Raw genomic sequence first — 280679 nt, forward strand, 5'->3', positions numbered from 1 at the left:
GGTTTTGTGTTTGGAAAACTCAGTCCCTTGGGACAAGCCACAGTCATTGTTCAGTAACTCCCTGAGGTTACCTGCAAATCCAGATGGTTTTCTTGCCCGCTATCAGCAAAGCCATAACCTTTCTTTCTTTCTTTTTTTTTTTTTAATAAGTGAAGAGGAAATCCTTATGGGCCTGTTTTTGGAGAGGGGTAGATACTGCTGCTGAGATATGTCAGTTATGAAATAGGGGCTGGGGCTGAATTTGGGAGTCTTGGCCCTGGACGGTCTACACAGAGCACTTCCTAAAGTGGTACAGGATACTGGGTTATCAGTGCTCACTGCCACTGATTAAAATCCAAAATCTTGTCTGGGTGCAGTTTCTAAGTGCCTGGTGAGTGCAAGTCTAGCTCCAGGCAGTGAGGATGGTGGAGAAAAGGCTCTGCTTCACACCTTTCTCCGGTGCTCTGGTCGAGTCTGGCTGTCAGGGCCTTTGTGTTACATGGAATGTTTACCAGATAACATTTCTGTCCTGGCCTGTTTGGCTCAGCAGTTAGAGAGAGCATCAGCTTGAGGACTGAAGGATCTCGGGTTTGATTCCCGGTCAAGGGCACATGCCTGGGTCGTGCGGGAGGCAACCAATCAATGTGTCTCACATCTAAGTTTCTCCCTCCCTCCCTTCCTCCCTCCCTTCCACTCTACCTAAAAAAAAAATCAATGGAAAAAATATTCTCGGTAAGGATTAACAACAACAAAAAGACAACACATCTCCCACCCCCAGCTGACCCTGTCATGCTGTGTTCCCAACAGCTTGGCTTAGTTCAGACTAACACAAAAGTACAGTAGACTGGGAGGCTTAAACAATAGACATTCCTCAGTTCTGCAGGCTGGTCAAGGTCAAGGTACTAGCAGATTTAGTGTCTCATGAGGAAACTGCTTCTTGTTTCTGAGATGATGGCGGAGAGAGAAAGCTCTCTCCCCTGCAGAGGTACCGGTCCCATCATGGGGGTTCTATCCCCCACGACCTCATCCAAACCTAAGGTCCCACCCCCTAATACCTTCACACTAAGGATTAGACTTCAACAGGTGAATCTGGGCGAGAGACATTCAGTCCATACAGTGAACCTAACTACCCACATTTCCCCTGTGCCTGGTCATGGCCCTGTGCTTGTCACAGTGAGGATGAAGTCAGTATCATGTATTCTCAAGTTCCTGTTATTCAGGCCTCTGCCATGTACGAGCCAGCCCTGCCCCGCCCCGCCCCCTCCACGGAGCCACCCTGGTGAAGCCCTCTCTGGCTTCCGCCTCCCCAGGGAAGAAACCAGGGGACTGTGACTAAAACCAGGCTGTGGCCAAACCCTGCCTTGTGGACCAGTCTTCGGTAGGATTTTTCCTTAGTGTGGCCACCTGTCCATGGCTCTCCAAAGAGGGCGCAGCAGTGACCGGTGCCTGAAGGTGCAGATGAACCCGTGGGTAACAGACCTGGGAGGGTGTCAGCTCCTAGCAAACATCCGGGTCTTCAGCCTCCCACGTCCTCTAACCTACTGCCGAGAAGGTGCCCATCTCACTGTGGTCATTGTTAGCGAGTGTCCACCGGCGTGTCGCCAGTGCTCAGACGTTGGCCGCGGAGCCCCGGGGGCACTACACCCGCAACGTTCAAGCTGCAGTTGGAAACGCAGACCAGCCCCCTTCAAGGAAGTAGTTCCATGAAAATGATTAACCTTTTCCAAAAGACTTAAATTCCTTCCCATTCCAGTGATTGAATGTTTTAAAAAGGAAACATGGAGTTCAAAAATTAAGGTAACAAAAGGCTGTTCAGCCAGACATGCCCTGTTTCTCCAAACCGCTGAGCCCCCTCCCCCATTCCTGGTAGGAGCAAGTGTTTTCCATTTCGAGGATTAAGAAGTTCCTGGGTTTTTATTACTAACACGGAGTGCATCTGCCACTGTCGGGAGCAGGGGCCTCCCAGACCACCCACGTGAAATGGCACCACCACCTTAGCACTGCCTGTCCGTGCTTTGCCCCCCTTTTCCATGCACCTTTGGGCCGGAGTTCTTGTCCGTCCCTTGCGAGCGCGTACGCCCCTCGAGCAGAGGTTGCCTCGTTCTGCGCTGTGTCGCAGCTGCTGGGAGCAGGGCCTAGTGCGCAGCATCCAGTAAATAGCTTGAATGAATGAATGAATGGCCGAGGCCAGCAGCGATCACTCGTGGGGAAGCTCACAGCTGTGCTCTCCAGGGCCCTGTGCTGAGCACTGTGGGCAGATGTCCACCAGCCGGCTGGGAACCTGGGAGTGGGCAGGGGAGGAAATGCGTGTCGGTCCCAGAGAGATGGTTGGAGCCATGGGGGCGAGCCACGTGGCCAGGGGGCGAGAGGCGAGGGTGGACCCAGTCCGTGGGCAGGGGAAGAGAGAAGCTAGACTGGAGGGACCTCAAGTCAAGGGAGGACTTTCAGTGGGAGGGCACTCCTGCTGAGGCCAAGGGCCAGGGACTAAGAAGAGAAGCCCTCTCCTGGGCTTGCAGTGGCCCCTCACAGGCCCCCCCCAAGTGACGCAGCAAAAGGAGGGGATTTGGAAAGGTTGGTTCTGGCTGACCCACAGTGGTGGTTGTGTAACATGTGGGTCCCGGTCCAGCTCTGGGACACACAGCCTTCGGAACGCCTGCTCTCTGGGGGTTGTTGTGAGAACTGACTCAGAGGATGGCTGTGACCACGGAGGTGTCATCACTGGGGTGTTTGCGGAGGGTAGGGGAGTCGATGTCGATGCAGTGAGCTGGGAGAAGGGTGGTGCATGGTCCTCAAGCCCTGGCAGAAGGGAAGGGGGAACCAGGTGAGCCTCAAAGGTGTGGGTCTGCAGAGGGATGATCGGGACTGGCTGCTGGCCGGGCCCACCTTTGGGGTTCCAGGTCCATTTTACAGGCCATCACCGGATGAAGCTATAGGGGAAGTTGTAGTCTCTCAGGAAGCTCCTTTCACAATGAGGAGTTTAGTTTGAAGACAGAAGCGTAAACTCAGGACTGATAGGACCAGAAGTGTGGGTAACAGACTGGAACTCCCTTCCCTTGGAGCCAGCAGGGTCACAGGGGCCCCCCAAGCGCAGGGTAAGGGCCTCTGGCCAAGCAGACTTGGCTGAGGGTTGGGGTCCAGTAGGGACCTCCACACTTCCCATAAAAAATGGGATCTTTGGGCCTCCTCAAGAGCAAAACCGACATTTCTTAAACTCGGACATCAGCCTGGCCTCCTGAGAGCACGTGGGAGAGGGGCTCCCTGCCTCCCAGGTGTGCCCTCCACACCTTTGAGAGGGCAGTAAAGGTGGTCTTCCACACGAATGAGAACGAGGTCCTAACCTGTGTTCGTTTTCCTTGGCACAGGTGGACAGCCTGACATGGGCCCTCCCTGAGGTGGTACCCAAAATATTAACCAACCAGCATGGCTCAGGCACTGACCAGTCAGAGTGGAGGTACCCGATGGGGGGTGAGGGGGTGGCTGGCGGTTCTGGTTCTGCCACCAGAACCCCACCTCTCCTGAGGCAGCAGGGAGAGGACTCAGGAAGCTGCCACATCTCGGTTGGCTGTGGTTCAGTTCTTCGCTGGCCTGGGTGAGGCCCAGATAAGGCCCCGTTGGTTGAATGTGTGGCTCGCTGAGTTAGCATGTCTTCTCCAACCCGGCACTGGAGTGGGAGGGACAAGGGGACTTCTCGTGCCTCGTGTCTGGACCCTCACAAGCTGGCGGTGAAATGAGGCCAAGAGATAGCCACCAGCCCAGGGCACTGCCTTTGCCTGGGCAGCCTGGGAGTGAAGGTTTCCTCTGGCCTCTCAGTTCTGAGCACTGGGCACTGGACGCCACCCCTTTGACCCCTCTCCAAGCCTCCGAGCAGCTCCCCAGCTGGCCCTAGGCCACTTGACTCCTGCTCTGTGTGGAGTGAAGACAGCAGCATGTGTGACCTGGGACGGGGTCCTTGCTTGCTGGGGAAGTGCCGGTGGAACTGAGGCAGGCTGGGATTTGAACTGCCAGCTGCTAAGCCAGCTTTCCTGGAACTTCGTCTGGGTGGCTAGGAGGTACGCTCCCTCCGCACCCATCCACCCAGGAAGTGGCTCCTTCTCAGATGCTGGACGGGTGCTTCGTGCATTTTCTGAACAACCCCCCCACCCCGCCCCCCGCGAGGCTCCCAGCCGCTGCCTGCTGCTTCTTCACCAGCTGGGTTCTGGGACCTGCCAGCCACTCATCAGCTGTTTAAAGTTCACAACGCTATTACAGGATTGGAAGGAAATCCCTGGGTCCAAACTCTGAAACAGGCCAGCGTCACCACGGTACCACCTGCCGTTGAGCTGCGCCTGGAAATGGGGCTTTTCCTGGCCAGCTGCTCCCTGAGCCACAGAGTCAGGGTTACACCCTATCAGAAGACCCCATTCCCAGCCCCAGCCCAGCCCTGCTGAGTTGCTCTGGGCCCCCTTGGCCTCTGCCTGATACCCAGCCTCTCACGCCCCAGGTGGCCCCCTGCTCTGAGCCTGCATTTCCCAGCTTTGCCTGGTTGGGGCCCGAGGTGTCCCATGTGGCAGCACTGGGACAGTGGCCTGGCCGTGGTGTGAGCTGAGCGAGTGTTGGGGTGTCATTCCCATTGTCCTGTCACCGGTTGGTCTCCCACCCACCCCGGCCCCTCCACAGCCCTCCCAGGCCGAAAGGACCAAGTGCCTCAGCCCTTAGCTGCACATGGCGCACAGAGCTGGTGCCCCGAGTCTGAGGGCTCCGAGCGGGTCTGTGGAGAAGGCAGAAGACCTCCGGGTTAGCACATCTCAGTTCACCCATCATAGCCAGTTCATCACTTAATCTTCGCAACAGCCCTGTGACGCACAGAGAAGGTACTTGCCCAGAGTCATTTAGCTCATGTTTGCACAGTCAGGATATAAATCCTGACCATGAATGGCCGCTGTCCACACCCTGCCTCCCCAAAGTACCAGTGCTAGACAGAGTCTGGCCTAACCTTTTCCTGAGACCTCTGTCCAGGGGTAGACCCCAGGCCCCTCCCCAGAAGCCTGGAGCAGGCTACAGTGACCATCAGGCTCATGGCCCCACCTCTGTGGACACGTCGTGTGTAAATCAGGGAAAGGATCACCTGACTCCGAGGGCGGGCAGGCCTCTTCCCAAAACAGCCTGGAGCCACTGGGGGTGGGGCTGGAGCACTAGGGTCCCAGCCCAGCAGGTAGAGGCCCCAAGCCTCCTGAGGGCTCCAAAGAAACCAGGGATGCCATGACCTGGGGGATCTGCGGGTCATTGAGGTGTGGGAGTGGAGACACCCCTGGACTGAGAAGGGGTCAGACTGCCCAGCATCTGGAGTTTCAAAAGGAATTCTACACAAGGTCTCAGGCTGCCAGAGCAAGAAGAGGAAGCCCAGACAGGTGAAAGCCGTCTCCCAGGGGCGGGGGGGGGGGCACCTCCTGATTTCCTCTGTGATGCTGGAGGCCGCACGGGGAGTGTGGGCGGAGGCTGCCCCGGGAGAGGCTGGGAGGGCACACCTGCTTGGTGTCGTGGGTTGATATGTCCAGGCCCTAATACCCAGAGCCTGTGAATGTGACTATTTTACAAAGAGGTGTTTGATGTAATTAAGTTAAGGATCCAGCGATGAGATCATCTTGGATTATTCAAGCGAGCCCCAAATCCAGTGACAAGTGTCCTTATGAGTGACACAGAGGTGGCCCTGCGGCCACAGAGGCAGAGCTCAGAGTGATGCAGCCACAAGCCAGGGACCGCCCGGAGCCACCAGAGGCTGGAAGGGCCCCTGAAGGGGCCTCCCCTAGAGCCTTCAGAGGGGGCAAGGCCCTGCTGCCACCTTGCTCTCAGGCTCTGGCCTCAAATGGCAAGAAGATAATTTTTCTGTTGTTTTAAGCCACCCAGTTTTGGCGCTTCGTTAGGGAGTGGGGCTGCTGGGGGGCCTCAGGGTGGGCAGGCTGGGTGGGCAGAAGGAAGCTACAGAGGGTGACAGGCGGAAAGGACCGTGGAAAGGAGGGGTACAGAGGCCTGGAGCTGCGTGGGTGAGTGGGGTCCGGGAGGGGGACCCAGGGCAGGGCACTTTTGAGAGCTGGCAGGAGCCTGGGAAAGGGCGCAGGAGGGATGGCCAAGGGGACCCGCCATGAGGAAACCCCCCGAGCTGAGGGTTCCCAGGGAAAGAGGCTGGTGCCCCAAGGGGCAGCCCGAGGGAACAGGAGCATTCCAGCTGGTCAGAGATGCTGACAGACAACAGGTGTTGTCACTGCTGGTGTCACGCGGAGGCCATCCCACAGGCAGTCGTTGGTCAGCTCTGCCCACACCTCTCCTGTAGTCTCACGACAGCTCCGAAAGGACCTGCCCCCACTTTCAGATAAGGACAGCGAAGACGGCCGGTGTTCCGCTCGCTCGTGTCAGACCCTGACAGAAAGCCACCTGTCTGACTGCAAAGCTGGCCTCCTGAGCACCCTGCCTGCCTGCAGGAGGCTCCCCGAGTGAGAGGTCAGTGCCCTGGGGGTCGGGGCCTGAGGGGGCCCTGGGTGGGAGCCCGCCCTGGGGTGCAGGGCTCATTCTGCGTGCCGGTGCTGCCTGGCCTGTTCCTTCCTCACCCCCCTACGGGACTCTGTCCCTCCCACTGGGCTCCAGGTCCTTTCTGTCCCTTCCACAGCCCTGGCCCCCTGGGCCCAGCTTCCATCAGCGGGCTTTTCCCACTCCCGGCCTTGCCAAGATGGCTTGTTCTGAAAGCTGCTCTGTGTCCTTTCTGTTTATTTCCCCCAAAAAAGGTGTTTTTAATCAATTTCATAATAAAACCCAAACTGAAGTCTTGAAAGCAACAGCAATAGGAAATTATAATGATTTTTTAAAAAAAGTCTTGGCTCCTGGAAATGTTGACTCTGGCACCATCCTCTTCAGCCCAAGCAGCAGCTCGGGCTCCCCTCCCTCCCTCCCACCCCACCACCCCCACAGTGCCTGGTCACCAAGCCTCCTGAGTGTCCACTAACTGCTCCTCCTGGAAGCCCCTTCACCTCTGCAGAGCCCCCCGCTGGTCCTCAAACAGTCCCCAGAAGCTCACTGTGAAAAGACGCCCATCAGTGTCCTTTCGTCAACATTCAAAGAACCTAAACTCCTTGGCAGGACGTCCAAGGCTCCAGTGTCCAGGCCCCGCCCACCCCAGGCTCACGTCCCGCTATGCACCTGACCCCCTTGCCTTTGCAAATGTGGGTCCCTCTGCTCCGGATACCCATTCTCCACCTGTCCTGCAGGCTGATTCCACTCAATCCAGACTCAACCCAAATAGTTCCCTGTGTTCGCTGACCCTCTGCTGCCCTTCCCCAGGCACAGAGTGGCGCCGCTCCCCACTGTCATGACAGAAGTGTGGAACTTAGTCCATTTGTTCACCTGACATGTGGCAAGTCCTGTGCGGGGCACGGGCACAGGCATAGGGAAAACAGTGCAGACCTACTCCTCTGTTGCCCAGGGAGACCGTGAGGACAGGTATCACCTATATCACCTACACTCACAGAGCAGAGCTCAGGACGCCAGGCAGGGGGTCCTCCTCCAGTGTGTGTTGACTGACTGACCAAATGAGTGGGTGAGTAACCATAACCCTTCCCACTCCTGGGTAGGGGCTGTGCTGGACTCACAGTTGAATCACCCGTTCATGGTAGGTGCTCAGTTCTCAGATACACGCTCCCCAGGGAGAGGGGAGAGTATAGGGAAGGGGCAGTGAGGGAAACTGAGTACTCATGATCCTCAAGGTTGGGGGTGCCTGGAAGTCCACACCCCACTCCTACCCGTACCCCACTGTGATCTCATGGGGAGGGAGAGGGAGGAAACAGGTACTCCTGTCCTGCTTGGGGAGAACTCCAGTTTGGGGAGTGGACTTCAGGGAAGGTCACCAATGAGCTGCCCAGAGTGGGTCCCTGCCTCACTTTGAAATCCACCATCACCTGCCCGGGCTCTGTCCAGCAACCTGAAGCATGGAGAAGGACATGGTCCACAGGCTGACTCTCTAACCGCTGAGCAAAACTGGCCAGGGCTGGTGTTTTTTTTTTAAGCTGCTTTGTAGGACCTTTTTGAATGTTATTGGTATTGGTCCTTTGTTTTATGTGTTGCAAATACTAGTCCAGTGTGATAGTTGTCTTTTTTTAATCCTCACCCAGGGACACTTTTGCATTTATCTTCAGATAGAGCTGGAGGGAGAGAGGGAGGAAGAGAGAGAAAGAGAAACATCGATGTGAGAGAGACACATCGAGTGGCTGCCACCCACACAACCCCAACCGGGGCTGAGGACAAACTGCAACCAAGGTATGTGCCCTTAGCAGGAACTGAACCCAGGACTCTTTGGTCCGCAGGCTGATGGTGAAAGCTATCTTTTGCCATGGAGAAGCTTGTATATTCTTAAATTGTTTTTAACCATTTGTTACAGAAATTTGAAAGCATACTCAAAAGTAATAAGAGCAGTATAATGAAGTCACCCTGTACCCACCTCTGAGCTCTAGTGGTGATCATGATAAGACATGTGTTCCCCTAGTATGCCCTGTTCCTTTTGATGTTGCTTCTGGAGGGTTTTGCTTTTGTATAGTCAAATTTCCCAGTCTTTCTTTTTGTGGGTTCTGAGCTTTGTAAAATACTTAGAAAGGTCTTCCAACCCCATGATTATTAACAAAACAAAGATTCTTCTAGTACTTGTAAAACATGTTCTAAAGGGTATCATGGTATTTTTTTCACGTGAGGGACCATAATTTATTTAATCAGTCCCCAATTACTGATCCATAAGGTTGTTTCTGATTTTCCCCTATTTTATTTCATTTTTTATTTTTTAATTGATTTTTGAGAGAGAGAGAGAGAGAAACATCGACTGTCGTTCCACTTTATGTACACATTCACTGGTTGGGATCAAACCAACCTCTGGGATCAAACCTGTAACCTTGGCCTTCTGGGATGACGCTCTGACCAACTGAACCACCTGGCCAGGGCCCGATTTCCTCAATTTTAAGTCATGCTGGATTGTGCAACCAGCCCTGACTTCCCTACCTCATCTGGATTATTTCAAACCAAACCTCAGGCATCAAATCATTTCACCCATCCATAAAAGGTTTTCAATTTTTATATCATAAAATCCATCAATCCTCTCCTCTCTCTGTCTTCCACTTATATGTTTTATATATATTTTTAAAATATTTTTTGTAAAATATATAAACATATATATATATGTTTTTACTGATTTCTTTAGAGAGAGAGGAAGGGAAAGAGATGGAAACATTAATGTGAGAGAGAAACATTGATCGCCTGCCTCCTGCTGGGGATCGAGCCCACAACCCGGGCCTGTGCCCTGACCGGGAATCAAACTGGGACCTCTCGGTCCATGGGACGACACTCAATCCGTTGAGCCAGACCGGCCAGGGCCTGTCTTCCCCTGTTAATTGCATTTCTATTTTGAACCGACAGGGTCTTCACATTCCAAAGAGTAGAAGGATACACTGACGAATCTGCTTCCCACCCTGTTCTCCAGCTGCACAGGTACCCTCTGGGGAAAGGAGCGGTGTGTCCGTGTCTTGTGTCTTTAGAGTCATTACGTGGAGGTGTGGGCAGAGGTAGGTCTACAGTGGTTCGTATGGAAAAGTAGTAATAACTAATTACTACTTTATTATTATTTTTTTATCCTCACCCGAGGACATTTTTCCATTTTTTGTTCAGATAGAGCGGGAGGGAGAGAGAGAAAGAGAGAGAGAGAAACATCAATGTGAAGGGACACATCGAGTGGCTGCCACCCACACGACCAACTAGGGCCGGGGACAAACTGCAACCGAGGTACGTGCCCCTAGCGGGAACTGAACCCGGGTCTCTCTGTACCGCAGGCCGACGCTCTAACCGCTGAGCCAAACCGGCCAGGGCACTAATTACTACTTTATAACAACAACACAACAATAAACTCTGTGTTCCCCGTGTACTATGCTTTGTGTGGCAAAGGGGAATTAAAGTTGTGGGTGGAATTAAAATTGCTATCTGCTGACCTTAAAATTGAGACATTATCTTGGATTATCCAAGTGGAAGCAATGTAATTAGTAGAAGCAGGAGGCAGGAGAAAAGTTGGTGTCAGAGGGATATGATGTCAGACTGGACTGGCCCGTTTGCTGGCTTTGAACGTGGTAGTGGCTACAAGCCAAGGAATGTGGGCAGCCTCCAGAAGCTGGAAGGGGGGGGGGGGGGCGGATGCTCCACAGGTGGTCACAAGAAAGTCCTGCAGACACCCTTGGGTGTAGCCTGGGAGACCCATTTTGGACTTGACTTATAGAACCTTGAGATGAGAAGCGTGCAGTTGTTTTGAGTTTGTGTTAATTTGTTACAGCAACCACAGGAAACAAGCTGATACCATCTGGTACTGCCCAGTAAAAAGATGCTCAGGGAAGAGGAGGTGCCTGCCCCTGAACGCACAGCCTCTGGAAGCGGAACCTGGGTGAGAAGTGCATCCCCTGCCTCCAATCACTGTATTTGCTGGGTCCAGCTTCTGCTCTGCCTTCTTTCGAACGAGCCCCCAGAGTCACGATAGTTAAATGAATGCCCTGGCAAGATTCAGTGATCTGGAACACCCATCTTTGGGGCTGGTGGGGTGCTTGGTTTCTTTTCCTGGATTAGTGGGGGTCCCCCCGCCCCAGCTGGAAGGGCTGGGCTCTGTGCCCCTTCTTCAGTGGCAGATGCCATCCAGATGTGGAGGGGTAGGGCCCTGGGCTTCAGGAGGACTCAGTAGTGTGAAGGTTGGGGGAACAGGAGACCAGGAACCGAAGAGCCTTTGGGGGCCCCAGGGGGCAGCAGTCGGGGAGCTTTGGGGCAGGCAGGCGGGCTTCTGTAGGCAGGCGGCCTGAAAGAGTTAACCTGGGAGGAGTAGCAGTAGGGTCAGGTTACTTCCCTTTAAAAAGCCTGGGAAAGGAGGAGTCAGGCCCTAGTGGGGCGTGTGGGTGGCTGGTCCGGGTGGCTGGTCTGCTCATCCTCCCGGAGGAGGCTCCGGTGGCCTAGGCAAGTGAAGCGCGGTGGAGGGGGCATGGGGGCTGTTGGGGAGCCACAGCGGGAGTGAGTGGGGGACCCAATGCTAGCGCGTGTAGGGAACCCCACGGCTGCTGCCCACGCCCCCTCCTCGGGCGGGCACACTGAGGCCCGGGGAGAGCCAAGATTCTGCCGCCACCTCTTGTTGGCCAAGTTGGGGCAGGGGACCTCCCCCTGGAGAGGTGCCCCCTAGGGCAGGAAGGGGGCTGCTGGAGCCTCTGGGGGAAGAAAGGTGAGGAGCCTGGGCTGGTGGGGTGGCCTGCACCCCGCTGGGGTCTGCGGCTGGGTGGTGGGGCCAAAGGTGACCGGCACTGCCTGGGGGTCTAGGCAGCCCCCCACCCCAACCCCACTCCCACCCCCCACAGAGAAAATGTCCCCAGGGCCTTTCAAGGACCTTTGGAAGTTTGCCTCTGTCTACAGCCCTTCCCGGCCCCTGGGGGAAGAGGAAAGTGCACTCGTTTTCTAAGCACCCATTTTGCAATCGGGTCTCCTTCTGCCCTTACAACTACGCGTCAGAATGGGGGTTTCTCAATGCAAACGGAGGCGCCGGATCCCTGGGGAGACAGATCAAGATTCCCACTGTACCCACCCTTGTTCTGGGGAGGAGTCCTCCAAATGTCTTCTACATGTGGGGCCGATGAGGTCCTTACTCTGCACCTCCAAACCCCAGCAGTGCAGCCGGCAGGGGGCCCAGATGAACCCTTCCTTGGGTTTTGTGACTTGAATCCCCCCCTCCCACCATCCCAGCCCAGGCACCACACCAGCCAGGCAGTGTCCTCCCCAGCTCAGTCAGACCTGAGGTCTGATTGTGGCTTACGGTCTAAAGGACCTGGACCTCTCTGGGCCTCAGTTTATTCACCTGTAAAAGGGGAGCTAGATCGGATGGACCCTTAGGCCATCTACTTTTGAAGTGGGACAGTGGACATATGGGGTGATGTGGGATGAAATGAAGGTGTGGCCAAGGAAAGGGGGGATGTGCCTCCAGTGTTACTGCACTAAAAGGTGTGTGTCCCCCTCCTGTGGTCTCTAACGGGACTGAACAGCAGAAAATGGTGGGTGGGGGAGTGTATGGGAAGATGCTTCAGGAAGCATGTGAAGTCAAGCCTATAGAACCTGACATGAACTAGCTGTGGACCTCGGACAAGCCACCTAACCTCTTGGTGCCTTGGTTTCTTCAGCTGCCAAATGGTGGTGATTATCCTGTGAGGGCACACAGTAGGTGCTCAGTTAAACAGATGGGTGTTGCCAGGCAGGATGAGTAGTCCAGAACGGCTCCTCCAAGGCTGGGGCACTTACCCTTCTTCCACGAAGCTCCTCTGTTCCTTCCCTCCTGAGTGTCCTGCATTAGGCTTCAGAGGCTGAGACTGGAGCTGACTACTCATCAGGGGGCCTTCTGAGGTTCTCACAGGATGACAATGTCCAGAGCTCCCAGAGGAAGCACCCTGGGGGCTGGCCCAGGCCCAGTCTCATGCAGCTGTGGATGGAGGCGTCAGAAGCCTGGAGAAGGTCAGAGGCCAGAGAGGCCAGAGTGTACCCTGTGTTGGTGACTCAGCCCCGTCTTTGCACCCCTTCCCCACTGAGGACAGGTGGGCTTCAAGTTGTCCCCTTGTCCCCAGCTCACCTTGTCCTGCAGCTTACAGGATGGGGTGGCAGTAAGGGGCTGGTCCTCCCTGCCACAGCCCCTCCCAGACTCCTGGCGTTTTCATGTTTCAGGAGAAGGCAACCTGTCTCCCCACCTCTGAGACAAAGCTGCCTTTTCCCATTCAGTTGATGTCTTCTACACGTGTGGCTCTGCCTTAACTAGTCTCTCGCGTGATCGTTGTCAACCTTAATATATACTTTTTTAATTTAGAGGAACTTTGGTTCTCTGGACCAAAACATAGACAGGGCAGAAGTATATAAGCCTATGGAAAGGCTGCTTTGTTTGAGATACTTGGTTCGGAGGTACTTGGTTTATCCCGTGTCAAGAGACGAACTGTCAAAGGAACACACGTTTTGTTCACCTGCAGAAAGGTTCACGAAGATGATGCCACGCCCAGAATCATGTGGGATGGAACAGTGATTCCCCAAGTGGGTGTAGCCATATACGATGATTTTAGGAGCTACCCAGATGAATAGTTTTTAAGTCACTAGCCATGAATTGGAATGTGTATCGGAAAAAATGTAACATCACACAAGCAACCATCATCTCATGGTCATTATTGCTCAGAAGGAGAGTTAAGTCATGAGTTGATTTAAGGAAAAATATTAGGTTACGGACGGGAGGCTCACAGATATGGCAAGTCTCAGAAAGGTAGTTTGTGTGCACAGTCTGGGACCCCAAGGAGGAGATTGGGGGACGGAGAGGAAACCTGTCCCCAGGGTCAGTGGGTTGAATTACACCGAATTCCATGTTTATTTTATTTTATTTTATTTTATTTTTATCCTAACCTGAGGACATTTTTTCCATTTTTTGTTTAGATAGAGTGAGAAGGAGAGAGAGGAAGAGAGAGAGAGAGAAACGTCAATGTGAAAGGGACACATCGAGTGGCTGCCACCCCACAACCCAACCAGGGCTGGGGACAAACTGCAACCGAGGTCCCCTTAGCGGGAACTGAACCCGGGTCTCTCTGGACCGCAGGCCGATGCTCTAACCGTTGAGCCAAACCAGCCAGGGCTGAATTCCATCTTTAACCACTGCCTCCCATTTTCTTATTGATGCATTGTCCTATAAGCATGTGTTACCTACCAGTTTGTACTAGATGCTTGCCCCGGGGTAGAGGATACCCTCCTCATGGCGCTCAGAGTCTCGGGGTGTTCGGGGAGCTGTCCTGGGACAGCATCACTGAAGTAAGCTTCCGGGATGAGACGGTAGTAGGTGAAGGAAAGACAGAAGTTTCCAGGTCCAAAGAGCAGCTTATGTGGGGCCGCTGGAGGCGTATGGGGCAGTGGGGAGAGCCTGGTGGGCTTGATAAGGCAAAAGAGGCCAGTGGGGCAGAGGAGAGAGGGTGACAGGGGTCGAAGGATGAGACCAGAGGATCACCGGGGACTGGGTCATACTGCACCTCTAAGCCATGGCAGGGGTTGTAGCTGTTACCATCCATGTAACCGATGCTTATTAGTCTCCTGACCTGTGCTAGGCCTGGAGCGGGTCCAGAGTCACCGAGCCTTCCCTCGAGGTGCCTCGGTCTAGTGGCAGGCTTTGAACACGCAGATGGCCTTTCTGCCAGTGCTGCGATAAAGGTCTAAGTCAGGCCGGGGAAGCACAGAAGGGCTGTCGGACACGAGAAGGCAGTGAGATGAACTGAGTTTTGAAGGGCGAGGAGGATTTTGGCAGGAAGAAGAGAAAGGACATTCCTGGCAGTGGAAACAGGATGAGCAGAGGCGCAGAGATATGAAAAGGCCCCGAGGGTGGGGGGAAATGCCGGCCGCTGGAGTCACAGTGGGCACGGAGACAGAGGCCAGAGAGTCAAGTTCACAGAAGGTTCTGAGACTCAAGGAAGAGTCGAGGTTTCCTGCTGCAGGCAGGCAGTGAGGAGCCGGGACTGGGCTTGAGCAAGAGAGGAAGGCATCTGTGTCAGGTGCGGGGCGGGGTTGGGTAACAGGGAAGGACAGCATGCCACCACTTTCTGTGGGGGTGTGGAGATAGCCTGGCCCGGCCACAGCAGGGGCCGAAGGAGGGGCCCTTTTCAGTCTTGCAGAGGTAGGGCTGTGGAACATGTCCCTCTCTGCGCCCCCCAGTGGGGGCTGGCCTGGTGCCCAGAGCAGGGACGCCAACTTTGAAGACCAGAGGCCCTTTCCCAGAGAGTAAAGATTCCAGCCAGCTGGGCCCATGGTCCGCGTCCAAAGCAAACAGGAAAAGACTACGGTGGGCCAGGCTGGGCCTCTTTCTTTGTTTGGAGAAGGGATTAGGCCAAACGGATTTGTGGGTCTTTCTCCTGCAAGGGTAGGAGGGGGCTGCAGGCCCAGTCAGGGACACGGTGAGATGAAATTCAGGGGGCTGCATGGGTCCTGGGTGCTAGCCTTCAGGGGTACGACACAGAGGGCCTTCCTCGGTAAATTCTAGCCCTGATGCAGGGAACTGGGAGCACATGCTACGTCACCCTTCAGTGTCACCATCCCCTCTGTCACGGGGCCCAAGTGGCAGTCCTGCCCTGGGCACTTGGCTTCCCACTAGTGTCCCTTGGCCATCAGCCCAGGACTGATGAGGGTGGCTGCCAGTCATAGTGGTGGGAAATCCACACCGCCCAGACCAGGCCCCGGGGGCAGGTCTCTAGAGAGAAAGAGGGAACTCCTGAGGGCTAGGAGCGCTCTCCCTCTGAAAGATGGGCACCCAGGCTTCCCTTTTTTTTTTTTTTTTTTTTTTTTTTAATCCTCACCCGAGGATATTTTTCCATTTTTTGTACAGATAGAGTGGGAGGGAGAGAGAGAGAGAGAAACATCGACGTGAAGGGACACATCGAGTGGCTGCCACCCGCACGACCAACCAGGGCCGGGGACAAACTGCAACCGGAGTACGTGCCCTTAGCGGGAACCGAACCCGTGTCTCTCCAGACCGCAGTCCGATGCTCTAACCGCTGAGCCAAACCGGCCAGGGCTGGCTTCCCTTGAAGACCCAGCACGCAGACCCCGGCCTTCGCTGGCCAAGTGACAGGTGTGGCAGCCATTCACTCCTGCAGTTATGCCTGAACGAATTCATCTCTGTGTCAGTTCACACACGTATCCACGGATCAAGCCTTCATGCAGGGGGAGGGAGCGGCAATGAACGAGGTTCTCAGGAGCTGACACGCTGACGGAGCAGGCAGACGTGAGTCCTGAGATGCGTTTGGCCCCAACCAGAGTCCTGCCTGTTGGCTATGAATGGAAGTGTGGGATCACAGAAGGGTCAGAGAGTTCTCCCGGGGCCAGAGTGGGGCGAGGGACAGGAGTAGAGGTGGGCTGGAAAGACTTCACTAAGGTGAGACTCCTGAACTGACTCCTACATTTATTCATGCGCCCATGTGTGCGTTCACTGAACAAGTATGTGTTGAGTGCCTAGGGCTGGGCATGTGCCAAGTGCTGGTAAGCGAAAGCAGCCAAGGCCTACTGTCACAGGGCCTCCAGTCTGTGGGGGAAATAGTCAGGACTCAAGTCATCAACCACACAGATCCAATGGAAAACTCAGAGTTATAGGACTTTGAAAAAGAGGTTTATGATGTTAATGGAGCTAATAAGGGCTTGACCTGGTCAGGGAGATCAGGCATCTTCTCTAAGAAAAATGTGAAGAATGAACAGGAATCAACCAGGGTAAGAAGGGAGAGAAGATGACCCAGGCAGAGGAAACAGCATGTGCAAAGGTCCTGTGGTGAGGGGGCTGGGTGAAGGCCAGAGAGGCTGGAGAACCCAGACAGAGGAGTGTGGTGAGAATGAGGCTGTGCAGTGGGTAGGGGGCTAGCCCTCGAACTTGTGGGTCCCTTTAGAAGATTTGGTCTGGATTTCAAGACTAAAAGGAAGGTTTTAAACAGGATTATCAACGAGTTTGGGTTCTTAGAATTTAGACCAGGGACACTGATAAAAACAAAAGCAGATTTATTGAGGCTCTGCAGAGGTGACAACACTGATAGGGTCCCAGGTTCTGCATGCCTAAGGTGGGGCTTAGGGGTTTTTATGGCTTGGGGACACAGACATTGCTGGGATTAACCAATCAGGGAGTGGGTTAGGAGGCTTTTCCTTTTTTGGAACACTGATGTCCAGGTACATGTCAGCGAAGCAAAGCATTCTGGGATTGTACAACACTTATTATGGGATGCAGGAAGGGACTTTCCCAACCAGATATTGACTTAGTCCCTGTCACTGATGGCTTAGCTTTAGATCTGAAAAACAAATTTAAAAGAAGTCAGAGTCATTTCTGAATCAGGGTTTTATAACTACCTGTTGTCCCAATGGTTTGGCAGGGCTTGACTGGAGAGAGCAGTTCCTGGGAACATTTCAGTAGAAAACAATTGCCCAATTTGTGTGGCGAAGAGGTTCGAGGGGACCTAAGTGGAAGTGGGATGTGGGGAGCCCATGAGGGTGCAGCAGTATCCACATAAACAATGAGAGTGGCTTTGAGCAAGGATGCGGTCAGATCAGGGAATGGGGGGGATTCAATGTGGGGGTGAGGGTCAGGTGGTGTCGAGGTCTGAGAAACTGGACTGGTGGATAAGAAGGATAATAATGAACATCGCGCCCTGGCCGGTTTGGCTCAGCAGTTAGAGTATCAGCCTGCGGACCAGGGGAGTCCCAGGTTCGGTTCCCGCTAAGGGCACGTACCTTGGTTGCAGTTTGTCCCCGGCCCTGGTTGGGGTTTTGCGGATGGCAACCAGTCGATGTGTCTTTCTCATGTCAGTGTTTCTCTTTCTCTCTCCCTCCCTCTCTTCCTTCCACTCTATCTGAACAAAAAATGGAAAAATGTCCTTGGGTGAGGATAAAAAAAATTAATAATAATAATAATAATGAACATTGCTTTCCTCTAAGAGCCTACTTTATTAAGTATGATAGGTCATATCCTCATTTCTACCAAGGATAGGAAAAGAGGCAGTGGGTGAGCTCTGGGTAAGAAAGGAGGGGATGTAGCCCTGGCTGGTTTGACTCAGCGGTTGGAGCATCAGCCTGCAGACCGGGGAGTCCCCGGTTTGATTCTGGCCAAGGGCACGTACCCTGGTTGTGTTTCCCCGGCCCCAGTTGGGGTCATGTGGGTGGCAACCAATCGATGTATTTCTCTCACATCGATGTTTCTCTCTCTCTCTCTCTCTCTCTCTCTTTCTTCCCCTCCCTCTCTCCCTCCCTCCCACTCTATCTGAAGATAAATGGAAAAATATCCTCGGGTGAGGAAAAAGAAAGAAGAAAGAAAGAAAGAAAGAAAGAAAGAAAGAAAGGAAGGAAGGAAGGAAGGAAGGAAGGAAGGAAGGAAGGAAGGAAGGAAGGAAGGAAGGAAGGAAGGAAGGAAGGAGATGCTATTTTGGATCGGCTATGTGGTGTTTAATATCTTTTCTCCTTAAATCTGTTCGATGAACGAGAGACGTAAATGCCATCATCGTGAGGAAAGGGATCTCAGAAAGATAAAGCTACCCCCCTAGCCAACGTCGTGGCTGGTCAAGAGGCTGAGCCTGCACCCGCCCTTCTCTCACAAAAAGGCAAAACAACTCATTTCATTCTACACAGTGAGCTGATCATTGAAGGAAAAGGAAAAGAGGGGGGCACCTGGGGGCCCTCCCTGCTCTAGAGAAATGCAGGGGAGGCTGAGAACAAGTCACCGACTGAGGAGCCCGGGCATCCTTCCAGCTCCAGACCACAGGGGAGCCCCAGTGTGTTCTTGACCCCGAAACCGACTCTCCCCTTCTCTGCACCCCCCACCTCTTGCTCTTGGGAAGTCCTTCCCTCGCTCTAACCTCAATCCCCCTTCTGTGCCTACCATCTCAGCTTGCACACAGATAATGCTGCTCCCCTACCCGCTGGGCCTGCAGCCTGCCCGCTACCCTTCAGCCCTCGGTTGAGCAGTCTCTGGGGCAGTAGCAGCCTGTAACCAGATACTGTTTGCTTTCAGCAGGTGCCCTGTTCCTGGACTTCTTCTCCGGAGCCCAGGCAGAGCGCGCCCCTGCCCAGTCCAGTGACCTTCGCCTGTCTGAGCCCTGGTTAATTTTTGCCCAGTCTGCAGGCTGTGGGGCTCCTCCCCTCTGGGATATAAGCCTGGCCCCCGGCTGACCTGCTCTCTGCCTGCCCTGAGCCTCCCGAGCTCCCTCCCATCCTCACCATGGCCAAGGGCTTCTACATTTCCAAGGGCCTCGGCATCCTGGGCATCGTCCTGGGTATAGCGGCCGTGTGCACGATCATCGCCCTGTCCGTGGTGTATGCCCAAGAGAAGAACAAGAATGTTGAGAGTGCCACCCAGGCCCCCACCAGCACAGCCACCACCCCCACGGCTGCCACCACCTTGGACCAGAGCAAGCCATGGAACCGATACCGCCTCCCCAAGACACTGGAGCCCGACTCCTACCAGGTGACGCTGAGGCCCTACCTCACCGCCAGAGAAAACAATCTGTACATCTTCGAGGGCTCAAGCAGTGTTCACTTCCGGTGCAAGGAGCCCACCAATGTCATCATCATCCACAGCAAGAAGCTCAATTACAGCACCACCGCCCAGGGGCACATGGTGACCCTGCGGACCCTGGAGGGCGATAAGGCCCCTGATATTGACAAGACCGAGCTGGTAGAGGTCACTGAGTACCTGGTGGTGCACCTGAAGGGTGAGCTGAAGGCGGGCAGCCTGTATGAGATGAATGCTACGTTTAAGGGCGAGCTGGCTGATGACCTGGCGGGCTTCTACCGCAGCGAGTACATGGACGGCAGCGAAAAAAAGTGAGTTGGAGCTGGGTCTGCCTGGGGGGCGGGGCAGATCTTCAGTGCTGGGCAGAGCTGGAGCCTGGGGAGCCAAGGAGGGGCTTGGGTTCCAGGCCTCTGAACCTTCTGGAGCCCTCACTGGGCCATTCCTTCATCTGCAGCTCTCGGGGATCAGCCACCAAGAGACAGACCCTTTCCCAGAGGCCTCCCTACCCCAATTAGGGAGTCGGGGATGAGTGATGAAAGCGCCCCTTGTTTAGACAGGAAAACTGAGGCTTAGAGGAGAGAAATGTGGTCTTCCAGGGAATGCAGGATGTGGCCTGCCAGGACTTTGACCCTGAGTCCAGAAGGAGGTCTGCTCTCTCGAGTCAGATGGCCTGTCAGGGCCCGGAGGCTGCCTGGGCATGGTGGGGAGGGCAGGAATGAGGCCAGACCAGCCTTCCATGCACCCCTCCCTTGAATGCCCAGCAACACCCTAAAGCCCCCCTACGAGTGCAGGCATTCCACCGGCAAACCCCTGAACACCCTGGTTTGGGCAGGGTGCTGGCCACGACACAGATGCAGTCTGCAGATGCCCGGAAATCCTTCCCATGCTTCGACGAGCCAGCCATGAAGGCCAGGTTTAACATCACCCTCATCCACCTCAGTAACTACACGGCCCTGTCCAACATGCAGCCCAAAGGTGAGCGGTTCCGTCCTGGGGCCACACAGCCTTGAGAAGCGGGCACCCCAGGGCTGGGGTGCAGGGCGGCGGATGGGGTGCATGCCCATGTGCCTGAATGCTCCCTGCCCAGGTCCCAGTGTCCCGTTTGAGGGAGACCCCGCCTGGAATATCACCGAGTTCCACACCACCCCTGTCATGTCCACATACCTGCTGGCCTACATCGTGTGCGAGTTCACACATGTGGAGGAGTCGAATCCGACGAACAAGGACGTCCTGGTACAAAACTGGGCCCACCTGTCCTGACCAGAATTGGCCTCACCTGAGGGATATTCCTGTTCCTCTTCACCCCTGTCCCAGACCTCGAGTTGTCAGGCCAGTGTGTGAATCCCAGCTCTGAGTCAACTTAGGGGAGTTCTCTGACCCTTGGTTTCTGCATCTGCAAAGTGGGTCCCTCCTCAGGGAGATCCTGACCCATGGGTGCTAGACACACAGATGGTGGTTATGACTGTTGCTGTTCTCCAAAGGCTTGTCCCTAGGACTCAAAGCCCTTCAGAGACCTCCCCACCCGCCCCAGGCCTCTCTTCTGCTAACCAGGCTTCCTGGTTTAACTTAGTCAAAGCCCTGGGACTCGGCCCACCTGCACCAGGACCCGAGAGGGGCCCCGACCTCCCTCCACCCTCTTTGCAGATCCGGATCTGGTCTCGGCCGAGTGCAACCAGTGAGGGCCATGGCATGTACGCCTTGAACGTGACAGGCCCCATCCTACGCTTCTTTGAACAACACTACAACACACCCTACCCCCTCCCAAAATCCGGTGAGTGACGGACCTCGCAGTGGGATGGGGGCAGCACAGGGGGCTCCACATCCAGGGGCCACCCTACCAACCTCCTGGCCTCCCCAGACCAGATCGCTTTGCCCGACTTCAATGCCGGTGCCATGGAGAACTGGGGGCTGGTGACCTACCGGGAGAGCGCTCTGCTGTTTGACCCTGCGTCCTCCTCCAGCAGCAACAAGGAGCGGGTGGTCACCGTGATTGCACATGAGCTGGCTCACCAGGTAGCCGCTCGGCATGGGGAGCGCAGAGAACGAAAGAGGGGGACCCTGGGAGGCGATGGCATGGGTCTTGGCTCTGCCCTCCGCAGCTGAGCAGGGAGGTGTCAGAAGAGTCGCCAGCCCGGGCCTGGCACGTAGGGGCACTCCTGAAGGGTTTCTCTCAGTACCGTTGTGACCACAAGGCCACAGTAGCTTCCGGACTGACCCCCGTCCCCCACAGTGGTTTGGGAACTTGGTGACCGTGGCCTGGTGGAATGACCTGTGGCTGAACGAGGGCTTTGCCTCCTACGTGGAGTACCTGGGCGCCAACAATGCAGAGCCCAGCTGGAACCTGGTGAGCCAGCCGCGCAGGGGCCCTGGGGCCTGGGGTGGGGGTGGGGGAAACCTGGGCCACGCCACCCAGGACAGTCTACTGATGGCCATTGGGGATTTGCAGAAAGACCTCATAGTGCAGAACGAACTGTACCGTGTGATGGCCGTGGATGCCCTGGCTTCCTCCCACCCACTGTCCACCCCTGCCGAGGAGGTCAACACGCCAGCCCAGATCAGTGAGATGTTCGACTCCATCTCCTATAGCAAGGTGCTGCCCTAGCCTTGTCTTAGCCCTGAGACAGTGGGGGCGTGGGGAGGGAGGGAGAGAGGGGCTCATCCCGCAGGGGCCCCACTGCAGCTGGGGCTCCAGGAACATTTATCCCAGCCCGATGGGATCACAGGGTCCTGCTGGCTCAGCACAGCTGTCTGAGTCCTCCCTCTCCCCCAGGGAGCCTCTGTCCTCAGGATGCTCTCCAGCTTCCTGTCTGAGGATGTGTTCAAGGAGGGCCTGGCGGTGAGTGTGCTCGGCCAGCCGTTGGTGGTGGTGGTGGGGGTTCTCCTCCAGCCCCTGCCCCCGCCCCCAGGCCCAGCCTGCCGCAGAGGTGGAGTGGTAGAGCCTGGAGGAAACCAGCTGTGCCTTCACCGGGGCCTGTCTTTCCACAGTCCTATCTCAAAGCCTTTGCCTACAAGAGCACCACCTACCTGGACCTGTGGGACCACCTGCAGAAGGTAGGTGACAGCCAGCCCCCCGAGCCATTCTACTGAGATCCTGGGAGGCTAGAAGTCCCTGGAGGTGCACATGTGTAACGGAATGTGCCTGGCTCCACTGCGTACCAGCCGAGGCAGGCCATTTGGAGCCTTGGTTGGTCATTGGTAACATGAGCACTGTTATGGCTCCTTGAAGGAGGTGGTGTGAAGAAACTGTGGGTCAAGACCCCAGTAGGCGACCGAGCTCCCTGGGGGGAGCTGAGGAATCCGCTCTTAGTGCTCAGGAACTGGGCCCTCACCGTTCCCATGCCCAAGCCTCCTCCGCGGGCAACTCTGGAGCCAGTCATTCAACCTACTCAGCAGTCCCTGGCTGCCCTTTGCCCTCCTGGCCCCTCCCAGGCACGACTTTGTACCCCAGCACCCTCAGCACAAACTGGAACCCTCCCATCCGTCCCAGCCTTGCATCCCTGTCAACTCAGACCTAGAGCAGCCTGTCTGTCTGTGGGGCGAACTCCCTGGTTGCCCCCCTTCCTCTCCTTGGCTGGAGTCTGCCCACTCTCCTTCATCCCCGATCTCTTCCTCACCCTCACAGCTGCCCCACCCCTTCCATGAGGCCCTTCTCAACCCAGCTGCCCCCTCCAGAACCCCATGGCCCAGGCTTCCCCATCCGCTGCTCCCCCACTGTTGCCGTCATCCCTCTAATCCCCTGGTGCCCCAGCCCAAGGCTGGTCTGACTGGGGAAGGGAGACCCGGGGCTTGGTCACAGAGTCACAGCTGGGCTCCAGTGTCTTCATGGCCACCTCCAGCCCAAGTTCCATCTGCCATGAGCCTGGTCCCCCTCCCCCCTCATCGACTCAGTCCCTCCCCTCCACTTCCACTGTCTTCCTTGCCCTGCCTCAGTTTCCCACTGTCCTGCAAAGGTGAGCCGTCCATGCCAGGTGCTCCACCAACTCCATCTCTCCCTCCTGCTCCCTCTTTCCCTAGCTCCCCCCTTCTCAGCCTGCACCCCCTGACATGCTCCTCGGCCCACTTTCTTGCCCTGTTGGTTTTATGTTCTCAGCTATTAACAGACATTGCTGGAGCTTTGTCGCCACTACGAAAGCACCGCCTATGCATGGAAAAAGAAACAGACCTGCGAGTACAGTGATCGCCATCCTAAGCCTGTCCCCAGGCCCCACCTGGGCTTTCCCTCACCTGTGTGTCCCCTTCCAGGCTGTGAACAATCATTCGTCTGTCAAGCTGCCTCAGTCTGTGAGGTCCATCATGGACCGCTGGATCCTGCAGATGGGCTTCCCTGTCATCACTTTGGACACCAAGACAGGGAACATCTCCCAGAAGCACTTCCTCCTTGACCCTGAGTCCATCGTCACCCGCCCCTCAGAATTCAAGTGAGCGCACTGGGGTCACGGGGCGAGTGTCCTAGCGAGGGTTCTGGGGGGCCTGTCCTGCTGTGGTCCCAGCCCCAGTGGCTGTTGGCAGGCTCTCCCTCTTGGGCCAGGAGGTTGAGGGCGCTTGGTGCCCGAGTCAGGCAGAACGTGGGAGACCAGGCAGGGCGGCTCCGCTCTGGTAGTGGCCAGGACCTGCCGTCTCTCACCGCCTGACCTCGGGCCTCTTGTTGCAGCTACCTGTGGATTGTTCACATCTCGTCTCTGAAAAACGGCAACACGCAGAATGACTTCTGGCTGGAGGAAGCCAGCAAAAGTAATCCAGCCCTGCCCTCCTGGACGGCAGCCCCGCCCCGCACTCCAGGCCCCCGGCCCCTGCGCCGGGGATTACAGCAGCCTGGGCTTCCTTAATTATTTCACTCCCCAGATGGAGCCCCTTTCTTTGGTTCTAATCTCTACTCTGCTGTTGCTGCCCAGCTGTGTGACCCTGGGCAAGGTGCCATCCCTGTCTGGTCTCCGTTTCTTTATCTATGAAATGGGGCTAAAACCAATACCTACCCCATTGGATTGTGTGAGGATGAAAGGAGACAATCCACAGGAAATGTTTTAAACAGTGCCTGGCACAGAGTGTTAATCACTCTACTCTGCCAGACACTGAGAAAGCCAAGGTCCAGGCAAGTTGTTCTCTGCCCAGGCCAGGCTGCCGATGAAGGGAAGGAAGACAAGCAGTTAAAATTACCCAGAGCTGTGCTGAGTGTTTTAACAGAGGCATGTATGGCCTCTGGGCTACTTGGGTATAGAGGCCAGGAGCTGGGATTAAGGGAGATTCAACTTCATGGAGAGGTCAGGGAAGACTTCCTGGAGGAGGTGACCTGGGTCTTAGAGAAAAAGTAGCAGTTAGCTAGGCTAATGGTGGCATAGAAAAGTATTTCAGGTAGAAGAAAGAGCAAGTGCAAGGCATAGAGGCAGGAGAGGACGTGGGGCTGAGTAGCAGTCCCTGCAGGATGCAGGAGACACTGACCATGTCCTTGGGCCAGGAGGAGCTGGGCCAGGTGGAAAGTGGGCAAATGATTGTGTGTGACCTGCAGGTATGAAAGGATCCCTTCTGGATGCCAGGAGAAAGGATAGAAGGGTGAAAGGGAGGGCAGGGAGGAGGGGTGCCAACTGGATGGGAGTCTGAGTGGACTGGAGGTGTGAGGGTAGAAATGTCCAGGTAGCTGGCACTGGCCTGGCACATGGAGCCTGTGGGAGGCAGGGTAGGCACTGAGGTTCAGGCATGGCATGTGGTCTGTCTGAGGTCACTAGCCAGCCAGAGGTAGATTGGCTGGGCAGCCTGCTCAACACCCCTTCTCCCCTCCTCCTTGGCATCGCCCGAGAGGCTTATGGGCCAGCTGTTGCTAGGCTGCAGGAGGCTGCTCTTGCTGAGGCCTAGAGAGAAGGGGGTCAAGGGTCAGCCTATGGTCTTCTGAGCAGCCCCATCCCAGCTCTGGTTTCTCCCCACAGTCCAGGATCAGTTCAAAACCACAGGCACTGATTGGGTCCTGCTGAATGTCAATGTGACGGGCTATTACCAGGTGAACTATGACGCAGAGAACTGGAGAAAGATTCAGGATCAGCTGCAGAAAAACCTGTTGGTGGGTGTCTGCCACCCCCACCTCGTCCCCTGCCAGGCCCAGCTCAAGGTCACACCCTGAGGTCACACCCTCTGTTACCCCTTCTAGGTCATCCCCGTCATCAATCGGGCGCAGGTCATCCATGATGCCTTTGACCTGGCCAGGTGAGTGTTCCCTTCCTCCTCAGGCCTCGACTGGCCCTGCCAGGAAGGCCTTGTGACTTGAGCAAGTGTGTTTCCATAGTGAGAACCAGGCACAGTGCTGCAGGCTCCCTGAGCTCCGTGCACCCCTCCCTCGGTTCCCACCCCTCTGGAGAGTGTTAGTGTTGCAGCCCCATTTCCCAGAGAAGGAATCAGACTCAGTTTGAGTGCCTTGCCTGAGGACCCTTGGACAGCCAGACTCAGGCCTGTCCAACTCCACAATCACAGTGAGAGCCAGGATGCTGGGCTAGGCGCTGAAAACATCTGGGAAGGACAGGCCAGATGACATACAGCATGGATAAACAAATATTGGCCACCTGCTGTGCTAAGCTCTTTGATATAAGTGATATCACCCATAGACATGGACATTTACGAACCAAGCGTGCACAGACAGCCTGAGGAGGAGGAGGGAGAAAGGCCCAGATGGCCAAGCAAATCAGAGAAAAGAAAGAACGCAGGCTTTTTGTCTTTTTGAATCTGAATTCTGTCTCTATGGGCTGTGTGGCCATAGACAAGTCACTACACCTCTCTGAGCCTCAGTTTCCTCATCTTGAAATTGGGGATAATAAGCAAGGGGTTGTGATTGGCAATGGGTGAGGGCAGGGCCGGGGCTGGCCTTATTTGTGGAACCACCCAGCACCCCTGTTCCCCACCCCAGTGAACACTGGAGCTGGCTCAGTTGGGGCTTTGGGACCTCAGACTCTAGGAGGGGGCTGGGGTTCCTAGAGAGTATTTGCTGGGGGTGCTAACTCGGTCCTCTGTTTATCCCCCAGTGCCGGCATGGTCCCTGTCACCCTGGCGCTGAACAATACCCTCTTCTTGAATAAAGAGACAGAATACCTGCCCTGGCAGGCCGCCCTGAGCAGCCTGAGCTACTTCAAGCTCATGTTCGACCGCTCTGAGGTCTACAGCTCCATGCAGGTACAGAGGGGCACGGCTGGCTGGGCATGAGGGTCCGTGTGCCTGGGGCCTGAAATTGCACCATGAAGAAGCTCATGGGAAGACTGCCCGGAGTGGACCTGACATAGCACCAGGTCCTTCACGCACGCAGGCTTGGCAGCGTGGTGAGCGCGGGAGGGATGGGGCGAAGGCAGCAGGGACTGGGGGGGTGAGCAGGTTGGGAAGGACAAGGAAAGGGCTCAGACTTCCAGCAGTTTGCCGATTTGGAAGTGGGCACTTGTAGGAAAGGCCGCTGTGGACTTGGGTAACCCTCCTCAGCCCCGTGAACCTCTCTGTGAACCGAGCAGGCACATGTCTGTCTAGCCTCCACACCGGCCGGAGAGGGAGATGCGGGTGTTAACAGCTTTAAAGCAGGGGGTGCTCAGGCTCCCCCTAGGGAGACCAGAAGGAAACGCTGGATCTATAAGATTGTTCGTTGCCTTGTGGTTTATAAGAGACCAAAAAAACCCCAAAACAAAGCCTAAAACACTTAAATGTCCAACAGTTGGCGATTAGTTGACTAGGATATCCATTTGGCGGAATATTATATAGCCATTAGATCATACTTAAAGAGAGCATGTTTTTATTAAACATTTTTCACATTAACTTCCTATTATGCTAAGTGAGGTATTATGGTAAATGAGGTTTTAACTCATTGTAGCTCATTAACCTACCCACCGGGATTCATCTCATCTTCCTAATGTGGTTCCGTCACACTATTGGGTCAACTCAGTGTGTAGCCTTTACTTTGTTGCGATTATTTATTTTTATCCTCACCCGAGGACATTCTTCTATTTTTTTGTTCAGATAGAGTGGGAGGGAGAGAGAGGAAGAGAGAGAGAGAGAGAAACATCGACGTGAAAGGGACACATCGAGTGGCTGCCACCCGCACGACCAACCAGGGCCGGGGACAAACTGCAACCGAGGCACATGCCCTTAGCGGGAACCGAACCCAGGTCTCTCTGGACCACGGGCCAACGCTCTAACCACTGAGCCAAACCGGCCAGGGCTGTTGCGATTATTTAAATAACATTCTCTGCTGAGCCACACAGAGGACTATGCTTATATTCCCTTTTTCCTTCCATCTTTTAAAAATGTGTAAGGTAACACCACAGTTCTGCTTTTTCCCAGAGGCACCCCTGCTTTCTTATAGAACCCCACTTAGCTCTTATGCTAGGAGGCTCTCCTGGCCCGAGCCCTGGGGTTCTTTCTTGAATTTTCTGTCTCAAGGGGGAGCTCCTCTTCCAGGAGTTTTGAGAAAGGGTTCATAAGAGGTGGGTGTTCTGGGCTAGATTGTCGGACATGCTTTCTTTCCCACCTTCACACCGGGGTGAGAGCTTCCCTGGGTTTACACGTTCCTATATTCGAAATTATTCCTGGAAAATGTCCCGTCTTGCTGCACTGATGTCCAGTCGCTGTTGGGAAACCCAGAGCCTGTCTCCTTCCCGGTTCTCTGAATGTGGCCAGTTTCCTCTTCTGGAAGCTGTGGGCTCTTCTCAGTCCTGGTGGACACTTCTCATCCTTTAGCTCTTTCGCTCTGAACAGTTCTGCATTGTTCCTTTGAACGTTCTTCCCCCTTCTGTTTTCCAGCGTGTTGGCTCCTTGTTTTGCCCTCTGGGATTTGCCCACCCTCTCTCCCCCTCAGGTTGTCTTCATTTCTTCTGTCGTATTTGCAAACTTCCAAGGGCTGTTCCTGGCCCCAGTGTCCTGTGCAGTGTCTGCTCTGAAGTCTCAGAGCACAGTCATCACAGGCTTTTCCAGAGTTTTCTTTTCTTCCACTGACTTGTTTCCTCTGCGTCTTCTGTGAGTTTTGGTCTCCTCTTCATTCATTCATTCATTCATTCATTCATTCATTCCTCACCCGAGTATACTTTTCTATTTATCATCAGATAGAGTGGGAGGGAGGGAGAGAGAGAGAAACATCAATGGGATAGAGCCACATCGACTGGCTGCCTCCCGCACAACCCGACCAGGGCCGGGACGAACTGCAACCAAGGTACGTGCCTTTGAGCAGAATTGAACCTGCGACTCATCGGTCCGTGGGCCGACGCTCTAACTGCTGAGCCAAACTGTCCAGGGCTGGTCTCCTCTTTAGAGTTGGGTGCTGAGCTGCCTCTTGGATTTGAGAATGAGGCAATAAAAAGTGATTGGAAGCCCTGTGGGGAGGTGGGGTTTGTGGCCTGCAGGTCTCATTATGGGTTGACTAGAGGGCCAAGTGACTTCTCCCGGGGACCCTCAAAAGTTAGTATCCATGAGCGTGTTCCCTTGAGACCATTCCGTCTTCGGAGCGGGATCCTCTGTTTTGCGAGGCTGGTGGTGCTCTCTTTCTGGGTAAGAGTGCAGAAGTTTGCAAGAGTACATACACTTTTACCTCTGGTCGCTTCTGTAGTCTAGCCACCTTCCCACAGTGACCCTCAGGTTCTGAGCCCCTCTGATTAGCCTGCGGCAAGGAGGGAAGTGGGGGCTGGGGATTAATTCCTCCTCCTGCTGACTTGGACTCCATCCATCACCCTGTTTACAGCCCGAGCCTCCTCTCGGTCCTGCACAGACTTCCCACTCTCATGCCAAGCCTGTCCCTACAGGTCTCCTTGTCTCCACCTGCCTCTCTCCTCCACGGGCAGCTCACTCTGCCAAGCCCGTCCGCCTCCCTGTCTCTGCCTCCTGCTGCTGCCTGGTGTGGGTGCCTCTCCCACTGTTCTTTCCTTCCCCCCTCTCTTTGTTCTTGGGGGGCTTACGCCTTTACATTTAGCTGGGGGTTCCAGTTGGCATACACGACAGTTGATCGACCCTGTCGAACCAGAGTCTGCAAAGGACTTTAATGACAGGGGTTGGGTTTACGTTACAAGGCCAGGTACAAAGTGCAGCGTGCAGAACTGTAGGTACGCTAGGTGGAAAAGAAACGAGACGGAGGGCACGCACCAATTCGGAAATAGTAGTTTTGGTAAGCTCCTGGGTGGTTTGTGTTTGCTGCGTGTTTTTCTATTTGCACAATAAACACAATATTTACAATCCGGTGGTTTGCAGAGGGTGGTGGGACCCAACCCTATATTAAGAAATGGTGATACTTAAGAGTGTTAGAACTGCTGAGGTTTGGGGGGAGGAAGAACCTCAGATCGGTCATCTGAAACCAGGGGACCTCTGTGAACGCCGTCTGGCCTTCAGGGAGGCCCGAGTCTCTGGCCGCTTTGCCTCTGTAGCCATCAACCCTTGTGACACCTGACCACCCACGTCACAGGCTCCCCTGGGGCTCTAGGCAGCCCAGGCTTGAGTCTACCCTTTGAAACTATGCATGTTTTCTTTTCCTCAGAAATACCTGAAGAAACAGGTCACACCCCTCTTCAATCATTTTGAAGATGCCACCAAGAACTGGACTCAGCGCCCAGAAAACCTGATGGACCAGTGAGTGTGACCTCGTCTGGGTCTGAAGGTCACAGGGGCCCAGCCACCCTGACCGGGGGAGTCCAGAGAAACACCCAGGCAATGTCCTCCTCTGGACCTCCCAACTCCTGGTCGGACTAGGACCACCAGGCAGGGAGTGACCCCCACCTAGGAGCGGGAGGCCCTGCCGGAGGCTCTTTGCACAAAGGACCAAACTGAAACTCTGAGGTCCCCTCACCGACTTGGTCATTGAGATTCTAGGTTTGGAAGCTGTGGGTCCCCAGGCTGCCCAGGGCACAGAGCAAAGGGAAACCCAGGGGACATGGTAGTCTGCAGCCTTAGCGCCTGGTCTGGCTGCTCTGCCTGGAGGCATGTGTCAGCTGGGGCGTCTTGGCCAGAGTCTGGGCCAGGCAGCTGACCGAGTGTCGCCCTGGACAGGTACAACGAGATTAACGCCATCAGCACCGCCTGCTCCAGTGGGCTTCCTGCGTGTGAGGCACTGGTGTCAAGACTTTTCTCCCAGTGGATGGCTAACCCCAATAATAACCCGTGAGTGTCCCCTTCTCCCCAATCTCCATTGGTCCCTCAAGCCCAGAGTCCTGTCTGCATCAGATCCTGGTCCCACCCTCCCTGCTGCTGCCCCACTGCTCCCCTCCACACCCCGCCAGGATCCACCCCAACCTTCGGTCCACCGTCTACTGCAACGCCATTGCCCAGGGTGGCGAAGAGGAGTGGAACTTTGCCTGGGACCAGTTCAAGAAAGCCACGGTGGTGAACGAAGCTGACAAGCTCCGAGCGGCCCTGGCCTGCAGCAAGCAGGTCTGGATCTTGAACAGGTGAGGACCTGCCGCCAGGGCTGGATTAGCTCCCTTCCCCACTGGGATCCCGAGGTGGAAGAGAAAGAACCAGTCACAGGTTCTTGTTCACGGGGTTCTCACAAAGCAGCACAGTGGGGCAGGATGTTCCCATTTTACAGACGAGGACACTGAGGCTCAGAGAAGCAAAGAAACTTGCTGAAGGTCTGGAAGCTTTAATCAGTGACAGAGCTAAGATTCAAACCCAGGTCTCCGGGCTCATGTCCTGTGCTTTTAACTGCTGCGGCCCCTCAGCCTCTCTTGACAGGGACTCAGTTTCCCTCTCTGTGAAGGGCTGTGGCACGGCTGGAGCTCAGTTCTTCTGGATGTCCAGCTGTGCACCCCCAAACCCTTGATGAGGGCTTTGGCTCCCACTGAGTGCCTCGTATGCCATCTCCTAGACCCTAGTAAAGAAGGGCCACCCTCAGTGTCAAAGACAGGAGTGGCCACCCTACCTGGTACAGGGTTCACAGCTCTGGTACTTCTTCCATCCTTCATTCACTGTCAGATATTTGTCAAATACCAGGTCCATGTCAGTCATGACACCTGGCAAAGCCAGTGACCCTGCATAGAGGCCTCAGTGTCCATTCTGCAAGAGGGAGGCAGGACCACGGGGTCTTCAGCCCTTGGCGTGCCGAGGGGATATCAAAGAATGCAGGAGAGGTGCGGGGGAGGGTGGGGTCCTTTGCAGGTCTGGGTTCTCTGTCAGATCATCTGACTGCAGCCCTTAGAAGTGGTCGCTAATGCAACATCCTGCCCTCACAGGTACCTGACCTACACCCTGAACCCTGAGCTCATCCGGAAGCAGGACGCCACCTCCACCATCAGCAGCGTCGCCAGCAATGTTATTGGGCAAAACCTGGCCTGGGACTTTGTCCAGAGCAACTGGAAGAAGCTCTTCAATGAGTGAGTTGGCTGAGAACATGTCAGGAGTGCCCTGAGGGTGGTCTTAGTGCGAGGAACACCGCAGGGTGGGCAGAGGAGGGGTGGGCACTGCATAGGAGTGGGGGCAGGAATTGAAAGACCAGGAGGGGTATGGGCCATCCCTTTTCCCACTTGGAGGAAAGAAAAAGTCTGGCTAGTAGGAGTGATCTCTGCAGAGATGGGAGCAAGGACACCATAGTGAAACTTGTGTTCACGTGTTCTTGGGTGTGCCATCCACCTCATCCACAAGATGGACCAATCACAGGGCAGTTGTGAGGATACCGTGTTGCCTGTCAGTCACTGAGTGTTAGTTCCCGCCCTCCTCACGGTTCATCTCTCTCCTCAACCTGCAGTTATGGCGGTGGCTCCTTCTCGTTCTCCAACCTCATCCAGGCAGTGACTCGACGGTTCTCCACCGAGCATGAGCTGCAGCAGGTAAGAAGCCCTGGACCTGGGGGCCCATCCCCAGTCTGAGGGGGCAGCTGCCATTCAGCTCCCACCAAGTGTGGGCATAGGGAATGTGGGCTCCTTGTTGTCAGGCCTCCCCCATTTATAGGGGAAGCTGGGTGTCCAGACTTTTAAAATGGTGACGGTTCAATTAAAAAAGTTTATTTTGGAATTTTTGTACAGGCAGAAAAGAAAGAGAAAATCACGAACTTCCATGTACCCATTATCTAGATTGCACACTTATCAACATTTTCCCGACACTTTTTTGGAGGTGGATAATTTTCAGGCAAATCACTTACATTATATCATTTTACCTCTAAATACTTTAGTCGTATCTAAAACAAAGGAATTTTAAAAACATTATCTTACTGTTATTAACAAACTCAAGAAAATTAATAATCATCCTATACTCAGGCTGTTTTCAAATTTTCTACATTTTTTAAAAAATTTATTTTTGCCACTGATATGTTTGACTTAGAAGCCAAAGTTAACTCGTTGCATTAGGTTGATGTCTTTTTTAAAGAACTGAGATATAATTCATGTGTCGTAAAATTCACCATTTTAAGTGGTTTTTAGTATATTTACAAGGTTGTGCAACCATCACCACCATCTAATTCTAGAACGTTTGTATTACTCCCCCCAAAACCCCAGAACATTAGCAGTCACTCCCATCCCCTGTCCCCAGCCAGCCACTAACCTATTCTCTGTCTCTATGGATTGCCCATTCTGGACATTTCATATAATGGATGCATACAATATGTGGGCTTTTGTGTCTGGCTTCTTTCACTTAGCATAATGTTCCCAGTGTTCGTCCATGTTGTAGCCTGTGCCATTCCTTTTCATGGCTGAGTCATATTCCATTGAATGGATGTACCCCTTTTGATTTTTCATTGACCAGCTAGCTGATAAGCATTCGGGTTGTTTCCACCTTTTGGTTATTATGAATAACACTGCTATGAACATTCATATACACATTTTTAAGCAAATACAATATGTTTTCATTTCTCTTGGGTATGCACCTAGGAGCGGAATTGGCGGGTCTTTGGTAACTCTATGTTTAACTTTTTGATAAACTGCCAAAATGTTTTCCAAAGCAACTGCACCAATTTACATCTCCACCAGCAATGTGCAAGGGTGCCAATTTCTTTATGTCTATGTGGGCACTTGTTATTTTCCTTGTTTTAAAATTTTTTATTATAGACATCCTGGTGAGTGTGAGTGGTACCTCACTGTGGTTTCCACTTGGATTTCCCTGATAATTAATGATGTTGATTACCTCTTCATGTGCTTATTGGCCATTTGCATATCATCTTTGGAAAATGTCTATTCAAAACCTTCACCCACCATTTTTAAATTGGGATATTTGTCTTTTTATTGTTGAGTTGTAAGAGTTCTTTATGTATTTTGGATGCTAGACCCTAATTAGATACATGGTTTACATATACAGTCTCCCATTCTGTGGATTGCTTTTTCACTTCCTTGGTAATTAGTATCTTTTGATACATACGTGTTTTTTTTTTTATTTTGATGAAGTCCAACTTTCTAAATTTGTTGTTGTTGTTGTTACTTAATGCTTTTGGTGTCATATCTAAGAAACAATCGCCTAATCCAAAGTCACAAAGATTTACACCTATGTTTTTTACTAAGAGTCTTATCATTTTAGATCTTACATTTAGGAATTTGATCAGTTTTTTATTGTTTTTTTTTTAATCCTCACCTGAGGAAATTCTTGCGTTTATCTTCAGATAGAGCAGGAGGGAGAGAGGGAGGAAGAGAGAGAGAGAAACACCAGTGTGAGAGAGACACATCGAGTGGTTGCCACCCACACAACCCCAACCAGGGCTGGGGACAAACTGCAACTGAGGTACGTGCCCTTAGTGGGAACTGAACCCGGGACTCTGGTCCGCGGGCCGACACTCTAACCGCTGAGCCAAACTGGCCAGGGCGGTCTTTGATCAGTTTTTACTTAATTTTGTATATGGTGTAAGGTAGGGGTCCAAGTTCATGCCTTTCCATGTGCTATTCAATTGTTCCAGGACCATTTGTTTAAAAGACTTTCCTTTCCCCCATCAAATGGTCTTGGCACCCGTGTAGAAAATCAACTGACTGTAACCCGGCCAGTGTGGCTCAGTGGTTGAGCATTGACCCACGACCAAGAGGATGCTGGTTCAATTCCCACTCAGGGCACATGCCCAGGTTGTGGGCCCGATCCCCCGTTGGGGGCATGCAGGAGGCAGCCAATCGATGTTCTTTCACATCGATGTTTCTATCTCTCTCTCCCTCTCTCTTCCTGTCTCTCTAAAATCAATAAAAAAAAAATAAAGTAAATCTTAAAAAAAAAAAAAGGCTAAGGACTTGGCCCCAGGGGAGGGGACAGACTGGCCCTTCCCGTCCTGAAGAGCAGGAGTGGGAGGACCGAGGCCTGGGCCCCCTCCTCCCGGCTGTGTTAGAGACCCGGCTGGGCTGAGACCTCCTTTTCCTGGCAGCTGGAGCAGTTCAAGAAGAACAACATGGACACCGGCTTCGGCTCAGCCACCCGGGCCCTGGAGCAAGCCCTGGAGAAGACCAAAGCCAACATCAAGTGGGTGAAGGAAAACAAGGATGTGGTGAACAGCTGGTTCACAGCCAACAGCAACTAGTCCCCGGTGCCATTGCCTGGCCCCACGTGAGATGCCCACAGGTGTCTGCCGCAGTGGCCCACCAGGGGCCCCGTTCCTGGAGCCTGAGGCTCCAGCATTCTCCCCTCAGGGACTAAGTCCTAGCCCCCCAGTTCTCTCTCCTCGGCCTGTGGGGCCAGTCCAGCTCCTGATGACAAGCCCTTCCAAGCACCTCCCAGCCCTGCCCCTCGTGCCAACTGCACCCCAGGCCTGGCGTGGCTCTTGCCGCCCAGGCCCTGGGGCTGATCTCAGGGAAGCCCAGCTCCAGGGCCAGAGGAGCAAAACCCTAGGTAGACTGTGGATGACCTTGGAGCTGCCTCGCGCCCTCTCACCTTCCCATGAAGACCCTGAACCTGGGGGCTCAACAGGACACCAGATCTGTATATTTTTTTTCTAAGAGAAAATATAGATAAAGGATTTCTAGATGAGCTTCCAGAGTCATTACTAAACAGAACAGGAGCGGGGGTCTGCACAGCAGTTGGGGACACTGGCTGGAGGGAAGCCGGGTGTATGGGCAGCACTGTGGGGTCTGGGATGCCCAGGGAACACGGGAGGGAAGTGCCTCCCTGCTGGTCCTTTCTGCAAAATACCCACATGCACTGTCAGCCCGCACGTGGCAGGCCGGAGAGGCTGGGCACTGGGGAGCCATGGGAGGCGGACGGCAAGCACAGGTGCAGTGTTCCCATGGTGGGGTGGGGAGAGCGGGGCTTGGTGCCAGGCCAGAGCAGGTCCTGCCGGTGCCCCTCCTGCAACGCAGTCAGCACACCTGGGACAGTGAGGGCACGGGGCTTGTACCGACAGCAGCAAACCCTGGGTCCCAGGCCTGGTGCGACCACTTGCTAGCCAAGGGCACGTCCCGACACCACTCCAGGATCCACGCTGGATGGGTGCGATGTTGGTTCATAACCTGGTTGTTTTCAAGAGTAGATTACTGAAAAAGGCAGGTGCCCCTGATCACCTTGGGGAGCCCAGGGCCAGGGCCAACTCTGAGGAGAAGGCCTGGGACCCCTGGGCTCCATGGCCTACAACACTGGACTTGCTGGGAATTTCTTGGCAAACAGACCTAGGTGGTCGGAAGCCTCCCTGGACCTCAGTCCCACAAGGTCCAACTGAGCCTCAGAGGCTGGGAAGAAGAAAGGGAGGTCACAGACAGAAGGCCTACAGGGCTCCAGCTGCGGGGCCTTGGAGCCCAGAGGCCTGGTTTCAGGTCATGTCAGCCACTGTTTCTTGGACAAGTGACCGAAACTCCTGGGCTTTGGTTTTGTCATCTGCACAATAAAGAAGATTGATCCTAGGCTTGGTGTGTGGATAGGAGGAGTCCTATACTTGGCCGGATAGGTAAGAGCTGGCTGTTTGGATCCTCAGCCCTGTCTCTGGGCTCAAGGCCCCACCCACCCACTGGTGTCTGCACATCAAAGGGTGGGGCGGGGCCAGCAGGGGGCAGGTGTCCCTTCACCAACCAGGTCCCCTCTGGGCCAGCCCTTCCTGTCGCCAGCGCCCAGCAGCAGTGGCTGGCACTTGACCTTCTCAGCCCCACCACCTAGTGTCCCTGGGGGACAGCTGCCCTCCAGGGAAAAGTCTGCAAGGATCCCAGTCTCTGGGCACTGAGCTCAGCATTTATGCGCATTATTTCATTTGGTTCTCAACAGTCCCTGGAGATAAGGACAGTCTTTATCTAGGTTTTATTGATAAGGAGACTGAGGCTCGAGGAGGTTAAGTCACAACTCGTAGAACTGGAAGGAGACTGGAAGACGGGCTCTCAGGCTCCTGCAGGAGCAGAGCCTGTCTCCATTTAGAGCTGAGGCAGGGGCCCTGACAGCCCCACGTTACCCGTTTAGGCCGCTTGACAGCTCACAGCTCTGGCATTCCTAAGGCCCTGTGTGGCTGGAGGAAACCGGTTCCTGGGCTGAGCAGGAACACACGCAGAGGGAGACCTGCCTGCAGAACCTTGCTCAAGGTCACACACAGAGCAGCTAGAACCCAGGTTGCTCCCTCCCTGTCCAGCGCCCAAGGCCACGGGGAAGGCAGGATCTGAGGATCAGTAAGCAGCCCGGGTACAGTGCCCACTTCCCCCTCGCCCCCCTCCAGGACGCTCCTCAGGAGGCATGTTCTCTACACTGTGGAGACATTGAAAGGCCTAAATGAGGCACTCAACAAATGTCCGGTCGCACAGAATGTGACTGGGGTCCCCAGGAAGGTGTGGGTGGACCAGCCACCCCAGGCAGGGCACTGGCATCGGCACTTCTCCCCGCCAGTCACTTAGCAGAGAGGGGCCACCAAGAGCAGCGTGCCTGGGATGGAGCCATGGACAGATGCGGGGGGTGGGGGCAAGGGGCAGGGCTTAGCCTTCTCTCCAAGGGTGAGGACGGGTGGGGTAGCTCAGTTCTCTTGGGCCCTGCTCCCTGGACTCCAGCAGCACCTGGGCTGTCTCCCAGGCAACTCCAGCTGGGGTGGTGGCAGCCTCTTGCCTCTGTCTTGACACCTCCTAGAGTCACACCTCTTGAGGGGACCTGGAAGAGCAAAGCTGCCAAGTTCTAGAAAACACAGCTCTGGCTGCTGCTGGTAAAGGCCAGGACTCTCTTGGGCTCTGCTCCAGCCCTTGAGGGCTTCGGAGCTGGGGGAGTGTGACCATGGGTGACTGGAGCAGGGATACCCCTCTCTGTCCCTATAAAATTAACCCCAGGTGGGTGGGAGCCAAAGGAAAGAGATGGGCAGGTGTTCATTCTGCCTTTGGTACAGATGCCATGAGACCGGAGCCAAGACCTTGGGTTTCCTTGGGAAGAGGGCACTGGATGGCGAGTCAGGGCCCTGACATCCACACCCAGTTGTGGGGTTGATAGAGTCTGTAGAGAGGTACTTAAAGTAAAATGAAGTCATATGGCTGGGCCCTAATCCGATATGACTGGTGTCCTTATAGGAAAAGGAGACTGACACAGACACACAGGCCAAGGGGTGACCATGTGAGTACACAGTGAGAAGGTGGCCACCTGTAAGCCAAGGAGGCCTCAAACGAAACCAAACCTGCTCACACCCTGATCTGGGACTTCTGGCCTCTAGAACCGTGAGCAAACAGATGTCTATTGTTAAGCCACCCAATTTGTGGTATTCTGTTGCCTGGGGGCCACTCACAGGCATCTTTTGAAAACAATTTCATATCATTGTGGAAGAGTCCTCTGGGTCAGCAGGAATGCACCCAGAATAGAAAAGGGCACCAGTGGTGGTGAACAGATCTAAGTGTCAACCTACCTGTGCCACCTTGCCCAGCACACCAGGTGCAGACCCTGCCACAATAAACATGGTCAAATTGGCAAGTGAGGGCCCACATCAACCTTGGTAGGGGATGACTTGTTCCCCACAAGATGGGAACATTTTTGTCTTTCCCAGAGGCTATAAAAACTCAAGTTGATAGAAGAAAAACAGACCAAAGCACATTTAAAAAAAATTTTTTTTTTTTAATCCTCACCCGAGGATATTTTTCCATTGATTTTTACATAGAGTGGGAGGGAGGGAGGAAGAAAGAAATATCGACGTGAGAGACACATCGATTGGTTACCTCCCACACGACGCCAACCAGGGCTGGGGATCAAACCGCAACCGAAGTATATGCCCCTGACTAGAATCAAACCTGTGACTCTTTGGTCCGTGGGGTGGCGCTCTAACTGCTGAGCTGAACCGGCCAGGGCTATTGTTGTTGTTTTTTTCAAAGAATCAAAATCAAAGCATACAGGGGTACACTATCACCCTACTCCACTCCCCTAATCCATCCCATCAGTCCCAGCCCTGCCAACTTCCTGGTCAAGCAGCCACTGTCTTGCTGCAGCTTAGGCTGCGCTCTTCAGGGCGTGGTCATTTTGGGGGGTGTCTAGGAGCAGAGGGCACTGCCCCAGCCCCAACTCCAGCCAGGGAGGCCACCAACTATCTGTTTCAAACACTGCTTCCATGAAAGACATCACTTGGAAAAGGGATCCTTGGCTAAAGGAAAGCTTGAAAACCAGACGTCGGAAATGAGGGGGGCGCCCACACTACAGGCCTGATTCCTAGCTGAAAAGGGGACAGGAAAGGCCATTAGAAGAAGATGTTCAGGTGGCCCCCTTCCAAATCTTCTTGCCAAAGTTCAGGACAGCCACTGAGCTGCAGGCCTGAGCTCTGGAGAGGGCTTTCATCACTGAAATGGAAGGTGGAGCCTGGTCCCTGGTCCTCTGAGTTGGGGAGCACCTCTGCACTGTGGCTCCAGTATCCCCACTGGGTCTGAGGCTGGAGTCTCTGGCATTCTGGGCCGGGCAGGAGGTGTGAGGTTTCTGCCAACAGACAGGACTCCGGAGACACAGAGATACCCTGCAAGAGAGACAAGAGCAGCTGGTTAGCAGGCTGTAGCCTGATGCCCTGAGAGTTGGAACCTGGATGCTCCCCAGAGTGTGGTTGACAATTTCTGAACAGCCCTGGCATTCTGAATGCAGTGAAGCAAAGTGGTTAAGAGTGTCGACTCTGAACTGCCAGGATTCAAAGCCCAGTTTCACTATTCACAAGCTCCAAGAACGCAGTTGACCACTTTTAGTCTCCGTTTTCTCGTCTGCAAAATTGGGATGATGATAATACCTACTTCATAGTCTGCTGGAGGGCAGAATGAGTCAATCCATCTACAGTACCAAGAATGGTGTTGGGAACACAGCATTAAATACATTTTGGTTACTGATATGCTACTTTGTGGACCATGATTCATGGGATTCATGAATGAATGAAGTTTGAAGGAAACATAAAGGTCACCAGTTCAAAGCCCATGGATCAGGAAGCCCCTAATCCTGAGGCCTCTGGGCCTCCCTCCCTCCTCCCAACCCTTATTGGAGCCCTTGGATTGTGGCCCCTGCCACCTCCAAAGGCCAGGGTGCAAGGAGCGTCCTCCCTCTTCGGCAGGGTGTGATGACTTCTGGGTGTTGGTGGTAGAGGCCTTAACTCCCCAGGGCCCCACGTCTTTCCCCAAGCAGGTTAGCGCCCTCTCCATCCTCCCTAACCAAGGTGGGTTAGGTAATCGGCATCTTAAAAAGTATGGGGACCTCTGCAGACTACAGCCTACCCACCCCGTCCATTTCCAACGGAAGCCTGGGCACGGTACCTGGTACACTGCAGCCGGCTCCCGGGCGGCGGGGGGTGGTGCCCAGGGCGTGGCCTGGGTCCCGGGCTGGGGGGGTGTCTGGGTTCCGGAACCGGCTTGGGGCGGCGTCCAAAGGGCCGCATCGGGGGCCCTCCCTTGGGGCACTTGCGGAAGCGACTGCATCCCGGGACAATAACGGGGTGAGACCCAGGGACCCACGTCGGAGACCCTGCTTCCCAAGCGTTCGGGAGCCTCTGGGGCGCCGGGACAGGCGGGTGGGGGTCCCCAGAACTCCCCGACGGGAGTGGCTGAGCCCAGCACGCGGCCGCGCGCCTGCGCCTGCGCCTGCGCCTGCGCGGGGCCGCCGTCGGGGCAGAGCGGGCAGCCCCGGGGCAGCGCCGCGTCGCTGCGGCGCCGGCGCCGGCGCTGCAGGCTGTCCTCGCTGAGGCCCAGCACGGCCGACAGGTGGCCGATGTAGCGGATGGCCAGGCGCAGCGTCTCGATCTTGGTCAGGTTCTGGCCGGCGGGCGCCACGGACGGCGGGAGGAAGCGGCGCAGCTCGTGCAGGGCGCGGGCGAGCGTGCGCATGCGCAGCTTCTCGCGCTCGCTGGCGCTCTGCCGCTGCCCGCCGGCCGGGGCGGCGCGCGCTCGTCCGGGCGCCGTCGGGGCGGCCGCGGGGGCGCGGGCGCCGCGGGCGCCGTCGCAGGGGCACGAGCCCGACGAATCCGAGGAGGAGGCCGGGGACGTGGAGTCCGAGTGCCCGGCCCAGCCCCAACCCTGGGGTAAGATCCAGTGGTCGAGGGTCTGCAGAGGAGGGGACTGGGCCATGGCCGGCCGCGGGCTCCGGGAGGCTGGGTCGGCCACCTCCGGGCCTGAGCTTTTATCCGGACCGAAGGTGCAAGGTGGCCCCCCGCCAGGTTACAGAGAGGTGTCAAAACCCACAGAGCCCAGGGAAGGCCTGGGCAGGGGGGCTCTGGGAAAGCGGGCCCATTTGCGGAGGTGTGGATTCTGACTCCTCCGGGGCTCTAATGGAGGCCCCTGCAGCCCGGGAAGTGTGGGAGCGACAGTTCGCATCTGGATGGAGCTGCTAAGCTTCTCACCGGGTCCCCACCCACCCCGACCCGTCCGCTGCAGGGTGAGTGCCCAGGCGTCCGACCACGGCGGGCAGTGCCATCGTCCCCGGGCACCCAAGCCGGCCCTCGAGTGACTCATGGACCCCTGCGAAGAGGGGCCGCCTCGCTCATCACCGGTCCCCGGGGGGCTGTGCCCAGTAACTTACACCCAGGGCCGACAAGTGTGCCTGTAAGACAAGCCCCGGGGGACCTGCCCACAGTGATGGGGTGGGGGTGGGGGTCCATGCAGGTGGACCCCTCCCGGGTTCTTTGGAACCTGCACCTGCTGATTTGCCGAGTGACACCAAGAAAGTCATCTCACTGCCCACAGTTAATTCCTGTTCCAGAGAAATAGAACAGAGCAGCCTGGAGAAGGAGAATGCATGAGGTGCAGCGGGTGAGGAAATGGGGGAAGGTGGGCCTCCCAGGCCTCCCAGAGTCAGACCCTCTTGATTTGCTGGGTGACGTTGGGCAAATGACCGAACTCCTCTGAGGCTCAAGTGTCCTCATCCTCAGCAATAATACCAAATACTAGCCGGGATAGTTGGGAGTAGTAGGTGGAACCATCCACCGAACCTCTTAGTGTGGGCCTGGCACGTGGGCTAAATGTTTGGTGCTATCATTTTATAAAGAAGGTTCTGTGCTCGCTTCGGCAGCTCATATACTAAAGTTGGAACGATACAGAGAAGATTAGCATGGCCCCTGCGCAAGGGTGACACGCAAACTCGTGAAGCGTTCCATATTTTTTGGACAACAATCTGGGGAAGGGGCAGGGAGGGAGGGGGGAATCAGTGGGGGGAAAAGGAGAAACATCTGTAACAAAAATTAATCAATAAAAAAATAAAAATAAAAAAAAAAGAAGGTTCTTACGTGTCAAGATGCTCATAGGCATTGTTCACATAGTCGGTGTTTATTTAGCAACTGGTAGATGTCAGGCACACCAGGGCGAACAAGCCAAGTGTGTTCTCTGCTCTCCTGAGATTTCCGTTTTGTGGGAGAGATGACTCAACGGGCCATTATATAATTAGCAGGCCCACCACTAACTAGCTGTAGGTCCTTGGGCAGAGCCCTTCTGCTCTACAAAACAGGAATAATAATTGTGTATCTACTCACAGGACTGTTACAGTCTCATAGTGTACACCTGGACATGGTAAAGTTTATCAAGGAACACCTCTCACCCCTCAGCAATAATTACAGTTTAAAGGAGGCGTCAGCCCTGGAACAGTTCCGTGGGTTCGGTTTCTGATACCCAAGTTGCAGGTTCAATCCCATGTCGGGGGGGGGGGCACATGTGTGAGGCGACTGATCAATGTTTCTCTCACAACAATGTGTCTCTTCCTCTCCCTTCCCCTCTAGAATCAATGAAAACCATATCCTTGGGTGAGGATTAAAAAAATAATAAAAATAAAAAATAAAGGACGCGCCCAGCTGGTGTGGCTCAGTGGTTGAGCATCGACCCAGGCACCAAGAGGTCGCCAGTTTGATTCCTGGTCAGGGCACATGCCCAGGTTGTGGGCCTGATCCCTAATGAGGACATGTTCCCTCTCATCGATGTTTCTATCCCTCTCCCTTCCTCTCACTAAAAACCAATAAATAACGGGGGGGGGGGGGGGGGAGGAAGGGCAGGAGGTGCAGATAGACCTTCAATGATGAAATTACAATACTTTCTCCTCAGAACTTATTTTAAAATATGTATATTGGAGAAAAGATGCACATGTTACCACTGTAACATTATGATGAAGTAATCGACCTGGTGTAACGTACGTCAGGACAACTGTTGTTTGGTCTATTGAAGCTGCTATGAATGAGGAGAAGAAACTTTAATTTATCCATAACACAAAAAGAAGATGGAATCAGTTAACCATGCCTGATTTCAAAGAGGCTTTCTTTGGAAAGAAGCAGTCAGTTATGCAGCATTTCATGACTTAAAAGGGTTTAAACCAAGGTTAAAGACAAAACAAATCTACTTTTTCCTGAGGGCAGTGTGGATTTAGAAACAGTCCTGCACTTTTATTTTTTAATCGTCACCTGAGGATATATTTTTATTGCTTTTTAGAGAGAGAAGGGGGAGAGAAACATTGATTGGTTACCTCCCGCCTGCGCCACAACCAGGGTTGGACCTGCAACCCAGGTATGTGCCCTGATGGGAATCAGGCCTGAAACCTTTTGGTGTGTGGGATGATGCTCCAACCAACTGAGCCACCCAGCCAGGGCTTCCTACGCTTTTGAGGTTGAAATAATAGCAAATGCAAATAATTATTTATTCATCCGAAGATGTACAGTACTATAAAGCTCAGACAGATTGTACTGTCAAGGAGTTTGTAGACATGGAATTGACAGTCGTAAACAAAATTCATCAGATTTCATATAGATATATTTCTGGCTCTGGGTTCTGAAGTTTCAATGTGTCCTTGATCTTGAGCTTTCCAACTTGCCCTTTTTAACTGCTGTATATTATTCCACAGCAAGCTCACATCATAGTCAGTCCTTTATTGATGCACCTTTGGCATGTTATTAGTTTTGGCCAAACAGCGCTGCCTTGTGCACAGGGGGCTTGATTTGGAGTGGTGAAGTAGTCTTGTGACCTCCAGGAAGGTTCTAAATACCCAGAATTATTCCTCCCTTCTCCCATCCCACTGTGACCCATCAGAGCCAGTCAGGAGGGATTTCCGGTGAAAGGATTTTGTGGATAATAGGAGTCCACCTAGCACTGAGCCCTGCATTCCCCTCCCCCCCCTTTATTGATTTGAGAGAAAGGAAGGAAGAGGGAGAGAGAGAGAGAAACATCGATGAGCAAGAACATCGATTGGCCGCCTCCTGCATGTCCCCCTACTGGGGATCAGGCCTACAACCGGGGCATGTGTTCTGACCAGAAATTGAACCGGCAACCTCTTGGTGCATGGGTCGACCCTCAACCACTGAGCCACACTGGCTGGACGAGCCCTGCATTCTTTTTCCTCTCTAGGATAGCTTAGTCTTCTGTTTTGGTTTGGGCTAGCCCCAGAGCCCGGGCCGTAGACTGACTCTGGGATGTCAGAGCATACGTTCTGGAAGGTGGGGCCCTGGGCCTGGTTTGCTGTGGCCCCTGGCTCTTCACGGACCTCAAAGCCAGGCTCTGCGGCCCAGAGGCACACTGTTGCCAGCCTTACTCGCTGGGGAGAGACCAAAGTGCATCCTTTCACTGGGCCTCCCTTTTGAGGAGGGAAGGAGTATAGCTTAATGGTTAGGGGGCCAGGCTGTGGAATCAAACAGACCTGGTTTTTAGAGTCTCAGCGATACCCTTGAACTGCTGAGGAGGTAGATAGTGCCTAGAAAACATGGTCAGTAGAATGTTTACAAGTATGGCAGGGACTTGTAGTCCACACAGCATGTGTTACAGCCTTTATTCTTTCTTCCTTAATAATAGGACCCTGTATTATTGGGGATGGTTATATGCCCAGCTAAAAACCTAACAGTTCCCAGCCTCTCTTGCAAATGGAATGGCCAGTGAAATGTTGGTGGACGTATTGGATGGGGCTTCTAGGAAAGCTCTTTAAAGCAGGGAGGTATATTCCTGTGGCTCTAACCACTTATATTTTCTTTCTCTCTGGAAAATAGATGTGATGGCTATAGCTTCAGCAACCATTTTGTGACCCTGAGGCAATCTCAAGAACAGAAGTCACACACTAAGGATGGTGAAGCAGAAAGAAGCCCGAGGGATCAGTGACAACATGGATGTGCCACACTAACCTAGGACTGTCTACCCATGAGCTTCTTTAATGTGAGAGGAAATGAATCACCATCTTGTTTAAGTCATTGTCATTTTGGGTATGTGCTGTGAGCAGGCAGACACAATTCCTGTCCACATAATGAAGTTCCTAGGGTATCCCTGTGAACAAGTGGGGTCATGTGAGCTGGCTGACAGTCCAGTTAAGTGAATTCATAATAGATTCATTGTTCCCACAGATGAATGGATGAATGTTCCCCTGGAGGAAGGTCCCTAGTGATGTGCCACCAGCTCTGTTCTCAGTCTTGTCATAGGTAGATCATGATCTTGAGTGAAGATATGAACAGATCTAATGTAGGATAAGATCCAAACCCAAGAAGTGAATTGGGTAACAGCTAGGATCTAAGAGATCCTGACAGGCTAGAAGGGCCCAGCAGGTTTAATAAAGTGGAATCAGTGGAGCCCTATGTGTCCTCCCTCCCTCTAAGTTCAGGGTCAGGGGGCATCATGTAACCAGCATCACATTTGAAAGGGCGTGGCAGCCAGTGCCTTCCAAGCATCAAGGGCCCAGGAAGCAAATCCCCTTCCCATTCACAGCACACAACGTCTTCGACAGCGAGGCTGGTCCCTTATTCCCTTGGGCAAGTGGTCAGACCTGGGGCCACAAGGTATGAGGGATGGAGACAGACTCGGGAGGGAGACTGCTGATGGGATTGAAGCCAGGTCACTAGAGAAATAGCTAGTGGACTCAGGAGTGTTTTATCAAAAAAAAAAAAAAGGAGATGCGATGTTGTCTCCAGATGCCTGGAGGGGAATACTCCAGGGAGAGGCTGTCCTGAGAGTGAGTAGCCTGTTCCTGGAGGTGGTCAAAAAGAGGGCAGACAACTGCATGGTAGGCACATACAGTGCAGGGGAAGGTTGCTACTGCCTCTGCCAACCCTGACGAACCTCATCAAACAGAGAGTTGGACCTGACGATCCCGAGGTCCTTTTAGAGCTGAAGGCAAGAGTCAGGAGAGGATAGGAGGTGCTGCCTCGGGACTCTGGGCTCTCCGTGAGGGAGCCCCAGGGGACGCTTCAGGGTGTCCTGGGCTGGGAGGTGCATAACACAGCCCCAGAGGGGCTCCAGCAATTGGAACAGTCCCAGCCCAGCTCTCCTCAGACCCTGAGACTGGCTCAGCTGGGCCTGCTCTGGGGCTGGAACCACAAGGCCACCTCGACCTTTGGCTGAGCTTGCCCGTGTAGCTCCAGTCAGCTTGGTGCAGTGCCCGTCCATGTCACTATACCTGTGACATAGGTGAGGACACCGAGGCCTCTGTCCCATCATCCCTCGTCGACTTCCCAGGCCTTTGCCCCCGACCACCAGTCAGAGGAGAAGGGCATTCAGCTCTGGCGCTGTTAGGGGCGGTGGGAGGGCAGTGGCTCTGGGCAGGCCTGCTTTTGCTGGCTTAGCACAGGCCTCCCCATTTGTTCTGCACCTGCTCTTTCCCCCGGCAGGCAGCACAGGGCCCCTGGGAGCAGGTCCAAGGCTGGAGCCAGGTTACGGCCTGGCCTCTGTCCATAGGTCTTCTTTCCCTTCCAGGCCCTGGTGGTGCACAGGCTGTGGGAATGTGGGAGGGGAGGAGGGAGGCAGGCCGTGCGGGGGCTGCAGGGGCCATGTGGTATTCTCGTTACCAGTGAGGGCCATCCCAGCCGCCCCCTTGGCCACTGTGGCTGCCTTCACACCTCCACTCCGCCTGTTGACACAAGGCTGCCTCACTCAGGGCACAAGGTGTCGACTTGGGAACAAGGGTGTGCAGGGGCCTCCAAAACAGCCAGGCAGCAGGCCTCCTCAGGAGCCCTGGAATGCTCTTCTGGGGTGGGGATGGGAGGCTGCAGGTCCCTGCCCTGGGGGACCCAGGGGAAAGGAAGATTCTGTATCCCTGGGATGATGAGGGAGGTTGGGGCCTGATGGGTCCCTGGCTCCAGAAGCCCGAGTCCACCCACCCTGATGCTGTCTCTCCCTGGCCCAGGTGCTGGTGTGTGACTGGGCACAGCCAGGGAAGCCCGGTGACAAGGCCATGCCAGGCAGAGCACCCTCAGTGTCACCGGGAGGCCTGAGACCGACAGCCACAAGGACAAGGTCACAGAGCTGCTGCTGGAACCGGAGCTCCCCTGACCCAGTCCTCCCAGCATTTCTACAGTGTACGTGCCCAGCGCTGCCTGCAGAGCCATTCGGGGCTCAAACCCAAGACTTTGGCCTGCTGTTCTCCCCCTGCTGAGGTGGGAAACCAGGCCCAGAGAGGTCCCATCATCTGCCTGAGATCCCTCAGAGCCAGAATTCGAACCCACAGAGGCCATGCACCACGCCGCCAAGCCTCCGGAGGGGATGCGTTTGCTATCCTCTGGGAGCTCGAGCTGGAGGAGAAAGAGGAGGTTGGCTCTGAATCTGTGGTGGCCTGGTGTGCTCGGAACCCATGGGTGACAGACGTGCTCCCTGGCGAGTCATCAGGGCGGGTTGCAGAAGGAAAGGAGAGACCTGAAATGGTGGATTTCCCTCCAAGTGGCCTCTGTCCCATAGGAGGGACATTCCAGGCCGCAGGGAAAGGTATGAGTCCAAGTCTGGAAGTGGGGAGGCCCAGGGCAATGCCAAGCGGGCTGGAGCCCCAGGGAGGGGATGAGGAAGGGTGAAGAGTATGGACGAGCAGATGGGAGCTGGAAATCCTATTGGGTGAGGAGTTTGCATTCAGAGGCAATGAGTCCACAGAAATTTTGAGAAAGGAGTGAATGTAGAGGAAGGTGGGAAGGATATGGCTACTGTTGGCTAGGGAAGTACAGGGCGGGGGCGTGGCTGGGGGTCACAGGTACCCAGGGAGCCGCCCAGCAGGCTGGGGCATGGAAGGAGACCCCCTGCTTTCTCTCCTACAAGAAAGCTGAGCTGAGGAGGCTGGTGTACCTGGTCCAGCTCCCAGGGCCCAGAGGGGCCAACTCAAGCCTAGAGCCAGCCGTGCTTGGCTCAGTTCCCCTGAGCCTCAGTCTTGTAATCTATGAAATGGGTTTCCTTGCTGAGATGATTAGGTTTCAGTGTGTTCAGCACTTGCCTGCTGCCCTCCTGGAGTGGAGTGACCATCTGCAGTCCTGCGGCTCCTGGGGAGGACAAAGGGGAGAATGGGCGGTGCCCACTCCTGCTGGAAAGCAAATAAGCTTGGCTGGGGGGTTGCAGAGTCTCCCTCCCACCCTCCTTTCTATGTAGGGTTTTTTTTTTTATTATCCTTACCCGAGGATATTTTTGCATTTATCTTCAGATAGAGTGGCAGGGAGGGAGGGAGGAAGCAAGAGAGAGAGAAACGTCAACGTGAGAGAGACACATCGATTGGTTGCCACCTGCACAACCCCAGTTGGGGCCAGGGACAAACTGCAACCGAGGTGTGTGCCCTTAGCGGGAATCGAACCCGGGACTCCCCGATCTGGGGGCTGACGCTCTAACCGCCAAGCCGAACTGGCCAGGGCTATGTAGCGTTTTTATATATTTTGTTTGTTTGTTTGTTTGTTTATTTTGTTAATCTTCACCTGAGGATATTTTTCCATTGATTTTTAGATAGAGTGGAAGGCAGGGAGGGAGGAGAGACAGAGAGACAGAGAGAGAGAGACATCAATGTGAGAGAGACATATCAATTGGTTGTCTACCACATGACCCCGACCAGGGCCTGGGATTAAACCTGCAACTCAGGTATACACCCTTGACCTGGAATTGAACTCTTGATTCTTCGGTCTGAAGGCCAGTGCTCTGCTGAGCCAAACCAGCCAGGGCATGTGTAGGGTTTTTTCATATTCTTGTTTTCTTATGTTTTTGCTTATATCAGTGATGTCATATGGAATGTTTTTTTTTTCTGCAACTTGGTCTGTCACTCATCAGTATGTCTTCACTTGTACCTTTAATCTTTTCTAATCAGGATGAATTCCCATCAAGGGAACCACTGGACAAAGGGCACGCTGAGGCTGTTCTGAAGCCCCAGGCCAGCCCCAGGGGGCCCCAGAGGCTGGTTCTGGGCAGCCAGCAGCTCATGCTGGCACACCTGGGGTGCCTCACTAGTGTGAACTCCTGTACCAGGCTCTGACCCTGCATGCCCAGGGCCTGAGCTGAGGCATGACCTCCAACGGCGAGGAAGACTTTTTTGGCTCAGGCCAAGGGCTGCATCTGGCGTGTCTCTTGATGGGGGGCCCTCCAGAGCCGAGGACTGAGTTCATCCTATCCTCAGTTTGGGGCCCATAATCAGTACTAGTCACGTAAGACCCTTTTCCTGCTCCATTCACGATCTGATCAAGTTAAGCTCTATGTACTTCTTCTAGATGTTCCCCACTCCGTCCAGGGGCATCCCTGCCCCCTAGCCTTTGGCAAAGGGGGCCACCCAGAGGCTCCCCACTCCCCCCGGCCTAGGCATTTCAGCTCAGTCTAGAAGCCCCCACTCTGCTTTTTGTTGGGTCTAAAGTCAGGTACCTCTGGGGAGGGGCAGTGAGGTGCCCATCTTCCTCTGCCCTTGGGAAGGCAGAACTTGAGCTGGCGGAGGGCCCAGGCCACCCAGCAATTTGGTGTGAGAGCCCAGGCTAGGGCTTCTAGCCGTGCCCCTGGGTTGGCCCTGTGTATATACCTCCCCCTCCTGCCAGGTAGTGGGTGTCCTGGCACCTCACTGGGCTGTTGTGAGCAGTCAGCCAGCCAGGGCAGGGATGGTGTTAGGAGGGGCCTGAAACCTATACATCCTGCCTGGAGAGAGCTACATCCTATGCTTTCTGGAGGCGCTGGGGTTGGATGTGCCCCAAGTTGGCAGTTGAGCTGGGCCTGCAGATGCTCACCAGAGAGCTTGCAGAGGCACAGGGCCCAAGGTGTCCCTGCCTGGAGTTTCAGTCAGCTTGTGCTTTGACTTTTCAACCTTCGTTCTAGGGCGGTGTGTAGGGAAGGGGGAGGGGCCAGAGCCCTGCTTGTCCCCAGCCCTCCTTAGCCAGGCCTTCTCCCCTTCTCCTCCAGGGTCCATCTTGCTCTGTCTCTGCAGACAGATGCATGTTTTCCCCACTTGGACAGAGGAGCAAACGGGCCCAGGAAAGGCATGTGGCCTATCAGGGTCACAGAGCCCATCACGCCAGCACTGAGCCAGCTTCACCCACTTCTTAAGCCAAACCCAGCACCTCTGACACATCTACTTAGCTCCCAGTGCCCACCAATCCCACCCTGCACTGGCCCGTGCTCCAGGAAAAAGGCCTCTGTTTGCTCTTTACGGATCCCAAGATTCTAGGCGGCTGGGCAGTGACCTCTGTTGTCTGTGGCTGGGAATGCAAGGACACTTAGTGTATCCTGTACACCTGTCCATACACTGTGTCCTGTGTGCGCGACTTGGGTCAACACTGGCTGAGACAGATGCTTTCTCACCAAGGAGTGCAGAGCTCCATTTTACAGTGGAGAAACAGAGGTTCGCTTTATGCCTCAGTTTCCCACTCTTCACTATAAAGCTTACACCCCCCTCCGTGTACCCAGGTGTAGAAAAGGAGCAAAACAGAGGACCTCAAGGAGAGAGGCGCAGTCTATTCACCCTGCTTTCTCAGCCGGGCTCCCCGGACCGGAGATTCTGGCACTTCTCTTGATCCTTTCCTGGAATCCGCCAAATCTGTCTCCTTCCTTCCCACCCCCTCCCTCCTCATCACCCCTCTGCCTCCTGTGACTTCCACTGGCTGCATATCCAGCTGATCCATGGCCAAGATAATCAGATTATCGTGGTTCCAGAATAATCTATTCCATATGGCTTGCCAGCTCGGTGGCTCCAGGAGCCAGAGGTGTGAGGAGAGGGGGTGATCCCAGTTGGAAGGGCCTCCCTGGGAGCCTCAGGCTGGAGGGAGGCTGCTGGGAAGGAGGGAGGCAGAGGAGGTGGGAACCTCCAGCGCTGGGTCCCTGTCTGCTCTGGGTTCCAGGCAGCCTCAGTCCCTCTCCAGCCCAAGCCCATGCTCCTCCATCTGCAACCTAGGGGATGCTCAGGATGGGGGGTCCACTCTGCATTGGGAGGGGGTTCACTAGAGCCACTGCTTCCCAAAAGTGGTCAGATTTCCTAATTCTGGAGAGATTTTACTTTTCAGATCCAGATTCTGGCTCCAGCCACAGGTGAGCCTGGAAACCTTTTCTTTCCTCTCCGTAGGTCCCTTTGACATGGAGGGAGGGCTTGAGGCCTCTAAGACCTCACCACCAGGCCAGCACCCTCACCCTCCGGGCAGCCCTCCTGGAGGAAAGGAACCCCTCGAGCCCCCCAGACTCAGAGGTGGCAGGGGCAACACTGCCTGTGGCCTCAGACAGAGCCAGACGGACTCCAGCTCTGCCCCTCTCGCCACGTGACATGGGACAACCTCTCGCCATTCTACACAGTGAGTCAGTAACACCCACATCACTGCGCGGCTGTGAGTTGTGAGCCAGCCAAGCCAGGCCCCTCGTGCAGACGCTAACAAGCACGTGGGTGCTGCATGACGCACATCTGGGGGGGTGGTTTGATCCTCGACATGGCAGCACAGCCGATGTCACTCATCCCGAGGCCCAGAAGCAGAAGCTGGGGCCTAGAGATGCACAGTGAGTGGCACAGGTAGGACATGGCAGGACACTGGCCACACTCCAGATGGGTGTCCTAAGCTGTCTGAAGGTGGGGGCTTCATAAATAACAATCACTCCCCTGAAAGGACTTGCCTTTCAGGCTGACATGAGGTATGGTGTAGGGGACCCCCAAATTAGGAGCTTCCCAGGGGATGTGCCTGCCAATGAGGCTAAGCAGGCTAGCGGTACAAGAGCTGCTTCCTTCCCCTGGGGACTCCGGCTCCAGCAGGGACAGGGATTAAGGGCTGCAAGGGGCATATTGACATAGCACCTTTGATTAGCACTCCTGTGTCAGAGGGGCTGGCCGGGAAATGAGGGCACTGGGCTGGTAGGTGGGGGGGGGGCAGTGCCCAGGACCCGAGCTTGGCCTGAGGAGACCGACTGGTTCCTAGCAGGAAGGCTGAGGCCCATTCTCCAACCTGTGGGTTTTCTGCCCTGTCCTGCCGGCCTCCCACCCCAGCCTAGGACCCCACTGAACTCTCACCTCTGCTCAGTGGGGCTGCCCCCAGCCTCATTTCCCAGCCTTACACTTTGGCAGGCCTCGGCAGGCTCGGGCAGGGGAGCAGGAGCCACTGGCTCAGGCACTTGTCAAAACACAGGCCCCCGAGGTGTGAAGTCCTCACCCCAGCAGGAGGGCGTGTGGGCCTTGCTGCCCGGAGAACTCATTAACTCTGGCAGCTTCCAAATGAACCCACCAGAGAGGCTGGTGATAAGGAGATCAAAGGTGACAGAGGCCCGGGGAAAGGGAAGAGGGAAGGCTGGCAGGAGGTGGCAGAGCCCAGGCTCCAGGTTGGGGTCCCTCCTCTGCTCCCACTTGGCTCCGTCGGGCCCACTGAGCATAGCCTTTGCACAGTCTGGGCCCAGAGACCCCAGGGGCAACAGGAAAGGGAGGGACTCCCACGTGGTACCTTCAATTTGTTAGCCTTTAGGGCTGAAGACCCTGTCTCTTTTGTGCCATTTTTCGTGAGCTCTTTGTCTCCACCTGGGTCTTTCTAACCCTCCCTCAGCCCTGACACCACAGACCCTCTTGTCACACACACTTACGGTGTCCTCTCCTGCTCCAGGTCTCGCTGGCTTCTGTGTAAGCACTCAACGGATGTTAACTGTTAGGTCCCAGATCTGAGGACCCTCGGGAGCCAGAGCTGTGTTTTCAGGATAGTCTTGTCCAAGTATGTCTTCATCAAATACAAATTCACTTTGGAGCATTGTTGCCAACAAACCAGTGGAGATCACAACCATGTGGGAATTGGAGGGATTTTTTGATATTCAGAAGGCTGGCAACAGGGTGCCCGACCCTCTGAGATCCTCCCACCTGCCTTTCCAGACTTTACCCTGCACCCCTCCCATGCTGTGTACAGCACACTCTGCCAAGTTCAACCACTGTTTCCTCCAGTCCAGCGGGATCCAAGGGGCCCAGTCACTGGGCTCCAATACCAGGTTCTTGGCTTGAATCTGGGGCCCCAAGAAGGCATCCATCAGCCAGAGTCCAGAAAGGGCAGACCTGCTGACAGCTGTAGGCTGAGGGGGCCAGGCTCTCCTTGGGAGCATATGGGTCCTATACTGTGCACCCAGGGTAGGTTGGCACTGCCCCTCCTGGGTGTGACTGTGGGCATAAGCATTCTGAGGCTTCTGGGACAGACTGCCGAGGAGGGGGTATAGAAGGTGTTAGAGGAGGTCAAGTGCATAGAAGATAAAAGAGACAAGGGAGGGGGCAGTGGTGGGCAGAGATGCCAGGGGAGAAGGTACCAGGCCGCTCTGCATTCTTTCCTACCAGCTCACCATCAGTCTCACGAGGCTGGAAGGCATGGAGGATGTGAAACATTAGGCTCTGGCACTCTTCTCACAGACATGAAGCCAGTCACCAGGTACTGCACAGTCCGCCCGGGGAGCACTGTGCATGAAGGAGCTGTTAGGACAGGGTGCAACCTCCAGCCCGAGGGGTCAGGTAGGCGATTTAAATTCTCTGCGAGATTTCCTATGTGACAATCATGTGGTCTGTAAATAGAACTATTTCATTTCTTCCTTTCCGATCTCTGTGCCTTTTGTTTTTCCTTATTGCACAAGTTAGGCCCTCCAGCACAATGCTGAATAGGTGTGGGTAGGAGCAGACATCCTCACTCTTCTCAGTATTAGGGGGAAAGCTTTCAGTTTCATATGATATCGACTGTGTGTTCTTTGTAGATGCCTTTTATCAGGCTGACAGAGTTCCCCTGTATTCCTAGTTTGTTGAGACTTTTTATCACGAAAGGGTGTGGAACTTTGTCAAATACTTTTTTCTGTGTCATTTCCACTGATTTCATTGGGAAAGCCTGTTATACCTGCCTCAAAGTGACGACGCCAGCTAGAGGCCAGTGGTGGCACCAGGCCAAGCCTGATGCTGCCAGGCTGAGGGTGTCCTGGAGGGCAGCAGGTTCACCTGTCCCTCCGCTCAGGTGGTCCAGCAACCTGACCTGATGTGGCCAGCTTGTTGGAAGTGCCTGGGATAGCTTCTTCATAGTGCTTCCCCCAAATCATCACCAGTAGGGAAGGGTGCATCCAGGCCCGGCCTACGTCACCTCCAGCGGGAATCAGGGCCTCACTCCTGGTCACTAGCAGATTCTACAGACCTGGATGCAGCATGCCCCTAGGATCCCAGTTAAAAAATTGGAAATGAAGGTGTGAAAGAATTAATTTATTTGCATAAGGTCCCCAAAAGGCGAAGGCAACCCCAGACCTAGTACTGGACATCGAGGTCTGTGATCCTGCTTCCTTTAACTTGCTGAGCCGGCCCAACACCCAGGGCTGTGCGCAGGCAGGAGGCCCGAAAGGCTGGGTCGGGTGCCTGGCGATGGCTCAGGTGGGGCCAACCTGGTGCAGCCAAGCGCCCCGCACCTTCGCGACCCCCCCCCCTGTTGGTTCAAAGGTTTAGGCCCCGCCCCTCCAGGCCCCAAGCCCCCTTTGAAGTGCTGATGTGGCCTGGAAGGAGCCACTTCACACCTCGGGCTCCGGATAAAGCGGTCGCCCGGGATAAAGCGGTCTCCCGCCGCTGGTCCGAGCACCGCCGCTGCTGCCATGGCCCAGTCCCTGTGCCTGCCGCTCTCCGAGGCCTGGATCTTCCCCACGGGCTGGGGCGCAGCTCAGCCGCCGCCACCCTCCGACAGGGGTTGCCGCTGGTCCCCCGCCTCGTCCCCGAACTCCTGGGGCAGCGCCCCGGCCAGCAGCCCCGTGCCGAGCCCTGGGCCAGCCGGCGCCCGCTCGGCCCCCCGCGCCCCTCGTGCCGGGAGGCGCGGCGCCCGGAGCGGCCGCCTGGGCAGCGGGCAGCGGCAGAGCGCCAGCGAGCGCGAGAAGCTGCGCATGCGCACGCTCGCCCGCGCCCTGCACGAGCTGCGCCGCTTCCTCCCGCCGTCCGTGGCGCCCGCCGGCCAGAGCCTGACCAAGATCGAGACGCTGCGCCTGGCCATCCGCTACATCGGCCACCTGTCGGCCGTGCTGGGCCTCAGCGAGGACAGCCTGCGGCGCCGGCGCCGCAGCGACGCGGCGCTGCCCCGGGGCTGCCCGCTCTGCCCCGACGGCGGCCCGCACCTGGGCTCCGTCGCTCCCGCCGCGGGGTCCTGGGGATCCCCGCCCGCCTGCCCCGGAGCCCCAGCGGTGCCCGCGCCGCCCTACGACGAGGCCGCGTGCCCCGAAGGCCTGGCGGTGGGGCCGGGTCCCTCGTCTCCGGTTAGTATCTCCTGCCCCCGCCTTCATAGGGCGCCACCTGTCCGCTCCCCAGACCTTCGCAGCCGGTGTGCCAGGGACGCCTGAGCGCCTGGGGAGGGAGGGGAGGGAGGGGAACCGGGTCCCTGAGAGTGCAGCCCACGAGCGCTGAGGGTCACGTCGTTCCCTCTCCCCCCGCAGCTCTTCCCCAGCCACGTGCTGTCCCAGCTGGATACCTGGATGCCCCCCTCGCCCCTACAGTGGCCTCCGGTCTGAGTGGTTGAAGTGACAACGAAGGACAACTGGCGCCCTCTGTATGAGCACTGCAGCCTTCTTGGCCTCAGCACCTTTGAAGGGGTCCTACCCCAGACCCCCTCTCCTGGCCGGGGGCACCAGCGAGGCCGACAAGCACATTCCTGCCGGTGAGAGCCCGTCCCCACCAGGACAACCTCCCCGAGCCCCCCGCAGTCGGGACCCGTAGAGTAGACACTTGGAGGCAGGCAGGAGGCTCTGCTTAGTATGTATTTATTTATTTGCGAATAAACTGTGCTGGTGTCAATTGGCAATTTCTTCTTTCTTTGCGTGAAGGCGAAGCTCCCTCTCTCTCCTCCAGAGGAGAACACGGGAGTTTCCCGCAACCTTCAGCATCCAGAGCGAACAGCCCAGACCCCTTCCTCCCTGCCCCGCACCTCCTGCTCAGAGGGGTCAGCCTGGAGACTGGGAGGCGCTTCACATGGGAAAGTGGCAGAAAGCGGAATCTGTCCATCTTTTCTTTGAATCTGGTGGGGGAGTGGGGCTGGAAAAAAAAACCACAAGTATTTTTAGAAAATACATCTCCATTAGTGAGTACTCATTGTATCAGGTCCTTTAAACAATTTATACACAAATAACCATTTTGCAGAAGCCTAAACTAAGGATTAACACTCCAGCTCTGGTAGGATTTTGTGAGCTCCATTCATTCAGGGGACTGAGGGGCACCAGCTCCAAGGGGCCATTTCACATGTCTTGAGTCCTATTCCCCTTGTGATGGAGCATTCTGGCCTGGACTCTGGGATTTTCCCATCGTCCTTCAAGCAGGCTTCCTTGCCATGTGGTTTAGGGACTTACAATAACATCAGTGAGCCCATCCTGAGTTTATGGACCGTTGACATCCCAGAGGCCTAGGTGAGATGACAGGCCCATCTAACTGTATCCAAGTCCACACAGCTGACCTAGGACCAGGCCAAGCTATCACGCTCCTGTTTACATTGGCTGGATTCAGATTAGGGGAGGGATGTTTGGGAAGAGGGGAGGCTTGAGCCCAGGATCCTCGCTTGGGTCAGGGGGTCTGGTGAGTAACCACACTGGGTGGGTAAGGTGGGTAAGGGAACATATCCTCTCTGTCCAAGGGTCCTTCGCCCTCTATGGATACCTAGTTCTCTCTCCACCCTCTCCCCCAGGCTTCTTTAAAATACAGGCTTTGGTATTTGTTTTTTATAAGAACTTTGTTGAGCCTGGCTGGTGTGGCTCAGTGGTTGAGCGTGGACCCATGCACCAAGAGGTCACCAGTTCGATTCCTGGTCAGGGCACATGCCCAGGTTGTGGGCCAAATCCCCAGTAGGGGGTGTGCAGGAGGCAGCCAAACGATTTTCTCTCTCATCAATGTTTCTCCCTCTCCCTCTCCTTTCCTCTCTCTCTAAAATCAATAAAGAAAGAGAACTTTATTGAGATAGAATTTGCATACCATGAAGTTAATCCCTTTAAATTATATTTGAATGGTTTTCATATATTCATTTATGCAGCCATCACCACTAATTTTAGAATACTTCATCACCCCCAAAAAGAAACTCTGAAACCTATATAATTTTATTAACCAATATCACCCCAGTAAATTTCAATAAAACATTTTTTAAAAGGACACCGTGGTTTCATTAGTAGTCACTCCTCACTATTCCAATCCTGGACCTCACCCCTGGCCCACTACTCTACTTTCTGTCTATAGATTTGCCTGTTCTGAACATTTCACATGAATGAAACACAAAATATGTAGCCTTTTGTGTCTGGCTCTTTTCACTTAACATAAGGTTTTCAAGGTTCATCAATGTTTTCTGTGTATCAGTCCTTCAGTTTCTTTTGAGTATTCCATTGTATTTATAGACCACAGTTTATTTATCTGTGATGTTGACGGGTTTGTTTTGAACCCACCTCTGGGATCATTTCCAGGGCTCCTGGTCAGGCCAGGAGGGGCAGTAATTCATATTTGGGGGGCACTGCCAGGCTCTTCAGGCGCACCCTGGCCCACTCTGGCCATATTTGGCTTCAGAGAGTGGGATCCCAAAGCAGAGGCCCTGCAGCAGGGGTGGGACCTTACACCTTCACTGATCACCCCACTTTCCCACACCTCCACCCCCCACCCCCCTCACTCTCCCCTCCCAGGACCCTAACCTGGGTAGATAGGCCTCTTCTCCAGGAACCTATCAGATTTAGAAAATCTATTTGCATGGCAAAGGCCCCATGGTTTAGGAGGGGGAATTAAAGTTATTAGCAAGTCTTTTCACAGATAAGTGGAGCTTGTTGGCCAGCCCCTCCCCTGTGGAGGGCCTCTCCTGCCTCTCAGAGCTGGGGGCCTCCCACTGTTTATTAGCACCTGGGTGTGATTTTCATTAACAGGTCTCTGCTAATAAGACGGAGGACTGGAGATGAGAAGGGTCACCTCCCACCGCTTGTTGTCACCACCCCTTCCTGGGCCAGCCACACTACACCGGTGGATGCCCTGTTTGACCATTCAGAGGGACAAGACAGTCACCAGTGTCCAGGTAGGTGAGCCGTGAACGTGTATTCTCTCATCTCTCAGCTAACCTGTGAGGTGAGGCCCAGGTAATGAGACCACCTTAAGGCTGGCAGAGTAGCCCGGCCAGTGTGGCTCAGTGGTTGAGCGTCAACCCATGCACCAAGAGGTCTCCGGTTCGGTTCCTGGTCAGGGCACGTGCCCAGGTTGTGGGCCTGATCCCTGGGGGTGGGTGGGGGGGTTGCGGGAGCGACCAATCGATGTTCTCTCATTGATGTTTCTATCTCTCTCCCTCTCCCTCTCTCTCTAAAATCAATCAAGAAAAAACAAAAAGATGGCAAAGTGCAGTCAGGAAGAGGGTGACCGATAACATGTTCCTATGAATGTTCAGTGGCAGCCTTGGGACTCGGCCCCAGGTGTGACTCTGGAGCCTTTGTGCTTACTCATGGCTGCACTGCCTCTGCGACAGCTGAGAACCAGCCTGTCTCAAGGACAAAGGGCACTGGCTGGCGTCTCACCTCACCCGGGGCCCTGGCAGGGTGTCCTGGTCCCGAGCCGTCCGGAAGGTGTAGTGAGAGAGACAGCATCAGCACCGGGTGCTCCCGGGCCAGCATGCTGACTCTGGCACCAGCGGTCACGGCGCTCACACAGCCTGACGGGGTCACGCGCAGGTGACGGAGAAGCAGACCGTTCTAGAGCCGTGACAGTGAGCCAGGCTCTGCACATAGGACATTGAGCTCACCATCTGATTTCAAGTCATTTTAGCCTCAAAGCCAGGACGAGGCGGGTAGGTGTGTGCAGATCAGGACGCAGAAGGTGGAGGAGTTTTCCACGAAACTAGTACATGGCTTTTGGGGTGGGGACAAGTGTGGGTGGTAGGCGACAAACCGGCCTTTGGACCGGCCCTGGCAGGCAAGCGTGCATGGGTACATGCGTGCATCTCGGGTGTGAAATAAAGCTGTGTGTGCACACGGGCAGGAAATGTGCTTCTGCGTGTTGACTGCACACGTCCCTGCTGAGACAGCTGTGCTGTGTAGATGCTGGTGCTGGATGGGCCACAGTTTTAAGGAGTGACAGCTACGCCGATGGTACTCAAGGATGTGTCAGGGTCACACTAGAACCTGGTGGGGGGAGCAGAGGAAGGGGAGCGTCTCGGTTGGGGACCTCTTCATCAGGGGACATTCAGCTGGTCAGTACCAGCCCCATGAGGGAGGTGTCTCGCCAACACGGAGCAAGTGTGGGACTTGGGAGGAGGTCGGTGGAGACACAAAAGCAGCTGCCGGCACACCCTGGCCCATGTGGCTCAGTTGGTTGAACGTAGTCCTGTGTGCTCTGAAAAGTCACTGGTTCAGCCCTGACTGGTGTGCTCAGCGGTTAGAGTGTTGCCCTCACACTGAAGGGTCTTGGGTTCGATTCCCTATGAAGGGCACGTACCTGGGTTACAGTTTTGATCCCTGGCCCCGGTCAGGTTGCATGCAGGAGGCAACCAATTGACGTGTCCCTCTCACACTGATGTTTTTATCCCTCTCTCTCCCTCTTGCTCTAAAAATCAATAAAAATATATTTAAAAAAGAAAAAGAAAAAGAAGCTGCCGGCACAAACCCTGCATGCAGTCTGTGGTCAGGTTATCCTGGAGGCTGGGACTCCTGAATCCCCTGCAGTTCTCAAAGGCACCACACGGTGTCCTCAGAGAGGCGGGTGTAGCTCTTGAACTGCTGAGACCCTCCATCCAGTTGTCCTTGGAAGGGCAGTTTTTAGAGAAGAGAAAGGTGCCTCTCTGCTTCTCTTCTGCACCCCCTCGGACTCTCTGGTCTTCTCTAGGGTTCCTGGGCTGGCAGGCAAGGGGCAGTAGTGGCACAGTTCCTGCCTGCCACCTCGCCTGGCACCTCTGCCTCTCACTCCTGTGTGACCTGGGGCAGTCGCTCACCCACTCTGAGCCTCAGCCCCTCCAAAGCCATTCCATAAAGTTACAAGCCAGCTCGGAGAGGGAAAAGAAGTGGGTGGAGAAAAAAGGGGGCCACACGGAAGCTGGAGTGGGCTTGGTGTCGTGCTCTGAGCAAAGTGGCTGTCCTGGCCCATCAGGTGGGCGGTCCTCACAAGGCCTGGGCCCTGCTTAGTCAGGACTGGGCGGGAACAAGGGTACACACCACAGCCACTCTGGAGTCTGGAAACAATGTCGCTGTTTACTTGGGTGACACATCTGCCCCCCTGAGGGCTCTGATAAGTGGGATAATGATTGAAACCCCCCAAATAGCCCCTTTCCCCAGACGGGCTCTGTGGAGGTCCCAGACTGCAAGTCCAGGCCCCTTGGGCCTTCTGAGCTGAAGCCGTTTGTCGCCGTGTCCAGGGCCTCCTGGGCGAGGCCTGCCTGCTGCTGGGACCTCCGTAGGGAGCCTGGGGCAGTGGCTCCGTCACTTCCTCAGGGTCTCTCTCTGGAGAAACAGGGAATACCTCCGCAGCCGGGTCCAGTGCTCCTGCTCCTTCACCTTGTTCTCCAGCTTCTGAAACCTGGGGCCACACAGTCGGACATGAGAACCTGCTTTGTCCCGCAACCCCCAGCCTGGCCCCCAGGTGCCCAGGGCAGACCTTGACCACCCTGTGCTAATTATCAAGAACTCTCCAAATGACAACGTCTGCTTCATCTTGGTCCTCAGGACTCAGCTTGTGCCCAGCAGGTACCCAAACACCTTTACTGAACGAATGAGGGGCAGCATGCAAACCATCAGGTGGACAGGGACAGACAGCACAGCAACTTAGGAACTGAAGTTGGTGAGCACGGGCCCACGTTAGACACATCAGGACGCCAAGACACCGTTTCATAAGCATTTCTTGAGCATCTGCCAGTGACAGACACTGATGCAAGTTGGGAAGACCAGAGTGACCACAGCAGCACGTCCCCGTCCCCAGTGAGTAAGGGCGACAGAGTGAGGGAGCACTTTTAACAGGAGGCGTCTAGCACCGCAGAGATCAAATGCAGATGGAGGAAGAGACCCGCCTGGGCAGCGTTCCCAGGAGATAAAGGGTTTGAGTTGGGTCTTCCAAAAAATAGAGGGCAGTTCTTTTATCTGTTTAAGTAGCGAACGCACACATGCTCACGTGCTTTTCCTGCGCATGCGGCACCTGCAGGCCCTTGCAAAGCCTTTGGCCTCAAAGAGCCTGACCGTTCGCACGTTTGGGGCCTGTGCATCCATAGATAATGTTCTGGGGAGTCATATAATAAAGGGGGTCGGAACACCATCCATTACCGTCCTCCTCCAGCCTCAAGGGAAATGTCACTTGGTGTCCACACAGGACCTGCCCAGTCCCTCACCGAGGGAGTCATGTGCCCGGTGGGCCCTAGGTCTGTTGGATCACCCCAGAAGCTCACTGATGGCAGAAAATATGGTGGGTAGAACCTGGGTCGTGCTTGGCCCATATTCCACAGGGAGAGAGAAAGACTGTCTCTGTGTGTTTTCTGGTGTCCCGAAATTTGTCTCTTGTAGTCAAAAGTTTGACCCAGCCAGAGATGGCAGACACAGAGACGGGGAGTGGAACCAGATGGAAATGGTGCCCGGAGGCCTGGGCTGGATGGGAGCAGAGGCCGGGCTGGGGCGCAGCGGGAGGGCGTTGCCACGTGGCGCCATCTGGCCCCCTTTCAAAGCCCGGAGGCGGGCTCCCTTTCACACTGCCGCTTACGAAAGTCCCAGGGCAGATTTTGTAAAAACAATTTGGACAGAGTATTGCAGGTCTGAAACTTTGACTCTATTGCCACACAAACCCATCGCCTTAAAGTTTCACCTAGTTTTAGGGCCAATGTAAACTTTCAGACACAAGCTACAGATAGAAAGAAATAAGATAGGATGAAAATCTTTGGGATGTACGTGGAAATGTGTAATAAATAACGAGGGTAAAATGTTAACGATAGATCTGGATTGTGAGTGTGTGCGTGTTCACTGCAACATTGTAAAGCGGCTGTGTGTGGAACATTTTTCATGATAAAATGGGGTGGGCAAGCCCCAGGTATGAACCTCAGAGCAAACAGAACAGGAGAAGCTTTAAACCATGGCGTTTCCCAATTTATTGCTGGGACCCAGTTCGGAAAATGAGCTGCCTCAACAGTGTGATGGGAACACCGTGCGGAGGTCCAAGTACGTGTCCCTTTGGGCGGGGGCGCCACAGCCACACCGCGCGCCCCCTCCTGCCGGGTCCCTGGACCCGGGAGCACTTTCCTAAAGCTCCCACTGCTTGGCTAGCCCGAGCCGTGCCCCTGCCCCCAGTGCCCCACCTGGTCACCCCCTGACCCAGCCCTCTTCCCTGCAGAATGTTCCACGCACTCAGCACTGTGGGGCCTCCCGGAGGGGCAGGGGTGGGGCCTGGGGGCTGAGCTGTGTTGAAAGGGAGGAGAGACAGCTGGGAGCAGGAAGGTGGAAGAGGCTGCAGGCAGGCAGGCAGGAGGGACTGTCTTCTCAGAGCAGGTACAAAGTGCGTGGACAGGAGGCATGATCTCAGCTCAGTGGACGTGCCCAGGGAGACACCTGGGAGGAAGTGCACTCCCTGGTGGCGGTGCCGGGATTTCTGGTGATGGGATTATGGAGTGTTTAGATTTTCTTTTCTGCAGTGTCTTGTTTTCTAAATTTCTACAAGCGTGTTTATGACTATACCAGAAATAGTGACTATCACGTTTTACAATGGGGACCACTCTGAATGGCAGTAGTTTTACTCTCAAAGCCACGCTCACAGGCTGAGGGGCTCAGCAGGGGTCTGAGCACTAACCTCCCCAGCACTGTGGTCGAGGGAGGGACTGTCACCTAGGGACTTAGGCTCCCCGAGCTGAGAGCTGGCGCCGCTGGGTTCGGCGCGCTCCCACAGGGTAGGTGGCAGTCGGCTTGGGGGGAGTGGGATGGCTGGCCCTTGCTGGGCCAGTGAAAGGAGGGGTTTAGACAGAAAGGTCAGCAATGGAGACAGGAGTCCTCCGGCCTCATCCAGCCAGAGCAGAGAACGCCATGCTGTGCCCAGCACCCCAGAGAACCCTCGCTCAGGCCGAGGCCTAACCCCGTACTCAGGACTTTTGTAAACCAATATTTGAAATTTACCAAAATAATATGCTTGTGTGTGTGTGTGTAAAAGTTGCAAATAAGGACAATACAACAAAAAAAACACCACCACATACTTCATCACCCCAGTGTAAGTGCTGTTATTTTGGAGGGCACATCTCCAGTCTCCTCTCTTTACTGAGTGTCAGCATTATACTGTAAATACCACGTTATAACCTCCCCCATCGTTTTATCTTGGAGACTTCCAAACCTACAGAAAAGTGGCACATGGGACAATGAACCTTCATCTGTGTTCACCCGGGTTTTTTTGTTGTTTGTTTGTTTGTTTTATCCTCACCTGAGGACTTTTTTTTTTTTTTGCATTTATCTTCAGATAGAGTGGGAGGGAGAGAGGGGGAAAGAGAGAGAAACATCGATGTGAGAGAGACATGTCGACTGGCTGCCACCCACACAACCCCAATCGGGGCTGGGGATACACTGCAACTGAGGTACGTGCCCTTAGTGGGAACCGAACCCAGGACTCTCTGGTCCGCGGGCCGACGCTCTAACTGTGGAGCCAAACTGGCCAGGGCTGTGTTCACTCGTTTTTAACATTTTCTCACCCTCTCTTTCTCTGTCTTTCTGTAGAAATATTTTCCTGGGTTTTACCCATTGTTACCATGTTCTCCTCTCTGGCTCTCTATACATTTGTTCCTGGACCACTTCAAAGTCAGCTGGAGACATTGCAATACTTCACCCTTTAATTCTCAGCTGCATCTCCTACGAATAAGTCATGTCATCGCGGGTCAAAATAACCTCTCTGTGAGGAGTAGCCAAGCATTCTGGGTAAATCTTTAATCAGGGGACATGTCAGCTGTCTCTTTCTTCATTGTCCTCCTACCCCAAGACCCTTTGGCCATATTCCTTTCCTGATGAGTAGCATGCTTCCCTCCAGGAGCTACTGAAAGCCACCACAGCACCCCACCACAGCCCAGGAAGGAACTGCAGTCATGGAGGAGGTGCTGTGGCGCCCCCTCGTGGTGATGCACAGTATTTCCCCAGGTGTGACCTTGGGTTAATGCCGAGACCCATCATCACACTTGTAGCTGCTGTTTATTGAGCGACCACCCTGTGCCTAGCACTTTGCATATATCACATCATTGGCTACCTATGAAACCCGAAGTTCAGGTATCATGAAGATGTCTAGGATACAGCCTGGCACATCGTAGGTTCTCAAGAGATATTTTTTGAATGAATGAGGAAATGGAGGCTCTGAGAAGTTAAGGGACTCAGCCCAGGTCTCACAGTCAGTCAGTGATGGAGTCAGAATTCCACTGAGTATCTTAGCCCACCTCTTCCATCCCTCTTGAGGAAACAGCAGACAGAGAAAGAGGGAAATGGACTTTGTGGAGACAGGAGAGATCACAGCCTCTCAGAGCTCAGGTGACAGGACACTGAGTGCCTGGGAGGGAGGGGACCTGCCCAAGTCACTGCCTGTGCCGTGGCCAGCCTGGGACGCGACTCCAGGGCTCCAGCGCTGACCCCTCCACCTCAACTGTACGGGCGGAGCCTGGCAGGAATCCACAAGCGTGTGCAAGCCCCCAGGATCAGTGTGGGGAGACAGCGACACCTGCTTCTCCAGGTGGGCCGCGTCCTCACAGGCTGTCACAGCAGGAAGGAACCCAGCAGGCCTGGGCCGCAGGAAGGGGCGGTGGAGGAGGCAGAATGCCTGACACCCTGTGGATCCAGATGGTGGATAAAGTAAAGGCGTCCTGGACTGCGGGCTGGATGGGACCTACAGGCTCAGGTGCGACTGTTCACTGCCGCTGAGCACGCGCGCAGCCGGAGGTGCTGGGTGGACCTGGTGGCCTGGCTGTGTTCCGGGGAAACTTCCTTCACACAGGTGGCCAGGGGCTAATCTGGTCCGCAGCTCCCCGCTTGCCAGCCCTGATTGTGTCTAATAACCCAAACATGCCTTAGAAGGTTGAGAGAGCAGAAGGAAAAGCCAGGCTTGACAGAAGGCAAGCACCGGCTGGAGGCCTCCTTCTTCTTCATCCTGAGCTCATTCCACGTTTCCTGCCCATCGGAACGGGGGTCGGAGTGTGGGGGAGACTTTAAATGCTGAGAGGGTCTCACCATCAAACCCACTCCACTCCTCCGTGGCCAGGCCCGGCCCGGGCAGGGGTGGGAGACAGGCCCAGGACCCTACCTCTTCTGGAGGAAGCTCTCGCATCTTTTCTCCAAGGGCAACGCCTGGGGGAAGGCCGTGGTGTCCACGTCAGCCTGAGAAATGCAGCAGTTTCTCGAGATGTTCTCCAGCAGTGGGTAGGAGTCAAAATGAAAATAGAAGACAGAGTATGGGGTGTCACTGGCCCCATCCGGATAGTCTCCTGTGAGGAGATAAGAGTGGTGTTCTGTGTAAGCATCACTTTTTCTGTGGTCTCTGTGGCCCAGGGGGTCCAGGGGTCTGCTCTCTGCTCACAAATCTGGGTCTTTGGGGCTGAGCTGGGCCTGGAGGAGCAGGAGTTGAGAGACAAGGCCTTCTTGATGTTTCATGTGAGTGAGGACTTTGGGGCTGTAGTCATGGGAGACGAAGAGTGGGGAGCACATTGGGTGGGGTTGCCCTAGACTTTGGGAGGGGACTGGGGAAGTCAGAGAAGTGGTCAGTAGGCCGCAGGTCTGGGCAGTGCTCTCGAGGTCCCCCGCCCTACCTCGGAGCAAGAAGTACGGGTGGTGCAAAGACACGACACACACTGGCTTCCAGGTCACCGCCAGGTGGCAGGGTCTGGGGGGAGCAAAGGCACAGACCACCTGAGGCCCAGCCACATCCAGCAGGTGCACACAGCCGTTCCTGGAGACGGTCAGCACCTGGGAGCAGAGAGAGGGCACAGGGGACTGCCCTGCTGGGTCCCTCCCCCGGTGTGGGGCGTCAAGAGGGAAGACAGGGAACTGGCGTGCCCTGGGCACAGCCTCTGGACCCTGCTCATTATAGCGCAGGAGTGTGGTGCCGCCCCTTTGGTGGTCCCAGCAGCAGCGGGCCCTCGTCTGGGTGCTGTGTCCATCCTCCTTTGTCCTGGCTTCTCTGTCCAGTGCCCCTAGCTTCTCTGCTGTAGGGCTGGCCCCCCGCATGGCCAGGGTTTGGTTCTACATCTGGGCCAATGTCCTTCCTCCCACCTCCTTGGGGACCCTGCTCAATCCAATGGCCCTCCTTGCCCGACATCAAAGACGGGCCTCTCCTGCCCGGGCTCTTCCTCTCACTCCCCTCCAAAGCACCCTCCTTGCCCTGCATCCCCCTCTGGCTGCCACACCCCCCAAAACACACCCTCACCCCGTCCAGGCCTCCACCTCCCCTGCTTGCCGTCTATCCCTGTCGCAGACATTCTCCGCCGGGCACTCGGTTTCCCTTCCGCACAGGACACTGTGCTCTCACCTTCTTCAAAGTCTCCCCCCTGAGCTTCCAGGAGCCCCTCCTGGCTTTCCTGGGGCTGTCCCTCTCGGCCACTGCGTTAGCTCATTGTCCTGGCCCTGTCCGTGATGGCAGGGCCCCCAGGAACCTCCTCTCTGACCGGGGGAAGCCACAGTTCCCACCGCTTTAACCACCGCCAACCACCGCTAACCGCCAACCACCGCTAACCCCTAACCGGGTGGCAGGATCAGTCTGCACTCCCGGCCCCGGGCTCTCTCCAGGCCACCACACCTGCCACACCTGCCACACCCGTGGGCAGCCCAGCACTGAGTCCCGCATGGCCACACCTCTCACTGCATCCTTCTCAGTCTGCTGCTCCCTGCTCCCACCTGGGCTGCGCTTCAAGCCCCACCCTGTACAAAGGCAGGTCTGTACCCTCCCCGGTCTGGCCGCTCTGCCCCCACCCCGGGCCCCTCCCTGTCCACGGCTGGAGCATCTGACTCTGCAACTGCTCCGACTTCCCGTGGTTCCTGAACAGCGTTCCCTGGCCCCGAGGCGCTGCCTCCTCAGTTCAGTGTCCTGGCACCTCCTCCAGAAAGCACCCCCTTGTGCAGGTCAAGTTAGGTGCCCTCTCTCTGTCCCCAGCATCCCGGGCATCACACGTCACAGCCTTCTTCAGGCTGAGCAGCTGCCCGGTGACCGTGCCGTCCCCACTGAACTGAGCGCCAGGAGGGCGGGGACGGTCTCCTTCCTGCCTGTGGACCCCGACGCTAGTCTAGCGCCTGGCACGTGATGGGCACTCAGCAGGCGTTTGTGAAGGAAGCGTGAACACAAGTCAGCGAAGGGACGAGAGACGAGGAACCTACCATGCCCGGTAAGGCTGGGGCCGGGACCACCGCGCAGAGAGCCTCACCCGGGTGCTTGGCGGGCCTGTAGGAAACAGCACACAGACTGTCACCCTTTGCTCTCCTCACCCAGACGTGTGTGCTGGATCAACGCTGTACCCGGGCATCCGGAGAGGAGCTGGGGACTGTTCACAGCCGTCCGGTCTCCACTGGCAGGAGAATGCAGGTCAGTGTGGTGTAAGCAGAGCCGCACAGCGCGGCCGAGACAGACCGGGGCCCAGGGCGCCCTCACGGGGCGCGTTGCAGCGTGGCAGAGCGAGCTGCGGAATAAAAGCATTAGAGACGAAGCTGGAGAATGCGCAGACTGGGGTGCCATTTACACGCTCCCTCGAGACGCACGGCTGGAGACACACACCTGTGGGTGTGGTTAGTTCCGGAAGGAAAGCAAAGGAATGAGTTTAGGAAAACGATGTGGTGGATTGAAAAAAATAAATTGGCCATAATGTTTGGCAGCAACTCCTATCAAAAGGTGGAGTCTCACCCGGCTGGTGTGGCTCAGTGGTTGAGTGTCACCCCAGGGACTGAGAGGTGCTGGTTTGATTCCCAGTCAGGGCACATGCCAGGGTTACAGGCTCGATCCCCAGTAGGGGGCGTGCAGGAGGCAGCGGATCGATGTATCTCTCATATCAATGTTTCTCTCTCTCAAAGATTATTTTAAAAAGAAAGGTGGAGCCCTGGCCAGTTTGGCTCAGCGGTTAGAGCGTCGGCCTGCGGTCCGGAGAGACCCGGGTTTGGTTCCTGCTAAGGGCACGTACTTCGGTTGCAGTTTGTCCCCGGCCCTGGTTGGTCGTGCGGGTGGCAGCTACTCGATGTGTCCCTTTCACATCGATGTTTCTCTCTCTCTCTCCCTTCCTCTCTCTCCCTCCCACTCTAGCTGTACAAAAAAATGGAAAAATATCCTCGGGTGAGGATAAAAAAAAAAAAAAGAAAGGTGGAGTCTGTCTTTCCACTGCCTGAATGCAGGTGTGGCCACGTGACACGCTTTGTCCAAGGCAACAGCAGCAGAAGCTCAGTAAGCCTGTGCCTGGGGCTACCCTCGACGCTGGGAACCCTTCAGCTGCCGGATAATGGAGCCGGAGACAGCCTGTAGGAGAGGCCACCAGGATGAGAACCAAGTGCCCTGGCCAGCAGCCAGCCAGCTCCGGGTGTGTGAGTGAGGCCACCCCCTGGGTGTGTGAGTGAGGCCACCCCCTGCGCCACCCGCTGCTGCAGGCACGAGCGAGCGCCTCAGCAAGACCAGCAGACGGGCTGCACAGCTGCGTCCGGGCCGCACTGCGCCTGCAGAGTCGGGCTAACAGCGACCGTTCTCTTCAGCCATGTAGCGGTGGGTGGCTCGTTTACACAGCAGAGCACGGCAACAGCGGCTGCCTCTGCGGAGGAGAGAAGGGCGTGTTCGGGGAGAAGTGCGGGTCTGAGCTGAACTGGAGATGATGTACTTCTTAAGCTCGGGGATGGTTACACTGGAGTCTGTCTCTGTGCGTGCACACACATGCACACACACACACACAGGCATTGCACAGGTCATTTGTGTGCATAAAACATTTCACAATTTTAAAAAGAGAGAGAGAGAGACCCTCGGGGAAACTGGTGGACCCTGTCCTTGGCCGTGTGGGGTATGAAAGGTGTTTGTGCCCTCATACCGTTTTGTCAGGACAGTGTTCCGTACGTACACCCACGTAAAAGACCGGCGATGTTGAGCGGCTCATCGGGAGAGGGGTGACTATGGGGAAGGAGGGCCCCAGTCGACAGACGGTCAGTGTTGCACCACCATCGCCGGCCACCAACCTGTCAACCAGCACCCTGAGGGTGGGCCCCCGGGTGCCCTGGGCTGCCAGCAGGTGGAGAGAGGAGTCTGTGCACAGCACCACGCACATCATCTGCGATTTCACCGGCCCCTCGAGATACACGTTCCGTCCCTCGTGGACTATGAAGTATTTCAGGAAGTGAATGCTCTGGCAGGGACGTCCCTCAGGAAGGGCGATGACCCCAAGGGGGAAGCCTGGAGAGAGACGCGCAGGTCAGAAAGGGAGCAGCGCCCGCCATGCAGCTCTGGCTCGGTGCCAGTGACCAGCAAGGACGTGAGGCCCTGAGGACAGAATCAAGCAGTGGACGCCCCCTTTAGGACAGAGAGGAGCTGGCTGGGGGGGACCAAACCCTAGGAGCAGCCCGGTCAGGAATTTGTCAATATCCAGAAAGATGGAAACACGCTATTGGGAGAGGAGCGGGAAATGATGATCATTCTTCTGCCCTTGAACTAGCTTTCGCGGTTACGTTGGTGCTGAGGGTGCGATCGGGAGATTCAGGAGGGCCTTTGACACCGTGGGGAGGATGTTTCCCTATCTGAAATAACCACTGAAGCCCTCAGATGGGACTGGCCCAAGCGAGGACAGCACATCACTGACCACGGCCTCAGAGCGGCCAGCCCTGCTGTCTGAGCTCGAGCTCCCCAGTGAACGGGGGGCTGCCGCTGGTCCCCTCGGCACCAGGAGGAAGGCCACCCCGACTCGCAAATGAAACACACCCAGTTGTGAATGACAGGCCACTGCTTCTGTTATTACTTTTTTTAAAGTTTGGTTAGAGGGAGACACTCCCTTAGAGCCGGATCGATTTAAGATAAATAGACGACACCGATTTTTAGCATTTACAGAGCTGGGCCAAGCACCCTGGGACCACCAAGGTGCCACCCACCCAGAATAGCTGCTGGTCTTTTTTTTAAATCCTCACCCGGGGATATTTTTCTGTTTATCTTCAGTTAGAGTGGGAGGGAGGGAGAGAGAGAGAGGGACAGACAGGAAAACATCAGTTGGTTGCCTCCCGCTGGACAGTTGCCTCCCACATGACCCCGGCCAGGGCCAGGGCCAGGGCCGAACCGTGATGGAGGTACATGCCCTTGAGCAGAACCGAACCCAGGACTCTCTGGTCTGTGGGCCGATGCTCTAACTGCTGAGCCAAACAGGCCAGGGCAAGCTGCTGATCTTGAATTGACCACTGCACAGGTCTCAGCTTCAATAGCACTGAGGGTCCAGCTGACAGCATGGGGTAGGAAGGGCAGGAAGGAAGACTGCTTGTCCTGAGAGTGTGGGACCTGGGGGAGGGCGGCCGAGGCGCCGTGACCACCTGTGCAGTGCGGGGAGTGATGGTCGGACTTCGGGGACCTGGCACAGGGCCGGGCACAGAGCAAGCGCTCGGCAACCACATGGGGAAGGGGACGTGTCCGCCCATGCCCTGTTCAGTCGATATCTGTGGAATGAATGAATGAGGGAAAAGCAGGACCAGCCCCCAGGGGCCTTTAACAACAGAGGAACTGCCCTGCCAGTTCGGCTCAGCGGTTAGAGTGTCGGCCCGTGGACGGGAGAGTCCTGGGTTCGGTTCCCGCTAAGGGCACGTACCTCGGTTGCAGTTTGTCCCCGGCCCCAGTTGGGGTCGCGCGGGTGGCAACCACTCGATGTGTCTCTCTCACGTCGATGTGTCTCTCTCTCTCTTCCCCCCTCCCCCGCTGGCTCTATCTGAAGATAAATGCCAAAATGTCCTGGGGGAGGATAAAGAAAAGAGCAGAGGGCCTGGCAGGAGGCCCAGAGTGGCAGGAGCTCAGAGCCCCTGGTCTGAGGACCCGGAGGTACGTGGGTGCTGAGCAGGGGTGGGGCTCACCTTCGGCCAGGTCCCACAGCGTGAGCACACCATCCTCGCAGGCCAGCACCAGGTAGGAGCAGCAGGAGCTGAGCTGAGACACGGCAATGGGCGCAGCGCAGGGCCACACGCCCTCGGGGTCTAGAGGGAGGACACCTCTCACCAGGCTGCCCCCGACCTCGGGGACCCAGGCCGGTCTGCCCGTCTGGGACGTGGGCAGGACCACCTGTCTGGACTCTGCATCTCTCCCTGTCTGTGTGGCGCTGTCTCCTTCCTCAGGGTAATCGGACAAGTCGCAGCTATGAGACTTCACAGTTGTGAGTGCCAACACGGCGGTGAGCACTTTCACGCCTCACTCCATTTAATTCCCACAACGGTCCTATGAGGGGGTCCTGTTAGCTCCCCATTTTACAGAGGAGGAGCCTGAGGCAGAGAACGGCCCGATTCGCCCGAGGTCACACAGGCCGTCAGTACCGAAGTCCAGCTGCCTTGGAAGGAGAGACGTTCTTCCTTGTGGATGTTTAAATGTCACTGTGGGAGCGTAAGTCTAAAGTACAACACAGGCTTACAGCTCAAGGAATCATCCCCAAGTGAGCAAGCTCGTGTCGCTGCCTCCGTGCGTTGGTGGAAACCAACAAACAGCACCCGTATTTCCTAAGGGTCTTTCCATTTCAAAAGCTCTCACATACAGAACTGGATTTTGCTATTCACAACAAGTGTGAGCAGTAGACAGGATGGTGTGGTTACTTAGTTCCCTGCCTCGGGTGGGAAATCTGGGGGTCGGGGCGTCAGGCAATGGCCTGAGCCACACAGGTCTCAGACAGTTGGGCCGGGACTGGCATTGGCCTTCTGAGGTCATGGCCACCTTCTTCTGACCTGAGCTGCCTAGAAGCCCTGGGGACCTGCTTGGGCTCTGTCCCTGTTGGCCTCTTGTCTTTAAGAAGCAGGACAGGCCCTGGCCGGTTTGTCTCAGTGGTTATGGTTAGAGCGTCGGCTCTCGGACCACAGGGTCACGGGTTTGATACCCAGTCAAGGGTGTGTGCCTGGGTTGCAGGTTCGGTCCCTGGCCCTGGTTGGGGTCATGTGAGAGGCGACCAGTCAATGTCTCTCTGACATCAATGTTTCTCTCTCTCTTTCTCTCTCTCTCTCTCTCTCTCGCTCTCGCTCTCTCCCTTCCTCCCTTCCACTCTATCTAAAAATCAATGGGAAAATATCCTATGGTGAGCATTAACAAAACAAAAACGGAAGAGGACAGTTCAGAGACAGAGCCCAGGGTCACGCCACCGCCACACCCCCACTTGTGCCTGCACAGCGCCGGCGCCCTGACGTGTCAGCCACGTGCTCGGGGCCGAGCTGGAAGGGGGCGTGTGCTGAGGGCCCTGAGCTGAGACAGCGAAGTACCAGCTTTATCCTTCAGGGTTCTGTTAAGTGAATAGATGAAGTAGTTGTGACGTCCGGTCCAGTGTATGCCAAGGGCACAGGCTACCCCTGGGAAAGAAGAGAGGAAAAGGGTGTCACGTAACGAGTCTGGGTGGCCTTTGGTTTGTGTGGACCGTGTTGCCCAACAGGAAGTCAGCTTGTTGAGAGCTTCCCCGGGAGGAGGGGCTGGGCACCCCCAGGAGGGCTATTCCTAGGGCCAGCTAACCTTCCTGGGAAGGGGTGGTGGTCAAAACTGTCCTTGGCTGTTCTCACAGCTTCTAGATCATTCATGTCCATTTGTCTGTCGGTGTTTTAAGAGCATCTTGTACACAGTGAATTATACCCAAGAGCAGCCTGGCAGGAAGTGTACTCGAATCCTCCTTGGGGACGGGTTACTCCCTCAAGACAGAGCCAGCACCGTTCTCAGGACATGTGGGCCACAGGGCAACCAGGGACAGTTCAGCTGCAGTTGGCACCAATGTCCACCTTGCACCCACTCCCGGAACAGGGTTTGCTGTGGGGGACACCTCTAGAAGGGTTTGCTGAGCCACTTCCCCAAGGTGACTGGCCACCTGCCCGGGACAGTCACCTGCTTCATGTTCACTCACCTGAGGGGCTCTTGACCTCTGTTGGCATCGAGATTATGCAGCTAGGAAGGAGGAAGTGGAACGTGGCCACACTGGGAGAGAAAGAGACACTAGTCAGAGCCATGGCCGACGCCTTGGCAAGGAGTGAGGCTGGCAGTCTTGGTACCAGGACCGGAAATGGGTAGTGAGGATGGACCTTCCCAGGGACCGGGGCCTCGAGGCAAACTGCATTCCGTGTGCCGGTCCTGGTGGGTGCAGACCTGGGAGTCAGCGAGGGCCGGGCGGGCAGGGCTGAGAGCCTCTCCCAGGCCGGGAACAGCGCCCAGCACCGGGCAGAGCCATCTCGGCCCGTGAGGAGGCCCTAATGCCCAGGTTTGGGTGATGTGCACAAATGCACGTCTTTTTCTGGAGGCAGCACAACCATTGGTGTGCTGAACAATTGGCTCTCTCTCTTTCTCTTTCTTGTTAATCTTCACCTTAGCATATTTTTCCATTGGTTTTTAGATAGAGTGGGAGGGAGGGAGGGGGAGAGAGAGAAAGACATCGATGTGAGAGAAGCACATTGATTGGTTGCCTCCTGCACAACCCTAACTGGGGTCGGGATCAAACCTGCAACCCAGGTATTTGTCTTTGACCAGGAATCGAACCCACAACCCTTCAGTCTGCAGGCTGACGCTCTAACTGCTGAGCCAAACCGACAAGGGCTTGGCTCTCTCTTTTATTATTTTTTAAAAAGCTCCAGTTTCCTGATTTATAGGCCTTGCAGCTTTTTGGGGGGTAAACACTCTCACAGCAGATGGCTACCAGCGGTCTACCAGCTGGCCTGCCCCGGTCCTAAATGCCTCGCTGGTCCCAGTCCAGGCCGCAGCTGGCGGCTCTTAGGGCTTGGCCCTCGGACTGTGTCCTGAAGGGGCAAACTCGAGGCCCACGTGGAAGAAGAGAGCGTTCACTTTCCTGAGAAGCCAGAATGTCACTGAGCAGCTCAGTAGCTGTGAGGGGAGCCGGCTCATGAGACCAGCTCAGCAGACACGTCCAAGGCCGGTGTTTCGTTTTCACGTGGGTGAGTGAGGCCTATCTGCTGGCCGGGGTCAGAAAGTGGGGAAGCTTAACAATTACACCTTAGTATATTACATTTAAGAAGGCTGGGTGGAGATGGAGAACATTAGTAGTAGTGACTTAGAGTTCTAAGTCTAGGGTCTTCTGTGTTGTCTAGATAACCAGGAAAAAAAAAATTTATGAGATGGTCTCATACATAAAACAGTCATCTCCACAGCTATCCATTCCTTCTTGAAATCTGTCTTCTCAGCCTTCGTCCTCACTGTTTAAACAACCGCCATACAGCTTCTCAAAAGATCCGCTGGAGTTCTCAGAAAAATGCCCCAAACCAGAACACTTTTGGACCCCGGATTAACTCAGGTCCTCGGGTTGCTTCCTGTGGGAGAAGTTCTGGGGGTCTCGGGAGCAGGGTGGCGGGCTCACCTGAGCGGCTCCTCCTCCCACTCCCCATCCAGGTACTTCTTGTAGGTGGCGTTGAAGATGGTGGACTGCTGCTCCCACAGACTGTCCTTGATGAAGTGGTTCTGCCCCGAGCCCAGCCCGTAGCAGCCCTCTGTCTTAGCAAAGACTTCCAGGGGGCTTTTAAATGTGGTACCTAGGTTGAAAATATTCCGGAATTGGTCAAACCATCTGGCTCCACCTTCCTGATTTCCCCCTCCTTCCTCCATGCTTCCGAGCTTCCTGCAGAATCCCTCCTCCGAAATCTGGTCTCACAGGTGTGGACTGGTGCTCATTGTTCATTTGCATTTCCCTGATAACTAATGATGGTCAGCACCTTTTCATATGTTAACTGGCCATTTGCATAGTCTCTTGCCCATTTTGCACTGGATTATTTTTCTTTCTTAATAATTTGTAGGAATTCTTTCTATATTCTGCATATGAACCATTCATAAGTTCTGTGTGTTTTGTGAATACCTTATCCCCGTAGGTGGCTTTCTCTCTCATGCCTTTAGCAATGTCTTTGGATGATGTCAAGTCCTTAATTTTAATGTAGCCAAATTGGTTACATTGTTGAAATTATAACTACTTTTTGTGTTTTGTTTAAAAACTCTTTCCCTACCCAGAGAACATCAAGGTATTATCTTATTTTCTAAAAGCTTTACAGTTTTGGCTTTCGTGTTTATTTCTATGATTATTCTGGAACTTACTTCTGTGCATGGTGTGAGGCAGGGGACAAGTTTCACTTTGTTTCCATGTGGGCAACCAACACTGCTCACTGACCTGACCGTCCCTGCTCCACTGCTCTGGAGAGACCCCTCGCAGGTAGCAAGTGCTCACCGATGCCGGGTCTGTTCTGGCCTCTGCCCTGCCTCGTTCTTCTGTCTAATATATCTATCTGTCTTTCTGCAGTTTATACATATGTTTCTGTGTATATATTATTCACTCATCTATTCTATAAATGCCTCTGCAGTGAACATCCTCTTAGATACGTCTTTGAGGTTGTGAATACTAAGAGGACCTACTCTGTGTCCTCTGCCCACAACGGGTTCCCCTCTGCTCTTGACTAACTCCCGTTTGTTCTTCACAACCTCTCAGGTGTCCCTCCTTCCAATACAGCATGTGCCTACTCCCCAGGCAGAGTTGGTCCCTTCTTTCCCTGTGTTTTCACATCCTGGGAGTTCGTCATTGCCGCACAGGTCACATCCTGCGGTGGCGGCTTCCTCATCTCCTTGGTGGAGCAGCAGCGTTAGGGCACAGGTTTGTGTCCTACTTATCTTTGTGCTTGGTGACCTAGGGGCCCCAGCAATCCAGCAGGTCCTCAAGTGACTTCTGTTCAGTGTCGTTTCCTTATGACCTTGAGGTGCTGCAGACACTTAACCTTTATTTATGTCAACTAGTGTAAAGCTGGTTCTGTTTTACATCATTCCGCTTACATTTGCAGAACCTACTGATGAGGTTAGGGACTTACTGCGCCGATGAATGGACTAACACAGGGGTGGAGGAATGAATGAATTCCAGCCAGCACTCAGAAGAGAGCTGTCTCTCTCCTGGCCTCCCGATCCTGTTAGTTAACTGTGTCCTTGTACAATCATTTACAACTTTTGTCTTTAGGTCCCAGAGTTTATAACTTTTAAAAAAATGTTCCTCTTCAGAACTGTACTTGTAATTTGGATATTGCTGCTAATAAACTGAAAAGATGGGAAATGTGGGACAAAACCAAAGAAAGAAAGAAACTGAGACATCAACGGCACAAGGAAAGAGAGTGTTAGTTGAATCATACTGACCTGTAATTGGTTTGGGTGGTTTGATCTTTATTATGTGAACTGGAAAACTCAACTTAACGTCTCCTTTAAAACAAATGTTTATATCCTACAATAAGGAAAAGACACAGCTAATAAGACAACAAAGGAGATAGAACAGAATCATTCATAACGCTCATTTCGAGGAGGGCAGGAAGAGAGGGTCAAGGGAGGAGCACAGGTGAGAGAGACAACAGTGAGTGCCTAGCAAAGTGGTGACTTAAACCCAAACATGTCAGTAATCACACTAAATATAAACGGCCTAAACACCCCAATTAAAAGATAGAGTTTGTCAGCGTGTATAAAAAGGCAGGACCCAAGTATATGCTGTCAAAAATAAACTAATTTTAAATGTAAAGACACAAATATATTAAGAGTAAAAGTATAGAAAAAGATATACCTTGTAAAACTAATCAGAACAAAGCTGGGTGACTCTATTAATATCTGACATTATAGACGCCCAACCAACTGAGCCACACAATAGATTTTAAAGGCATACTCGTTAATATTGTTGTTGGTTAAAAATAACAATAAGTGGCCCTGGCCAGTTTGGCTCAGCGGTTAGAGCATCGGCCTGTGGTCCAGAGAGACCCAGGTTCAGTTCCCGCTAAGGGCACGTACCTCAGTTGCAGTTTGTCCCTGGCCCTGGTTGGGTTGTGTGGGTGGCAGCCACTCGATGTGTCCCTTTCACATCGATGTTTCTCTCTCTCCCTCCCACTCTATCTGAACAAAAATGGAAAAATGTCCTCAGAGGAGGATTAAAAAAATAAATAACAGTAAGTGCACATTGTATAGAAGAGCAGATCGTCTTAAAACAATATTTACTAAGGACCTAACTATGTGTTAAAGACATGGCACAAGGCCCAGGGATCACATAAAATTAAACTGAAATGGTAGAGTCCCTACCTTCTAAGACCAATATGAAACGACATGCATTTCTGAATACTGAGAACAACCTCCTCAAACCACAGTCTGGGAGGTTTCAGGGAATGCAAAGCATGAGAGGGTTATCTAAGCCTTGAGGGGAAGAGAAATTACCTAGGAGGCGGGGTGAAAGGCCTGGGAGCCCTTGGTAAGAGGTGACTCCCAGACAAGGGACAGAGTGAGTCTGCGGCCGAGGACACTCTGACTCTAACCAAAGCGGACCGACTTGGGAGACATGGGCCAGTGGGCCTGTCACCCCTCTTCCAGCCTCCAGAGGCCCCACTCGTCTTGAAGGCCAAGGAGGGCTTCGGGTAGACATGGCGCAGGGAGGGAGAAACCCGGCAGATAAAAACATCTTTCCTACCAGTTGCGGCTGCCTGACTTTTTTCTTTGGATTCATAGCGACTTGAGGGTGCTCCAGTTCCTTGAGCCAAGACTCCTTGGGCAATTTATACACATCCAGCCAAGTATCTCCAGCTCCTGCATTGGGAAACAAGGGACCATTGAGCAATGGCAGGCGGGCGCCAAGTGTCCTCTGAGAAACAGCCTTTCTGCTCAGAACCCCTGACACGGAGACCAGCAGACACCCCTGCACAGCAGGGGCCTCACTCCTGGACACCTTGCTCCTGCCCTGACGCCACGGCACCTGCACTGACCTAAGTTTCTGACCAGGCTCTGCCGGGCCCGGGCCGCAGATGTGCCGGGTTCCACATGGCAGTTCCACTAACACTGTCTCACAGTGACTCCTGTAGAGTCAGTCACTGAGAGAAGGGGTGAGAACTGGGAGAGATGCCCCCAGAGGACTCTTCTGACCAGTGTTTGAGATGACGACCCAGGAGGGGCTGTGGGACTTTTTCTCCTCATAGAAAAGTGCTCAGCTTCCATACCAGATACCCGTGGGATGGGTTCCTGGCTAAAAGATTCCTTAAAAAAGTGGTCATCTGGTCACTTGGCCTCTAGTACTTCGAGAAAAGGCTGGTCTATGGCTTGAAGCCACCCAGCGTGGCGCTTCGTTTTGGCAGCCCTGGGAAACGGCTACAGAATAAAAGTCTCCTTTGATGCAGAAAGCATCATAAACACACATCTTCCCCAAGCACTTGACACGTGAGGGACCCAGGCAAGAACACAAATAGAGGCCCATACACCATACGTGTAAATATTTAAAAGTTAAAAATCAAGGTAACAACCCATTAAAAAAAAGAGTTCCTTCACCACAGTAGTCATTGCAACAGACAAGATCCAGTGATGAAGGCTGAACTTGGTGGGCAAAGCTTTAAGGAGAAACAGGATATTTACAGTGTCAAAGTACCTCCCCGGGTGTTTATCGATCACTGTGGTGGTGTCCCCCCAGTCTCCCTCCCGAAAAGCCCAAAGTTCTTTGATCCTGCCACCTCCAGGAGGCGGTGTTTAAATCCTCCTCCCTTCAGTGTGGTCTGGGCTTGGTGACTTGTTCTAACAGATTCTGGACGGGGGAAAACGGTGGCTCAGCAGTGGAGGAATCTGGCAGACTCCGCGTTAGGTGTCAAGGTTAACAGCGGAGTAGCGAGTCCCGTTGCTGTCACAACCCCGATACAGTGCCGGGAGGAGAGCCCTTCACCTCTGTGTATCTTCCCCCAAAATCCTTTACCCCAGAGGAGTCATGAGAAATATTAAGATAGACTGAAATTGAGGAGCATTAGTGCAAAATATCTGACTGGTACTCTTCAGAAGGGGCAAGGTCACGAGAAACAAGGGAAGACCCAGGCACTGCCACAGTTAGGAGGAGACGAAGGAGACATGTCTAACTGCAATACGGTGTCCTGGACTGAACCTTGGAGCAAAAAGTTACATTAGTGGGAAAACTGGTGAGGTCTGGGGGGACAGTCTTAGTTAGCAGCCTTGTATCAATGTTATGTGCTTCAGTTTGACAAGTGCACCGGGGTGATGTTGAATGCTGGTACTGGGGACGCTGGGGAAGGGTACAGGGGGACTCTGTACTGTCTTTACAACCCTTCTGAAAAGTACTTCTAACTAAGAGGCTTGAAACAAAAGTGATTATCTGGAAGAGACTGCGCAGCGGGACCTTCTTAACAGCCCCTGGTGAGTCTTGCCTTGTAGGAGGAAGGCTGCGAAGTCCCCTCCGTGCGAGACCTCCGTCTTGACACAGGTGGTTTGCTTGGCTGTATCGTCCTGAAAAGAAGAGAAGGATGCGTGTCAGGGCTGGGTGGTTCTCGCCCTGTTTCACCTAAATCCTTTCGAAGCCCGGGCATGAAAAGATGCCTTTTTGTGGATATGTGTTTTTGGGGTTTTTTTAAACCTGTGTTCTTTTTTTCCTTTATTGATTTTAGACAGAGAGAGAAGTGAGAGGGAGAGATAGAAACATCTATTGGCCGCCTCCTGCACGCCCCCTATTGGGGATCAGGCCCACAGCCTGGGCAAGGCCCTGACCAGGAATCGAACTGGTGACCTCTTGGTGCATGGGTCAATGTTCAACCACTGAGCCACACCAGCTGGGCGCATGTTTAACGTTTTTAAAAACTGCCAAGTTGTCAGAGCCTTGCACTTTGCCACCAGCAGTGCACGAGAGTCCTAGTGGTTCCACGGTCAGTCTCTAAATTTAGGCCTCTGGTTCCCTCGCAGTGACAGGTCGTGATTTTGATTTGCGTTTCCTTAATGACTGCGATCTTGAACATCTTATTTGCCTTCCATATATATTCTTTGGTGAACTGCCCTTTCTTTGCAAGTCCTCTGCTCATTTTAAAAATTGGGTTGCCTCCTTATTTTTGAGTTTTGCTTGTTCTTTACTTGTCTGGACACAAGTCCTATATCAGATATATGATGTGACTTGCAATTATTTTCTCCCCGTCTATGGCATGGTTTTTTTTTTTTTTGTTTTGTTTTTTAATCCTCACCCGAGGACATTTTTCCATTTTTTGTACAGACAGAGTGGGAGGGAGAGAGAGGAAGAGAGAGAGAGGGAAACATCGATGTGAAAGGGACACATCGAGTGGCTGCCACCCGCACGACCAACCAGGGCCGGGGACAAACTGCAACCGAGGTACGTGCCCTTAGCGGGAACCGAACCCGGGTCTCTCGGGACCACAGGCCGATGCTCTAACCGCTGAGCCAAACTGGCCAGGGCTATGGCATGTCTTTTTATTCTTTTTATGGTGCCTTTTGCAGAACAGAAGTTTTTGATTTTGATGACATTCAGCTTATCAATTTTTTTCCTTGTATGGATCGTGCTTTTGGTGTTGTAGCTAAAAAATATGCCTAACCCAAGGTCAGAAAGACTTTCTCCCATGTCTTCTAGAAGTTGTATAGTTTTAGATTTTACACATAGATGTATGACCCATTTTGAGTTAATTTTTGTATATGGTGTGAGGAATGAGTTTTTAACATCGACAAAATCCAATATCACTTTTTTCTTTTGTGGTTAGTGCTTTATATGTCCAAAAAGATCTTTGCCTGCCCCAAGGTTGCAAAAAATATTTTCTTGTGTTTTCTTCAGGAAGGGTAATGTTTTTAGCCTTTACATTTAGGTCTGCAATCCATCTCAAGTTAATTTTTATCTGTGGTGTGAAACAGGGCTGAGGTTCATTCCACCTGTCCCCACCCCCCCATTTCTTTAGCCAGCATCATGTATTGAACATATCCTTTTCCCACTTAATTGTTTTGGGGCCCACCAGTAACATTTATTACAAGACAAACTGCAATTAGAAATCCACCTTGAGCAATGCCTTCTCTTTTTTGGATTCATTAACTAAAAAAAAAAAAAAAGATGCCACATCCTGAGAACCTACAGAAATAAGTAATATACAGGCAGTGTGCTAGGGACAAGGGGTACACGGCCGAGTAAGACGCGTCCCTGCCCACAGGGAACGTGCGGTCCACAGCAGAGGCCGTCCTGTAAACAAATAAGTGTGCTGGTGGAGAAAACCCGGGGTGGAGACTCTGTTCTGTATGGTGGTGGCACGGACGAGGGAGAGAGCCGGGAAAGGGTGTCAGAGAAGCAGATGTCTAAGCTGGTCTGGAGGCTGGGAGGAATGTGACATGTTAGGGACTTGTAAGTGGTTATTAGATCTGTTGGTCCAGTGTTGAACCTGGACTGGAGATTCTTAGTAATTTTCTTCTCTCATCCAAAGAGTAAATAAATGCACGGTGTTCAGCACATACCCTCTGACGGCCAAGGCATCTTGTCATTGGCTGGAGAAGGCTGTCTACCAGGGAGGTGTCCGTTTTTTACTATTCTGGGACAGCTGTCTTCGCCCCTGTCTTAAAAGTACACTTGATTCGCTACGGCGTGTGGCCCAGCTCTGGGAACTTACCACTTCATTGATGGTTTTGACGAGGAAAAGTCCATCTTTACAAAGGTAAAACAGTCTAACGATACCTGAGACGAAACAAGCGAGAATGTAAGACAGGCAAGTGAGCCCAAGGAGACCTGGAACTTTCTCTCGGATGTTCTGAAGTTGGCACCATCCGCTCATGCACACTTAGGGCTTCTCCGGGCCCCTCCACTGCCCCTGAGGGCCAGGGTCTCCCGGCTCCCCCACCCACACCATAAATGTTCAAGTGGTTCTGCCTCCTGGGCCTCTCTGCCCACCCTGGCCCTGTCCTCTTCTCCTGGGAGCCTCCATAGCCCGTCGGCCACACCATCCCCTCCTTGAATCCGTCCCGTGTTGGTCGTCATCCCATACTGCCTTGCAGTGTTATCCATCTCCTGCGGGTGTTTATTCCTCTAGTGAGTTCACAGATTCTTGAAAGGAAAGGGTCAGATCTCACCCTTCTAGGTGCCTCACCTCCCACCCCCAACAAACTCCTCATGCAGTTGACTTTGTTGATTTAATAAGTAATCTCTGTCGTTCTAATTCCCGTTCAACCTTGGGCTCCAGTACAGAATCCTCATCCCCCATGACTTCTTACCTCTTTCGTTGGGTGCCTCATCCCCCATGACTTCTTACCTCTTTCGTTGGGTGCCTCCCAGACACTCATAACCTGCCCCCCCCCCCAATACAGACCTCACAAAGGCAACCGGCTCACTGGGGGTGAAAGTCTAACTCAGCCCAGCACACACCCATGGGACACCTGCTCTCCGACCAGAAATGTGCTGGGAAGGCCCGGGTGGCCCCTGCCCGCCCTCAGATTTATCACACGGAGGGCCACACACACACGTGAAATTGACCAGACGCAGCAATGACCTCCTCCCGAGTATCAACATCCCCACCCCCAGTGCAAATGGAGCTGTTCAGCTCTCAGAGCCCTGCGGCCTTATTCTCCTGCAGCGGCTACAAGGAAAGGCTCTGTCATCTCCCTGTTATCTAAGGTGGATCGCAGTCATCCTCTCCACTTCCCCCTCACCTACCCCCTACCCCCTACGCACACTCCACCACTCACCAAGCTTTTCCATGTCATTTTCCTTGTCATTTTTAAAGCTTTTTATTCTGAACAAATATTAACCTTAGAGAAAACTTGCAAAAACAGTATAAAGAATTCCCTGGTGTCCCTCACCTCCCTTCCCCAATGTTAACATCTTACATAACCACAGCCAAGTTTTCCTTGTCATTGGAATGGCCCCTGCTCTGATCCAGACCTTCATCATTTCTCTCCTCAGTGAATGCAATGGTTCTCCTAGTCTCTCTGCCCCTTGTTGGACTTTGCTAACTCCTACCAGCGTGCCCTTCCTAACATGTCAATCAGGTCAGGTCACTGTCCTGCAGAGACGGTGTCCTCCGGGACACTGTGTCTAGTTCTCTATACTGTGGGCCCCGTGAGGGCCTCGTGTTGCCTCAGGATGAGGGGGAAAAGCAAGCCCTGGTTTATGTGAGTAGCAGGATTGCTGAGTGCCCCCAAGGTGTGGACTCTGGGGCCACGCTGCCTGGTGGGAATCCTGCCTGCGGTGTACTTCCTATGTTCCCTCAAGTTAGTAATTTAACCTCCGCGCCTCAGTTGCCTCTTCTGAAAAACAGGGATAAAAAAATTATACTGACCTCCTAGACTGTAGTGCGGGTTAAATGGGACAAACATGTGAAATGTGGGAAGAGTGCCTGGCAGACTGTTCCTTGCTACTACAGGACCCGGGAGGACCTGCCTGGCCCCGCCCACACCTGGGGAGGAAATGGCACTGAACAACAGTCTACAGTACACTTGAGTTAGGGTAAAAGGAAAGTGAAGAACAAGTACCCATCTCATCCAACGGAACAATGAGTATTTCGCTCCCCAAATCTGTGGCCCAGATGGACGTGACCTCAGCCTTGATTTTATCACAAACATATATTAGTTTAGCATCATACAGATTATAGATGGAGAATCCTTTGGCTCCTGCAATAAACACGTAGTCTTGGGAAATGGCCATACATTTTGGCATTTCGCTGAACTGGGAAAACAGAGAACAAAGGAAAAAGGAATATTTTTAGCTGTCATCGCCTGCGAGTAATATAAGTTAACATTCCAAAGAGGGCGTGGGCCCTTCCTAGATATGATACCATCCCCAAACACAGGGCTCATCTAAATATCTTGCCCACGTATCAAGAAGTCACAGCACTCCATTTTTAGGAGAAAAAGGCCAGAAAAAACAACAACACAGAAGTGGAGAGTAAATGTGTATTCACTACTCTAAGCATGGCCGTGAGCCCTGTGATGAGCGGACAAGTGGCCCCATTCCCTGTACTTCATTCATCTATAACTCCATGCAAAGAACTACAGCTGAGACACTGGCAGGTTCTCAGCCATTAAGCCAGGGAGTGATTACTACATTCAGAAAGATTAAAAAATACCAAGAGCTGAACAGAAAAGATCTTCTGTGTAATCTGCCATTAGCCAGAACAGCCATTGCCCGGGACGACTAGATCCATTTCAGTAAACAATGGCATGCCTAAAGTCTTTAAAAAATGCAGCTCTTACTGAGTGAAGTTCCTGGGAGGAAATCCTCCCCTGGATTCGGTGTTTTCATGTTTTAACACTCAACTGAGAAAGAGGGATTCCTGCTCCATACCTTGCTTTCGAAAACTGGAGGGTAGATGGTGGGCTGGATCCGGCTGACCTCCGCCTCCCTCAGCCTGTCCCTCTCCTCAATAACTTCCCACGACCTGTCAAACAGAAGGTTCACCAGCTTGTTGATCATTCGATAAGGCTGAGGCAGGGAATCCAGCTCCTGGTCTGGGTCCTTGAAGACATAATCCTCTTCATCCTTGGACCAGTCCTTCTCTGTTGGGGACGGCACCTCCAGCCGTTCCTTGTGTGTAAAAATGGGCAGTCTCATCTTTTGGGCTCGACTTCCGTCGGGGGACGACATCATGGAAGGTGGCACTGGGAACGGCTATGACACTCAGAAGCGCTGATGAAGGAAGCAAAGGTGCTCTGAGAAAATAGGGAAGTTAAACAGTAGATCCTCTTCTCTAGCACAACAGTCTATGGGGTCTATTTATTCTAGACTCTAGTCTAGAGACTGGCACTTTCCATATTTATTACGAAATTGTTACCACCTTACTAAAATACTCTCTTTGTGTTAGTAAGGACATCAGCAGAGACAGGTATTGACTATTTGCATCTTCCAGGCCAGCCCAAGATGAGGTGTGCCAGGGTGGACACACAGGAATCCAGCATCCTTGTTGCCTTTCTTCACCTCCTGATGAGGGACAGGCTGTCTTTCTGTCCCGAAGAGAATTCATCCTCTCTCCCACAACTCGTGCCTTCTCCTGGTTTTTCCATCTCCACAAATGGCTCTGCTCAAGCCAGCTGGGTACTGAGCCATGACTTCCCCTTCTCCTGTCCCTCACCGCCAGCCAGAGGCATTTCAAGTACTTCCAATAACTGCTGTCTAATTTGTGTTGTGCTTACCTATACTTGTGTCCCTCATTAATCTATTCCTGAGGCCCAGAGCTTAGCACAGTGATGGGTACATGGCCAGCACTCAACAAGTTTTTTCTTGCAGTATTGTCCTCCCTGGGATATGAACTTGGAGAATACTTCTTCCAGGCACTTTCCTGTGCAAAGGGCTAGGAAATTTGTGGGGCCAAGAGGATATACCACCCCAAAGTCTAGATGGCTCTTTCTGGAGTCTTGACTATGTTCAGGGAACCTATACCCCTGAAATGTACTGCTCAAATGATGCTTTCAAGAGTCTCTTTCCCAGCTTTTCTCTCATCTGCTAATGTGTGCACCCCAAGACCTGAAAGGTGACCAAGGCATGGCTGTTTGCAGGGATATGGGCAGAACTTGGGCGTGGCTTATATACATGTATACACTGTATGCAAGGCCCCTCTAAGTGATGTGGGTGGGACCCAGAAGAGAAGGGGGTGGGAAAGGCCGGGGCCAGCTCTCCCCATAATACAGTATTCTGGGCGATCTCACTTTGTAATTACAGGGGGTACATTTTATAAAATTGCTGCTATGGCCCTGGCTGGGTAGGTCAGTTGGTTAGAGCATCCTCCAGACATGCCAAGGTTGCGGGTTTGATCCCTGGGCAGGGCACATACAAGAGTCAACCAGTGAATGCATAAATAAGTGGAACAACGGGTCAATGTTTCTCTCTCTCTCTCTTTCCCTTCCTCTCTCTAAAATCAATAATTTTTTTAAAAATGTTTTAAATTGCTGCTATCCCCTGGCTGGTGTTCTCAGTGGTTAGAGCGCTGGCCCATGCACTGAAGGGTCACGGGTTCCATTCCTGGTCACCGGCACGTACCTGGGTTGCAGGTTCAATCTGGCCCTGGTCCGGGCACTTTCAGGAGGCAACCAATCGATGTGTCTCTCATCAGTATTTCTCACTCTCTCTCTCTCCCCCCTCCCTCCCTTCCACTCTCTAAAAATCAGTGGAAAAAATATCCTCGTGTGAGGATTAACATAAAAAAATTGCTGCTACGGAATGGATGGAGTCCCATGTCTTCAAGCCCCACAGGGGGCACGTTCGGTGCCCTTTCACTGGAATATTTTTGCCCCCTTTGTTCATGTAACCCCTGTAGGATTTCGTCAGGACCCATCTTCAGTTAGCGTTCCTAATGCTGAAAAGCATGCCCCCACTTCACCCGGCCCTCATGCTACAAATCCACTCCTGGAACTGGCGCATCTCTGCGCATGTGCTCCCCCAGACCTGGCGCTGGCGTCGCTTCAGGGAGACCGAGACGCAGATGTGCGAAATGATGGGGTCCTGCAGTCCCCGAACAGAAGCTCAGGGGAGTCTCCATTCGGGATCCCACCTGGGGTTCCTGGGCCTCGGGATCCGCCTGAGCCCGGGAGACAGGCCCCCTCGGAGCCCCTGGGCGTGGGGCAGTCCAAGTGCACGCGGGGGGCCGCTGCACCGCACAGCCGAAGCCGGGGTTTCGCTCACCTGGCCGGCGGCTTGGCGTCGCCTTAGTAACCACAACTTCCGGTCCAGACCGGAAGCCCGGGGAGTCGCTCTTCCGGACCGGGTCCGGCGCAGCGGGCGGGGGAGCCGTCCTGCCCGGCGGCCCGAGGCAGGTCCTCCCGCGGGGACGCGCGACCCCCGAGGACTCGTGGCCGAGCCGGCGCCTCGCGTGGCCGTGGGCTGGGGCCATGGAGGCCTTCACCCGCTTCACCAACCAGACCCAGGGCCGGGACCGGCTCTTCAGGTGAGGCGCGTGCGGCGACCCCCGCTCCCCTGCGCCGACCCCGTCCCGCAGGCGGGCGAAGCCGCGGCTCCGGGGCGGCGCGGGGCCCGCCCCCCGCCCCCCGCCCGAGCCCTCACCCAGGCCGCGAGCCCCTTCCCGGACCTCCGAGCACTGGCTTTTAAGAGAAACTCGGGGTCACCTTTGGGGCCAGGGCACCGACCCCTCGCTGTGGCCTCACGCCGCGCGCGAAGCGCCTACGGAGAGACGGAAACTCGCCCTGTTGGTGGCCTGCGTGTCGCCCCGCCTGCCTCGGGGGAGGTTTTGTCAAGGAGCCAGCCCCCCGAGGCACCTGCAGCCCCCCGAGGCAGACACGTGGCTTTCCTGCCCATTCGCCCCGGGTGCGCTTTTAGAACTTTGGTTGATTCTTGCGCCTTCGTGATAATAATTTAAAACACACACACGCACGAGTGATAGTTGCAGTTTGATTTAACTACCGAGCCAAACCCCCGTTCTCGTTCATTTGAAAGATTTAAAAAAAAAAAAAAAAGGTTGCGTTATGTACACACTTCATTCGAATGGAAGCCTCCAGGCAGCGGACTCAGACGGGACCCTGCGGGGTCATCAGTGAGGCCGGTTAGTAAAATAATTCTTCAGGATATACTTAACTCAGCAAGACCTGAAATCGCCCCCCTTCAATTCCCAGTCCTCTCGGTGAACTGCAGCTTCTGTGGACGAACCTTAAAACAATGCCCCGTTTGGGGGGCGCATTCCTACTAGTAGACCAAATCTGAGACAGGGACCAGCTGGAGCCCTCTAACAACAAAAATTACTGGAAGCATACATTAAGGGGGAAGGTGTGATTTTTATTTTTATTTTTTTACTTTAGCCCCCAATAACAAGTTCACCATTTTTGGAAAATGTGCTACATTTTAATTGAGAGTGTCGGGGTTCGGAGCTGGTCACTCCAAGATGCTCCTCTGCGATATGTGGATTATTCTGAGCCAAAGGCAACCAAGACGCCGGCGGGCTCAAGAGAAATTTCTTCCCTGCTCCATCGTAACGACCTAGAAGAATTTAAATTAGGGGCCTTGCCCATGATAAGAGTTGTCACCAGAAATAACTGTTCATGGCCTATCAGCAGGACAGGGCAAACTTGTCATTATTGAGCACCCGTGCATCTTTTTTTTGTTGTTGTTGTTGTATCCTCACCCGAGGACATTTTTCCATTTTTTACTCGGATAGAGTGGGAAGGAGAGAGAGGAAGAGAGAGAAACATCGAAGTGAAACATTGAGTGGCCGCCACCTGCAAGACCCAACCAGGGCCAGGGACGAACTGCAGCCAAGGCACATACCCTTTAGCGGGAACCGAACCCGGGTCTCTGTGGACCGCAGGCTGACGCTCTAACCGCTGAGCCAAACTGGCCAGGGCCATCCATGCATCTTGTCTTGCGAGTGACCTTCCTCCCCTTTGAAGCCCGGAGGCACCTTAGCTCAGAATGTAGGACATACCTCAGTTTCCCTTTCTGTGCCTGGACTTCTCATGTATGTGGGGATCCCATGTGAACATATGCAATTAAATTTGGTTATTGTCTCTTGTTAAACTGTCTCGTATACATTTAATTATTAGACCAGGCAAAAGAACCTCGAGGGTAGAGGAGAGTTTCTTCCTTTCCACAAGAGTAATATTTATAACATAAAGGGGTTCAAATGCAGTTACAGGACAGTTGAAAACAGGCACTTACTTTGTAAATAGACTGCCAAGTGCATTTAGATGTTCGATTATGGGATATAAAATTTCTCAGTTGTTATATTTCTGTTAGTAAGGCATTGTTATTTGTAGTCATGACAATGATCACTTTATTGAACATTTAGTATTATTAAACGGGTCTGTCTGTATTTTATATAAAATACTAATTAGCTTTGAAAGACAAATATGTAAACTGAGTTGTGTATTGGTGTGTGTGTGTGTTTGGTCCTTATAAAAAATGAAGCAGTGTTCAAACTGTAGACTTTTCATTGGGTTCTAGTATGAGTGTGGTGTCTCCTGACACATAAGTACTTGGTTAACTCTATGGCAAAAAGTTCATTTTAGAAATCTGCAGAGTCATTCTGCACGTGAGGAAATAAAGACTGTGGATCAGCAGAGAGCATGAGGGAGGTTTCTGGGCAGTTCACCACTGTGGCTCTATCCACTCCTCTGTGCCAGCAAGAGGCCAGGGAGGCGCTGCCCTCTGTATTATCGCGAGTTCTCCTTCATCACCTTTGTGTTGCGTTTCCCTCGCGTGTTCTAACCTTTGGCCCTGTGGGGTGACTATTGCAGAATTTTGCTCTTGTAAGAGCTCTTGCACGAGAAATTGTTTTGGAAACCTTGCCTTTAGCAAGACATGTTTCTCCTTCCCTTCATGAATCAAGTTTTATTTGGTTTGTAAATCATTCTCCTCTTTTTTTTTTTTTCCATTTCAGAGCCACTCAGTACACATGCATGTTGCTTAGATATTTGTTAGAGCCCAAAGCTGACAAAGAGGAGCTGGTAATGAAGCTCAAGAAACTGGAGTCCAGTGTGAGCACTGGCCGCAGATGTAAGTACCCTGTCTCTTGAGGGACAGTGGCTCCTGGTTTGGATCCTCACACTCGGGAATTCACAAAATATTTTCTAGATCATTCATTTCTAGTCAGTCAGGTTTGTGGGGGAAGTCGACTCCTCAGTCTGCCCTCATGGAATGACAAGCCAGAAAAGTTGACTATTGTGCTGCAGACCCCTCAGAAACACCTGCTATGTTCACATTTGGTGCTACGCCGTATCTTTCTGGTTAATCATAGCCCGTGGGACATACACTGTGTTAGTTCCCCTGTAGGTCTTAGAATCACAGTGTGTTTTGGCAATCCCTGGCAGGAGCTCCCAACTCCTGGGGGCCCTTTGTATTCTCTAGGAGAACAGAACAGCTGTGTCCTGGACCCCTGCCTTTCCCCTTCTCCTCTAGAGAGATTGCCAGAGGAAATGGACCATCTGTGGCATGGTTTCATGTTAAAGGCAAAAAGCAAAGCCAGTGTTTTATGCTGCTTTAATTCACTTGACTAATAAGGCATACTGGGAAGTCGCGTACTTCCAGTAATAGCCAGTGCCCGACTCCTAGTCGTTTGAGGAGAACCAGGTGTTGCTACAGCAGGTAAGCAGAGGCATGAGAGGGAACGTAGAAATCAGATGTGCAGTTATTTGTGAGCACCTACTTCACAGAGGCACAGTCCCGAGCTTTGTGGGAGAACTGAGATCACATGGTATAAACAGTGATACTAGAGTTAGAGCCAGATGTGTCAGTAGAGGAAAAGAAAGGTGTTCTGGAGGAGGTGGAACTTGAGGTGTGGCTTGCGAGAGGCGGAAGGGGAGTGTTCTTGAAGGGTGGTTTCCTCCAGTGAAGGATCAGAACTGTTGTCAGCAAACACTTGTGTTGGAGGATAAGTGAGAAGACTAGTTTGACAGGAGAAGACATAAGTTGTCATGCAGGATGGGAAGGGTGTGGCGAGCTTTTCTGGAAGGCTTTAAAGACCGAGAATAGCCCTGGCCAGTTTGGCTCAGCGGTTAGAGCATTGGCCTGCGGTCCGGAGAGACCCGGGTTCGGTTCCCGCTAAGGGCACGTACTTCGGTTGCAGTTTGTCCCCGGCCCTGGTTGGTCGTGCGGGTGGCAGCCACTCGATGTGTCTCTCCACATCGATGTTTCTCTCTCTCTCTCTCCCTTCCTCTCTCTCCCTCCCACTCTATCTGTACAAAAAATGGAAAAATATCCTCAGGTGAGGATTAAAAAAAAATAAAAATAAAGACCGAGAATAGAAGTTCTCAGATTTCTTTAGAATGTTGGAGCTCAAAGGTCCTTCAGAGGTCACCAGTCTCCGAAATCCAGAAAGGACTTACCCAGGGTCCCTCAGTCAACGCAAGAGTCAGAACTGGAACCCAGGATCATTCATTCCATATTGTGTTTTGTGTTATTTTTGATAAAATAATACCCAACATTCTTCTGAGACTATAAGTTTCCTGAGGGTAGCTACTTCAAAGTGTTTGCTGAGTCTAAGATATAGTTCTTTAAGGAAAGTACTTATTTTATATCATCCATAATGTTTAGGACTGTAACTCATTCTGAGTATTTGACTGATATGTAAATATTTGATTGATACATTCTAATTAATTGAATTACGTGCTCAGATAAGGACATGCCTTGCAGTGATTGACTTAATTCGGCTAGGAGTCACATAGGACAATATCATTAGTTGTCCTGTCCACTAAATACTGCCATCTTCACTTATTTACTTTGTCTTCTTGACAGTACGAACCAGAGGAGGTTTGGACCAGAGAAATGGCAAATTGATAATGGTGTTTCTTTTAAAGCAATCTTATGTCTGGAAAGTAAATAAAATGTAAGGCATCAGACTCTCCAAAAGAATGTTGCATCTGGAGTCCACGTTGTCGCAGTGCCTTGCTTGTAAAGGAGTGTAGGCCCGTGACAGTCAAACGTGATGGTGCGCACTTGTGACCGACCTGGCCTGAGGTGTGCGGTAAGGCCAGTCAAGTTAACGAGCCACTGTCTGTGCCTTCCAGGATCATTTTAGGTGTCAAACACACTGTGAAGTCCTTCTTCCCCGAGCAAGGACTGAGCCTCAAATGAAAGTCTGTTGTTAAAGACCAGAGCAGGCCTCTCCCCCGAGACGGGGCCCTGCACACTCGTTAAATAACCGTTCACTATTATGGGTTTTTCCTGCAGGGTTCAGACTAGGCAATGTGGTTCACGCTATGCAGGCCACTCAGCAGAGCATTCACGCCACGGACCTGGTGCCCCGCTTGTGCCTAACGCTCGCCAACCTGAACCGTGTGGTGTATTTTGTCTGTGACACCGTCCTCTGGGTGAGGAGTGTAGGGCTCGCCTCCGGCATTAACAAAGAGAGATGGCGAATGTGGGCCGCACGCCATTACTACTATTCTCTCCTGCTGAGCCTGGTCAGGGATCTGTATGAAATCTCCCTGCAGATGAAACAGGTCGCACAGGACAGGGCAGCGAGGGAGAAGTCGTCATCCCAGGATCCTCTGGGGTACAGCGTGGCTGACGAGGAAACAGAATGGCTCCAGTCCTTTCTGCTGCTCTTGTTCCGATCTCTGAGGAAGCACCCCCCCTTGCTCCTGGACACGGTGAAGAACCTCTGTGACATCCTGAATCCTCTGGATCAGTTGGGGATCTATAAGTCCAACCCCGGCATCATTGGGCTTGGAGGTCTCGTGTCCTCTGTAGCAGGCATCATCACTGTGGCCTGGCCTGACCTGAGGCTGAAGACTCACACCTCTTAGTGGAGCGGGCATTTGCGTCGGGCACAGACGTGTTCACTGTGCCGAAGACTTGTTCACGAGAGCAGTTAGTGTCCTGGCATGTGCGCAGAGGTCGCGCCAAGGATGGAGAAAGGAGAACATGAAGATTTATATATGGTTTTTGGAGTGCTGGGATGACTGAATTTCTGAGGTTTTCCCTTCATCTGACATTCACTGGGCCTCTCTTAGGCACATAGTAGGAACTTAGTAATTGCTGAATGAATAAAAATTGAAAGAAAAAAAATGTAAAGGCCCAAACTAACAAGTAAATACTAATCAGTAACTTGTGGGCTATGAGCCTCACTGCTTTTGCACCACTACAGCAGGTCTGATTCCCAGCCCTCGGCTCCAGTCGAGGCCCCTTCCATAGAGGCCATGCCAGGGTGGGGGGAGCTGGGCTTATAGCCTCTTAAATTGCTCGCCTTGACGTCACTGACTCCTGTTTTTCCTCTGTCCGGAAGTAGAATCAGAAACGCACCAGGCACCTTAAAGGTATGAATTGTGTCTTTAGGTAGTGCAGTGAGTAAGCAAAAGAATCAGAAGCAGGTAGAAAGCAGGAGGTTAATAAGAATGTGGAAGGTCACAATGGATACCTGTAGGTAGCCTGTGACAGGTGAGGTTTAAAAAAGCCGAGACCAGCCCTGGCCAGTTTGGCTCAGTGGTTAGAGCGTCAGCTCGCAGTCCAGAGAGTCCCGGGTTCAGTTCCCTCTAAGGGCATGTACCTCGGTTGCAGATTGTCCTCGGCCCCAGTTGGGGTTGTGCAGGAGGCAGCCACTCGATGTGTCCCTTTCATGTCGATGTTTCTCTCTCTCTCTCTCCCTCCCACTCTATCTGAACAAAAATGGAAAAATGTCCTGGGGTGAGGGTAAAAAAAAACAGCCGAGACCAGACCTCATTCCTCTGACCCTCAGTCCAGCGTTCCTTCCGTGATAGTTCACTGCCTTTCTGGAAGAGTGAGAGTGGGAGACGCCAAAATCTGAGTTTTCTACAAAAATTAGAACTTATTTAGACTTAGCTAGATTGTTTTTATTTAAAGCCACACGACAGTTTGGGCAGTTCCACATTAATTTGCATAAAAATGTATGCAGTTAAGTTTCACAGATACTCTGAGTAAAGGAGGGTTGCAACTTTCCATGTCAGACTTCAGATGTGTAGGGTGGTTGGGGAGGTGGACAGAGCTGTAGGGGCCAGTGAAGGGGACATTTGAATGCTGAGTGGGGGTCCTTTACTCATGTTCCTACTTCCCATCTTGGGTGTTGGGTTCTTACCGGTGGTCATCGGTCCTCTAATTTGAGGGAAGTGAGGTAAAGAAATAAGAGGTCTCATCAGCCCTACCAGGAAAACCATCGTTTATCTGAGTGGAAATGAGAAAAGAAATGTGCACTAAATACATTTCCCATAAATGTGATTGAGCTTTTCAAAAAGTAGACTCAGGTCCTTGGCTCTTTATTTTTAAAGTGATCAATCAAGATACAGGATTGGATAAAGAACATTTTGGGGAATTTTAAGAGAAACAAAAGCTGCTAAATCAGGGCAAATAAATAAAAAGTTCAACTTTTTACTTTATCCAGATCCTCTACTGTAATAGATTAATTATGTCTAATTAAATTTCTAGACAAAGCTGACGCGTGTATCTGTGCATGTGTTCTGGGAAGGGAGGCGGTCCAGAGACGACCCTAAGCAGAGCCTGCACAGTGGGTAGAATGAGCTGGTGGATGAACTCTCGCCCGAAAGACCCCAGCTGCGGAGGAGGATGAAGAGGGAGTGAGATGTAGAGCACCTGGGTGGAAAGAGGCCTCTGAGATGATCTCGTCCAGGCTGCTGCCCAGGAGAGGGTCCTCTGTACCAGCCTGTCAGTGGGGTTTGTCTTCTGGAGGCAGTTAGGGTGGTGTCCGCGGTGGTACTTTAGTCCTCTCCATGTCCGGGAGGATGGCGAGAGTTTGGGGAACGTCCCTCTTCTAGAATTAACGAAAACCTAGAATTTGGTACCTCCCTCCCTTGCATCTTTCTCCTCTTTAACTAACACCCCTCACCTCGAGCCTCCACATTCATGAGTGATTCAAAAACCAAAGAGGTGCCCAGCTGGCGTGGCTCAGTGGACTGAGCATTGTCCCATGTACTGAGAAGTCCCAGTTCAATTCCCATTCGGGGAACATGACCGGGTTGCGGGCTCAATCCCCAGTAGGGGATGTGCAGGAGGCAGCCGATCTATGTATCTCTCTCCCTTCCTCTAAAAAAAAGCAATAAAAAATTAAAAAAAAAAAAAAAAGACATCCCTAATAGATGGACAAGCCAGCACACTCACAACTGAACCCATTGCCCAAGAACTAACTTGCTCAACAATGAGTGTCTGAGTGCCTTGCTTAGTTTTGGGATCCACTGTGCACAAGGTGACACGGTCCCGTGCTCCTGCGGCGATGGAGGGGTGTGGCAGGCACATGGGGATGGGGAAGGACAGATGGTCACTGTCCTTGAAGCTGCTGCTGGATAGCGGACCCTTCCTGAGGGACTCTCCCGGGCCCTTTCACCTCGCTCACCTCTCGCCCACATTCTGGCTCACAGCAGCAGCCGCCGCCAGAAAACCAGCTTTGAGGCACAGAGCCCTCTACTCCCTCTGGCCCACAGCCACTTCTCCAAGGGCTGAAACTGCCCTTTGCCCCAGGTTTGCTCTGCAGACACGGCCTCGTGGCTGATGCAGCCTGAGCCCTGCAGCGAGGGCCGAGGCCTCCTCTTTAGATACTTCCCTCCCTCTCCATCACTGTCTTTCATTTCTGAAGTCCAGGTTGGGTCCATAAGTGTTAACCGTGTCAGATACTACCTTGGGAGGCTCCTTGCTAGACACTCCCTTTCCTGACTTCTCAGTCCCTGCTGTTATGTCCCGGGTACTGACTTGATTGACAAGGATCTATTGTAAAGCTCAGTTTCCCCACCCCCCCACCCCTTTCCTCATTGCCCACAGCAGTCAACTTAGTCAACAATAGATGTAATTCTAGCAACAAGAGAAGTAAGTTCTGTTCTGCTCCTGCCCATTTTATTTTTTTATTTTTTATCCTCACCCGAGGACATTTTTCCATTTTTTTGTTCAGACAGAGCAGGAGGGAGAGAGAGGAAGAGAGAGAGAGAAACATCGACGTGAAAGGGACACATCGAGTGGCTGCCACCCACACAACCCAACCAGGGCCGGGGACAAACTGCAACCGAGGTACGTGCCCTTAGCGGGAACCGAACCCGGGTCTCCCTGGACCGCAGGCCGACGCTCTAACCGCTGAGCCAAACTGGCCAGGGCGCTCCTGCCCATTTTAATTAAAAGGCCCTTCTCAGTCTGGCCACTATGGCTCACCCCAGAGTCCTCCATCACCTGCAGCCAGGAACTGGACCTCGGGCTTAGCCTGACCCGTCACAAAGGAAGGGGTACGAGGTGACAGTTCTTGGTTGTTGATCAGTAACCGTATTTTGGTCAGTACACACTTTTCCAGACTTGACCAAATCCAGTTGGCTGTCCAGCTGCATCTTCTGGTGGCATCTCAGACCAGGTGGAGTTCAGTAAACTTCCTTGAAATCTAGGAATTTAACAGAGGTTGAAATTGCTCCCTCAAAGGCTAGACTGTCAGGGAGTCAAACCCAGCTCCGAGCAATCTGTCTGCATGTCCAGAGTGATCCGTCCTGGTGAACTCCCCTCCCGTGTGGGCTGAACACATACTGTCAGAATCCACTCCTGATGGTGATAATAAGGGATGGAGAAATGGGTGGAAAAGGAGCCAAAGGTTATAGAGCTTCCAAAGTTTGGAGTTTAATGACCTATATTCCAACACCTTCCTTCTGGAAAACAGGTTTTTGAGAATTGGGGACCAGAAACATGTTACAGAACTGAAACTTCATGGCTCTGGAGTAATAACTCCTCTGAGCCTGGTCTTCAGCTCTGCGATCTACCTCCCTCCTACTTGGCTAAATCCTGCAGAAGTTAGGATATGCCCGGGGGACCCTCAGTCAAATAACCATGACAACCGACTGACCAAGCTTTCTCTCCTCTGCCCTCCTCTATCTGGGAGGGGTTAGCATTGCCCAAGACTCTTCGGAGCAACTGGGATCGTTTCTGTTTCTGCTGGAGGAGACACTCGGCAGCCTGGGCTCTGGGAAGGAGGCAACATCAGCTAGAGTGAGTCGCGGGGCACCTGCCTTACCTGGTTGGTTTCTGAACCTTAAAGGAAAGAAGTTGAGGGTCAGGGTCTCCTGGGAATTTTACTGAGGATGGGCCAGGAAAATGACCAAGAGTGTCGAGTCGATAGTCTGGGGCCACTAGATTTTCTAGAACGCAGCCGAAATAGCTGATTTTGAAAGTGACGACTTTCTGGCTCAGTTGAGCATAGAGGGCAGGACTGGCAGATATGCTTGCTTTAAAGAGGGAAACTAGGCAGAACTTTTTTTTGTTTGTTTGGTGGTACGTACCCCTAGTGGGAACCGAACCCGGGACTCTCTGGTCCGCAGGCCGACGTTCAACTGCTGAGCCAAACTGGCCAGGGCAGAACTTTTTTTTTTTTAAAGAATTTTTTTTTTTCCTTTATTAATTTCTAGGCAGAGAGGAAGGGAGAGAGAGATAGAAACATCAATGAGAGACAGCATTGATTGGCCACCTTCTGCATGCCCCCCACTGGGGATCTGGCCCACAACGTGGGCATGTGCCCCAACTGGGAATCAAACCGGCGACTTCTTGGTTCATGAGTTGATGCTCAACCACTGAGCCACTCTGTCCGGGCTGAACTTTTCTTTTTTTTAAATATGTTTTTATTGAGTTTAGAGAGAGACATCGATCGGCTGCCTCCTGCATACCTCCTACTGGGGATCAAGCCTGAAATCCAGGTATGTGTTCTGACCAGGAATTGAACTAGTGACCTTTTGGTGCACCGGATGACACCCAAACAACTGAGCCATACCAGCTACGGCCAGAACTTTTTCATAAGAAAAAAGCAAGCCCTGGCCCGTTTGGCTCAGCAGTTAGAGCGTCGGCCCGTGGTCCAGAGAAACCCGGGTTCGGTTACCGCTAAGGGCATGTACCTTGTTTGCAGTTTGTCCCCAGTCCCGGTTGGGGTCATGTGGGTGGCAGCCAGTCAATGTGTCTTTCTCACATCGATGTTTCTCTCTCTCTCTTCCTCCCTCTCTCCCTCTCCCTCTATCTGAAGATGAATGTAAAAACTCAGGTGAGGATAAAAAAAAATGACTAAACCTGAAACCTACTCATTTAGTCTGTTCTGGTCCCTCATCTGAGAGCCCCTAAACGTCACCTAGAACCTCTTAACTCTTAAAGTGACCTTCATTTTTCAGTTCTACCCAGAATCCTTATCAGAAACATCAGTCTCGACAAGCAGGCTGTGGGCACCTCATACCTGTGGGACTCCCGGGAGTGGCTGCTTGTCTGTGACAGTCACCTGCCAACCTAATGCCTTCTTGAGCTCCCAGGCAGCCTGGGTCAGCTGGTGGCCATGGCAGGTAGGGACTGACCCTGTGCTGTGGAAGCTGAGGGTTTGCTGATGGACCCGGGGCCTTCTGCTTTGCAGCTTGAAGAGCTACGATGGCAGTCAACAAGGGCCCGACCTTGCTGGACGGAGACTGCCCTGTAAGTAACCAGGCTTCTGTGCGGTGGGGTGTGCAGTGGGCCAAGGGGGGAGCCCGGAGGGGAGGTTCAGGGGCCTTGGGACAAGATACTTCTCGAGGATATCGAAGCGAATTGACTGTTCCCACCCTCACTACATTTTGCAGGGGACTGACTGTTAGAAGATCGGGGGGAATGGGGGTGGGGTGATGCCTATTAAAAACCAAGGACTTTGGCCCTGGCCGATTTGGCTCAGTGGTTGGAGCATCGGCCTGCGGTCCGGAGAGACCTGGGTTCGGTTCCTGCTAAGGGGCACGTACCAAAAAAAAAACAAACAAAAAAAAAAACAAGGACTTTGGAGAAAAAGGACAGAAATACTGGCTGGTGGGGGAGGAGAAGGGAACTGCTGTTTTCTAAACAGAAGCCCGTGCTCTGTCCACCAGGCGGAGTGTCCACTCAGGACTGAGCCGCTGTGCACTGTAGCCCAGTTAGATGTGCCTGATAACCTGGCAAGGCCTGATTTAGACACAGGTCAGATAATGACACTAAAAAATGGTGAACCCGCCCTGGCCAGTTTGGCTCAGCGGTTAGAGCGTCGGCCTGCGGTCCGGAGAGACCCGGGTTCGGTTCCCGCTAAGGGCACGTACTTCGGTTGCAGTTTGTCCCTGGCCCTGGTTGGTCGTGCGGGTGGCAGCCACTCGATGTGTCCCTTCACGTCGATGTTTCTCTCTCTCTCTCCCTTCCTCTCTATCTGTACAAAAAAAAAAAGGAAAAATATCCTCGGGTGAGGATAAAAAAAAAAAAAAAATGGTGGACCCGCTCAGTACTCACCTTGTCCCAAATGAGCTTTAACTAACCTTTGCTGTAGGAATCACCATGGTAAGTTCTGTATTGAATCGGAGAACACACAGAGGCATAAAACGGTCAAGTGCACGGTTAAGCCATCCTAACGGGTGGTGGTCTGTGTTCCCAGGACCTCTCCCCTCTTTGGGTTGGCCTCAAACAACCCCTGAAGACTCTGACCAAAGCATCAAAGAAAATATTCTGTTTACAGTCACAACCTTTTTCTGGTTCAAATTTCAGTCTCACCTGCGTAAGCTAAAATAGTGTAGCCTGTCGTCTAGTGTACACGCACACTTCCTTGGTGGCCCCTCTGGTTCGGCCTCCCACCCACAGAAGAGGCAGAGTCCTGGCCTCCCGAGCAGAACCGTGTACCAGGGGCAAATGCAAAGCTATAGAGAGAGCGTGCACATCCGAGTCAGACCTGGGGACTCTTCTCCTTTTACTTTTTATGTGGAGAACTCTTAACATTCGTAAGAGTAGACTATAATACTCTCCACTCTCCCCAACATTTATTCCATAGCCAATCCTGCCTCATCCTCACCCCCACCCATTCCCCTACCTTGCATTATTTTGAAGCAAAACCCAGATATGCCATTTCAGGCCTGAGTCAGAATCCCAGCTCTGCCACTTACATGCTGTGTGATCTTGGGTAAGTCACTTCACGTCTCTGATTCTTTGTCTCCTCATCAGCAAAGTGGTCATGATAATGCTGACCTCAGAGGGTTGCTGTTAGAGCTAAATGAGGTTCCAGTGGCAACTGAGTAAATGGTGTTTGCCTCTGCGTGACCAAAATCTTCCTTCTTTTACTCAAAGACCGGTGTCTCCTTACTAAGATTCCTAGGTGACCTAAAGTTTAATTGTGTGACTGCTGCTCACGTTAAAATGCGTTAATGAGAGCACAGCACCCGGACAATGCGAAGTGACGATTTCACTGTGCCCACAGGACTACTGTCTCCGAGTGTGACTGCTCTATTTGTGGAAGGGCAATGCCAAACCGCAGCGTGTCCAGAGGAGGGGTCACCAGACCAGGGCTGGCGCTGCTGAGCCTGGGGAAGGGCCCGCCAGAGGGAGACACATAAAGAGCCAGCCAGTGGCTGATGAAATAGACGTGCTCGGTGCTGTGCCAGAGGGCGGGGTGGAGCGGAGGGTGGAGGTGGATTTCAGCTCAGCAGTGCTGTCCAGCATGGAGCACAGGCCACTCTGGGAGGACGAGCTCCATCCAGGGGGACGGCAGGGAGCATCCCGGCCCCCGGAGGCCGAAGCCGTGTGATTCTGTGCAGCAGGGCAGATCTGAGCGTACACCTACCAGGCGCAGCCCTGGCTGCGATTCGGGTATTCAACTGACATGGCTGTGCAGGCTTCAGGTGGGCACGGGGCAGAGATGAGAGTCTGCTGGGGGAGACAGGTCCGCACATGATCGCAGCCTCGTGAGGAGCGTGGAGGCAGCGGGGGAAGGAAGCAGTGGCTCCCGACGTGGGGGAGGAGTCAGGAAGCTTCACAGAGGTGATGCTCTAGCCGTGGCTAGAGGGAGTGACCTTTCACCCGAGAGCAGGGATTGGGGGGGCATTCCAGGCTGCAGGACCAGCAGGCACAGGCAGGCTGGTGGTGGCCCAGGAAGACGAGAGAAGTGTTTAGATAAACCAAGAAGCACAGACACTCTAGACAGGTGTGTTGCCACATTGCTCTGTACCTACCGGTTGGTGTCTGGGTGGGCTGGATGGCCTAGGGGTGGCGGCCTCAGCAGCCCTGTGAAGCTGGGTTGTCACCAGAAGAGCCCGGTGGTTGGCTCCTGTTTTCCTGTGGGGAGTCCAGAGACCGCTGTGGCCTGGCTTCCTGTTGGGTCCCTTGGAGCCAGGCTGGCCTCATGAATGGGCTCGGGGGCCCTGGGACCGGCTTCCTTGGAGGAGGGAGACCGAGGAGGGACAACCTGAACGCCCGTCTTCCTCCCGTGCCAGGAGCAGGAGAATGTGCTGCAGCGGGTCCTGCAGCTGCCCGTGGTGAGTGGCACCTGTGAGTGCGTCCAGAAGACCTACACCAGCACCAAGGAAGCCCACCCCCTGGTGGCCTCTGTGTGCAATGCCTACGAGAAGGGCGTGCAGGGCGCCAGCAGCCTGGCCGCCTGGAGCATGGAGCCAGTGGTCCGCAGGCTGTCCACCCAGTGTGAGTCCCCGCGGCACTTGGAGGCTGCCCACCGGCCAGTCTGTGTGTCCACCTGTCAGTTTGTCTGATCTTTTGATAGCTTGCTTGTCTGTCTGCTTATACGTCTGTCTGACTCATTGCACAGTCTTCTCATCTGTGGAGATGGATGATACAGTATCTAGATGTAGACATGGAGATAGACAGATACCTGCTCATCGGTCGACGCCCAGCTGACATTTTCCTAGGACAGCAGTGCTGGGCCAGGAGGGATGGGCAGAGCTGTGTGGGTGCGGTGGGAGGGGCGCCCGTGGCAGATCAGACACCCACTTCAGCTCCCGCAGCAACTAGGAGAGTCCTGCAAGCTGGTACCAGGCTGGCCTGCCAGGGCTGTGGGGAGTGGAGGGCCAGGGAAGCCCTCCAGGCCCAGCCGCTGATGGGGCCAGCTCATGACAGGCGGGGCAGCAGAGAGCTACCAGCCAGGGCCCGTGGGCAGGACGACCCTCCAGGCAGGCCTGGCCAGACCTGCCCCTACTCAAAGACATGGCCTCCAAGGCCCAGCTCTGGACAGGGCTGAGGGAGATTCAGCAGCACCACGAAGTCGAGAACTTTCCACCACCCCGATTAGAGATTTATGGGGTGAGGAATCTGCACAGCGGACAGGAGAGGACAGGGGCAAGGAAGACCCAGGCCCAGGGTCAGGGTCTACCCGCTCCTCAGATAACTCCCCTGGGCTCATTTTGCCCAGTCAGAAGACCACATCACCCGGGCTCTCGACTAAGAAATTTGTGAAGAAAATAAGACACCTGGAGAAAGCATACGAAAGAGCATATATAGATACCCTTTACAGCCATCTCCACGATCGAGATGCCCCCCCCCCGCCCACACCTTCCTGGGGGTTTACCCCTCCCTTGGGCACCCCCTTTCTCTGCCCTGTGCCCCTCTGCCCACTGTTGACCATCTCACTCCTAGAGGGTGAAAGGAAGGGCTGTGGGCAGTCGGGGGCCTGGCCGGGCTGTGGCCGGGCGTCTGTCACCTCTAGAACTGAGGCCCCCCCCAGGGCTGCCGCCCCTCCCGTCACACCTCTGCTCCAGCCCAGTATTTGTTGCTGATTCACATAGTTTCCACCACTGTCTCCTCACACCCTGCAAGGCAGACACCGCGAGTCCACCTGTGACAGTGAGGGACGGAAGGTTCCACGCCGCAGGTGCAGGCGCTGGGCTGCCTGACTGCAATTCCCACACAAATGACAGAAACCGGCCTGGCTCAAGGAGGCATGGCAGAGGGGGCTGGAGGGGGCAGAGGGCCTGGGTTCCGGATGCTCCGGGGAGAGCGGGCCTGGGCGGTTGGAGGGCTCCAGGTGCCGCCCCGGGCACAGAGGCCTGTGCTAGGTGGGCACAGAGCGTGGAGGGCCCACCCAGCACCGCCCTGTGCTTCCAGTCACAGCTGCCAATGAGCTGGCCTGCCGAGGCCTGGACCACCTGGAGGAAAAGATCCCGGCCCTCCAGTACCCTCCCGAAAAGGTGAGCCCTTCTCTCCTCTCACTCTGTGGCCCTGCCTGAGGGGAGGGGAGGGTGCGAGCTGGATGCCATGACCAAGAGTCTCTGTGGCAAGTGCCCTCCAAGGCTGGGCCAGCCGCCTGCCCCTGGGGCCCTCCAGTACCCTCCTGAAAAGGTGAGCCCTCTCTCTCCTCTCACTCTGTGGCCCTGCCTGAGGGGAGGGGAGGGTGCGAGCTGGATGCCATGACCAAGAGCCTCTGTGGCAAGTGCCTCCAAGGCTGGGCCAGCCGCCTGCCCCTGGGGCCACACAGCAGGCTTCTTCCTGTCCCTGTGGAGCGAGGGAGGCAGGTTTCCCAGATGGACCCCTTGTTTCTGACCCCATCCCTCCACCCCTCCCCAAACACGCTGTGGACCTGCAGTGGGCCAGGGGTGACTGTAGCCGCCTAAGATCCTGGTCACACGCACAGACCCCGGGATTGCAGTCCCACGGCCTCAAGGTCCAACCCATTATGGGCCATGAGACGGCAAAGGCACTTCACCTGGATACACGGTCCTGGGTGTTTGCTCTGGTGCCCGCCACGTCAGGTGCTTGTGGGGCGTTCGTCTCTGACCTCATCCGTCCAGCCTACTGACCAACTGACTGTCCATCCCACAAGCAGTTACTGAGCCCTGGCCTGCACCGGGCCCATCCCATGATGCTCGATTTCCAGAGCCGTCTCATGGGCTCCTCTTGTCAACCCTGTGGGATGGGGTGATTGTCCCCATTTTACAGATGGGAAAACTCATGACTTCCTGCCAGTCACACAGCCTTGGGTGAAGGCCCCTGAGAGCGGCTATGTTTGGCTCCCAGGCCGGTGCTCTTCAGTCCCCTGCTCTCCAGAGGAAGGGCAAATCTTTGTCACAAGGAGGTCCCAGGCTAAGAGAAGAGAAAGACATCCTCTTATTGCAGAACATGTAGGAAGATCAGCCGTATCTGTCAATCGCTGTAGACGCAGACTCCGAGGGAAGGGCTGGGAGGGGTTTCGGAGAACAGGTGCCGTGTGCGCACGCACAAGGGTATGGAGACAGGTGTTACCAAGGCGGTGGCCCTGGGCACCTTCACAGGACGGTTAAGGTCTCAATGGGCAGAAACAGGGTGCAAAGAAGTCAGGTGGCCCGCGTGGTCGGCACAGGCAGGGTTCGAGCCCTTTCCCTCTTAAACCAGGTGCCCAGATATTGGTGCCAGTTCCCTGGGCCTCTGACGCTCCTGACGCTGCTCCCCACTCCCCCCAGATCGCCTCTGAGCTAAAGGACACCATCTCCACCCGCCTCCGCAGCGCCAGGAACAGCATCAGCGTGCCCATCGCCAGCACCTCGGACAAGGTCCTGGGGGCCGCCGTGGCCAGCTGTGAGCTCGCCTGGGGGGTGGCCAAAGACACGGCCGAGTATGCCACCAACACCCGAGTCGGCCGGCTGGCCTCTGGAGGGGCTGATCTGGCCCTGGGTGGTGTGGAGAAGGTGGTCGAGCTCCTCCTCCCTCCAGCCGAGGAAGAGCCAGGTATCTGCCGGTGGGGGCTGCCAGACCCCCTGCGCAGTGAGTTGCCCCCTGTGCTGCCCCGGGGTGAGCGCAGTCAGCAAGGGTTCCTCCAGCACTGCTCTGGAGCAGGGGGGTCCAGCAGGGTTCCAGATGCACCCATCCTCACTTAGCCCCTCTGCCCAAGTCGCTGCGAGCCTGGTGGAGCTGGAACACAGCTTCCAACCCAGACGCAGCCCAGATTTCCCCTCCTCTGACCTGCTCTCCCTTCTCTCCCCACAACTGCTACCCAGCCCCCGCTCCAGGACGCCAGCGGGCCCAGAAGCCTCCCAACACCAAGCCAAGCCTCGCGAGCAGGGTTGGGAGCCTGGCCAACAGACTCTCCCAACACACCTTGCACACCACCGCCCAGGTGCTGAAGCAGGGCCATGCCCTGGCCATGTGGATCCCAGGTGTGGCCCCCCTGGTGAGTGTCTGACCTGACCACCCCCCCACCCCCCACCTGAGCTGGGATTTTAGGTCTAAGGACAAGAGGACTTAAGGAGGTGGAGGCCGGTCCTCCAGGCTGCAGGGGGAGAGAGAGGCCAGGACGAAAGCTGAAGACAGGCCTGTCTTGCTAGGATGGTCCTGCCCTGCCCCCCAGTTCTGTCTCTCCCATTCTCCCACTGGGTCCCATTCCCCTTCATTTCCCCAACTGGGCCTCTTCCTGAGAGCCCTCCCACCTGTGAGGGAGCAGAGACACCCCCCCCTTCCCCCGCTGCTGTCCAGGCACTAGGGAGTGTCACCTGTAGATAAGGCACAGATCCATTCTGCTGGGGAGAGAGCCCCAGCTGGGCCAGGACCCTGACTGCCCAGGTTTCTGATTTCCCTTCGGGAGCCTTCTGACTTGCACCCTCTTCACTCAAGGTGAAGCTGCCCTTCCCAGGCCCAGGGAGGGGCGACGTCTCCTCTCTTCCCCGTCTCTCTGTGTATTTCAGCAGAGAAGGGCTGGACTTTGTCATAAGGAACTTCCGTAAGAAACTAAGGCCAAAACAGAAACAAAGACAATATTAAAGCATAAAGGCCAGCAGGCACATTTCAGCCGTCACCTGGGTGGTCCGTCAGGCCTGGCCCATTCATTCCAGCAAATGTTTGCTCAGGACCTACTGTGTGCCGGTTCCGGTTCCGTGGCTCCAGGGGAAAGCAGGAGTCGTCCTTCCCGTGTCCCCTGCACTGGGGGCCATTTTCCAGTGGGGGCCTGCTGCTCTCCTCCCTGGGACACTCTGGCCCACTTGATTTTTTTCACTCTTTAAAGATCTGCAAGGACTACCTGCTAAAGTTGCGCACACACCCCCCCCCATACCCCAGCAACTCCACCAGGAGAAATGAGAGCTAATGTCCCCCCCAAGACAGGTCAGAAATGTTCCTCTCGGCTGTGCCCTCAGCCGAGAACTGAGAACAACTCAAATGTCAGCAGCAGACGGGCAAAGGTGGTCTATTTCTACAGTGGGGTGCTACACAGAGGTAAAGAAGGGCTACTTTGACCTCACAGCATGATGTGGAACAGAAGCTGTTCATGAGAACATGCTCAGTGTATGAGTCCATGTCCATGAAGCTCAGACATAGGCCAAACCAGTGCATGGTGAGCAAGGTCGGAATGTGGTCACCCTCAGCCGAACTGAGGGGGGCACAGGGAGTCTCCTGGGTGGTTGAACTGGTCTCTATCTTGACCCGTGCTGGTTACACAGGTGTGCGCTTATACAGGGGACAGCGCCGCACACTGGTGTTGTGTGCACTTTGTGTCACTTACCACTCAATGAAAAGTCTTAAGAACAGTCCACAGGGGCTAGGCCCTGTCCCCTTTCCACCCTGGCTCTGGGGGTGGGGTGCTTTGGCTGCTGGGGCTGAAGCCAGAGGCCACTGCCTTTGCTCCCTCAGAACAGCCTGGCCCAGTGGGGTGCGTCCGCGGCCATGCAGGTGGTGTCCCGACGGCGGCAGAGCGAGGTGCGGGTGCCCTGGCTACACAACCTGGCCACCGCCCACGAGGAGGACCACGATGACCAGACAGACACCGAGGGGGAGGAGACCAAGGAGGAGGAGTCCGAGTCAGAGCCGGAGGAGCAGCTCAGTGAGGTGAGAGCAGAGCTGGGGGTGTGGCAGCCTCAAGGGCCCGCAGCCCACAGAGGGGTGAGCAGAGGCCCAGAGACTCACCACACCCCAGAGGCCCAGCCGACAGATACTTCATGCTCATCTCAGTTGACCCTCCTACCAGCCCGGAAGACAGGCAGGGTGGAGACTGTCCTCCCCACTTGCAGATGAAGAAACAGGTTCAGAGAAGGGAAGTGACCTGCCCGAGGCCACACAGCGAGTGGCAGGGCCAGGTGTCCACGTTCTTTCCCCTCTAGCTCTGGGGATGGTGGGAAGGGGAAGGGTCGGGAGTTGCTGCAGGGAGCGCTGACCTTGCTCTGGCCCCCAGGTAGCAGCCTCGCCCCGCCCGCAGGGCCTCCTGCGCAGCACGGTGCACACCCTGCAGAAGGCCATCCAGGGCACCATCTCGGCCGTGATGTGGGCGCCTGCGGCGGTGCTGGGCACCGCAGGGAGGGTGCTGCATCTCACCTCGGCCCCTGCTGTCTCCCCGGCCCCTGCTGTCTCCCCGGCCCCTGCTGTCTCCTCGACCAAGAAGAGGGCCATGTCCCTGTCAGATGCCCTGAAGGGGGTTACGGACAACGTGGTGGACACAGTTGTGCACTACGTGCCGGTGAGTCCCACCCCCATGACCCTCCTCCCCTGGGGGCCTGGACAGGACAGAAAGAAGATTTCCCTGAGGGGTTTCAGCTGCCACCCCATCTCCTGGGTGACCCTTCTGTGATCCTCAGTGCCCTGGGGAACATGCTGACACACTGTGGCCTGGCCTGGAGCCCTTCCCAGCCCCAGGAACATAGGGACCTGCTGCCCTGGCCTAAGACCCCTCCCCACCCCCTGCCTGTCCATCATTCTGGGGGTCCTCAGTGGCCTGGCCCTCACCCCTCAGCTCCCACCTGCAGGGCCTGGCAGGTTTGCATGCTGCTCCTTGGAAAGGGTTGGAGGAAGGCTGCCAGGGTCCTGGGGGTGGGCTGTGTTCCAGGGGACAGCAGCTGCCCCCATCTAATTCTATCACCTGTCACCAACAGGAAAAACCCAAAGGAATGCTAGTATTAGCTTTTGGGGAGTCCCTGGGCCCCTTCCTGGAGCAAGTTGCAGGTTGTTCAGGCTCTAGGAGGGCTGGTCAGGGCAGGAGGCTTAGAGCTGGTGCAGGGTGGGGGTGGGGGTGGGGGTGAGTCAGTCAGTCACTCCCACCAAAAGGTGTGCCGGGGGTCTTGGCAGCCAGCCGGTCCACCTTAGGCCCAAAAACAGAACCAGCCAGGGATACCCTGATCTTGGCTGGGGCTGTGTGTGGGCGGTGCTTAGCCTGCAACTCAGGCCCCAGGATGGGTCAGGAAAGCCACTGACCTCGCACCGAAAGGCCTCTGAAGGAGGCAGCAGGGTCTAGGAGCTTTTGCGGAGGAGGTCTGGACTCAGCTGTGTCCCCTGCGTACCCCATTCCCCTGCACCGGAGCTCTGGTCCCACCACCCAGCCCGTGCCCGCCTAATGATGCTCCTGGGAGGCGGGCCTCGGAGGGGGTGGGTAGGAGGCCCAAGGCGAGACCAAACCGGCCCTGAAGCGGCTGCCTGGTGCTCAGCTCCCTAGGCTGTCACTGATGGAGCCCGAGAGCGAGTTCCGGGACATCGACAACCCGCCGGACGAGACCGAGCGCAGGGCGTCCGCGGCACCGCCAGCCGGCCCGGAGCCCCCGCCGCGGCCAGCCCAGCACCGCGGCAGCCTGCGCAGCGCGAGGGGGCCGGGCCTGGAGGACCTGCCCAACGCGCTGCGCTCGGCGCTGCCGGGCGGGCCCCGCGAGAAGCCGGCGCGCAGGGTCAGCGACAGCTTCTTCCGGCCCAGCGTCATGGAGCCCATCCTGGGCCGCGCGCAGTACAGCCAGCTGCGCAAGAAGAGCTGAGCGCGGCGCCGCGGGGCCCCGGAGCCAGCGCCCCTGCCGCCAGCCAGCAAGCAGAACCCCGGGTCCAAGAGCACCGACTTCCCCAAAGCAGTTCCCTGGGCGCTCAGCCTCGGCGCCTCATCCTTGAGCATCTTTTCGGGGCTTAGCCTGCAGCCAAGTAAAAAAAAAAAAAAAAAAAAATCAGAGCAGCAACCTGCTTTGATTCTGCCTTTTTTTTTTTTTTTTTTTACTAAAATATTAATTGCCTAACTTGATGTCTCACTTCTTAGTCAAACTTGTGGCCACAGGACCTTGGACCGTTTCAGAGTTTAGATCCGCCCTCTGTCGACAAGCATGTGCCGTCCGTGAGTTATATGTCGGTAACCCCAAGGTCCGACCACGCAGGAGATGCCCGAGTGTGCAGCGTCTCAGTGGGCTCCCTTGAAGGAACAACAATCGGGTGCGCAAGCTCTCGGGTGTTCATATGAAATATCAGCGTCACTTTTTGGGTACCCAGCACCCCGCGTCGTCACAGGCTGGGTCCCGGCCATGCTCACAGCGCCACCTTCTGGCTCAACGCACACCTACTTGCGCCCTTCTTGCCTGACCTCCACCTGCCCCCTGCCATTCCCCTTGGGAACGCTGGCACCCCCGGGGTGTGGCGACGACCCTGGTGACCCTTCACCGGAGAAAGTCTATGCTATTTAGAGCACCCCAAGCGTTATTTTTGAAAATGTTACTACTTAGTAAATCAAAGAGATACATACATATAATTTAAAATCCAAACACTGCAAGAGGATGCGTGGTCCCCCTTGAGGTCCTGGGTTCCCCATCACCACCACCACCATGGTGCCAGTCTCCTGTGTGTCGGTCCAGCTTCAGGCTGTGCGTGTGCAAGCAAATGTGTATGTACTTCCTACTTGTTCACCTCACAATATACCTTAGACATCATAAGCCCCCCTCACTCTTTTTAATAGCCTGATAACGTAATTATGTGCCTCATAAGGGAATTCATTTAACTAGTTCCCTAATGAAGGGCTTTGAGGTTGTTTCAGTTTTTTTTGCTACTGCAAACAGTACTGCAATAAATGTCCTTACACAGAATGTCTCGTGTACATGTGTGGATATATCTATAGGATGAGCTTATCACTGGAACTGTGACTTGACGGGCAACAGAGTGTCTATGTTTTTAAATGGTTAGATAATTCCAAGTAGGCTTCCAAACCAAACTCTTTATTATTATTATTACTATTATTATTATTATTATCATTTTATTTTTGGTACATGCCCCTAGTGGGAACCAAACCCGGGACTCTCTGGTCCGCAGGCTGACACTCCAACCACTGAGCCAAACTGGCCAGGGCTCTTTTTATGATTTTCATCTGCAGCTGCACAGATAATTAAGTGCTCTGGACGTTTTCTTTCTGAAGGAGATGGCAGAGGAGAAATGGAGAGGCCAGGTCCTGGGTTACATTGCCACTGTGTCACCCGCCCTGGAGCCCTCCTTCCTTTGGTCTGTTGGCTGAGATGACCAGTGACCTTATTGTTCAAGCCATTTCAGGTTGTGATTTCTGTTCCTCGAGGCTGAGGTTTCCTAGTACAGATGTAGCCAAAGAGCCTTGGCAGTTTTGACAGACTTTCGGTAGAAATCTCCTGTATACAAAATTAAATGTGGCTACTACATCAGAGTTCAATTTTATTATGACATTTTAAGCGACAGATATGTTTCTAGATTTTAATTAAAATTCCACCAATGCGCCCTGGCTGGTTTGGCTTAGCGGTTAGAGTGTTGGCCCACTGACCGAAGGGTCTCCAGTTCAATTCCTGGTCAAGGGCACGTACCTGGGTTGCATCAATGTTCCTCCCTCCCTCCCTCCTTCCCTCTCTATCTGAAAATCAATGGAAAAGTATCCTCAAGTGAGGATTAACAATAACAACAACAAAAAGTAAAATAAATAAATAAAATTCAACCAATGGAAGCAATGCACAAGAGGTCACAGAGGTGAACACGCTGTGTCCTTCAGGCGGCATGTGCCTATCCCCACATCACCCCTCTAGGTGCCGTTTCCCTTGGGGATACTGCAAGATGCAACTCAATTTCAGAAATGTTAGGATGTGAGAAAATGCCAGTCTTAGAATTGAAGAAACATTTTCTGCTGTGGGGAGATGGAAGTTTCTGCTGTTTGGGGGGAAGAAGGGAGGCTTGGGTCAGAGAGTGGAAAATTGAGATGCGAGAAAAAGGGACTCTGAACTGAGGGCAGGATTGTCTGGTGTCTAGTTTGGGGACCCGACTTGTAAAACATAAGGGGATGCCATCACAAAGATGCTCGTTCCTTCTCGAGGTAAGTTCTCTGCACCACTCTGTCATTATGTACCTACTATAAGAAAATATCAGCCAGGTCACCCTGGCCGGTTTGCTCAGTGGTTAGAGCGTCGGCCCACGGACCGAAGAATCGTGGGTTCAATTCAGGCCAAGGGCATGTACCTCAGTTCATCCCTGGCCCTGGAGGAATATTCTCAGGTGAGGATAAAAAAAAATGAAAGACATAAAAAAGAAAGAAAGAAAGAAAGAAAGAAAGAAAGAAAGAAAGAAAGAAAGAAAGAAAGAAAGAAGAAAGAAAACATCAGCCAGACAAGATTAGACCAGTGGTTCTCAACAGGGGCAGCTGGTGTGACCCTCCCAGGATACATGGCATTTCTGAGGATATCAAATGGGCGAATACCAAGGATGTTACAGTGCACAGGTGGGGCCCCAAATGTTGATAATGCTGAAGTTGACTCGTCCTGCTACAGAATCCCACCAGAAGACAACTTTGAATGCGGTTTGGGGCATCCAGGTTAGAGCAAGAAGGCCTGTCCAGTTGCTCATCTTCTTCCCTTTCTCAAAAAAAAACCCACAAAAATTGAAGAGACCCAAGAGAGCTTGCTCCCGTCCGCCCTGTGACGTCAGTGAAAAGACAGCTGTGTAGGAAGCAAACCCTCATCTGACACTGAATGTGCTGCTGTCATGATCTTGGACTTCCCAGCCCTCACAGCTGTGCAAAATAAATGTTTGTTGTGTATAAGCCTCCCAGGCTGTGGTGTTTTATTATAGTAGCCTGAATGGACTCAGACACATAGAAGATAATAGTTGGAAGGGGACCCTCCAAGACAGTGACTGCTTACTGGCCGCCTTATTTCTGTGTGCATCACTTATTTTTTATTGCTATGTGTTACAGGGGCAGGAGGGAGACCAGCGAACAGTGCTACAGCAGCCTACGCCAGAGACAGTGGGGGCACGGATAGGCATGCGGCTGTGGAGGGTTACAAAGACACTTGCCTGGACTGGAAGCTACTGTGGAGGGCAAATGAGGGCTTGGTGGTGGATGTGAGAAGAGAGGAGTCTAGGATGGTTCAAGGGATCCCCATCCTACCTGGGTAGCACCTGCCCAGGTAGGTACAGGATGAACACCTCTGTAAGGCTCCCACTGACCTTTTGCCCACAGAATAACCCCCCCAACTGGCTAGGTGGGCTAAGAGCCCTACAGCAACCCTCCCCTCCCAGTGGCCTCTCCTAGGGCAGTGGTCTCCCGGAACTCGAGGCTGCTGGCAGTGGAATCTACCAGTGGACCCACGGATCTCATGCCCTTTCCAAACTGGGACTTACAAGCCAGAACTGTGGGCCAGGCCTTGTCAGGGTCTGCTCTAGGGGGGTTGCCCCAGGGGTAAGAACTCATCCTGATCTCTGCCTGGCCTCAATAAGAGCTTCCTGGTGTCTTCATGCGGCCAGCCCCCAGGTCACCCGAAGTCTGGGGCAGAGAAGGGGTACAGCGATGACTTCCTGGTGCGGCCAGGGTCCCGACCACCCCGGGAGAAGCAGGCCCCCACCCAAACCCGAAAGTCACGGGGGGATGCGTCCTCCTCAGCCTTAGAAGGGGTCGTGTGACATCAGAGAAAAGGGAGGTGGAGGCTTCCCGGGGTCTGGGGAGGGAGAGCATCGCTCAGCTTTGAGGGGGCGCGGGGAGTGCAGAGAGGGAGCAATGCAGTGGCGGGAGGAGGGGAGTCCACACCTGAACAAAGGGACGAATGAACGAAGGAAGAGCCGCTTGGGAAATCCACCGCGGGGCGTCTTCTCACGAGTTAGCGCTTGCCGTCCTGACAGTCAGCTTCCCGTCCGTGGGCAGCGGGGCTTCTCCCCCTCGGGGAATCACGCCAGCCTCGTGGGTCACTGCGTCCGCAGAACTGGAAGAGGCCGCGCTCGGACCAGCGCGCAGCGCCGGCGACCCCAGCGTTGCTGCGATGCGGGGACGGGTCTGGGCACCGGTACGTGTGGCCCCGCCCACAAGCGCGGCCCCGCCCACCGCCCCGCCCCCAGGCGTGGCCCCGCCCCACCCCGTCCCGCCTGCGGACAGACTCGGCGGCGCCGCCCCGCTTCTGCCTCAGCCCCCTGGAGCACGCGCGGGCGGGGGTGGGGGGGAGGCGGGATTATTTAGGGGGCGGGGGTCCTGGTGACGGCATCAGAGCGCGCGGCGTTGGGGCCCGGAGGCTGGCTGCGGGGCCCGGGGCTGCGCTGGCACCCCTGCAGGTGAGTGTGGGCGCCGGAGGGGTGCGCAGGGCGCGGACCGGGCGGGTGGGAGGCGCCTCGCCCCCTGCGCGGGCCGGGCGGGCGGCCCTGGGAGCCGGCCCCCTTGAGGAGCCCGTCGTCGCTTGCCAGCCTCCGGGGGCCTTTCCCGGGGCGCGCGGGGGTCCCCCTTCCCTAAGCCGGGGGCCTGAGGCCGACCTCCCGGGCTGCGAGGGTCGCGCCTGCATTTGTGACCCCCCTTCCCGAACTTCCCGGGGCCCCGGCCTCGGGCGCCGACCCCCGCGCGCTCCGACCGCCCCGCACCGGCCGACGGTTCTGGGCGCCTTCGGGGCGCGGAGAAGCGGGACCGCAAGGGCCGGAGAGAGCCCGGGGTGAGCGGGGCACGCACCGCCGTGTCCCCAGCGCCGGCCACCCCGCGGGGACGGGATGGGTTCCCGGACAAAACCCGTTACAGGCGCTGAGCGGAGTCTCGCACAGAAGGGGTTCGCACACCCGGAGGGCGCAGCCTCCGCTCGCAGCCTGGCTGCAGGCCCGTGGAGCGTGTCCCCGCACAAAACACGGTAAACGTAGCGAAAGGGTCACGTCGGGAGACACGGTGCGGTTTCACAGCAAACTTTATACAAGTGGAAACGGTACCCCCGAAAATAACGATGAAGCGTGGGCTGTGCACAATTGTGTGCGCTGTATTTTACGTGGCTGGTTTCCACCAGCATCACCACAGCCACGTGAGCCGTGGGCAGTCAAGTCACTTGTAATCTTTTTGCTGGTAGAAGGTCTTAAATTTGTAAAAAAAAAAAGAAAAAGCAACACCTGGGAAGCGCAATAAAGCAAAGCGCAATAAAGGAGGCAAACCTGTGGTGATGAATAACGTGGGTGAGGACTGTGGCGAGGGAGGATGGAGCCGGGAAGGTCCCTTGGGTAAGTGTTATTCATCACTATCCGGCAGCTGCAAAGCCTCGGACATCGTGCTGGGCAGTGGAGATAGAGCAGCAAGGTGACAGGTCGGTTCCTGTCTTCCAGCTCCCAGTCTGGGAGGTGCCGGGAGACCAGCCCCAAGGGGAGCAGCTGGGGCTGTGTGTGGAGAGCCGGCCTCAGCTCTGGGCCCCCGTGGGGGAGGCAGGTGGGCAACACTGAGTGTGCTCCAGGCGAGGAAGGAGGAAAGTGGGTACATGTGAGTAGTCCAGGCAGGAAGGGCTTGTTCGAGTTTAGTATCCTAAAGCCTGTGGGGAGCCTCTTTTGGGGGAGTTTAGCAGAGAGTATAAGATGGTGCCTGCCTTTATTTTTATTCTTCTCCCCAGGATATTTTTCTATTTATTATCAGATAGCGTGGGAGGGTGGGGGAGAGAGAGAGACAGAGAGAAACATCGATGTGATAGATCCACATTGACTGGTTGTCTCCTGCATGACCGGACCAGGAGGGCCGGGACGAACTGCAACGGAGGTACATGCCCTTGAGCGGAATTGAACCCGTGACTCATTGGTTCGGGGACTGGCGCTGTACCGCTGAGCCAAACCGGCCAGGGCATGTCTGCATATGCTCCTGGGTGCCCTGCAGGAGGGCACAGGGACACAGACCACTGAGGGTCACCCTGACAGGACGTCAGTGGCCAGGAGCAGGGCTTTGGCATAGGATGAGGAGAAGCAGGTGAACCTGAGAAATACAGTTACCCCCACCCCTTTAACTATGGTTTCACTTTCCACGGTTAACCATGGTCTGGCAATATTAAATGGGAAATTCCAGACATAATTCATAAGTTTTTAACTTGGGTGCCATTCTGACTAGTGATGAAATCTCCTGATGTCCTGCTGCTCCTGCCCTGGAGGTGAATGAGTTTCTAAAAAACACAACACCTGTGAGGCACAATAAATGGATAAAGGGCCGGCACCTGGTAGGCACTCTGCCAAAGATGGTATCGCGATGCCTGTGTGCATCGCGATACCATTCCAAGATCCTTTACTTAGTCACGGCCCCAAAGCACGACAGTAGAGATGCTGGCCATTATGATCTGCCAAAGAGGAGCCAGAAAGTACTTCCTTTCAGTGCAAAGGTAAAGTTCTCTATTTAATCAGGACAGAAAAAAATATTCGAATGCTTGGGTTGGAAGATCTACAGTCAGAACAAATCGTTTGGGAAATTGCGAAGGAGAAAGAAAATCGCTAGTTTTGTGGTTGCACCTCAGATTGTAAAAGGTCCCGCCACGGTGCGTGATGCATGCTGGGTAAGATGGAAAAGCCGAACTGTGTGGGGTCGGAGACATGGACAGAAAACACTCTCTGATTGAGAGCAATGTGGCCTAGAAAGCATGGAGCCTCTACCAGGGCTTCAGCCAGCGACCCCTTGAGACGAGTGGCCACATCCACATCACGTTTATTGCAATATGTTGTTGTAATTGTTCATTTTATTGTTAGGTATTGTTGCTAATCTCTTACTGTGCTTAACTTAGAACTTAACTCTATCATAGGTATGCATATATAGGGAAAACGGAGTATGTGTAGGGTTCGGTGCTGTCTGTGGTTTCAGGCATCCACTGGGGGTCTTGGAATGAGTCGAAGGATCTGTTGACTTTTTTGAAGAAGGTGCAGCAGGGGGTGTGATGTGACAGAGGCAGAGGCTGGAAACCCCCGTGGGTGGCTGTGTCTTCTAGGAGATGAGGGCACAGGGGAAGGGTGCTGCTGGAACACAGGCCCTTGGGTGGCAAATGAAGGAGTCAGGGCCTTATTTTGCCAGTGACGAGAGCCGTGACATGTAGCTGTATAGAACTGTACTGTGGCCCTCACAGCATTTTGGACACCAGGCTGGGGCACAGAAGAGGCTCTGAACTTTAACCTGCCTCCCCTCCATCCCTCCAAGGTCAGAAGCTGCAGGATCTGGCTCCAGGTCACCTGCAGTGGGAGTCCAGCCTGGAGCACAGGTGCTGACGTTGGGGTCTTCCTCCCCGCAGGGCCTGGAACAGCCCTCCCCCAACATGGGGCTGGAGGCCCAGAGGCTCCCAGGGGCCGAGGAGGCCCCCGTGAGGGTGGCCCTGCGAGTCCGCCCGCTGCTGCCCAAGGAGCTGCTGCACGGGCACCAGAGCTGCCTGAGGGTGGAGCCGGAGCACGGCCGAGTCACCCTGGGCCGAGACCGCCACTTTGGCTTCCATGTGGTGCTGGACGAGGATGCCGGGCAGGAGGCTGTGTACCAGGCCTGCGTGCAGCCCCTCTTGGAGGCTTTCTTCGAGGGCTTCAATGCCACCGTCTTTGCCTACGGACAGACAGGCTCCGGGAAGACGTACACCATGGGGGAGGCCAGTGTGGGTGAGTGACCCTGCCCTGTGCCCGTGTTGAGGGGCCGCAGTGACTGCTGCATCTGTGCCCGTGCCCTCGCTGCCGTTCATTCCCTGTTGAAGGTGGGGTTGCTGGGGAAGGGCGAGCCATTTCCGGAACAGATCTGAAGCGCAGAGTGGGACCAGCCATGTCAGGGGGCTGGGCAGAGTGGGAAGGAAGGGGCCTGGGAGGTGAGTGGCCTTCTCAACTCCATAGAGATGGGGCCGTGCTGTGTGGTTCTGGGGACTTCAGCGGGAGGTGGTTTGTCTCTGCAAGTAGTCAGGATGGTTGCTGAAGGTTAGAAATCCGTGTTCTAGTCAGGGTGGTTGGAGTGGGGCCTGTCCTGGAAGAGACAAGCGTCCGCTGCTTCACAGCAGGGCAGCGGGCTGGTTCCGTGAGGCTCCAGAGCGCTTTCGGGAGAGACACTTTGGGGAATTTGGGGGAACTGCCCCATTTTAAGTGGTGCAAATGTTTTCTCTTGGGTTATAAAACTATACATGATTGTCATAAAAAATTAGGGAAAATACAGAAAAACCCAAAAATAAAACTGCCTTTCAGAAATCACACACCCTGTTAAGGTTTCCCCTTTCTTTCTCTTGGGAAATTACTATACTTTTTAAGAAAATGGTGTCACACTCTATCCAATCTTTTGTATCCTGTTGTATTTTCTTAACAACATATCATGGACATTTCTCTATATCATTAAATATTCTTCAGTCTAGTTTTTTCATGGCTACCTGGCATTCCATTGTGAATATAAGGTGATGTATTTAACCAGATTCCCTATGGGATCTTGGGCTGGACACTTAGGCAGTTTTGCCTTTTTTTTTTTTTAATGTTATGAGGAAGAGTGATGCTCTGAACATCCTCTTATTACTTCTTTGGGATAAATTTAGGAGGTACTTTAGATAACTGAGCATAGACTATATGGTAATGAGCTCCCTGTCCTAGGGGGTAATCAAGCCAAGGGTATCTGGTGATCTGAAAGGAATGTAGTGGGGGGATGTTTATATCATGAAAGGGGTTGGTTGACCCATGAGAGGTTGCTTCCAACTCTGAAATTTTATGGTTCTGCCTGACCATCCTGGAGCATGTCCTGGCTCAGGCTGCCCAGCCCACTCTGGCTTCTGCTACTGCCTTCCCCACACTGGACCCCAATCTCCAGCTGCTGGCAGGGGCATCAGGGCCTTGGAGGTCCAGCTGGAGGCATGGTCACAGGAAGCCCGGTGGTGTCTCCCCAGCCTCCCTCCACGAGGATGAGCAGGGCATCATCCCACGGGTCATGGCTGAGGCCTTCAAGCTTATTGATGAGAACGACCTGCTTGACTGTCTCGTGCACGTGTCCTACCTGGAAGTGTACAAGGAGGAGTTCCGAGACCTGCTCGAGGTGGGCACTGCCAGCCGTGACATCCAGCTTCGGGAAGATGATCGTGGGAATGTTGGTGAGGAAATCCTGAGTCTTCCCCTGGTGGGGAGTGGGGCACCTGGCTTGAGGAGGCTTCACCTGCTGCAGGCTGGCTGACCTGCCTGGGAGGAACACCTTACTAGGAGACCCAGGCTCTGAAAACACTTGCTTTGGTTTGCCCTGTTTATTTGGTTTTTCCTTTGGTGTGTATGCTGCACCCAGAGTGAGGGGCTTTGAGGTGGGCACGGGGAAGCTGGAGCCCCTCCAGCCCGTCAGGATGGGCAGGAGCCCTGGGCGTGGGGAAGGGGCCCTGAGTGAGGAAGAGCTGCGGAGGGCTGGCCGTGCCCCGCCTGCCCTCTGGCTGCTCAGTCCAGACTGCCCGTGCCCTGGACTCACTGCTCCGTGCCCACAGTGCTGTGTGGGGTGAAGGAGGTGGACGTGGAGGGCCTGGACGAGGTACTCAGCGTTCTGGAGATGGGCAACGCGGCGCGCCACACGGGGGCCACACACCTCAACCGCCTGTCCAGCCGCTCACACACCGTCTTCACGGTGACCCTGGAGCAGCGGGGGCGCGCCCCCAGCCGCCTGCCCCGCCCCGCCCCGGGGCAGCTGCTCGTCTCCAAGTTCCACTTCGTGGACTTGGCGGGCTCCGAGAGGGTGCTCAAGACTGGCAGCACCGGCGAGCGCCTCAAGGAGAGCATCCAGATCAACAGCAGCCTCCTGGCCCTGGGCAACGTCATCAGCGCCCTGGGCGACCCGCAGCGCCGCGGCAGCCACATCCCCTACCGGGACTCCAAGATCACCCGGTGAGCCCACGGGAGGAGTGCCCGCGCCCCGCCCCCGGGTGGCCGCCGGGGTGCGGCGGAGGGAGTCCGGTAGGGGACGGGTCCCCCTGCAGCTTCTGGGGCACAGCCATGCAGGCTGAGCCGTCAGCCTGGTGTAGGTCCGGACCGCGGGTCCTGGCGTCCTGGGTCCCTGAGCGCCTGCTCGTCCTCAGGATCCTCAAAGACTCGCTGGGCGGGAACGCCAAGACGGTGATGATTGCCTGCGTCAGCCCGTCCTCCTCCGACTTCGACGAGACCCTCAACACCCTCAACTACGCCAGTCGTGCCCAGAACATCTGCAACCGCGCCACCGTCAACTGGCGGCCGGAGGCAGAGCGGGCCCCCGAGGAGGGGGCCGGTGCGCGGGGTCCCCCGCGGCACCGCTCGGAGACGCGCATCATCCACCGAGGCCGGCGTGGCCCGGGCCCCGCCGCCGCGCCCGCGGTGGCCGCCGCCCGCCTGGGCGCCGAGTGCGCGCGCTACCGGGCCCGCACCGACGCCGCCTACAGCCTCCTGCGCGAGCTGCAGGCCGAGCCCGGGCTGCCCTGGGCCGCGGCCCGCAAGGTGCGCGACTGGCTGTGCGTGGTCGAGGGCGAGCGCAGCGCCCTGAGCTCCGCCTCGGGGCCCGACAGCGGCATCGAGAGCGCCTCCGCCGCCGAGGAGCAGGCCGCGCAGGGGCCGGGCGGCAGAAAGGTGGCCAAGGACCAGGTGGGCCCTGGGGAGGGGGGAACAGGACGGAAGGTCTTCAGACCGCCGGCAGCGCCCCCGCCCCGTCCATTAGCAGAGACTTGAGCCGCCCAGAGGCACGTCTGCGGGTGACCGCGGTCACTTTCCACCGCGTCCCCAGCCTTGCGCGCTCTGTAAAGTAGGGATGAGGCTGGTGTTTACCTCCTGGGGTGACAGAAGGTGTAACGAGAGCCCAGCACGCTGGCGAAGGCCCGGGAAGTTGTTAGTAATAATAGTGGGGATGTTCTTATTACTAGAAACAGGATGAATAATGACAAGAGGTGGCCCACACGGCTTGCAGAGGAGTCTGCAGGCAGGGCTTGGAGCAGAGGAGCAAGGCAGGGTGGGGGAGGAGGGTGCCCCAGGGACAGACGGGCTTGTCCTGCCAGCTCCTGGCCCTGAAGCCCATCTCCCTGCCTGATAGGAAGATGAGGGGGCGCTGCTGGCCCTACAGAGCCAGGTGGCCCGGCTGGAGGAGGAGAACCGAGACTTTCTGGCTGCTCTGGAGGACGCCATGGAGCAGTACAAGCTGCAGGTGGGGCTGCCATTTCCACAGATGGGGTGCAAGTGAGCTGTTCCCCAAGTGAGGAAATCAGCTGGGGTGGGTCTGGTGGGGTGGGTAGAGATGGGGGCACGCACGAAAGAGCAAAAGCGTGGAGGTGAGGAACAGAACAGCTTGGGTGGGTGTGCAGGATGGTCGTGAGTGTGAGTGGCCCTTGGGACTGGAGGGGCAGCAGGATGGGACACTGGAGCCAGACCCTTCCTTTCGTCCCAAGGTAACTGGGTCAGCATTACTCCTGGCGCCCCCTGGTGGCGGTCATTGGCATGGACGTGGGGGGCTGGCAGGGTGGGTGGGGAGAGAGTTTGAGCCTGAACTAGTGCTGTGTGTGTGTGTGTGTGTGTGTGAGAGAGAGAGAGAGAGAGAGAGAGAGAGAGAGGGTGGTAGTGGTGCGGGGGAGGGGATGGGGGTGACCAAGAGGTGGTCAGAGGTATTTGGCCCTCCTCAGTGTCAGCCCACAGGGAGCAGGTAGCTCAGACCTGTTCCTCAGTCTCCTGTACTTCTTGCCTGCATCCGTGTGCCATCTCCCCGCGTCCGTGTCCCATCTCCCCGCGTCCGTGTCCCATCTCCCCCCGTCCGTGTCCCATCTCCCCCCGTCCGTGTCCCATCTCCCCCCGTCCGTGTCCCCCTCAGCGCCTGGACCATGTCTTGCAGAGTGACCGCCTGCGTGAGCAGCAGGAGGAGATGGCGGAGCTGCGGCTGCAGCTAGAGCTGGTGCGGCCAGGCTGGGGGGCCCCTGGGCTCCTGAAGGGCCTGCCTCCTGGGTCCTTCGTGCCCCGGCCTCACACAGCCCCCCTGGAGGGTGCCCACACCCATGTGCTGGACATGGTGCCCCCTGCATGCCTTCCTGGAGATGACGGTGGCCCCGAGAACTGGGGAGAGGTGAGGAGGTGGCGAGGCTGGCGCTGCCGGGCCCGTTGGTCTGGGGAATGCTGGAGAGTGTCCCTCACCCAGCTTTCACGAGACCAGCTGTGGGATGTCCCTAGAGCCGTGGTTCTCACCCTTCCTGATGCCGCGACCCTTTAATACAGCTCCTCATGCTGTCTGTGGGCGTGTCTGCATGTGGGTGCACCCACCTGGAGACGGACAGAGAGGCCGTGTCTTGGTTCCTAAGACCATTGGGAATATGTGTTTTCTGATGGTCTTAGGCGACCCCTGTGAAAGGGTCGTTTGACCCCCAAAAGGGTCGCGACCCACAGGTTGAGAACTGCTGCCCTAGAGGACGAGCCAGGATTTGAGTGACTGGGGCCTCTCAGAAGAGGGGTGCTGTCGGGACTCTCCGGTGTAGCTGGAGATTGCTCGGGAGTTGCAGAAGGGGTTGTGGCTTCCAGCACTGGATGGAAGCTTGCACACCTCCAGAGACAGGGAGCTCATCACCTCTGAGGCTACCCCCTCTGTCTTTGGATGCCTGTCTTTGCAAGTTGACTTTTCCATGAGCCCTGATCTCCCTGAGCCGGGCCTCCTGCTTCTAGTTCTGTCACATGGGGCCTTTTGGGCCAAGGCTGTGCTAGCACCTGCCGCAACGCTCTGGGTCCTCCCAGATCTCAGGTCCTGCAGGCCCGAGGGGCGGGGGCCGTGGGCTTGTCAGACGTCTGTTATGCAGCCGCCACTCTGGCCTGGTGTTGTTAGTGGGATAAGACTGGGGTGCAGCCCTGGCTGGTTTGGCTCAGCAGTTAGAGCATCAGCCCACGAACGGGAGAGTCCCAGGTTTGGTTCCACTAAGGGTACGTACCTCCGTTGCAGTTTGTCCCCGGCCCCCCGGTAGGGGTCGTGTGGGTGGCAGCGTCGATGTGTCCCTTTCATGTCAATGTGTCTCTCTCACCCACACGACCCCACCCGGGGCCGGGGACAAATTGCAACCGAGGTACGTGCCCTTAGCAGGAACCGAACCCGGGTCTCTCTGGTCCGCAGGCCGACGCTCTAACCGCTGAGCCAGACCGGCCAGGGCTGGAGCTGGATCTTGAAGGTGAGGTAGGGCCCGAGGAAGAGATGTGATGTGGGCACGCACAGCAGGGCACAGGCTGGTGATGGGAATGGCTCACAGAGGGTGCCCTGTCCTGAAACCCTGACACTCCCCTCGCAGGTGACAAATGGCAGGGAGGCGGGAGCCACGTTGCTGGAAGAGGTAGACAAGCTGGGAAGTGGCTCTTCACCCGCCTTGGAGGAGGAGGAGGGGGAGGAGCAGCCACCACCCCGGCAGACCCTGCACCTGTGCAGGTGAGTGGGACCCACTGTGGACCCGACAGGGACCGGATCGGGGCCCAGGCTGGGGGGACCCTGTGGTCTCAGGGTGTCTTCACCTACATCACCCCTGCCAGCCCTTGGAGAGAGCAGACGGGAGCTGTGGGCTCTGAACCGAGTCCTTGCAGGGGTGGGCCAGGCCTCCTGGTTCTCAGCCTCTAAGGAAGTCCTTGGTGCCCCCAGCCCCCTGCACCCCCTAGCTTGGCCCCTGGCCTCAGGGTTCCGCTGGACGGACAGGTTCTGTTGATGACGGATGGCAGGCTGCGGACCTGTCTTCCTCCCTCTGGCCTGGGAGGTGGCTGGGCTGGGGCAGGGGCTGGGGACAGGTGCAGACGCTTACTTCTGCCCTACAGAAACGGGGTCAGCAAGTGGAACCCGAGGGCAGAGGCCAGACCGGGGAGTCCTCCTGGCAGGAAGGGCCCAGAGCTTGGCCTTGAGGAACTGGGTGCAGCGGTCCCGGAGCCCAGAGGTGAGCTGGGTTGGGTACAGAGAGCACCCTGACCCCTTCCTCCTCCCTCCATGGTCCTGCTGGCCACCCCGGACAGTCCACACATCATCCCTGGCTGCCCTGGGCATGGCTCCCCCTACTCCCCCGCCCCCTCCACTCCCCTGCCGCCCCCTCCACTCCCCAGCCTCCCCCTCTGTTCCCCCACCTCCTTCACTCCCCCACCTCCCTCTCCACTCCCCCACCTCCCTCTCCACTCCCCCACCTCCCTCTCTACTCCCCCACCTCCCTCTCCACTCCCCCACCTCCCTCTCCACTCCCCCACCTCCCTCTCCACTCCCCCACCTCCTCCACTCCCCCACCTCCCTCTCCACTCCCCCACCTCCCTGTCAGTTGGGGCCACGGCCTTGACAGCCGGCCTTCTACAGCGGTTCATGGGAGCAAGGCCCAGGCTCGGCGCTGCCAGGGCCCCACTGCCACGGCCTCCGAGTGGCGCCTGGCCCAGGCCCAGCAGAAGATTCGGGAACTGGCCATCAACATCCGCATGAAGGAGGAACTCATTGGCGAGCTGGTTCGCACAGGTGAGGGGCGGGCGCTGGGCGGCCTCCAGCCAGAGGGTGGTTAGGAGCAGGGCCAGGGTGTGGGCTTGAGACCCAGCTCAGCCTCTTCCAGCCGTGTGACCGTGAGCCAGTGGAATAGCCCCCCTGTGCCTCAGTTTCCTCAGTCCTAAAATGGGCACAGGAATTGTCCTTGCTTCACAGGGTTGTTCTGAGGATGAAATGAGTTAATTCAGGCAAAGTGCTTAGAATAGCTCTCAGGAGCTATTGTTATTATTTATTGTTGTTATTTAGTGTTACTTGTTATTTATTGTTGTTACTTGTTATTTATTGTTATTTATGAAGTGCCTGCTGTGTACTGGGCGCCGTGCTGGGTGGGCGCAGAAGCTCTCAGTCCTGGGGAGCACACAGTGTCCCCAAATTGTGCAACATCTATCGGTGAGATGTGTGATGGGCTAAGGGATGATATTAGGTGGTGACCAGTTGAACTTGATAGTTACGAATTTATTATAAAATGCACTGTGGCCCGGCTGGTGTGGCTCAGTGGTTGAGCGTGGACCCTGCACCAAGAGGTCACCGGTTCGATTCCCGGTCAGGACACATGTCCAGGTTGTGGGCCTGATCCCCAGTGGGGGCCATGCAGGAGGCGGCCAGTCGATGTTCTCTCTCATCGATGTTTCTATCTCTCTCCCCGTCTCCCTTCCTCTCTCTCTAAAATCAATAAAGAAAAAACATTTATAGAACGCATTGTGAAAAATTTCAGACAAATGAGACTAGCACAGTGGGTCCCCATATACCCATCACCAAGATTTAGTTATCACCTTTTCCCACATTTGTTTCATCTCTTCTTATTGCTAAAACATACGTTGTTTAATTAAACTTACTGGGTGACATGGGTGAATGACATCATATAACTTTCAGGTGTACAATTCTATAATACAGCGATTTTCAACCCTTTTCACCTCACAGAACACATAAACTACTGAAATTCGGCACACCAAAAATATGATTTTTGCAAATCTGACCCCCCAAAAAGGTATAAGTGTGGTTCATTCACACTGGTACGGCTATTGTTCTGTTGGCTGTTATCATTTTTTTTATTTAACAATCTGAGGGAAAAGAGTCTATGCCCCTGACTGAATAGTCGTGTGGTATCTTAAAAAAATTTTTTGTTTCTTTATTGATTTTAGAGAGAGGGGAAGGAGAGGGAGAGAGAGAGAGAGAGACAGAAACATCGATGAGAGAGAACATCGATTGGCCACCTCCTGCATGCCCCCCTCTGGGGATCGGGCCCAAAACCTGGGCACGTGCCCTGACCGGGAATCGAACCGGCGACCTCCTGGTGCATGGGTTGATGCTCAACCACTGAGCCACACCAGCCCAGCAGGTATGGCTTGTTTTAAGAACTTTAGCAGTACACCAGTTGAAAATCGCTGCTATTATACATCATCTCTATGTTGCATTGTGACCTCAACACCCACATTCGGTTTCTACGGTCACCATGTATTTGACCCTCTTTATCCTCCCCACCCTTTCCCCTCTGGTTGTTGCTTTCTGTTTTATGTGCCACATGTGAGCGAAATCCTGTGGTTCTTGTCCTTTTGCATTGTGGCAAATGTCACTATTTCACCATTTTTTATGGCTGAGTAACATTCCATCATGTATATGTTTCACATCGTCTTTATCTAATTGTCCATTGAAGGACACTTTGGTTGTCTCCATGTCTTGGCAACAAATAATGCTGCAATGAACATAGGGGTGCATATTGTTTTATGAAGAAATGGTTTCTAATTTTACAGGTAGCTACCCAGAAGAGGGTATCTCATATGGTAGTTCTATTGTTAACTTTTTGATGAACTTAGATGTAAGGTGGTCTCTCGTTGTGATTTTGATATGCGTTGCCCTTATAGCTAGTGAAGTTAAGTATCTTTCCATAAATCTGTCGGCCATTTGCATCTCTTCTTGGGAACAGTGTCTGTTCAGGTCGTCTGCCCAGTATTGTGTTGTTGTTGAGTTGTATGAGTTCTTCATATATTTTGCATATTAGCCCCTTTTTGGAGGTGATGTTTGCAAATATCCTTTCCCATTTGGTTGGTTGCCTTTCTCTTTCTTTGATGGTTTCTTTTGCTTTGCAGAAGATTTTTAGTTTGATGTAGTCCCATTTGTTTATTTTTGCTTTTACTTCCCTTGCCTTTGGGGTGAAATTTACAGAAACCTCTCTGAGACCCAAGTCCATAAGTTCAGTATCTATGTTTTCGTCTATGTATTTCAGGTCTTAAAATCAAATGCTTAATCCATTTTGTGTTAATTTTTAAATGTTTTTTTAAATTATTAAATGTATTGGGGTAACATTGGTTAATAGGGTCATATAGGTTTCAAGTGTGTACGTCTATGATACATGATCTATACACTGCATTGTGTGCCCACCACCCAAAGTCAAGTCAACTTCCGTCACCACGTATTTGGCTCCCTTGACCCCTTACTACCCCCCAACCCCTTCCCACTGGTCACTATCACACTGCTGTGTCTGTGACTTTCAGTTTTATGTTGCACGTATGAGTGAATGCATATGGGTCTTAGCTTTCTCTGCCTGACTTGTTTCACTTAGCATAATATTCTCAAGGTCCATCCATGTCGTCGCAAATAGCAGTATTTTGTCTTTTCTTATGGCTGAGTAGTGTTCCATTGTGTATATGTACCGCAGCTTCTGTTCTCTGGTCCGCGGGCCGACGCTCTAACCGCTGAGCCAAACCAGCCAGGGCCGTGCCAGAGCTTCTGTATCCAGTCCTCTGTGGAAGGACACCCCGGCTGTCTTCATGTCCTGGCCACCGTGAATAGCGCGGCAATGAACATAGGGGTGCATGTATGTCTTTGCAAATACATGTTTCCGAGTATTTGGGGTATATACCCAGGAAAGGGCTTGCTGGGTCATGTGGTAGCTCTATTCTTAATTTTTTGAGGAACCGTTATACTGTTTTCCATAGTGGCTGTACCAGTTTACAGTCCCAGCAGCAGTGAATGAGGGTTCCCTTTTCTCCACTACCTCTCCAACACTTGTTACTACTTGTCTTGTTGATAACAGCCATTCTAACAGGTGTGAAGTGGTAATCTCATTGTAGTCTTGATTTGCATTTCATAGCTGGTGAAGTTGAGCATCTTTTCTTATATAGTTTGGCTGTTTGTATGTTTTCTTGGAAGAAGTGTCTGTTCAGGTCCTCCGCCCATTTTTTTAATCAGATTGTTTATTTGGTGTTGAGTTTTATGAGTTTTTTATGTTTTTTGGATAGTAACCCCTTGTTGGAGCTGTTGTTTGCAAATATCATCTCCCATTCAGGTGGCTGGCTGCCTTTTTGTTTTGTTGTTGGTTTCTTTTGCTGTGTAGAAACTTTTTAGTTTGATATAATCCCATTCATTTATTTTGGCCTTTATTTCCCTTGCCTTTGGAGTCAAATTCACAAAATGTTCTTTACGAGCAAGGTTTGTAAGTTTAGTACTTATGCTTTCTTCTGTGTAAGTTATTGTTTCAGATCTTACATTTAGGTCTTTGATCCATTTTGAGTTAGTTTAAGTACATGGAGACAAACTAGTCTAGTTTCATTCTTTTGTGTGCGGCTTTCCAATTTTCCCAGCACCGTTTATTGACGAGGCTTTCTTTACTCCATTGGGTGTTTCTGGCTCCTTTGTCGAAAATATCTGCCCACATACATATGGTTTTATTTCTGGGCTCTCAATTCTGTTTCGTTGGTCTGTGTGTCTGCTTTTCTGCCAATACCATGCTGTTTTGATTATCGTCACCCTATTGTATAATTTGAAGTCAGGTAGTGTGATACCTCTGGTTTTCTTTTTTTCTAAGTATTGCTTTCACTATTCAAGATCGTTTGTGGTTGCATATAAATCTGTTGATTTTGTTCTATTTTTTTAAATGATGACATTGAGCCCTGGCCAGTGTGGTTATTTGGTTGAGCCTCATCCCATGCACTGAGAAGTTGCCGGTTTGATTCCCAGTCAAGGCACATGCTTGAGTTGCTGGCTTGATCCCTGGTGGAGGGCATGTGAGTGACAGCCAATCGATGTTTCTTTCTCTCATGGATGTTTCTCTCTCCCTTCTTCTCTCTCTAAAATCAATAAAAACATTTTTTTTTTTTAAAATGACATTGGGCCTGGCTGGTGTGGCTTAGTGGTTTAGCGTCGACCTATGCACCAAGAGGTCACCAGTTTGATTACTCGTCACAGCACATGCCCAGGTTGTGGACCAGATCCCTAGTGGGGGGCGTGCAGGAGGTGGCCAGTCGATGTTCTCTCTCATCGATGTTTCTGTCTCTCTCTCCCTTCCTCTCTCTGTCAAATCAATAAAGAAAAAATTTATTTTTATTGATACTGGGATTTTGATGGGGATTGCATGAAATCTGTATAGTGCTTTGGGTTATATGGCCATTTTAACTATGTTGACTCTTCCAATCCATGAACATGGAATGTCTTTTCATTTCATTGTGTCTTTTTCAGTCTCTCTTAATGATGCTCTGTAGTTTTCAGTATATACGTTCTTACCTACTTTGTTAAGTTTATTCCTGGGTATTTTATTCTTGTGGTGGAGAGTCACAAAAGGGATTTTTTTTTCTTTTTTTTTCCCTGAAGTTTCATTGTTAGTATATAGGAAAGAAGTGGATTTTTGCACATTCATTTTGTGTCCTGCAACTTTACTGTATTTGTTTATTGTTGCAAAAAGGGATGCCTTGTATTTCTTTCTCTTGCCTGATTGCTCTGGCTAGGACTTCCAGAACTATGTTGAATAAGAGTGGTGAGAAGGGGCATCCTTGTCTTGTTCTTGATTTAAGAAGAATTTCAGTTTTTCACTATTGAGTATGATACTGGCTGAGAGATGATCTAATATGGCCTTTATTATGTTGAGGTACTTTCCTTCTATACCCATTTTATTGAGTGTTTTAATCCTAAATAGATGTATATTGTCAGATACTTTTTCTGAATCTGTTGATATATGATTTTCTTTGTTTTGTTAATGTGGTATATTAGGTTGATCAATTTGGGTATGTTAAACCACCCTTGTGCCCCTGGAGTGAACCCCACTTGATTGTGATGTATTTTTTTAATGTAGCATATTGGACGTGCTAGTATTTCATTCAAGATTTTTGTGTTTGTATTTATCAGAGATATTGTTCTGTAGTTTTCTTTTTTTGTGTGTTATCCTTGCCAGGTTTTGGTATCAGGGTTGTGGTGGCTTCATAAAATGTGTTAGGAAGTGTCTCTTCTTCAGTTTTTTGGAAGAGTTGGAGAAGATAGGTTTTAAATCTCCTTTGAAAGTTTGGTAGAATTCATTGGTGAAGCCATCTGGTCCTGGACTTTATTTTTTGGGAGGTTTTTTGATAGTTGTTTCAATTTCTTCACTGTTTATTGGTCTATTTAGATTTTTCAGTTCTTCATGATTCAGTCTAGGAAGGTTATATATTTCTAGGAACTTATCCGTTTTCCCCCAGGTTATTGAATTTGGTGGTATGTAGTTTTTCATAGTATTCTATTATGATTCTTTGTATATCTGTGATGTTTATGGTTACTTCTTTCATTTCTGATTTTGTTTATATGAGTCTTTTCTCTTTTTTCCCATAGTGAGTCTAGCTAGGGGTTTGTCAATTTTATTAATGTTTTCAAAGAACCAGCTCTTTGTTGTATCAATTTTTTAATAGTCTTTTTGTTCTCTATTTCATTCAGTTCTGCTCTAATTTTTATTATTTCCTTTGTTCTGCTGACATTGGGCTTCTTTTGTTCTTCTTTTTCTAGTTCTTTAAGATGTAATGTTGTGTTGTTTACTTGGGCTTACTCCTCTCACTCTGGTCTTATTTTTATTTATTTTATCCTCACTCGAGGACCTATTTGCATTTATCTTCAGACAGAGTAGGAGGGAGGGAGGGAAGAAGAGGGAAACATCGATGTGAGAGAGACACATCGACTGGTTGCCACCCACACAGCCCCAACCAGGGCCGGGGACAAACTGCAACCGAGGTACGTGCCGTTAGTGGGAACTGAACCTGGGTCTCTCTGGTCCACGGGCCGATGCTCTAACCATTGAGCCAAACCGGCCAGGGCACTCCTGTTTCTTATATAGGCCTGTAATGCTATAAACTTCTCTCTTCCTTACTGCCTTTGCTGCATCCCAGAGGTTTTAATATGTTGTATTGTCATTCTCATTTGTCTCTATATATCTTTTGATCTCATTTTTTATTTCTTTTTTGACCCAGTTATTTTTTATTGGTATGTTGTTTAATCTCCACATATTTATGGTTTCTTTCCTTCCTTTTTGCATTTGATTTCTAATTTCAAAGCATTGTGGTCAGAGAATATGCATGGTATGATTTCAATCTTCTTGAATTTATTGGTGCTAGTTTTGGGACTCCACATATGGTCTGTCCTTGAGAATGTTCTGGGTGCAAATGGAGAATAACGTATAATCTGTTCTGGGATGAAAGGCTCTTTAAATGTAAATTATGTCCATTTGGTCTAGTGGGTCATTTAAGGCCGATATTTCTTCAGTGATTTTCTGTTTCGATGATTTGTGTAGAGCTGTCATTGAAGTATTAAGATCCCCAACTATGATTGTGTTTTGCTCTGTTTCTCCCTTTAGTTCCGTGAGTAGTTGCTCTATATATTTCAGTGCTCCCTGGTTGGGTGCATATATATTAAGAAGTGCTATGTTTTGCCCTGGCCGGTTTGGCTCAGCGGTTAGAGCGTCGGCCTGCGGTCCAGAGAGACCCGGGTTCAGTTCCCGCTAAGGGCATGTACCTCGGTTGCAGTTTGTCCCCGGCCCTGGTTGGGTCGTGCGGGTGGCAACCACTCGATGTGTCCCTTTCATGTCGATGTTTCTCTCTCTCTCTCTTCTCTCTCTTCCTCCCACTCTATTTGAACAAAAAATGAAAAAAATGTCCTCGGGTGAGGATAAAAAAGTGCTGTTTTCTTGATGTGGTGTCCGCTTTATCATGATAAAATGTCCATCTGTGTCTCGTTATCTCGAAATATATTTTGTCAGCTATAAGTATGGCTACACCTGCTTTTCTGTGGATGTTGTTTGCTGGAGAATCGTTTTCCACCCTTTCATTTTGAGTCTACCTTTGTCTTTGCAGCTGAGATGTGTCTCCTGAAGGCAGCATGTGGCTGGCTTTCGTTTTTGATCCAGTCTCCTCCTCTGTGTCTCTTTATGGGTGAATTCACTCCCTTTACATTTAGGGGACTTAACTGATGTGTGAGGATTTCCTATAGCTGTTTTATCCTTTGTTTTCTGGTAGCTCTGAGCCTCTATTGGTTCTTTTCCTTTGTGTTTCTGTCTTTTGTTTTTGTTTGATGGTGTTTCATATTTCTGTCCTCTTTATATATATTATATATGTGTGTGTGTATATATATATATAATATATATATATTTTTTAATCCTTACCCGAGGATATTCTTCCATTTATTTTCAGACAGAGTGGGAGGGGAGGGAAGGAGGGAGAGAGAAAGAGGGAGAAACATCGATGTGAGAGAGACACACCAACTGGTTGCCTCCTGCACGACCCCAACCAGGGCCGCGGACCCACCTGCAACCAAGGTACGTGCCCTTGACAAGAATCAGACCCACAGCTCTTTGGTCTTCAAGCAGATGCTCTAGCTGCTGAGCCAAACTGGCCAGGGCTGTTTCTTCTTTTATAAAGCTATGTGTCTCAGTTTGGGGATTTTTTTTTTTTTTTTGGTGTGTAGGTACCATTAAGTTTATGAAAAAGAGACTTTCATATATACGGTAATCCTTTTTCTTTTGAACACATCTGATCTCCATTTGTGTTTATTTCCGTGTGTGGCTAGTTTCATGCCTTTGCAGGGGGTTTCTCAGTTTTCCCAGCACGTTGTTGAAGAGGCTGTCCTTTCTCCACTGTGTTTTTTATTCCTCCGTTGAAAATTAGTTACCCATCCACATGCAGGTTATTTTCCTGGACTTTCTCAGTCTGTTCCATTGGTCTGTGTGTCTGTTTTTCTGCCACGCCATGCTGTTTTGATGACTTTGGCTTTGTAATGTAGTTTGAAGTCAGGTATTACAATACCTCCACTTTCTTCATTTTTCTCAGGATTGCGTTGGCTATTCCAATTTCTTTTGTGGCTCTATATGAATTTGCAGATTTTTTGTTCTTTGAAAAATTCCACTGGGATTTGTGTGACTCTGGAGTGATAGGGATTGTGGGGAATCTTTGTTTTGCTTTGGGTAGCTTGGAGAGTTTTTTTCTTTCTGTTGCAATGGGGAGGTGGACAGGTGGTACAGCTTTGCCTGACTTCTGCTCCAGGCCTTAGTGTGAGGCTGCAGCTCAATGTCTCCCAGCTGCTGCGCACACGGGAGCCGCAGTGGGTGCCCAACTGCGCTGTGGCCACCTTCCTGCCTGCTGGTTCCCCTACGCCCACCTTCGGATGTCCCGGTGCATGGACGTTCCAGGCATGTTTGTGCGTTGAGCAGAGGCTCCCTTGTTGAGCCATAGCTGTCCGACTTGTACGTTTAAGGAGAAGCCCTGGAGTCGTCGTGTTCTGCTGTGATGCTGATGTCATCCCCCGGAAATATTCTGAAGCACATCCCAGGCATCATGTCATTTCAGGCTACACCTTTCAGCTTTTTTGGGGACACTTTTTAAACATATGTTTTTAGCCCTGGCGGGTTTGGCTCAGGGGTTAAAGTGTTGGCCTTCGGACCATAGAATCATGGGTTCGATTCCAGTTGAGGGCACATAACCTCGGTTGTGGTTCAGTCCCCGGTCCTGGTTGGGTCATGCAGGAGGCAGCCAGTCAATGTGTCTCTCTCACATAGATGTCTCTCTCTCTCTTTCTCCCTCCCACTCTATCTGAAGATAAATGGAAAAAATCCTCGGGTGAGGATTAAAAAAAGGAAAATGTTTTTATTGATATATATATATATCAATATTATATATTGTATATATATATATTATATATATGTATATAATTTTAGAGAGAGAGGAAAGGAGATAGAGATAGAAACATTGATGAGAGAGAGAGACATTGATTGGCTGCCTCCTGCACGCCCCCTACTAGGGATCAAGCCTAAAACCCAGGCATATGCCCTGACCAGGAATCAAACCAGGACCTCTCAGTCTGAGGACAACGCTCAATCCGCTGAGCCACACCGGCTGGGCTTGGACAATTTTTTTACCTCACCGAAATGCCATTAGTGCACCTTACTCACAGTCACCTTGGTGCCCGTTGTGGAGCACAGATCCTCCATGGTTCAACAACACTTGTTGACTCAAGCTCCAGAGTTGTCCTGCACATTACGTTTGCTTGCTGGGTCTCTGACATTTCCTTTCTGTCCCCCTCCAGCCATCCGAGTCAGTTTGCTTCCTAGGGGTGTCATGTGACCTGCTGTGCCTCGCACTCCCTGCCAGGGGAAGTTAGCTCCGCAGGGTTAATTATGCGCAGGCCCAAGGGACATGTTCACTTTAGCATGGATTAGGTGAAAATACCAGTCCCTGCGCAGTTTCCCTGGGTCACGGCCATGGATGATGCTAACTCAAAAAGTGAGTCGATTTCAAGAGAAATGCTAAGTCAGTCATGGTGCTGGTGGAACAGAGGTTTGGTAAAATCCACGCAGTGTTCGTGGCTGACCGGTCGGAAACTTCCCGGGGGCTGGTGCTCCCGGGGGATGGAGGCCGGTGCTGACGGCCCGCTTCTCCAGGGAAGGCGGCTCAGGCTCTGAACCGCCAGCACAGCCAGCGCATCCGGGAGCTGGAGCAGGAGGCGGAGCGGGTGCGGGCCGAGCTGAGCGAGGGCCAGAGGCAGCTGCGGGAGCTGGAAGGCAAGGAGCCGCAGGACGCCGGCGAGCGGTCCCAGCTGCAGGAGTTCCGCAGGAGGGTGGCCGCGGCCCAGAGCCAGGTGCAGGTGTGCGGGCCGCCCTCATCCATCTGTCCTTCCAGCTCCCTTCACTCCCTCTCCACCCTGCCCTCCCTCGTGCCCTCCTCAGCCTCTGCGACCCTCTCATCCACCTGTTTCAGTTGATGTGACCAAATTTATCCCTGCACCCTTTCCTCTTTCTGTTCCCTTTTGTCCCTACTTTATCTGTGCGTCATGGTTTTTTTAAAAAATGTTTTTATTTATTTTTTAGAGAGAGAGGAAGGGAGAGAGAAAGAGAAACATCAACCGGGTGCTTCCTACACGCCCCCCACTGGGCACCCAGCTGGAAACCGGGGCCTGTGCCCTGACCCGGAGTCCAACGGGACCTTTCAGTCCATGGGAAGATGCTTCCTCCACTGAGCCACACCCGCTGGACGCATCCTGTTTTTTTTTTTTTTTTATATTCACGCAATCTCATCCATCTTTCTGTCCACACCCCTGTCTATCTGTCCGCCCATCATTCACTCCTTTCTTTCTCAGTCCAGGCATCCGGACACGATCCAGTACAGAAGGGCTTGGGCTCTGGAACTGGACTGTGGGTTTGAACCCCAGCTCTGCAGTGGCTGTGTATCCTTGGTCAAGCTTCCTAACTTCTCTGTGCCTCAGTTTCCTAATCTGTTAACTGGGCTGTCAGTAGTCATGCTTCTCGACACCATTGTTAGGGCGGCTTCACAGGCACAGAGCACTTAGTGTAGTGCCTAGTACATAGTAAACATCAGCCTGCCTCCCATTAGCAGCCTTTTGATGTTTTTACTAGTCCGTCGCCCACCTGCCTGCTTTCTCTCCTGCCTGCCCCTCCCCCCGGTCCGCGTCCCGCCCGCCCGGTTTGGGCGCGGGGCCCAGCGGAGGCTTTGCTGGTCTCAGGTGCTGAGAGAGAAGAAGCAGGCGACCGAGCGGCTGGCGTCGCTGTCGGCCCAGAGCGAGAAGCGGCTGCGGGAGCTGGAGAGGAACGTGCAGCTCATGCGGCAGCAGCAGGGGCAGCTGCAGAGGCGGCTTCGGGAGGAGACGGAGCAGAAGCGGCGCCTGGAGACGGAGATGAGCAAGCGGCAGCACCGGGTCAAGGTCAGGCTGGGTGCGGTGCCGCCACGTGACCTTCCCCGGCGGGTCCCCTGACCTCGCCGCGTCTTTACTTGCAAATGAGGATTGATACAGGAAAGTCGGGGCCAGGGTGAGAATTCAGTGCCATGGACCCTATAAGGCGGTGGGCACCTCATCTTTTTGGAGCCAGATCAGTGTTTGCTCCCGTTCGCTGGAGCGAGACCTGGGGGCCTGAGGCTGCGGAATGTATGCGGGGGGAGGGGACAGGTGCGCACGCCCCGCCCCCGAGACCCGCCCGTGCACCCCCAGGAGCTGGAGCTGAAGCACGAGCAGCAGCAGAAGATACTGCGCATCAAGACGGAGGAGATCGCGGCCTTCCAGAGGAAGCGGCGCAGCGGCAGCAGCGGCTCGGTGTTCAGCCTGGAGCAGCAGCAGGTGGGCACCCCCGGGGCGCCCGGAGCCCCACGCTGGGGGCTGCGCACACGGCGGCCTGAGCGCTGAGCGCCCCCCCCCCCCCCTTCAGAAGATCGAGGAGCAGAAGAAGTGGCTGGACCAGGAGATGGAGAAGGTCCTGCAGCAGCGGCGCGCGCTGGAGGAGCTGGGGGAGGAGCTCCGCAAGCGGGAGGCCATCCTGGCCAAGAAGGAGGCCCTGATGCAGGAGAAGACGGGGCTGGAGAGCAAGCGCCTGCGGTCCAGCCAGGTGAGCCCCCCAGAGGTGTGCACAGGTATTGCTTTGTCCTGCCGGGCCACCTGTAGCCTGTGGATCCCGCAGGTTCTGAGGTATGGGCAGAACCTCTCCCAGTATCCTCCCCACAGTTCGTTTCCCTCATCAACCCCCGTTCTGGGGCTGCGCGGGCAGGACCAGGAGCAGCAGCAGGTACAGAAGGATGGTGAGGTGGCCCAAGAGAAAGCCCCACTGGCTTCCTGGAGCTCCATTGCTCCCTCCTGGGTAGGCTGTTTCCGAGCCATTTCACTTGGCCCTGGGGACTCGAGGGGCATCAGACACAACCCAGAGCTTGTTCTGCTCGGGTGGCACTCTTGAGTGGAGGGTCTAGGGTGATGCTGGATTATCCGAATGTCCCTTGGTCATTAGGGTCCTCACTTCCTCCCACTTTGGGCTCCCGGAAAGGCCTTCGGGGTTCAGCCACTAATTCCCCGTAATTCCCATCACAAACTCAAGCTTCTCTGCCCTGGCCCATGCCGTCTCCTTGTCAGGAGTGCCTTGTCAGGAGTGCCTTGTCCTCTGTTTGTCTGCACCCTCCTTCCGGACCGTCTCTGGGCCCCTGTGCCCAAGTTTCTGCAGGACTGAGGCCTCCTTAGCATGCGACAGGTGGTCTGTCACCCCGAGGGTGGGGCCTGCCCCTCCCCTAACGCCCAGTGGTCTGCCCCAGGCCCTCACCGAGGACATTGTGCGCGTGTCCAGCCGGCTGGAGCACCTGGAGAAGGAGCTGTCAGAGAAGAGCGGGCAGCTGCGGCAGGGCAGTGCCCAGAGCCAGCAGCAGATCCGCGGGGAGATCGACGCCCTGCGCCAGGAGAAGGACTCGCTGCTGAAGCAGCGCCTGGAGATCGATGGCAAGCTGCGGCAGGGCAGCCTGCTGTCGCCCGAGGTACGCCTGTGCGGGGCCCTGGCCTTGCTGCTGTGGGACACGGGCCCTCCTGGGTGACGGCCCACTAAGGTGGGGCTGGGTGTTGGAGCGCGTGCCGGACGGGACCCCGCTCTAGCCCCTTGTCCGGGACACACGGGCTGGGCCTGGCTGCCCGTCATTCCCTGCCAGCTCGAGTCCAGACGGCGTCCTGTGCTGCCCTGACCGTGGCCCATCTCAGCTCCCCTGACCGCTGGCCCATCTCAGCTCCCCGGGTGGGAATGAGGGTCGGAACCACATGGGTGGCCCTTTCCTGAGCGGTCCTGCTGGGCCTGCCCGCGGCAGAGAGCAGCCTGTAGCAGCCCCAGCCTGCCCCTCCACCCCTGGGATCGGGCTGTGACAGCTCAGGACAAGGGGACACAAAGGGGTCAACTGGCTGTGTGCCTAGGACTTAGTCCCTCGGGAAGACGGTAACCGCCCCACACCCACGTCCCCACAGGAGGAGCGGACGCTGTTCCAGCTGGACGAGGCCATCGAGGCCCTGGACGCCGCCATCGAGTACAAGAACGAGGCCATCACGTGCCGCCAGCGGGTGCTGCGGGCCTCGGCCTCCTTGCTGTCCCAGTGCGAGATGAACCTCATGGCCAAGCTCAGCTACCTCTCGTCCTCGGAGACCAGAGCCCTCCTCTGCAAGTACTTCGACAAGGTGGGTCCCCGGGTCCCCAACCCCTGCCCCCTCCTTCCGAGCTCCAGGGCTGCCTCGGACTCTCTCTTTAAAGCCTGTTCTATTTGCGAAACTGAGAGCATGTCCCCTCCCTTTCCGGTCTGATTGTCACCTTCAGGGTGGCCTTTGCCCTGATCACTGGTTCACAACAGAGATATGTGCTGGCCCAGGGGATATGTGGCCGTGTCTGGAGATACCTTTGGGTGTCACAGCAGTAGGGGTAGAGGCCAGGGATGCACGCCCAGGGCAGACCCAGACTGTCAGTGGTGTTGAGGCTGGAACTCCTGGCTTCCGTGAGGCCCCCAGGTTTGAGGGGGGATGGCAGATAACACTCATCTTGAGGGCGAAGTCTCATCACTTGGAATCGCTGCCTGGCTGCTGTTCAGAAGGCGTCCAAGGCCCCGGTGGTTTCTCAGAGACGTCGGCACGGGGCGGTAGTGGTCCTTCTGCCAAGTACCTGCTGTCCCTGGATGAGGGTCACCTGGCGAGGGGAGCGCGCTGGGCCTGAGCCTAGCCCTCTCGGCCCAGGTGGTGACGCTGCGCGAGGAGCAGCACCAGCAGCAGGTGGCCTTCTCGGAGCTGGAGATGCAGCTGGAGGAGCAGCAGAGGCTGGTGTACTGGCTGGAGGCGGCCCTGGAGCGGCAGCGCCTGGAGACGGACCGCCAGCTGACGCTGCAGCAGAAGGAGCACGAGCAGAACGTGCAGCTGCTCCTGCGGCAGAGCCGAGGTGAGGCCCGGCCCGCGCTTGCAGGCCCCGGGGGCCCGCCGGGCCGCCCTGTCACCCTCTCCTCTCTGCCTTCCCTCTAGACCACCTCGGGGAGGGCTTGGCGGACAGCAGGAGGCAGTATGAGAGCAGGATTCAAGCTCTGGAGAAGGAGCTGGGCCGCCACATGTGGATGAACCAGGAGCTGAAGCAGAAGCTGGGCGGGGGCAGCGCTGCGGGCCAGAGCAGGGGTAAGCCTCCTGCGGGCCGGATGTCGCTGCCTGGCGAGTCCGGTTCCGCTTGTGCTTGGGGAAAGGTCAGAAGCCACCCTTCGTTCTCCCAGGGTCATTTCACAAGCTGCTTACTGTGCTGGGGCGACGGGAAGCTAGGACTAAGGCGCTGCCGCCTCCACTCTGACACGGGTGTCGTCCTTCTCCGTGGCAGGTGGGGAGAAGCAGCCCCTGTGCCCGGAGAACAGACCACCCCCTGGAAATGAAGACGAGCTCCACCCAGCCCCCGAACTGCTCTGGCAGTCCCCCCTGGCCGAGGGCGCGCCCCATGCCCGGGAGGAGGTGCGGGACTTGGTCCACGCTCCACTCCCAGTGACGTGGAAGCGCTCCAGCCTGTGTGGCGAGGAGCAGGGCTCCCTGGAGGAGCTGCGGCAGCGGGAGGCCACGGAGCCCCTCGTAGGGCGAGTGCTGCCCGTGGGGGAGTCGGCTCTGCCCTGGAACCTCGGGCCCCGGCCCAGGCGGGAGCTGCGCAGAGCCAGCCCCGGGATGATCGACGTCAGGAGGAACCCCCTGTAGCAGGCCGGGCAGCCTTGGAGGCTCCCGCCCGCCTGCTGAAGGTCGAGTGCCACCTGCTCTGCAGTGTCCTGGCCTCTCTCTTCAGGCCCCAGTCCTGACACTCAGCGTCAACCCCAAGGAACTGCACTGTTTCCCTTTTTTTATCCTCACCCGAGGACATTTTTTGATATTTTATTCAGAGTGGGGGAGAGAGAGAACCATCGACGTGAAAGGGACACACCGAGTGGTTGCCACCCACACGACCCAACCAGGGCCGGGGACAAACCGCAACCGAGGTACGTGCCCTTAGCGGGAACCGAACCCGGGTCTCTCTGGACCGCAGGCCAGGGCAGATTCCCACATCTCGCTGCCTCTAAGCCGCGGTGCCAACGGTCACCTTTGGCTTGTTTCGGGGCAGTTCAGGTGTCTTTGTGTGCCCCTTTATTTTAGGTCTGGGGCTCAGCCACGGCTGCTCAGAGTGGCCTGTGATTTACATGGTCATAATGTATATGAGGGGAATTGGAAAACATCGCATTTTTAGAATTTTATAAAACCATTTTATAATAAATGAGAATAACCTCTGGAGAAAAGGGGATTTTTCACTCTGAGTTTGATTGACAATAGTAGGAATTGATCTGGGAACACCGCAGGCTGGGAAGTTTCTCAGAGAACAAGGGACAGCTGTGACTCGGGCCAGACTCGACAGCAGGCCGCCCACTCCGGCCCTGGTGAGTCTCCCTAAAGGGGCCAGGATGCGCCGTGGACAGACCCCGTGGTGTGGCAGGACCAGTTACCCTCAGGGGGGAATGTGACAGAGAGCCAAGTAGCCAGAGATAACGTCACTGTTACAGGGAAATGCCTGCTGTCCATTCGGGTCACAGCCTTAGAGCAGCTTCACAGGGACCTGTGTGGGGTCCTCCCTCCCATTTCGCAGGTGAGGCAGCACGTCCCCATCAGGGTGGGCCCAATGGGCTCCGGGCTCCCAGGTGCCTCAGTGTAGTGCTGGGTATGCCACCTCCTAACAAGAGCAGGGCCTGGGCGACAGAGGCGGGGACCAGGCCCCAGTTTGTTTATGCCCGTAGGGCAACCTTGCCTTCACCCTTTGAACTTGCCCAGTCCATGAAGCCCGTCCCTGGGCGCAGGGGAGCCGAGCTGCGTTGCTGGGCCCTCTGCTGAGATTCCCTCCAGGGCCGCGCTGGCGTCTGGGAAGCAGGGCTCCGGACAAGCTCTGTAGTGTTGTAGTTAGAAGTCCCTTGGCCGGTCCTCCTAGCTAATCAGCTTCTTCCGTGAATACGTTCTGCTGACCGGGCGTGTCCGGGAAAATGCTCGGCTGAAAGGAGAGTCCTCTGCTGTGGCGGGAAATACATCCAAATCTTCATCTAGAAAAGGCAGACAGACAGGAGGTAGCTGAGGACACGAAGGCCGTGTTCTCCAGTCACCTGCACGGTCTGGGTCAGGTCTGGGCGTTCAGGCTTTCTGTTGTGGCCTCGAGGGAGGCCCACCTCCTGCCCTGCCCTGCGACCCGGAGGAAGGAAACCTTGGGACCCGTGCAGCTCACAGGCTCAGCCCAGTTCTTTTCCAGACGAGGAAGGGGGCCAAGCCAGAAGGCTGATGGCAGCAGCCGGTCCTTTGCAACAAGGAACATGCAAGACCACGGAGGACGTGGCTCAGACCCCAGGGACTTACGCTGTGCCCAAGTCTGTCACTGTTTTCAAGAATCTCAAGTATTTTGGTAGGATTTCGTGGGGTTCTGTTTTAATGGGGCACTTCCCTGGGGAGGGCGCAGCACCCGCCACTGCAGGGACAAACCACCTGTCCCAGGCCAAGCAGTCCCATTGCTCCTCCCACACCCACCTGGCTGGCAGCCTTGAGCTCACTCAGGGAGTCACCTGACGTTGGCAAAGGTCTCCAGGACCCTCCACGACTTACCTGCGGCGTCTCTGCACTGAGAAGAGGGCGTCTTCCCTTGGAACAGCAGAGGAGACCGGGTCAGAGCCTGGAGCCCCCGGGCTGACAGGCAGCCCCGCACCGCACAGCCGGGAGGTGGGGTGGGACCTGCAGAGATGCCCGAGGTCAGCACAGCCCTGCGGCCGGCAGGGAGGCCCGAGCCCAGCCAAGCCAGTCACCACTCACCTGAAGCGCACACCTCGTCGTCCCCAGAGGGCGGGAGCTGCTGCAGGCCCGCGCGTGGAGACCGCTCCCGGCCCTGCCAAAGGTCTGAGTCTTCGCTCTGCGTGTCACAGGCTCTCTTGGCTTCACACTCGGCTTCTTCCTCGGCAGAGAGGAGCCTCTTCCTGGAGCCCAACCCGAACTGGCCCCAGGAGGAGGCTTCCGCAACCGCGCCGGCTCCAGGAGGGGACTGGTCTGGCAGCTGACACACCCCCTCCAGCTCGGGCGAGCCACCTCCAGAAAGGTCGGGGCCGGCCTCAGCCCTCCCCAAAGCGCCCCCGAGGCTGCAGCCCCCCGCCCTCTTCCTCCGCGGCCAGTCCTTGATAGAGTCAGGGGTTGTCTTCCCGCTGTGCTTGGGAGATGGTGTCCAAGGAACCCCAACATCTGCCTGGAACGGACTGGGGGTGCTAGAGGGGCAGCGGGTGGGGGTGCAGGACTGACAGATGTAAGTCTGTCCGCCACTCTTGCCAGGGCTGCTGTGCGCAGGGCGAAGGCAGGGCGGTGACATATAGGAGGTGTCGGGCCTGCCTGAGGACTTGCTGCCCCTGGGCACGCCCAGCCCAGGGGAGACACCCTGCTCCCTCCTCAGGGGCTCAGCTTCTGACCAAGGGCTGGCGTCCACCTTTCTGATTCGCAGCTTAGGCAAGCCGCCATCCTGCAGCTCCAGCTCCACCTCGTAGGCCTGTGGGGGCGCAGGGGCCGCTGGACGCTCAGCTGACAGGTGCTCGAGCTGGGCGGCAGCCTGGGGCTGCCTTCCGAGGGCCGCACAGCCCGGGGAGTCGGAAGGTGTCCGGGGAGAGCTGAGCCCAGAGGACGGAGGAGACGGCGGGATCCCAGGGTAAGACAGGGAAGGCTTCTCAGTGTCCACCGTCCGGAATCCCTCGCCTTCTCCCACGGGAGGAACGGGGCTGGTCCTGTCCTCAGCTGCACCCAGCACAGGGGAGGCCGTGTGCCAGTCACTCCTGGAGCCAGGCCCAGGGCCGCCGTGCCCTTCGCAAGGCTGAGGACAGGGGTGCGGTCCCTCCTGGAGATGGCAGGCGTTGGTGCGGGCAGTGGGGGAGGACTGGCACCCCAGGACGCCTTTCTCAGAACTGGAGGGATTTCTGTGCCTTCTCCCAGCTCCAGGGGAGGGAGAACGAGGGATGACGTCAGACGTGGCTCTCGGTGAGGTCCTGGGGGAAGCTGAAGGGACAGCAGGGGGCAAAGATGGGGTCTCTTTCCCATCCAGTTCTCCGGGGGGAGGGGACTCTGCCAACACTGTCCTGCACAGACTGGTGGGAACACCACAGCCAGCAGAGGTGGAAGGGTCCTCTGGAGAAACAGGTGGGGGAGACACCATGGCTGTGTCCTCGGATCTCGGCAGGGTTTTGACAGCGTTCACCTTCCATGTCTGTGCCGGCCCCTGGCGCTGAGGGCGCTGGTGTCTGTGGGTTGGAGGTGTGCGCACCACCGAGGCTGCCGCTCCGGGGGCGGATCTGAGAGGCAGTCTGACGGGAGTCAGACACCCACCCCCAGACTGGGTGGGTGAAGGCTCCGAGACTGCCAGACCAGAGGTGCTTTCTGGATTGGAATCCACTGATGGTAGCCAGGCAGAACTCTGCCAAAACCCGAGGGGCGGGCCACCTGGCCTTGTGGGAGTCCTGGGCATCTTTCCAAGTGGAGAGGCACCTCCTCCCGGCAGGGGCCGTTGTTTTTGCGGGGTGACTTTTGGTGGAGAAGGTGAATCCCTGCTGTGCAACGAGTCTGCACAGGACGGAAACAGCACCTGGTGGGCAGGTGTCTGGGCGGCAGGGGGGGTTCGCAGCCTCTCGGGGGTGCACAGCGGAGTCTGTGGCGTACGAGGGAGCCTTCTGGGTGTAGCTTTAGAAGAGACAGGAGACTTCCAGGAACTCTTCATAGGAGTCTGTAAAGAAAACATTTCAGTGCTCGACTACCCTAAGCCACTCTCTCAAGACTGTCTAGTAACCTCTAAGACCATTAGAAAGGCCCGTGGAAGCCAGACAGGCTGCCAAGGGCACGATCTTAACAATGAGGCATTTCCACCTCCAAAGTAGGGTTCGATGTTACGTGCCCACTTCTGCATGAAGCACTGGATCTGGTCTGTGTGTTTCCCTGAGACATTAATGTACAACAGTGATGCATGGCCTCTAGTGAGTGTACTCGACCAAACACCCTGGGCCTTCCCTTCGCCACGACACTCTGTCTGACCTTGGCCCGGAGCAGCCTCTGGGTGTCACAGCCTCTCCTGCTCACCCACACTCAGCAGGCACTAGACTGAACACCTACTGTGCGCCAGGCAGTGCGCGTGCGCGTGTGTGTGTGTGTGGGGGGGGGGCTGGGAAGCGTGGGACACACATACAGGAGGCCTTGCAAGACAGACCCCACAAGAAGTGTCCCTTCGGCCTTGCAGATACTACACTCCAGCAGGTAAGGAGCCCACACCGCCCCCACTGCAGCCCTGTGACGTCTCTGGCGAACGCTGCCTGGGTGTCCTTGCTCACTGGGGTGTGGATGGGGATGAGTGTGGCTACCTCAGTGACAGCTGGCACAGGGCACTGGGAAGCCGAGGAGAGCTCACTGCCAGACCAACAGAGCAGGGGCCAGGCGGACACACAGTCACATCTACAAGAACTCGTGTTGAAAGGGGAAGGAAAAGGTTTGGAGTTGGATGCGCTACCCTTGCGCCACGAGGTCGACCAGGAAAAGGCACTGTGGGTACACAAAATCCAAATAAAGACCTTGCCATCCTGTTGCCGCCTTTCGCCGCCTTCCCCAAACCCCCACCCGTGATTCAGGTACAAGACAGGTGAGTAAGGAATCTAAAAATGTTGCGCCGCAGCCTAATTTCAAATAAAAACTGGAGAGTGTAAATGTCCTTCCCCAATCTCACCAGCACTGACAGAAGAGAAATTTCGCCGAGACAGGTAAGGAGAATAGGTAAGTGGTCCCTCACCTTTCACCTCCACTCCACACCCACCCTCTCCTACTGTTCTGCCCGTTCTCTCTCTCCCTCATGGCCCTCTCCCCTGCCCTAATTCCCGCTCTTCTTGAACTGCAGCTCCATAATCACACTGGTACCCCTACCTCGTCTCTCCAAACCACTCCCTTCCATTTGAACCCTCTCTGCTATCTCTGATCTGCCTGAATATGCTCCCCTTTCCCGAACACTCCCTGACTCCCCTGTCTCTCTAGTATCTCTGCCATCTCCCTCTCTTCTCTGAACCCCATGTCTCCCTAATTTCTCCCACCTCTCCGTATCTTCTCTGAATCCCGTGACCCCAATTTTCCAACTCTCTCTCTCTTCTCTGAACCCCTGTCTTCCAATTTCTCCCACCACTCCCCAATTCCTCCCACATCTCCATCTCTTCTCTGTACCCCGTCTCCCTAATTCCTACTAGGGTTCTCTCCCTTCTCTGATTCCCCTCTCTCCCCAATTCCTCCGACCTCTGCCTCTCTTCTCTGTACCCCCTCACTGTCTCCCTAATTCCTCCCACTGCTCCCTCTCTCTCAGAATGCCCTATCGCCCCAATTATTCCCACGTCTCCATCTCTTCACTGTACCCTCAATGTCTCCCTAATTTCTCCATCCTCTCTCCCTCTGAATGCCCTATCTCCCCAATTTCTCCCACCGTTCCCTCTCTTCTCTGAATTCCCATCTGTCTCTCTTCTCTGAATGCCAGCCCCCTTATTTCTCCAACCTCTCCCTCTCTTTTCTCAACTGCCAGTCTCCTTAATTTCTCCCAACTTTCCTTCTTTTCTGTGAACACCCATCTCCCTATTTCTTCACCTCTCCTTCTCTGCTCTGTATCCTCTCTCCCCAATTCCTCCCACCTCTGCCTCTCTTCTCTGAATTCCCAATTTCTTCACCTCTCTTTCTCTTCTCTGTATCCTGTCTCCCTAATTTCTCCCTCTCCTTCCTTCTATCTCTATTAATCTTTTTTCCTCCCTAATTTCTCCCACCTCTCCCTCTCTTCTCTGAATTCCCATCTGTCTCCCACCGCTACTTCTTCTGTGAATCCCCAATTTCTCCACCTCTTTCTCTTCTCTGTCTCCCTAATTTCTCCCCCTCGTCACTACCTCTCTGTCCCTTCCTCTCTTCTTTGAATCCCGTCTCCCTAATTTCTCACACCTTTCCCTTCCTTCTCTGAACTCTCTATCTCCTTGGTTTCTAGTTGCTCTCCCTTATCTCTGTCATCCTAATTTCTCTTCCTCATCACTACCTCTCTGTCCCCATCCTCTCTCCTCTGAATCCCGATACAATCATCAGAGATTCAGTAGCACAAGTAATGCCTCTACACTTTCAGTACCCGATGCTGTGTGAGCCATAGTTTACCTGAGACATCAGCAGAGACTCTGAAGATCGCTGTTGTTGGTGCCTCCAGCAGTGGTTTGATTTGCTATGATCATGAACTTCCGTTCGTTTTTATAGATCTACCTACTGCTAATACGTGATGGCTTGGGGAGCATATCACTGCCTTCTGAATGAGGTTTAACTGACTTATATCAGGAACAAGTGATTTGATCAGTGTAAAACACTGAAACTATAAATGAAAGACCGAAGGAGATCAAAGTTTTGCCTACCTATTGCTGCCTTTTGGAATTTTTATTTTCAACTGGTTACTAGGAACGGAGACGCAGAAAGAACCTTTGGCCCTCCCCATCACGGCTCAGTAATGTGTGTTCTCCAAGACCATTCTAAAACACACATTTCCTACCTGATAAGCTGTAGGAGGCTGAGAATCCAGGGTGCTTCCTGAAGACCCCTGATGTCGAGCTGGACTGACCGTCTCAGACATGGCCCCGAAAAGGAGCGTCTTGGGAGACCGAATCTTTTGGGTGGGAGAATTTCCTCTTTGGTCTGCAAGTCAAAAAAAGTGACAACATTGAATTCTTTGTCTTCTGCCCTCCCAGCACTCATAGAACAGGCACTCAATACAAATAGAAAACAATTACTTTCGAGCTGGGGGGAAATGCCATCTAATGTCAGCAATTATACAACCATGTCCCTTTCCTGAATTTTAATAAGACTGCAATTGGCCCCTATGTTAAGAAATATAGGCAACTAAAGTACTTTAGTTTATAGTTATAAAAACATATTTCTAGTGATCCAAGCTAGTGATAGATAAAAGAGTAAAGGATATACAGATACCACCTTTCACCTGGGACACTTGCGTGTAGGACAAGAACACACACTGCGATCACTTACAGAACCGTGTACGTGACCAGCTGTAATACGCCAACAGGATGATGCTGATGAAGAGCCTGATCTGGTCATTGCCCTTCACTTTAAATGTACATACCTGTCCTACTTATCCAATGTCAAGAAACAAATGGTCAAAATTTACACCACTTTTCCCAAGAAGACTTCCCACCAAGTTAGCACGAACTTCTGAAGCCGGGTGGGCAAGGACGGTACCTGACTGGTTTTGCTGAAATGAGTGAACTCTTTGCACACTTCGAGACTTTGGCTGAGATGCAGAATAGAAAGGACCAGAATTTGTCCTGCCAAGTGACAACTGCTTGATTCGAGGACTTCTTCTCAAATTTATTTCTACAAAACCAAAATGAGTCAGTGACCAGGGAGAAATGCAAGACTGACCTTTCCCTTATATAAAATGAGTAACATTTATGTTATACCAAATACACAAAAGACATCTGACAAGCCATTGACTGAGACTTAATTATTGTAGCAAAGATAAGAGGTGTATGATATGTGGCCCCAATGAGGTGCAAAACCAAACAAAACAGTGACTCAGTAGATTGTCACCTGCGGACAGGGTCATGAACGGCCACTGTGAAGCACAATGTGGGGTGAAAAATGTGTGAAGTATGGTGACTCTTGTAAAAAGAGTTATTTAAAATTTGCCATTTTAATGTGTATAGTACATATATTTGTATAGAAATAACACCTGTGAGAATTTTATCAAAACTAAAATGTTAACAGTATTTCAGAGTTATGGGATCACCATCATCATTTAAAATTCTGGCTTCTCTCCCAGCAGGTGCAGTTCAATGGATTGAGAGTTGTCCCATCAACTGAGAGGTCCCAGCTCAATCCCCAGAAGGGGGCATGCAGGAGGCAGCCAATCAATGTTTCTATCTCTTTCTCCCTTCCTTTCTATAAAAAAAAATCAATAAAAACATGTAAAAAATTTTTTTTGGCTTCTCTGACTTTTCTAGAATAAACAAATGTCTTGATTAAAAATGAAGTTAGTTTTGGGACACTTTTACAAAGGCCACCCACCAGTCAGGCCTCACTGGTGTGGCTGTGGGCAGAGCTGCCACAGGGTGTGACTGTCTTAGGACAGGCTGAGCAGCACCAGTATGAGAGGTTTTCACAGAAAGCAGGTAAACACAAAAACCCCAAACCAATGTCGGTGATACCTTTTTCCGGGGACTCATCAACAACATCGATATCGGGGCCAGGATCAGAGGATCTTGAACAGAAAGCACAAGGATTATTCAGAATCACTCATAATTCATTCACAACACACTGAAGAAATACAGCCCCTCACCCTACAAGTTAACATAGACCACTAAGGAGGATAACACCCATGCTAACAAGTACTCCTGCACATTACTGCCCAGAGTTAAAACACTCTGCCCTGGCTGGTTTGGCTCAGCTGTTAGAGCATCGATCCTGGCCCCGATCAGGGTTGTGAAGGAGACAACCAATCAACGTGTGTCTCTCTCCCTCCTCCCCTTCCACTCTAAAAATCAATGGAAAAATATCCTTGGGTGAGGATAGAGAAAAAAAAAAAAAAAAAGAGTTAAAACAATTTTTTTTTTGGAAAACCATTTTACAACATCAAAATTAAAACTATACATACTTTCTAATACTCACAAACTTCACTTCTTACAATTAAGTCTGTAGAAAAACTTGCACAAGTGTGTATAAGCCCATATAGCAATAATGAAGACGGAACCTTGACCAGGCTCCTGTGGCCTGTCAGCACAGGAAGCTGGGATCCTAGATTTGCAGTCTTCCCTGTCCATAATGAAGTCCCCTTTCTTCCCATGTTAGCACATGAGTAAAATTTTAAATTGTGGACTATCCACTCAACAGAATAGTACGAGTAATAGAAAGGGTTGAACTACTGCTATGACATGGGTCCATCGCAAAACAATCATGCCAGGGGAACGAGGCCAGACACAGAGCACCTTCCATAGGTTCTCCAGCCCTCGGAGAGCTGACAGAACGCCCTCTGGTTATAAGAAACAGTTAAGATTTCAGTCACGAAGCTCATGGTGAGAGGGAGCTGTCTGGAGTGTGAAGAGGCCACACAAGAGTGCCACTCACCTGCCCTTGATCTGCCTGTGCAGCAGCCGTCTGGGGATCTGCTTGTGCTCTGGGGTCTCCGCCACTCTCCTGGTCAGCAGTCTGTGACGACCTGCAATGCAAGCGGCACACGTCTCTCTTCACCTTACCCAGAAGCAGCAACAAGGCCGGGAGCAGGGGGACCTTAGATACGGCTTATGACGTGCTAGAATGGACTTCAGGGTCTTTGGACTGAGGTCAGACCACAGGGCTCAATTTAACAGTTTATCACCACTATGAGAGGTCACACAGTAAATAAGCCAACATAACATATAAAATTTTCATCTAATAAGCAGTCCTGAAAAAGGAAAGTGCTCAGTGATTATGGCTAACACATCTGTCCACCTCGTTGGTGGTTCCTGTATTTACAATTAAATAAAATAAAGTTTGTGACAACACTGCTGTGCCACATGACTGCTATGGTGTTTAATATTAAGGTAAATCTAGCTGGCATCAATTTTCTCAGTAGAGGTCACCAAGCTGCTTATGGGAGGACTGGTCTTGACAGAGTTAAAAGTGGCTAGAGAGAGGTGTCCCCAGGAATGTGGAGGAAGGACCTCTGAAAAACTCCTCCACAAAAGGAGTAAGAACACTGGCAAAAATGGCCAAAATCAACTTTTCCAGACTCTGGAAATTAACCCATTTACAACAATTCAGGGATTGTTTATCCAATAAAAATGGCTGGATCTCAGTAAGACTAGCGAGGTTTGTGGAACCTTATCCTGTCCTGGCGTCCCCTCCCCAGCCCCGAGGTAGCCATAAGAACCGGTAGCTTGCAGTCACAGTGAAAACCAACAGCCCAGGAGCCTCTCGGTGGGCAGAATGGGACTGAAGGCCCCCAAAGCCCTATTCCCAGATTGTCATTATTTTACCTTAGAAAACTGAAAAAGATTAAACTAACATCAAAGCAAGTACAGGGAAATACATATTAAAGATTACACTGAAAAGAAATGAAGTTGAGAATAAAAAACAGAAAAATCAATGAAACTGAAAGTTGGTTCTTTGAAAAAAAATAATTGACAAACCCTTAGCTAGACTGCCCAGAAAAAAGAGAAAAGACTCAACCTACTAAGCCAGGAATGAAAGAAGGGGCATAACTGTTATTCTTACAGAAATAAGGACTGTTAAGGGAATGTTAGGAACAACTGTGTAGCAGGAAATTAGATTTCCTGGATGAAATAGACAAACTCCTAGGAAGACACAAACAAATGAAAATAGACACAAGAGATCTGGCTGGTTTGGCTCAGCAGTTAGAGCGTCGGCCTGCAGACCGGAGAGTCCCGGGTTCAGTTCCGCTTAAGGGCACATACCTCGGTTGCAGTTTGTCCCCGGCCCTGGTTGGGGTCGTGTGGGTGGCAACCACTCAATGTTTCTCTCACATTGATTTTTTTTTTCTCTCTCTCTCTTCCTTCCTCTCTCCCACCTGGCTCTATCTGAAGATAAATGCAAAAATGTCCTCGGGTGAGAATAAAAAAGAAAATAGACACAAGAAGAAATAGAGAATGTGAATAAACCTATAACAAGTAAAAAGATGGAATTAGTTTTCAAAAAAGTTTCTATAAAGAAATGCCCAGGACCAGATGGTCTTACTGCTGAATTCTTCCTAACATTTAAAAAAGAATGAACACCTAACACATATGGTCAGCTGATGGCAGACCAGGATGCCAAGGCAATTCAGTAAGAAAAAAGCAATCTCTGTACAAACGGGGTGTGACAGCTGGACAGCCACATGATAAAGAATGATACTGGACTCATCTCACACAAACTCATATGCAAAATGAACTTAAAATGAATCCAAGATCGCAATGTAAGAGCTTATAGTATAAAATTTGGGTTACACAGCCCTGGCTGATTTGGCTCAGCGGTTAGAGCGTCGGCCCATGGACCAGAGAGTCCGGGGTTCGGTTACCACTAAGGGCACGTACCTCGGTTGCAGTTTGTCCCCGGCCCCAGTTGGGGTGTGTGGGTGGCAGCCACTCGATGTGTCTCTCTCACATTGATGTTTCTCTCTCTCTCCTGCTCTATCTGAAGATGCATGCAAAAATGTCCCCAAGTGAGGATTTAAAAAAATTTTTTTTAATAAATAAATAAAATAGATGCTTGTCTGTAGGGGTAACTAGGAACGGAAGACGGAGAGAGCCCAGGATTAATTTTTCATCCAAGCTTGGGGAGACCCCAAGAGGAAAATTAACTGAAGGTAACCACAGAGAAGGAAAACAGATGAGATTAATGAGCTTCTGCAATAAAGCGAGTCTAGGGACTGGTTGGGGTCCAAGCAGCCCTTTCTCTTGGTTATAATAAAATGTACCTTTGGTTGAACTGACATTGTCGCATTTATACTCCAGACCCTCCACGGCTGACACGGAGTGGCTTCTAGGCAGCCCCCGCTTCACAGACCTCTTCGAAGGAGAAATTTCCTGGTTGAAGAGATTTCTTCGAACTTTGGTCACCTCTGAAAGCATTGGGGGGAAAAGCCAATTATTACCAGTAACAAATGCCATACCTGGAAAAAGGAAGTTATCCCAACAGAGAGAAGCTGCCTAAGGAAACTATTCTATAGACTAACTGCTACTGACACTCACTAATAGGGTTTCTTTAAATACTATACTCATGTGGTATGTTAAAATTATTCACTTTTTTTATTTAAGCTTTTTTTAAAATTGATTTTTAGAGCGAGAGGAAGGAGAGTGCAATGTGGACAGGCTGCCTCCTGCATGTCCCTTACCAGAGACAGAGCCCGTAACTCAGGCACGTGCCGCACCAAGCCAGGGCTAAAATTATTTACTTTTACAAATTCAATTTTAATTCCATCTTTCGGGAACACACGAAAGGCCTACAGCACTTAAACTAGAAACTTTACTCATAGTAAAATGGACATAATCCCTAGGTAAGAGTTTTGCTAATGTAGGTCACAGTCCTTTCAATAGAGCGCAGGGTTATGATGTTTTTCCTCACTTTGGACCTTTTTGCTGCTTTGCACTCAGCCCAGTCTCAAGCATAAAGAAACTGCTCTTTTCTGCTTCAAAGATTTCATTCTTATGAGTACCTTACCAATTTTCTGGGTTATTTTAAATTCTCTTTCTAACTCAAGAGCATGAAAGCTGTGACCATCTAGACTCAAAGTTAGGGGAAAAAAGCTGAAGAGTCAAGAAATACTTGACAGCCCAGCCGGTGTGGCTCAGTGTCTTGAGCATCGTCCCATGGACTGAGAGGTCCCTGTTCAATTCCTGGTCAGGGCACATGCCCAGGTTGCGGGCTCAATCCCCAGGGGGGCGTGCAGGAGGCAGCCGATCAATGTATCCCTCTCACACTGATGTTTCTCTTTCTCTCAAAAAGAAAAAAAAAAAAATCAATAAAAACATATATATATTTTTAAAACTAACATAAAGAAAAAAAAGAAATACTTGACACAACTAGCAAAATGGCATCTTAATCTGGAGATGGCCTTGGGGAGGCTACTCAAAACTTCACCTATGGGAAATTCTTCTAAGAGCCAGTCACGGAAAGAAAATCAAAGAAATGAGGATTCCATCCTGTACAGTTTGGCTCAGCAGTTGCAGTGTTGGCCTGTGGACTAAATCGGTCTTGGGTTCGATTCCCAGTCAAGAGCATATACCTGGGTTGTAGGTTCGATCCCCTGTCCCATTTGGGGTCGTGTGGCAGGCAGCCAATCAATGTGTCTTTTCTGTCTAAATTTAAGATCCAAGCAGGGACCATGTGGTGACTTTCTCTGACACATTGCCAACTCCTCTCATGGAGACCAATCTCACCGTCTTTTATTTTTCTGGCTTTCATGATAATGGTGTTTTTAAACAAGATTTCAGGCCAGATATTTTGCAAATGTGGCATTTTGAGATCACATGAACACCTTATTCTCCTAGCACATGGTATCTGGACATATTTCTTTACCCAAAAACTACAGCAAAAGTATGCAGCTGCTTAAAAACATGCAATCACATAAACGTGTCATTCAAGGCGATGAGCAGGTGCCGAGAAAACACCCTGTACCTTGCACTGTATCGTTCACCGGGAGTGAAGGCTGCTGCAGGGCGGCGCAAGCGTGCTCCTGAAAGATGAGGAAACTCAGTAAGAAAACAGACACGCATTTAAAATTAAAAAATAAAATTCCACATGAAATCTTTTGACCCCTACAGTTCTCCCTGCAGAACCATAACAGAAATGGCTGCCCAACGCACAAGAATGGACGTATGTTCCAAAGACACTGAGCGCTGCACTGTGATAGCACAAAGTAAGAAATACCTTAACTGTCCACAAACAAGGAAACAAAATTGTGGTTCATCCGTCCACGGCGGACATTAAAAGAATTAGGACGGTCTATAATGGAGAAGGAAAGGAGACTTGTATATACACTAACACAGAGAGGTCCACGGTGGGGAAAAAGTAAGACTGCAGGATAGTAAGCAGAGTGGATACCTCTTGTGATGTTTGTGTGTAACATGTGCAAACCTTTGGTGTGTGCTCTTGGTATGGACAGCACAGGGGCTGGGAATAGACAATGATTAAGGGACAGTCTTTGAACTTTATATGAACTCCCCCCTAAGTATCAGAGGAAGTCACAGAGGTAATAGAAGTGAGCCAGGTGGGCTGCGGAGGCTCAGGAAACAAGTTACAGAAGCAAAAGAAAGGCCCTTGGTGCCCTGGCCGGTTTGGCTCAGCGGTTAGAGCGTCGGCCTGCGGTCCTGAGAGACCCGGGTTCGGTTCCCACCAAGGGCGCATACCTCGGTTGCAGTTTGTCCCCGGCCCTGGTTGGTCGTGCGGGTGGCAGCCACTCGATGTGTCCCTTTCACGTCGATGTTTCTCTCTCTCTCTCTGTTCCTCTCTCTCCCTCCCACTCTATCTGAACAAAAAATGTCTTCGGGTGAGGATAAAAAAAAAAAAAAAAAGAAAGGCCCTTGGAGCTCAGGAGAGGGAGAGACAAAGGTAAGGAGCCTACAGGGGAAGAAGAGGGGAAGTGAAAGACTTGGGGGTGCTTCTGAGAGGAAGGGTGCACCCTGATTTCAATTTTTAAATTTTGATTTGTGTATACCTTTTATAACTAAAAAAAATAAATAATAGGGGAAAACCACATAAACTAATCACAGGGTGGCTGTCCTCCAAGGAACATCTCTGGATTAAATTGCTGTCTATTTACTATTACAGTGGAGGAGCCAAGAGATTGTCATCCAGATGAATCTCAACAATAGAGCTATTTTCACAGATGTTTTTGTTTGATTTGTCAGTCATGCCACCGTAACCAATGAAGAATGGATGATCACGTAGGAGGAGAAAGTTAGCAAACAACATTTGTTTTTTTTTTAAATCTTCACCCGAAGATATTTTTCTCTTTATTATCAGATAGAGTGGGAGGAAGAAAGGGGAGGGAGAGAAGGAGAGGGAGGGAGGGAAGGTTGGTGGGAGAGAGAGCCAGAGAGAGAGAGAGAAACATCGATGTGAGAGAGACACATCGACTGGCTGCCACCCACACAACCCCAACCGGGCCGAGGACAAACTGTAACTGAAATATGTGCCCTTAGAGGGAACCGAACCCAGGTCTCTCTGGTCTGCGGGCCAACGCTCCAACCACTGAGCTAAACTGGCCAGGGCACAAATGACATTCTTTAATAATCGAAATCAAACCCCAATCTCAGGATATCTAGTTTTAAAGAAGTAAGCTTTCTTGGCCAACCTAAATCAGAAGTTCAATTCTATGAGAACTCGCTTTAAAAGCTTTAATTATGACACAGTGATGAATGATGACAAGTCATGGTCAGATCTGGTGAGAGGAGGGCTAACACCTCCAGGCTGTCCACCCGTGGATTCCCCACTCTCCAATCCATCAGACTTGCCTTATTCACTTAGACTTACTAAGAAAGTAAAGACCACCAGCTCTTTAACAGAATTCCAAAGGACAGTTATAAACCTCAATAAACAGAGAGCAAACCACCATTGTAATGACTAATGCTTCTAAAGCTAGTACTCATAGACTTTTAATTCTTCTCAATAATTCTTGCAGTTCAAAAGCTTCAACGCATTCTTGATCCCCCTTCCTTCCTTACCAAGACATTAATTCTACTCAGTAAAAAGACTCCACCTGGGTTACTTTTCTCCTGCCACCAACAGAAACCTCAAGTTCTTACATCTGCCACAAAAACAATCACCGTCAGGCTTCGTGACAGCACCAGCCACCCACCTAAAAAATGTTTAACTTGTTATGGAAATAAAACATACACACTGAAAAGTACTTTCTAGGACTCAGCCAAAGTCCTTATTATGATTGTACACTGCTTTTCAATAACCTCTTTGCTTATTTTATAAGTATTCTTTTCTACATTAAAGATATTAAATTAACTTATTCATGCCTAACTTTGGCTTGCTGTTTTTTACTTACAGTACCTCTAACTGTTATACTTCTGGATCATAGGGTTACTCTGTATCACATGTATATTTCTTTATTCCGTGGACTACAGTTGTATACATGTTCATAAAGACCTCTGATTGTACTTCTGTGCGCTTGTGCCCATTTCTTACACACAGAGACACTGCCTTTCATTCTTATCTACTGTGTGACTCACCCCAGAAGGAACAACTCTGATGGTGTCATTTCCTGTCTGTTGGAAACGACTTACGTTTTTCGGAGCTCTCTTGGACACTTTGGGAATTTCAATTTGTCGAAGATTCTGTGAGACTTCCGTAATGCTTTTGTGTCTTATTAATGCATTTTTCCTTTTGAAAATAGAAAGAAACAATCAATATATATTCCACAGCGGTTACATATAATTAAATTGGGCTGGAACTACAGTGTAAAATAGAACATAATTTAAATAAAGGTCAGTGATCTTGGTATTGGCCTGACTTGATAGCAAAACAAGTCAGACCCAGAATTTCCAAAAGGAACTGCTATAAATTCAACTCATTATGAACAATGAAAAGCATCAAGGAAAACTTAAAAAGCAAGCAAAAACCCTAAGCTCATTTCATACAAGGCTCCTAGTTCCTGGAGACCCCACGGACAGTCCAGGGCACTGCGGATTATGTGGTAAATACTGTGTGCTCCCTGGATAAGGAGTGCCATATACTCTGAACACTCTTCCTAACATCCGGGAGAGCAGGACTCCAGGGACTGGCTTCTGTGGTTCAGACGGAAGGGCACAGTGAATTCAATGAACTGTAGACACGCCCTCTGTCAGCACTGTCACATGCAAGGAACTCCTTCAATTCCTCGAGCTCCTACCTTCTCTTCTTAGCTGATCGGGTACGAAGTTCCTCCAGCTGGTCGGACTCAGTGCCACCTGACACTGACCTACGAGCACTTGACATAAGAGGCACAGAAAGAAGAGGGGACTTGCTCTCCTGTGTCACCGAGTCATCACTGAAAAAGTCTGTCGGAAGGACACTTGCCAGCTTCTGAGGGATCACAAAGCCTAGGCTGTCGTACAGGTGTCCAAGTGTCTTTGGGATGGAGTCAATATACCTGTGGGACACAATGGCTAAATATGGAACAGTCCGCCACCACGCTGCCCGCCCCGCTATCCCCTCCCTCGCCCAGCACAAGAACTAGTTCCTTCTGAAACAATACCATCTGTAGTTCTTGGAAAAACAGTTTTAAAGGTAAAACTTTGATTGTAGTCATCAAACTTACAATCCCAGAATTTCCTCCAGAAATGCTGCCAGGTAGGCCGAATCCTCAGTTAAACACACCGTGCGCAGCAAATCCACCACCTGAGGGAGAGTTTACAGAATCAGCACCTGCCTCTGCGGGGATGCCGAGAGCATTCGGGCACGTTCTGAGCGGCACTGAGCAATGTACTTGCCTCCTCCACTACCTGCTCCGTGTCATCTACACTTTCCTGCATCGACGGGCACTGCAGACACAGCTCCAAACGGAGAAACACCTGAAGCTGGCACCTTGAAAGAAAGAAACACTGAGTTACATCTACTTTGAATGCCACTTAACTGAACGCTCCTCCCGCGATCACAGATCTCCTTATACACAGAACAGTGACAAAAAGGAGAACCACTGTTTTTTTCTCTAAATGATGATACGGTTATCAGAGAAACAGGCAACTCGAACTGCATATTAGATCAGAAAGAATCAGCTACCAAAGCCTCTTGGAGCAATTTGCCATCTATTCTAAACGGATACAAGCACATCTTGGAGCTTTGTTTAGGAGTAATGGTTTAAAAAAAAAAAAAAAAAAGTTACTTACTCTCTGACTTTGGGTTCTTTATCTGGGTTTATTCCTATGTTCTGTCTAAGAATTTTGCTGGTTTTTAAGAGGTTATTTTTTACTTGATGCAGGCAGTTCATCTGAAAACACAAAAGTACCACATAAGAGAATGTGACATTCCTTTTCGACATTTCTAATCTCTCCGCAGCTGACCAATGCCCTAAGAAGGAAACTACTTTCTCTTACACATTCCCCTTCCTTTCATTTGAATGAAAAACAGTGAAATGAATGTTCTTCTTTTATATCTTTAAAATGAACATGGTTAAAGTATTTGGCCCTGGCCAGTTTTCTCAGTGGTTAGAGCAGTGGCCCAGAGACTGAAGGGTTGCGGGCATGCATGTACCTGGGTTGCAGGTTCGATCCCCAGCCCAGGTCAGGATCATGTGGGAGGCAACCAATCGATGTAGCTCTCTCAAATCAATGTTTCTCTCCCTCCCTCCTTTCCACTCTAAAAAATAATAATAAAAATAAATAAATAAATCAATGAAAAAAATATCCTCGGGAGAAGACTAACAACAACAAAAAAGTTTTTGGGCGTGGATACAGCAAGCCTACAGATTTGAATTTTCTTAAAAAGAAAATTCCATGAAGTAGTGATTGGGATGTTTAAATACTATAAACAACTCCCGTTTGCTTAAGAGTAGCCTGGCTTCACTAACCACAATAGAAGAAACAACATGGTCTAAAACAGTGGTCTCCAACACTCCCTGTGCACAAGCTTTCTAATAGTACTACTAGATGCCCAGGTCCCAGCACCCTGAAGACATCTGTTTCACTGGGTCTGGAGGAAAGCAAGCATCAGCTATTAAAAGATGTTCTAGCCCTAGCCCTGGCCAGTTAGGCTCAGCAGTTAGAGCATCGGCCCTCAGACCAAAGAGTTGAGGGTCCAATTCCCAGTCAAGGGCATGTACCTTGGTTGCGGGTTCAATTCCCGGCCCTGGTCGGGGTCATGCAGGAGGCAACCAGTTGTGTGTCTCTCTCATATCAAGGTTTCTCTCTCTCTCTCTCTCTCTCTCCTCTCTGCCCACTCTATCTTTAAAAAAAAAAAAAAAAATCAATGGAAAAATATCCATTTAAAAAAAGAAAGTTCTTGCCCAGCCAGTGTGACTCAGTGGGTTGGGCATCATCTCATGGACTCAGAGGTCCAGGCTGGATTCCCTGTCAGGGCACATGCCCAGTTTTGGGCTTGATCCCCAGTAGGGGGCACGCAGGAGGCAGCCAATCAGTGTTTCTTCTCACATGGATGTTTCTCTCTTTCTCTCTCTCTCTAAAATCCATTTTTAAAATGTTCTAGGTGACTCTAAAGTCCAGGCAGGACTAAGAACCACTAATTCAACTTATACAGCTCAGATAAGGACAGAGCTTCCCTTAGAAGATTACCACATGCCATTACCCAACCTGACCTGTTCCCTTGATTTCTGCCTTATTAGGTCACCAGGTCCAACTTACAAGATCTCGAACTGTGCTCACCTCCTCACTCACATCATCTTTGAATCATGCACTGCGTAACAACATGTGAACCCAACCCGCTGATAAGCAATGATTACATTTATGACATCATCAGGGCTCTCTCACCTCTAAGTCCTGGGAGCCTTTGGACTTAAGGAATGCTTTAATGGTTGAGATCATGTTCTGAGCACTTGAATGTAACACGATTTCTCCTGTGGCCACAGTCTTTTGATAATTTTCATGTATGTAAGATTGTAGCTCCTCCTCAGTTTTAAAATCTGTGGGGGAGGGAGGAGTTAAATTGAGGACTTCCAGGAAAAATGGTAGAGTAGGTCAAGGTCGGGCTTGCCTCTTCCCATGACCACACCAATTATTATTATAGAACACACTGGAAACCACCTGAAGACTGGCTGAACAGAAGTCCTGTAACGTTTATAAAGAAGACATGCTGAGACTGGTAGGAGGAGCGGAGACATAGACCAAGCAGGTCCCACACTAAGGGGTATCTCAGCAGCAGAGGAACCCACTGAGAAGTGAGGCGTCCCAGCCAAGCCGGGGACATCAGTGCTGGGAATAGGAGCACTCATAACATCTGGCTGTGAAAATCAGCAGGATTGAGTTCAGAAGGACAAAGGGTTGCTGGAGACAGAGGCATCTTAAAGGGCAGAAGCACAAACTCACTCTCATACAAACTCATTCACTCTGGTGATAATAATAAAGATCAGAGCAGAAATAAACAAAATAGCATCTAAAAAACAAACTACAAAGATCAACAAAATCAAATGCTGGTTCTTTGAAAAGATAAATAAGATTGATAAACCTTTAGCCAGACTCATCAAGAAAAAGAGAGGACCCAAGTAAATAAAATTAGAAATGAAAGAGAAGTGACAGTGGATACCACAGAAATACAAGGATTGTAAAGAAATACAATTATATGCCAGCAAATTGGACAAACTGGAAGAAATGGATCAATTTCTAGAAAATATCTTCTAAAGTTGAATGAGGAAGTAACAGAAAATCTGAACAGACTGATAACTAACAAAATCGAATCAGTGATCAAAACACTCCCAACAAACAAAAGCCTTGGACCAGATGGCTCCACAGGTGAACTTTACCAAACATTCAAAGAGGAATTAACACCTATGCTTCCCAAAACATTTCATGAGGCCAGTATTCTCCTGATTCTAAAACCAGACAAAGGCACTACAAAGAAAGAAAATTATAGGTCAAGGGCCCTTATAACCAGAGATACTAAAATCCTTAACCAAATATTAGCAAGCTGAATTCAGCAATACACTTAAAAAAATCATATATGACGATCAAGTAGAATTTATTCCTGGGATGCAAGTTTGGTAAAATATACACAAATCTATTAACATGGTACAACATATAAATAAAATGAAGGACAAAAATTACATGATCATGTCAATTGACGTAGAAAAAGCATTTGACAAAATCCAGCACCGATTTATGATTTTTTTTTTTTTTTAATCCTCATCCGAGGACATTTTTCCATTTTTTGTACAGACAGATGGGAGGGAGAGAGAGGAAGAGAGAGAGAGGGAAACATCGATGTGAAAGGGACACATCGAGTGGCTGCCATCCACACGACCAACCAGGGCCGGGGACAAACTGCAACCGAGGTACATGCCCTTAGCGGGAACCGAACCCGGGTCTCTCCGGACCGCAGGCGGACGCTCTAACCGCTGAGCCAAACTGGCCAGGGCCCGATTTATGATTAAAAAAAGAAAAACCTCTCAGCAAACTTGGAATAGAGGGAACATATGTCAACATAATAAAGGCCATCTATGACAAACCCACAGCCAACATCATACTCAACAGTGAAAAGCTGAAAGCTTTTTTTTTTTTTTTATCCTCACCCGAGGACATTTTTCCATTTTTTGTTCAGATAGAGTGGGAGGGAGGGAGAGAGAGGGAGGAAGGGAGAGAGAGAGAGGGAGAGAGAGAGAACGTGAACGTGAAAGGGACACATCAAGTGGCTGCCACCTGCATGACCCAACCAGGGCTGGGGACAATCCGCAACCGAGGTACATGCCCTTAGCGGGAACCAAACCCGGGTCTCTCTGGACCGCAGGCCAACGCTCTAACCGCTAAGCCAAACCGGTCAGGGCTGAAAGCTTTTTCTTTAAGATCAGAAACAAGATAAGGATGTTCACGTTCACCGTTTTTATCAACATAGTACTGTAAGTCTTAGCCACAGCAATCAGATAAGAAATAAAATGCATCCAAATTCAAAAGGTAGAATTAAAGTCCTATTTGCAGATGACATAGTACTATATAAAGAGAACCCTAAAGATTCCACCAAAAAACGATTAGAGCTGATAAATTCAATAAAGTAGTAGGATACAAACTTAATATTCAGAAACTGATTGCATTTATTTATTTATTAAATATTTTTTATTTATTGATTTTGAGAGAGAGAGAGAGGAAGGGAGTTGGAGAGAGAGATAGAAACATTGATGAGAGAGAGAGAACATCAACTGGCCGCCTACTGTACGTGCCCCACTGGGGGTCGGGCCCACAACCTGGACATGTGCCCTGACTGGGAATCAAACCAGTGACCTCCTGGTGCATGGGTCAACACTCAAGCACTGAGCCGCATCTGCTGGGCTGCATTTATATACACCAGTAATGCTATCAGAAACAGAAATTAAGAAAACAATCCCAATTTACAATTGCATCATAAAGAATAAAATACCTAGGAATAAATTTAACCACGGAGGTAAAAGAAACTTTAAGACATTGAAGAGAGAGATTGAAGAAGATATAAATAAATGGAAGCATAAACTGTGCTTACGGAATGAAAGAATAATACTGTTAAAATGGCCCTGGCCAGTTTGGCTCAGCGGTTGGAGCGCCAGCCTGCGGACCAGAGAGACCCGGGTTTGGTTCCTGCTAAGGGCACGTACCTCGGTTGCAGTTTGTCCCCAGCCCCAGTTGGGGTCATATGACTAACAAACAATAGATGTGTCTCACATCAATATTTCTCTCTCTATTTTCCTCCCTCTCTCCCTCCTGCTCTATTTGAAGATAAATGCAAAAATGTCCTTGGGTGAGGATAAAAAAAAAAAATGTCCATATTACCCAAAGCAATCTACAGAATCAATGGAAGTGAGGAGTACCTTTAGGTTTAGAACTGCGGGTTCTTCTTCGGTTTTCCAATCGACCCGCTGTTTTTCCACCAGCTGTCTGTTGGGTCCCCTTCTCCCCAGCAGTCTCTGGACTGCCATCCGGATGCAACTTCTGAGCCTTGACATTCAGCATCGCCACGTTCAACATCTTTAAGGAGCGGCACATGGCGTTCATCTTCTGCCTCACTGGAGTACGAGGGACACCTCCTACCGAATCATCATGGGAAGGAAAGCAGAATAAATTTTATTCCTGTGGAACCAAGGACTACTTTAGTTACAAAAAACCCCCACTATTTTAATTCTGTACCAAGAGTTACTTTCCCCACTTTATGATACAATAATTTTTCCTAGGAGCTTTTGCTGAGGAAATCACTAAAGAACAAATCAGCCCTGGCCAGTTTGGCTCAGCGGTTAGAGCGTCGGCCTGCGGTCCGGAGAGACCCGGGTTCGGTTCCCGCTAAGGGCACGTACTTCGGTTGCAGTTTGTCCTCGGCCCTGGTTGGTCGTGCGGGTGGCAGCCACTCGATGTGTCCCTTCACATCGATGTTTCTCTCTCTCTCTCTCTCTCTCTCTCTCTCTCCCTCCCACTCTATCTGTACAAAAAATGGAAAAATATCCTCGGGTGAGGATAAAAAAAAAAAAGAACAAATCATATGCGTGATGTACACTACAGTGTTATTTACAATTATAAAATTAACAATCTAGCCCAGCCGGTGTGGCTCAGTGATTGAGTATGCATCAGGAGGTCGCCGGTTCAATTCCCAGTCAGGGCACATGCCCAGGTTGTGAGCCCAATCTCCAGTGGGGGGCATGCAGGAGGCAGACAATCAATGTTCTCTCTCATCCATGTTTCTATTTCTTTCTCCCTCTCCCTAAAAATCAATAAAGAAAAAAAAATTTTTAAAAAACAACAATCTAAATGTTCAAAAACATAAGAATTTCGTAAATTGTGTTTAGCAATGAGGTGGAATAGTAACTGAAAAGGCAAGATAGCACATGAACAAATAAGTTTGTAGGCAGCACACAAAGTTGTATTTACATTTCTGTTTTAACTGAAAATGAAAATGGTTTATTCATTAAGAATGTAGAATTGTGGCTGATTCTTTAATCACTATTGTACTAATGTAATTATTTTCAAATTTGAAGTATAAGAACTTGTCCTTTGCTCAGTTACCATTTCAACCTCATTTTAGGGAATGCCGATTTTTTTTTTTAATCCTCACCCAAGGACATTCTTCCATTTTTTTGTTCAGATAGAGTGGGAGGGAGGGAGAGGAAGAGAGACAGAGAGAACCATCGACGTGAAAGGGACGCATCGAGTGGCTGCCAACCGCACAACCAAACAGGGCCGGGGACAAACCCCAACCGAAGTACACGCCCTTAGCGGGAACCAAACTCAGGTCTTTCTGGACCGCAGGCCAACGCTCTAACTGCTGAGCAAAACCAGCCAGTGTGGGAATGGCAATCTTTTAAAACATACAGTCTCGAAAAAGACTGCTCAAGAAACCTCCTCTGTATGTGCATACGTTTCTTTTTGCTGTCTGCCTGGTTAGACACAGCGGATTCTTCACGAGACTTTCTCAGGTAGAGCTCAGACAGACGACATGTTACTTTGCTTTCAGTCTTGGAAGACTCCTCCTTATTAGGTGAAGCAGCTTGCAGTAACCTGTGAACAAGTCAGGATGTCCAAGATAAAACTGAAATTCTGAGTTTCCAAAATGCTTTAAAGACAAAACAGCAATATCGACAAAATTATTTTTATAAGATCATCAAAAGGTGTCCCCACAAGATGCCTTCAAAAATATATTTTCTTGCCCGGCCGGTGTGGCTCAGTGGTTGAGCACCAGCCCATGCACCAAGAGGTCGCCAGTTTGATGCCCGGTCAGGGCACATGCCCAGGTCGTGGGCCTGATCCCCAGTGGGGGGGCATGCAGGAGGCGGCCAATCGATGTTCTCGCTCATCGATGTTTCTATCTCTATCTCTCCCTTCCTCTCTCTCTCAAATTAATAAAGAAAAAAAAAATTTCATGGTAAATTTTCATCTCATAGGAGAATGCTCCTGTTCTGTTCTTAGCCTTTTTGAGCTGCACCATGTCCACGAATCAGAGGAGTCATTATTACCATGTCAATTTTTCCCAAATTGACCCTACAGACTCCATGCACTCAATTAAAAATCCTAGCAGGCTGTTTGGTGGAAATTAACAGGCTGAATCTAAAATGTACTTAGAAATGCAAAGGATCTAGAAATAGCCCAACCAGTTCTGGGGGGGTGTGGGTCGGGGGGAACTAAAGCTGAGAGAACTTAAGACTACCTGATGTCATCCCTTAAGACAATGTGATGTTAATGTAATTTCTGGACTAGATTGTGTCTAGAATCAGACCTGCACAATGGTGGTCAACTGATTCTGACACAGGTGCCAAAGCAATCCAATGAGAAACAGATTGTCTTCAACATAGGAGTTGTAACAACTGGTATCTGTGTGGAAAAAATAAACCTCGACTACCTCAATAATGTTGGAATTTCTGATATATCTTTTACATTTCTAATATTGTTTATGTCTTCATTTGCTCAATCTTGCTATAGATTATTTGGTTTCTCAAAGGATCATTTGTTTCTGTTGATTTCTATCATTTGTTTTGTATTTGATTCATTTTTATTCTCACCTTTACCAGTGCCTTCCTTGTTTATTTTTTTAATTTCCTCTCTTGTATTATTTTCTCTGTTGGACATTTAAGTAACTGATTTTTAATTTTTCTTCTTTAAAGATAGTCTAAGTCTGTACATTTTCTTTTAATTTAAATTTATGAAAACACTTTATTTTTTCCATTTGTAAAAGCATGGTAATATATACAGAACATATCATCTTCACCCCTTTTAAGTACACAGTTCACTGGTATTAGTTATGCTTGTAATGTTGTGCCACCATCACCCTATCCACCTCCAGAGCTCTCCACATCTTGTAAAATTGAAACTGCATATCCATTAAACAATACTCTCCATTTGTAATTAGTTTTCATTGATTTCTTTTTTAACTTTGAAATTCATTTAATTTCAGTAGAAGTGGTTTTTTTTTTTATCCTCACCCGAGGACATTTTTCCATTTTTTGTTCAGATAGAGTGGGAGGGAGAGAGAGAGAGAGAGAGAGAAAAACATCGATGTGAAAGGAACATACCAAGTGGCTGCCACCTGCACGACCTACCAGGGCCAGGGACAAACTGCAACCGAGGTACGTGCCCTTAGCGGGAACCGAACCCGGGTCTCTCAGGACCGCAGGCTGATGCTCTAACCGCTGAGCCAAACCGGCCAGGGTGTAGAAGTGGTTTTTAATATGATTATACTCATTTAAAATTCTTTTTTTGTTGTTTTTGATTAATTGACATTCAATATTATTTTATATTAGTTTCAGGTGTACAGCATAGTGGCATTTAAATAGCGTACAAAGTGATCCACTGATAAGTCTAGTACCCACCTGACACTATACATACTTATGTATTTAATTTATAATACTATTTAACTATACTCATAAAATGTGGTCTGTTAAAACACACACACACACACAAACCCACATTCAGATAACTAAGAGTCGATTTCAATAATCAATACCCAAATAAAAAAAAGTTTTACCGGAAATATTCCATCAAATTTGAACTGGTGCCACTGAGGTTGGAGCAGGGAAACCAGCCCTCAGCAACAGCAGCTCTCCAGGGCGAGGTGCAGCCGAGCTCCTGCTGGGCCCACTCTGGACTGGGAGGAGCTACAGGGACCACACAGATGGAAGGAAAAGAGGCATGAGAACCAAACCGGAGATCCCGAACATGCCCCTCCCTACCACCCTATTGCCAATGACATGCAAAGTGGCAGCATTGACTACATTCCTTCATCTGCACCAACTCTGATGGCCTGTGTGTCTGTGAAAACCGCTTCCTCACTGCTCCTCAAACACAGCAGACACACATCCGTCCCAGAGCCTCTCAGGAACCTTCTCTCCCTGCCGCTTCCTTCAACCCTGTGCTCGAATATTGCTTTTTCAACAAGGCTGGTTTAAAATTGCACCTTTCCCATTCCTTATCATGCCCCACTCCCTTTTTCCGGTTTATTATATACACGTATTGCTTTCAAATATACTATCTAGTTCCCTTATGTAATTTGTTGTCTTGTCTCCCCTGACTAAATGGTAAACTCCATGCTCTGGCCAGTGGCTCAGTTGGTTGGAGAGTTGCCCCATATATCAAAAGGTTGCCATAAGATTTGTGGTCAGAGCACATTCCTAGGTTGTGGGTTCAATCCCCCGTTGGGATACATACGGGAGGCAATCAATCGATGTTTCTCTCTCTCAAAAAAAAAATCAATGAAAACATATCCTCAGGTGAGGATTTAAAAAAAAAAAAAGGTTAACTCCATGAGGACAGAGACCATTGTCAATTTGGTTCACTGATGAATTTCTAAAACCCAGAACAGTGCCTGGCACACAGCAGGCACTCACTAAATCTGTTGAATAAATGAGCAAATGGAAGAAATATCAAATTAATTTTATTTTTATCTACCTAGCATAAATAACAATGCCACGAATTGGAAGGCAGACAGAATCACAACAGTTGTGCGTGCAGTCTTTTTTTTTTTAAATTTTTTTTTTATCCTCACCCGAGGATATTTTTCCATTTTTTTGTACAGATAGAGTGGGAGGGAGAGAGAGAGAGAAACATCGACGTGAAGGGACACATCGAGTGGCTGCCACCCGCACGACCGACCAGGGCCGGGGACAAACTGCAACCGAAGTACGTGCCCTTAGCGGGAACCGAACACGGGTCTCTCCGGACCGCAGGCCGACGCTCTAACCGCTGAGCCAAACCGGCCAGGGCATGTGCGTGCAGTCTTTAGTAAATATGTTAAAAACCAGGTTTCATGTTGTGCCTTTGATTTCAAACCGGTCTCACAGAGCCTTTGGCCTCCTCAGAATGCTTCAGGATTTCTATACATAATGACAATTTAAACTGCCTGGAGTACTAGAGTTTGCTTTTACCTGCTTTATAACAGATATTAGGGTTCTACTGAGAGCAAAGTGAAAAAAAAAATCCTGATGCTGGAAACAAGTGCAAACCGCTGCCCTGGAGCGTTGTCGGTGCCAAACTTACCGGAGGCAGCAGGGTCTTCCAGTAGACTGTGAGTCTGATTCAGTACAGCATCCACCACATCCGAGCACAGGGAAGCTGTGCACTGGGGCTTCTCTACCACAACTGTTTGGAGAAAATGTCTATGAATTTCAGCCTCCTTTTTGCGGAACACAGTGAGAATTGTAGTGTTGGTAGAGAGAGGAGAGATGACTCCAGTGATGGGGGGCCAGCCGTCACCAGGATCCACACTGGCAACCTACAGGAGAAGTTCCAGTTAGTTGAGAATACTGCAGACACATGTGTAAAGAACACGGCTCAGTGAAAGGCAATGGACCCTGCTGATTATTAATATAAAAAACTCTGGAGCCCCGACCAGTTTGGCTCAGCGGTTAGAGCGTGGGCCCTCAGACCAAGGGATCTTGGGTTTGATTCTGGTCAAGGGCACGCACCTCAGTTGCGGTTCAGTCCCTGGCCCTGGTCAGGGTCGTTCAGGAGGTGACCAATCGATGTAACTCCCTCGCATCGTTGTGTGTGTCCCCCCTCCCCACACGCTCTATCTGAAGATAAATGAAAAAATATCCTTGGGTGAGGATTAAAAAAAAAACTATGGAAGAGACAGGCTTGATGGATATTAGTGCTAGAACTAAACTTACTGATCCTATAATCCTAACTCCACAATTTTACAAATGAGAAAAGCCTAAGGTCACCAGGAATATTTACTGAGCATGTACTATGTGCTTATGATAACCCACTGAATCCTCCCAGTCACTCTGAGGTACAAATGATCATGATCCCATTTTATAGAGGACTGAGGCTGAGGAACAAGGAACCTATTTAAGGTCACCCAGAAGCCGGCATGTGTGAATTCCAAACCCATGTTCTTGACCAAGAGGCAATGTGACCACGAAGGGATTGACTACATCACATGGCAGGCAGCAGAGCCGAGACGTGATCCAGATCGCCTGAACCCCCTCCTGGTGCTCTATCACAACACATCTCCTAGAACATCTGCTCAGATGACTGCCCAGCTTTTCTCTGGATGTTTCACCATGGGGCTCAGAAGATAGAAGCCTTCTGAGGTTATGAAGGCAAAAGACATAGTAAGGCAAGGAATTTGCTGGTGGTTTAAAAATAACCATCATCGCCCTGGCAGGTTTGGCTCAGAGGTTAGAGCATCAGCCTGCGGTCCCGAGAGACCCGGGTTCGGTTCCCGCTAAGGGCATGTACCTTGGTTGCAGTTTGTCCCCGGCCCTGGTCGGTCGTGCGGGTGGCAGCCACTCGATGTGTCCCTTTCACATCGATGTTTCTCTCTCTTTCTCTCTCTCTCTCTCTCTTCCTCTCTCTCCCTCCCACTCTACCTGAACAAAAAATGTCCTCGGGTGAGGATAAAAAAAATAAATAAATAACCATCATCTTTATTTTTTTTTTATCCTCATCTGAGGACATTTTTCCACTTTTTATTCAGATAGAGTAGGAGGGAGGGAGGGAGGGAGAGAGGGTGAGAGAAAGAGAGAGAGAAACATCGACATGAAAGGGACACACTGAGTGGCTGCCACCCACACAACCCAACCAGGGCCGGGGACAAACGGCAACCGAGGTACGCGACCCTCGTGGGAACCAAACCCGGGTCTCTCTGGACCGCAGGCCGACACTCTAACCGCTGAGCCAAACCGGCCAGGGCTAATCATCATCTTTAAATCCAATCTAGGTAGGTATTCCTTTTCAGAAGGCATTTCTGAGTTTGCCTAACTATTGGACACTATTATATCTTATTTTACCGCATAGGGTTTTTAAAAAATAAAATGCATTTTTTACATAAAAGGAATAAGTACATATAGTAGTCTCCCCTTATCCATGGGGGGTATGTTCCAGGTCCCCCAGTGAATGCCTGAAACTGCACAGTACCACATACTATATATATTATGTTTTTTCCTCTATGATAAAGTTTAATCTATAAATTAGGCACAGTAGGATATTCACAACAATAACAATAAGAGTATTTATAACAATATATTACAATAAAAGTTATGTGAATGTGCTCTTTCTCTCTCAAAATACCTTATTATACTCCCACCTATTCACTTGCATATCTGAATTGTCGGCATCACTAGCCTTCCTTTGGGGTCACGATTAAGTAAAATAAGGGTCACTTTGAACACAAGCACTGCGATACCTTGATAACTAAAATGGCTACTAAACTACTGGGTGGGAGGTGTACACAGTGTGGAGATGCCGGAGAGAGGGATGATTCAAGTCCCAGGCAGGCGTGTGCGAAGAGTTCATCATGTTCCTCAGAACTGCATGCAATTGAAAACTTATGGACTGTTCACTTCTGCAATTTTCCATTTTACCATTTCAGACCGCATTTGACAGTGGAAAGTGAAAGCGCGGATAAGGGAGGCTTCTGCCCATCACTTCACGGTAATACAGCCACTGCATTTGGCCCACTGCCTTTTTTCTTATGTGAATATAATTTAGCTTAATGGGATCCAAGGTACATGCAATTTTAAACTGTTTCTTCACTAATGAGCACTGCCATGATGCTGCAATGTAGGCAGTATTATTTACAAAAACATCATCGGTTTCGCTAAGACTGTATTATGTAGGACAATCCTTGGTGCTTCAGAAACACACTTATTTCACTTGACTGGAGTGTCACTGAATAAGAATGACTCAGCATGTGGAAGATACCTACCAGATGTAACTCTTCAGCAGTCAGCCGGTTTACCAACTGCTGAAATAACACCCTGTGAGTTGATTTATTCTCCTCTGGACTTTGCAGCATCCAGCTATCAGTGCCCAAGATGCCGCTCATGGGGAGAGACCACTGGGTGGCTGTGCCTTCTAGAAAAATTCTGACTGGTTTCTGAAAATGTCTCTGATGCATGGTCAAGGGCTCTAGGATGACTGTCCATGTTTCTTGACTCTCTTTGCCTGTTACATAAAGAATGTAATAAACAGTTACTAAAAATAGATTTAATAGTAAGAAAAAAAATTAGACTGTCAGTTGTACTGCCAATTAGTTCACACTCAATCCTCATTCCACTGCCGACAACAAGTTCATGTAGCTCTACGGGAAAAGCTGTATACAAACGGAATTACAAGGGCACGACCTGATGTCAGAACTTCTCAATAATTATGACAGAGGTAAATACTTAAGGAATACTCATTACTTATAAAAAAAAACGACATCACTTCTAAAATCCATAAAACAGTGCAGAGCATATCTTGTGAGGAGATTAAATTCTAAAAACGAAATTGCTTAAATAAAACTACTCTTGAAATTTCCATAAACTGCACATAATATGTACATAGCTTTATGTATACATCTTTATACAGTATTACTTCCGTGTGAATACGTAATGACTTGAAATTGAGATTCGCTATATAGTGAATAAGATGGTCAAGTAAATTTAGGAAGATTCCAACATGCTGGTTCTTCCTGGTAACAAGCATCACTTTCACTTCCTTTGACTAATGTGTTACCAATCTTAGTCTCCATGGTCTTCAACTTAACAGTCTCTTCCATGAGGCAACGAAACCTCACCACCCATTTGCGTGGGCACCTTAACTACATTGTCTTTCTTTGCAGTTGAGAGAGTCCTTTTTCTTTGCTTAATCCTCACCAGAGATTATTTTTTCCATTAATTTTTTAGAAAGAGTGGAAGGAAGACAGGTAGAGGGAGACAGAGAAACATTGATTGGTTGCCTCCTGCACTTGCCCCAATGAGGGCCAGGGTCAAACCTGCAACCCAGGTATGTGCCCATGACCTGGAATCAAACCCGAGACCCTTCAGTGCACAGGCCGAGGCTCTAAGTGCCGAGCCACACTGGACAGAGCAACAGGTGAGAAACTCTTTGAAGTCATCCACTCATCCTTCTTTTTCTACACGGGCTGGCAGCTGACCTGCACCAGAATTCTATCCTTTCCTCTGATTCTCTGATTTGGCTTGGACATATTTTAATCACAAGCACTAATTGAGTGCCCGGGCTGCTGGAAATTCTAAAGAAGTTGAAAGCATGAGCCTGCCTTGAAGAAATGAATATAACTGAGACCAACCCTCTCCCCCCAAACACTAGTTGTTTACCTTCAACAGGGAGAAATAACGTTCCTTCCATCCGTGGAAATAAGGCTTCATACTCAGGAGAATTATAGAACAAACAGTTTAAAGTGGACTCAGTTGGCAGAGCTGAAATCCATGCAGAGAGGTGAGGCTCACGTGACAGCAGGGTCTCTCCCACTTTCATAAAATCCTGGCTCAGAGTCTCCAATGGCAAGACAGTGCCTCCCATGTGGTGAAGCAGTTCACATACTGTCCAGTACCCAAGGTGGTCTGGGGACGCCCACAACTAAAATGAAATGACAAAGAACCTCAAGTTATTCTAAATTAGGCATTCAGAAATAAAGCTAAGGGAAATCAGGAGAAAGTACAGTTGATTTCTACACTAAAGGATCATATGACACAATTAATGTATTTGTTGAACCCAACACAGATAATGTCCAGCATCCTATTACTGTACCGCCCAAGAATGTAATTACTACATAATACACCTTCAAGATAGTGTCCATTTAGTGAAAAGACCACTTGAATTCTATTTCTTATCAAAGAACAGAAGTGAAGCAAATCACTGGGTACACCATAAAATGTTAAGAGTCGGGCCCAGCCAGTGGGTGTGGCTCAGTGGATTCAGTGTCATCTCATGGACTGAGAGGTCCCGGTTCGATTCCTGGTCAGGGCACATGCCCAGGTTGCAGGCTCAATCCCTAGTAGGGGGCACGCAGGAGGCAGGTGATTGATATTTCTCTCTCACATCAATGTTTCTATCTCTCTCCCCCTTCCTCTCTCTCTAAAAATATCAATAAAAACATATTTTTTAAAAAATCCTCACCTGAGGACATTTTTGCATTTATTTTCAGACAGAGCGGGAGGGAGAAAGGGAGGAAGAGAGAGAAAGAGAGAAACACATGGAGTGGTTGCCACCCACATGACCCCAACCAGGGCCGGGGACAAACTGCAACCGGGGTATGTGCCCTTAACAGAAACCGAACCCAGGCCTCTCTCGTCCGAGGGCTAACACTCCAACTGTTGAGTCAAACCAGCCAGGGCAATATAAACATATTAAAAAAAAAAAAGAATCAGAAGGAATACAAATCAGTACACATTAATAAAATGGTTCTGTCCTACACAATATAACACAACAATGGCCAGGCATCACGGGAGTGATGATCACCGTTGACCCACCCACCACACAGGACTGTGTGGGGACCAAATGGGTCTTCTAGTTCTAGGTTCACTACAGCCCTCATCGCCTCTCGCCTGGACTCTTATCATAGCCTATAGAGCCTGTGTCCTGCCTCTAGTCTTTCCTCCATGTTGCTCTATAAAAAGTATTCTTCTGAAGCACACATCTGGAGCATGCTACTTCTCTAAAACTTTCAAGGGCTCCCTATGGCCTCCATGATAAAGTAATTCTAGCATAGCTATAAAGTCCTTCACGGCCCTAGCCAGGTAGCACAGTTAGTTAGAGTGTTGTCCCAATAAACCAAGGTTGCAGGTTCCATACACCCCATCAGGACACAAACAAGAATCAAATCGTCAGCGTCAGAGGAATGGTGGCGTGAGAGATCCCCTTGGCCTCTCCCCCTGAAACTTCAAGTTAATCAAGTATAAACAAAGGATTCCCTGTTCAATCTATAAGTACACCTGAGAGACCCGCGCATTGAAGCGTCTAAAGGTGGGCAACTGGGAGTAAACGGGAAGGCGAGAAGGGAGGAGAGCCCAGATGGCCACAGATGTAGCCCTGCAGCCAGGAGCTGGTGACCAGCTCTGCCTAGAGAGGGGAGGAAGCCAGTGGTAGCAGACACTTCCAGGGGCCGGGAGAAACAGTCTCGGTGGGCTCTCCAGCAGGGCAAGCGGTGGAGCCTAGGCAAGGACATAGCATAGGGGTTCTGCCGGGGCTGTCTGCTATGGGATGGTGGCGTTTCAGACAAAGAAACAGAGTCCTCCACCCCTTGAACTCCTGAAACTCGCCTCCATTTGCCTTTGATGTTGGGTCAAGGACACATTACCTGCAAACTGACAGCTATTGCAGTAGAATTGCTGTTTCCTTTTGTGATTGATCCCCAGGTTGGGTATGTAGGATGGGACCTGTGGAAGTATGGGGTCACCAATATGGTGAGGGCAAAGCACATCCCACCCCAAGCAGCACATCGGTACTATCTGACAGAAGAGGAGGTGGTGAGCTCTGGGACATCACAGAGGTAAAAATCTTGTGATTCAGCACCACCTACTGGAAAATAGTAGAAAGACCTCTTCCTTGAAAGCTGCTAGGGAAAGGTCAACAATAAATGCCTTGCCCTGCTCAGTTTTGCTCAATGGTTAGAGCACTGGCCCCCAGGACCAAAGGGTCACAGGTTCGATTCCCGATCAAGGGCACCTACCTGGGTTGCAGGTTTAATTCCCCAGCCCTTGTTGGGGTCATGCAGGAGGCAACCAATCAATGTGACTCTCTCACATCAATGTTTTTCTCTCTCCCTTCCACTCTATCTAAAAAAAAAATCGATGGAAAAATATCCTTGGGTAAGGATTAACAAAGTAAATAAATAAGTGCTGAGACAGAGGAGACCAGCAAATACCATAAACAACCATTTAAATGAGGAGCTCAGGCCCTGGCCGGTTTGGACTGGAGAGACCTGGGTTCGGTTCCCTCTAAGGGCACGTACCTCGGTTGCAGTTTGTCCCCGGCCCCAGTTGGGGTTGTGTGGGTGGCGACCACTCAATTTGTCTCTCTCACATCGATGTTTCTCTCTCTCTCTCCCCACCCCTCCTTCTCTCCCTCTCTCCCTCTAGCTCTATGAATACAAAGTATCCTCAGGTGAGGTTAAATAAATAAATAAATAAGGAGCTCAGAACAAAAACGAAAAATCTCCAGAAAACAAGCTGGAACACATGGAAATATGTGATATAAATGACAGAGAATTCTAGATTACAATTCTGAAAATACTCCGTGAGATGCAAGAAAACACAGACAGGCAATTCAATGCACTCACAAAACAAATAAACAAACAAAACGAGTACTTTACCAAAGAAATTGAAACTTTAAAAAAGAACCAATCAGAAATCCTGGAAATGAAACATGCAATTAAGGACATTAGGAGTGAACTACTGAGCATAGGAAACAGCCGATCAGACGGAGGAAAGGATTAGTGACAATGGAAGATAGAAATCTAGAAATGACACAGAGGGAAGAAGAGAGAGACCTGAGCATGAAAGAAAGAAAGAAAGAAAGAAAGAAAGAAAGAAAGAAAGAAAGAAAGAAAGAGAGAGAAAGAAATCTATAAGAACTATCTGATTCCATCAGAAAAAGCAATATATGAATTATAAGCATACCAAAGGACGAAAAGAGGGAGAAGGAAACAGAGAGCCTATTTAAATAGTGGATGAGAAATTCCCAAACCTATGGAAAGAACTAGACCCTCGAAAACAAGAAGCAAACAGAACACATTGTTACCTGAATCCAAAGAGGCCCTCTCCAAGCCACACTGTATTAATACTGTCAAAAATTAATGACAAAGAAGTAATTCTCCAAGTACCCAGGGAAAAGTAGGAAGTGACCTACAAAAGAAAACCTATCAGAATATCATCTGCCTTCTCAGTTGAAACTCTACAAACCAGAAAAGAGTGGAACCAAATATTCAAACAACTGAAAGAGAAATTACCAGCCAAGAATAATATATCCAGCAAAGTTATCCTTTAAATATGAAGGAGCTATACATAAACTGAGGTATTTTATCACCAAAAAACCTCCATTACAGGAAATACTTAAGGTAGTTACTCTATCTGAAACAAAGAGCATAAGGTCACAACACTGTGAGTAAGATCAACAAAAACTTACAGCATAAACAGGGATGATTTCTGACAACAGAAACATAAAAGGGGAGGGGATAAAGGTCTGTACTGGCAAAGAAGGATAAAGATCAGATGTACTCTAAAGAAAAAAAATACTGTATAGATGCAACCTTATTTTTCATAAACCTAATGGTAACCACAAACAAAAACTCCAAAATTAAAAGACATAGATAGCTTTAAAAAAGGAGGAAACGGGACAGAATACCACCAAACAAAAACAACAGACAGAAGCAAAGGGAAAGAAGCAATGGAGGCACAGAGCTACCAGAAAACAAACAATAAAACAACTATAGGAAATTCTTGTACATCAGTTAAGTACCCTAAATGTAAATGGACTGAATTCACCAATAAAGAGGCACAGAGGAGGAAACTGAATCAAAAAACAAAATCCAGCCATAGGCTGCCTTTAAGAAACACACATTTAACAGAAAATCAATAAAGAAATACCAGCCTTAAATGACACACTATACCAAATGGACATAATTAACATTTAAAGAGCCTTTCACCCCAGAACAGCAGATTATACCTTCTTCTCCAGTGTACATGGAACATTCTCAAGGACAGACCATATGTCGGGTCACAACACTCACCTCAACAAACTGAAGACTAAAATTATACCAAGTATATTCTCTGACCATGATGCCTTGAAATTAGAAATCAAATGCACAAAGGAAGTAAAGAAATTTACAAATACATGGAGATTAAACAACATAGTACTAAAAAATGACTGGGTTAAAGAAGAAATAAAAGGTGAGATCAAAAGATACAGAGAGTCATATGAAAATGACAATACAATATATTGCAACTTCTGGGATGCAGCAAAAGCAGTAAATAAGAGGGAAGTTTATATCATTACAGGCCTATCTCAAGAAATAAGAGAAATCACAAGTAAACAACCTAACATTACATCTTAAAGTACTAGAAAAAGAAGGACAAAAGAAGGCCAAAGTCAGCAGAAGAAAGAAAATAATAAAAATGAGAGCAGAATGGAATGAAATAGAGAACAAAAAGACTATACAAAAAATTATACAACACAGGGCTGGTTCTTTGAAAAGATTAGTAAAATTGACAAAACCCTGAGCTAGACTTACTAAGGTAAAAAGAGAAAAGACCCATATAAACAAAATAAGAAATGAAAGTCACCACAAATGTCACAAATATACAAAGGAGCATACTAGAATGCTATGAAAAACTTATGTCATCAAATTCCATAACCTAGAAGAAATGGATACAGTTCTAGAAATATATAATCTTCCTAGACTGAATCATGAAGAATTAGAAAATCTAAATAGACTAATCAGCAATGAGGAATTGAAACAACTGTCAAAAACCTCCCCAAAAATAAAAGTCCAGGACCAGATGGCTTCACCACTGAATTCTACTAAACATTTAAAGATTTAAAACCCGTCTTCTCAAACTCTTCCAAAGAATTGAAGAGGCAATACTTCCTAACACATTTTATGAGGCCAACAAAACCCTGACCAAAACCTGAAAAGGATAACACAAAAAAAGAAAACTACTGACCAATATCCCTGATGATACAGTTGCAAAAATCCTGAGCAAAATACTAGCAAATGGAATACAATAATACATTAAAAAAAAAAAAAAAATACTGCATCACTTTTTGCAGACAACATGATTCTGTATATAGAAAACCTAGACTCCATCAAAAACATATTAGAAACAAACAAATCCAATGAAGTTTCAAGATATAAAATCAATGTATAACAATCCATGGCCTTCTTGTATACTAATGATGAAACTTCAGAAAAAGAAATGAGAAACACAATTCATTTTGTAATTGCAACCAAAAAAATAACTACCAAGTAATAAACTTAATACAGTCAATATCCCATGTTCATGGATTGGAAGAATCAACATAGCTAAAATGGACATATTACCCAAAGCAATATACAGATTTAATGCAATCCCCATCAAAATCCCAATGTCATTCTTTAAAGAAACAAAACAAAAAATTCATCAGATTTGTATGGAACCATAAAAGACGCTGAACAGCCAAAGCAATCCTGAGAAAAAAGAATGAAGCCAGAGATATCATACTACCTAACCTCAAATTATACTATAGAGCTATGGTAATCAAAACAGCATGGTACTCGCAGGAAAACAGACCAAAGGAACAGAACTGAGAGCCCAGAAATAAAACCACATGTATTTGGGGTCAATAATTTTTGACAAAGGAGCCAGAAACATACAATGGAGTAAAGAAAGCCTCTTCAATAAATGGTGCTGCCAAAATTGGAAAACTACAGGCAAAAGAATATAACGGGATTAGTTTGTCCCCATGTACAAAAATCAATTCAAAATGGGTCAAAGACCTAAATATAAGACCTGAAACAATAACTTACATAGAAGAAAGCATCGATACTAAACTTATGAACCTTGGTCGTAGAGAACATTTTATGAACTTGACTCCAAAGGCAAACTGAAAAGTTTCTACGTAGCAAAAGAAACCAACAACAAAACAAAAAGGTAGCCAACCAAAAGGGAGATGATATTTGCAAACAATCGCTCCGACAAAGTGTAATATCCAAAATATATAAAGACCTCATAAAACTCAACACCAAACAAACAACCCAATTAAAAAATGGGCAGCCCTGGCCGGTTTGGCTCAGCGGTTAGAGCGTCGGCCTGCGGTCCTGAGAGACCCGGGTTCGATTCCCGCTAAGGGCACGTACCTCGGTTGCAGTTTGTCCCTGGCCCTGGTCAGTTGTGCAGGTGGCAACCACTCGATGTGTCCCTTCACATCGATGTTTCTCTCTCTCTGTTCCTCTCTCTCCCTCCCACTCTACCTGAACAAAAAATGGAAAAATGTACTCGGGTGAGCATTAAAAAAAAAAAAAAATGGGCAGAGGCCCAGCCAGTGTGGCTCAGTGGTTGAGCGTCAACCCATGCACCATGAACTTGTCAGTTCAATTCCCGGTCAGGGCACATGCCCAGGTTGTGGGGCCTGATCCCCAGTGAGGGGCATGCAGGAGGTGGCCAATCAATGTTCTCTCTCATCAATGTCTCTATCTCTCTCTCCCTCTCCCTTCCTCTCTCTAAAATAAATAAAGACAAAAAAATTTTTTTTTTTTTTATCCTCACCTGAGGACATTTTTCCACTTTTTGTTCAGGTAGAGTGGGAGGGAGAGAGAGGAACAGAGAGAGAGAGAGAAACATCGATGTGAAAGGGACACATCGAGTGGCTGCCACCCGCACAACCGACCAGGGCCAGGGACAAACTGCAACCGAGGTACATGCCCTTAGCGGGAACTGAACCCGGGTCTCTCGGGACCGCAGGTCTCTCTAACCGCTGAGCCAAACCGGCCAGGGCAAGACAAAATATTTTTTTAAAAAATGGGCAGAGGACCTGAACAGACACCTCTTCCAAGAGGACACATGAACAGCAACAGATACATGAAAATATGTTCAACCTCACCAGCAATTAGAGAAATGCAAATCAAAACTACAATGAGATTACCACTTCACACCTGTTAGAATGGCTATTATCAACAAGACAAGTAATAACAAGTGTTGGAGAGGTTGTGGAGAAAAGGGAACCCTCATTCACTGCTGCTGGGACTGTAAACTTGGTACAGCCACTATGGAAAACAGTATAGCAGTTCCTCAAAAAATTAAGAATAGAGCTACCATATGACCCAGCAATCCCTTTCCTTAGTATATACCCAAAATACTCAAAAACATGTATTTGCAAAGACATATGCACCCCTGTGTTCGTTGGCGCATTATTCACGGTGGCCAGGACATGAAGACAACCAAGGTGTCCTTCGATAGAGAATTGGATAAAGAAGCTGTGGTACATATACACAATAAAATACTACTTGGCTGTAAGAAAAGACAAAATACTGCCATTTGCAACAACATGGGTGGACCTTGAGAATATCATGGTAAGTGAAATAAGTCAGGCAGAAAAAGCTAAGAACCATATGAGTTCACTCATGTGGGATATAAAACTGAAACTTGTGGGCACAAATAGCAGTGTGGTGGTGCCAGAGAGAAAGGGGCCTAATACATGGTAATGAAAAATGATTTGACTTTGGGTGGTGGGCACACAGTGCAATATACAGGTCTTGTAACAGTGTAACATAGAAATCCACACCTGAAACCTATATGATTATATTAACCAATGTCACCCCACCAGATTTCAGAAAAACATTTTTAAAAATCAACCAATGAACGCATAAGTGGAACAACAAATAGATGCTTCTCTCACTAAAATCAATTTTTTAAAAAAAGAACCCTTCACAACTAAACCCTAAACTTTCCCAAACACATTATCTTCCCACATCCATCCCTACCTACTAGGCACAATGCTGATGACACCATATTTTATAATGCTTCCATGTTTCTGCTGATTCCTGTACCTTCTCCCCCCTTCCTTGTTTACTAACTGGATGTTAATTACAGTACTTAAATCTAGCTCAAATCCTGCTTTCTCTGCAAAAGCCATTCCTTCACAGAGCTGACTCTTCATTCAACAAACTTTTACTGAGCAATCTTTATGTGCCAAGAACTAGCAAGCCTTATTCCCTATCTTTAAGAATCTTCAAGTTGAGGGTGAGTAAAACAGCAACAACATAGAATATTTAACTCAGCATAATAATATAACATGACGATATTCAGGAAATATGGAACACGAAGGAGGAGCATCTACCCTGGAAAACGATTATTACACTGGGTTCCTACTCCATAGGTACTCACCACTAAAGACCAAAAGTTGCTATGTGAATGTGAGGTCTTCTAGGTCACTGACAAACTTTCCATTCTATTCAAGGTCAAAGGCAGCATAAGAATGCCCAAGGTCACAGCAAGACAATGAAAGGCCAGTCTAAGAACCCAGAACTATCTTGGATAGCGCTTTTATTTTATTTTATTTTATTTTATTTTATATTTTTTAGATCAAGTGGAAGGGAGGGAGGGTGGTAAGAGAGGGTAGAAGAGAGAAAAAAAGAGAGAAAGAGACATCGATGTGAGAGAGACATAGATTGGTTGCCTCCTGCACAACTCCTGACTGATGTGGGGTATCGAAACTGCAACCCAGGCAAGTGCCCTTGACTGGGAATGGAACCCATGACCCTTTGGTCTGCAGGATGAGGCTCTAACCGCTGAGCAAAACCATTCAGGGCTTGGATGGTGCTTTTAAAATGAGGGTTATGACCCTTTAATGGTCTTGGATGTATCCTCTGATGGATCAATTTGTGTGGTTTATAATCATCATTAAAGAAAAAAAAACAACAGAAAAGAGCAGAGCACAATAGAAAATATCACATGCAGTTATACATACCAGTTTGGAAATGCTATAATAGATTAATCAACCAATTAGTATTTGCTGTTAGCAGCCTGTGTCCATGCTACATTCACTACTATAGGAGAGAATGGTAAGCAAGTTCAGATACATTGATCCTGATTAGGATTTTGTGCCAAAGGGAAACAAAAATTTTGTTGAAATCTGTTTAGCCAGAGGATCAGCAGGAGGTGGGGTGGGGGTGGAGGGACTGCTTATCAAATGAAAGGTAAAGCTTTAATAAGAGTTTAAAAGGCATTACCTTTTGATTAAAACATAATATATGCATGTGTCAAAAAAACAAAAACCCTACACACAGGATATAGAGAATGGTTAAATTTTTCATTTTTATGCATATGATGGGGTAAGTGACAGATATTTCCTAGTGGTAGTTTCAAATTTGGGGATTTATAAATATCCAAGATAGAAGATAAGTTTCAAGAGAGCAGGGACTACACTTATCTGCTCACCAGCATGCCTAGCAGGTATGTGATAAAGAGGTATTGAATAAATCAGAGGCATAAAGTTGAAAATGGCCAGGGGGCTCGTATGCTCCCTTGATCCTCAATCTTTGCAAGAGTTCTGTGAGCTTGAATCCCTCCCCACAGTCTGTGTTCCCCCAGTCAGACTTCACAGACTGAGCTCAGAAGGCAGGCCTTGCATTTTCTCTTCTTCCTTCTCCTACCTCTGTGGTGAGAGCTCCCCAAGAGCAGAGCTAAGACTGTCTTCTGCCCCCATGGTATGGCTGGCCACAGGCTTTTGAACAGGGAAAAAGACAGGTCATCAGCAGAAAAAATTTCCAGAAAACCTTACGATTATCTGATGCACATTTTCTTAGGGGAAACAACCTAACAGATGTGAGAAGCCTCAGAAAAGACACATCCTGTCAGATGGTGGAATATCAGAACTGGAAGGGATCGTTAAAAAGATCCTGTCAACCTAGTTATTTTAATACTATTCTCAAAAGAAAGGCAGAGAAAGAATCGCCAGGCCCCATCTGCTGCTAAGACTTATTCTAGTCAGTATTTGCTAGGATTTGATATTATCCCAAATCAAGCACTTATGTATTGTGTACTGTGCCCAATGTTTGCTTTGCTGCCTTAATAAATTTTAAGTTCTAGGTTTCCATTTTCTCCACCAAATGTTTACCATCCCCTTCAATATTTCTGCCCCTTCCTTTTCTTTGACAATCCGCTGCTGCCTAAGTTTTGGGGGGCTTTGTATGAGAAAGTGTGTTGGAAATTTTAACATACTATACCATTATTTAAGTATCCGCTTATTTTCCATTTGTAATCTTCCAATTTAACCCACTCCTAGTTTAGTGACATGCGTTTCCATAAACTGGAATAACATCTTTCATCTGGTTAAACCACCTTCCCATCAGTAAGAACAAAACCCGAACTTAAAACCTTGGGCCTGCCCTGGCCAGTTTGGCTCTGCGGTTGGAGCGTCGGCCTGGGGACCAGAGTCCTGGGGTTCAGGTCCTATAGGGGCATGTACCAAAAAACAAAATTAAAAAAATAAATAAAACCTTGGGCCTACAGATAGATCTCTCCTGTCTTCCTCTCCTGGCTTTCATTCCTTGCCTGTTTCTGAAACAAACTAAGCCTGTATCTCCCTCAAATCTTTACACAAGCTCTTCTCTTTGCCTGGAATGTTCTTTCCCAACCTTCACATTCCTCCTCCTTCACCATTGAATTCTGTCAAAGAAGCCTTCCCTGACTGCCACCCTATACTGTATACAGTATCCACACACACCCCTTCTACATCCTCCGACCCAGCGGTTTTCTTCAGAGCATTATTTGAGATCCTATCGCTCACTAACTTGGCTATATAATCTGTCAATCTTATCTATATGTCTTCCTCCTAGAAGGTAAATTCCATTCCACTTTGGCTGACCACCTCATCCCCAGCGGCTAAAACAGTGTAACAGGTACTCAAGGTAGTGGACTGACTGAAGATAATATGTGTGTGTGTATGTTTTTAAATTTTTAATTACAGCACTTAACTGGGACAGGGGCCCCACTGCCTCAGCAAAAATCTAAATTAGGCCCTGGCTAGTTTGGCTCAGTGGTTAGAGCATTGGTCTGCGGACCAGAGAGTCCTGGGTTCGGTTCCCTCTAAGGGCATGTACCTCGGTTGCAGTTTGTCCCCGCCCCGGTTGGGGTTGTGGGGGTGGCAACCTGTTGATGTTTCTCTTTCTCTCTCTTCCTCTCTCCCTCCCGCTCTGTCTGAAGATAAATGCAAAAATGTCCTCAGGTGAGGATTAAAAAAAAAAATTTTTTTTTAAGTCTAAAGTAGCCCTTTAGGACTCTAGGTATGCCAGAATCCATTTAACCAACAAACACTGAACACCCACAACGCTCAACACACAACTGCGAGGGATACAACGGTGAGCGTGTGCCTGCCTTTATTCAGGTATTTTAAGGTGAGAGGCTGCACAACTAGAACACATAAGGAGAAAGGGTAAGGGCCACAAACGTGGAAACTCAGATGGAGAACCAGTAGCGGCCATTTGGGCAGGAATGAACGAGGCTCAGGCAGGCATTCCAGGGGACTAAGAACAAACAGTCAGACCCGTTGACCAGCTAGACCACACTTCGACGTGCTGGAATCTGGGTCGTGTGTAAGAAACAGAGAGTCTGGGAAGGCCCTTAAACACTTTTGTGGTAGGCAGTCGGATGAACGGCCACCGTGGTGGACAGCCCAGGGTGGCTAGCAATGGGCAAAATTGGGGAAACGAGGACCTCACGCCCGGGGTAAGCCTTCCTGCCCTGGCATGTCACTAGCCATGCGGCGGGCCTGGGTGGGAACAAGGAGCCGAAGAATTGTTATAACCCAATAATTCTCCATCCACTAGAAGAAGGAACCTCTCCTGGGTTCCTTGAACCCGAGTTGTTTTTGCAAAAATTCTTGAAGAGGAAGGTATGCATCAGCCATGACCACAAGGGTATTGACCATGAGCTTAACTAATCAGGAGATGCCAGACGGGGCAATGAGACATTCAAGGCTAGGGTCTAGTAAATGTTAGGAAATATAAAATAAACAACTTGTGCAGCTACTAACTGCTGATATCCGCTTCTGTACACGGAGCTTGCTTGCTCTGCTAAACTCTTGAGTAACCCCGGTCCCATATAAGCCACCCTCCCCCTGAGCTCGGGGCTGCAGTTCTCCTCGGTGTAGGTTGGCTGCAGTCCCTGCGCAGGTCCTAAAGCTCCTAATATTCAAAATCACTTGATGTCTGAGTGAGGATGACTCTCCTGGGTTACAACAGAGTGGCCTCCGCGACGCCCTGCACCACCACCTCCGTAAGCATAGCGTCTCGGCCTCGGCTGCGTTTCTGCGTGAAACCCTCTCGCCCGCTGGCTGGGGTGCATCATGTGCGTCCAGAAAGGGCAGCAACACCCGGCCCCGCTGGAGGCACGAATGACCCCGCCCCACACCGGTGCCGACCAAGCCGTGGACATCAGGACCCTGAAAAGGATGCACCTGGAAAAGCGGCTGCCTGTGCTAGTGGGGGCCTCCCCCTGGGGCCGCCCCTAAAATCCTCACCTGTGAAAAGCGCCGTGGACGGAGGACTCCGCCTGCTCTGCGGACCGAGCGCGAGCCCCCCTCCCCCATCCGCCCCCTCCCCCATCCACCCTTCCCCACCCCCACCCGGCTCCATCCCTTCTGCCGTCTCAGCTCACTTGTTCGACCTCTAAATAAACGTCCGTACAGTTCGGGTCTCGGCTCTGGCTCGTCCTCAGCCAGGACCCAGGGAGGAGGTTGCTCAACCCGCGCCGGGTCTCCATCCTCGGGGCGGTTCTCCCCGCGCCGACACCGGGACTGCGTGGGGCCCGGCCCCGCTGCCGACGGTCACCCGGGAGGGCGCCGGGCCCGAACCTGGGCCCCCTCCCCTCTCACCTGCGCCTCCTCCGTGGTGTCCACCCAGTACAAGGTTATTTTCCGCGTGGCCATGACTTCCCGGACCCTCCTGGGGAGCAGCTGCTCCTGCACCTGCTTCGGCGCGGGCGGCGGGCTCCGCGCCGGGGCCTCGCAGCCGGCCACGAACCGCAGCAGCTCCCTCTGCGAGTGCGGGCAGGGCGCGAGCAGGAAGACGGCGTTCGCGAGGCCCCCGCGCGCGGCCGCGGCCTCGGCCTCCCGGGCCTCGCTCTCCGCGTCCAGCAGCCGCCGCCTGCTGCTGCGCAGCGCCGGCTTGGCGGGCGACGTGATCTCGGGCCGGTCCCACTGGTAGTCCAGCAGCGTCTCCATCAGGGCGCTGTGCGTGTGCGTGGCCCTGGGCGCCGGGCCGGGGAGGTGGGCGCCGGGAGCGCCCTCCCCGAGCCTGGCCTCCAGCTCCTCCTCGAAGTCCTCCCAGGAGCGGGCCCCCAGCTCGCGGAAGTCAGACACGCGGGAGGGCCGGCTCCGCGCCCCCTGAGAGTCGAAGAACCGGAAGGCCCAGCGGACCCTGGCCAGGCCGAATCGGCAACTGAGGTAGATGAGGAGGCGCAGGGCGGCCCGCCGGACCGGGGTCTGGCCAGCGGCGCCGCCCGCGGTATCGAGCAGCAGCATGACGTTGTGACAACAGGCCATGTCCGCCGCGCCGGCGGCCGGGGGCTGGGGCTGAGGCTCTGGCCTGGCCTGGACCCCCGCCCGCTTCAGGGAACCAGCGCCATTCACTTCACCCTGGGATCCTGCTCAAAAGGCTCCCGCGCTCCCCAGAAAACACTACCATTGGCGGAGCCAGCTCCCAGCCACAGCTCCTATTGGTCCCTCGCCTTACGTAACTTACGTGAGAGTCTCCCCTCCTTGGCGCTGATTGGAAGGGCGTTAGGAGGAACCTCGGCCTGAGGGACGGGGGGCGTTCCCGTGGGCGGGGCTCTGTGTTCCGCGAAAACCTTAACGTTGATTGGCCTGGGGCTTCGTTTTAAAATTTAAAGAGGTGGTGCTAGGGCGGTGTCTGTACATCTGCCTTCTGCGCAAGAGACGCGAGTGTAGGCGATTGTGCGCAGGTGTGGCTGCGGGCAGCTGGGAGATGTTCGCTAAGTCCTGGAAAGCAGCACCGGAAGGGAATTTGGGATGCTTTGAATCCAGCTGGGTTAAAGCCACCCTAGACTTTCTATGGCGTAGAATTCGATGTGAAGGCTTTATTTCTGTAATTTGAGTTATTGCAAATGAAATGTTCTCTCTCCCTTCGCCCCAGGAACTTATAGCAGTTTCGTTGAAGAAGGTAATCAGATCCAAATAAAAGATATACTGTATGTATATCCTATTTCTGGAGAAAAATGGAAAACCGCTCGAATGGGAATGACTAAATAGGTATGGTACCCAAGGGGAAGGAATATCATGTAGCTTTTTAAAATGATGTTTGTATACAGAATGTTAGATTTTCTAAATAAGACTGCAAACAGCACATGCAGTGAGATCTCCAACTTGTCTATCCATGTCTATTTTTAAATTGTTCAACTAAAACTGTGTATGAAACGTCTCTGTGATTGTCTCTGGGTGATGAGATGACGGTGATTTAAAAAAAAATTTTTTTTTATTTTGCCCTTTCAGAATTTTCTAAGTTTTCTACAATTCTGTATTTCTATATTACTTTACAGTGGGGAGAAATATCCTTAATGAACAAGAAGAATCCTCTTGTTGCAAATAGAAGCAGCCTCACTTGTAGAAAAGGTTGTGAGTCTGGGTGGGAGCAGTACCTATTATCGGTGGTTAACAGCAGAGAAGGACCGGCTGACTTGAAGATTCTTTCCAATACTGAGAGTCTCTGAGCCATTTGCCTTGAGAAAGGCCACCATATCATGTGGTCTTTGTACATTGTCTAAATCTCACCTTCCTGCCTGGCCAGCGCCCAGGGCCACCCACAAGCTGCTAGACTGCCAGTGGGACCAACCCAAGATCACGTGGTCCACCAAGTGGATCCTGTGCAGCAGAAAGAGGAGACTGCTGGACATGGAGAATAAAATAAGTGAATGAATAAAATAAACTAACATTTCCTGATTCACCACTGTCATTTTAGAGCTGCAAACATTTGTTAGTCTTTTTTTTTTTTTTTTTTTAATTGATTCCTACTAGGGATTGAGCCTGCAACCGGGGCATGTGCCCTGACTGGGAATTGAACCAGCAACCTCTTGGTGGATGGGTCCACGCTCAACCACTGAGCCACACCAGCTGGGCACACTTGTTAGTCTTACTGTGTTAGGGGCTTGCTAAAAATATCCACACCTGTTGTGTTGTTTCTCATTCATTCAACAAGTAATTATTACAGAGAACGAAATAGATAATCCCTGGGGGAGCTTACTTTCTCGTAGGGGAGCCAAACAGTAAAATATAGGTTAGGTGGTGATAAGGGCTTTGGAGAAAAGCAGAAAAAGGGGATGAGTAGGTAGGAGTACGTACTTTCAAGTATGATAGTCAGGGAGGCCACACTGAAATGACACTTCAATAAAGACACTTGGGCATAAGGGAGTGAGCCCTGTGGATTTCTGGGGGAAAAGGGTTTCAGGAAGAGGGAAATGCAAGTGAAAAGGCCAAGAGACAGGGCTTTGTTCCCTTATTCTCTGCATTAACTTCCAAAGAGTTACTATTAAACTCATTATTTTACAAATAGAGGAAACTGAGGCTCGAAGCAATTAAGAATCTCCTCTCTGATTCCATACACAGCAAAACCATGAATGGAATCAAATTCACATTCCAAAAAAGCAGGTTTCTAGGGTACAATGTTTGCAACCTAGATTGAAAAACAAAAACAGAAACACGCAGCTTCCTAAGGAGAGACTCAGAATACTTTAAAGAATAGTTAACGTTTATTTGACGCAATGACCAGGGTCTGGCTATTTAATCTCCATTTCTTCTCTGTCCCCAGATCAACAATCTCTCTTAAAGGTTGTCTGTTTGATATTGGTTTCCCTTTCCCTCCCTTTCTTCTACCCTTTCATTTAGTTCATAAAAAGTTATTGCCTATGTGCCTTCTGTTAAGGGCAGCGAGGGACAGATGTAAAGGAAGAATAACGCTTAATATTTTTCCCGAGAAGGAATTGAAAGTAACAATACCCAGAATGCATTAGAGACTAGTTCAAGGCTAAACCAAATGTTTAGTCTTGCCAAAGGAAGAAACCATCCAAAAGAAATCATCATAGTGAGTGAGGGTGGCCAGATATGCCACCCTCATACCAGACTGTGAAGGGCAAGAGTGTAGAAAAGCACTTTATCATGGGTAGGAAATCCAGATGCCTCCAGAAAACTGGCAGGTAAACGAAGTGGGCATTAGTGATAAATGGAAAATGGAGGGTAGTGGGGCTGTGGGCTATGTTTGTTTTTGGAGTGACTGGACTAGGGTGATTATTGTCTGAACGCTTTTTGTCTTGCTAGTCTGCCCCTTTCCTGGTCTGTTGACTAAAGAGAGCATTATTTCCTCGGGGTTTTTGTTTGTTTGTTTGTTTTGCCTGCATTAATTGGCATATTAGGTTGCCAGCTTTTCCAGTATCCATCCAGAATATAAAAGGCAAAAACAAGCAAAAGACATCAGGGAACTCACTGCCACATGGTTCTTTGGGTCTCAACATCCCCAGCCAGTCTGCAGCTTCTCTCAACCTTTTGGTCTTCTTATATAGACTGTCCAGGGACTCGTAGCTTTACTTAGTGGGAAGAGTAGGAATAAATGCATCCATTCCATTTTGTCTGGAACCGGAAGTCAGTTACTGTTTGTATTATAACTTAGCACATTGTGCTATATCAAGCTACCACTTTAAGAGTTTGCTTCATTTTCTAAACTGTGAGTTCTGAGAGAGCAAGAACTGTGTTTTATCTGTCTCTGTATCCTTAGTGTCTAGCAGAGTAGCAATAAATTATTTTTTTAATTTTTTTTTCTGTATTGATTTTAGCGAGAGAGGAAGGGAGAGGGGGATTGAGAGAGAGAGAGAGAGAGAAACATCAATGAGGGAGAACATCGATTAGCTGCCTCCTGCATGCCCCCCACTGGGGATTTGGCCCACAACCTGGGCATGTGCCCTGACCAGGAATCCGACTGGTGACCTCTTGGTGCAGGGGTCGAGGCTCAACCATTGAGCTACGCCAGCTGGAAAATAAACGTTCAGATCGAGTGGGGGGGAGGGGGGGAGAGAAACATCAATGTGGAAGGGACACATCGAGTGGACAAACTGCAACCAAGGTACATGCCCTTATTGGGAACCAAACCCAGGTCTCTCCAGACCGTAGGACAACGCTCTAACCGCTGAGCCAAACCGGCCAGGGGTAAACTGCCACATTTTATCAAGCATTTCTTTCCCAGAAGAATTTTAGGACTTTGTGCAGATACAGATAAATCACCACCAGAGGGCAGTAGCCGCCACCCTTCACTAAAGGGCTCTGATGCCTACTTGTCCCACTCCGCAATTAAATTTTTCCCCAGAACTGCTCATCCTTAGTTTGGGTGAGAAAAGCAGACATCTAGAAACGTATTATAGTTGGGCCTCCCAGGGGGGAAAACGTCCTTGGGGTGGCTGACAAGGCTGCGCCTGGAGCAATGGGTCCCATTCTTTTGGGAAAGGATGCCTCTCCCTCTCCCCAGTGACAGACAGTGAAGATACACATTTCCAGCGCCTAGGGGGACAGTCATGATTCCACGCACTCCTGACAGTAATTCTGCAAGGCAGGCATTAGATCCTCCCTTTTACAGACGAGGAAACTGAGGCTCAGAGGGCCGCTCACAGCTAGGAAGAGGGAGCCCTACGCTCTGCACTGCTTTTCCCAAGAGAGGTGAGAACAGCCTCCTCCCATGATGGAGCAGACAGAAGGAACCTCCTTGGGCAGTGGAGGGCGAGACCAGGCCAGCCCCACACCCAGCAAGCCTCGGAGCCCTGAGCACGGCCCTCATCTTTCTTTAATGGGGTGATAATGTCAGCAAAGCATGAATCATAATAGAGCAATGAGAGAAATAATGTAATCACACTAGCATCCCTCTTGTGGCACTTACTTTACATCCTACTCTGTCACTTTAAATATTTCCTTTAACCTTTCTGGGGTTGTTTGTCCCCGTGTGTGTTTTTATCTGCACAATGAGGAGGCTGGACTAGACCAGTAGTTCTTAACCCTGGTTACACATTAGAAGCATCTGGGGACTTTAAATAACACCCAAAGCTGGCCCCACCCGCAAAGAGTCTAACTGAACGGGGATGGGGGCTGGGCACACGTGAGTCAGCTCTCTCCTGTTCTAGGACTTTGCTTTCTGTTCCAAGTGGGTGATGACAACAAAGATGTCCTTCCTCTCCTTTGAAAAAGCACTGGCGGTATCTGGACAACTCCAGTTCCAGCCGGGAAAGGAGTCTTTTTTTCTTTCTAAAGACATTGTTTTCTCAATTTTTATTTTAAACCTATGCATTTGAAGTTTGTCATTTTTCTTTCAGAATGTTTTCTTTGGAAGGTATTTATCTTGAACAATCAGGAAAGAATATATAAGACTTCAAACATCATAAATTAGATGTATGGCCGTATCAATCACGAAGTACTCATGCACCATGCAATACTTTTTCTTTTTTTATTTTGTTTTTCTTTATTGATTTGAGAGAGAGAGGAAGGGAGAGGGGGAGAGAGGGAGAAACACTGATGAAAGAAAACATCAATTGGCTGCCCCCCACAACCTGGGCACGTGCCCTGACCGGGAATCGAACCGGCAATGTCTTGGTGCATGGGTCGACGCTCAACTACTGAACCACACCGGCCAGGCCACCATGCAATACTTTCAAGCAAAAGTTGTGTAAGCCAGAAAGTAAAAATACAGTGTAAGAAATTTCTGAGTCTGGAAGCCGGTGTGCAACGTAAATAGTAGTTGTGCAATGGACAAGGAGTCCTGAGATCTCAGGTCAGGAGATTTTTACTGACACAAAGAATATGTGTCCTTGGTGGGTCTGGGTAAGGGGTGGGCCTTCTAGGGATATTGTCTCTCCTCCACAATAGCCATTGGCCCAGCTGTTCATTCTGCCCAGGGTCTCCGCACTGCACTGTTACCTGGTGATCCCTGGGGAAAGTTATCCATGAGTGGCAGTATTTCTGGGCACAAAGGGAAAAGATGGCTTCTCCTGGAAACTGTCAGCTTGCCTAGCTTCCTTGATGGGACCACAGCCATGTGCAGGAAGCTGTTACAGAGAAATAAGCAGAAAGAAAAACAATGTTTATTACACACTTTCTGAGTGTCTGGCGTTACACTAGAAGCATTCATGTTTAATCTTCCCCAAAATCCTTCTGGGGGTCTCTTTGAATCCCTATTTGAAAGGTTCAGTAAGTTGCTGAGCATCCCTCTGCTTACTGGAGGGGCAGGGCTGCGGTTCACAGATGGGGACCGAAATGTAGGAATAGGGCTGAGTGGGTGATGCTTGCCTCCTTCCTGCCCCATCCTCTCCCTGACCTCTGCTAGCCTGAGGCCTAGGAGCCTGGTCTCGTGTTCCAGCTCTCTCCACTCCCACCAGCAGTGCTCCCTGGGCAAACCGTGTCTGAAGCCGGAACAATCCCAGAGTCTGCAGAACTGCCCTCCCTTTTCTGTCTGGGAGAGCCACGCCGTGGCTGAAGCCAGTGAGGCATGGCCCAGGGCCTGCCTTATCAGGACTGCTCAGAGCCCAGCAACCCCTCACCCTGGTCCTGTGCAAATGGTCTGGAACACTGAGTCTATTCACTGCTGTGGGAACCCAGGGATGAAAAGAAGCCCCCCTGGGGAGGCAGCCCAGGCTCCTTAAGGAAGCCCATCAGGAGCTGGAGCGCAGAGGGGAGGGCTGGATTGAATCTGGAGCCCCATCCCCCTGGGAATTTACCTGCCCTTTAGGAGAGCAAACTCGTAATTCCACAGCCTCAATTTAGCTTTAGATGATTTCACGGTTGAAAGCAGGGAGCTGAGAAGCTGGTTGGGGCCCTGCAGCTTGACGTTCAGCTCTGAGAGGTACTTGGTGATGTCCACCATGAGCGCTACATCACGCAGCCGCTTGCTGTCATTGAGTTCCCCGACAGGGTTTCCCTTCCTCTCCATGAACTGCTTGACTTCATCCCGCAGTTTGTGAAACCTCATGAGCACATTCCCGTGACTCAGCCACCGCACGTCACAGTGATAAACGAGATCACTGTATTCAGAGTCAAGGTCATTCAGTAACTCCTTAAACCGGCGGCTGTTAAACCCTCTGCTTTTGACAAAATGTGTGCATGACACTACAGTTGACATCACATTGCTGAACCGCACGACTGTGCACAGAGACTTTCCTGGTGTAGGATGCAGTAGCGTCTAATTCAGTCACTTGGATCAAGACTGAGATGATTCAGTTCTTTCTTGACAGATGCAATTAACCCTTTCTGTGAGCCAACCAGGGCTGGAGCTCCATCGGTAGTAAGGCCCTTAACTTCAAATGTTAGCTCAAGTTTTTTTAATTGATAAAACAAGTCTCTCCAACAAGTCCTCACCCCTTGTAGGGCCACGCACGGTCCCAGGGACAGCAGTTCCTCTCGCGTGTCAAACTCTGCAGTTACCCCAGGAACGAAAACGACCAGTTGGACAGTGTTTGTTATGTTCGTTGTCGCGTCACAAGCCAGAGAGAATAAACCGGAAATCTCCCGCAGAACCTTCAGTGCTTTTTCAGTGTCTTGTGCTAAGTCAGCAATCCGATCTGAGACGGTTCTCTGAGACAGACCAGCACTCGGAGACAGTTTGGCTCTGTCTGGTGCTAACAGCTCTGTAGCAGCCACCACGCATCTCACCACCTCTCCCTCTGCAGGGGCCTCAGCTTCTCTGCTGTTAGCTCGCTCACTACACAACTCATCTGAATGGCGTTGTCCCTGTCACAGCGAGGCCCAGTGAAAGCAGCTTGTTGTGATTCCAAACTCCCCTGAAGAGCATTGATTTAATCCAGAAGCACCTGGCCTCCCAGTCCATGGTGTTTAGCATGTTCTGAGCTGTACTGATGCTCCAGATCGGCTGTTCTCATTACTGCTAACGCACCGCCACACACCAGGCACACAGGGTTGCCTTGGCTTCAACAAAAAATAATCATTTGTCCATTCGTCTTGGAAAGATCGACACTCTGCATCAACTTTTCTTTTCTTTGTAGTTGCCCTTTGTAGGACGTCACACCACTTAAGTTTTGTGTTTTTTATCCTCACCTGAGGACACTTTTTTGGGTTCATCTTCAAATAGAGCAAGAGGGAGAGAGGGAGGACGAGAGAGAGAAACATCGATGTGAGAGAGACACATCAACGTGAAAGGGACACATCAACTGGCTGCCACCCACACGACCCCAACTGGGGGGCCAGGGACAAACTGCAACCAAGGTACGTGCCCTTAGTGGGAACCGAACCCGGGTCTCTCTGGACCGTGGACTGACGCTCTAACTGCTGAGCCAAACTGGCCAGGGCCCACTTAAGTTTTAATAACTATCCAGTGTGTGTGTCACCAGCAATGGGATTGCTTTACTTTGGTCACTGTTCTAATCCTGCATTGTGGATTTGGAACATATCCAAGGTTCATATCATATCGTGTCATCGACTCTTGAGGTCTTTTGTGTACTATAATTTCCTTCATCTGAGATTCAGTTTTTGCACGATTGTTGCTTGTGGACGTGTGGATAAAGGTTGGGTCAGGGTTATCGTCTGTGTTGATAAAGCAGTCCACAACATCGTTGTCAATCATCGGAGGCAAGGTCATCAATGTCTCGAGGAACCATCTCATCAAATCTCATTTTGTCATCACCGGATCGCCGTAGTTCCCACAGTGTGTTAACACTTTCACAACGTGTACACTCCCAGCCGGCCTGGTACTGACTGTCCTCTGAGTCACCACAACACAGGCACAAGGGCTGCAGGCAGCCAACGAGAAGCATCCGTGTCTGTCCTGTCATGTATTCATGTGTCTTGTCCTGTAATGGATATTCCTTGCCTGTCTCTCAAAATTTATGTTGTTATTATGATTTACTTAGTATAAATTTATGTTGTTACGAAAAAAGCTCCTAGATTTATTGAATTTCGAGTCCCGCCTGTGGTTGCCTTGGCAGAGCCAGACCAAATGATTTTGCAAGCCTTATATGGCCCACGGGCCTGATGATCCCCAACCCTGGGTTAGAGCATCCACCCAAGGACCGAAGGGTCTCGGGTTCAATTTCCAGTCAAGGGCACATACCTGGGTTGCAGGTTCAATCCCCAGCCTGGGTCCGTCTCCTATGGGAGGCAACTAATCAATGTGTCTCTCTCACATCGATGTTTCTCTCTCTCTCTCCCCCTCTCCCTCCCTTCTACTCTATCTGAAATGTAATGGAAAAATATCCTTGGGTAAGGATTAAACAAAAGTATATGGTCAGCCCTGGCCAGTTTGGCTCAGCGGTTAGAGCGTCGGCCTGCGGTCTGGAGAGACCCGGGTTCGGTTCCCGCTAAGGGCACGTACTTCGGTTGCAGTTTGTCCCCGGCCCTGGTTGGTCGTGCGGGTGGCAGCCACTCGATGTGTCCCTTCACATCGATGTTTCTCTCTCTCTCCCCCTTCCTTTCTTCTCCCTCCCACTCTATCTGGACAAAAAATGGAAAAATATCCTCGGGTGAGGATAAAAAAAAAAAAGTATATGGTCAGATGGAAAACATTTTGTAAGATAAAGCTGTGATATGGGATGATGAAAACAGTCCTGGGGACAGACAGCAATGACGGAGACACAACAAGGTGAATGTACTCAATGCCACTGTATGTCCACTTTAAAACTGTTAACATGGCCCTGGCTGGTTTGGCTCAGCGGTTAGAGCATCCACCTGCGGTACGGAGAGACCCGGGTTCAGTTCCCGCTAAGGGCACGTACCTCGGTTGCAATTTGTCCCCGGCCCTGGTTGGTCGTGCGGGTGGCAGCCACTCGATGTGTTCCTTTCACATCGATGTTTCCCTCTCTCTCTCTCTTCCTCTCTCTCCCTCCCACTCTATCTGTGCAAAATATGGAAAAATGTCCTCGGGTGAGGATAAAAAATAAAAAAAATAATAAAACTGTTAACATGGCATGTTTTGAGTTACATATATTTTACTACCAAAAAAAAAAGGGGGAGGTGAAACTGTGGTTAGCTTAGAAAGCATAATGTCAGACCAGGATATATTCTTGCCAAATGCTCACCTCAGTTTAATCAAGCCTTTAGGTCTGACTTCTAGTTTGCAGGAAATGCAGGGGATAAAGGAACAAGTGATAACACAAGAAAATGATCAGACATATCTAGACAGGACCATCAGTAAGACACTTGCCTGAATTCCTCAAATCAATGTCAGCAAAAACACAAAATATAATGAAACAGACAAGATTAAAGACACGTAAGACATAACAACCAAATCCTATTCTAGGTCCTCCATTGGATTCCGGTTAGAAAAATCCATCTAAAGAAGTCATTTTGGGGTTAGTGAAAGAAATTTGAATAAAGAATAAAGAGCCGCCCTAGCCGGTTTGGCTCAGCGGTCAGAGCGTCGGCCTGCGGTCCGGAGAGACCCGGGTTCGGTTCCCGCTAAGGGCACGTACCTTGGTTGCAGTTTGTCCCCGGCCCTGGTTGGTCGTGCGGGTGGCGGCCACTCGATATGTCCCTTTCACATTGATGTTTCTCTCTCTGTTCCTCTCTCTCCCTCCCACTCTACCTAAAAAAAAATGGAAAGAATGTCCTCGGGTGAGGATAAAAAAGAAAATAAATAAATAAATAAATAAAGAGCCTTGGCCTGGCTGGCGTGGCTCAGTGGTTGAGTGTCAACCCATGCACCAAGAAGTCACTGGTTCAATTCCCAGTCAGGGCACAAGCCCAGGTTGTGGGCCAAATCCCCAGTAGGGGGCATGCAGGAGGCGGCCAGTCGATGTTCTCTCTCACCAATGTTCCTATCTCTCTGTCCTTCTCCCTTTCTCTCTCTCTAAAATCAACAACAACAAAAAACAAAATTAAAAAAAAGATCAAGAATATTTGGCCCTGGCTGGGTAGCACAGTTGGTTGGAGCATCATTCCGATAGGCCAAAGTTGCCGGTTCAATCCCCAGTCAGGGTACATACAAAAATCAACCAATGGCCCTGACCGGTTTGGCTCAGCGGTTAGAGCGTCCGCCTGCGGTCCCGAGAGACCCGGGTTCGGTTCCCGCTAAGGGCACGTACCTTGGTTGCAGTTTGTCCCCGGCCCTGGTTGGTCATGCGGGTGGCGGCCACTCGATGTGTCCCTTTCACATCGATGTTTCCCTCTCTCTCTCTCTCTCTTCCTCTCCCTCCGTCTGTACAGAAAATGGAAAAATGTCCTCGGATGAGGATAAAAAAAAAAAAAAAAAAATCAACCAATGAATGCATCAAAAATTGGAACAACAAATTGATGTTTCTCTCCCTTCCTCTCTCTCAAATCAATAAATAATAAGTAAATTTTAAAAAGAGAAAGTGAAAAGACAAGCTACAATCTGGGAGAAAATATTTGCAAACCATATCTTTAAAAAAAAAAAAAAAAGAAAGAATATCTGAGCAAACATTTTAACATCTGGAGGCTTCAGGTAAAGAAATCAGATTTCTGGCTTCTCTGGAACTTCCGTGTCTGGCCACTGGGTCCCTATTTCCAAATGGAAACACGAGGCACTGAGCAGTGGTCATTCCTTCTGTCCGTCTGCTGTCCCTGTGCGCCCTTCACTGGCTAATGTACCTGCCTGGCCCTTGAAGGCATTTGCTTGAAACTCCAGAAGAATTATTTGCTTCTTCCAAGCCAGCTCAGCAGACCTTCCCTCGGGCCCTTTTGAAACTTTACCTCTCCCACGATGAATAACCCTGTCAGTGGACAGGACCACCTTGGTTTCAGGACCCCATGATGTTTTTGATCCTCAAGATTCCCAGAGATCGAGCGCAGTGGATATGAGGGGTGGGGGCAGGGGGAGAGAAGAAATAGAAAAGAAAACCACACCCATAGACAGCTTCAGAATATTGAGAAAGACTACACAAAGCTCTCCAAATCAATTAGCCCCATGATTTATGGAAGCCTTGTTCAAACAATGCTCTCTGACTTACGCTATCAATCACATTGTGGGGATGAAACCCACCTGTGTCCCCGCCACATAGTCCGGCAGCCAGCCATACTGAAACTCAGGAGTCACCGGGTGACTGAGACACAGATAATAATAACTTAGTCTAATCAACATTTAGATGGTGCTTACCATGTGCCAATCACTGTGCTAGAAATTACACATAGCCCTGGCCAGTTTGGCTCCATGGTTACAGCACCAGCGTGAGGACCAAAGAGTTGCAGGTTCAATTTCAGTCAAGGGCATGTACCTTGATTGTGATTTGATCTCTGGCCCTGGTTGGGGTCATGCGAGGGGCAACCATTTGATATGTCTTTCTCACATCGATGTCTCTCAATTGCTCGCTCTCTCTTCCTCCCTCTATATCTGAAAATTAATGAAAAAATATCCTTAGGTGAGGATTTATTTATTCATTTATTTTTTTATTTTTTTTGGTGGTACGTGCCCCTAGTGGGAACCAAACCCGGGACTCTCTGGTCTGCAGGCTGATGCTGAGCCAAACTGGCCAGGGCTTTAGGTGAGGATTTAAAAAAACATTACACATACATTAACATTTCATTTTCATAATAACTCCATGAGGTAAGTAATCTCCATGTAGATAGCGTGCCAAAGTCTCATCTACATGCTCCCTACTGCCTACTCACTCATAAAAAGAAGCAGCCTGACCGGTGTGGCTCAGTGGACTGAATGTCCTCCCAGGGACTGAGAGGACCGGGTTCAATTCCTGGTCAGGGCACATGCCTGGGTTTCAGGCTCCATCCCCAGTAGGGGGCGTGCAGGAGGCAGCCAATCGTTGTTTCTCTCTCTCTAAAAAATCAATACAAACAAATTTTAAAAAAAGCAGCAGCAGCCCTGGCTGGTTTGGCTCAGCGGTTAGAGCGTCGGCCCGCGGACCAGAGAGTTGGGGGTTTGGTTCCCGCTAAGGGCATGTACCTCGGTTGCGGTTTGTCCCCAGCCCCGGTTGGGGTCGTGTAGGTGGCAGCCACTCGGGGTGGCTCTCTCACATCGATGTTTCTCTGTCTCTCTTCCTCCCTCTCTCCCTCCCGCTCTATCTGAAGATAAATGCTAAGATGTCCTTGGGTGAGGATAAAAAAAAATAGCAGCAGCATCCCGGCTGGTGTGGCTCAGTGGTTGAGCATCGACCCATGCAGCAAGAGGTTGCTGGTTCGATTCCGGGTCGGGACACTTGCCCAGGTTGTGGGCCCAGTCCCCAGTGGGGGGCATATAGGAGGTGGCTAATCAATGTTCTCTCTCATCGATGTTTCTATTCCTCTTTCCCTCTCACTTCCTCTCTCTCTCAAATCAATACAGGAAAAAAAAATTTTTTTTTAAATCAGGGTTCCCGTGACCTCCTCCTCTTTGGATTTGATTATTTGCTACAATAGCTCACAGAACTCGGGGAAATACATTTACCAGTTTGCTAGAGGACATGGGAAAGATACAGATGAACAGCCAGATGAAGAAAAATGTAGGGTGAGGTCTGGGGGGGCGGTTCTGAGCACAGGTGCTTCTGTCCCCATGGAGTTGGGGAGTGTCACCCTCCTGATGTGGATGTGTTTGCCAACTGGGAAACTCTGAACCCCCATGCTTTGGGGATTTTATTGAGGCTTCCTCATGTAGGCACAATCAATTATTAGCTCTATTGCTATTCCCTGTCCGGAGGATGGGGAGTAGGACTCAAAATTCCAGGGTTCTAAGCATGGCGTGGTCTTTCTGGTGACCAACCCCCATCCAGGAGCTCAACAGAGTCTACAAAAGACACTCTCGTCCCCCAAGAAATTCCAAAGGACAGGGTCAAGGGTTAAATATTAGAACAAAAGGTGCTCCTACTACTCTTATGACTTAGGCAAGTCCAAGGGTTTAGGAGCTCTGGGCCAGGAACTGGGCAGAGACCAATACACCCATTTCGTACCATTTCACACCTTTCCCTTGCTGTGCACACCAGGAGCAGAGGACGAGAGGGATCACTGAGCAAAGCCATGGATTCTCTGAGCGCGTACGTGTGCGGGCGTTTTCTCAGAATCCTTCTCAGGAGACGGGGAGACTAACTCAGACAGGCTCAGCCCCTTGCTCCAGGTCACACAGCATGAAGTAGGGTTTCAATTGGCACCTTCAGGATCCTAAACACTGACTGCTCTTTTTTTTTAATCCTCACCCGAGGACATTTTCCCATTCTTTTGTTCAGGTAGAGTGGGAGGGAGGGGGAGAGAGAGAGAGAGAGAGAGAGAGAGAGAGAGAGAGAAACATCAACGTGAAAGGGACACATCGAGTGGCTGCCACCCGCACGACCCAACCGGGGCCGGGGACAAATGGCAACCGAGGTACGTGCCCTTAGCGGGAACCGAATCCGGGTCTCTCTGGACCGCAGGTGGACGCTCTAACCGCTGAGCCAAACCGGCCAGGGCTGACTGTGCTCTTAAAGACACCATGCACTGCCCCTCCCAAACTTGCTCCTTTGCAACCAGGTTCAGTCCCCTCCACCCAGTCCCCCTCCCACCCTTGCCCCTTGTAGGGGAGGGTCCTGCAGGTGCTGCAGGGAGGGTGAGGAGGGGCACTGGCACCCAGATAACCAGATCAGGTCACCCCCACCGTGATCCCTGCCTGTCAGCTCAGGGCCCCTGGGTGGGGAGAGCGCTATTTATTTGTGGGTCCTTGCCCCTGGCCTTCCCCTTCCCTCCACCCCACCCTCCTCTCTCGAACCCCCTCGGGTGGGTGGTGGTTGGGAACAGGGCTACTGCTTTCCTCAGCCCCAGCGATAGTCTCAGCTGGCTGCCTCCCCTCCCCGGCTGATCTCCCTTATCTCGGGCCATCGAACCTCTGCTGCCATTTCCCCCTCCCCCCAAGGTCACCTCCAGAGGGTTTCAGTGCCTCTCACTCACAGGCACCCTTCTGCCTTGCCTGGAAATGGGGGAGGATTTTAAAGAGCCAGGTCCTTGCCTGGAGTCCTCCGCTTCCCACCCCAGGGACCCAAGTCAGAATGAAACAGGGAGGGAAAGGACCACGCACGTCAAACCACGGGAGGAGCATTTCATCCCAGGCTCTGGGCCTCACTCGTGGAAGAACGTTGGACTAGTCGTGTCCTCTTTCTGGGCCTCAGTTTCCCCAACTGGAAAGAGTGTGGCTGGACCAGATGCTCTCCGGGATCCTCTCCTTCTAGGGATGGGTGACTATATATATATATATATATATATAGTCCTGCACTGCAGTGTTGGGTTTGTGACGTGCATATATGTAAATTTTTTTCTTTTTAATCCTCACCTGAGGACATCTTTTTTTTTTTTTCATTTATCTTCAGATAGAGCCGGAGGGGGTGGGGGGGAGAAACATTGAGTGAGAGAGACACAGGGAGTGGCTGCCACCCACACGGGACAAACTGCAACCGAGGTACGTGCCCTTAGCGGGAACCGAACCCAAGACTCTCCGGTCCACGGGCCAACGCTCTAACCGCTGAGCCAAACTGGCCAGAGCTAAACTTTTTTTCCCCTTTAATTAGAAACACTGGCAACCCTGGCCCCGGCCAGGAAGAAGACCCACTGACTGTTCAGCAAGAGGGGGCAGAGACCATCAAGATGAAACCAGTATCTGGGGAGAGAGGAGGAGAGAGGGTGGGAGCAGGATATAGAAGGAATCCCTGGGTTTTATTTCGACAGGGCCCAGAATCAGGGAGCTTTTGAAACGGGATGTCTTGGCCCTGGCCGGGTGGTCAATTGGTTAGAGCATCGTCTGATACACCAAGGTGGGAGGTTTGATCCCTGGTCAGGGCACATAGAAGAATCAACCAATGAACGCATCAATAAGTGGAGCAACAAATTAATGGTTCTCTCTCTCTCTTTCCCGCTTCCTATCTCTCTAAAATCAATCAATAATTTTTTAAAATGAAAATGGGATGCCTGAGCCCTACTCCTGACTGATCGAGCCAGAATTTCCAGGAGTGCTAATTTTTAGAAGCTCCCCAGATGAGTCCGAAGCACAGTGAAGGTCAAGAACACTGTTGGAGGGCCATGGTTCTCTAATGTTAGCGCTGTCCCATAACCACCCCCCTCGAATAGCTTCTTTTTTTTTTTCTTTATTGATTTTAGAGAGAGAGGAAGGGAGAGAGAGAGAGACAGAAACATCGATGAGAGAGAACATCCATTAGCCGCCTCCTGCATGCCCCCCACTGGGGATCAGACCCACAACCTGGGCATGTGTCCTGACCGGGAATCGAACCAGCGACCTCTTGGTGCATGGGCTGATGCTCAACCACTGAGCCACACCACCCGGACCCCCAAAGAGCTTTTTAAACACTGGGTGCCAGGGCTCACCCACAGCTTCTCTCAATGAGTCGGGGGTGGGGCCTATTCTACCAAAACAGATCCCCAAACACAGCACAAATCTATGATCTCACAGTTCTGGAGGTCAGAACCCCAAAGTGCCATTGGCCCCAGCAAATGACAGCAGCAGGCCCAGCATCACTATGGGAAGAGGCTTTGTAAGAGTGTGGGTGTAGAAGACACGCTCAGCGGGGGACGGACAGTGACCATCTCCCACCGTCAGCAGCACACACAAAAGCCAGTGACGAGTGATGATGGTCGCGCTGAAGGAAGTGAGCAGGTGCTGTAAGATGGGGCCTCGTTTAGGTGGTAGTCAGGGAAGGCCTCTCTGAGGAGGGCCATTTGGACTGGTATTGGCCTTGCTGCTCAAATTGGTCACTGGGCCAGCAGCATTGGCATCGCCTGGGACCTGTCAGAAATGCAGCAACTCCAGCCGCTCTCCAGGCCTGCAGAAACCGAATCTGCAATTTCACAAGATCCCCGGGGCATCCGTGCACAGCGAAGTCTGGAAGCTTTGACTATCAGGGAGAGGGCAGAGGTGTGAGGAAGGAGGAGCAAACAGCACATCTAGGCCAGGCCCACAGGTGTGCTCCTGACATGCTAGAAGCCTCTGCTGGGACCTGGCTACCAGGCCAGGAGAAACCCAGCGCCCTGTGGCCCGTGGCAGGCCCACGTCACAGCTCTGTGGGGAGGATAGCTTCGGTTCAGTGGCTGCCACCCAGTGGGAAGCACCTGAAACCGGAGCTCTGCTGGGCTGGGCAGGAGAGGTGTCCTCTGATAGGTGGAGACAGTACACACAGGGGCTGTTTATGGGTACACAGCTCCAGGTGGGGTGAGAGGCCGGTGATGGAGCAGCCGGTTCTGGGCACCCTGAAAACCCTTGGGAAGGTGGACCTCAAGGCTGCTTGGTCCTCTGGCCCCTTACCGGATATGGAGGGTGTGACAAGGTGTCAGGTCCCTTCAGCCACAAAGAAGCTTCCCTGATGGGAAGGTGGGTGGCGTTCAGTGGTCACGCTAGGGTGACCCTATGTCCCATGAGCCGGGGGCAGTCCTGTTTGTACCTGCCGTCCCGGTGTAATTATTAATAATGCCCCTTCTCACTCTGGTTTGGATGGTACATTAAAGGGTCACCCTGGTTATAGCTCAAGTTTGATCCCCAGAACCAAAGGAAGGTGACTCTGAACGAGAGCTGGTGGAGGAGTCAGGAGCATGAATCCCGTCTTGCCTGCTGCTGACACCTGGGGGACCTTAGGCAAGTCCCCTCTGGCTGCAGTTGCCTCATCTCAATGGAAGAGGTTGGATCAGACGGGCCCCTTCTAGCTGAGGAGTTTATGCATGTGAGACCTGGGTCCCTGGGGTCTCCATAGGCTGGTGGGGACCCTGCTCCTTCCCCAGCAGCTCTGACTCCATGGCCTCTGGGGACTCCATATTCTGCTAGTTCGTCCTCCAGGACCTGCTCTCTGTGCCCACAGCTCACAGTTGACACACGCTCGTGTCACCGCCTGTCACCCTGCCTCCTCCAGGCCAGTGGGACCTTTCTTTAACCTGCACTCCTCACTGCGTGATATTTGGGACACACAACTTCATAAGCTGCAACCGCGTCTCCACTTGTCACGATGGGTTAGTAATGTCAATCTCGCAGGATTAGGGAAAATGTTCAGAAAGTGCTGAGCTCATGACAAGAACTCACCAAGGTATTAACGAAGCCTCCTCGTTCCCATCCTCATGGGAACGCATCCTACCTGTCTACCTCCACGCTAAGTGCCTGCTGACAGGCTCAGCCCAGGTCCTAACAGGATTGTGTGAGAACTAAAGGGGGGGAGGGGTTTCCAAGCACCTGAAAAAGGTGACACTGTCACTGGAAGGTTCTGTGAAAACTCTCATTTCTCAGCCCTACCTCATGGATGACATGTCCCACCTGCCTTCTGACTAATGTGTGGGGCGAAGCAATGTGGACACTTTAATCCCACAGCTTCAATAGTCTTTATTCTTGCAACATCATGCTGTCAAATTAAACTCTCTTGCCCGGCCGGTGTGGTTCAGTGGATTGAGCTTTGGCCCGTGGACTGAGAGGTCCCGGTTCAATTCCCAGTCAAGACACATGCCCAGATTTTGAGCTCAATCCTCAGCAGGGGGCGTGCAGGAGGCAGCCCATCATTGTGTCTCTCTCACATTGATGTTTCTCTCTCTCTCCCCCTTCCTCTCTGTCTGAAAAAAATCAATAAAAAACATATTTTTAAAAAAACAAGCAGCCCTGGCCGGTTTGGCTCAGCGGTTAGAGTGTCGGCCTGCGGTCCAGAGAGACCCGGGTTCGGTTCCCGCTAAGGGCATGAGCCTTGGTTGCCGTTTGTCCCCAGCCTTGGTTGGGTTGTGCGGGAGGCAGCCATTCGATGTGTCCCTTTCACGTTGATGTTTTTCTCTCTCTCTTCCTCTCTTTCCCTCCCACTCTATCTGAGCAAAAAATGGAAAAATGTCCTCAGGTGAGGATAAAACAAAAACAAAAAACAAACAAACAAACAATAAAAACTTTCTTCCTTCTCTTGCTCCTAAATTTCGTCTTGCGTTTGGGGGCTTTGCCCCAGCAGAAGAGAAACGGACTCTGCAGGACACTTGTCTAGCTGCCCGATCCCTCTGAGCCCCAATTCCTCTTTTCATCCAGGGGATAACTGTCCCCAACTCACAGATTCATAAGGGTTTCATATGAGGTGGTATAAGAAGACGACTTGTCTGTGGTTGGACTCAATAAATGTAGGTTTCACCCTGGCCAGTTTGGCTCAGTGGTTTGGTCGTGCGGGTGGCAACCACTCAGTGTGTCTCTCTCACATCCATGTTTCTCTCTCTCACTTCCTCCCTCTCTCCCTCCCACTCTATCTGAAGATAAATGCAAAAAAAAAAAAAAAAAAGTGTCCTCTGGTGAGGATAAAACAAAAACAGACCATTTTAGCCCTTTTTAAGTATGCAGTTCACTGGGTTCGAGTGCGTTCACACTGTTGTGCAACTATCACCACCATCCCCTCTACCACTGCTTTCGTCTTTACAAACTGAAATTCTGTACCCGTTTCACACTAACTCTCCATTCCCGCCCCCGCCCCAGCTCTTGGCGACCGCCATTCTACTTTCTGTCTCTGTGAACTGGCCTGTTCCAATTTGCCTCATATGAGTGGAGCCACACGGTATGGGTCCTTTCAAGAGGAACCCTCTGCCTTTCGAAACCTGTCAATCAGCCCAGTCACAGAGGTGGCCAACTTCTTGGTTCTTCCTACATTATTGACTCAATGAATAATGCTGCTGCCAATTGACAAGGATGCTATTTCTAAAACGTTCAGCTATTTCAATATCAATATAAAAACACGTAACTCTATATACCTCCTAGAATGATATGCTACAACAGGTTAACAATAGTTTTCGCTGGGATTTCAGGTCATTTTTGTATTCTTCCCTTTCTTTGCATTGGTCATAATGAGGTTCCCTTCCTTCAGATCCAGGACTGACAACAACGCTATTGTCATTCTGTGGGCAAACATGAAATGAAAACGCATTTTGCTCTAAGAACGCAGCTCTGAAATTGTGTGAATCGAATTGAAAAAAACAAGAAGTAGATCTGATAGGAATTTGCATGGTCCCAGCTGTTGCTGGGCTCCCCCGTGGCCCCCAGAGTTGCCCGCCTGTGCTCATGGCAACCCCCCGCCCTCCCAAGCTCAGGACCCACTAGGCTGGGCTGACCCCTCTCCCTGGCCTAGGGCTGGATGTGCAGAGAATGTGTAGCAGCCCTCGTCCCAGCTACAGGGAAGCCTGGAGGAGCGCTGCTGTTGGTAAAGCACCACCACGGAGCAGGGGTGAGCCTGGGCATCTGGGCAGGGCAGTAATCCCTGTACACACCCTCCTCCCTTCCTTCCTTCCTCTTCCCCTGCTCCCTCCACCCTTTCTCGCTCCTATTGCCTCCTTCTCTTCCTTCCTCCATCTCTCCTCCCTCTCTCCTTCTTTCCCTCCATTCCTTCCTCCTCTCATTCCCTCCACATCTCCCAAATATCTGCCAAGCTCGAGGGGCACAATGATGAATCATCCTCTGTCCCCACCAAGGGACCTGCAGTCTGGAGAGGGAAGCAGCTAAGTCCTAGAGTTCACTGCTGTGTCCGGAGGGCTACCTGTGCTGGACCCTGATGGATGAGGAGAAGTGACTCAGGAAAGAAAATGGACAAGAGTCCTGGCCGAGCCCTGGCCGGTTTGGCTCAGCGGTTAGAACGTCGGCCTGCGGTCCAGAGAGACCCGGGTTCGGTTCCCGCTAAGGGAACATACTTTGGTTGCAGTTTGTCCCCGGCCCTGGTTGGTCGTGCGGGTGGCAGCCACTCGATGTGTCCCTTCACGTTGATGTTTCTCTCTCTCTCTCTTCCTCTCTCTCCCTCCCATTCTATCTGTACAAAAAATGGAAAAATATCCTCCGGTGAGGATAAAAAAAAAAAAAAAAAAGAGTCCTGGCCGGTTTGGCTCAGTGGTTAGAGCATCGGCCCGCAGACCAGAGAGTCCCAGGTTCGGTCCCCACTAAGGGCACGTATCTCAGTTGCAGTGTGTCCCAGTTGGGGTCGGGTGGGTGGCAACCACTCCGATGTGTCTCTTTCACATCGATGTTTCTCTTTTTCTTCCTCCTTCTCTCCCTCCCGCTCTATCTGAAGATAAATGCAAAAATGTCTTCGGGGGAGGATAACAAAAAAGAAGAGAAAAGAAGAGAAGAGAAGAGAAGAGAAGAGAAGAGAAGAGAAGAGAAGAGAAGAGAAGAGAAGAGAAGAGAAGAGAAGAGAAGAGAAGAGAAGAGAAGAGAAAAGAAAAGGGACAAGAGCTCAGTGCTCATGGGCAAGTCCGTGGCTGCTGCCGGTTGCTGACCGGCCCTCCTGCTCCACAGAACCCGCCCTGCCCAGAAGCCTTCCTGACTGAGGCAGGCTCCTGACTGTCCTGTGCCACTGCCTCCCCGGCAACCCAGCCTGCCTGGTCCTACAGTGGCAGCAGCCCTGAGTACGCAGGGCTTGGCCGGGCCCACCCAGCTGAATCAGGGTCTGTCTTTGTGCTCAGGACTTCAGGAAGGGGTGTGCTCAACTCTCCCGGCTAGGCCGTGCCCAGGCTCAGCGGTTTTTACTGTCATTTTGGCGATTCTTCCGTATTTGAGGCCAGATCTTTCCGGCTGCCTGTAATCCAGTGTCCTTTGTTTTCTCTCCAAGAATCGAGGGGGAAAAAAAATGAAGAAAAACTGGTCTCCTTGCTCCATGGGAGAATGTTCTTCTAGAAAGCAAGGATTAGTTTTGTCTCTGTCATTGTTAAGCTCTTGGAGCCTTGAAGCCAAGCTGTGAGGGGTGGGAATGTGTTTGGGGATCTTCCCTACAACTCTCACCTCTGCCAAGGACTCCTGGGTGTCCTGGTCACTCTTGCCACGTTTGGACCATAATTTTTTTTTTTTTATCCTCACCCGAGGACATTTTTAAAAAATATTTTGTTCAGATAGAGTGGGAGGGAGAGAGAGAGAGAGAGAGAGAGAGCGAGCGAGCAACATCGACGTGAAAGGGACACATCGAGTGGTTGCCGCCCACACAACCCAACCAGGACCGGGGACAAACTGCAACCGAGGTACATGCCCTTAGCGGGAACCGAACCCGGGTCTCTCCGGACCGCAGGCCGACGCTCTAACCGCTGAGCCAAACCGGCCAGGGCTGGACCATAATTTAATAAAAGACTTATTCAGGGATCAATAGCCCATGTGGAATATTGGTTGTGTCTGTGGATAAAGCCATTGCCTCCTGCAAATTTCTCCTAGTTTTAAAAAGTATCCCATTAGCCCTGGCCAGTTTGGCTCAGCGGTTAGTGTCGGCCCGCGGTCCAGAGAAAAAGTATCCCATTGCGGTCCGGCTGGTGTGGCTCAGTGGTTGAGCATCAACCCATGCACTAAGAGATCACCAGTTCGATTCCCGGTCAGGACACATGCCCAGGCTGTGGGCCTGATCCCCAGTTGGGGAGGGCATGCAGGAGGCAGCCAATCGATGTTCTCTCTTGTCGATGTTTCTATCTCTCTCTCCCTCTCACTCTAAAATCAATAAAGGAAAAAAAAAGTATCCCAGGTGAACATAGACCTTGGCTAGGTTGGTTTGAGGATGAGTCAAAACTGGAGGTTTTGACATGGGAGCTGGAGACCAGGATGAGAGAGAGGTTGGAGCCGGGGCAAGGAGAGAGACGCCCTGAAACTGTTTTTTTGTTTTTTGTTTTTTTTTATCCTCACCCGAGGACATTTTTCGATATTTTGTTCAGATAGAGTGGGAGGGAGAGAGAGAGAGAGAAAGAGAGAGAGAGAGAGAGAGAGAGAGAGAGAGAAACATCAACGTGAAAGGGACACATTGAGTGGTCACCACCCACACGACCCAACCAGGGCCGGGACAAACTGCAACCGAGGTATGTGCCCTTAGCGGGAACCGAACCCGGGTCTCTCCAGACCACAGGCCAACACTCCAACCGCTGAGCCAAACCGGCCAGGGCTGCCCCGAAACTGTTTAAAGGAAGAACAAACAAACGTGTGTAGATGTGTGATAAAATAAATACGCGTATGAATTTAAAGTATACTCACCAAAGGAGCGAGAGAGCTGGGTTGCAGGGAGAGCTGCTGGGGGCAATCAGAAAGCAGCACCCATCAGAGGGGTTGAGCGGAAAAGCTGGAATGAGGTGGAAAGGGCTTTCATCAGATGGGCGTGGAGCGCGTTGCCAGCACAGAGCAGAATCCCCAAGATCTGCTGGGGCCAATTCCCACCCAAGTCAGTAGGGACTGAGGGACTCTGAGCTGAGGGTGCAGGGCCTGTGGAGTGTGGTCTGACCTGGGCATCTCAACACCTTTGGGGCTGGTGTGCCTACCTGGGCCTTTGTTCTTCTCCTTCCTTTGTGATCACCAACGGTCTGTCTCAAAGTCTTGGAGCACATCCGGGATGCTCTCCGGTTCCAGAGCCCAACCCACCTTCGGTTCCTATAAAGGGAGTTGGGGGGATAAAGGTACCTAGACCATCTGGCTGCTCTGATGCACAGACCAGCCTCACCGCTCACTGCCCCTGCACTGGGTCCCTCACCCCCACGGCCAGAAATCAACTGGTGGGAGAGATCAGTAAAGGTAACCGCGCAGGACTTATGTGAGGCTGTGAGGAGTGCAATCTCAAGTCCATTAAGAAGAAGAAGAAGAAGAAGAAGAAGAAGAAGAAGAAGAAGAAGAAGAAGAAGAAGAAGAAGAAGAAGAAGAAGAAGAAGAAGAAGAAGAAGAAGAAAAAGAGTCCAGGCCTGTTGTTTTGCAGAATGTCCCTCAATTGGGGTCTGCTGCTGCTTCTGCCTGGTTAAATTCAGGCTCTGCATGTTTGTCAAAAATAGCAGGGACGAGATGCTATGTCCTTCCCAGAGCAGCCCATCGGGGAGCACAAGCTGTTCCGTTCCCCACGACTGGTGACCTTAGTTTTGATCCCACAAGTTGGCAGAGAGGAGAGAGTTTTACACAGAGACCTGTGTCCTCTCCCCTTCCCCCACAGGCCAGCTACACTGTCCTGGGGAGGACCTGGGACTCCCTCCCCCGAGCCCTGCCTTTTCCATCTTCAGGGATCCCCAGAGAAGAATGCCATTGTCTACATCAGTGATTTTCAACCTTTTCCATCTCATGGCACATATAAACTAATGACTGAAATTCTGCAGCACACCAAAAATTGGATTATGCTCTTTGTTTTTTGGCAATCTGACCAAACAAACAAACAAAAAGGATAATTTTGATTCATTCACACTGAACAGCTATTGTTGTGTTGGCTATTGTCATTTTTTAAATTTGACAGTTTAAGAGGAAAGAGGTTAGTGCCCCCAGCTAAATAGTCAGGTATTGCCTGTTTTAAAAATTCTTGCAACACACCAGTTGGAAATTTCTGGTCTACGTGAAGGAATCAAGTCCTGTTATATTTGTGACACTTAATAAAGGACTTCCCCTTTTATTTCCTCATGCAAATAAGAGCTACCGCTTCTTATAGGCGCTGACTACTGGTGCTGACTACTTGGGAACCCTCCATTCCCAAGGGGGCCCGTGAGCTGCCTGCAAATCATCTAGTCCTCATAACCCTCCTGAGGGGTGGGTCACACTGTCACCCCATTGTACGAATGGGGGAATGGAGGCCCAGAGAGGTTAAGCAGCTTGCCCAAGGTCACCCAGCTAGGAAGCAGCAGGGCTGGGACTCGAACTCTGGCCCCTCTGAACGTGTGTGTCCAGTACCGCGCTCTGTGTTCTCCTTGGGGCGTCACAGCAGATCAGCGCAGTGAGCACGGCCAACTAGAGGTAGTCATTTGCAGACAGATGAAATAAGGCCCAGAGAGGTGACATAGTCTGACGAAATGCATGATGCTAGGACCAGCCCCAAGCACTTCTAAGTCCTGGCCTAGTGCCCTTGTCACAATCTCAGGATGTTCATGGGACCGAGGTCAAGAAGGCCAGTGGTAATGTGACTAGAGGAATGGGCAGAAGAAAGGACAGCACAGGGACTGTCCCTGCACGCCTCCCTCGCCATGGCTACCAGGATCATCTGAATCACCCCCACCCCCTTGCCTGCCAAAGGGGCTCCAACGCCCTTCCTCTCTTCCCTGGAGAGAGAACCATTTTCCCCAGGCCTCCTCCCTATGATTCCTGCTCCCACGTTTAGGAGGAAGTGGCTGACTTCTAGGGGAAACTCCTGAGCAACCTGAGCAACCGGTTTCTTGAACCCTGGTCTCAGAGGACAAACCCAGAATTCCATCCTTCGTATGGTCATCAGAAGTATGGGGCTGGGGTGGGGAGGTGGCCTGGAATCCTCGGCAAGGGTGGGGGACCTTTTCTTCTGCCAAGGGCCATTTGTATATTTATAAGTTTATTCGTGGGCCATACAAAATTATCGACTGAAACATTAACCTGCTATATTTGGTCAGGCTAGTTTGGTGAGGCGTGTGATGTAAGCTGGTATTGATTTCGAGGGCCTTATATGGCTCGTGGAGAGTCTAGTGGCAGATGGATGAGACAAGAGGGCAGAGGGTGAAGGCCTGCCTCTTATCTGCTCTGCAAAACCTAGATCAGCTCCCCTCTTCCGTGAAGCCCACCCTGATCACCCCAGTACCTCTCAATTGGCTTCTTCTGTATAGTACAAGCTGCGGCAGGGGATCATATTTCTCCTTGGTACTCGTCACCCTCTAATATTCTACATACTTGACTTACCTGTCTGTTTGCTTTTCGTTACCCACCCCACCCCCCAAAAAAATGCAAGTTCCATGAGGGCATGTTGCGTCTTTTGCTCCCTGGTACATCCCAGACCTGGAACAATGCCTGGCACATAGTAGGTGCTCAAAGAACATCATTCACCCCTTCCTTCATCTTTTCAAGACATGCCCTAAATCCCCACTCCTCACCTGCATGTGCTGTGGGCAGGGGAGAGAGTTATAAATGAGATGTCACCCCTATCCTAAAGGATCCCCTTGGGAATGGATGACTCTAGGAGCCTGTGTGTCCCTACCCGCCTCGTCCCCAAAGGTCCCAGCCCTTGCATCCCTGCTCTGCATTCACTCCCCTTGCTGAGTGCTTAGATGTCTTTCTCTGGACAGAGGGCGCACACACCTGATATCAGACCTTCCTTCCGGCTCTGTGCAGAGTGGCAAAGCATGGTGTGCTGAGATCAGACAGCCCAGCGTTTGAACTCCAGCATGCTCCCTGGCCTCTTAGAACTCCTCTTCTTCATCTGTAGGATGGGCTCCACTGTCCATCGTGCAAGGGTTGTTGATCATTAGAATATGCTTGTTTGTTTTTTAAATCCTCACTCAAGCCCTGGCTGGTTTGGCTCAGCGGTTAGAGCGTCGGCCTGTGGTCCGGAGAGACCCGGGTTCGGTTCCCGCTAAGGGCACGTACCTCGGTTGCAGTTTGTCCCCGGCCCTGGTTGGGTCGTGTGGGTGGCAGCCACTCGATGTGTCCCTTTCACGTCGATGTTTCTCTCTCTCTCCCTCCCACTCTATCTGAACAAAAAATGAGAAAATGTCTTCGGGTGAGGATAAAAACAAAAAACAAAAAGGGTCTGGCCACAGCAGGCAAGTAATAATTGGCCCTTCTTGCTAGTGTTGTTCCTTCTGTGTCTGGCTCATAGTGCTTCTCGTGCCAAGGGAGTGGGGACACCCTGGTGCGCCATGCTGGTGCTGTGGGGCCATGTTGAGTACCCAGCACGCTGGTTGGGAGCTCAGCTTCAGGTGTTCTTTGTGGCCTTTGTGGTTTTTACACATCTGGGATCCAAACTGGCAGCAATTTTTTCCAAATCCACTCTCACTCCTGAGCCATGAGGTGCATACTTTGTTTGGGGGGAAATCTAGCATATGTCTCAAAACAAGTCTGCCTCTAGGGAGTCACTGAAACCCATGCAAAACTATGTACCTGGATGCTCATGGCACCATTATTTATAATAGCAAACAAATAAAAAAACCTCATTGTCTAACGCTAGGGATTGGTTACATAAAGCGTGGTCTATGCTGCCATTAAAAATGATGTGATAGCCCGGCCGGTGTGGCTCACTGGTTAAGCATCAACCCATGCACCAAGAGGTCGCTGGTTCGATTCCTGGTCAGGGCACATGCCCAGGTTGTGGGCCTGATCCCCAGTGGGGGCATGCAGGGGGTGGCTAGTTAATGTTCTCTCTCATCGATGTTTCTATCTCTTTCTCCCTCTCCCTTCCTCTCTCTCTAAAAATCAATAAAGGAAAAATATTTTTTAAAACAATGATGTTATAGCCCTGGCTGGAGTGGGTCAGTGGTTACAGCCTTGGCCCAAGGATTGAAGGGTCTCAGGTTTGATTCCCTGTCAAGGCACAGGCCCGGGTTGTGGGCTTGATCCTTGGTGGGGGGTGTACAGGAGGCGGCTAATTGATGTTTCACTCTTGCATTGATCTTTCTCTCTTTTTCTTCCCTCTTCTGTCTCTAAAAATCAATAAAAAATGTATTTTTAAAAATGATGTTATAGAAGAAGAATATGGGAAGATGTTTACAGAGTATTATTATTTATTTATTTATTTTTGTGGTACGTGCCCCTAGCGGGAACCGAACCCAGGACTCTCTGGTCTGCAGGTTGACACTCCAACCGCTGAGCCAGACTGGCCAGGGTTTTTTACAAAGTATTAGATGACTAAAGCAAGCCATAACCAGTGCTGTAGTATGAATCCCTCTCTTATTAGCATTGTTTGTAGGTAGTGGGATTACAGGTGGGTTTTGGTTTCTTCCTTGTGCTTTTCTGTTTTTTCCCCAAATCTCTACACTATACCTGTATTACCTTTTCCTAAAAGGAAAATTAGAAAATCGAATTTATTTTCACAACATACCGGCTAAGCATAAATTTAACTCAAATTCCATAGTTAACTCATGTCATGATCATACACATTAACCAATAGATAATTTCCTGTGCACGGCTCGGTGACCTTGTTCAAACCTCTTAAACACTTCTTATAATCTTTTATATAATTTTTCCTTGATACTCCTTTCTTTGGGAATAATTTTAGATTTACAGAAAAATTGCAAAGATAGTACAGAGTCCTGTATACTCCCCCCTGCCCCCAGCTGCCTCTACTGTTAACATAACCGGTGGGTATTGGTCACAACTAAGACACCAGTGTGGGTGGGCACCTCCCTACCAACTAAACTTCAGGTTTTATTTGGATTCCACCAGTTTTTCCACTGACATCTCTCCTTCTGTTCAAGGAAGCAATCTGGGTACCACCTGGGATTAAGGTGTCTCCTCTCTGGTCTGTGGCAGGTTCTCAGATGTTCCCGGTGTTCTGTGTCTCCTGTTAAGAATTGTGTAATCAGCCCTGGTCGGTTTGGCTCAGCGGTTAGAGCGTCGGCCTGCGGTCCGGAGAGACCCTGGTTCGGTTCCCGCTAAGGGCACGTACCTCGGTTGCAGTTTGTCCCCGGCCCTGGTCGGTCGTGCGGGTGGCAGCCACTCGATGTGTCCCTTCACGTCGATGTTTCTCTCTCTCTCTGTTCCTCTCTCTCCCTCCCACTCTACCTGAACAAAAAATGGAAAAATGTCCTCGGGTGAGGATAAAAAAAAAAAAAATTATAAAAAAAAGAATTGTGTAATCAGGAAAAGAAAAGGTTGATGATGGTGCAGGTGAGGGTGATTTATGGCTGGGAATTGCTTCGTTTTTTTATCTTGGTGGGAGGCAGTGCACCAGCTTTTTCTTCTGGGTTCCCCAGAACAAAAGGAGCAATGAAGTGTTGCCCGCTATGCACGGGCTCCACCGAGGTCGGGGTGTCTTCGCCCCCACCCATTGCCCTCTGGGCCCCTGCTCCTCCTGCTGGCCCCTTTCCCAACGCGGGCGCCTCGGGGAGAGGAGCCCGGGCAAGTGGTCCCCTCGCCGGTTGAGCATGCTTGCGTGCGGTGGCACCCAGGTCAGCTGTTCCGCCTCCAGCGGTGGCCGCCCCACCCCTGCCCGGGTTTTATAAGCCTGTGCTCCTCGGAGCGTCGGATTACGGCCGCAGCCGGCCCGACCAGGAGCGCCCAGCGGGATGGCCTGGAACACCAACCTCCGCTGGCGGCTGCCGCTCACCTGCCTGCTCCTGCAGGTGGCCATGGTGGTCCTCTTCGGCGTCTTCGTGCGCTACGACCCCGATGCCGATGCCCACTGGATGGAGGAGAAGGGACCCGGGAACCTCTCCAGCGACCTTGACAATGAATTCTACTATCGCTACCCCAGTAAGTGCCGCCGCCTTGCAGGCCCACCTCCAGCACGTCCTAGCCCGTCCTCACCTGGCTGAGCTCTGTGGCTGGGAATAAAGGCACCGAGGAGGAGATGCCGCCCCACTCGGGCACCCTCCAGTCTCTGGGAATCACACCGGAGCAATGGCCCGGTGTGCACAAACTCCTTTTCTCTGTCAGAGAGCCCTTGGTGATGTCCTCAAAAGACAGTCCCTTGCGCTGGCCAGTTTGGCTCAGCGGTTGAGCATCAGCCTGCGGACCAGAGAGTCCCAGGTTCAGTCCCGCGAGGAGCACGTACCACAAAAAAAAAAAAAAAAAGAAAAAAAAAAGTGAGTCCCATTTTAGTCACCAGCCAGTGGGTGATTCTGGCTTCCTTGTCCAGCTGTGTCATACTTGACAAGAGCTGCATGGCTGGTTGGAGTGCCAGCTCTGCGGCCAGGAGAGAGGTGTGTGAGACCACGGGAGAGCGAGAAGGAGCACCCCCAAATTCTCAGGTACCCAAGCACTGTGGTTAAGAGCGTGCCTTGGAATCACCAGCCTTTCCTTCTGTCATGACTCTGCCATTCACCAGGTGGGTGGCTTCCGGGGAACCTTTTTTTCTGCCAAGGGCCACTTGAATATGTATAACATCATTGGAGGGCCACACAACATTATCAACTTAAACATCAGCCTGCTCTATTGAGTCAGGCTAATTTGGTGAGGCAGGTGACGGGTGACGATAGCTGGGCGGGATGATAGGCAAATGTCAACCACGTTGAAGCTCTGTCTTCACCTGTGGAATGAGAATACGAAACAGGACCTACCGGCCTCACAGGGCAGGGGTGATGCTGGTGGGAGACAGTGCTGAGCACCATGGAAAATTGCTAGAAAAGCATTAGGACTCAGGAATGGGAAGAACTACCCTCAGGTCAAGCTTTCTCACCAGCAGAGGGCAGTGTAACCTGGACTTTGGAATTAAACAGATCTGGGTCCATCACTAAATGGAATGAGTCCACTCACTCCCTCACGGCTCTGAGCCTCTGTGTGCTCATCCTTGAAGTGGGATGATATTTAAGGCAAAGGCTCTCCAGGGAGGCTGAAGGTGGCAGGTGCCTGGTAGGGCACATCTCATGGCATGAAGAGAACAGTAAATGCTGGTCTCGAGTTCCTCATACGAGAGAGTGCTGCGCAGCTACAGGTATTTTAGTGGAGGTTCAGCATCTTTTTAGAAATGTAACCAAGGAATATCTCCTTGAATATTCATATTTCACTTCCTTTGGGCTGGGCCCACTTACAAGTGCTTTTTGCATTGCAAATGCTCTCAGGTGTGGCATTTATTTGTTTCTATGTTGTGGTGCCCGAACCGGAGGTTGGAGGTTTGCCTGAGCTCTCAGCTGGTGAGTGGCACTGGCGGAAACCCGGGCGGAGAGTGAAAACAGCTGTGTACTGGTGCCCTCTTGTGGCAGTTCTCAGGGATAGCAGCCAGCGTGCCACTCTGCCCCAAAAGAGACCCCAGGCAGGGCTGCTTGAGTCACCCCAGGCTGGGAAAAGAGTGGGCAGGAGGGGTGTCTTACCAACTTCTACTGACCTTCAGTGAGTCGCCAACCCAGTGAATGTAAAGCTGGTCAGTCCTGAAAGAGAAAAAAAAAAAAGAAACAGTGGCTAACAGGATTGAGCAGTTGCTAAAGAGCCAGGCCTAAGCCAGGGCACTGGTTGGACTTCCTTGGTACATGTGCAGCAGAAACCTCCGAGGTGAGTGCTATCTGAGCACACTCACTACTCTCCATTTTTCGGGGAAAGACAGATCAGAGAGGTTATGTCCTTGAAGGTCATACAGTCTGGCCCTTCAAACCATTACTATTGAAAGCAAACTTTATGACTTCAAAAACTGGTACATTTCGGTTGCAAATGAGGGCCAGTTTGGGAGATAAAGAGAAAGGCAGCAAGAGAAGGAACCGGGGAGATGCCCAAGGCAGCGGGGAGGGAAGCTGGTGTCCGTGTGCCTGAGAGGGTGTGTGTGTGTGTGTGTGTGTGTGTGTGTGTGTGTGTGAAGAGACAGCCCCAGAGAGTGTCAGAGCCAGGTCAGGGCACCCTGGAGGCAGGGAGAACACAGGTGAGAGGGGACAGGCAGGGGGAAGCCCTGGAGTAGCAACTGCCTTCCCAAGAGGGCGCCCCCCAGTCCTCTTTAGCCTCCCCCCTGTCCCCATCGTCCCTCTCTGCCACCAGACAGCTGATACCCTTTCCTGGAAAGGCCCCCACGGTCTGTGATGTCTTTTCCAGGGGTTCCGCCCATCTCCCTGCCTGTTCTCCGCTTCTGTCTCCCCCTCATCGTTTTCACATTCTGACTCACAGCTCTATTTGCAGGCCAAACTCAGATCTCAGTTCCAACCCGCACCGCCAGCCTCCGCTCCCCCACGCCCTGCTTCATCACCCACCCCCCGCCCGTGGTCCTCTCAAACCCCCACGGCCAGCACTAGACCCAGCACCTCCCTCCCACCCCCCAAACCCTCCTCCCACTTCCCTGTGTTTATCAACAGCCCTGCCATCCTGCCAGCTCCCCTCCCTGCTTCTGGAACTGGGGTCTGAATGTGTCTCCTCCCTGTTTCACACCTCTCCTCTAGTCTGTCACCCATCAGTTCTTCCCGGGAAGAACCGCAATACTCTGTATGCTGCCTCACAGACATTAGCTCAATTTCCCCACAGCAGTTGGAAACGGGATCAACCATGCAACACGGTGACACACGAGTTCCGTGTTGCACACTGTGAAACCCAAGCCGAGCGGCTGTCTGTGTAAACGCGCACAGGTCCCCACAGAGCAGCTCAGAGCATTCTGAGCTGGGCAACACCCACAGCTCTCCTGCATCAGCTTGTGTGGCCCCTCAACCCTACCCTGCGGTGTACCAGTTGCCCCAAGCCTCCAGGTGGTTGCTAACCAAGGGGTCTGCGGCTGCAGCCTGGGCCTCAGGGAATCCAGGGGAGACAGAGGAGGGCAAATCCCCATCCGTGGAAGTGAGATCAGGGCAGCTGTAGTATAAGCATGGCTGCCCCCCACCTTGGCCAGGCTGCAGTGGGCGCCTGCGCCTCTCGGCCCTGTGGGCAGGAGGTGTGGGACTCGAGAGGGGTGCTGGGGCTCCCTGACTGCTGCTCGACTGGCACATCTGGGTACTGCTGAGAGAACCACCACAATCATTCATTCATTCATTCATTCATTCATTCATTCATTCATTCATGGGTCTACCTGGCACTCTCTTAGGTGCTGGGGAATACCAGAGTGAACAAAGCAGGCGTGGGCCACACAAACAAACCCAACTGCAAACTGTAATAAGAACTAGAAAAGAGCCCAGCCGGTGTGGCTCAGTGGTTGAGCGTCGACCTATGGTCACGGGTTCGATTCCCGGTCAGGGCACATCCCCCGTGGGGGGCGTGCAGGAGGCGGCCAATCGATGTTCTTTCTCATCCGTGTTTCTCTCTCTCTCTCTCTTCCTCTCCTTTCCTCTCTCTCTCTAAAATCAATAAAGAAAAAGAACTAGAAGAGAAAGGAGAGGGGTGCCATGAGAGAGAGCCGACTTGGAACAGGAGGGCCTCTGTGCCGGGTGGCACCACTCTGAGACCTGCAGGAAGAGTAGGTGTTGGCCGCCAGCCAGCTCCATCCAGGCGGAGCTGAGGGACAGAGAGGCCAGTGCAGCAGAGGAGGGAGGGTAGGAATGAGGGAAGCAGAATGCGGGGGGGGGGGGGGGGGGGGGGGGGGGGAGGCAGGCAGGGCCTTTTTATTTGGAAATAAGTTCCAATTTACAAAAAGTTGCTAAAAAAAAAAGAGTATAAAGAGCAGTATATACTCTAACTCTGATAGTACAGCTATTTCCCCCACTCTACACATAGATGAAAACACATGGTTTTGTTCTCTCTGAACCGCTTGAGGGCCAGTTATATACAGTTCTGTAGCCTTAATTACTCCAGTATGTTTCCTAAGCATAGAGGTTTTCTGTTCCAGATTGCAGTAACCAGTCTCATAAACTTGCACTAGACAATACCTTAATCTACTGTTTCTATCTAATGTTGCCAATCGTGACCTTTACGGGACCCCCCCCCCCCCATCTATCCCCACCCCCACCAGAAGCCAGGATCCAGTCTAGAATTAGATATTGAATTTAGAGGGCATGTCTCTTTAGCCTCTTTTAACCTGGAGCAAGTCTATCTCTGTGTTTCATGACCTTGATATTTTTCAAGAATACAGCCTCATCCCTCTCTAATAGCAAGCTATTCTGTGTCTGTGGCCTCATGATTAGGTTGGGATTATGCATTCCCAGCGGGAACACCATACAGGTAAAATGTCCTTTTCAGAGTTTCACATCTGAAGGTGACCGGTGTCCATCTGCCCTTCACTGGTGATGTTAATTTTGATCACCCAGGAAAAATGTTGCCCACTGTATAATTACTGGTGCTTTTTTGTTTGATTGTTTTTTTCCCTCCCTTGCAACTCATCCGCATTCTATGGAGAGACTCTTTATGACAGTGCAAATGTCCTGCTCTAACATCAAAACTTCTCCCTGGCCTTAGGAACCACGGATGGTACCTTTACTGTGAAAATTACGATTTTCCAACTTGGGCTTATTCCGCATTTAACAGGCGGGCCCTCAGCATGCTGTTTAAGCAGGAGCCCTCCCTGCAAGCTCATTTATTGATGTACTTATTCTGAGCTGCTATTTTTTGAGTGGTTTTAATCACGATAGTACATAATTATTTTGGTGTTCAGATTATCCCAGATTCGGCCCATGGGAGCCCTTCGATCTGGCCCCTGTGTCTGGGGACACCTGCAGTTCCTGTCAGTGCCCTTTATACTTTTGTAACTGTCTCTGCTTCTCAAAGATCTTTGCCTTCTGTTATTTCCTGGGAATCGAGCACCAAACAACGTTAGCTCTGGGGGGACAGTTTGAGGTCACTCCAATCCCGCCCTTTAGTTTTTGTTTGTTTGTTTTTTATCCTCACCCGAGGACACTTTTCCATTTTTTTGTTCAGATAGAGTGGGAAGGAGAGAGAGAGAGAAACATTGACATGAAAGGGACACATCGAGTGGTTGCCACCCGCATGACCCAACCAGGGCCGGGAACAAACTGCAACCAAGGTACGTGCCCTTAGCAGGAACTGAACTCGGGTCTCTCTGGACCGCAGGCTGACGCTCTAACCGCTGAGCCAAACCGGCCAGGGCTAGTTTTTTTTTTTTTAATTCTTGTTCAAGGATATGTTTCTATTGATTTTGAGAGAGAGAAAGGAAGAAACATCAACGTGAGAGAGAAACATCGACCTCTTACGTTGTCTCCTATATGTGCCCCAAACAGGGATTGAACCCGAAACTTAGGTATGTGCCCTGACCTGGAATCAAACCCACAACCTTTTGGTGTACGAGATGATGCTCCAACCGAGCCACCCGGCCAGGGCCCTCCCTTTAGTTTTATCGTTGGCTCTGAGAGAGGAAGTGGTTTGTCAGGGTCACACTGTGAGCTGGCAGAAGCGTTGGGTGAGACCTGAGAATTAGAGTGTGCCTAAGTAAAAACAATGACCTTGTCCAGTGTGAGCACCTGTGATGGGGACAGTCACTTTGCTAAGCGCTTGACATACATTAAGGGCATTGGATCTCGGCAGCCTTGTGGGTAAGCATTGCAGAAGAAGGTGCTGAGACCCAGGGATGGTCAGTGATGTTCCAGCAGGAACTGGGGTCCAAATTCTGAAGGCAGTGACGCTGGAAAGTGCACTTGCTGGGAGTGGGGGAGCGAGACAGTCCTCCTTCCTCTGGGTGGTCAGCGGATGCGGTTGGCCAGTCGCTGGACTCCTGGCCCAGATGGGCTAACTTCTCCACAGTAAGCAGTTGAGAGGGCTAGGCCCTAGGCCCGGGTGGAACCCACAGCCCTGCCCCAATTTCAAATTCCCTGCAGCCGACCCCCACCCCGGGTGAGGGTGGAGAGGGGGAGCTGTCATCTCCCCTGGCTGCCCTCCGCAGGCTTCCAGGACGTGCACGTGATGATCTTCGTGGGCTTTGGCTTCCTCATGACCTTCCTCCAGCGCTATGGCTACAGCTCCGTGGGCTTCAACTTCCTGCTGGCGGCCTTCGGCATCCAGTGGGCGCTGCTGATGCAGGGCTGGTTTCACTCCTTCCACGACGGCTACATCTTCGTGGGCGTGGAAAAGTGAGTGTGGGGGCGGGGCTTGCGGGCGAGGGGGCGGGCCCAGGGATGGTGTCTGGGTGAGGGGCGGGGCCTGCGGGCGAGGGGGCGGTGCCTGGGTGGAGGCGGTGCCAGGGCGGGGCCTGTGGGCGAGGGGGCGGGCCCAGGGATGGTGTCTGGGTGAGGGGCGGGGCCTGTGGGTGAGGGGGCGGGTCCAGGGGCGGTGTCTGGGTGAGGGGCGGGGTCTGCGGGTGAGGGGGCGGGCCCAGGGATGGTGTCTGGGTGAGGGGTGGGGCCCGGCGGGCGAGGGGGCAGTGCCTGGGTGGAGGCGGTGCCAGGGGCGGGTCCAGGGGCAGTGTCTGGGTGAGGGGCGGGGCCTGTGGGTGAGGGGCGTGTCCAGGGGCGGTGTCTGGGTGAGGGGCGGGGCCTGGGGCTTGGAGCCCATCCTCCTCATCCAATGGGCACAGGGGGCCTGAGACCACCACCACACACGCACACACTGCTTCCCAACCAGCGAGGCTCCAGGATGGGAGCTGTAAGTGCCGTAGGAGGGCCTCCCTCCCCCTATGTCTGAGGCTGCAGGGATACCCCAGGGTCTCCTTTCCAGGGGCTGGGACTGGGTCCTCCATCCTGACACATGAGAGACCGCAGCCCATGGCCCCTCCTGGACCTCTCTCCCCACAGCCTCATCAACGCGGACTTCTGTGTGGGCTCCGTCTGTGTGGCCTTCGGGGCAATTCTGGGCAAAGTCAGCCCCGTCCAGCTGCTCATCATGACTCTCTTCCAAGTGACCCTCTTCTCAGTGAATGAGTTCATCCTCCTGAGCCTGCTAGGGGTGAGCAGGGAGCAGAATGAGGAGGAAGGCGGAGGGGACACTTGGGGGTTCAGCAGAGGGATTGAGAAAGGCAGGGGGAGGAAGACATGCCGGCTGGGTTCAACCAACCTTCACACGTCTCTTAACCTCCTGAACCTCAGCATCTTCATCTCCGAAGTGGGAGCGATGACATTTATTGGGTTTGCTTTACATAGGTTATCTCCGAGAAAGGCACAATTATAACCCCCATTTTATAGATAAGCAAGCTGAGACTCGGCGAGGTTAGGAGACTCACCCTAGGTACACACAGCTAGTAGAGGCATCCACCAGCTGTGTCAAAAACTAGCTCTGGGAACTTAGACGGCACATTTACTGCTCTGGCCGGGTTTTCCTGATCTAAAGATTGTCTGGAGTGAAGGAAGGAGGAGGAGGCCAAAGAGAGGGGATGTGGGAGGACAGGGAAGGAAATCAGTCACGCACCTGCTGGGTGTCTGGTGCTTTTACTCAAGCTGTCCAGTTGAATCCTCCAGACAGTCCTGTTCTGACTTTGGGGGAAGTGTGTGGGGATGGGGTGGACAGTGGGGAGTTAGCTGGGAGGCTGGAGAGTGAGGAGTGTGACAGGATGTGGGGATATGGGTCACAGCAGTCTGGATGGGTGGTGTTGGGCCAGGAATGCTGTGCAGCTGGAACTGTAGAGAGAAAACACCCAGAGGGAAGAGGAGAATTTCCTGGATTGAACATATGGTGGAGGCTAGTGGTGGACAAACTAGCTTCCTGGGCTCAATCCCATCTGCTAGGTGAGGGTGCCCTGGCTTTTTTTTTTTTTTAAGTATCCTTAGGTGAGAATTTATTATTTAAAAAATTTTTTTTCTTCATTGATTTTCAGAAAGAGAGGAAGGGAGAGGGAGAGAGAGATAGAAACATCAATTGGCTGCCTCCTGCATGCCCTCCACTGGGGATCGGGCCCACCACCTGGGTATGTGCTCTGACCGGGAATCGAACCGGCGACCTCTTGGTGCACGGGTCGACGTTCAGCCACTGAGCCACACTGGCCGGGCATGACCTGGCATTTTGCTGACAGGCTTACAGCCTGGGTTCAGGGATCCCCACCTTCTCCTTTTCCCAACCGAATGGTCTGCGGAAGCCCTCAGCTCCATTAGTAGCTCATGAAGTCGGAGACAGCTGGACGCTGTCTGGGTGTGATGCGGGGATGGTGGAGGAAGGTGTCAGAACCTGACAGGCCCCTTGTACTCAAGGTAAAGGACGCAGGGGGCTCCATGACCATCCACACATTCGGTGCCTACTTTGGACTCACAGTGACCTGGACCCTCTACAGACCCAACCTGTATCAGAGCAAGGAGAGGGAGGGTCCCGTGTACCAGTCCGACCTGTTTGCCATGATCGGTGAGAGCTGCCAGGGTGCTTGAGGGCCACCAGGATGGGTGGGGGTGGTCGTGAGGGGTCCAGGCCACCGCGATCACACTGGTCTTCCCGTGTTCCCGTGGGTGCCTGCCAGTTCCCCAGAGGGGAGGGGCAGAGGGAGGTTTTCCCTAGGACACCCCGGGACAGACACAGCGCTACCCATCCCGGAGCAGGGTGTGCGATCCTACTTCCTGTGTCTGTCCGTTCCAGAGAACACACATCAGCCACCCACTCGGGTCTCTTAAAGCCTAGCCCTGCACTCCAGGAGCTCCTCACGGTGTCATGGGAGACATGACAGTGCCACCAGCTAATGTCCCTAAGTGGGGAGAAAGACTGTCCCTCACGGTGCTGTGGGAGCAAGGTGGGAGGCTTTTAGCTCAGTTATGGGGTTGGGGTGGACGTCCTGGAGCCGAGTGGAAGGCTGAGTGGGAGTTAGGTGGCGAGCAAGGCAGCAAGGGCCTTCCCGGAAGAGCCCCCAGCATGAGTCAAGTGACAGAGGTGGGAAACAGCTGGGCATGGGGGTCATTTCATATCTTTGGAGCTAAAGGACCCACCTAATTCCTCTTCTCACTGGCCCACTGGCCCTGTTTGGTCTGGCCAGGCACCCTCTTCCTGTGGATGTACTGGCCCAGCTTCAACTCAGCTGTGTCCAACCACGGAGATGCCCAGCATCGAGCTGCCATCAACACCTACTGCTCCTTGGCAGCCTGCGTGTTGACCGCAGTGGCGATGTCCAGTGCCCTGCAAAAGAAAGGCAAGCTGGACATGGTGAGCAGTGGGGGGGGCCGGGGGGACCTGGGGAGAGGTGCCGCTAGGACCGCCTATGCCCAGTGGGCATGCATCCCCATGCCCTGCCAGCGATTCTATGCAAGCAGCATAAAGATCATCGCACCCATCATGCAGATGAAGAAACTGAGGCTCAGAGAGAAATGCTTTGTCCAGATAGTGCGGAGCTGGCTTTCAGCAGAGCCCAGAGTAAACACTTGGAGATTCTGTTATGCAGGCTGTTCTACATGAGCCAGGGCCCCTCCTCGTGCTTCTCCCCACAGCCTGGGGCGCCAACCGCTGTTCTGGACTGAGCTCCACATCCATCCTGCCCAGCAGGGTTGCCCGGGCACTGCCCCTCTGCCAGGTTTCTGGCCCTCAGCCTTCTTCAACCCGCCTACACCTGCCCAACCACACACAAGAGGGGCATCCCTTTGATGCCCTGTCCACTCCACTAGACAGGCTTGTGGGGACATGGTGTTGCACAGTGTCCTTCATATCACACCACTGGGACAGGTGTTTTTGTCGTTAGTGGGGAGATTGTTGTCACTGGTAGATTTTTCTGTAAAATCCCTCTCTAATAGTCTGACACTAGCTTCTTGACATGGGCACAGTGCACGTTGACACTGCCATGAGCCTCTGGATGCACCGGACAGTCACTGTGCAGACAGGTGGGGACTCAGGTACCAGGGGGAACAGAATCAGACACACCGACCTGGGCATGCAGGGAGGCAGATGGTCAAGGTCAGGGGCTCTGGCTCGACACAGACCTGGATCAAGATGCTTTTCTGCCTCTTGCTAGCTGTGCGGGCATCAATCTCCTTATCTGCACACATCCAAAGATAACTGTACTGACTTCCTGGGCTTCTGGAGATGGAAAGAAAGAATCCCCTGAGCCAGCAGCACAGTACCTGGCTCAGGTGGGCCCTCAGAGAGTCTGAGGTGCTGTCAGAGGCCCCAGACTCTGACATGGGTTGTGTGTGCACAGGCCCCACAGGTGCCTGACATCGGCATACTGCACGCAGAGAACACCAGACATTCGAACCTGACACACAGGTATGCGGGCACCCAGATGTAAAGGGAATGAGCAGATGAGCCGACAGGGCTCACCAGTGTGGACACAAGTACACTGATTTGTGCACGCAGAAAATGCCTAGAGTGTTGGCGTGAGTGGCACATGTGCAGAGAACACAGGGGTGGCTGTCCCCAGCCTGGCGCAGGCGGGAGCCCTCTGCAGTCTCTTGCTCAAGTACCCTCTGAGCCATCCCTGGCTTCAGGGCCAGGAGGCGCCCAGACACAGCGCCTCTGGGTCAGTTCCTCCAGGCGGGTGCTCTGCAGGACTGACTTCCTGCCTGCTCTGCTCACCCCGACCAGGTGCACATCCAGAACGCCACGCTGGCTGGAGGGGTGGCTGTGGGCACCGCCGCGGAGATGATGCTCATGCCTTATGGCTCCCTCATTGTCGGCTTCATCTGCGGCATCGTCTCCACCCTGGGCTTTGTGTACCTGACGGTGAGGCCCGGGCACAGGGCTGGGGGCTGGAGAGTCCTGGGTCTCTGTACTGGGGACCTCCAGAATCCTGGCCTCCCCCCACCCCAGCCATAGCTCCCAGCCTGAGCAGCACCCATCTCCCCCCTCCAGCCATTCCTGAAGTCCCATCTACGGATCCAGGATACATGTGGCATCCACAATCTGCATGGCATCCCGGGCATCATCGGCGGCATTGTGGGTGCTGTGACAGCGGCCTGTGCCACCAGTGACATATATGGAGAGGAAGGGTACGTAGGGAGGAGATGCAGGGGAGGTGAGCTCCCTCTTTCCTGCCCCCTTCCTCCTCCCTGCTGTTTCTCTGGGGTCCAAGATTGTGTCTCTATCCTGGTCCTTCCCAACCCAGAAGACTGTTTTTCATGGGCCTCTTTCCCCAAGCTCCGCCCTTCCACAAGAGTCTGAGAACATCTGATGTGTCCCATGCCCCTATTTCGCAGATGGCAAGGTTGAGGCCCAGGGTGCTTGCTCACATTGGTGGGGTGGGAGCAAATGGTTACTTGGCCTCCCTGCGGAGTCCTGACCTGCCTCCTGTCTCCACCCCAGGCTTGTCCGTGCCTTTGACTTTAAAGGTTCTAAGAAAAACTGGTCCCCAAGCATGCAGGGCTGTTTCCAGGCTGCAGGCATCTTTGTGTCCCTGGCCATGGCTCTGGTGGGCGGTCTCATTGTGGGTAAGTGGGAATGGCTGGGCCACAGAAGTGGGGGCCCATGTGAGGCTTTGAGGTTGGGGGACCCAAGAGTTTGTACCAGAGGACAGCCATGAACCACGAGGAGGCCTTTGCCTCTGCCCTCATGGCCACAGGACTGGAGAGATTGTCCCAGCCGAGGGGAAGGGCTGGGTGGGCAGAGAGGGAGGAAGTAGGTCCTGACCTCTTGTGACCTCCAACTTTCTTTAGGATCCATTTTAAAAATACCAATCTGGGGACAACCTGCAGATGAGAACTGCTTTGAGGATGCCATCTACTGGGAGGTGAGTTCTACAGACTCGTCCCCCTGCACAAGGACGGCTGTCTCCCCTCTCCCCCGACCCTGCAGTCAGCTGAGCTGGGGCCTGAGGAGCCAGACGCTGAGGACTGGGGACATCACCCTACTCCTTTTACTGGGGGGCTGTGTCTCTGGGGGTTGAAGGCTTTAATCTAGAACAATAATTCCCAACGTGCAATCCCCACTGGCATCACCTGGGAACTTATCCCTCCTGAATCAAAAAATCAGGGGGAGCATGTCTACCTCCAGAGCCTGTTCCCAAATGCAGCCCCCTAACCCCGCCGGGAGCCAACCTGTCATTACAGGAGGAGGCTCCCTCCCATCTCCGGTCTAGGGCTGCTGCAGGTGCTCATACAGAATCCTGACTTGGAAACCATCGTTCTAGAAGCTAAAAGTAGTGGAATGTCTTTTTTCTTTTTTATCCTCATCCGAAGACATTTTTCCATTTTTTGTTCAGATAGAGCGGGAGGGAGAGAGAGGAAGAGAGAGAGAGAGAAACATCGATGTGAAAGGGACACATCGAGTGGCTGCCTCCCGCACGACCCAACCAGGGCCGGGGACAAACTGCAACCGAGGTTCGCGCCCTTAGCGGGAACCGAACCCGGGGCTCTCTGGACCACAGGCTGACGCTCTAACCACTGAGCAAAACCGGCCAGGGCTGGAATGTCTTTTTAAACATGCCATGATTTGGGCCCCCTGTGACTTCCGCCAGTCCTTCCCCCCACCAGTCACTGAACACTGAGGTGTTCACCTGTGTTAGATGATGGAGGATGGCAGAGAGACCTTCTTGTCTCCTGCATTCCCTCTCATGACAAGGGCAGGGACCCAGCCTGCATCTGTGTCCCCTGAGATGAGAGTCTGCCCATCACCGCCTTTCATTTGGTTCTGTATTTTTAAAACCACATGAAGAGCCCGGCTGGTGTGGCTCAGTGGTTGAGCATCAACCCATACACCAAGAGGTCACCAGTTCGATTACCGGTCAGGGCACATGCCCAGGTTGTGTACCAAATCCCCAGTGGGGGGTGTGCAGGAGGCAGCCAATTGATGTTCTCTTTCAATGATATTTCTATCTCTTTCTCCCTCTCCCTTCCTCTCTTTATAAAGAAAAAATATTTAAAAAATAAAATTAAAATAAAACCACACCAAGATTTTCAGGGCCATTTGAACTAATATTCACTATACGCCAGTTTCATGTATGTAATGAATATGCCTTTTTAAATCATTCCCTTTAAACTATTTTTTAATTATACAACGAATGGAAGCTCAGTACAGAAAATCTAGAAATAAAGAAAAACAGAAAGAAATTCCATCACCCTAATTCAAGCACTGTTAATATTTTTAGTATATTTTCTTCATCTTTAAAAATATATATTCTGCCTGGATTTCTCTTACACAGCTGAGATGATGTTACACAGCCAACTGGGTATCTTACACCTTCTCTTTAGCTATCATAAGAAGTGCTCTCTTATTAATTCTTTATTTTTATTTTTTTTCATTGATTTTAATTTTTTCTTTTATTGATTTGAGAGAGAGAGAGAGGAGAGAGAGAGAGTGAGAGAGAGAAACATCAATGAGAGAGAACATTGATTAGCGCTAGCGCCTCCTACATGTCCCCCACTGGGGATCAGACCCACAACCTGGGCATGTGTCCTGACCGGGAATCGAACTGGCGACCTCTTGGTGCATGGGTCGACACAACCACTGAGCCACACCAGCCAGACACTTTCATTGATTTTAGAGAGAGAGGAAGGGAGAGGGAGAAAGAGATAGAAACATCAATGAGAGAGAACATCGATTGACCACCTCGTGCATGCCCCCCACTGGGGATTGGCCCTCAACCTGGGCATGTGTCCTGACCAGGAATCGAACCGGTGACCTCTTGGTGCATGGCTCCACCCTCAATCACTGAGCCACACAGGCCGGGCTGTTATTAATTCTTAATAAGCTTTCTTTGTTAGCAGCATAACTATTTTCACTCTATATTTAAAGTCAGAACTTAAACTATTTTAGACACCACAATTACAGACCACAGGGATTTAATGCTAATGAAACAAACTGAAAAATGCTGTTGATTCCCTTAGATGTTTGCACGAGGTTCTGTTTTTATCTGTATACTTTATTCTAAGTTCACACCTTTTCCCTGCTATATGTCCCTCAGCCGCACTCTGTGTTGATTAATATAATTCAGTGCTAGAGGAAGTGAGCCACTATCGGGGTGTCCTATGTCTGCCCCTCCAGCTACTGGGTGGTTTACCTGAAGGATGACTTCGCACAGGGTAGGGTTGAGACAGCAGTCTTTAGGATTAAATCTAAGCCTTGAGGCCGAGGCAGGGCTGATCCTCTCCACCTGACACAACCTACTGATCCACTTCCGGCGCCTCCTCCACCTCATTTTTGGACCTGCCTGCAGTCCAGGAAGCTTACCATGCTGCCTGCCTCCCACCTGGCACACAACTTACTACACACCTTTCAAAAGTTGGTTCAGCACAGCTGGAATTCCCCCAAGCTGGGTTATCAGCCTTTTGCGCGCTTTTACAACACTTGAATGTTTTCCCATTGCTCTAGTCCAGCAAGGATTCTGTCTGGTCCTTGTAGTGCCCAGCACCCTGGACAGTGACACGGACGTGAAGTTGAGGCGGGATAGATATGAATGACTGTCCTGCTCCTCGCCGTGCAATCTGCACGGTGATCACTAGGTGGCGCCCGCCACACACCATTTGCGGCTCCTGACTTTCCAGGGCTGTCCAGTTCCCTGAGGGACACCAGCCCAGCCTGGGGCAAGGCCCTCAGAACTGCCTCTTCTGCAGGTGCCTGAGGAGCACAAGGAGACTGCCTTACATCCTGAGGACTCTACCCTCAAGCCATCAGAACCTTAAGCTCCCAGGGCAGGTGAAAAGCAGGTAAGCATGGTCAGTGGGGGGCAATGGGCAGGTTCTCCCGGTGGGGGCCCAACCCTAGGAATCAGATACCACTAGCAAAGGGGCAAAAGAAAGCATCAAAAAACGAGGACGTGTGCTTCTACCCCTCCTGCCTGGAGTGGAGTGGACACGCTGGCGCTGGTGGGAGAGATGCTCAGAGTCAGACGGAGTGTACACTGGGCAGGCAGGAATATGTGGGAGGCGCTCTGGACTAGAATGAGTAGATGGATGGTGACCTGGCCTTGCTGCTTACTGGCTGAGTGGCTTTGAGGATCTCTTCTCCCCAGACTGAGTCGCATTTATAAAAGTGGGCAGGATAGGAGTGGCTCCATTTCGTTGATCGACTCAAGCAAGACCCTTCCTTCTTTCCTCCTTTCTACCAACTAACATTTCCTTGCCCCTCTGGGAAGGCACCAAGCCCCTTCTCATGCCTTCTGCATCTAACCCTCCAACCTTCCCTGCATAGCAGGTGCCGTTACTTCCCTCCACTTAATAGAGGAGGGAATTAAGGCTCAAAGAGGTTCTCCGTTTCGAGGTCACGCAGCTTGCAGTGGGGGTCTTTTCCAGGTCATTATCATTGCTCTTATCACTATTTGAGCTCCTTGGAAAGAGCTGTGTCTGGGGCAAAGGTCTGAATGATGGGGCGGGAGAGAATGCTGGGATTTAAGGAAAGAGAAAAGCGAGGCTGTGGCCAGGTGCTGGTAGTGCTCATCCCATCCATAAAGGAAACAGTGCCCAAGAGGCTGCAGCAGGACCTGACAGTGGCCCCTGCCCTTGGCTCTCTTCCTGCAGGCTTCACAGACCTCCCAGTGCTTCAGGAGGAGCTGGTGCTGGCAAAGCTGGGTACACAAGGACAAGGGGAGCAGCACCCCGCCTGCTGGCGTGGCGCAGGGTGCCGCCACCCCTCCAGAGGATGGAGAAGGAGGAGCAATAGACAAAGTGGCATCCAAGCCAGGTGCCTGCTGCAGAGGGCCTGCCTCCAGGGGTCTTGGTGGCCCCATCCTAAGAAAAGCAGGCAGGAGGGGGGCTGAGCCTGGAAGTGGACCTGAGCCATCCCAGGTGACAACTTGGCTGCCAGTCATCAACTGCTGGGTTCTCCCCCCATGCTGGGCTCTCAGCCTGCACATCCCATATTCCCTGGTCCCCCAGACCTCTGTGCCATATGCAGATGGCAGCCTCTGTGAATAAACATTCTAGGTGTTCTTTGTAAATTGGGTGTGAATACTCCAGCAGGGCCAGTTTGAGGAAGAACAGGACCCAAGAGACCTGGCTTCCTGCCCCAGGCCTGACCCCCCACCCCAAGCTGCCATCTACACTGCAAGGAAAATAATCCCAGGCAGAAGAACCTGCCCCTGCCTGGAGCCCCTGGCAAGGCTCCCCAAGCCCCTCCCCACTCTATTACACATCAACCATCCCAGAAACTCACCCACTGTGAAACTGCCATCCTCCTGTGCCCGCAGTATGACTCAACTTCAAGGGCGCTGGGGGTGGGGAGTGGGGTGGAAGGGCTCTTTGAAGCCAGTCTCCTTCCCCCAACCATTCCCTTCTTCCCTGCCAAGCCAGCCTCGCTCTCCCTCCACAGCAGAGGAAGGTCATCAGTTTAGACTGCCCATCACTTAATGAGGCCTGCCACTGCCCTGGGCAGAGTAGCACACAGCCCCTGCCCTCGGGCGACTCAGTCTAGCTGGGGAACCACCTGACACCCAGTATCCACCCTGAACTCTGACAGGCCCTCAGTGCCCAGGTGGATTCCCGGAGTGGGTCACCTGAGTAAGGTTTTGGAGGTTGAATAGGAGTTTACCAGAAGAACGGCAAAGCAACAGCATAGGCAGAGACTCAGGGATGGGAGTCAACATGGTGAGGTTGGGTTTGGCTAAAAGAGACGTAAGGCAAAAGTCTGGCAGCTGGAGACTAAGAAGCAGAATCCGGATCCTTTGGGGAGCAAAGACTCCAGAGAAGAAGGGGTGAGGGGAAAGGGAGGAGAGGGTCTCTCCTGCCTCCAAATCTGCCCTCCCTGCCTCTGTTACAGTTCACACACACATACACTCAGGCCTTCACTCTCCTTGCCAGAGAAGAGGGGTGGAGGAGGAGGGGAGGAGGGAGCTGAAATGCAACCTATTCATGTTCCGGCGATGGAACACCCCTCATTTTCCGTGCTGGGTAAAGACAAAAACCCTTTACAACCTGTTTCTGGAACTTGTCAGCAGCTGCCAAGAGGAGCATGTTAATTAAATGTCGGCAAAGATGGAAGCTGGAGGCCCCGACTCTAATTGGACAGTTTGCTTCATCGGATTGAAAACATTGTGACAAAGGAGGAGGTGTGCAGTGCTCGGGGGCACAGCGCTGGGGGGGACCGGCGCTTTGATTTCATCTGATGCCGCTCTGATCTCGCCAGGCACGCCCACGGAGGGCCTGGGCAGGGCCTGTTGGCAAGGGAGAGGTGCAGGGTGGAGGGGGTCCCCCAAGCCTGCATGACAGGGCAGCTAGCGGTTCTCCCAATGTAGTAAACTATGCCCAACACAGGACCAGGCTTTGGGGCAGAGGCAGGGGCCCCTGATTACATGACCTTGGTCCTGAAGGCTGTGCATGGAGGGCACCCAGGGCGGGGGTCTGGCACTCACCTCTGGGCAACGTTGACACTGCACTGGGAGGCCCTCTGGAGGGAGAGACAGGGACCTGAGCCCGTTGCCTAAACTATCTCTGGGCGACATGATCAAAGACCATGAAGTCTTAAGAATGCTGGCCACTGCCCTGGCCGGTTTGGCTCAGCAGTTAGAGCATCGGCCTGTGGACCAGAGAGTCTGGGGCTTGTTTCTGCTGAGGGCATGCACCTCGGTTGCAGTTTGTCTCTGGCCCCGGTTGGGGTTGTGTGGGTGGTAACTCAATGTGTCTCTCTCACGTCGATGTTTCTCTCTCTTCTCTTCCTCCCTCTCTCCCTCCTGCTCTATCTGAAGATAAATGCAAAAAAAATGGCCTCGGGTGAGGACTTAAAAAAAAAATAATGCTGGCCCTGGTCGGTTTGGCTCAGTGGTTGGAGGGTCGGTCTGTGGTCCAGAGAGACCTGGGTTCAGTTCCCGCTAAGGGCATGTGCCTCGGTTGCAGTTTGTCCCCGGCCCTTGTTGGGCCCTGCGGGAGGCAGCCACTCGATGTGTCCCTTTCACATCGATGTTTCTCTCTCTCTCTCTCTCTCTCTCTCTCTCTCCCACTCTATCTGAACAAAAAGTGGAAAAATGTCCTCGGATGAGGATAAATAATAATAATAATAATGCTGGCCACCGGGAGGCTTGACTTGGCAAACTGGTTGCAAAGGTCCTCACTGAGCTTTGCTGAGCCTGGAGCTGCCAGCAGGGATGCCGGGGCACACCCCGACACTGCCCCTCATCTGACTGTTTGATGGCTGTACCCCAAGTCCCCTCTGTCCCTGACTCACACAGAATGTGCTGGGTACCACGCTGAGTGCCTTAACTGCCCTGTGACAACCTCCCAGCCACCCCGAGAGAGACCACTCATACACACCCACGTCACAGGCCCAGAGAGGACACATAACCTGCCCAAGGTCACAGTGTTATTCAAAGTGGTGCGAGGGTGAGCCAGCTCCCTCTGCTTCCATTGTCTGAACCTGGGCCCAGCCAGGAGAAGGAGTCCTGAGGCCAGTCTGAGAGAGGGTTCCTAAGTGGAGAACACCCTCTTCAGGGCCTCCAGGCTGAGCGGCCTGGAAGATGGGGGTGCAGCAGGCTGGGGGTCACTTGGGACTCACTTGCACCTGCTGGGGTGGAGGTGGTTAGCTCACAAGGGCAGAGCTCCCTCTTCTGTCTCTTTCTGTGTTGACCCCAGACTTACGTCCACCCCACTCTCATCCTGAGCTGTTGCCCGGGAGGGCTCCGTTTGGGGTGGGAGGCCAGGCTGGGGCCTTCGAGGGCCAGATGCAAGTACGGGAAAGGGAGCCATTGTGGCTGAGCCCCGGGGATTAAGAGCTACAAAGTGGATGAGGAGGGCTGAGGCCATTGACGGCAGCCCCCGCGAGCTGCGTTCCGGAGGGGGTGGCTGGAGCAGCCTGTGCCTGCGCGGTGTCCAGGCTGCCTGCTAGGCCGCGACCCCTGAGAGCTGCAGCCGGAGGAGCCCCAGAAATCCGGCTGCTGTGGGGGCAGGGCTGCCCTGGATGGGGCGGGGTGGCTGCACCTGGATGCTGAGGGCGGCGGGGAAGTGTGCACACGGGTGTGAGTGTGCACACGTGCCCTGGTCTGGGGGGTGCCCCTGTGGGACACTCTCAGCATAGGTGACCCAGGGTGCTAGGGGCAGCGTCAGCCTCCTGCGTGTGTCTGCAGATTAGCGCCACCCTGGAGGGGGCTGAGAACTCAGGACAGCGACTAGGACCCTGGCGTGTCGAGGAAAGAGACAGATCCTCCCACCTGCAGGCCTAAGTGGGTGCTGTGTGTGTGTGTGTGTGTGTGTGTGTACTCCTGTGCACACACCATCAAGCAGGGTGCTTGAGAATGGCCCTTCAGAGCCGGCTGGAAGGGCTCTGCAAATTGTAATCAGATTAAGGGGGCCAATCACTTAGGGTTCTTGAAAAGGCCACAAGCCTTCTAATCAGCCCTGAGCGCCTACAAAGCCTGGGAGGAGCTCTGTGGGAGACGCCTGCCGGAGGCCGTGGGGTGGGGGCCGCTTTCTTCCCTCTCTGTCTCTCATAATTATGTCAATTTGCTAGCCAAATTGTTTGCTTGAGTGGACGGGGGGCTTGTGCCCCATTCATGTGGTAATGTGGGAACCGGCAGGCCTCCTGGCTGGGAAAATAGGAGGTACCAGGACCCTTCTCCCAGGAGCAGCCCAGGGGCATGGGGCACCCAGGCCTTGGGAATCCTCCCCACAGTGTGTAACTCCCAGCTTGGGTTGTGCTCTGGGGTGTCCTGTGGGCCTGTCGAGAGGGAGGATGGGCAAGGAGGCAAGGACCCCAAGAGAGGACAGAGAGGTGGCCTCCAGGTTCCTTCAGGGTGAAGGTCCCATGTGTGCCAGGCTGAGGCTTGGACAGTTTGGGGGCAGCATGGGAGACGCCTGAGACACAGAGTCCAGAAGGGGACAGTCACAGCACGCAGCGACTCAGGGATGTGTGGAGGCTGGAGAAAGTCCTCATCAGTTTACTGAGCCTCTCTGTCGGCACCCGACGATACTACTTTGGTTTTCTGTTTTTTATCCTCACCCGAGGACATTTTTTCCATTTTTTGTTCAGATAGAGTGGAAGAGAGAGAGAGAGAGAAAAACATCGATGTGAAAGGGACACATCAAGTGGCTGCCACCCGCACGACCAACCAGGGCCGGAGACAAACTGCAACCAAGGTACGTGTCCTTAGTGGAAACCGAACCCGGGTCTCTCTGGACCACAGGCCGACGCTCTAACCACTAAGCCAAACCAGCCAGGGCTTTAATGCTTGTTTTCTTTTTTTTCCTGACGATACTACTTTGTACACAGCAAGCAGCTCCTTAAGCCTGATAGCAATCCAGGGAGGCAGGTCCTGGGCTTCCCATTTCACAGATGGAGAAAGTGAGGCTCAGAGAAGCTAAGCAACTTGCCCAAGGACACACAGCCCGTCAGTGAGGAGCAGAAATGGGAACCCAGCTCTACCTGCTCTCTCTGCCCCCTCTGCCCCGCCCCCACCATGGGAGTCCGTCCCTTCCTCCTAGCAGCAAATGGGAGCTGAGGTCTGTGTCCTCTCAGGTCTGTGAGGCACGGAGGATGCAGACTAAGATGACCCAGGGAGGGCAATGTCATGGGGATCCTCAGTGCCGGCCTGATGTATTTTTTGGTGGGGGTGGGGTTGGGGTTGTTTATATTTTGCAGCTCGTCCACCTTGTCCTCTGATCAGTTTCAGAGTATTTACTAGTAGAGCCTCGAAGCCAATGGTTCCCAAAGTGTGGTCTGGACCCCCAGCTTCATCGTCACTTGGGAACTTGTAATGCAAAATCCATGAGTCCTTCCTCCCCTAGCCTGAGTCAGACACTGGGAGCTGTCAGTCAGCCCGGTGCCCGCCCCCGTTTGAGACCCAGCCCTCTAACTTATGTAAGTAACCCACTGCTGATGGACCTTCAGGGTGTCTCCAATTCCTTGCCCTTCAAAGGTGCGCACTACAATGCGCCCCCTGCTGTGTGTGTATGCACCCCGTGAGGACACGTCTTCCCTCTCAGATTTTTCCTGGTTCACTTTTCACATTTGTTCTCCCAAAGGAACTTCAGAATCAGCATCGAAACTCCACCTCTGTGGTCCTGCACTGTCTATATGTTTTAATTTAGAAAAGGACTAACTTCTCGACAGTATCAAGATTTCCCATCAAATATCGAAACGCTGCCTGGTTTTAGGTATAACTCACATAATTACATATACTTTGGGCAGGCTCTTTTGTGATCCCAAACATAACAGTTGCAGGAGATAGTATAATGGTCTTCTGCTTTCCCCAAATTTTATGAAACTAAGAACATAATTGTTCTTGGAATCATCTTCTTTCTTTTTTTTTCTTAACTTTTTTCAGAGAGAGAGGGGAAGAGAGAGAAACATCGATTTTTGTTCGACTTAGTTATGCATTCATTGGTTAATTCTTTTTTTTTTTTTTTATCCTCACCTAATTCTTTTTTTATCCATTTTTGTTCAGGTAGAGTGGGAGGGAGAGAGAGGAACAGAGAGAGAGAGAAACATCAATGTGAAAGGGACACATCGAGTGGCTGCCTCCCGTACGACCCCAATCAGGGCCGGAGATAAATTGCAACCCAGGTCGTCCTCTTGGCCGGAATCGAACCTGCGACTCATTGGTCCACGGGCCAATGCTGTAACCGCTGAGCCAACCTGCCAGGGTCATTGGTTGATTCTTGTATGTGCCCTGACCCGGGATTGAACCTGCAACCCTGACTTATCGGATGACGCTCTAACCAATTGCGCTACCCTGCCAGGGCCAGTCCTATTGGTTAGTCCTATTTCTTACGTTGTCCTGTCATTTGTGATTCAGTTACGCTATGTCTCTCTTTGGGGGCAAACATACCTTTCAGCGAAATACCCCCATGTCTCATGCTTCCATACTCTTCCCGTCAAGAAGTGGGGTCTATGCCCCTTGAATCTGAGCTTGGTGACCACTTGACCAATAGAACAAGACAAAAGTGACACTACACCGGTTTCCCGGTCTCTTGGGGCACTTGCTCTGGGAACCCAGCTGCATGTCAGACGAAGTCCAAGCAAGGAGCCATGAGGCCTTCGGCCCACAGCCTGGACCAAGTGACCCGCCCACAGCCAGCACCCACAGCCGTGTGCATGAGCCCTCTCAACGACGCATTCTCCGGCCCCCCAAACTGCCCAGTGACACCAACCACAACAGAGACAAGGGGTCCCCACTCATTTCTGTCCCAGCTACTGATTTGTTGAGCAAAACAAATGGTGGCTGTTGTTTGAGGCGGTTTGGTAATGATAGAGAACCGGGCCGTGGTGCGACCCACTGCGATGCCTAAACCAATAAAAACATCTGTGAGTTAAACCTTCCAGAACTCTCCCAATGAGGCTGGGGTGGGGGCTAGAGCTGGGCTCCCTTCCCTAAGCTGGGGGCGAGGGAATGGCTGCTGGTGGGTGACCGGCAGCATCTGCTGAGGACGTCAGGTGCACAAAGGTAGGAAACTGGCCAAAGGTCACACTGCTAGTCTGTAGGGAACCAGGACTGGAACCCGGCCTGGGTGCCTAGCCATCCGGAACAGGCAGCCATCCGAAACTGCCCATAACCACTCTTAGTCCCCCTCTGAGAATTCTCTACAGTGTCTCCCTTCTACAAGGCCTTCCTGGGCACCCTGTCATCATGAGCACACCTCCCACACAGCACGAATCACAGTGCCCATATGGCCCCCACAATATTGCATATGCCTGTACAACATCCACAGGGTGAGACATTTGATTCTGATCCCCAGGGCCTCGTGGAGGGTGTGGCACAGAATACCAAATAGGTACAGTGGAGTCTTCTCTTTTGTGAGGTTAGAGTCAACACATCCATGTAGTTAAAATTATCCCTGGGAGGCCTTTAACTTGCCCAGCAACTCAGTGTATACGTACGGGTCTGAGAAGTAATAGAGAGGTATAAACAAATACCTGATGTACTAATAGGTAGTATACCAGCGTACACATTCAAATTGTTTGTAAACTATTTTCTTAATTCTCAGCTGAGGATATTGATTTTTGAGAGAGAAGATGGGAGAGGGAGAGAGAAAGAGCAACATGAGAGAGAAACATCGATCGGTTGCCTCCCACATATGCCCCAATCAAAGATTGAACCTGCAACCCAGGTACATGCCCTTGACCGGGAATTGAACCCATGGTCCTTCGATGCTCTGACTGTTGAGCCATACTGGCCAGGGCTGTACATTCCTTTTTTTTTTTATCTTCACCTGAGGACATTTTTCCATTTTTTGTTCAGATAGAGTGGGAGGGAGAGAGAAACATCGGCATGAAAGGGACACATCGCATGGGTGGCAACCACTCGATGTGTCTCTCTCGCATCGATGTTTCTCTCTCTCTCTTCTTCCCTCTCTCCCTCCCACTCCATCTGGAGATAAATGCAAAAAGTGTCCTCAGGTGAGGATAAAAAATAATAAATAAATAAATAACATTTTGAGCATTTATGCACAGAATTAAATCACACAAGATACACCACACTGTCCACGTTTGATAGAAGAGATTAGTCACTGAATAGACAAAGGGACAGGGCTGGTCCATCTGCTCATCCTTCCCCTCAAACCTCTCCCTCCTTGGCCAAGCACTTTGTCTTTCTCTTGTGCCTGAAATTTCCCCACTTGAGTCCAGGCACCAAGACACGCAGGTCAAGTGTCCTGAAGGCCACAGTTACAAGCAGCCCACAGTTTGTGTTCTAGCCTCTCTGTCCTACCATGAAAGGTCACCGAGCTGGCTCACCCCTTGGACACACCAGGAGCTGCACCTGGTGTTCATGTATACGCCTGTGTGCTGATGTTTGTACATATGTACTTGTGAAAATCAGCTTCATTAAGGATCTGCCCCTTCTGCATGTCCCCAAGAGATGCCACCATGGGGTCCGGCAAGCAAAGCTGGCACAAATGCCAACCAAGGGCCCCAACCCCATCTGCCAAGGGGAGGGAAGGAGGAGGGAACCCCTAGCTTAGAGGACTCAGCATTTTGACCCTGTCCCCTACTGTGCTTGAGGATGTTGCCAGGAGGAGAATTCTTGCTTTTCCCTGGATCCCTCCTGTGCTGTCACCACCAACATGTTTTCATGTATCATCTTAAAAGCTAATAACATTTGAAAACATTTTTTAAGAACTTGAAAAATTGTCTCACCCCTTCCCAAATATATGTAAACTCCTTTGATTGGTTGGTGAGCTCCCCATTCTCAGGGTCTCTCTGGATGCTGGCGAAAGCCCCCATCCCATCCTGCAGAGCCCCTGGTTCGGGTCAGTCCCAGAAGCCTGCCACTGGGCAGCACAGGGGGACTGCAGGCTTCACCTGAGCTTCACCATGGGTTTCTGAACAAAGAGAAAATCATCCAGGAGGCACTGACACCCCCCCCCCCCCGAGCCTCTGAGGACTTCAAAGACAGCCCTGCCAAGGGAGACTGGAAAGAGACTGGGGGACACCTGGGCTGGCACCCCAACCTTCTCTTCTGTGTTCCCTTTCTGTCCCTGCCTGTCCATCTCTCTGGCTCATCTGTGTCTGAGCCAGATTTGCTCTGTGTGTCTCTCTCTCCATGTCTCTCCACCCCACCCCATGCCCAGACTCTGCTCTGTCTCTTTGATTTGATTTCTCTCGATCAGCCAATTCTCTCTCTTTCTTTTTCTCTTTTCCTCTCTCTCTCTCTCTCTTTCCCTTGCTTCCCTATCCTTCTCTCTTCTCTCTACGGCTGCCTCTCTGTCTCTGTCTCCCTCCTCCCTCTCTCCTCCCCCCTTCTTCTCGCCCTGTCTGGAGGGTGATCTGTGGGATCATGCCAAGCCCAGAGGGAAGGCCAGGGTGCCCTGCAGGGACCAGTATAGACTAACATTAACCTGTCACTGCTGCCTCTGACGAGGAAACAGCAGGCTCAGGAAAGGCGAGTGTCACTGGAAGAGGGACATCTGTCTCAGCACGGGCTGATGACTGGAGGCAGAAGCCGTCCAGTCAGAGGGCTGCAGACTGCTCCAGGGCACCAAGGGCAGAAGCGCTGTATCACAACTCTCTTTGACTTCTGGACAAGGGGGGACCTGTGTGCAGGGAGAACCTGGGCTGGTGGCCACATTGAAGTCTTCTGTCCCTGCCTGCAGTCTTGGGAACAGACGGTAGGGATCAGAAAGCAAAGGTCTCAAACTGAGCAGCCAGTGGGCCACTATGTCATCCCCACCGCAGCCTTAAAATATGAAGCTCCACTTTTAAATTGGCAGATCTCTTTCTTTCTTTCTTTTTTTTGGTGGTACGTGCCCCCTAGCGGGAACCGAACCCGGGACTCTCTGGCCCGCAGGTGGACGCTCAACCACTGAGGCAAATTGGCCAGGGCAGATTTCATTTTTTTTTTTTTAATTTAATTTTTTTATCCTCACCCGAGAACATTTTTTTCATTTATCTTCAGATAGAATGGGAGGGAGAGAGGGAGTAAGAGAGAGAGAGAAACATCGATGTGAGAGAGAGACATCAAGTGGTTGCCACCCACACGACCCCATCTGGGGCCGGGGACAAACTGCCACCGAAGTATGTGCTTAGTGAGAATCAAACCCGGGCTTCTCTGGTCTGCAGGTCGACTCTCTAACCGCTGAGCCAAACTGGCCAGGGCAAATTTTATATTTTTTAAAAAAAATCTGTTTTCTCTCGAGTACCTGGCAACAGGGGCCTGTGGCTGTTGTTCACCCCCCTGTCCTTTGGGCCCCTCCTCCTGGAACCTGGATACCTGCCTGGCATCTGAGCCAAGAGAGAGATTCTCTGGACGGGAGAAGAGGCTCAAGTACAAGCACTCATTTCTGGTGTGACACTGGGCAAGGCATGTCCACTCTCTGGGCCTCGACTTTCCCATCTGTAAAATGGGAGGTTCCATGAGACCAGCCTTAGGACAGACCCTTTTGAGCATCGGAGGAGGGAGAGATATGAACCCTCTTCCTAGAGAAAAGGCCCTGTGCTTAGATTTGCATATGATTTGAAAGATTCACATGCCCCTCCCCCTGGAGGCCATGGACGCCAGGCTAAGAACCCCTCCCCAGTGCCAAGGCTCCCTCTTCTTCTGGCTCAACCAACTGAGTCTGGGTTCAGGTGGCCTCACCCGCTCAGATCTGACTGCCTGGGCCGCCCTTCTCCGGGTGAGCTGGAAGTCTTCCCACCCCCAGCGGTGGTCCGAGCCGCCCATCCATATGCAGGAGGGGTTCAGGCTGACGCTGGATTAGCATAAGGCGCCCCGGGAGGTAAAAGCCCACCAGGAGGCCTCTGTGTGCAGCGACCGCCTTTGTGGGGGCCCAGGACCGGGTGGGACGGCCCAGGCAGCGCCTACACTTTTGACTGCCAGATGAAAGGGGGGACGACATAAAGAGGCTGCCGGGCTGAGCATGGGGGCGCTTTGTGTCCCTCCAGACGGAGTTACGGGCGTCTGTGAAACGTCAATTACCGCGGAATAAAGATGTCTGCCCGGTCCAGACGCCTCCTTCCAGCTGCCGAGGTGTGTCCAGGCCGGGCCTGGGATGCCTTTGGCAACCTAATTTGGCGATTGTGACTCTATACGAGGCCCTGGCATTCATCACTCCTGGGGAGGCTGGGAACAGGCCGGGCTGGCGAGTCCAGGAATGCGGACGGGGTTGGGGTGGTGAGAGAAAGGAGCGGCTCATCTCCTTTCCCTTCTCCTCCAGGCCAGGCTTGGGGATGGGAAGGGGCAATCTGGGAGCCACGCCAGTCCCTCGTTCCCTCCCAATTCCCAGATTCCCCATATCAGCCAGGCCTCCCCCCAGCCCGTGTCAGTGCCAAGGTGGTCCCAGGCCCCTGAAGCTACTGGCTGGGATCAGGGTTCAGCGGACCTTTCTCCTAAAGGCTACTGGGATGCGTGTTGAGAGGACAGCATTAAAAGGGCCTGAGGCCCTGGCCAGTTTGGCTCAGTGGTTGAGCACTGGCCTGCGGACCAGAGAGTCCCGGGTTCGGTTCCCGCTAGGGGCACGTACCACAAAAAAAAAAAGAGAGAGAGAGAGAGAGAGCCTGAGGTTCTCCGTGGTCGGGTGGCTCATTTGGTTGGAGCAGCATCCTGTATACCTAAAGGTTGTGGGTTCAATTCCCAGTCAGGGCACATATGGGAGGCAACTGATGGATATTTCTCTCTCTCTCTCTTTTCCTCTCTCTAAAATCCATAAACATCCTCAGGTGAGGATTAAACAAGTTGTTGTTGTTTTTTTAATCCTCACCCGAGGACATTTTTCCATTTATCTTCAGATAGAGTGGGAGGAAGAGAGGAGAGAAAGGGAGAGAGAGAGAAACATCGATGTGAGAGAGACACATCGACTGGTTGCCTCCCTCACAACCCCGACCAGGGTCGGGGACGAACCACAACTGAGGTACATACCCTTGGCTGGAATCGAACCCAAGACCCACTGGTCCACGGGCCGACGCTCTACCACTGAGCCAAACTGGTCAGGGCTAAACTGATTTTTTAAATGAGAGCCTGAGGTTCAAGTCCCAGGGCTACCAGAGATGCCAAACCCATTCTCTGATGTCACCAAGCCACTGGCCGAGCCAACCTGGGGACACCCCCCTTCAGCCCTCTTACTTTGCGAGAGAAACAAGCCTGCCCCATCCATCACGCTGTCAGGTACTTGGGGCTGGTTATAATCCTGCCTGACACAGGAGAACAGCCCAGGGCTCACATTCCTGGTCTGGCACCTTCAGAGTGACGGAAGGGGTTGTGCCACTCAGAGCTACCCTGAAGGGAAGGGACATAACCATGGTGGGATGTGAGGACCTGGGGCAGAGCTTTGATTGTGGGCACACTGAGCTGGGCTGCCCTTTCCTGGCTGGTGGTGGTCCCAGAGATGCCCTTATCCCTGGGGGTTTCTTGGGAGCAGAGTTATTTCTTACCAGTTCCCTGGGACACCTGTCCTGAAACCTGCCCGGCAGGACCAGGTGACTGACCCTTTGGCTGCCATGTGTATGCTCTGATCAAAAGCCAGTGCAATGCCTCATGCAGGGTAAAGAATGAAACTCCCTAATCATGACCCTCTTGCTTCCGGAGCACCCATGGTGCACCCAACCCCGTCTGGGTGTGTTCATGCACAGACACCTCAAAGGGCCCTCGAGCTGAGTGGGGTGCAGGGCAAGGCGCAGCCCTGAGCCAGCCTTCCAGCTGTGCCCTGACTCTGCCACTTCCCAGCTGGGGAGCCTTAGGGAGCCAGCTGACTTCTCTGTGCCCGTCTGCAGACCTGCCAATGCTAACGACTCACTCTAGGACAGCCCCTGGCATGCCTTGAGCAGGTCACAGAGCTGGGGTATGCGTCGAGGGTGGCTGACTCCCGAGCTCACATCCTCTCGACTTCTCATGGTCCTAAGGGATGCAGAGCCCCGTTCCCCACCTGGCTAGGCCCGTGGGAGGTGATGGCCCAGGACAGATGAGCCCAGTCCCCTCGAGTCTTCCAGCTCCCTGTCTCCTGAGCTCACCAGTCCTCAGTCCCCATTTCCTGATGGTGGCAGAGGCATCTGGAACCTGGGCGCTGACCCAGGCGAGGCCTGTGTGTGTGCTACACAACTGTGTGTGTTTGCCATTGGCACGTATGGCTGCAGCTGGGGCCTTGAGCCAGCCACTCTGACGCTCTGCAGGGGTGAGTCAAGGTGGGCCACAGTGACACCTGGATTATGGGTAAGTCCCAACACAAGAGCAGCTAAGTAAAAGGCCAAGGAAGCTGGGATAGCCCGGAAGAAGAAAAGGGAAATGTACGTCAGTCCCTCTGCACCTCCCACGGGAGTGTGTCCCCACTAGGCTGGGCGTGGGCCCTTGTGAGAGCCAGGACCAGCTGAGTGGGTGGGACATTATACAGGCCTCTGTGTAAGCATGGGCCATATTGATGAAGGCACTGAAGGTCGTTTGTATTTCATTTGTTTGAATAGCTCATACTTTCACCTAGTATAAAAATCAGGTTTGCAGTGAGGAGTCTCCTTGCTGCCCGCGTCCCCTGTCTGCCCGGCTCTCACTACTCCCAGAAAAGATAATAACTGTGATTTGTTTCTTATGTATCTTTCCGGAGTTTCTTCATACATCAACAAGCCAATACAAACTTGCATTCTTTTTTTTTTATCCTCACCCGAGGACATTTTTCAATATTTTGTTCAGATAGAGTGGGAGGGAGGGAGGGAGGGAGGGGGGGAGAGAGAGAGAAACATCGTCATGAAAGGGACACATCAAGCGGTTGCTACCCACACGACCCAACCAGGGCTGGGGACAAACTGCAACCGAGGTACGTGCCTTTAGCGGGAACCAAACCCGGGTCTCTCCGGACCACAGGCCGACCTCTAAACTTGTATTCTTATCTTTCCCTCTTTGCACTCAGCTTCCTAGTATTGTTTCAACCTTTTGCTTTTGGAAATGTCACTGCAACAAATTAACCGTGAACACCAGTCAGTTCTCACAAGTGAGAGGGTATCTGTAGGGCACATTCCCAGAAGGACGACTGAGCCAAAGCTCACGTTCACTTGTGACTTGGCGATATCATGCCAAATTGTCATCCATGGGGCAGATGCCACCTCCCATCCCCAGGAAATGGCGTATAGGCTCCTAGCAAGGGTGCTGCACTGACTGGTGGGCGCACACATCTTGGCTTGGCCAGCAGAACATGGTTCTTCCTCTAGAACAATTTCTAAGGGGATGCTCCCTGCACCCACCACCACCGCGCACACATGCACGAATCCCTCTGGAAACATGCAGGGCAGGTTTACTCGTTCGATGAACCTGGGAGCACCTGAGATGGGCGTGGCCTCTCGCTAAGTGCTGTGTACGATATGTCATCTTGGGCAAGTCCTTCAACCTCTGGGCCCCCGTGTCCTCTTGAGTAAGACATGGGATGCGGACACAGGGGTTTCCAAGTCCCCTTCTAGCTCTAACAGCGCATCATGCCAGAATCACGTTGCCAGTCCATGTAGGTATGGAAGGGAGGAAGAGCTTGACAATACTTCTGGGCTAATAATCACCGTTGGCCCTGTTTGCAAGGATGGCTTAAAGGCGATGGACCCAGAGAGCCCATGGCAAGCTGGTGAGGAAGTGAGTGCCCGCTTGTGTGTTCGGCGAGGTGGGCCGGGGTCTCCTACTCACCACAGAGAAGAGACGTCAGTGGAGCGCTGGTTGGAGATCATCCTGACCCTGTTTGAAGTCCTGCTGGGCCCGCTCACTCATTTGGTAAATTTGCACCTTCCGTCCACCCCTTTGGAGAAATGAGGCTCCGTCACATTTCTCCTGGGTGGCTACTGTAAACATTGAAAGAGATCTTATTACTAAAGTGCTGCGTGTGTAGAAAGTGCTTGACAAATGTTATCTTTGCTCCTAGGAGTTTCCGAGAGAGAGCCAGTGGCCAGGGTCAGGCTTGGAGGCGGCCCGGCTGGAACCCCCCTCCCCCGCCCCACCTGCCAGGCCACTGGTGAGTGGAGGCAGAGCAGGGGCCCGTGCTCTCTCTCCAAGGCGTCTGGACAGGCCAGGAGGCAGCCGAGGACGAGTGACAGCTGGGGAGGTTTAATTGCTCCTCGGTGGCTCGGGAGCGCCTCCCTCCCTTGCCAACCATCTGCATTTCAATGTGAGAAGAGTGGAAACTAGGATGCTGCTCAAAGGGGTTACAATGATTAATCATTTAAAAAGCAAGATCTTAATTACAGGCCGCAATTTTTGCTATTTAAGGAGTCCATTAGTTGCCAGAAAGAAGAAGAAATTATCACAGGTTATTCTCCTCCAAAAGTAGAGAGGCGGGAGGAACCATGGGGGAGAATCAGCTGCTGCTCAGAGATGGGGGGTGGGGGTGGGCAGGGTCCCACCCCAGGAAGAGGCCCCACCAGGATCAGGAAGGCCCTGGCCATGGTGCTGGAGCAAAGTGGAAAGGATGCTTCTCAGCGGTCTGCGGGCTGGTGGCAGAGCAAGAACTTCCTGCCCTCTTTCTCCCCAGCTCCAGGGCCTGGCTGGAATCCCACCTGTGGGTGCCCCTGGAGGCCTCCTCCTGGGCGGGGCAGCTGGTGGCCAGCTCCTCCTCCCACCCCAATAACCCCTGACCCCACCCTGCTCAGGATGTGGGGTTAATTGCCAGTCCCTCCCCTCTGACCCCTCTGTGGGTTTTAGTCTCGGCCAGTCTCTCAGGCCCCAGGGTGTACAAAGGGGATTGAGTGTGGGCGGGGCAGTGTTAGGGGCGAGATAAAAACCACCGAGCCTCTTTAGTGGATTAATTTACTGACCCTCAGAGGCCAAAGATCAGGAGATCAAGTGCCTGTGACCTCAGGCTTCTTTGACAAGGGACCTGGAGCTCGTCCTCCACCCAGAGGCTCGGGCACAATCCCTTCACTGAGGAGGGTGCTGCTGCCAGCCCCCAGGGACCCAACCTGCAGCTCCAACCTCCTCCTGGGCCCTGGCTGGCAGCTCCTGAACCCCAGAAAACAGCCCAGCAACACAGGGGCTCCAGGAGTGCAGGGCCAGCCGCAGGAATGCTGGAAACGCGGATCCAGATGACAGTGTGGCAGACATCACACGTGCCATCAAAACTAACAACTCGGACGAATCGAACTGGTCAGTGCGAGCTGCAGCCAGGCCAAGGCGACCCTCAATCCTGTGATACTACATGCTTCCAACAAGCTTGCAAGTAAGTTGCAAAGTTTACCAGCCGACCCAGAGGAAAGGTGTATTCCCTGCCAACCTTGTTTAATACTGGGAGTAAAATAAATAAAATCTCTTCTATAAACAGTCCCTCCTGTCAGATTGATTAAATGCCTGTGTGTGTGTGTGTGTGTGTGTGTGTGTGTGTGTGTGTGTGTGTGTGTATGTGTCTTCTAACACTGGCCCCCAGAGGGCAGGCTGCTAAATCAGATTCAATGGTAATCCCAGGGATTTCTGGGGGACGGTGGGAGGAGACCCACGCCATAGACTCACGATATGGGTTTGAATTCAAAATAACCAGACTGATTCCGTGGTGATTCTCCTCAAGGCATCTTCACATCTCACCACCATCCCCCAGAGAGGAGAGGGTGTCTGTCCCTTTAATTGCTAGGTTCCCCACCTCCTGGGAGTAAGCACACAGCCCTCCCACCCCCCACTCCAGTGCTGATTAATTGCAGGGTTAGGCACCCAAAACAGGCTGGGCCACATTATTTCTGATGTTGGCTCTTTGCACTGACGGCTGCCATGCAGCTACAGTAATCAGCAGCTTTTAGCTTGTCACGCTCCTGACACTCTTTACTTAGACCAGGAAATGGCAAATGTGATGGAAATAAGAACTTTATTATCTGTTTCTCGTTCTTCCCAGGAGAGTAGCACTGGAGCATGGAGAAGGAGGCCTGGCTTCCGAAACCACCTCTGCAGGTGGAGGTCCGACCACAGATGGCAGGCAGATCACAGCCCACGGCCTGCCGGTCGCACTTCCACGCACAAGTCACCTACCCAGGCTCCTCATGGGCCCTGTACGGGGGAGGCCGACCCTGACCTGTCTGCCTCCAAGACCTGCCGAATGCCCACGCTTGGGGAAGTGCCCTAACCTCAGGGAGTCTTAGAGGTTTGGGGTACCAGTGTGCTCTCTCCTGACAAGGCCTTTGTCCATGCCAGCTGCCGGCTAGACAGTCTTGTGTGAATTTGGGAAAGGGTTCCCTCTCTGGGCAGATGCTGCCGTAGGGCACATAGCTTGGGGACTGGATGTTCAACTCCCTCACCCACCTCTGTCTTCACGATAAGCCCTGAAATAGGCAGGTTGTTATCTTACACATGGAGAGACTGACACCTCCTGTTCCAGGGCCTAGAACCCATTGTCCTACCTACATCTCCCAGGCAGACTCTCCAGCAGGCTGACAACCCACCTCCATGAAGACTTACGGGGTATCTGGGCCCAGTCAGGAAGGGGAGCAGGAGCACCCCCTTCTGCAGCGCTCTGGGTCCTGGGTGAACGGCAGCAGGAGCCAGAGGGTCAGGTGGCTGTTTCCTGTTTGTATGAAGCTTTGCATCTGCAAAGCACGTTCACACCCATGAACTTGTCTGAGTCTCTCAAACCAGCCTGCAGGGGGGTCAGGGCAGGACAGCGATGTTTGTTTTACAGCTGTACTGAAGAAGCTTGGAGACACACAGAGAGCTGGCAAAGCTGAGGCTAGGACCCAGTGCGAGTTTCAGAGGGTCCCGAGAGAGCCCCTTGGGCTGGGACACAGTCCCCAGTGGGATCAGAGCTGGTGCCGCCCTCTGGTGAGAGAAACATCCCAGACCCTGCGGCCCACCCATGCCGACCCTGGCCGTTTAGTCACCAGTTCATTCAACTCCCACTTCCCAGAGGCAGTGCGTGTGATACAGGACTCAGACATACCCCAGCAGGAAGTGCCTAACCACCCTGGGCCCCAGTTTCTTCACTGTAGAATGGGCTTAAAAGTAGCATTTATCACTAATTATTAGTGTCTAGTATTAATTTTTTTCTTTCTTTCTTTTTAGAGACAGAAAGGGAGAGAGAGAGAGAGAGAAAGATTGATGAGAGAGAACATCGATGGGCTGCCTCCTGCATGCCCCCCACTGGGGATCAGGCCCACAACCTGGGCATGTGCCCTGATCGGGAATCAAACTGGCGACCTCTTGGTGCATGGGTCGACACTCAACCACTGAGCCACACTGGCCAGGCTATTATTAATTTTTAGTAACAGAATCCAAAGGGTCATTTAAAGAGCCACCGCGGTGTTTTGGGTAATGCCTTTGACAGCACCTGGCACGCAGGAATCTCATCACACTTATTCAATAGTAGCAATTTGTATTATGGGCTTAGGCCCAGGGATGCAGCTGGGAGGAGACAGACAGGTTCTCCCCTTCCAGAAGCCTTGTGTCCCCTGGGGGACAGACAGCTATGTCGTGTCAGAGTACATCAAGGCAAGGCCCTGGAGGGACCGCGGGGTCCTCCTAAAAGAAGTGACCTTTAAGACAGGCTGTATGTTTGGGGGAGGTCAGAAAGTCTGGGTGTGGCAGGTATCCAGCAGGAAGGTGTCACGGAAAGGGGTCTGCTCTTGTCATTCACACAGACGTACCATGAGCTAGCAGGTGCTTCAAGATCCCCAATGAACACTCCCTCTGGACCTGAGACCCTGTCCTGGGAAGGCATTGCCCCAGCCTACCTACCTCTGTCCTGTATACTCTGAGCCCTCTTGGGTTGGTGACCTAATGTGGGACAAGGAGGGGACCCCTGGTGGTCCTACCTGAATCTTCTCCTTTGAGAGCCAGGAGCCCTGACTGCCTGCCCTTTGCTGTGTGAAATCACAGAAGTCCCTTCCCATACCTGGGCCTCAGTTTCCTCCTCTGTCAAATGGGCTTCCTCCTCTCAGGCTCTGGTGTTTGCACACATTTGCCCATATTTACTCTGGGGTGCTGACCAGGCCAGCAACAGGGACTCGCTGCTGCCCAGCTCCCTTACTGCCCCGCACCCAGAGGCCTGTGGCCTACGAATGCAGGGGACACCACACGAAGGACAAGAACCTGTTGCTGTACCAACCCCAACCCCAAAACGGGTACCCTGCCCCAAACTGGCTCAGTCAGGGCCAGGCCCTCTCCAAGGCTGGCAAGAAGCTGGGCTCTGAGCTTCCCTCAGCAGGGCACAGCCCTTGTCCTCCCACACCTGACAGGCCCCCTTCTGCTCCCGGGGACAGCTGGGGGTTGGGGACATCTCTGGCTGGCTGCCTCCCTCCTTCCCACCTCATCCCCGCAGCTGTGGCTGCGCTCCCACCTCTGCCCTGGGCTTTTGTCAACGCGAATTCATGTGACATCTCACCGGGAGACTCCTGGGTGGGCGGACGGAAGGGAGGAGGATGCTCCAGGCTCCCTGCTGGCCTCTTCCAGGAGCTCCCTGCCCTCAGCTGCAGAGCCCTGGCCATGCAGTCTGCTGCCCTCTTTCCTGAACAGTGGTTAGAAGCATGGTCTTATCGGTTAGAGACCACAGCCTTGACTTCCGCAGACAGCTGTGAGACCTTCTCTCCGCCTGAGGACAGGGTAACACGGGGAGCACGCAGTGTGGAACAGGACTGAGCACAAAGGGCTTAAGTGGGGGGCGGGAGGACTCCTCCCTTCCTCTTCCCTTCTCCCTCATTTGGCACAAGTACCCTGCAGACATACCCTCCTGCCCAGTCCCCAGCCTTGCCCCACTTTCTAGCTGCCTCTTGGGGTGGCTCATCCTCAGTGCACCCTGAGCTGCCAACCTGTAAAAAGCCCTCTGAGAACACTTTGCAGCAGGTGAATGGAGCACATGGCACCTTCCCGGAGTCTCCCCTGGCATCTAGCATAGAAACACTTGCTGTGTGTCCAGGGAGGACCAGGGAGCAGAGCGGGTGGCCTGTGTGAATGGCCGGGTCCCTGGCGGGCGGGGGAGCTGATGTGGGCTAGATGAACGGGTTTTGGGTCCAGAAGTAGAGGGTCTCCCGTTGCCTGGGAGGGGCAGGAGGCTGCCTTCACAGGGAGCCTGGGAAACCCTCTCTCTGCCCGGCCACAGGCAGGGGTGGGAAGTCAGGGCCACTGGGGGCTTTGTACCCTACACAATTGCAGCCGCTCTTCTGGATAAAGGGGCAAACAAAGGGGCCTTCGGAAGTGGCCACGCTGCTCAGCACCCGGGGAGGCCCCAGGAAGCCAGCTCTCACTGGCCGCCCACCCAGGCATCCTCCCAATACCCCGCCACGAGGGGCCAGCTGGGCTCCAGCCACTCACTGCCTGGGCAGCTGTGCTGAGAGTTAATGGAAGCTGAGAGAACACCCCCAGCTGGCCCAGCGGCCCCCGGAAAGCACCAGCGGAGCCCCCAGTCAGGGCAGGTGGGGGAACTAAAATGCCGCTTTCTTATTCCCTGGGAAGCAGGAGGAACTGCGGGCAGACGAGCGGGTTTCCTCCTGAGGGCTGGCTGGTTTGCAAACAGGGTGCAGCTCAGGACACTTAGACGCATCTCACATCTCGTTTTCTGACTCCTGCCCCCGTCAACTGACTGATCACACCAACAGGACCCACGTCCTTAGCCAACTGAGATGTCAGACGGGAATCTCACCTGAGGGGCCTGGCATCATGGAAAGCACCCCGAAAGCGCCCAGACTGGGGAGTTGGCATGCCCGGGCACTGCAGCTCTGGCCACATAGCCTCAGAAGCTCCATGATCCCTTGAGCCGTGGCTTCTTTATGGATAACCAGTGCTTGAATAAGACAGTTATTTCCCCGGGAGCACCTTACATGAGGTGGTGGCTGTCAGACCCCCGACACACAGGCTGCAAATATTTCTTAGGCTCTATGTGAATGGGGGATGATCATTGCACCAACAGTAGCGCTCAGACTAAAGCTTCCAAGCTCAGAGCTGGGTCCCAGCCTGCCCAGGGAGCAGGGAGTCCACCGGGCCCCCAAGAGCAGCAGAGGGAAGGCCCCGGTGGCTCAGGGGAGGGTGGGATAATGCCCCTTTTTTCTAGCATCTAGCAGAGCCTGCCAGGCGCTGGGCTTCTGAATGCCCATTGGAGCCACACACTGGATGCTGTGTCCCAGGCTCCCTGTGCCAGGCCTGCCACCACCCAGAGAGAAGGAGCCTTTCTTCCCTGCTGGCCAGAGCCGAGGCTTCCAAAAGAGCATCAGCGGCAAGAGGAGCTGACCTTTGTTCAGGAAATGAAGGCTCCCCCCGGCCCACCCCACCCTGCCTTGGGAACCTAGGAGCTGGGAAGGAAGTGTGACTGTCACCTTCTTTGTGAGTCAGGCCTGCTCCCTCCTGATCTGAAGCTACGAGATTCCCAGCAGCTCGGCTCAGCGCCTCCAGCCCCCACTCCACCCCCTACCTATTCATCCACAGGCTCTGAAGACCTTTCAGGAGGCTCATCCTGTTGGCCTGGAGGGGCTCGCGTTGAAGCCTGCAGAGGGCTGTGTTCGGAGGGAGGGAGAGCGTCTAACTGGACTTACTGTGCTCACTTGGAACTGAGACCCAAAGAGGTGGGGCGAGGGGAGGGGCCCAGATGGGTCTCTGGGGGCCAGGATTGCAGTCTCTCCATCTCCCAGGCTATTTGCTCTAAGGCAGGGGTTCTCAACTTGTGGGTTGCAATCCCTTTGAGGGTCAAATGACCCTTTCACAGGGGTTGCCTAAGACATAACCGTAGCAAAACTACAGCTATGAAGTAGCAATGAAATAATTTTATGTTTGGGGGTCACCACAACACGAGGAACTGTATTAAAGGGTCGCGGCATCAGGAAGGTTGAGAACCACTGCAAGGACACATGTTCCTAGCTCCGTGTAAGGGGTGAACCAAGGTGGGCGCAGGAGAGCTTGGTCTCTGCGGGGGTTGCCTGCTGTGTCATCCTGACAGTCCAGTTGGGGGTCAGTGGACAGGTGCAAGACTAGCTGGGACTTTGGGATGACTGGAGTCATTCGGAAGACAGCCTCAGACATTCTTCTGTGTATGTTTAGGAAAAATTTAAGCCTAGAATGTAATACGTCCCACTTGACGTATTAATAGAATATATTATATAATATATACTGCACAACAACCACTGTATACACGAAGGAAGCTTACCCTCTGTGTTTACAATCTTCCTGAGAGTTAATATTTCAACACAATCACGTAGCAGTGGCTTTTTAGTCACCCAGACAATCACCTATAACTGTCGGCATCCACGGCTGCCGTAGTCACAGACTTGATGTGCAGGCAAAACAGTTGTATCTGATTGTTTCATCGGCTCCTCTCGGATACTTGTGCCTAAGCATAGATCTTGAAAATACATATTATTTTATGGTACAGTTCCTGTTGTTCTTCCTTTATAGTTAGGGTGTTGCATTGATACTGTTACGATTATATTTCAGTGGGTTCTATTTTCTATGCATTTCACTAGGAGAGTAATATTTGTTATGCAAAGGGGGAGCTGGGCCTGGTGACATGGGTCCATGGGTTGGTGCAGTGTTTTCTCCCATCTTCTCTCTGCACGAGCAGGCAATCACATAGCCCTGATGGCTAACAGCAGCCACCTTCTGATCATGAAGGGGGATGTTCCTGAGGATAAAGCCAACATGGAGGATGGAGATGAAGGACCTGGGTCCTGATGCTGTGATGGTCAAGGACCTCCAGCTCTGTGAGCTATGTCTCTACCAGGCAGGCAGTGGTACCCAAGTGTTGGGTATAATCACATGAGGGGTTTGGGTTAAAACAGCACTGTAGCCTCAGTTTCCCCGTCACAAAGAGGGAACCCCAGTGAGCAAGGATACACCCTCCTCTTACTGTGGAAAGCAACATGGCTGTTGATGTCTCTGACCCTTTAAAGCCCACCAGGATCCATGTCTCAGGAGGGAGCAGCTGCTGTGGACTTCGGCCACAGGTGCTCTCGCCCTCTGAGAAAATGTTTGTGGGGGTCCAAGTGGGTCTAGCAGAAAGGCCATGAGTCTAGGTCTCCGTAAGAACTTGAGGTTGAGTGTCCCTGGGCAAACCGAGAATAGACTGATAAGTCCAAGCCACAGAGAAGCAGCTTGGCAGAGTCAGGGACTGTTAGGATGGGACTTGGGAATTACTGAGTCCAATTCTCTTGTATATCAGTCAGGTTAGGCAGTGTTGTGCTACAGTAACAACCCCTCTAATCCGAGTGGCTTAAAGCAACACTGTTTATTTCTCACTCATGTTTACATGCCCATTGCAGATGAACAAGGGGCCCCTGCCCACTACAGTCACCTAGGAATGCAGGGAGCTCCTTATGGACCCATACTTCCATGACCCCCAAGGCTGAGAAATGAGAATGTAGTAAACCCCAAACCAACTGTCCCTCGAAGCTGCGCCTGAAAAATATTACATATCCCTTCCACTCATATTTCACTGGCTATGCCTACATTACCCAAGGTCGGGATATGTAATTCTCCTGCAGGGAAGGTCAATAAAGGAAGGGACACTGAATGGACAACACAGTACTACAGTCTCCCACACCAGTCTGCAGTCTAGAATCAGCCCACCCTGGTTCTGCCTGGGCTCCCGGAGGAACCTCTCCAGGAGAGCAGATCTAACTGTGCCTGCTCCCATGTGAGGACCTTTGGGCGGTCAGAGGGAGACCCTGCCCCTGGCCAGAAAAAGTTTCAACTTTCAGCCTGGTCATCAAAGCCCTGCCCACTTCTCCAGCTCCTCTCCCTCTACTCCCCACTTAGTCATTCATCCAAAACATTCACTGAGTACGATGTATGACCACTATGCTGAACGCCGGGCATGAAAGCATATTCAAGACCACCCACGTAAGCTCCATAAGGGCCGGGACCACCCCTTGTTCATACCCAAAGCCTCCTTGCTCCAGCAGCCTGCTGAGTACTTCATACCTCAGATCTTTGCCTGGAGCCCTGCCATCCTCCATCGACTCCCAGCCCGGTTCCTCCCTGATGTCTGTGAGTCTGTGCCATTTCTGGACATACCACAACTGTGGCAGCTACCCAACGTATTACTACGTGGACTCGTTCACCCGTCTGTCTCCTCCGCAGCAGACTGTGGGCTCCTCACCCACCATTGTGGCTAATCCATTGTGAAAAGTGGCAATAATTTAAATGTCCATGCATAAGGAATTGTGGACTACATCAAGGCTATTCACATACAGGAATATTATGAAACCATAAAAAAGGATGGGATAATAGTCTTTTTTTTTTTTTTATCCTCACCCGAGGATATTTTTCCATTTTTTGTACAGATAGAATGGGAGGGAGAGAGAGGAAGGGAGAGAGAGTGAGAAACACCGACATGAAGGGACACATCGAGTGGCTGCCACCCGCACAACCGACCAGGGCTGGGGACAAACTGCAACCAAGGCATGCGCCCCTAGCGGGAACCGAACCCGGGTCTCTCAGGACCGCAGGCCAACGCTCTAACCACTGAGCCAAACCGGCCAGGGCTGGGATAATAGTCTTAATTAGGACTCCAACATCAGATACAACTATGCACCATCTCTAATGTGCAGCGGCAGGGGACTGGTTCCATGCACTAGAACCCAGAACTGCATAGAACGCAGCTGTAAAAAAATGAGATAGGTCTATACATGCTGCTATGGGACCATCTCCAACACATACTGTAAACTGAAAGAAGGAAGGTGCAGGAGAGGGCTAATCGTGTGCTAACTTGACTGTGCAAAAGGATACATAGAGAAAATGTGTGGGCTTGTTCACACATAGAATCTTTCTGGATGGATACAAAAGAAACTGATAGCAGTGGTTGCCTTCAAATGAGGGGCCAAGGGAGAGGACCCAGGCTGGAGAGTTCCTTTCCTGTCTACTCTTTGTACAACTGGAACATTTTTAAAAGAAATTTGTATTGATTCACTTGAGAGAGGGAAAGAGAGAGATATTGATTTGCTGTTCCACTTATTTATGCACTCATTGTTTGATTCTTGTATGTGCCCTGACCGGGGATCAAAACTGCAACCTTGGTATATTGAGACGATACTCTTAACCAAGTAAACTAGCCAGCCAGGGCCAGTTGAAACATTTTATAATATGCTTTTTAAAAGTCAGGAAAGGCCCTGGCTGGTCTGGCTCAGCGGTTAGAGCATTGGCCTGCGGTCCGGAGAGACCAGGGTTCGGTTCCCACTAAGGGCACGTACCTCGGTTGCAGTTTGTCCCCGGCCCTGGTTGGGTCGTGCGGGTGGAAGCCACTCGATGTGTCCCTTTCACGTCAATGTTTCTCTCTCTCTCTCTCTTCCTCCCACTCTATCTGAACAAAAAATGGAAAAATGTCCTCTGTCCTATCTGAACAAAAAATGGAAAAAGTCCTCTGTCCTCTGGTGAGAATAAAAAATAAAAAAAATAAAGTCAGGAAGAGCCCTGACCAGTGTGGCTCAGCAGGTTGGGCATCTCCTGGGGCACCAAAAACTTGCTGGTTTGATTCCGGTCACAGGCTCAGGTTGCAGGCTTTTCCCCAATAGGGGGCGTGCAGGAGGTAGACATGTGGATGTTACTTTCTTGATCTCCCTTCCTCTCTCTAAAAATCAATAAACTATTCTTTTTTTTTTTTTTTATCCTCATCCGAGGACATTTTTGCATTTATCTTCAGGTAGAGAGGGAGGGAGAGAGGAAGGAAGAGAGAGAGAGAGAAACATCGATGTGAGAGAGAGACACATCCAGTAGTCGCCACCCACACGACCCCAACCAGTGCTGGGGACAAACTGCAACCAAGTTATGTGTCCTTAGCGGGAACCAAACCCAGGTCTCTCTGGTCTGCAGGCCGATGCTCTAACCGTTGAGCCAAACCGGCCAGGGCTTAATAAACTATTCTTTAAAAAAAAAAAAAAAGTCAGGAAGAAAATGTAACACCCTGGAAAAGCAGTCAAGATATCTTGTAATCTTGAAGTGATAAATTCAGATTTCAAAATTGTAAAACATGACCCTTATTTCTGTAGAGATGAATGCATACGTTGTTTCAGTGGGTTGCATTATGTGCTATTTTAACTTGGTTTTATTTGACATTCCCCTGATAAAAATGCAAACAGTAGAAAAGGGTATATAAATGAAAAAAATATACACTCCCCCTCCCCTCCCCTCAATGCAGCTCCCTGTAGACTCTGCTCAGTTTCTTATCACACCAAAAATGTTAACAGTCGTATGTCTGGGGGTGGGACTGCAGGGGAGGTTTTCTTTTGTGTGTGCTTTTCTAGATTTTCTTTCTTTTTTTCTCAATAAGCATATATTACTATGGAGAGAAGGGAAATGCATGCATTTTTAAAGTGCTTGGAATTAAGAGAGGCCTTGAACTTCCTCTCTGGGCTCTCGGGAACCAGGCTTGGTGCCCCTCCATGTCCCCCCCCCCGTTTGAGAAGCAGATTGGGCAGCAGAAGTGACATTTCTAAGTTCCAGGAAAGGCCCTCAGTTCCATTTTTTTTAAAAATATGTTTTTATTGATTTTTTAGAGAGAGAGAGAGAAACATGGATGTGAGAGAGAGACCTTAATCAGCTGCCTCCTGCATGCCCTCTACTGGGGATCAAGCCCACAACCTGGGCATATGCCCCGACCTGGAATGGAACTGGGACCTTATGGGACGGTGCTCAATCTACTGAGCCACTAGCCGAGCCCCAGTTCCATTTTTAAATAAAATCCTCCTTCCTCACCTCCTGCTCTGACCTGTGGCCTCCACCCTCGCCTCCCTCTCTAAGCCTCTGCATCCAGGCCTTTCAGATGCAGCAGCAGTACTAGGGAGAGGAAACCTGTTGCCCCGTTGATTCTTCAGAGAGACTCAACCCAGGAATTCTCCTATCTCCCTGTTACTCAGCGCCTCCCTAGAAATGGATCTGAAATACAGCAAATGGAGAACGGGGAAGCCACCCCCAAGAATTCCTCTTTCGCATGGATCTCAGGGTAAAAACGACAGGCCTTGTTAAAACTGCTCCTTAACGAGGCTCCTTCCTGGCCTAATTGTCGTCATGGCAATGACCCCTAGCGGCCATCTTTAATTAACTTGGAATCAGAGTCACCAAACGAGCTCCTCTAGTAAATTGCCCAACAGCCCGGGCAGTCACGCGATCCCCCCTCTGTCCTCTGGCCCCTGGCACGGGTGATGGAGCAGAAAATTCTCAGCCGCAGTTATCCCGCCACCTCCCCGTTCTCAGAGCCAAGGTAATAACAACAACGACGACCACAGTCACAGTCATAAGAGTAGACACTGTCCTAAGTAAGCCCTTTTTGTAAGCGCATTCTCGCTTTTCACCTTCATAGGAACCCTGCTAGGGAGCAATGCCACGCGCCGCCACACGAGGCCGCTGTGAGCGCGGAGGAGTCCGCCACCTCGGGCTTGGGGACGCCGATGGAGGGGCTGCCAGAGAGCTGGCCCCTTAAAATACTTTCGGTTACAGTTCCCCAGTGTATTGCGCTGTCTTTGGAGAATTCAAAATGCAGGGGGAAGGGGCTGCTAGAACCTAACGTCAATGCGCTTCCCGCGCAGCTCCTGTTGCAGGGCCACTGGGATCACAGCTCGGGGAACACACCTCTGGAGAACCAGGAAGATGCTCTAAGAGCTGGACAGTCAGTGTGAGTCATTCCTGCCCAGTTTGTCCCGGGAAGGGTGGCCCCGCCCTACCCGGGGACCAAATCTGGGTTCTCTGCACTCCTTGGAACGGGTTTGGTTTCCACACTGCAGCTCTGGGCAGCACGCCTTCCTTCCCAGGAGTTGAGGAATACCCTGGGGTCCTCAGATGGAAGGGATCTTGCTGTGTCCCCTCGGGCTCCTGAAGGCGCGGTTTTGGGTCAGAGAAACCAGCAAAGACACGGATTTCTTTCTCTAAAATGACTCTGGGTTTGGGGTTCCCTGGCACTGCCCAGGTCCCAGGCCACCCCACCTGCCCTGCCTGTTCTTCTCCCTTCCCTTCTCTCCCCTACGGGGTGGGAGACTCAGCACCGGCCCACAGCCTGCTTCTCCCTGAACAAGGGCAGGAGCCCACGCTCCCACAAGACCACCTTGCCCTCAGGGGACAATGAGGCAGACAAGCAAGCAGGACTTCCAAACCCTAGCTCCTTCCTCACTCCCTAGGTGACCTTTCCACTTTACTGCTCCCAGCTTGGGCTTCTCCACCTGTGAAAGGGGGGACAGTAGTTCCTCTGGTCACTGAGACAAATTAAACCTCTTATCACAGCCCCCATAAGTGCCGTGATGTCACTAAATGTCTGTGTCAGGGCAACTGGCCACCTCCCCTGAGGAGTGGTGGGCAGGCATGTTCACACCCATTACACAGATGGGAAAAGTGAGGTGACTTGCTCTGCCAGGGTCCACTTCAATTCCTCAGGCCAAGCCCGGGGAGGAGTACACACTGACCCCTAGCCTCTCCTCCCTCCCCTGCCCCATTTTAGAAACTTCTGTCAACAATAAATTCCCCACCCTGGCCGGTTTGGCTCAGCAGTCGGAGCATCTGCCTGTGGACCAGAGAGTCCCGGGTTCGGTTCACGTACCAAAAAAAAAAAAAAAAAAATCCCCCAAAGAGTATTACAATACAGAGATACTTTAAGTCATGTGAACAGTTTGAAAACTGAGGAAACAAGCAGCATCCTTAGAAATGAAAAGTGTGCTCTGTGCCGATAAAGGAGAGGTCACCTTTTATAGAGAAATTTCCCCACCCACAGTTCCCATTTTGGTCTGTTTCATGTCAACGAAGTTTTTGAATCATACGGTTCTGATTGGTCAGTATAGATGAAAATTAGGATACAATTTGTATAGTTCTGACTGGATGGGGCAGGTCTCAGCCCATTGGTTCGAGATGGGTGCCCAGGGTGCAGCAGGGAAGCAGAGCACAGGGTGGCCTTCTGTGGGTAGGTCCCCACCAATTGGGCTTCCCCAGCCCAGGCCCCTCCAGGTCCCAAACCCAATCCCCTCCCACTGTAGAAGTCTGGTCTCCACGTTTACGTTGGTTCTAGGGCACCTGACTGCTCCACCTGCGCCCCTACTTTCTGCTGGTGCGGCATTGCCCAGTATGTGCCCTGCACACAGTAGGTGCTCTATCAAGTTTCCTTCCTCTCCCCTTGCAGGAGCCATTCAGACGGTGAGGACTCAGGCTCCCCCTGCTGGCGTCCACGGTAACAACCTGAGCCAGCACCAGCTCCGAACGCTGGAAAGATATTTTTAAGCTGTGAATGACCGACCCCAACCACCCTCTGCCCACCCTGACCCCTTCCTCGCCTCCTGCCAAAGTTACACGCAAGAGGCTTCCAGGGAGATCTTATTTCCTATGACGTTATCCTAAATGTAAACAAAATGAAAAAAAAAAGTGTACTCATTTACCCAACAAATATTTACTGAGTACTCTGATATTAATCACTTTGGCTAATACTGATTGAGCACTTACTGCATGCAAGGCACTGTTTGGCTTTTCTACTTGTATTAGCTCATTTAGCCGTCACAACAACCCTAGCAGAGTGGTACAGTTATTATCTCCACTTTACAGCTAAAGAAACTCAGGCCCAAGTGATGTGTCCAAGGTCACCCATAGCCCGTATATGGCTGTGTGTGTGTGTGTTTTGGTATATGGCTTTGAACCTGGGTGTATCCAGAGCCCAGGCCCCCAACCACTACATTATACCATGCAACAGGATGGTTAGACAAACAAAAAGGACGCTGGATGTGGCTTCAAAGCGTCCCTAATTTCCCAGGGGAGTTTCTCCTAGAAAGAGAAACGGATGACTGTTTTATCTAGACAGAGAGGTTAGTGTCTTCCTGATTATGGGTTTGCTTGGGGCACAGAAGAATAGGATGGTTTCCCGACATTTCAAAAGCAAATAAAGTTTTAGCCCTGGCTGGTTTTGCTCAGTGGTTAGAGTGTCGGTCCACAGACCAGAGAGACCTGGGTTCGGTTCCCGCTAAGGGCAATACCTCAGTTGCAGGTTGCAGTTTGTCCCCGACCCCGGTTGGGGTTGTGTTTCAAAAAATAAAATAAAATAAAAGCATGCCAAATCAGTAGCAGTTTGAGACCCCCACCCCACCCCTTCAAAATTGTACTTCCTTCCACAAGAGAACATAATGAAGCTTAATAATATTTGGTAGCTTGTTCTTCACTCCTAAAAGCCAGGAACCGTGAAGGAACCTGACCTACTGCCCTTTGACCACCTCCCACCACCTCTTTCACATGGATCCATCCAGGTGGATTCATCACACTCTATCGGAGCTTCTTCTCTATTTCTGGGGCCCTGCGTGGCCTCGCCAGGGGCCTGCGCACAGCTCTGGTGTGCAGATAAGCACTGTGAAAAAGGTACACTGCACAGGGAGCTAGGGACTGCCCACCCACCTTGGAAAGAGAGGCCCAGGGACCCAGACCAGGAGGCCAGGAATCCTAGAGAGGAGAGAGGACTTGGAGACCAGCTAATCCACCACTGACCGAACACCTGGACTTCCAAGATACCCCACTGTGCCTCTGGCACAGGACAGTAGATGGGCCACTGCAGTCCCTGACCGTGATATTTCGATGTGGAAACTAGAAGCCATTACACCACTTTCCCCTCGGCCCCGGTGTCATCCCTGTCCCCTGTCCCAGACCCCTGTATTGTGTGTGTCTGGTTGTCCCTTTTAAGACTCTAAGCTCCTTTGAAGATAGGCTTTATGTTACTCATCACTGTACTCCCAGCTCTGAGTACAGGAACTGACACAGAGGAGGGGCTGAATTAAATAAATTCCCTGTCGTGCCCTGGCTGGTTTGTCTCAGCGGTTAAAGCAACAGCCCTTGGACCAAAGAGTTGCAGGTTCGATTCCAGTCTAGGGCACGTACCCCGATTGCGGTTCAATCCTTGGCCCTGGTTGGAGTCATGCAGGAGGCAACCAATCAATGTGTTTCTCTCTCTCTCTTTTTTTTGCAATTTTATTAATTTTGTTTTGCTACAAATGTTTCTCTTTTTTCCCCTGGTGTGTCTCTCTCATACTGATGATTCTCTCTCTCTCTCCCTCCCTCCCACTCTATCTGAAAAATCAGTGGGAAAATATCCTCGGGTGGGGATTTAAAATAAATAAATAAATTCCCTGTCGTATCCCTGGCTGGTGACCGTCCTGCCCCTATTTGAATCCTCCCTGTAATGGGCACTTGCTACTTCTCCATGGGGTTGCTTCCCTGTGGATCAGGTGGTGGGCTGGGCCCTCCCGCAGCCTTTCAAACAAAGTATCACTGCCTGAGCCTTTCCTGAGACCGGGGAAAAGTTACAGATGTACCAGAGAGCCAGGCACCTGCCTTCATGGGGGAAATCCTGAAGAGGGAGATTTCTCTTCCCAAAGGGCATGGGGAGACCCACCTGTGTTCCAGAGGAGCATCTAGCCAGGGGGGGTTCACAGCACAGTGTGTAGTTCGGTGGGGGGACTCGCCTCACGAAACCCTTCTGCATGTCTGGTCAGGAGTGTCTGGGAGAGGCTGGCCTGGGTGTGCCGAAACACGAACAGCATTTCAGTTCCACAGTGTCTCCCTGAGTGCACACACGTCATCGTGAGCCAGGGGATGTCCACGTGTCCATGCATGTATGTGCATGTCAGTTTCTGTATTTGAACATAGGTTAGGCATGGATCCAAGAATGGGAACAGAAGTAAGCCTCTGTCCTGGAGGAGAGAGGGGGTATCACCCCTCCGTGCACCCAGAGGTGAAGGCCTGCCTTACAGCCACAGAGAAAATGGGGTCTGGATGACCCTGGATGTGTGCATGTATATGAGTGAGCAGGAGTGTGTGCAAGCCCCCGTCTGGATGGTGCATGTGTGTGTGTACACAAATACAGACAGACTGAGGTCTGCTTCTATGTCTGAGTGACAGTGTATGTGGTGTGTGTGCTTATTTACAAGCACTTACAACCTGCTTCTATGACACCGTGGTCTTGTGTCTGAACATGCTTGCATGCACGTATGCCTGCGTGTTCACAATGCAATGACACAGCCTGAGTGGCTGTGTGTGTCTGTGTGTTTAGAAGCCACATCTGAGTCTGGGTCTGGATGACTCGGCAAGTGTGTGTGTTTCACGTGCACCCCCCAGCCGGGCTCCATGTCCCCTGACCCCACGGACATATGCCGGTGCTCTGACCACAGACACGCAGCTCAGGCAGGTTCTGAGGCCGGCTGAGCGCGTGGGAAGTGTGTATAAGTCACTGGTGTTGACAGGCAACCTCGTGAGCCTTTGTCTGGTGCCCATTCCCCACGGCCTCTGAATTCCTCACCCTGGCAGGACCTCGGCTGTCCTTGCTCCAAACTGCCTTCCCCAAAGAGTCCCTTCAACGTGCAGCCCCTTTCCCAGCCAGGGGGCTGAGAGTTGGGGGATATTCATCTCGGGGAGTTTTTGTTCCGCCTCATGAAAGGCCTCAATGGCTGGGAATACCATTCTAATTACAGGGAAGCCCAGCTTATGTGGGGGACACAAAGGGCTGTGGTCTCATAGCAGCTCCTTCCATCCGTCAAATAAGGCTTTCTAATGACGGGGTGAGAGCTGTGAATGCCTAAAACAAACTCGAAAAGGAGGGAAAATAAAGCCACCGGGGGCTTAAAATATATTAAATTACCCTGATTAGGAGTCGTGGCTTTGCAGAAGGTGGTTGGAGAGGCTGTGAGCCCCGCTATTCACGTGGTGGGGAGGGGTCAGAAGGTCGGGAGGGGGCACACGGAGCCCTGGCCCATTCTCATGCTAACAGCAGGGACACACTGCAGGCTTAGTGGGCTGGAAAATAGAAATGAATTTGCCATAATCCTCCTCCTCCTCCTCCCCTCCAGCCCGGAGAAGCATCGCCTAATTGCGACCCTTACAGCCTGCTGGGCGTCAGGACAGGGCCACACCCTGGAGCCTGTGTACCTTGGCCTTCCTACCCCTCCCTCCTTTTTGGGGGCCTGGCCTTGGGGTTCCAGCGCAGGAGGAGGGGTGCAGGGTGCATGTGCATGAGTGTGCACACACACACATCTTTCAATGGTGCAGTTGTCCACAATTACCCCTTTATAGGCACGTACACACACCATTCAGACACAAATATCCCTTCCCTCCTCCACACACACGTTTGTAGGCACACAGTTCGCAGACCCACTCATACCTCTTCGTGGACCAGTACACACTGGCCTCCCACACTTTCCACGTGTGGCCCCACGTTCCTTCTCAGACATGAACACACACACACATAACCCGTCACATGTGGCCCTCACAGCCACCCTCTAGTGTAGCTTCCGTGTGTGACAGCAGAGGACACGGGTGGAGAAGACTGTGGAGAGTCAGCCCTCTGTCCAACTGCTGCGGGCCCTGGATGAGCCTCCCTCCCTGGGCCTCAGTTTCCTGCCGTTAGAACGAGGTGCTTGGACTAAATGTTCTAGAAAACCCCTTCCAGCTTAGAAATTAGGAGCCAAGTGTCAGGGGCTCCTCCTCTCGCCCGTTCCCTGCCTCTACACACTTAGGTGTGTACACACAGCCACTGCACAGCATACACAGTGATTTTCTCCCAGGTTGGCAATTTGAATCCACTCAGCTCCCCCTGCAGGTGGCACCGCCACTCTGCCCCCCTCCTTAAGCCCTGTGCAGTTGTGGGCCCGACTTCGCCGGTTTGGGACACAGGGGAGTCAGGTGTGGACCTGAACCATCGAGCCCCACAGTGTGGCGCCCTAAACCCAGGAGAAGCTTCTAATACGCTCCTCCCTGGCCCAGAGCTCCCCCTGCCCAGCAGATCTGGAACAGGCGTCAGGTGCGTCTGGAGGCCTAACCAGTGAACACACGTGACTCTTAGATCTGACCCACGTGACCCTCAAAAGTACCCACCCCCCTAAAGAGTCGGTGCAGTGGAACTTACACCCCTGGGTACTCGGCTTGGGGACTCAGGGACACGCTGGTCAGGCTGGAACAGACGCTGCGAGAGTGAACTAGGCAGAGGGAGTGTGGAAACAAGCAAGGCCTGAACTCACAGCCCCTTCCCCTTCAGTCTCTAGGGGCACCCCTTCCTTTCAGCACCCTGCAGAAGGCCAGTGGGACTGGGTGTGTGGAGCCGGCCAGGGTCAGGGTGGGCACACCTACGGTCTCACACCGGCTGCTGGCCAACCTGGGCCAATCAGCCTCAGTATTTTTATCTGGGCCGTGGACCGTAAAAGAGCCCCAGAAAGGTCTGGAATTTTCCCCCTTATCCCACACAGAAAAGGCAGGAGTCCCCAAATCCCCAGAAGACTGCCCTTGGGGCCCCGGGGTGAGCAGAGGCCACATCCAACCTTTGTCCCTGGAGGGTGGCCCCATGGTTACGGCTGGCAATGGGGGCACAATCCCCAGCTACAGTGGAATGAAGGGAGTACAACTGAGATTCTCCAGGCTTGGGCACCCCAATAGGCTAACTGGTGGTGGGCATCATGGGGCACAGCTGGGGGACCGTGGCTTTAAGATGGAGGCACATCTGTAGGCTCAGTTACTTCAATGAACCCAGAGGTTTCAGAAGAGGAGACAATGTGGGGGAGATCCCTCCCCACTCACTCCAAGGGGCCCAAGGAAATACCCAGGGGCCATTGTATTGGGGGGGATGGGATGGGAGAGAATGGATCAGCTGAAGCCTACTTGAGAGATCAAATAACAGGCTTCCTGAAGGTGCCTCCCAAGCTCCCTTCTCAACCTGTGCCATTGCACAGCTCCCTCCCCAGACCTGCGGGGCTCACGGGGCTCTCTTTTCCAGGCTAATCTAGGCTGCACCCCACAAGCCTTCTTATGCATTCCTGTCACAGAGACAGAGAAACTCCTAAGACCACTCCCACGGAAGGACCAAGATGAAATGGGGGGGGGGGGATGAGAGGAAGAGAAAGAGACTGGAAGCCAGCTGCGTTGTGTGGAGAGGGCCCAAGTCTAACCCCAAGGGCCTGCCCACTGAGTCCCCAGCATTTCCCAAACAGCTGTCCAGGCCTCGGGTAAGCAGACCTGCCTCAGAGTGGGACAGCAGGGACTGACCCAAGGACAAGCTGAGAAGAAAGTAAATGGGGGTGCCGCGGACTGGAGAGGACTGAACCCCTTACTGATGTCCAGCTGTGCCTCAGTGGCCAGTCCCAGCATTTGGGGAGGATGCTCAGGCATCCTCTGTTCCTATCCCTCAAACCCCGTGACCTGCCAGCCGCCCTGAAATTCATACCTTCCTGGGAAGTGCACACACCCAGGCTACACTGGCATTCAACACAGACACGAGCAACAAATTCGAATTCTAGAAGTTCCTCCAAATAAAATAAAGCCTCAGGGGCTGGAGCTTAACCTCTAGACCTGAGGTGGAGAACAGGCACCAGAGGAGAAGGGGTTTGTTGGGTGCCCTGCAGGGTTGGAGTGAACCCCTCCACTCAGTGGTCTCCCGGCCTGGTGCCCTCGTTCTCCGGGTGAGGAAGGCACCCATCTGCCACAAGATGAGCTCGCGTGGGCTGGAGGTGGCCCAGGAGCCGAGATGCAACCCCCCCTCCCTTCTCCCAGCCCAGGAACTGCCTGGCCCTCGACAGAGGAATTTTTTTGAGGTGTTCCTAGTTTGAAGTATCTCCAAAGCTGTTCTCCCTGTTCCTGGGTCTGACCTAATGCAAACGGCCCACCCCATCAATTCCCTTTAATCACCAAGAAAAATGGGGTCTTGTTTTTTTTCTAGAATATTCCAAAAAAAGAGCAACTGTGTTTGGGCGAATTCCAGCGGGGCTGAGCTTGTTTTCTTGGGCATGAAATGGCGCTGGCGCTGTCGGGGCTCGGGAAGGGTCTCCGAGGGCCTTGCGCTGGCATGGTGAGGAAGGTTTGTGTGTGGAGGGGGGACTCTGGGTCATCAGCATTTCTGCGGGGGTGGGGGCGGGGATCGCAGCTCGACATTCCCAAAGCCACCCTGCAGCAGTCTTGGGTTCTCACGCTCAGACACCCTGTGCCCGCCAGCCTCTGGAGGAGAACCCAGTCCTCCCTGAAGGCCTCCCCGGAGGGAAGCTAGGCACGTCCACCAGCAATACCACAGGACCCCAAAGCCCCTGCAGTGGCTGCCGGCTTCTATTTGTTAAAACACAGGATGAAATCGGAAGAGCTGAATGAAGACAAAGCCATCTGAAAATGCTCGATTGGCAAAATCTCCACTCTTAGTGAACACTTTCCTTTTCTGAACTGCCTGTGGCCCTCCCTACTCGGGTCTAGAAAAATCGATCGTGTTTCTGGGGGAATTCTACCCAGGGAACAGAGCCCCGGAAATGCACTCCCACGTACATCTGTTGGAAGGAATGCACGGAGTAGCAAACAAGCAAGCTCTCTCTGGATGCAAACGCCTTTAAACTCACTGGCGTGACTTTGTGGGCATCTACAAATGTGCACGTGTATACCCAGCCCACCCCGGGGGAGCTTCTCCCCCTTCTCTGCCTCCCAACACTCAGATACCTTTGCTGCATCAGGGGAAAGTACCATTCGGCCCAGCCAGGGCCCAGAGGAGCCACTTTTGCTGCCAAATCGAGTTGCCCAATTCTTAAATCCTTTGTCCTGCATGCCTACCACTGAAGAGTCAGGCCCAGATGAGGGACCCGACTGGAGAGAGTAGCTCAGGATAGGGTAGGGCTAGGATGGAGGGTGCAGCTGGGTCGGAGGGGCCTACCCTGTCGAAGTTGGCAGGCGCCAGGGGCCACCGTTCCCAATATTTTGTCCAATGTTTGGGGAACCCATGGGGCTTTGTGCAAGAGTATCCGCGGGCCCCTGTGGCCCGCACACAGGACAAGGCTTTGGGAAGACCAGGCATTCCGCTTGCTGACTTTTCCTATCAATGGGAGAGACGTGGGCTATTGACCCAGCGGCCTCCCCCTCTCCGTCTATTGTCACAGTTCAATCACATACTTACCGGAAGAAAAGCGAGTTTATTTTAGCCTGGAGGAGCCTCGTGGTGTGAGTGTGTGAGTGTGTGTGACTAAATGGTGGGGGAAATTCTGCAGCCATGACTGTGCAGATGGGTTGAGGATAGACATTTACAGAAAAGGGCCAATTTCCCCTTCACAATGAGCGCTAAGTACCTGATAAATGGGGCTGGTGTTTATTCATGAGCAGGTACTTCGGAGATGGCGATTAGAAGAGCCGCCCGCGCCGCCTCGCCAAGGTACTCAAAGCCAAGCAGGTGCAGCGCTGCGCGCGGCCGGAGCGCACAAAGCCCGCAGCAGCGGCGGCGCGGGGAGGGGCGTGAATGCGGCTGTGCTGGCCCAGCCCGAGGGCCCGCCGCTCGCAGGCACCTTAGCCCTTTGTTCCCCCTCCAAAGCCAAGGCCACTTCACCAAGGGGCGTCCCGGGAAAACCTCCCCTCTAATTACGAAAAGTTCCCCTCCGTCCCTCCTCCTGGAGCCCAGCCGGGCACCTCTTGGTCTGGCAGGCGCGGGGACTCAGCGTGAGACCAGGCTCGCGTTGGGGTAAACGCTGCCCGTGAGCTGGCGATGAGCTGGCCAGCTAGGTAACTAACTCATCAACTAGGAAAGAAACGGAACCGGGCCTGGGAACCGCGCCGGCAAGCGGCTCAGGGGTGCCCCCCGCCGCCAAGGCGCCACCTCTGGCCGCGCGGGTAACCTCGGGCTTTCAGGTTTTGTTTCAACTCCAAGGGGAGAAAATTGGGGTCTGTCTCTTTCCACAGCTTCCTGGGGCCAAGGTCGTGGGACAAACCCGATCTCGCCCTCAGGGCGGCTCCAGAATCCCGAGGAACCCCCAGCGTTGGCCCACTATGGATAGTCAGCCTCGGCTGGGCACACCGAGACCGGAGAGAGCGCAACTAACTGCTCAGGGGCCTTGGGAGCCCCAGTGTAGGGGTCTCTGCGCCTAGGAACGTGGAGGGGTGGAGCGTTTCTGGGGGGCCTACGGGGAACCTCTGTAGGAATGTGGGCATTCTCCGACTGAATTCTGGGGCCTGCCCAAGTTGTCTGTGTGTGTCTCTTTTTTCATCGTTTCAAAAACCAGACCAAGATAATTTCAATCCGCAGAACCAAAGAAGAGAAATCTGTGTTTCCAACAAGTTTGACTCTCTCCGAGGAGAAAATTCATTGAGAATGAGGGTAAACAAAGGCAGGAACCTGAAGTGACCGACCACCAGCCGGGTTGTTGTTGTTGTTGTTGTTGTTTATTCCCACCAAGAAAAAACCCACGGTTCTCCTGCTCCATGCGGACTGACTAGAAGATTATAGATATTAGCAGTCAGATTTTTTTTTTTTTGAACCTTGGGGTTAGAATAAATTGCAGATATAAAATCACCATTCCAGGATGTGAGCACAAACCCAAAGTGCTCCGTGCCCACAGTCAGCTCCCAACCCTGCAGGGGTGGCTGAGATTAGTTTAAAGAGATCACCAGAGAAGCAAGTCAGCCCTGGAGTCTCCTGCCAGGAATTGAGGGATCGGAATTGGGGGTGAAGCTGCTCCAGGAAGACACGGGGGATTGTAGGACCACATGGCTAGCCACGGAGGGCTGAGATGCCAGATGCGGCCCTCTTGGGCGCACTGCAGCATTGCCAACGAAGTGCAAACAGCCTCATAGCATGAGGGCCTTGGGTAAATGTCACCAATCCCTACACCCAAAGGCGCAAAGCCGGGACTGTCAGGCGCCAGAGGCTACCACGTGGTGGGCCTGCAACTGATCCGGTGAAGCTTCCCTTGTCCAGACCAGCAGCCCTCCATGGAGCCCCAAGTTTAGGCAGGAAGTAAAAGATACATGGGAACGGTGGAGTGGGGGGGAACTAAAGATGATGCATCGCAAAGCCGTTTTCATATTTTCCATTTCCAAGACCTTTAAGACACATCCAAAGGCTAAAAGTTTTTACTTTTCTAAGGAAGCTATTTGGGCAAATGCATTCGGGGCTGGTATGGGCATCCTGGCTTCTGATTTGTGCATCTCCCTCAGGCAGTCTAGAGAGTTTGGCCCCGAGGCCTGCCGAGCCGGAGCCCTTTGGGTGCCCCTAATTCTAACCTCAGACCAACCAGGTATGGTATCAAGAGCCCTATCTGCTTTGCAGAAATCTCCAGTGGGTTTTGTTACTCCACCTATCACATCACACATGCCTGTATTTCAGTGGTTTGGTGATAAGACTCTCAACCTTCTGGAAAAAAAAGAGAAATAGCTATCTCACTAACCTGGCATCCTCCTCATCGCCAGCCCAGTGACTACGGTAACGTGGGTGCTCCTGGAATTCAAATTCTGACCTGAGAGCCAGCCCCAGGCTAAAGGACAGACTCCCTGACTTGTCTGGCTTGGTGTGTGTCGGCCCACCTGCACCCCAGCTTCCTCCTCCCTGCTGTAACTCCCCCCCAAGGAGAGCGCAAAGACAGCCCTCAGAGTGCAGCCTTATGGGGGAGCTCAGAGGAAGCCCACCCCTCCTTGGTCATCTCCAATCCTTTCTCTGGGTTTGTGATGAAAGGACTGAGGTTTCTCTGATCAGGACCCTTGGGGGGTCTCCAGTAAGGGGAGCAGCTCTTCACCCCAAGACCCTGACATGCAGCCCCAACGTGGCAGTGAGTGTGCTGAGTTCCGCCCAGAGACTATGGTTCTGATGTCCACTTTGATAATGACCTTGGGGGAAGTCCCGCCCACTTTGTCTCCTCACCCGCCAAGGGAGGAGGATTGTATAAGAAGTTTCCTAACACCTCTAACCTGGGGCTCCAAGAAGTCCTGAGTGAGGGCAGAACAAGGAAAGTCTTGAGGACTGTTGGTCGCACCCCCCAGAAAAGTGCACATTTCTTTCCGAAACATCCTTTGATGAGCAGTTTGGTAGTGTCGTTGGGAGCACAGACCCAGATCTGCCCTTCACTAGCTGTGGGTCCTTGAGCCACTTCCCTCAGTCTCTCTGTGCCTCAAATTCATTATCTCTGAAACAGAGATTAGCAACCGGCACCGATGTCACAGGGCCCTGGTGAGGATTATCTGAGCTGATACATGCAAAGCACTTAGAAGCATGCCTGGCACTGGTTAGCTGTTCCTACGTGTTGCCCAGATCCCTGGATGCAACCACACCCTTTCCTGTCTTCCTGGTTTTCTCCACTGACCGTCACCATTTCAGCCCCTGCACCAGAGTCAGGATTCTGCCCTCCCTGGTTCCCAGACCCCAGGAAGCGGGTGCGGAGGGCAGAATGCCTGCTCGGTGCGCACTTTGCCTGAGGAATCTTTGCCTCTTTCCTTATTTTCTAACATGGAAGGATGTTGAGTCCATCTCTCTCTCCCTTTCTCTCTCCTCAATTCCAACCGCAGGCAGAGACAGCGATGTGAAAACGTGTGCTCTTGACTTAAGGGATGGGAGAGCGACGGAGACCCAACTGATCCGTCTCCACCATGAGGGATCCTGCTCAGAGGCAGGTTGGGCTATAATGCACAGAACTATTGATTTTTTGGTTTTCTTCCTCTCTCTACACACATGTCACACACAGAAATGTCAGCTCCCCAAGAGCAGGGGGATTGTTCTGTTTTGTTCGCTACTGTATCCTCACTGCCTACAAAATGATGCCCGGCACAGAACAAGCACTGTTAACTCCATGAAAGGAGGAAGTGTCCACTCACCAACTCGGCTTCTGCAGCGGGTCTAGTCATTAGTTTCCTCATCAGAAGGTGATGGTCAGATTTTATGGCTAAGAAAAAAACCAAACAAGACATTGCTGATTTATCTCCTTAACAGTCTTCTGTCCAGCCTCTAGATCTCTACCTACAGGGGTCCTTCTTCCAACTGCCTACCCCACCACACACATATACCCCTAAGTAGTCAGGCTCCAGGACAGACAAGATTTCAAGGGTCTGTATTTAATTCATCACCTTCAAGGACATGAGGGATCCATGTTCCCTCCTGGGGCTTTGGGTTATCTGCCTACAGAATGGAGCTGCTGCTCCCCCACAATCCAGGCAGCTCCCCAGATGCTTGGTTAAAGCATGCGGAGACCAACTGTGTCCGTTTTTTCTTTTGGAGGGGGATGCTGTTTTTTGAAAATGCAAAGTGACAGTAACATTGTCATTAAAGGTGGTTACTGTGAAAATAATAATAATGGCTTTCACTCATGGATCCACGTACAATGTCTCAGGCACTGGGCCAAGCACAACATCTTATTTTACCTTCACAACAAGCCCATGAGCTTGATTTACAAGCCCATTTAACAGACGAAGACATGGAGATTTGGCAAAAGTCATACGATTGGTGAGGGAGAGAGCCAGGGTTTGAACACTCCAAAGACCCGGGTCTTTCACCCCCGCCCTCTCCCTTCTTCTGTCTCTGGGTGATAAGAAAAACAAGAGAATCCACATGAAATGTGATTTGGGAAGCAGTATCAACCACTAGCTTAGGAACAAAGCTGGGATGTTGGTAGTACAGTCAAGCACATGGGATCTGCACCAGCCTGCCTGAGTTCAAAACCCACCTGAATCCCTTTCCAGCTGACACAGAAGGTACTTTATTTAACAGCCCACACCCCTTTCCACTTCTGTAACAGAGGGCTAATAACAAGATCCCTTTCCTTTAGTTAGAAGGACTAAATGAGTTCATAGATTAATTTTTTTCATCTATCACAAAGCAGTATTTACTCTGCCCTTTGCTGCCTAAGTCTCCTCATTCTACCCGTCCATGAGTTGGGAATCTTGGCTATAGGGGTAAAAAACAGTGGGTTGTCTAAGATATCACAATATTCCAGGGAGACTCTTCCCATAAGGGCGGGAAAGGGTCTAGACTCTAGAGCATCCTTTGCAGATAGTTTTGCAGAAAAAAAAAATCATTTCGGTTTCCCTTTTAAAAAAGATGTAAACATCTTCCTGGGCTCCTCCGACATCAGCGTGTCAGTGATGAATCATCTCCAGTGGAAAGACAAGCACTAGGTAGGTCATAGTCTCTCCATTTTTAGTCAACTTCCTGGTGGCCCCAATGAGGCCTTGCAGGAGGGCCCAAAGTTCGATGCAGTGCTTGGAAGCTCAGCACCCCCAAGGCCCACAGAGGACCCAGTCAGATAGAGAGGGAGCCTTAGAGAGGCGGAGGGACTCCTTTCTAGCATTTCTTCTTTTAAAAAAAATTTAAAGCAATTTGCAGACTTCCTTTCTTTTTTAACAGAGTACATGGAACCAGCCTTTTCCTGCCGGTTCTTGCTTGTGAATGAGGTTTTGCATATACTGGAATAGAAGGCGGAGCCCCTGGGAGATATTAGCTCAGTTGCAGCCAATGTTTATTTAAAAAAACACAAAAAAACAAAACAAAAAAACCCCCCACAAACAAACAAACAAAAAAACCCTCAACCCTCAATGTTTTTTAAATTTATGTGCATGTTTGATTTTTTTTATTACTTCATCCAGAAACTATTTCATTTATCATCTACGGAACACTTGGCAGTGCAGCTGAGAGTGTTAAGAGAGGAGAGAGACGTGGGGGAAATCAGGGCAGATTTTTCTGGAGGAGGAAACACTTTGCAAAAGTTTGGCCAAGAGGACACGGGAAGGAGTGTATTCTTGAAGGCAGAAACGTCATCGTGGGTAAAATCCCAGACACTTGGGGATCACACAGAAAAGAGGGGAAGGAAGACAGAAGGGGGGCAACTGTGGCTTCAGGGAAAAGGCCATCGCTCCCTTTTACATTGGCCACTTCTAATTTGCTGTGATTTTAGAAACCAGGTATCCCGGATGTCAGAACTGCGTATAAAGACCTCGGACTGAAAGGTGGGAATGGGGGACAAGGTTGGGGCCACTCAGAAGAAGCCCTCCGTGCCCCCTTTGCTGGCAGTGTGCTGGTTGGGTGTGGTACAAGCTAACACCGGTGCCCACACGAATCCAGGAGCCAGGCCTGCAGGAATAGCAGGAGGTCCTACGGGCAGACAGAGGACCCGTTAAGGACCCTGCCCTGCCATTAAGTTACAGAGCACCCCACTCCTCCACTTGTCCCAGGGCCTTGATTGAGGTGCTGGGGATGGTGCGGGGAGGGATGCCCACAACTTACGCTCATAGAGCTGAGCCACACACACCCCTCCACTCTCCTCGGGGCCTGGGGGTCCCTCCAGCCGGAATGTGAGAGGAGGTGAGTTAGAACTAGCGGCGTAGCAGTGGGGACCCCGGGGCTCACGGACGAGAGCGGGGAGCTAGGCGCCCGCGCGGAAGACCGGCCCTCGGCGCCCTGGGCCCCGGTGCGCCCCTCCCCAGCCCCGGAGCAGCAGCGCGCCCCCCGGAGGCCCGGCGGGGCTGCCCAGCGCCCTCCGCCGCGGTCCCCAGGTCGCAGGGTGCGGGGCGGGGGCGGGGCACCCGGGGGCGGCGGGCCAGCCAAGGGTTCTTACCTCGGCGCGAGCGTCCGTCCGACCGAGCTCGGTTTGCGGCTGGGACTGCGGGGCCGGGGAGGCTCCCACGGGCTCCGATCGCGCCTACCTCCACCCGAGCCCCAGACCCTTCGGTGGCCCCGAGCGGGGGCGCCGGGCCCCGGGACGGGAGGAGGCGGCTCCTGCGGGGCGCGGCGGGGCGGGGGCGTCTGCCGGGCCCCGCCCGGAGGGGACTCGGGAGCGATTATCTAGAAGAACAAAGGGAGCCGGGGAGGCCCCCCCCCCCCCGCTGGCCCTGAACTTGAACTTGTACTTGACACTGTCCCGAAGGTGGCGAGGGAGCCCCTCTGGGCTGGGACGGGGCGCACCGAGCAGCGCCGGCCCCAGGGAGGGGCCCCGGTGCGCCCCAGGCTGCCCTGGGCTCCGGGCTCTGGGGTCCCCGCGGCCCCCGGTCAGGGCGCGAGGCCGCCGGGCTGCGCCCCCAGCCCCCACCCCCGACCCGCCCGGGCCCGGCGCTGCGCGGGGCCGGCCGGATTCTCTTCACGTCGCGTCGGCGGCCGCTATTCAGCCGCTAATTGAACGTTAATGGCAGGTGCGGATGAGGTCACTGGAGCTGGCTTTTCTCACACATTTTTCATGCAAATTCGCGAAACTCTAAACAAATTTAAATAAAAAGCTCTTTGTGCCGCGCGCCGCTCAGCCCTCTCTGTCCCGCCGGGGACCTGGGGCCCGAGCCCGCTGCCAGGAGGAGCGCGGCCCGCGGGGGGAGCCGGGCGCCCCGGACAGCGCCGCCTGCCGGCCGGTGGTGCAAACCCCGCGCGCGGCCCCGGGCCGAACGCGCCTGGATGCCTGGGGCAGGGTGCGAGACCTCGCGCTGGGCCCGGGGGCACCGAGAGGCAGTGGGGAGGCAGGGTGGGCAGTGGTTGAGCGCCTGGCATTTAGACAGGCTGCACCCGCACCCGCACACCCTCACCGGCGGGCCTACTCTCTGGGTTGGTTGAACAGGATAGTGCTCAGTTATGCATACGGAAGACTGAGGGTTAAACCACGCTTTTAGGACAAGAAAAAGCATTTAGTACAGTGCCTGGCACCAAAAAGTGTGGGTTATTAATCCGGGGTCCCAGGGCCTCGTGAGACCCAGTGCTGTGGCTTGGCACATACGTGGAAGAACTTGTTGGGGCTTTCGTGAGACTTAGGAGCCCCTGCATCCCATTCTGGTCAGAGATGAGAGCTGGAGTCCAACTCCACGGCTTCCCAGCTGTGTGGCTTTGCAGACGTCTCGGCCTCTCTGAGCCTCTGGTTCCTAATCTATAAACTGGGACTAGGGTTTAGGAGGCCATTGTGAGAACTAAACAAGAACACATTTAATGGAAGTTGAGGAGGAGTTTGGGGGCTGCCTCATAGTCCAGAACCTCCAGAGCCCCTCTCTTAGGGCAGTACACCTGTGACTGCCACCCTCAAGGCTAGAGGTAGCTCTTGGGCCAGCCAGCCAGCTAGCCGGCGACCTTCCTCCTCTTACCCCAAGGACTCTAGCCCAGGTCAGGGAGACAGACTTCCCAAAGCCCTGGGAGGCATCTTCTACCCTTCCCATCATGCCAGGGTCCCCATCACAATGACACACCATGAAATGTCTTTGCTTGCGGTTGAGTCTCACTTCCTTCACTGATGTGTCCCCAGAAAAACTGACGAGAGACACGGATGGCTTTGCAAAGAAACTTTATTTGTTGTGGGCTGGGGAGAGAGAGGCAGGGTTCATAGGGTTGGAAGAAGCCTCTCTCCCAGAACGTGCCCTCGCCCTCCCTCGGGGTGACCCAGGGGGACCCACTGGCCTTGGGAGGGTCCCGATGTTTCCAGTTGCCTTAGTGAGGTGTCTGCTCTCCCACTTCTGCAGCATCAGCCTTCCCTGAGCCTCAGGTTCCCAGTCTGTGAAATGGGAGTAGGGTTTGTGAGGTTATTATGAGGATTAAATGAGAAGACATTTAATGGAAGTCGAGGAGGAGTTTGGGGGCTCCCATTAATCAGGCCAGCCTCTGGAAAGTGCTGGGGCAGGCCAGAAGTGTCCTCATCTTTTTGCCAGGCCCCTTCAGACCAGGGGCCCCAAAGAAGTAGAGTATACAGGAATGCAGATGAACAGCAGCCAGGGGACTTAACAGACCTTCAGACCCTGTCCACTCCCACCTCCTACCAGGTGGAGAACCCAGGCCTTCCCAGGACCCAGCCCCCGCTCCCCAGTGCTCACGCAGGCTTGTCTTAACCCGCTGGGCTGCATCCTTGTCTCCAGGTCACCGTCCCTAGGAAGCCCGTCTGGACAACACTGGAGGAGAGGCGATACTAACCGGACAGAGGTCCCAGTCGGTTCGAGGCTCTACCATCTTCCTCCACTGCCCAGTCCAGCTGGGCTCACTGCAGGAGATAAATGGCATTAGGTGCAATGAGGGAGGACATCAGGCTAGGGACTATTTGGGGTGACTTTGTAAAGAAGGGTTAATGTCTCCATGTATGGGGTTGGTGAGGAGGGGTTGCAGCCATGGGGACCTCCTTTAATTGGCCAAGCCAAATAGGATTTTTTGAGGGCTAGGAGTACAAACTTGAAAGAGACTTGGTCTTTTTTTTAATCCTCATCCGATGATATATATATTTTTTCATTTATCTTCAGATGGGGGGGGGGGAACATTAATGTGAAAGAGACACATTGATTGGTTGCCTCCTGCATGACCCCGACCAGGACCGGGGACCAAACCACAACCAAGGTACATGCCCTTGATTGGAATTGAACCTGTGACTCTTTGGTCCATGGGCCAACACTCTAACCACCGAGCTAAACCGTCTAGGGCAAGAGACTTGGTCTTGAATCTCAGATCTGGCACTTAAAGCTGTGTGACTGGGGATCTGTAATGTGACTTTTCTGGGCCTCAGTTTCCTCATCTGTAAAATGGGTGTACCAGTGGAACCCACAGTCCATAAAGTTATAAAGCATTGGCCTGGTGACCTGGCAGCTCTCCACATTTGGTCATTCTTTTCTTTTTTTAAATATGTTTTTATTGATTTCTTAGAGAGACAGAAACATCAGTGTGAGAGAGAAACATCAATAGGCTGCCTCTTGCACACCCCCTACTGAGGATGGAGCCTGCAACCCGGACATGTGCCTTGACTGGAAATCGAACCAGGACCTCTCAGTCCATGGGATGATGCTCAATCCACTGACCCACACCGGCTGGGTCACATGTGGTCATTCTTAATGCTTCTTCCCTCCCCTCTCCATAGGCCCCACAGCTGATTTGGGGTGACAATATCTCCCCAAGAGCCCTCCACGGATTTCCCAGGCCCCTCTAGGCCGCTCCTGGATCCAGATGGACAATACGCCTCTTCCCCGACTCCTCCCAGGCCATCGGGGCCCAATGGAGAGCCCTGGACTGGTCCGTGGTCTGTCCTCCCCGCTCCTTTACTCTTGGGGGTAAGGCATGCAGGGGAGACAGTCAGCCTCACGGGTAGGATGATGTCTCTCTGGGCCTTTCACAGCCCCCATCCAGTCCTCCCCACCCAAGCCCGACAGGCCCCTGGCACAGTGACACCTCTCTTGGGCTCTGGTGGGTGGGGGTGTCTCTCTGCTCACCAGGCCCACAGACCAATGTGCAACCGGAGTAGGGTGCAGTGGGGCTTCCAAGGGCCCCTCCACAAAACAGGGGCTCCTGAAGGCAGAGTTCAACATCTACTCATCTACTCAGAGTGAGACAGGAACCCCCTCCCAGCCCCAGCCCTGCTGAAGAGCCCGGACAACTGAGTATGCTTCAGCACCAGGGAAACTGGAACACTGATACCCGCTTAAGCTAGACCTGGGGATATTAAACCTGGCACTTGGTAGGCTTTTAAAAATGAACGATTGTGCCCATGATGCTGAGGTGTGATTAACAGGCAGAAAATGGCCTGTGGTGGAGTTTCTGGGGTTTTTTCTTGCAATACCCCCACCATCCTCTTGGAGCTCCTACCCCAAGGTGCTTAATAGATGTGATGAAGCCTTTTATGTTTAATAACCTCCTTAAAGTGTTCCTTTCTTTAACTATTTTAAACTTTTTAATTGAATTTATTGGGGTGAGGTTGATCAATAAAATTAAATAGGTGTCAGGGGTACAATTCTATGACATCGTCTTTGTTATATTGTGCATTCACTACCCCAAGTCAAGTCTCCTTCCTTCAAGCCTCTTTAGATTTTTCAATAAAAGTATCCCACGAGCATGGAAAGAAAACATAACAGTACAGAAGAGGTCACCATCCATCCGCACTCCCCAGAGCCTTCCAATATGTATTTCCAGAAACTCTTCACATGGAAGTATACTTAGGACTGACTTTTAAACACACACAAGTGAGATCATACTCTACTGCCTGTTCTGCAGTTTAGTCTGTTCACCCAACAGTATATACTGGCCAACCTTCCACAACAGCTTAGAGAGAGATCCACCACATTCATGTTCACAGCTGCATAGTATTCCACGCTCTGGATGGACCACAGGTTCGCTTCCATTTCTGTACATTCCTAAAAAGAAATGTTTTGACGCATATCCTTGTGCACACCTCTCTGGGAACTTTTACATATTTAACCACAGAGTAAATAGGCCTAGCAGTGCAATTTGTGATCCAGTGCATGTGCATTTAACGTTTTGATATTGCCCATTCCAGGAAATATTATACAATTTGCACTCCGCAATCAACAGCGTTTGAGTGTCTTAAAACACACACGATGGTGGAGAAAGGCCCCAAGGTGGCCAGCCGGGTGAGATACGGTCCTTGGAGGTGTGCAGGGAGTCCTGAGAACAGCATTGGACTGACCTGGTGCCCTGAGGCCCACAAAGGCTGGTGACCAAGGGGTGTCCTGAGTCAGAGGGGAGCGGGGCCCGCAGGAGCTCTGGGAGTGAAGGGTAGGCCAGCATGGCCGGTGTCCCGCCTGAATGGTTTCCTGCGGCCATTGTCTCTGCCCTGCCTGGTCTTCTTGGGGGGTTTATTCAGGGGCCTTTGGAGAGGGGGTTGGGCAGGAGGAGGAGGAGGGTATGCAGTCCGCACCAAAGGAACCCAGGAATGTGTCACAAGGAAGAGAGAAAGAGGAAGGGGGGGACCCATCCCTGGGTGAGAGGGGATGTCAAGAACCCCTGACTAATGAATAGTGAGTTTGCCCTTGAACCTCACTGGGCTTCACCATTCTCAGGCACAGAACAAGAGCCGAGACACGTCTGAGCCCAGCTGCACAGGGACTGCGGCGGTTCATCTCAGACACTTTGACAGGCCGGGCCTTTTCCCTGCATAGCTCAGATCTGCCTCCCGGCGCCCCTGGCAACAGCACAGCCTGGCTCCCAGGTCCGGGCCCTGCCCGCTGCGAGCAGGAGGGAGGAAGAAGAGCACCGAGGGAGGACAGCTGGGGAGAGGGCGTCGTTAACTCCTCCGCGCCGGAGCCCCCACCCTCTGGGGAGGAAATGTGGACGTAAAGAGCTTCAGTTCCAGAGGCCGGGCTAGTGCACCCCGGACCTGGGATAGGCTCATGGTGTGCCGAGGGGAGAATGGTGGCCAAAGCAAAGGCCCCGTGGCTGGGGTGGGGTGTGCTTCCCTAGGTCCCCTGCCCAGTTCCAGGTGGGCAGGATGGGAGCAGAGTTCGCCCTCTGCCCTCTGCCCAGGTGCTCCTCCTCCACCCTGGCCCCGACTGCTGGAACCTGGGGACAGGCTCCTGCACCTTCCCTCCCTGCCTGGCTTTCCCCGTCCTGATGACCTGGAGTGGCCGGGGGTGGCAGGGCTCTGTATTCCAATCCTGTGACCTTGGCCAGACCCACAGCTCTCTCTGCCTCCATTTTCAGAGACGCTGCAAAGAGGCTGCCCCAGCCCCCTTCCCAGGACGATCTAAAGAGCAATGATACGTGAGAAGGAGCTCTGCACTCTGGGGAGGAAGGTGTCCTACAAATCTCATTCAGGTATTATTAGGGCTGGAAGTAGGTATTTCTGCTCCCTGGGGAAGGCGAGCGGGGAGCTGGGGGGAGGAGCTCCCCGAGGTTGTCTCAGAACCTCCCCAGCAGAGCAGGCCTGACCAAGACTCAACCAAGAGGCAGGGTCGTGTCTGCGGCCTTTGGAGCCTCTGGATTCAGCTGGGCCTAGGAGTCAGAAAGCATATGATTCGGGTTATTTTACCTGCATTATTTCTACGCCTCGCTGCAACGTTGAGACAGGTGTGGTTATCCTGTTTTAGAAATAGGGGACAGAAGCTCAGAGGAGTTAAGGGCTGGGCCCAGGTCGCACTGGTCAGACAAGGACCTGAGGTCGCGTCCACCTGACCCCACGCCTGAACGTGTCTGCTGCTCTGGGACAGACCACCTGGCGGGGTGCTGGGAGAGACCGGCGCCCAGAAGCAGCATTTCCCCCAAGGGCTGCTTCTTGGGGTTTGGGACTTGAGTCTAAAGGCCCTGCCTAGGGAGTGGGGCTGGACCAGTCCTGAGGGGAACACTGCAAATGCACCTTGGGGGCTGCCTGGGGACCAACAGAGCCACCAGGGCAAACACTAGTCAGGGCAAATGGGAACACCAGTCAGCTGAGACTTGTGCTCTGTGGCCACATCCAGCCTCACCCTGGCCGGCAGTGAGCTGGGTTTTCATTTTTGTGGCCTCTGGTGGAAGGTGCCTCCCTGCACCCCAGGGCGGCCTGAAGGGGATACAGCTGGCGGGATTTCCTGTGAGCCAGGGGCTGGGGTTACTGGCAGGTGACAGAGGGGACAAGAGCAGGACGAGCTTCCAGATGATAAGATGTCGGAGCTAAAAGGGGCCTTCGACGCCATCCCATCCAATGCTCCTTTTCGAGGACCAGGAAGGGAGGGGCCTTGCCCAGGACTACTCCTCAGGAAGCGAGCTGGGGTCCAAGCGTCTGACTTTCGGTGAGGCGGGGCTGTCTTCCTAAGCCCTTGTCACTTTACCGGGCCACTCTGGGCCGTGAGAGGCAGGGATTTCACCCAACGGGGCAAAGACAAGGGCCAGGGGGAAGAAGCCGCTGTTGGCAAAGCACACCACGTGTCAAAGGGTGGCTTTGGGAAGTGGGGGGCTGGGAGCAGATGCTGCCTTCCGATGACAGACCCCAGTTCCACACGGCCCCCCACACCACACACCCACACTCCACAGCCAGACAGCAGGAAGCATGACCTCCTCTGGCTGATGGAGAAGCAGGGTCAGGAAGGAGGGGCAGCTCCAGGGGAAGCGAGGAAGGTGAGCGCCCCAGGAGAGAGGGTCCGGGAGAGGCAGAGCCTGATGGGTGGGGCCCGGTGCTGGGAAGGACCTCGGCTTACCGCTCTCTGCTGGTGGGTCCTCTGCCAGGGGGGTGCCCCATGCCAGGCAGACCTGACCTGCTCAGAATGCAAAGGAAATCCAGGGGCCCCACATCCTGCGAACCCCGTCAGGAGCTGCCCTCGAGGGGGTTCTGCGTGCTGATGAACAGACCCTCGGTGGGACAGGAGGACACAAGACAAATGAACTGATTTCAGCCCGTGTGTGCCCTCTCCCTGGACTGATGGTGGGGCCAGCTGCCATTCATTCTGCGGGGCTGGTGCCCACGGGTGACTATTCTGCACGTCACTGCTGTCCTGCTCCCCCAAGTCGCAGCTGTCTGACATGGCCTGGGGGAGCTCACCCCCTTCTTACCTGCCCCGACCGAAAGCAAAGAGAGGAAAATGACCCCTACCCATCCTCACAGTAATTCCGAGGGAATGGGTGATCCTTCCCAGCTACAGGGGAGGGTTTAGAGGCTCCAAGGCAGTCAGGGGTCTGCTCCACAACCGGGGCCTGGGTCCCCAGCACCCCTCCCCACTCCTGCTCTGCAACCAAGCTGGTGGGCCAGAAGCCTCCAGCACTAGGGCTTGTGCTCAGTATGGAGCCTGTTTCCTGACTCCCTGGGTTCTCTTGCGAGGCGGGGGAGGCATACTTCCCAGCACACTTGCTGAGTTCTAGACCCTTCTCCACCCCCACCAGCATTTTCCTGGCTGCGGGCTGGCGGCGGGAAGAAATGCCACTTCTAACCCGGATAGGGAGCGACCGGAGGCAGGGCCAGGGTAAGGGTTGTGCAGCGACCATACAAGAAAACCTCCGCCACGCAGAAAGGGCTGGAGAGCCACAGTCTCGGAAACTTTCCTCCCGAGGAACAAAGAGCCGCCGTGCCCCAGCCCTCCACTGGGCACCCGCGTGCCGAGCAGGGTCCAGCCTCAGGATGGGAGCGCGCTTGGAATGCGATTCCCTGGCTTTGCATGACGCTCTGTCAGCGCAGTGCAGCCCCCAGATCCCCTGTCACCTCCTAAAGCCTCTGCCAGCCCACCCCCCAGCACCACGCTGATCACCAGATTAAGGAGCTCAGGGCTACAGCTGAGGCAGCTAAAACCCCGGAGGGAGGAGGGGGGAGGGGCCAGGAGAGCAGTGGGCAGCTGTCCCAAGACCCTGCCACCCTGTCTCTCCCGTCACTTCTGCTGGGGACCCTGCTCTCCGTCCCTGCCCAGAGCTCTAACTTCCACAGACTTTTTTCCTCAATGAACTCCGGACGCTCCTCTAGACCCGCAGCCGCAGTGAGGAGCAACCTGGCGACAGAGAAAGGGCTCAGGCCCCAGACAGAGGAGTAGAAGGGGGAGAGGTAGATGGGGAGGAGCATCTGGGATGGAAGCAGTGAGTGTACTGGGTGGGGGCTGGCTGAGGGAAGACCCAGGGCCTCCCTGTCTGTACTGAGCCCCCACAGGTGATCCCAGAGGTCCCAGAGGTCACTCAGCATCGGAGGAGACAGCAGCAGAGATGGGGAAGCCTGGCAAGGAAGGGACAAGAGAAGAGACAAGAGAAGAGACAAGAGAAGGGACAAGAGAAGGAAGTGGGCTTCCAATGCTTTACCTAAAGCCCCAGTACTTCCTGAATGAACCACAGCATCCCAAATCGTTTCGGACACACACACACAGGACACATGGAGTCACCAGATCTGCAAGAACCGAGACAGGATAGGTCCATCCAGGACAAAAACCCGACGGGAAAGGACTAGAGGTTTTGCCATAGGGCTGTGGGTGGGGAGTGTCCCAGGTTTGGCCTCTGAATTCCCCAGAAGCTGTGAAGACAGACCGGGCATTGGGGATGAGTGGGGGAAGCCCAGGAAGAGCCTGGGAGCCGGACCCCCTGGTCACGGTCACTGCATCCTGAGACCCCTGCACCTGAACACGAGGGTCCATGCCTCATGCCCCTGAGCCTCCTCCCTCCTCCCGGGGTTATCGTGAGGGGCTGTGAAGAGCTGGGAACTGAAGGTGCGACCCAGAAAGTCGCCTGGAGGCCGACCAGGCCACACAGGACCTCCAGCAGCTGCCCTCTGCTTGTCCTCTGCTGCACTGCCAAGCTCCCTTCCACTGGGCCAGGGCTGGCCTCCCCCCACTGCAGGGTAGGGGCGGGGGGAGAAGGGCTTGGGCTGCCAGGGGGCCTTCTGCGAAGACCTGGAAACAGAGACTCTGCCACCCGCTCTCGCTCTTCTCCTCCAGCCAAAAACAGTCCCTTCTCTTGTCCCGTCTCTTGTCCCTCCAGATATTCCAGTGATCAACAGAGATGAAATCCTTCCTCCAACGCCCACCCCACCCAGAATTCTTTGGGCCGATTCCTGTCACTGCTCTATAAGCAGGCCCTACATCTACACAGGTGGGCAGTGTCACCACCATCTCAGACTTTCTGAGCCAGAAGGAGCCAGGAGATTCCCCAAGTTCAACTCGCTCATGTCATCAGGAGGAACTGAGGCCCAGGGCTTGGGGAGACATGGCCTGCCCAAGGCCACACAGCACACCAGTGGCAAGGACAGCCTTCATGTCCTGTCTACCAGACCCTTTTCCCTGCCCAGGGCCAGGACGGGCCTAAGAGGGGGCTTCGCCATCAGATCCCAAACAAGATCCTGCCCAACCGTGGGCGGCAGGGGTCTGGGGCCAGGGGAGGCCGTAATGCGATAAACAGACTGGCCATCTGGCTCGGGGACAGAGGAGAGCCCAGACTAGCCACTTCTGCTGCCCGTTCCCGGGGGGCCCTGTGTTGAGAGAGACAGACTGCCAGATGGACAGGCACTGGCCTGGGTCTGGGTAGAAGCCAGTGAGTTCTCTATAGTCGGAGCTAACAACTTTGAGATTTGGCAGGGTAGCAGTAGAGGGCCTTGGGGAGTGGAGCCAAGCCCCCTAAAGGGCAGAGAGACAGAAAAGCAGGATGGGGGAGCTGCGGTTCCAACCCAGGCTCAGAGGCGGGCTCCCCAGGTAGGCCCAGCCCGGCTCACGCCACAGCCACAAACAGGTCCCCCTCCCAGGGAAAGGCAAACACATCTCCCCTGGCACCTTCTCAGACATGCATGCAAAACTAATTAACATGGGGAGACATGCGAGCAGCCGGCCAGCTCCACACCCTCAAGTCCACGCAAACAAGGCGAGCCCTTGTCCGGGGGACGTGCACAAAGCTTTGTTGCTAATTTAGGCATCTGTCTCTGTCTGGTCTGGTCCTCCTGCCTGAGCTGGGGTTTTTCCCAGCCCCTTGGACAATGCTGGGAACAGGCCTGCCGATCCCTTATTCAAATCACACCCAGGACAATGAGCTCATTGTGCAGGACACAGAAAAGGGGATGCTGGGGGGGGGGGGGCGGCGTGTAACGGGGCATCAGGAGTGGGGAGGGGGGGTGACGAAAATGGGAACCCAGTAAAGTGTTTACTAACACAGCCCTGCAGCTGCCTTGGGGCCCTTTCCCCTGCCCCAGTGGCTGGAGAAGGCCCAGGACTCAGAGGTGGGGGCCAGCGTGGATGAGGCCTGGGCCAGCAGATACAACTCTGGCTCCAACCTTCCTCCCCTTGTCCTCCCCCACGATCAACAGTCTATATAGGTATCTGTGTATGCCCAGGGCCAGACACAGCTCTCAAAGACTGGTTTGGGGGTTCTTTTCTCCCTTACTTCAGACGGAGCTGTACTGACTGCAGAGGAGACAGGGCTGGGGGAGAGGTGTCGGCTGCTGTGCCGGGTGGGACCTGCCATCTCTGCCATTGTCTTCCAACGTTTCATTCTCTCCTCCTTCCCAGCTCATAAATTAGAGAGTAGACGGTGATCTGCGAAGGGACAGGCTCCCCACGGACGGGTGAGCAGGCGGGCAAGTCTGTGAGCTCACGGCAGATGGGGCTCACCCAGCCGGCGGCTGCTCCCACCACACCTGGTCAGACCCTGCGGCATCAAAAAAAAAAGCCAACGTATATAATCTACGTATATAAACGTACATATGCACACAGACACACAGGGGTGGGCAAAAGCAGGTTTACAGCTGCTCGTACAGAAATACAATCGTACATAAATACTAATAACACGAGAATAAGCTGTGTTCCGCGTACTCACACAACTGCAAACCTACTTTGCCCACCCTGTATGTGTATATGCGTATATATCTCTCTCCCTCCTGAGACTGGATCTGGGGCTGTGGAATGCTCCCACTCCTACCAACACCCCCGGCGCCGTGTGGCACTCAGCACGCCCAGACAGGCCATGTAAACAGACACACACACCCTCACACTGACTCGAACACACAAAGAGAACCACACACCCCTGGAGGCGGCCCCAGACACGCACACTCACAATGGTGTGATGCATGCAGCACAGCGAGCCCCTTCAGTCCACACTGCTGGCCGCCCAGCACCAGGATGGCCGAAAGGTACCGAAGAGGCTTCGGAGCAGCTCCCCGAACAACCTCCTCCCCGGCTCCAACACCCAGGAGGGGAAGGAAAATACCAACTCAAGCATCCAGATGGAAGCCGGTACCTCCTGAGACACGAGAGTTTGCTGCCGGGCTTAGCGCTTGGTCAGGATGGTTTGAACCGCCCCGGAGAATTCCTTTTTCTAATATGGAAAGAAAGGGTGTTTAAAAGTCATCGTACCGTCCTGCACTTCTAGACCTGTCTTGAAGTCGGAGCCACGTGAAGCCCTGCTGGGGTGGTGGTCCCTTGCAGTACAGTCCACAGGTTGGGGTGATTCCTTCCTGCAATTAAAATAATTTTGAGAAGAGTATATAGGACGGAAAGGAACACAAGTGATTCAGATCTCAGAGACTCTTTAAAATGTGTTTCTAGGGGAGACAGAAGGGGTGGTTCCCTCTCCGCCCAGAGCTCTGGAAATGTATTCGGTTGAACCGTCTGAAATTAGCAACATTTG

At 52.4% G+C, this 280679-nt stretch overlaps 9 protein-coding genes and 1 non-coding gene across 15 annotated transcripts; 7 read left to right on the forward strand and 3 right to left on the reverse strand.

Moving 5' to 3' along the window:
- Positions 1 to 18549: 18549 nt before the first annotated feature.
- On the forward strand, positions 18550 to 34838 carry LOC118640960 (alanyl aminopeptidase, membrane). The gene is made up of 20 exons (XM_036278048.1): positions 18550 to 19350; positions 19872 to 20014; positions 20127 to 20272; positions 20684 to 20810; positions 20898 to 21052; positions 21270 to 21383; positions 21486 to 21629; positions 21810 to 21875; positions 22025 to 22090; positions 23282 to 23457; positions 23691 to 23770; positions 24958 to 25088; positions 25176 to 25231; positions 26041 to 26188; positions 29514 to 29605; positions 30023 to 30133; positions 30253 to 30420; positions 31204 to 31344; positions 31716 to 31797; positions 34296 to 34838. Exons 1-20 carry the CDS (start codon positions 18746 to 18748, stop codon positions 34446 to 34448), a joined length of 2904 nt encoding a protein of 967 aa, XP_036133941.1. The 5' UTR covers positions 18550 to 18745; the 3' UTR covers positions 34449 to 34838.
- Positions 34839 to 38531: 3693 nt separating this feature from the next.
- MESP2 (mesoderm posterior bHLH transcription factor 2) lies at positions 38532 to 40383 on the reverse strand. Its single transcript, XM_036278147.1, has 2 exons — positions 39577 to 40383; positions 38532 to 38801 (listed from the first exon to the last, which is right to left on the reverse strand). Exons 1-2 carry the CDS (start codon positions 40381 to 40383, stop codon positions 38532 to 38534), a joined length of 1077 nt encoding a protein of 358 aa, XP_036134040.1.
- Positions 40384 to 41307: 924 nt separating this feature from the next.
- LOC118641088 lies at positions 41308 to 41414 on the forward strand. Its single transcript, XR_004961550.1, has one exon. It is a non-coding gene; the product is annotated as a U6 spliceosomal RNA (small nuclear RNA).
- Positions 41415 to 54024: 12610 nt separating this feature from the next.
- On the forward strand, positions 54025 to 57380 carry MESP1 (mesoderm posterior bHLH transcription factor 1). 2 transcript variants are annotated; one of them, XR_004961493.1, is made up of 3 exons: positions 54025 to 54672; positions 54850 to 55070; positions 57298 to 57380. XR_004961493.1 is itself a non-coding variant. In XM_036278096.1 (2 exons), the coding sequence occupies exons 1-2, from the start codon at positions 54025 to 54027 to the stop codon at positions 54922 to 54924; spliced, it is 723 nt and encodes a 240-aa protein (XP_036133989.1). In that variant the 3' UTR covers positions 54925 to 55163. The 2 variants fall into 2 exon arrangements, 1 of the variants encoding a protein (XP_036133989.1); XM_036278096.1 differs by lacking the exon at positions 57298 to 57380 and having other exon boundaries at positions 54850 to 55163.
- A 2446-nt stretch (positions 57381 to 59826) lies between these two features.
- WDR93 (WD repeat domain 93) lies at positions 59827 to 83876 on the reverse strand. Its single transcript, XM_036278076.1, is given in 15 exon segments — positions 59827 to 59923; positions 64637 to 64817; positions 65139 to 65295; positions 66700 to 66763; positions 68524 to 68737; positions 70387 to 70506; positions 71767 to 71853; positions 72393 to 72463; positions 73851 to 74022; positions 75653 to 75759; positions 76945 to 77071; positions 78682 to 78760; positions 80899 to 80963; positions 82754 to 82946; positions 83565 to 83876. Coding segments are annotated over 15 exon segments (2037 nt in total). The 5' UTR covers positions 83868 to 83876.
- Positions 83877 to 86045: 2169 nt separating this feature from the next.
- Positions 86046 to 92096, forward strand: PEX11A (peroxisomal biogenesis factor 11 alpha). Of its 2 annotated transcripts, XM_036278094.1 has the most exons (3): positions 86046 to 86157; positions 88600 to 88715; positions 90888 to 92096. In XM_036278094.1, exons 1-3 carry the CDS (start codon positions 86102 to 86104, stop codon positions 91463 to 91465), a joined length of 750 nt encoding a protein of 249 aa, XP_036133987.1. In that variant the 5' UTR covers positions 86046 to 86101; the 3' UTR covers positions 91466 to 92096. The 2 variants fall into 2 exon arrangements, with proteins under 2 accessions (XP_036133987.1, XP_036133988.1); XM_036278095.1 differs by lacking the exon at positions 88600 to 88715 and having other exon boundaries at positions 86116 to 86157.
- PLIN1 (perilipin 1) lies at positions 88623 to 107246 on the forward strand. 4 transcript variants are annotated; one of them, XM_036278063.1, is made up of 9 exons: positions 88623 to 88715; positions 97036 to 97094; positions 99869 to 100073; positions 101490 to 101572; positions 102821 to 103085; positions 103355 to 103527; positions 104979 to 105173; positions 105517 to 105798; positions 106760 to 107246. In XM_036278063.1, exons 2-9 carry the CDS (start codon positions 97050 to 97052, stop codon positions 107075 to 107077), a joined length of 1566 nt encoding a protein of 521 aa, XP_036133956.1. In that variant the 5' UTR covers positions 88623 to 88715; positions 97036 to 97049; the 3' UTR covers positions 107078 to 107246. The 4 variants fall into 4 exon arrangements, with proteins under 4 accessions (XP_036133956.1, XP_036133955.1, XP_036133954.1 ...); XM_036278062.1 differs by lacking the exon at positions 88623 to 88715 and adding an exon at positions 95522 to 95667; XM_036278061.1 differs by lacking the exon at positions 88623 to 88715 and adding an exon at positions 95522 to 95639.
- A 7324-nt stretch (positions 107247 to 114570) lies between these two features.
- On the forward strand, positions 114571 to 136619 carry KIF7 (kinesin family member 7). The gene is made up of 18 exons (XM_036278042.1): positions 114571 to 114911; positions 116162 to 116362; positions 116738 to 117131; positions 117323 to 117857; positions 118300 to 118410; positions 119089 to 119316; positions 120518 to 120651; positions 121029 to 121144; positions 121549 to 121701; positions 131387 to 131589; positions 132466 to 132663; positions 132949 to 133074; positions 133163 to 133339; positions 134031 to 134246; positions 134722 to 134928; positions 135475 to 135673; positions 135754 to 135900; positions 136094 to 136619. The coding sequence occupies exons 1-18, from the start codon at positions 114584 to 114586 to the stop codon at positions 136453 to 136455; spliced, it is 4035 nt and encodes a 1344-aa protein (XP_036133935.1). The 5' UTR covers positions 114571 to 114583; the 3' UTR covers positions 136456 to 136619.
- A 1081-nt stretch (positions 136620 to 137700) lies between these two features.
- On the reverse strand, positions 137701 to 181652 carry TICRR (TOPBP1 interacting checkpoint and replication regulator). The gene is made up of 23 exons (XM_036278148.1): positions 180984 to 181652; positions 167951 to 168212; positions 166558 to 166796; positions 163884 to 164118; positions 162376 to 162505; positions 160276 to 160415; positions 158741 to 158956; positions 155724 to 155875; positions 154128 to 154228; positions 153732 to 153825; positions 153560 to 153639; positions 153152 to 153391; positions 152547 to 152643; positions 149929 to 149986; positions 148229 to 148372; positions 145903 to 145993; positions 144972 to 145039; positions 144019 to 144153; positions 143318 to 143460; positions 140369 to 140506; positions 138568 to 139603; positions 138364 to 138489; positions 137701 to 137813 (listed from the first exon to the last, which is right to left on the reverse strand). Exons 1-23 carry the CDS (start codon positions 181650 to 181652, stop codon positions 137701 to 137703), a joined length of 4707 nt encoding a protein of 1568 aa, XP_036134041.1.
- A 28275-nt stretch (positions 181653 to 209927) lies between these two features.
- RHCG (Rh family C glycoprotein) lies at positions 209928 to 225882 on the forward strand. The gene is made up of 11 exons (XM_036278102.1): positions 209928 to 210129; positions 216107 to 216293; positions 216954 to 217104; positions 218340 to 218487; positions 219107 to 219273; positions 220645 to 220782; positions 220912 to 221048; positions 221362 to 221486; positions 221712 to 221785; positions 224607 to 224699; positions 225510 to 225882. Exons 1-10 carry the CDS (start codon positions 209943 to 209945, stop codon positions 224673 to 224675), a joined length of 1383 nt encoding a protein of 460 aa, XP_036133995.1. The 5' UTR covers positions 209928 to 209942; the 3' UTR covers positions 224676 to 224699; positions 225510 to 225882.
- The last annotated feature ends 54797 nt before the right edge of the window (positions 225883 to 280679 follow it).

The sequence above is a fragment of the Molossus molossus genome, unplaced genomic scaffold (assembly GCF_014108415.1).
Source record: "Molossus molossus isolate mMolMol1 unplaced genomic scaffold, mMolMol1.p scaffold_m16_p_24, whole genome shotgun sequence".
Classification (NCBI taxonomy): domain Eukaryota; kingdom Metazoa; phylum Chordata; class Mammalia; order Chiroptera; family Molossidae; genus Molossus; species Molossus molossus.

What these genes read in the sequence shown, in the direction of transcription:
- MESP2 (XM_036278147.1), bottom strand. Translation starts at nt 40,383, where the DNA reads ATGGCCCAGTCCCCTCCTCTGCAGACCCTCGACCACTGGATCTTACCC. An exon ending in AGCCGGCTGCAGTGTACCAG is followed by an intron (nt 38,802 to 39,576) that starts GTACCGTGCCCA and finishes TCTCTCTTGCAG; the next exon opens with GGTATCTCTGTGTCTCCGGA.
- MESP1 (XM_036278096.1), top strand. Translation starts at nt 54,025, where the DNA reads ATGGCCCAGTCCCTGTGCCTGCCGCTCTCCGAGGCCTGGATCTTCCCC. An exon ending in GGCCGGGTCCCTCGTCTCCG is followed by an intron (nt 54,673 to 54,849) that starts GTTAGTATCTCC and finishes CTCCCCCCGCAG; the next exon opens with CTCTTCCCCAGCCACGTGCT.
- LOC118640960 (XM_036278048.1), top strand. Translation starts at nt 18,746, where the DNA reads ATGGCCAAGGGCTTCTACATTTCCAAGGGCCTCGGCATCCTGGGCATC. An exon ending in GCTGGAGGAAGCCAGCAAAA is followed by an intron (nt 23,771 to 24,957) that starts GTAATCCAGCCC and finishes TTCTCCCCACAG; the next exon opens with TCCAGGATCAGTTCAAAACC. An exon ending in CAGGTCTGGATCTTGAACAG is followed by an intron (nt 30,421 to 31,203) that starts GTGAGGACCTGC and finishes CTGCCCTCACAG; the next exon opens with GTACCTGACCTACACCCTGA.
- KIF7 (XM_036278042.1), top strand. Translation starts at nt 114,584, where the DNA reads ATGGGGCTGGAGGCCCAGAGGCTCCCAGGGGCCGAGGAGGCCCCCGTG. An exon ending in AGCGGCAGCACCGGGTCAAG is followed by an intron (nt 132,664 to 132,948) that starts GTCAGGCTGGGT and finishes GTGCACCCCCAG; the next exon opens with GAGCTGGAGCTGAAGCACGA. An exon ending in TCAGCCTGGAGCAGCAGCAG is followed by an intron (nt 133,075 to 133,162) that starts GTGGGCACCCCC and finishes CCCCCCCTTCAG; the next exon opens with AAGATCGAGGAGCAGAAGAA.
- RHCG (XM_036278102.1), top strand. Translation starts at nt 209,943, where the DNA reads ATGGCCTGGAACACCAACCTCCGCTGGCGGCTGCCGCTCACCTGCCTG. An exon ending in ATTCTACTATCGCTACCCCA is followed by an intron (nt 210,130 to 216,106) that starts GTAAGTGCCGCC and finishes TGCCCTCCGCAG; the next exon opens with GCTTCCAGGACGTGCACGTG. An exon ending in GGTGGGCGGTCTCATTGTGG is followed by an intron (nt 221,487 to 221,711) that starts GTAAGTGGGAAT and finishes AACTTTCTTTAG; the next exon opens with GATCCATTTTAAAAATACCA.
- PEX11A (XM_036278094.1), top strand. Translation starts at nt 86,102, where the DNA reads ATGGAGGCCTTCACCCGCTTCACCAACCAGACCCAGGGCCGGGACCGG. An exon ending in GGCCGGGACCGGCTCTTCAG is followed by an intron (nt 86,158 to 88,599) that starts GTGAGGCGCGTG and finishes TTTCCATTTCAG; the next exon opens with AGCCACTCAGTACACATGCA. An exon ending in TGTGAGCACTGGCCGCAGAT is followed by an intron (nt 88,716 to 90,887) that starts GTAAGTACCCTG and finishes TTTTTCCTGCAG; the next exon opens with GGTTCAGACTAGGCAATGTG.
- TICRR (XM_036278148.1), bottom strand. Translation starts at nt 181,652, where the DNA reads ATGGCCTGTTGTCACAACGTCATGCTGCTGCTCGATACCGCGGGCGGC. An exon ending in GTTATTTCTCCCTGTTGAAG is followed by an intron (nt 166,797 to 167,950) that starts GTAAACAACTAG and finishes TTTATGTAACAG; the next exon opens with GCAAAGAGAGTCAAGAAACA. An exon ending in CACAGGCAGATCAAGGGCAG is followed by an intron (nt 145,040 to 145,902) that starts GTGAGTGGCACT and finishes TTTCTGTTCAAG; the next exon opens with ATCCTCTGATCCTGGCCCCG.
- PLIN1 (XM_036278063.1), top strand. Translation starts at nt 97,050, where the DNA reads ATGGCAGTCAACAAGGGCCCGACCTTGCTGGACGGAGACTGCCCT. An exon ending in TGCTGGACGGAGACTGCCCT is followed by an intron (nt 97,095 to 99,868) that starts GTAAGTAACCAG and finishes CTCCCGTGCCAG; the next exon opens with GAGCAGGAGAATGTGCTGCA. An exon ending in CGGAGGAGCAGCTCAGTGAG is followed by an intron (nt 105,174 to 105,516) that starts GTGAGAGCAGAG and finishes TCTGGCCCCCAG; the next exon opens with GTAGCAGCCTCGCCCCGCCC.